Raw genomic sequence first — 288,358 nt, 5'->3', positions numbered from 1 at the left:
AAGCCAATTGTGGTCACATGGTATCGGTTGGGCATTCTGGTCAATGTAGTTATTTATATAATGAAGTGGAAACGTTCTGCCAAATGCTGACAGAAGTTTAATAAGGCAACACTTTTAGGGGGTTAAATACATGTGAATTCACAGTCTATTGATTTCGGACATTTCATTCAGTCCGCTGAGGGCCGTATTAAATCGCATAATCAGGTAAGCCTCTCTTTGGAGTAATGTGCGCTCCAAGTCCCCTCCTCTCGGGTTCGGTTTGATAACGCTCAGGACTGCCCATCTGAAGTCTTTTTCTGAATGCTTAAGCGCATCAAAGTGGGCAACCAAAGGTGCGTTAGGCATTTTATTCTTGATCCTGGATCGGTGTTGGGTTATTCTGTGTCTAATCTCCTGTGTCGATTTACCTATATAGGTCAAAGAACAAGGGCAACTGATAACGTAAACCACATTCCTGGTCTTGCAGTTCGAAAAATCTTTATGTATCCACTTGTCATATGCGTTGATGAATTCTGTACCTTCTATAGTAGAGCTACATGCTTGGCAATTTCCACATTTATGGTGGCCCACAATTGGTGGTAGATTTAAAACGAACGTAGCGTTTCCGATTTCTTTGGGGGATCATCCGATGCCCTAATGATTAATTGCCCAATACTTGTGTTCTTTTTAAGTGCAAATAATGGGATCTGGAGATCCTTATCAATGTCTTTAATCAAGTGCCAATTCTGGCGTACAATTTTCTTGAAAGAATTTGTGTGTGGGCCATATGTGGAAACACACACCAGACGCTTCATTGATTTTTTGGGTTGTTTCTCCAGTAGAACTTCACGTGGTGTGAACCATGCCCGTTTACATGAGTGTTTGAGGAATTTTGACGGATAACCTTTCTCCTGTAATTTTATTGTCAATTTTTTTTAATGTAGTTGGTAATCTTCTTTTCGTGTGCAGTTCCTTCGAACACGCAAATACTGGCCATATGGCAAACTCTCTTTGAGGCTTTTCGGGTGGTGACTTTTGAAGCTTAGAGCCGTGTTCTTATCGGTAGGTTTAGTGTAGAGTGTTGTGATCAATCCAGATTCCATCGGCCATACCTCTACGTCTATAAATGTAAGGCTAGTAGTGCTGTGGTTCAGACTAAATTGAATGTCCGGGTTGCGTTCATTCAGCCACTCATGAAATCTCATGAGTTCATCCTCTGTGCCGGTCCAGATGCACCAGACGTCATCTATATATCGATACCATTGAGGCACACAGTGGCCAAATGGATTGTTGTTGTATATGTGTTGCTCTTCATACCTAGCCATGCAGAGCACCGCCATTTCCGGCGCGAATGGACATCCCATGGCGGTACCTTTTACTTGAATAAAGAAGTCAGATTCAAACTTGAATTGGTTTCTTTTAAGGGCCAATGAGGCCAAAGATATGATGAATTGAGTAAGAACGCGATGGGGGCGTTCTCTGCTTTCCAAGTATGATTCCAACACATCCAATGCATCGTCCTGGGGAATTTGCGTGTATAAAGACCCGACATCCAGGGAAACTAATCTGTGATGGTCAGGGTTGAAGTCAAATCCTTCAACTTTATTTATAAAATCAGTTGAATCCCTCAGGTATGATGTAACCTTTTGGAGAAATTCTTTCAGGAATACATCTACATATTTTGAAATGGGTTCCAGCACCGAGTCGCACCCCGAGACTATGGGGCGGCCAGGGGGGGTAGTTGTGTTCATGTGGACCTTCGGAAGGAAGTAAATCACAGGTGTCCTGGGATGTTTCTTTGTAAGGTACTCATATTCTTTGGGACCTACAATGCCCAACTGGAAGCCTTCATCTGCGATGATTTTAATTTCGTTCTGGATCTGTTTGACTGGGTCAGTTTGGATATTTCTGTACCATATTTGTGAACATGTTTTCTCCCTTCTTCCAGATATGATTCCTTTGCCCAAACCACCGTTGTCCCGCCCTTATCGGCCGGTTTGATCAACAACTCTTTGTCCTGCTGAAGTTCTTTAATGGCTAGCCTTTGGGAAACTGGCATATTACTTTTGACAAACATCTTTTTTGTCTTAAGTTGGTTAAGAGAAGACAGAACTGCTTGCTCAAATGTGACAATGTTTTTGGGAATAGCATAAGATGGAGGGCAAAAAGTTGATTTATTCCGAAACCCAGATACCTCCTTTGTGATTGACTCATCATTTTCGTTGAAGAAGGCGTGTAGTTTAAAAAAAAAACGTAATTTAATATTACATCCAATCACTTTCTTGTTACTAGTTGGACTAGGGAAAAATGGCATACATGCTTGTCGTAGTTTGCCACTCGCAACATGCTGGGACTACGGATCAGATGTAGTCTCTTACACTGAGATGGTGGCCTCAGGACGGATCCCCGTCCTCCGGATTCAGCAGAACATCTAATACATTATGTGAATCTGTTTGGACAGGGGCCCTTGTCCTTCAGCAGCAGTCAGGCCCGATAAACCAATCCCTCCTATCTGGATCAGAAAACTTTTGCTCGGATATGAATTTGCCTTGAAGAAATGAAAAGACAAGATGTGTTTGGCAAAACAGGAACACCTTGGTTTAATTAAGTGCAGCGGCCAGGAGAGTCTCAGCAGAATGCATCTGAAGAAAAGCTCTTGTACAAAGTTTCGGCGGACAATATATACATCTGGTGAGGTCAAATAAAACAATTCTGCATTCTTGAAAAAGCATCTTAGTCGTAAATGAACAAGTTTGAGCATCTTATAAGGACACAGATAGCTCTCGACCTCGGGGAGAGCTAGTGTAGGGCAGTGTGTATGTGTCCAGATGTCTGGTGTGGGGAGCATATGATCCCTACATGTGGTGGACATATTGTGTCCTGATTGGCTGAGTGTTCCTATCTACATGTGGCAGCTAGCTTTGGGGTATTATTGGGTATCTCGCGCCTTTGGCCAAAGTTGTTTTATTGGGGCTTATCTATCTCTGGGATCGATCAGGGTTTTCCCTGGGTGCACGTTTGTCTTTGGACTAAGTGAGACCCCACCTGTGACCTGTCACTCGATGGATGTAGTTTGGGGTCACATGACCTGTCTGACCACGTATCTCTGACTCAGGGTTGATGGGGAGGTCACTTGGGTCACTTGGGTGCATCCAACAGCAATGATGCGAATACATTAGAACTTCTGAAAATAACCTGGCAGTCATTGATATAATTTTTAACAACATTCTCAACATTGTGCATATAGTTGTCACAGCGTACATGGACATTATCTTTACTGATATTGACATGGTCATGCAGACCTTGATCTTGGCGTACATTGTCGTCAAGTGCCGTCTGTGAATACCAAAATGAGTTAGAGCCTTCTGTGAATAAAAAAATGGTAGTAAGTTTAGGATTTTGTCTTAAGTTAGTTCTGGGAATCGGGCCCATTGTTTCTACTGGTAACATTGTAATGCATGCATGGATTATGGCATACATTGATATTGTAACTGCGGGTGTTGACATTATTGTGGAGGCATACGTTATGGCATACATTTGACATTGCATTTATGGGTATTGACACTATTATGTGGGCACAGATTATGGCATACATTGACATTGCATTCATTGGCAGTGCTGTTGTTGGGCCTGCACATAGTATGGTGTTCATTGACATCGTATTTACCCATTCTAACACATCATGCACAGCAGTTCTCATACTGATTGTTCAACAGTATTTATAGTGCACACAGCAGTTCCTGCAAAACATCTCAGCCATCACTTTCTGCCAGTGCTTAGGTTGTGCATCTTGCTTTGTTGTATATGCCACCCCTCATCAACAGGGCCATTGTGTATTAGCCATGAGGCCCTAGAGATATGGCCAGCGATCATAACGCTGGTGTGAACTGTCCAGCTGAAATCATTTTGGATTTACATCTACAGCAACCTCCAGTGGCTTTTTCTTGACTTGGATATGTTGGTTCTACTGTTGCAATCTCATCGGAGACATTGCAGAGCAATGTGTTTGTCCCGCCCAAAAAATTTAAACTATTATCGATAAACCAAACAAGTGACACTCTTTGGCTAGTTGCTTGATGACTGGCTTTACTTGTTGTTAATGTTTGAGCTGCCAAATTCAGTACTCTCACTAACATTGAGTACTTTGGAACTGAAATCAATTGCTGGTTCATCTCATGTTGGAGCTAAAAATTACAAGCATGCAGTAACTGGATTTTGCAGTCACCACATGTATTCTGCATGTGCACAGTAAGACGTTGATATGTCCTCAGATGAGGGGTAAGAGCAGAACTCTAACTTACGACAGAAACTGTATCAGAGAACTGAATATTATTTATGGACATTTATTTTTATTTTTTAAAGCTGCATCATTTTTTACTGACATATTCAGTATCATGCCTGATCTGTTTAATCACCAACATGTATCCCTCTTAGCTGATGGAAATGCTTTCATGATAATGCATATAATATATTGTTTTAATATTGTATTGCTTGAAAAATGCAAAGTTTAAACAAATACAATCATGCCAAGCTTACTGCATATATTCTTGCTGTTTTATGTAAACATGCTTTTATGATATTACATTATTTATCTATGCTCATTAAATTTATTGTATATATATTACATATAGTATGAGATTAGATAAGTATGGAATTTTATATCTGAATATTCTGTGGGCATGGATCTCCATATTAAATAGACAAAGCTCCATATGCCTCTCAGCCCAAATGATGTCACAATTCAGACGTACAAGCCGGGGAAGACATAAAGGCATAAAGCCCAACTCTATTTTAAGTAAGCAATTTCTTTATTTTTTAGAAAACTTCATCTTGTCTGACTTTGAAGCAGATGTTTCTATCCTTATCTTTCTCAGTACCATGAAAGTGTCAAGTCATTAAGATCAAGACATCAACAAAACACCTGATGCAACATCAGTCTGGAACAAGTGACTTGTTTTCTTAATTTCATGGTCAAGACAAAGAATAACAGTAAAAACAGTGTAATTTGAATTATCTTACTTTTACCATATATGTTGAAAGGAATACATCTTGGAACAGCGCCTTGGTGCTCACTGGTTAAATCAAAAATTCTATCACAGAAAAGATACGGTATAAAAGGACTGCCCCTTGACCACATATTAGGAGACGTCCTTCACACCGGATTATCGCAAGCAAGATGCTGCCAGACAAAAAGATGATCCTGCCTGCCATAGATGCTGCCACCACATAGCACTTTCTATTGAAAGCTAATACTGAGCCTGAGCTTAGGACGCATTTATACTGATGCTGTACATGTGTTTGCTGTTCACAAGGAAAACAGTGTCCCTGGCTCTTGATAATTATAGCGTTCTGTGATAAACAAGCAGTGTGATCATCCTCCCTAAGAATATTTTGCTGCAAGTCATTCTATGTTCCATGTTCTCCTAGTGTAGCACATAGAAGTAGGTTTTAGGGTGTATGGTTTTCATATGACACTTTTAATCATGGTAGACATGTTTGTTTTATTCTCATTGTTCGTAATGTACAGTTTGTGCTGTTTTAGTTGAATTCTGTGCAGTTATTTAATATGTGTTGAGCTACAAGATGCATCAGTTGAAATAAATGTGCTTTTTAGTTAATGTGTCTATTTGTTAGAATCTTGTGTATGTGGGATTGAAGAGAACAAAAAAGGTTTGTTTCTTATCACCTAAGTATCCAAGGATCCCTTCTTAGGGACTGTTAGCAAACCAAAAGCATTGACACTACTTCAACTATGTATTTGGTGGAGTTCTGCAGGGCTAGAAAAACTTGCCCTTCTCATGAATCACGGTGCATTGAATTAATTTCACCCATGGGTGTGAGAGCAAATCTTGTAGAGCTGAGTCAGAGACTCAGTTTGCAAAACATGCAACACAATGTGTTTGTTGCTGCACAAAAAATACTGCCCTTAACGCAGATACCATTGCAGTATTGTGCAAGGGTGCCTGCATTGGTGCTAGGCTGCACACAGTGCACCATCAAAAGAAGAGAGCAGAAATACACCATATCTTTGTAAATATGGACATTTATGCTCTATCCATTTTATGCAATGAAGCAACTTTTCTTGCTGCCTTGCATTGTGTGATAGTTTAGTAAATGTACCCATAGGGCTTTATTACGAGTCTGGCAGTCCCTGGACCACCAGACTCACAGGGCGCAGTGGTGGAGGTCTTCCAACCACCGCATTATTAACAGGGTGGTTGGGCCACCCTGGGACCACTGAAACCACCAAGGATTAGAGAGCCCTCTCAGTGATGCAGCAGTATTGAGGCTGCAATATGTTTGACAGGTCCGCTTCAGCCCTCCAAGCATATTACGAATTTCCTCACTACCACACTTTTCATGGAAGTGCAACCCAATCTCGCCAACCTAGGGACCCCTTGTGCCTCATACCAGGTGGATGCACCTGGGGGGCACAACATGAGCCCCCCAGTGTGCATGCACACCAGTACCTGCACTGTATGGACTGGAGCAGTTCATGCCGTGCAGGTACTGCCTTTGACGTTCCTATTGGGAACACCAGAGAACTGCCCACCAGACAGGAGAAAACTCCTGACCTGGAAGGCTGTTCCTACATGGGTTAGGTGGTGCGGGAGCAGGGCAGTCCCGCTCCCGCACCACCAAACTCTTAAGAAGGCCCTATGATGGCTTTATGTATGCACATTTTAGGCAAACATAATACATGTGCATAGGTGACACACGTACCTGTTGCCGATAACTGTAAAACAAACAAGCACACTAAAGAAATCCAGAGCAATGCAGTTCAAACTTTTATTGTTGGCATAATACAGTAAAGATTCAAGGGGGAGCCACATTCTAATATTTCGCAGTGTATCCGAAAAGTAAATCCAGATATATCTTGGAATTTCAAAGTTCACACAAAGAGATGCATAAAGGCCTGTGCGATAAAAATAATAAGCTGTGTGATTTACAGGCACTTAGAAGGCTTGTCATCAATCATGCAGTGTTTCATTGCATTTTCTATTCTAGCTGCAGATACTTTCACTATAAAAAGAGAACCTTCTGTACCTGGAGACCGAACAAATATCATGCCCCTGATGGCATTGATATCCATGCAGCTTAAGTGCTTTCCTGCGCTCAGTGGATACACTGTAATATAACCAGAGGTCCACTTTACACACTTGAGAGGTAATGCGGTTTAGAGGTAAAACAGAATGTTCCTTCACTCGTTTGTTTCAGTCGGTGCTGGGAAAAGATTGCAAGATAAAGAGCTTTACTGCACTTAGGGCTAATTAACAATTATTGATTTATGTTAACTTTAAAATATCTGCAAAAGAGAATGAGAATGGTATAAAAAATAAGTTAACACAAGGCTTTATTAGACAGCTTGCCCATTGGGCATCGTTGCTATTGCCAGCTTAAAGGCAGGTTCTCTTGACAAATTAAGTTATTGGCTGAGGCGTGAAGTGTAAGATTATGATCAGCTCAGCGTGACTTTGTGATTCATGACTGCTATATTACAAAGGGAAAATGGGGATTTATGCTTCATATCCACTTTCAATTCGTGGCAAAACAAGTAAATCATTTTCTCCCTCCTAAGAACTTCCAGGTCTGTACCATGGGACAGGAAATTACTAGTCAGACGACTGTGGAACAAATGAGATTACGTGCTACCATGTTGAATCCTAGCTTTATCGACATGGTATTAGATAGGGCCATCATGTGGGTATCTGCTCTGTACTTTAATCCTGCAGCATACACCTAATTAAAAGTCAGTTTGTGAATAGCAGAGTATCCCACTGTGCAGGTTTCTCTTCATAAGCTCAAAGAACAATCCGAATTGTTTGAAGGAAATATTTTAAACTTCTCTACTGCTGTGGAAATACATTTTCAGCAAGGTGTCGTATACAAGAAATATTCTTCGTATGAAAGAGGGTGAGGGCATTTCAGTATGTGTGTCTCTATTGTGCCCTTCGCGGTTCATCGAAAGCAAAATCTTTCAGCTCCCTAGTAATGGTACCAACATATTAGGCGAATGTCTGGCATGTTTGGGCTAGTAAAATCACACCCATTCTCTGATAAGGATATCCGTAGGTGCCTTTTCTCAAATCAAGCTCACCACTAGGCCTGGGCGAAAATTTCGTTCCGTTCGCGGAAATTGCGATAATTTGACATTTTCACGTTCTGCGGAGAGTGCGAAAATGTCAAAATTTCCGGTTTCCGCAGCTTGGCGATAATTTGTTACTTGCTCGCGCTGTAAAATAATACATGCGCGCACGTGCGATCGCCTTACCTGAATCCCTGCGTTCGCCGACAAGTTTTCTTGATCCGGTCGCGTTCTCCATGAGATGTTGTATTGTTTTTAGCCTTTTGTGCTGTCTTGCGACAGTTCGCGCCCGCAGTGACGTCATGCGTCGCGCGATCACGTCTTTCTTCTCGCGATCATGCACCGCGAGACAACTCAAAACAAGATGGCCGCGCCCGCAAGCAACCACATGGGTAAGTTGGCGACCCGCAACCATGCAGAAAATCTCGCGAACATGCGGGAAAAAAACTTCCGCATCTTCGCGATATTTCCGCTTGTTTGCGATAATTTTAAACTTTTTCGCGATAATTTGCGAAAGTTAATTTTGCAAATTCCGCCCACCCCTACTCACCACAGACTGAAATGTTGGTACCAATATGATAAGACCTGAAAAAATATGGCCAAAGATATATAAATGCATGTTTTGCTTATTTCAAAGCCAATGCATTGCAATATTGTTCATTTTGCATATTTCACAACAGAGGTCATAACTAACAGCCCGCTTCCTTTCCCTCTTACTCCTTTAATGTATGCTTGTCTAGGGCCATGTACTGCGCTCCGATGCCTTTTGGTTAGGTTTGTGATATAAAAGTGTTATATACATACATTCATACAACGAACAAATCTAATTGGCCATCAGTTTCAAAGAAGCATTGATTTCCAGTCACTCTCTACACAAAATGACACCTTTGCAAAGGGGTAGTTATAGACATATTTTTTTTTTCTTCAATATTTCATTCTCAGAGTGGTAAACAGGTAATATTAAGAGGGACATGATCACAATCTATTTAAAAAAAAAAGATTTTATTGATTTTCAAAACAATTATACCACATGCATCATCATTAATGCGTCTTACATAGATCTTTATACATTGCTAGTAGTCCATTAACAACTATTCTGCTGAGTTACAACACCCTCCCCCACCCTCGCTCCCACTTGAGTTGCTTCCGCTTCTAAGTACTGTTCTCTCAGTAAAAGTATTGACTCCCAGGGTCATCCTAGTGTAGGATTCTTTGATTGTATATGTCAAGGGAGGAATTCAGAGACTAGCCCCGTTCTTTCCTTATCAAGTCCGGCCCACCGCTATCTGCTGGCCGCGAAGTGGGGCGCCATCTGGGGACGGCTGCTCCTGCTCCAGTTCAGGTGCTGTCAATTCATCCATCATCTGTCCCCAAGCCCTGGCTCTATCCCGAGTGCCTATACCCCTCTTTGCCTCTAATAAGAGGATTCTCCCCTCCGTACTTGCCCATTTTCAAGTTCTTACTTCCAAGTTCCCATCCTTGGCCCCCTAGCGATTTCCAATTTCTAGTGATCTCCCATTTGGCCCGCACAAACACCAGGTCCTGGAATTTCCCAGTCGTTTTTGCCACGCAGTCCCTGCCGGCTCCCCGCATCCTGCAGCCACATGCAGCTCCCTCTGTCCAAAAGCGGTTCTGCTCCGCTTCTAGTAGCAAGAGCATTTTTGCTGCTCTTTCTTACTAGAAGTGGAGCAGAATATGCTATGGCTTGGGGGGAGCTAAACCACTGCCGCCAAGTCCATAGCAAACAGCTACCTCCCGAGGGTGGGCACCTCGGAACATAGCAGAAGCCGGCCTGGGAGGTGGCGGTCCCCATGGCCATGAATGGCTCCAGGTGAGGGGTCGCATAGTGCCCCTCCTTTACAGAAAACAGCCACAGGAAGGTGGTGGTCCCTGGGGCTGGGAGAAACCTGATGGCCACCCACTTTAATTTTAACTATTTGTCCTTGGGAAGTGGCAGTCCACAAGGCACGGGGTCGCCTAGGGCAACTCATGTATAATTTAATGAACCTGCCCCAGGTAGGTGGCAGTCCCTCGGGACTTAAGGCTCCAAGAAGGGGGGCCTCATGCGCCCCGCTCCTATATATTTTACACATGACCCTGGGACTTGGCCCACCTAGGGGCCGATTACAAACAAAGTATTTAAATATTGTGTGGGATTCATCGATCCAGCGTGACTCCCTCTGAAAATGCAAAATAAACAAACCTTTTTTGGCCTTGGAGGTTCCCTCTGGGACCCTCCTCCAAGAGACTTGGGGGTCAGGGTGTTTGTACCCTGCCCCCTTTTTTAAAAATGTTTTTTGTCATGTGGTTCAGTTCAACGGAGTCACAATATGGATGTCAACACTTCCTTAAGCGTTGGCAGCCAATAAGATCGCAGTACAAGTTCGGAAGGGGTTGCGGATCCGCCTCATCCCTATATATACCTTAGAATTTTTTTTTTTCTAAATAACTCAAAGAATACTAAACAGATTTACACCATTTAATAGAAAGGACTCTTTCTGGCCCAACAGCGACCGTTCTGCCAAATTTAGTGTAATTCTGTTCAGCAGTTCAGGCTGTAGCTGAGTCTAAAGTTATGGAAACTAACATGATTAAAGCGCATTTTGGGTCCCCCTCTTTTTATTGGCACCCACTTGACGGATTACCCTTAAATTTTCAAAGCAGCAGCTGAAGTGAGCGGCAATGAGGATGCATCAAACAACGGCAAAGTCATTGGCTAATCATAAAAACGCTCTTCCTATGGAAGTTAGGTCCTCATTATTATATTCACTGAAAAAACAAAGATTACAGATATGTTATAGTCAGGCTCAGGTTTCATTCGTACAAATCCAGAGAAAATCAGCATTTATAGTTAGCTAAGCTAACTATAACTTGTGCCCCCACAATGCACTGCTTATGACCTCACATATTACATCACTCATTACATTGTCAATGACATCACTGATGATATCTCAAATGACATTTTACAGTAGTTTAGACACACAGGGTTTATTACTGCACTGTTTAAAGTCATATTTTTGTAGGGAGTTAGTATGAAAACAATGATTTAAACTGATTTTCCATTTTCACGGTGACGTCAGCCATCGCATTGATATGGATAGCTGCAATTCCAGTAAATACGTAATGAAATGACAAAACAAATGAATACATTTAATAGCCACCACCACATTCAAAACTTATATCTGCGAAATGGATTATAACCAAGAGACTAAACACATTACTATATAAATAACTGTATAATAGCATGTAGAACTCCCTTAATATCTCTATAACACAGTGGATACCTTTTCATCGCTGTTCACGATGTCACCACTTTCACAAATTATCGCGAAATTGGGCAAAATCTCCGCAAGCATGCGCAACTTTCGCGATGATGTGGAAATTGCTTTTCCCGCCCGTTCGCGATGTGTTTTTGCGTGCTCGCGGGGAAATATATCACCAGCTTGCCCCTGCGGTCGCTAATGGGCGCGGCCATCTTCCTCGCGATGTTTATTTCCTGTTTGCGATCGCAATGATGTGTTCGCGATCGCAAACTCTCGCGGGATAGTGCGACCGGCTACCAACAATCCAACATCTTGTGGCGCACGCGAACGGATAGGAAAACTCATCGGCGAACGCAGGGACCCGGTAAGTTGCGACCGGGTGCGCGAGAATGCATTTTTAAAGCGTGAACAAGAAAAATAGTTCTGTTTCGTGGCAGATTGCGAAAGTTTCTCAGAAATTGTACGAGTGAAATGTCAGTCTAACTATAACGTCCCTGAAACCTGTTTTTTTTCAGTGAATATCTAAGGTTTTTTTAACTGCTAATTCCTAACTATACCATCCCGGAAACCTGTGTTTTTTCAGTGAATTTCTAAAGAAATGTTTTTTTAAATGCTGCATACGTAGGACATGTACAGAAAGAGGAAGAAAGGGCTAGAAAGAAGCAAGAGAAGTGCAGAAAGATGCAAGAGAGGTGCAGTAAGAGGATGAAAGGTCCAGACAGAAGCAAGAAAAATGCAGAAAGAGGCACCAGAAGTCCAGAAAGAGTAAAAGTCACAAAACAAGAAGCAAGAGAAGTGCAGAAAGAAGCAACAGAGGTGTAAAACCAAAGACTCAGACAAAGTAGCCTAATAACTAATCCTTCTCCCAAGAAGAGTAAGGTATTTTATTTGCACAATTAATTAAAATCATTGCAAGTCGTGCAAAAATAAGTTAAACATATTGTCCATATTCTATTTAAAGTGAGGTGTGAATGAGAGCAAAGGGGTTCATAGCTGACAGGGCAAGAATTCTTGGTAGTCATCTACTGGTAACATGGAATTAGTCTCAAACATGAATTTTACAAAACGGGCGGCCATCTGAGCTGAGTCGCCCCTCATGCACTACTCTAGAGCTTCTTGGCATGTCCGTTCAAAAACGGCACTGTGTGGGCACATCTTCCTTGTACCTCCGGCCATACTTATACGTCATCAACAGGATTAAGCCAAAACGTAGTCTCATTAGGTGGTGTTTCACACGTGGTTTCATGGATGATGACAAGTAGTTTGACAGGGTTTTAGGTGCATAGAGTTTTGATGCCAACTGCCATGAGAGAGATTCTTCATGATTAGCGCATCATGTTCGAGTGACAGGATCTTTGCTTGTTTGGTCAGGATTTTTGCAAATGACTCTATGGGCAGTGAGCTTGCCCATATATCTTGAGCCTCTAGTGGGTCCAGGCAGAATGTGAAGAATTGGTACCAGGAAGGGCTAGGGTTATTTAACAGAGACCATATGAAACTCTTTAATGTAAAGTCACAAGCTGTTTTGTTTTTTAAACAGGAGGTGATAAATCCTGCTTTCATAACCCAATGTTGAGATGACAAGGAAAACTCCATGTGGAGTTCGAGTTGGGCAAGTGGAACACCCTGCGAAAGCACATTGACTGCGCTCTGTCAAGCCAGGTGAGCATTTTGTCTTTAAAGTTTATGGCACCGAACGCTATTGTCTGCAAAAATTTGGTGCCTATCACTCTGATTAGCGGGGAAAAATCAAGATAATGAAGGGCTTTCTTGGTTCTTACGAAAGCCCCCTCCAAGCTGCGGGCCACACCCTGCATTGCAGTGATATGCTGCGCCTGACTCGCTTTGTGATCCATCCAGACACCCAGATACTTGTATGTAGTCACTACCTCTATTGATTTCCCTTCAATATAACAAGAGCGCTTTCTGGCTCACGAGCGTAAGACTATTATTGCCTTAGTTTTGGTGATGTTGATCTCCAAAGAGTTTGTTTTGCAGTACAGGGACAGAGAGTCAAAGAGTCAGGAAGGTCCACCTGGGTTTGATCTAGAAGGATCGTGTCATCTGCATATTGCATCAATTGTATTTTTGTGGATTCAATTCGAGGTGGAAATGCTTGGGAGAGGGCCAGCCACTCGGGCAGGTCTGCTAGATACAGGTTGAATAGTAGAGGAGCCAATACACATACCTGCTTTAACCTCTTCAGCGCTGCGCGGATTCCCGCGCAGTGCTGAAAGATCTGAGCGCGGGCGGGGCCATGACGGAACGGTTCCGTCATAAGCACAGCCCAACCGGCGTGCATGACGGAACCGTTCCGTCATCGGCATCGAAGAGGTTAAGCCTCTGTTAGTCATGATTTTATTGGTTGCTGACCATCTCGAGGAAACTCTTATTTTTAACCAGGTGACAGTATATAGGGCTATGAGAGCCTTCAGTAGGGGCTGCGAGATGCACCATTTTGTTAGTTTTTCCCAAAGTTTAGGGCGAACGATGCTGTCAAAGGCTTTTCAGAAATCAATGAAACCCAGATATAATGATTTTCCTTTGGTAGCGAGCGTACTCTCAATCATGTGAACTAGACAGATCAAATTATCTTCGATGTGGCAGCCCTTTTGGAATCTGGTTTGTGTGAAGGGTATTAATTTACAATCTTCCACCCAGGTAGTCAGTTCTTGCAGTAGGACACTTGCATTTGCCTTCCCTTCCTCATCAAGAAGGGCAATCATCCGAAATTGTTGGGGTTGGACCGCAAGCCTTTTTTGTGGAGGGAGATGAGAAGCGATCCTCGCCAGGAGTCCGGAATGGGCCCACCCATTCTGGTTGCCTCAAATAAGGTGGCCAGCAATGAGTGGATACTTTGGATATCTATGTTGGTATGCCATTTGGGCCTGGTGCTCCTCCTGGGTGCATTTTCTTTATTTTAAGTGCAACTTGGTTTGAAGTTATCTTAATAGTGGGTGTCAATCCGAGGTGCAAGTTTGTGTGGTTGGGGCTTAAGAGTCTTAGCTGGTTGGTTGTGGCTGGCTCTACATAGAGTGCTTCAATGTAGACCTCCCATTCAGCACAAGAGATGTTTGTTACAGTGGGGTGTTGCCAAATGCTGTTCTTTTTTCATTCTCTGAGAGGTAAACCTTGCCTTCCTGTATTCCTTTCCAGTGATCGATATTTTATCTTGCGAGGATTTGTAACCTCTGTCATTGTAGGAGCACCTGCGCAGTAAATTGTTTAATTTGCGCTTAATTCTCGTTGTAAATTGCTTATGCTCAGAGAACTCAGAGAGGCAAGATGTGATTGGAGTGCATTTGTTTAGCCCTTTAATTATCTTTGTGGCTAAGTTTTCTCTGAGATCCACCACTGTGTTTCCCACGACGTTGCGGTCAATCAGTCACTGTCCTCCTGTTTCAATTTGACCAAGAAATCATCCACCTTCTCTTCAGTTATTTTCTGGCTATTGACAGTCCACCGTAGCTTTCTTACACTCTCTAGGTTGGATTCTTTCCCAATCAGGTTAATTGTTGGGCAGTGACAATACTGGGATCAAACTTTGCACATTAAAACGGTGTGATCACGTTCCATTGAAGGAGTTACCATAAAATCCGAGACAAGGTGAAAGTGGGCAACTGAGATCCACAAAGTATTAACCTCACTTTTCTCTTGAAGGTTCACTATTCATCAACTGCTCAGAATGTTAGGCCTAGAAAACGTAAAACAGAACCCTAACCATATCACTGTTGTAAGTCTGACCAAGTTTGTTAAGGTATGCATGATTGTGTCGTTGCTTTTATCTAGTGACATGTTACATAAAATAAACATGCAAACACATGAATACCTGTGTTTCAAACAGCATACTCTGTAAATTTGGGTACCAAAAAGTGTATGTATTTCTTTCTGCTCGTAATATGGGCCACATGGGTATTCAATAGTATATTTAAGGGGCTCTATAACACCTATACACATAAGACATGTCTGCCTGTGCAACCAAATGACAGAGCAGAACGGAGAACATGTAACCACCTATAAGAGAAGCTACCCGCTTTTTAAGCTATCATCTTCAGATGCATAACACATGTGAGAATACATATACAAGTAGACATATATCTTAGTCACGAGAGCACACAGACCGTTAACCTTGACATCTTGCACTTCCCATTTGAGCACAGAAAGAGGAAAGAGAAGTGCAGGAAAAAAACAAGAGAGGTGCAGAAAGAGTAACAAATGTGCAGAAAGAGGCAAGAGAAGTGCAGAAATAGGACAGAGCAGTGAAGAAAGAGGGAACAGGGGTGCAGAAAGAAGCAAGAGAAGTACAGAAAAAGCAAGAGAAGTACAGAAAGAAGAGAGTTAGTTACAGCAAGAGGCAAGTGAGGTGCAGAAAGAGGCAAGAGAATTGCAGAACGAGGCAAGTGAGGTGCAGAAAGAAGAATGAGATGCAGAAAGAAGAGTGGGTACAGAAAGAGGCAAGAGAGGTTCAGAAACAGGCAAGAGGTGTAGAGAAATTGGTAGGAGAAAGCTGAAATACGCAACAGAGGTGCAGAATGTAGTAACAGAGCTACAGAAAGAAGGCAGAGAAGTGATGAAAGAGACAAGAGAGGTATAAAACGAAAAAAGAGAGGTGCAGAAAAAAGCAAGAGAAGTGCAGAAAGAGGAAAGAGGTACAGAAAGAGGCAAGAGGTGCAGAACAAGGCAAGAGAGGTGCAGAAAGAGGCAAGTGAAGAGCAGAAACAGGCAAGAGGGGTGCAGAAGAGAGGCAAGGGAGCAGAAAGAAGCAACAAAGGTGCAGACGGAGGAAAGAGAACAGCAAAAAAATGCAAGAGAGTTGTACAAACAGGCAGGAGAAGTGCAGAAAGAGGGAACAGGGGTACAGAAAGGGGGAGAGGGTTGCAGAAAGAGGCAAGAGGGGGCAGAAAGAAACTACAGAGGTACAGAGAGAAGCAAGAGGGGTACAGAAAGAACCAACATAGGTGCAGAAAGAGGCAAGAAAGAGAGTGTGAGAAGTTGGCCTGATATATGCCATCCACTAGTTATAGTGGGCACCCTGTATCAGTCCAAACAACCCCTTATGGTGATAGGTTAAAGACAACCTTTATTGGAGGAGGAGCCTAGCGCGCAACCAAGATGGCCGCGTAGGTGCGAGGCTCCCGAGGACCTCCGCAACCTCCTACGTTTATCCTGTCTTCATCCTGCCTCGGTTGAGGGGACTGTGTCGGTGAGCCTGAGTTGAGGTGGTACCCGTTTCCCGTTCTCGAATCGGACTTCGGGTACCGGAGTGGGCACCGATTGAAGTTTGCGGCCTACTTCTCGCCGGACCCCGGATTTGCGCTGGGGGGTGATCCAGTGGCAAAGTGAACAACAACGGCGGGACGGGCCTGTCGAATCGCGTGCCCCACACTTTCGCTTTCACTTTCGCACCCCCTTGCCGTCTCTGCAAGTGAAATCGCGGTGCTCTTTGTGTTGGTGTGGCCTCGCCGGGAGATCCTGCCTGCCTGCCGGCTGTGACCCAACCCGTCGACCTGGGGTGGCCCCCCCGGAGCTCGTGGCCTTGATTGCCTGCCCTCTACGGCGTAGCTGGTGCGGGTGTGTGACCCGTGGCGATGGCCACGAAACAAGACGGAGATCGGTCGAAGACCAAGTCGACCCGGCGTGGCGCCGTACATCAGGCCAACATCATGGACCGCTATACCCTCCAGAAGGGATCTCCCGGCGGACCGCACAAGTCCTCTGAGGGCTCCCCTGATGCCCCGGATTTGCCCACAGATCTGACTCTGCAAGACGTCATGGGCGCCATTGCTGAGATGAAGGCCTCGGTGGGCCAGCGGTTCGACACCTTGGCGCATAAGATCGACGCGGTCCTCGTGGATGTCGGCCTGGTGAGGGCTGATCTCTCCAAGACCAACGACCGGGTTGATTCTTTGGCTCGAACCGCGTCGGGCCTCACGACTGAGGTGGCGGCCCTCCAAACGGAGGTGCACCGACTTCGTCAGGCGAGTGCACTTATGGATCGGCGCCTGGAGGATTCCGAGAGTCGGGCCCGGAGGAATAACATCCGCATCATCGGAGTACCCGAGGGACGGGAGGAAGCGGCGGCGGATCTTTTTGTAGAGGACCTGATCGCTACCCATCTCCAGCCTCGTGGACTGAGTAAATTCTTTGCCGTGGAGAGGGCCCACAGAGTTCCCGGGGGAAGGCCGAAGGTCGGAGCCCCTCCGCGGCCTCTCATTGCCTGGATTTTTAACTTTCGGGACAGGGACGCGATCTTGCAAGCCTCCAGACTGCAAGGGCCGATTAAGTTGGAAAATATGGAGGTGAACTTTTATCCCGATTTCACTCAAGCGGTCCAGAAACAGAGACTGAGTTTCCTGGGTGTTAAGCGCCGGCTCCGGGACATGAACTTAAAATACGCCATGCTCTTCCCGGCCAAGCTGCGGGTAGAGGTGGATGGTCGCACGCACTTTTTTGATCGTCCCGAAGCGGCCGGGGACTGGCTGGACACTCTGTCTGGGGGTAGTGCTCGAGATGGTGGGGGGGGGGCGGCGGGAGGGGACGGCCCACTGGATCGGGACTGAGGGGTTGATATTGGGCCTCACTCTGGACGACTATGATGCCACTTTCGACCAAGCTTCTGTTTTTGTTCTTTCCCCTCCCTTGGAGGTTGTGTGGGGTCTAGAAGGGGTACTCTTTCCTCCTCTAGGGGGTATAGCTAGTTTCATTATATAGGGGCGACAGGCACACTGCAAGTTGGGGGGGCTGTCTGGGCTCATGCAGGGGTGCAGGGAGGGGGGAGTTTTGTTGGGGTGGGTGGGTTGGGGTGGGGTGTTGTTCGTTTCTACCACAAGGCAAAAGCATCGTTGTGTTATTTCTAAAGTGCTCTCTGGGGGACGAGTGATGGCTTCTGTTTATGATGGGGGGTAGGGGACTGAGTCTGTTGTCCTGGAATGTTAATGGATTGGGGGACAGGATAAAACGAGGTGTGGTCCTGCAGTTCTTGAAGCGAATTTCGCCCGATATAGTTTTTCTGCAGGAGACACACCTCATTGGCAACTCCTTTTGTGCCATGAATCGACGGGGCTACCGCCTTGTGGCCCATTCGGGCTTCACGTCTGGTTCAAGGGGTGTGGGCATTATGGTTAAGAACTCGCTCCCGTTGGAGATTGATGAGGTGCACCATGACGACAGGGGACGTTACACGGTTTTGGTGGGTAGAATGGAGGGCAGAGTGGTCGTTTTCGTGTCTGTTTATGTCCCGCCGGGGCTGCAGACGACCACCTTTGCGGATCTGGGGCGCCTCCTCCTTGGCCTTCCGGAGGGGATTCTAGTGGTGGGGGGGGATTTTAATGCTGTGGTTTCCGGAACTGTGGATCGTCACCCCCCTAGGGATCTCCCCCGTGCCCAGGCGTGGTTGTCTGGCCTCTTGGATACCTTGGGGCTGGTGGATTGTTGGCGTTTGAAACATCCCACGCAGCTACAGTACACCTTCCATTCAGGGGCTCATGGTAGTCTCTCACGGCTAGATTATGTCCTGGTTCCGGCGGCGCACGTTGGGAGGATAGGGGAGGTGCGCCATTTGGCACGGGGTATTTCGGACCACTCCCCGCTCTTGTTGCACTTTGATATTCTTCCGAGGGGAGAGGGTAGGGTGGTCCCGATTAATCCCTGGTACCTGCGTGACCCCACCATTCGTGCAGAGCTGGTTAAATCCCTTAAGCGCTACTTTGACGAGAATGTGGGGTCTGTGTTGTCGGCGATCTCATTGTGGGAGGCGTTCAAGACGGTACTCAGGGGAGAGGCCTTGTCCCTTATTTCCCATTCCCGGAGGCGCGAGCGGGAGGAGGTGACTCGTGTTGAAGCTGAGATAACCGAGTTGGAGGGTGATCTAGAAGGGGGGGTGAAAGATGACAAATTACATGTTCTCCGACTCAAGCAAGCGGCTTATAAGGCCCTCGTCACGGAGGCGGCCAGGGGCCTCAGTAGAGAGCAACAGGGGAGACTGTATGATGTGGGTGATAAGGGTGGTAAATTGATTGCGTGGCTGGACAAAAAGGAGAGAGCGAGTCGAGTTGTCCCGTTGATTGAGAAACAGAATGGTGTGTGTGTCACTGAACCAGAAGAAATTGTCTCCTGCTTTGCAGACTATTTCCGTGGGGTGTATTCCCCGGTGTCCTCCCGCTCTGAAGAGGATTCCCACGCCCTGCTCAGGGATATCGCGCTGCCTTCCCTTTCGGAGGAGGACAGAGTGTCGTTGGACACCGCTCCAACTTCCGAAGAAATTGCCCTCGCCATACGTTCGGTCGCTTCCGGCAAGGCCATGGGTCCTAATGGTCTTCCCATCGAGTTGTATAAACTGCGACCGGATACGCTGGCGCCGCATCTCCGTGCTATGTTCCTCGCGGCCCACTCGGCGGGTTCCCTCCCGCTAGACGAGCGTCTAGCTACTATCGTGGTTATCCATAAGGAGGGGAGGCCACGGGACCGGGTCACATCCTATCGGCCTATTTCGCTATTGAATGCGGAGCCCAAAATCCTCGCCAAGGTGTTGGCCAATCGGCTGGTCGGCGTAGTGTGTGACTTGATTCACCAGGATCAGTCCGGCTTTATCCCTCATCGCAATACAGCGCTTAACCTGCGGCGTTTGCATGGGGTGCTCGCACGTGTCCCGTTCATGCGAGAGTCGGCCATTTTGGCGTCCTTGGACGCCACTATGGCGTTTGACACGCTCGAATGGCCTTATATTTGGGCGACGCTCGCGAAGTTTGGGTTTGGCCCAGGATTCATCAGTTGGGTAAAATTGTTGTACTCTGGCCCGCTGGCGCAGGTGGTGGTGAACGGTAGAGTGTCGGCTCCGTTCGAGCTGGGCAGGGGCACGCGGCAGGGCTGCCCGTTATCGCCGCTCCTTTTTGCGCTCGCCTTGGAGCCCCTGGCGGAGTGGCTGCGGTGGGAACCTTCTATTCGTGGTCTCCGCTGGACCCCCGAGTATGAGGACCGCGTATCTCTATACGCTGACGATATTCTCCTGTACCTGGCTTCCCCACGTAAATCACTGATAGTACTGGTTGATGTATTGCATTCATTTGGTCTTAACTCCGGCCTTGTCATCAACTGGGCTAAATCGTGCATCTATGTTCTCTCTGGGGAGGATCCTATCCTGCCGCGGGGCTGTGCTATCCAGATCGCCCCACGGCGATTTCGGTACCTGGGTGTCTTCATTACCCTGGACGCGGAGGCCCGATATAGTCAGAACTTGCTTCCCCCCCTACAGCGCCTGAAGGAGGATGTTGCGCGTTGGAGGCGCTTGCCGCTCTCGCCGCTCGGCCGGGCAGCATTGTTTAAGATGATGTCGCTGCCGCGTTTCCTGTACGCTCTGCAGAACACAATGGACGTCGTCCCGGCGCGCTACTTTCGCGAGGTGGAGAGTCTGCAGCGCCGACTGTTCTGGGAAGGTAGACCGCGTATCGCCCTGGCGAAGCTGACGCTCCCGTGGTATGATGGGGGGATCGTCCTCCCGGATATCAAACGGTATTATTGGGCCTCCCAGCTGGCTGCGATTAATCACGGCCTGTACGGGCCCGCTCTAAACCCGGCCTTTGAAATGGATAAGATGTTACTGCCGGGTGGTGATTATAACCGAGCGCTTTACTCCAGCTCGCTTGACGCACGTCTGACGGGCCCCACGCGTGTCATGGTACGAGTGTGGCACGCGGCTAATGTGGCGATAGGGTGGAAAGATCGTTTGACCCGGGCGTCGCCACTATACGCATCTGAGCAGTTGGGCTCCCTGTGGACCTCGAAGGGCTTTGAAAAGTGGGACATGATAAGCATCAGCAGGGTGGGTGATCTCTGGACGAGGGGGGGATTCAAAACGTTCGAGATGCTACAGACAGAATTCCAGTTGCAGGACAGGGAGTACTTTCGGTATATGCAGATCCGTCATGCGCTATGCTCCGTATTCCCGGACGTTGCCTCCATCCCGGAGTATTCCCCTCTGGAGGATAGAGTGCTAGATGGACATGTACCGGACAGCACGATTTCATTAATCTATAAAAAACTTATCAATGACCGCTCGGGACTGCTGACTAATCTTCGTGAGGCATGGGTGGCCGATGGATTGGAGCTGGATGACGAGGACTGGGTATCGGCGGTGGCCTCCCCGAAAGAGGTGGCCATACCGGCCCGCCTTCGCTTCGTCCAGCTCAAGATACTCCATAGGGTCTATGTTACGGGGCCAAGGCTACTGCGTATGGGCTATGCGGTGGACGGGTTGTGTAAGCGTGGGTGTGGTTCTTTGGGGACCTTTCTCCATATTTTGTGGGAATGTCCGGAGGTGGAGCGATTCTGGCGTGGTGTGCATGAGGTAGTGCGGGTGGTTACGCTGCTACCCGAAGCGAGGAGATGCCTGTTGAATGTGTGGGAGCCAACCGACTACTCGGTGCCGCAGATGCGGTGGGTGACTCTGGGATATATGGTGGCCAAACGCGACATTGCTCAACTGTGGGGTTCCCAGAGGTCGCCGACTGTCTCGGCATGGAAGGATAACATGGATTGGTGCATGTTTCGGGAAAAGGTGGTGTATGTTGCGAGAGGTAAGCCTGGGACATGGGTGAACGTATGGGGCCCCTGGAACGCCTACCGCGGGGGAATCTGTACCCCGCCGTTATTGCCCGATCCGTCACCGGCCCCGTCCCCCTAGCCAGTTTATCTCCCCGGTTCCGGGCACTGAGTCCACCTAATCCCAGTCTTGACCTTTTTCCCCCCCTTGATACTCCTATGGATTGGTAGGGTCCCCCCGCTAGGGGAGCACATGCTGCTGTTTCCGATTGTGGGTTGCCTTGTGGATTTGTTTTTTTGTTGTTATTTATATTAAAATGAAACCGTTATGTGGGCCCGGATGGTGTGGCTACCACCGCTTCTAACTCCTGTGCATTTCCCTTTGCCGCGGCATGCGCGCTATTGTTTGTATCACATGCTCCTCTTGCTTGCTAGCGGCCGGCCTGAAGGTTGTAGGCCCATCTTTGTATATTTTTTGAATTTTGTAATAAACGGTTTAAAAAAAAAAAAAAAAGACAACCTTTATTGAAAGCTATCCTAGTGGTAGCTATGGAGAGCAGCTTTCATGCTAAGTCTTGAAGGAATGTAAAGCAGCTTGTTTTACCAGTCTATAATCTCTTGCATAATAAAATGAAAGGACAACCACACCAGGTATGTATTTAAAATATATGTATTTAAGATAAAACACACCCCTCTAGCCTCTTTATGAGGCTAGAGTTCGAAGTACTTAAGTTACAAGTCAATATTCAACAGTAAAAGCACAAATACACGTTTGGGCCCTAAGGGTGTACCAAACCCTATACCAATAAAGTGGTATAAGAACCACGACTGAACTAGACACAAGGCCTAGAGCCTGTAGAAGTGCTTGGACCACAAGGAACCACCCAAGGTAGTGACACAGGGGACCCACGGGGGACGCGTGCAGTGTGAGAACACAGCCACGAATCGCCGTTAAATTCTATGTGGAAAGTCATGGTTGGAAATTAAGAGTTTAAGGAGACTTAGAGGATGACTACAAACGAACCCTTTTAGACCCAACAAGCCTCGGCAACGGCAAGTCAAGTGGAAATAGAAGAAAGATGTCGGTGCAGACCAGCAAGGTCTGGGAGACTCACCCAGCAATGGTAAGTCAGGGTACATCTGGGGCAACCAGGAAAGCCCAATCAGAAGAGGAGTTGCCTTCATGGGGACCCACTAGCGATCGCGAAGGAGCCTCGAGCAGTCACACTCGAAACTGGCCCACGGGTCACTCATGGAGTGGAGGCCAGAGATTTTCAGTGCTGTAGGTGCCCAAGGCTGGGGCTACTCGAAGCCCAAAGCACAACTTCGAGGAAGACAAGGAAGATGATGTACCGGCAAAAGTTCATGTTGTCCAGGGGTCAAGGTTCAACGTCACCCACGATAGCCACGGGCCTTTGCTTTGCTGTGGACTCAGGGTAGCCTCAGGGAAGTTTGGAAATCCACCTCTGGTGATGCAAAGACTTCGGTGTCCGGCGGGAGCTTCAGAGTTGCAGACCGGACAGTTGCTTCTTTGGTGCAAGCCAAGCAGGGGAGTCACTCTTTGACCCCAGGGGAGATTTCTTCAGTCTTCTAGTGAAAATAGAAAGGCGAAGGTCCAGGATATATGTTGCAGAGTTTCATCCAGGGTAATCTAAAGTCTCAAGGATGGGTTCCTATACTTATACTAAGATAGGGGGTTGGACATACTCTGGGGACCCACCTATGGGAGGGTTTGGAAAGAGGGTTGGTTACACCCATTTCCTTTGTCCATTTTCATGCCAGAGCAGGGGCAGGTAGCCCCTGCAACCGGTTTGAACTGGACTATGCACAGGGACACCAAGTGTGCCCCCAGTGCAGGACTTCAAAGCACCAGAGAGTGCTCTCGCCCAGTTCCAATACACATCTGTGTGTCTGGGGAGGTGGGGACACCTCCCTGGGACAAGAAACCTATTGTCCAGGCCTCCCCTGCCGGAGTGTCGGTCAGCAGCAGGAGGCCAGACCCATGTCTGTGACAGTGGCAACCATTTTGTGATGCCAGGGCTTTAGAAAAGCGATACAACAAACAAATGATGGACGGAATGCTGACAATGCAGACATTCTCCCCCAGTCAAGAGATCTGGGTTAAATCCATCGTTCTTTTGCCCACTACGCCACCCCAGTTCAGACATGGCCATATGCAAATCAGTCTTGACCCTGTGCCTCATGGGAACAGTCCAGCCCGAACTGCCAAGCCATGTCTTTCCTGGACCGGTTTCTGGCTATCAGCCGTCATCAGCCAGGATAGCTTGACTCCAGTGGCGAAGTGAGCACGGGACCCACGTCTGGGCATACCCATCCCACTTAGGGCGAAAAGCGTTACAACAAACAAATGATGGACGGAATGCTGACAATGCAGACATTCTCCCCCAGTCAAGAGATCTGGGTTAAATCCATCGTTCTTTTGCCCACTACGCCACCCCAGTTCAGACATGGCCATATGCAAATCAGTCTTGACCCTGTGCCTCATGGGAACAGTCCAGCCCGAACTGCCAAGCCATGTCTTCCCTGGACCGGAATCAAGCATCCTAGGACCGGTTTCTGGCTATCAGCCGCCATCAGCCAGGATAGCTTGACTCCAGTGGCGTAGTGAGCACGGGACCCACGTCTGGGCATACCCATCCCACTTAGGGCGAAAAGCGTGCTCACTAAGCCACTGGAGTCAAGCTATCCTGGCTGATGACGGCTGATAGCCAGAAACCGGTCCTAGGATGCTTGATTCCGGTCCAGGGAAGACATGGCTTGGCAGTTCGGGCTGGACTGTTCCCATGAGGCACAGGGTCAAGACTGATTTGCATATGGCCATGTCTGAACTGGGGTGGCGTAGTGGGCAAAAGAACGATGGATTTAACCCAGATCTCTTGACTGGGGGAGAATGTCTGCATTGTCAGCATTCCGTCCATCATTTGTTTGTTGTAACGCTTTTCGCCCTAAGTGGGATGGGTATTCCCAGACGTGGGACCCGTGCTCACTACGCCACTGGAGTCAAGCTATCCTGGCTGATAACGGCTGATAGCCAGAAATCGGTCCTAGGATGCTTGATTCCGGTCCAGGGAAGACATGGCTTGGCAGTTCGGGCTGGACTGTTCCCATGAGGCACAGGGTCAAGACTGATTTGCATATGGCCATGTCTGAACTGGGGTGGCGTAGTGGGCAAAAGAACGATGAATTTAACCCAGATCTCTTGACTGGGGGAGAATGTCTGCATTGTCAGCATTCTGTCCATCATTTGTTTGTTGTAACGCTTTTCGCCCTAAGTGGGATGGGTATTCCCAGACGTGGGACCCGTGCTCACTACACCACTGGAGTCAAGCTATCCTGGCTGATGACGGCTGATAGCCAGAAACCGGTCCTAGGATGCTTGATTCCGGTCCAGGGAAGACATGGCTTGGCAGTTTGGGCTGGACTGTTCCCATGAGGCACAGGGTCAAGACTGATTTGCATATGGCCATGTCTGAACTGGGGTGGCGTAGTGGGCAAAAGAACGATGGATTTAACCCAGATCTCTTGACTGGGGGAGAATGTCTGCATTGTCAGCATTCCGTCCATCATTTGTTTGTTGTAACGCTTTTCGCCCTAAGTGGGATGGGTATTCCCAGACGTGGGACCCGTGCTCACTACGCCACTGGAGTCAAGCTATCCTGGCTGATGACGGCTGATAGCCAGAAACCAGTCCTAGGATGCTTGATTCCGGTCCAGGGAAGACATGGCTTGGCAGTTCGGGCTGGACTGTTCCCATGAGGCACAGGGTCAAGACTGATTTGCATATGGCCATGTCTGAACTGGGGTGGCGTAGTGGGCAAAAGAACGATGGATTTAACCCAGATCTCTTGACAGGGGGAGAATGTCTGCATTGTCAGCATTCCGTCCATCATTTGTTTGTTGTAACGCTTTTCGCCCTAAGTGGGATGGGTATTCCCAGACGTGGGACCCGTGCTCAATACGCCACTGGAGTCAAGCTATCCTGGCTGATGACGGCTGATAGCCAGAAACCGGTCCTAGGATGCTTGATTCCGGTCCAGGGAAGACATGGCTTGGCAGTTTGGGCTGGACTGTTCCCATGAGGCACAGGGTCAAGACTGATTTGCATATGGCCATGTCTGAACTGGGGTGGCGTAGTGGGCAAAAGAACGATGGATTTAACCCAGATCTCTTGACTGGGGGAGAATGTCTGCATTGTCAGCATTCCGTCCATCATTTGTTTGTTGTAAGGGCTTTAGAAAGTCTTTACCGGTAGACCAGTGTGAACATGTCTCTTCCTCTAGAAGGGTGGAATGCAACCCCCGCCACCAGAACTGGCGGGAGGGTAGTACTCCAAAGTGTTTGACACCAAACACGACATGTTTCCGTGCAGCCAGTCCAAAGTTAGTATTTACCACCAGGTTATAATGCAGTTAAGAGTATATGGTCAGGCTGCACCACAAACAGCATCAGAGGAGGTACTCCGAATGCTGCACAGGGGCTCTGCTCATGCAGGGGCACCCTCTCATATAAAAACGAATCACTCTGCCTTCAGGAATGTCAAGGCCTGCCATAGGAGTGGCTTATAGGTTTTATATGTGTGTGCAATGGTAGTGATATAGGTAGCCTATACCACAGTAATAGGTGCATGCACCACCTTAAACAGGCTGCAGTAGCAGACCTGTGGTGTAATTTTGGAGTGCTTCCGAGGGGTGGCATAATACATGCTTCAGCCCCTGGTAGGCCTCTGAGGTACCTAATGCCCTGGGTACATAGTATACCATACACTAGGGACTGATAAGGCACTCCAGAATCCAATTAGAGATGTACCTAATGTACATGGAAACCATTTTAGATAGGAAGCAGCTAGGCTGGGGTCCTGATTAGCTGGGCCACAGCCAGACTAAGGTCGAAAAACAGTGAAGCACCAGCAAAAAGTGGGGGTACCCATGTGAAGCAGATCCTACTCTCCTACACAACCCCCCCACAAACACAGGGACATTAAACTAACCTTGACCAGTTGAGTCTTCATGTTCTAAGTGGAAATACCTAGAGAGTCCATCTGCAGTGGCATGTTTACTCCCAGGTCTATGTTCCACTGTAAAGTCCATCCCCTGTAGGGAAAGGGACCACCTAAGCAGTTTGGGGTTTTCACCGTTCATTTGTTTCAGCCATAAGAGGGGCTTATGGTCTGTCTGAACAAGGAAGTGAGCACCAAACATGTATGGCCTCAACTTCTTCAGAGCCCAAACCACAGCAAAGGCCTCCCTCTCAATGGCTGACCAACGTTCCTCTCTAGGTGTCAGCCTTCTGCTCATGAAAGCTACTGGCTGATCCTGACCTTCATCATTCAATTGTGACAGTACAGCCCCTACCCCAAATTCAGATGCATCTGTTTGAACAATGAACGTCTTGAAGCAATCAGGACTCTGTAGAATGGGAGCAGTGCACATGGCCTGCTACAGGTCATCAAATGCCTTTTGACAGCTAGCTGTCCACTGGACCTTTTTAGGCATTTTCTTAGAAGTTAAGTCATTCAGGGGTATCACTATTGATCCATACCCCTTGACAAATCTCCTATAGTACCAAGTCAGGCCTAAGAAGGCTCTCACCTGAGTCTGGGTGGCTGGAGCAACCCAGTCCATGATGGTCTGGATTTTGCTCTGCAGTGGTTGAACCTGGCCTCCACCTACAAGGTGGCCGAGGGACACAACCTGACTCTGCCCTATCTGGCACTTGGTGGCCTTGATAGTGAGGCCTGCCTTTTGCAGGACCTCCAAAACATTCCTTAGGTGGACCAGGTGGTCCCCCCAAATGGAGCTAAAGACAGCAATATCATCTAGATAAGCTGCACTGTAGACTTCCAGACCTGTGAGAACTGTATTCACCAACGTTTGGAAAGTGTCAGGTGCATTCTTCAAAACAAAGGGCATCACCACAAATTGGTAAAGTCCACTTGGGGTCGAAAATGCTGTTTTTGGCTTTGCATCATCAGTTAGTCTGATCTGCCAGTAGCCAGCTCTCAAGTCAAATGTGCAAAGGTACTTGGCTGAGGCCAAAGTATCTATGATCTCATCTGCCCTTTGAATTGGATGGGCATCAGTCCTAGTGACTGCATTGAGACCCCTGTAGTCCACACAAAACCTCATCTCTCTTTTCCCACCACTGGTGTGAGGTTTTGGCACAAGGACCACTGGACTAGCCCAAGGGCTATCTGAGGGTTCAATAACTCCCAAATCCAACATTTTCTGGACTTCCGTCCTGATACAGTCCCTGGCATGGTCAGGTTGCCTCTAAATATTATTTTTAATAGGTAGACTGTTCCCAGTGTCCACTTCATGAGTGCACCAGGTAGTCTGACTTGGAGTCAGAGAAAACATGTTTCTGAACTGATTGAGCACCTGTCTGCAATCAGCTTGCTGCTGGGCAGTGAGTTTGCCTGACAAAGCCACACCATCAACTGACCTATCATCAGGGTCCTGTGAGAGGAGGTCAGGGAGTGGGTCACTCTCTTCCTCCTGTCCCTCATCAGTAGCCATGAGCAAGCCCATATCAGCCCTGTCTACATATGGCTTTAGCCTGTTGACATGGAGAACCCTGTGGGGACTCCTGGGAGCTCCTAGGTCTTCTTAATCGGTAACCTCCCCCTTCTGTTCAACAATAGTGTGGGGTCCACTCCATTTGTCTTGGAGAGCTGCTGGGGCCACAGGGTCCAACACCCACACTTTCTGTCCTGGCTGGTAAACAGTCAGTACAGCCTTTTGGTCATGCCAGGCTTTTTGGAGTTCCTGGCTAGCCTCAAGGTTTTTAGTTGCCTTTTTCATGTACTCAGCCATCCTGGAGCGGAGACCAAGTACATAGTCCACTATGTCTTGCTTTGGGGGATGGAGAGGTAACTCCCATCCTTCCTTCACCAAACACAATGGACCCCTGACAGGGTGACCAAACAAAAGTTCAAAGGGGCAGTAGCCAACCCCCTTTTGTGGCACCTCCCTGTATGCAAACAAAAGGCAGGGCAAGAGAATGTCCCATCTTCGCCTGAGCTTTTCTGGGAGCCCTTTAATCATGCCCTTTAAGTTTTTGTTGAACCTTTCAAACAAACCATTGCATTGTGGGTGATAGGGTGTGGCGAACTTGTAAGTCACTCCACACTCCTTCCACATTGCTCTTAAGTATCCAGATATGAAGTGTGTATCTCTGTCTGATACTACCTCCTTAGGAAAACCCACTCTTGAGAAAATTCCCAACAGGGCTCTTGCCACCACAGGTGCTGTAGTGTTCCGAAGGGGAATAGCTTCTGGGTACCTGGTAGCATGATCCACTACCACCAGGAAGAATCTGTGCCCAGATGCTGTTAGGGGATCCATGGGACCAACAATGTCAATCCCCACCCTTTCAAAGGGCACCACCACCACAGGTAGTGGTATCAGGGGGGCCTTTTTAGTGCCACCTGCTTTGCCACTGGCTTGGCAGGTTACACAGGAGCGACACAACTCCTTTGTGTCTTCAGACATGTGGGGCCAGTGAAAGTGAGGGACAAGTCTGTCCCAAGTCTTGTTCTGGCCCAGGTGACCTGCTAAAGGGATATCATGGGCTAGGGTCAACAGGAAGCCCCTGAACTTCAGAGGTATAACCAACCTACTGGTGGCACCAGGCTTGGGGTCTCTACACTCTGAATACAGGAGTCCATCATCCCAATACACCTTATGGGTACCACTAGCACTCCCAGCAGCCTCAGCAGCAGCTAACTGTCTGAGGGGTTCAAGAGAGAAGCAGCTCTGCTGCTCCTGGCTCAGATCTGCCCTGCAAGGGCCCCCTGTCCCCAAGAACTCAACCTGATCATGCTCAAGCTCCTCTGGGACAGTTCCTTCTTCAGGAATGTGATCATCTCACTCAAGAGACTGATCCTCCTTCTGAGTCAGAGGCGAAGGCTCTGCCTTAACCCTTCGGTTCCTCCTCTTGGATGGCACTTGGTCCATTATTCCAGAATCCAAGGCCTGTTCAGTTTCAGACATTTTGGCCTGTGACCTGGTCACAGCAAGCACATTTGCAGGGATGCCCAGTGTGAGAAGTTGGCCTAATATATATTGTTCACTAGATATAGTGGGCATCTTGTATCAGTCCAAACAACCCCTTATGGTGATAGGTTAAAGACAACCTTTATTGAAAGCTATCCTAGTGGTAGCTATGGAGTGCCACCTTCAGGCTAAGTCTTGAAGGAATGTAAAGCAGCTTGTTTTACCAGTCTATAATCTCTTGAATGATCAAATGAAAGGACAACCACTCCAGGTATATATTTAAAATATATGTATTTAAGATGAAACACGCCCCTCTAGTCTCTTTATGAGGCTGGAGTTCGAAGTACTTAAGTTACACGTCAGTATTCAACAGTAAAAGCACAAATACACGTTTGTGCCCTAGGGGCGTACCAAACCATATACCAATAAAGTGGTATAAGAACCACGACTGAACTAGACACAAGGCCTAGAGCCTGTAGAAGGGCTTGGACCACAAGGAACCACCCAAGGTAGTGACACAGGGGACCCACGGGGAATACGTGCAGTGTGAGAACACAGCAGCAAATCGGCGTTATCTTCTTTGGGGAAAGTCGCGGTTGGAAATTAAGAGTATAAGGCCACTTAGGGTATGACTACCAGCAAACCCTTTTGGACTTAGAGGTGTCTAGGTCCAACACCCACGGGAGCACCAGAGTACTCGAGTTACCTCACCCAGGGAAGCCGGGTGCATAGGTGTCAAATGGTGCCGGGTCACGTCGCTTTTTTCAATGGAAGCTGCTCAGGAAGTGTTGATGCCGTGAAGAGGAGAAGTGCCCGGGGAGATCCAAGCCCAGATCTAGGATGGAAGGAACCTGAAAGCAGAGGGGACAGAGTCTGGGTCACTTACCAGTGACCAGGGGCACGACAGTCAAATGCCCACAGATGTCGGGTGCTTCAGGTGAGTTGATGGGTGTCTTGATTCTTTAGCCACAAGGTCCAAGAGGTGTCCAGAACAACCAGGAGCTGGATTCGATCCGTCCCACAAAGTCTGTTGAGTGCTGTCGTGTCGGCAATCAGATTGGACCCAACAAGCCTTGGCAACGGCAAGTCACTTGGAAATAGAAAAAGGACGTCAGTGCAGACCAGCAAGGTCTGGGGGATTCACCCAGCAAGGGTAAGTCGGGGCACATCTGGAGCAACCAGGAAAGTCCAATCAGAAGGGGAGTCGTGTTCGGGGGGGACACACTAGCCAACGGGCTAGCGATCGCGAAGGAGCCTCAAGCGGTCGCACTGGAACCTGGCCCACAGGTCACTCGTGGAGTGGAGGCCCCAGATCTTTGGTGCAGGAGGTTCTCAAGATGGGGCTACAAGGAGCCCAAAGCACAACTTCGAGGAAGACCAGGAAGATGATGGATCAGCAAAAGATCACGTGTCCAGGGGTCACAGTTCCACATCACCCACTATAGCCATGGGCCTCAGCTTTGCTGTGGATTCAGGGTAGCCTTGTGGAAGTCTGAAAATCCACCTCTGGAGATGCAGAGACATCGGCGTCCGGCAGGAGCTTCAGAATTGCAGACCAGAGAGTTGCTTCTTTGGTGTCTGCCAAGAAGGGGAGTCACTCCTTGACCCCAAGGGAGATTTCTTCAGTCTTCTAGTTGAAATAGAATGTCGAAGGTCCAGGATATATGTTGCAGAGTTTTGTCCAGGGTAATCTAAAGACACAAGAACTGGGTTCCTATAATTATACAAAGTTTCGGGGTTAGACATACTCTAGGGACCCACCTATGGGAGGGTTTGGAAAGAGGGGTGGTTACACCCATTTCCTTTGTCCAGTTTCACACCAGAGCAGGGGCAAGTAGCCCCTGCAACCGGGTTCGACTGGACTATGCACAGGGACACCAAGTGTGCCCCCAGTGCAGGACTTCAAAGCACCAGAGAGTGCTCCCGCCCAGCCCCAATACACATCTGCCTGTCTGGGGCGGTGGTTACACCTCTCTGGGACAGGAAACCTATTGTCCAGGCCTCCCCTGCTGGAGTTTCGGTCAGCAGCAGGAGGCCAGACCCGTGTCTGTGGCAGAGGCATCCATTTTGTGATGCCCGGGCTGTAGAAAGTCCTTGCAGGGTACACCAGTGTGAACATGTCTCTCCCTCTAGAAGGGTGGAATGCTTCCCCCGCCGCCAGAACTGGTGGGGGGTAGTATTCCAAAGTGTTTGACACCAAACATGACGTGTTTCCGTGCAGCCAGTCCAAAGTTAGGATTTACCTCAAGGTTATAATGCACTTAAGAGTATATGGTCAGGCTGCACCACAAACAGCATCAGGGGAGGTACTCTGAACGCTGCAGAGGGGCTTTGCTCATGCAGGGGCACCCTCTCACATAAAAACCAAGCACTCTGCCTTCAGGATTGTTTAGGCCTGCCATAGGAGTGACTGATAGGTTTTATATGTGTGTTCAATGGTAGTGATATAGGTAGACTATACCACAGTAGCAGACCTGGGGTGTCATTTTGGAGTGCTTCCCAGGGGTGACATAATACATGCTTCAGCCCCTGGTAGGCCTCTGAGGTACCTTTGCCCTGGGTACATAGTATACCATATACTAGGGGTGTTAGAAATGGGGGTCTCAAGTTGGCAATGGCTGGCCACTGTCCAAGTAGGGACCCTTAACGTCCTAAGTCAGAGTAAGCAGTCTACACCCTTTGATAACCCCTGCTCAACCCTGTGGTAACGTAGCACGAGCAGCTAGGCTTATCTCAGAGGCAGTGTGTGAAGCATTTATAACCATACACAGTAACACAGTGAAGAACACTACAAAGAGACGCCACACAAGTAGTTATAAAAATAAGTATCTTTATATATACACTTAACACAAGACCAATAACTGTTAAAAGCCACAATACTAGAAAATAGGGTTACTCTAAAAAGGCTGCAAAAATAGCTCAAGGTGTGCAAAGAGGAGGCATCCAGACCTGTGAGAACTGTATTCACCAACCTTTGGAAAGTGGCAGGTGCATTCTTCATACCAAAGGGCATCACCACAAATTGGTAGTGCCCACTGAGGGTCAAAAATGCAGTTTTTAGCTTTGCATCATCAGCTAGTCTGATCTGCCGGTAGCCAGCTGTCAAGTCAAATGTGCTAAGGCACTTGGCTAATGCCAAAGTATCTATGAGCTCATCTTCCCTTGGAATTGGATGGCCATCGATCCTAGTGACTGCATTGAGACCCCTGTAGTCCACACAAAACCTCATCTCTCTTTTCCCACCACTGGTGTGAGGTTTTGGCACAAGGACCACTGGACTAGCCCAAGGGCTATTTGAGGGTTCAATAACTCCCAAATCCAACATTTTCTGGACATCTGTCCTGATACAGTCCCTGACATGGTCAGGTTGCCTATACATCTTATTTTTAATAGGCAGACTGTTCCCAGTGTCCACTTCATGAGTACATCAGGTAGTCTGACTTGGAGTCTGAGAAAACATGTTTCTGAACTGATTGGGAACCTGTCTACAATCAGTTTGCTGCTGGGCAGTGAGGTTGCCTGCCAAGGCCAAACCATCAACTGACCCATCATCAGGGTTCTGTGAGAGGAGGTCAGGGAGTGGGGCACTCTCTTCCTCCTGTCCCTCATCAGTAGCCATGAGCAAGCCCATGTCAGCCCTGTCTACATATGGCTTTAACCTGTTGACATGGAGAAACCTGTGGGGACTCCTGGGAGTTCCTAGGTCAACTAAGTAGGTAACCTCTCCCTTCTGTTTAACAATAGTGTGGGGTCCACTCCATTTGTCTTGGAGAGCTGCTGGGGCCACAGGCTCCAACACAATTTCTGTCCTAGCTGGTAAACAATCAGTACAGCCTTTTGGTCATGCCAGGCTTTTTGCAGTTCCTGGTTAGCCTCAAGATTTTTAGTTGCCTTTTTCATGTACTCAGCCATCCTGGAGCGGAGACCAAGTACATAGTCCAGTATGTCTTGCTTTGGGGGCTTGAGAGGTAACTCCCATCCTTCCTTCACCAAACACAATGGACCCCTGACAGGGTGACCAAACAAACGTTCAAAGGGGCTGTAGCCAACCCCCTTTTGTGGCACCTCCCTGTATGCAAACAAAAGGCAGGGCAAGAGAATGTGCCACCTTCGCCTGAGCTTTTCTGGGAGCCCTTTAATCATGCCCTTTAAGGTTTTGTTGAATCTTTCAACTAAAACATTGCATTGTGGGTAATAGGGTGTGGTCAGTTTGTAAGTCACTCCACACTCCTTCCACATTCCCCTAAGTAGCCAGACATGAAGTTTGTACTTCTGTCTGATACCACCTCCTTAGGAAAACCCACTCTTGAGAAAACTCCCAACAGGGCTCTTGCCACCAGAGGTGCTTTAGTGGTCCTAAGGGGAATTGCTTCTGGGTTCCTAGTGGCATGGTCCACCACCACCAGGATAGAGGGATGAGAGGTGCAGAAGAGGGAAGAAGGGTACAGAAAGAAGCTAGAGAAGTGCAGAAAGAAGCATCAGAGGTGTAGAAAGAAGCTAAAGGAGTGATGAAAGAGAGGTGCAGAAAGAGGGAACATGGGTGCAGAAAGTGGGAACAGGGATGCAGAAAGAGGCAAGGAAAGTGCAGAAAGAGGGAAGAGGGGTACAGAAAGAAGCTAGAGAAGTGCAGAAAGAAGCATCAGAGGTGTAGAAAGAGGCATGAGGGTTGCAGAAAGAGATAAGAGAAGTGCTGAAAGAAGCAACAGAGGTGCAGAAAGAAGCTAAAGGAGTGATGAAAGAGAGGTACAGAAAGAGGGAACATGGGTGCAGAAAGTGGGAACAGGGATGCAGAAAGAGGCAAGGAAAGTGCAGAAAGAGGGAAGAGGGGTACAGAAAGAGGCAAGAGGGTGCAGAGAAAAGCAAGAGAAGTACAGAAAAGAGCAACAGAGGTGCAGAAAGAGGCTAGAGAGCCGCAGAAAGAGGCAAGAGAGGTACAGAAATAGGGAAGAGAGGTGCAGAAAGAGGGAAGAGGCGTGCAGACCGAAGCAAGAGAAGTGGCAAAAGAGGTGCAAAAGGAGGCAAAAGAACTGGTCCACCACCACCAGGATAGAGGGATGAGAGGTGCAGAAGAGGGAAGAAGGGTACAGAAAAAAGCTAGAGAAGTGCAGAAAGAAGCATCAGAGGTGTAGAAAGAGGCATGAGGGTTGCAGAAAGAGGTAAGAGAAGTGCTGAAAGAAGCAACAGAGGTGCAGAAAGAAGCTAAAGGAGTGATGAAAGAGAGGTGCAGAAAGAGGGAACGTGGGTGCAGAAAGTGAGAACAGGGATGCAGAAAGAAGCACAAGAAGTACAGAAAGAACCAACAGTGGTGCAGAAAGAGGCAAAAGGGGTGCAGAAAGATGCAAGAGAAGTACAGAAAAGAGCAACAGAGGTGCAGAAAGAGGCTAGAGAGCCGCAGAAAGAGGCAAGAGAGGTACAGAAATAGGGAAGAGAGGTGCAGAAAGAGGGAAGAGGGGTGCAGACCGAAGCAAGAGAAGTGCAAAAAGAAGCAAAAGAGGTGCAAAAGGAGGCAAAAGAACTGTAGAAAGAGACAAGAGAGTTGCAGAAACAGGCAAGAGAGGTGCAGAGAGATGGAACAGGGGTGCAGCAGCAGGCAAGAGATGTGCAGAAAGAGGCAAGCGGGATGCAGAAAGAAACAACGTAAGTGCAGAAAGAAGCAACAGAATTGCAGAAAGAACCAACAGAGGTAAAGAAAGAGGCATGATGGTTGCAGATAGAGGTAAGAGAAGTGATGAAAGAGACAAGAGATTTGTGAAAGAAACAAGAAAGGTGCAGAAAGAAGGAAAAGAGGTGTAGAAAGATGAAACAGAGGTGCAGAAAGAGGCAAGAGGGGTGCAGAACAAGGCTAGAGAAGTGCAGAAATTAGCGACAGACGTGCAGAAAGATGCAAGAGAAGTGATGAAAGAGACAATAGAGTTAAAGAAAGAAACAAAAGAGGTGCAGAAAAACCAAGAGAAGTGCAGAAAGAGACAAGAGTGGTGCAGAAAGAAGGAACAGGGGTGCAGGAAGATGCAAGAGAGGTGCATAAAGGGGGAAGAGGAGTGTAGAAAGAGGCAAGAGGGGTGCAGAAAGAGGCAAGAGAAGTGCTGAAAGAAGCCACAGAGGTGCAGAAAGAGGTAAACGAAGTACATAAAAAGGCAAGAGATGTGTAGAAAGAGTAAAGACAAGTGCAGAAAGAAGCAAGAGAAGTGCACAAAAAAGCAAGAGAGGTACAGAATGGCAAGTGAGGTGCAGAAGGAGAAACAAGAGTCAAAGAAACAGGCATGAGGGATGCAAAAAGAGACAAGAGAAGTACAGAAAGAATCAACAGAAGTGCAGAAGGAGGCAAGAGAACTGCAGAGAGGCATGAGAGTTGCAGAAACAGGAAAAAGAGGTGCAGAAAGAGTTAAAAGAGGTGCAGAAAGAGGCAAGAGGAGTACGTAAAGAAGAGAGATAGATGCAGAAAGAAGCATGAGAAGTGCATAAAGAAACAAAAGAGGTAGAGAAAGAGTTAAGAGGGGTGCAGTATCAGGCAAGAGTAGTGTAGAAAGAAGCAACAGAGGTGCACAAGGAGGCAAGTGAACTGCCGAAAGAGGCAAGAGAGTAGCAGAAACAGGCAAGAGATGTGCTGAAAGATGGAATAGAAAGAGGCAAGAAAGATGCAGAAAGAAGCAATAGAAGTATAGAGAGAAGCAACAGAGGTGCAGAAAGAGGCAGGAGGGTCTCAGAAAGAGGTTATAGAATTGCTGAAAGAAGCAACAGAGGTGAAGAAACAGGCAAGAGAAGTGTAGAAACAGGCAAGATTAGTACAGAAACAAGCAACAGAAAGGTATATAGAGTCGAGAGAACTGCAGTTTCGAAGCAACAGACATGAAAAAAAGAGGGAAGAGAATTGCAGAAAGAGTCAAGAGAGGTGCAAAAAGATGAAACAGAGGTGCAGAAAGAGGCCAGAGGGGTGCAGAAAGAAGCAAGAGAAGTGCAGAAATTATCTACTGAGGTGCAGAAAGAAGCAAGAGAAGTTATGAAAGAGACAAGAGAGTTGGAGAAAGAAACAAGAGAGGTGCAGAAAAAGCAAGAGAAGTGCAGAAAGAGACAAGATTGGTGCAGAAAGAAGGAACAGGGGTGCAGAAAGAGGCAAGAGAGGGGCATTAATGGTGAACAGGAGTGCGGAAAGAGGCAAGAGGGGTGCAGAAAGAAACAGAGATGCAAGAGAAGTGGAAAAAGAACCACCAAAGGTGAAGAAAGAGGCAAGCAAAGTACTTACAGAGGCAAGAGATGTGTAGAAAGAGTGAAGAAAAGTGCAGAAAGAAGCAAGAGAAGTGCAGAAAAAAGCAAGAGAGGTGCAGAAAGGCAAGTGAGGTGCAGAAAGAAAAAAGAGACGTACAGAAACAGTCAAGAGACAAGCAGAACGAGGCAAGAGAAGTGCAGAAAGAAGCAACAGAAGTGCAGAAGGAGGCAAGAGAACTCCAGAAAGAGGCAAGAGGTTTGCAGAAACAAGGAAGAGAGGTGCAGAAAGAGGGAACATGAGTGCAGAAAGAGGCAAGAGAGATGCAGAAAGAGGCACGAGGCATACATAAAGAAGAAAGAGAGGTGCAACAAGAAGCATGAGTATGGAGAAAGAAACAAAAGAGGTGTAGAAATAGATAAGAGGGGTGCAGACACATGCAAGAGTAGTGCAGAAAGAAGCAACAGAGGTGCACAAGGAGGCAATAGACCTCTAGAAAGAGGCAAGAGAGTAGCAGAACCAGGCAAGAGATATGCTGAAAGAGGGAAAAGGAAGAGGCAGGAAAGGTACAGAAAGAGGGAAGAGGGGTGCAGAAAGAGGCAAGAGGGGTGTAGAAAGAAGCAAGAGAAGTAACAGGGGTGCAGAAAGAGGCATGAGGGTTGCAGAAAGAGGTAATAGAAGTCCTGAAAGAAGCAGCAGAGGTGCAGAAAGAATCAAAAGTAGTGATGAAAGAGACAGAGTTGCTGAAATAAACAAGAGAGGTGCAGAAAGAGGGAAGAGAGGTGCAGAAAGAGGTAAGAGGGGTATAGAAAGAAGAGAAGTGTAGAAAGAAGCAACTGGGGTTCAGAGACAGGCAAGAAAAGTGCAGAAACAGGCAAGAAAAGTGCAGAAACAGGCAAGAGAAGTGCAGAAAGAAGCAACAGAAATGCAGAAAGAGGCAAGAGAATTGCAGAAAGAGGCAAGAGAGGTGCATAAAGATGTAACAGAGTTCCAGAAATAGGCAAGAGTGGTGCAGAAAAAAGCAAGAGAAGTGCAGAAATTAGCAACAGAGGTGCAGAAAAAGCAAGAGATGTCCAGAAAGAGACAAGGGTAGTGCAGAAAGAAAGAACAGGGGTTCAGCAAGAGGCAAGAGAGGTACATAAAGGGTGAAGAGGAGTACAGAAAGAGGCAAGAGGGGTGCAGGAAGAAACAATTGAGGTAAAGAGAGAAGCAAGAGAAGTGGAGAAAGAACCAACATAGGTACAGAAAGGGGCATAAGGGGTTCAGAAAGAGGCAAGAGAATTGCTAAAAGAAGCAACAGAGTTGCAGAAAGAGGCAAGACAAGTACGTAAAGAGGCAAGGGATTTGTAGAAAGAGTGAAGACAAGTGCAAAAAGAGGCAAGAGAAGTGGAGAAAGAACCAACAGAGGTGCAGAAAGAGGCATGATGGTTCCAGAAAGAGGTAAGAGAAGTGCTGAAAGAAGCAACAGAGGTACAGAAAGAAGCAAAAGAAGTGATGAAATAGACAAGAGATTTGCCGAATGAAACAAGACGTGCAGAAAGAGGAAGGAGGGGTGTAGAAAGAAGCAAGAGAAGTGCAGAAAGAAGCAACAGAGGTGCAGAAACAGGCAAGAGAAGTGCAGAAAGAAGCAATAGAAATGTAGAAAGAGGCAAGAGCATTGCATACAGATGCAACAGAGGTGCAGAAAGAGGCAAGAGAGGTACGGAAAGAGGCAAGAGAGGTACGGAAAGAGGCAAGAGAGGTGCAGAAATAGGCAAGAGAGGTACGGAAAGAGGCAAGAGAGGTATGGAAAGAGGCACGAGAGGTGCAGAAAGAGGCAAGTGAGGTATAGAAACAGTCAAGAGTGGTACAGAAAGAGGCAATAGAAGTGCAGAAAGAAGCAACGAGGTGTAGAAGAAGACAAGAAAACTGCAGAAAGAGGCTTTGAGAGGTACAGAAACAGGCAAGAGAGGTGCAGAAAGAGGGAACAGGGGTGCAGAAAAAGGCAAGAGAGATGCAGAAAGAAGGAAGAGGGGTGCAGAAGAGACAAGTTGGGTACAGAAAGAAACAACAGATGTGCAGAAAGAAGCAAGAGAAGTGTAGAAAGAACTAACATAGGTGTAGAAAGAGGCAAGAGGATTGCAGAAAGAGGCAAGAGGAGAGCTCAAAGAAGCAACAGAGATGCAGAAAGAAGCAAGGGAAGCGATGTAAAAGACTGGAGAGTTGCTGAACAAAGCAAGAGAGGTGCAACATAGGTGCGGAAGTAGGCAACAGAACTGCAGAAAGAGGCAAGAGAGTTGCTGATACAAGCAAAGGAGGTGCAGAAAGAGGGAATATGGGTGCAGAAAGAGACAAGAGAGGTACAGGAAGAGGGAAGAGGGGTGCAGAAATATGCAAGAGGCATACAGAAAGAATCAAGAGGGATACAGAAAGATGTGAGAGAAATGCAGAAAGAACCAACAGAGCCACAGTAAGAGTGAGTTAGTGTGTGTATGGTGTGTTGGTGAATGAATGAATGGCTCACTGGTATATGTGTGAGTAACTACATATGTTTTATGGCAGTATATGTGAGTGTTCGAGTATATAAATAACTATACGTGAGAGTAAGTTCTTTGAAGAGTGGGGGCCCGATTCACAGAACTAACTTAAGATAAAATCCTAAACTTACTACCATTTCGGTATTCACAGAAGTCACTTACTCTTTTTGGTATTCACAGAAGGCACTTACTCATTTCGGTATTTACAGAAGTTAGGAGTCCTAACTTTAGGACTCCTTAATGCCTTCTGTGAATACTGAAACTCTTAAAATTAGGATTTTTCTCAGTTTAGGAGTAGTAAAGTTAGGACTCCTAACTTTAGGACTCCTAAATGCATTCTGTGAATACCGAAAGTCTTAAAATTAGGATTTTTCTCAGTTTAGGAGTAGTAAAGTTAGGACTCCTAACTTTACTACTCCTAAACTGAGAAAAATCCTAACTTTACGTCTAAACTAGTGTATTGCGGGTACGCAAGTTATAGTTAGCTCAACTAACCATAATGGGCGAATATCTCTGGTTTTATATGAGTCAAATGTCCAACTAACTATAACGTCCCTAAATGCTAATTCCTAACTATAACATCTGTAAAACCTATGTTTCTTTTCAGTAAATTTCGAAAGTTTTTTAAATGTTAATTTCATATTTTAATATTTTCAAAACCTATATTTTTTCTATTTTTTTGGTAATATTTTGAAACTCTTTAATCCGTTTTCAAATTAATTTTAAAAAATATGTAATGGTTTATATCTTTAAAAAATGTATCTATATCTTTTTTTTTGTTAAGAAAACTGAAGTCCCGTACCGGTAGTGTACCAAGCTCCATCAGAACATGAATACTATCCACCATATTGCTAAACTCGTAAAGGATGCGCATTTCGTATCTGATGGGTTTTTGGCACCGCATCCCACGTAACATCATATACATATGTGGTTACGCCATTTGCTACTTTGGTATGCGACAGGTATGCAGTACCAAGCCACGCCTTACGTGATGTACGTATGGGGTCGCACCCGCTGCGCGTTGCGCATGCGATGAGTGCACGCTGCCAGGCCCTGTGTTACGTCATAGACGTATGGTGTCGCGCAGGGTATGCCATTCCTTCATTTTTTTTTCTCTCAGAACAATATCTAAATAAGTTTAAAGTGTACATGAGAACAAGCAATAATCTAAAATATTTTAAACATTTATATATTTCTAACTGCAATAAACTTATATTATGTAAATATATTTTCTCAAAATCACGTCAGGTGCGTACTCCTTGCGCGCTCGGTGTGCGATTGCCATGTGACCTTAAAGAAAAAACATTTGATTGGTTCATAACATTTCCCATTGTAACAGTTGTAGGACCCCACCCATTTTAGTCATTCTCTCTACAGCATTTGATGAGAGACTCCTCTTCTGCTTAGAGAGCTTTTTTGAAAACTTTTTGCTATGTACACATATCTGACACTACACACAACATGCAACCATCATCTTCATCAATATTCATGCTCTGTAAAGTAGCCTTTCACCTGTGATAGCCATGCATCTAAAAGCTACATAACAGAAGTTTTCCCCACTGCCAGAGGTAACATGGTTGCATACGCTCTCCACAGCCCAATGTAATGTGGTACGGCCCAGGGGCAGTATCATGCACAGATAATGAACACACGGACACAGATAGATAGTGGAAGTGGGTACGAGCACGTGCGCTCGACTCCTTTTTATCACCAGGGTCACATATCCAGTGACGTCTGTGCTGAATGCGTGTGGGGTGAGTGTGAACCAGCCCTCAGGGAATGGTTGCTGCTAGCATCAACTACAACAGTAATCATTGGATCACACACAGAGATTCAATAATAAAAGGGTCAATAGTTTGTGCTGCAGTAAGGTAGGGACACTAGATGTGAAATAATACAGAAAAGATTCTATTGTAAAAGAACCATAACTTGTGGTATACTGAGATACAGGCAGTAGATCTGAAATAATACACAAAAAGATTGTATCATAAAGGGTCCATCAGGTCTAGTGCACTCAGATAGCCACATCAAAAGCATTCAGCATGTGTACAGCCAGCGATGATGCGTGCTGCAGGTGGGCCGTACTAGGAACAATGTCTGCCTACAGGACTGCCTCATCTTCAATAGCGTCTTGATCTGAATTGTAAACATTGCTGTCTGCAGTGTAGGCCAGAGATCGGTCAGCAAGGGCCCACAGCCACGTGGCGTTGACTTGAGCTGCCCAGTTTGTCACACGCGAAGCAACAAAAAACGTGTGCGGACCCTGTGATGATGCGTATGCATGGTGCGGACAGAGCGCACTGGAGAAATGTCTTTTGCCTACAGGACTGTGTCATCTACAATTGCGACTCGATCTGAATTGTGAACGCTGCTGTCTGCAGTGTAAATTGAAGGCAGTAGTGAGCACAGTCATCCATGAATACTTTTTCTCTCTACCTCTTCTCAAAATACAACAACATAAATTACAAAAAAAACTCTTCAATAAATAAATCAAAACAATACGAATTGCGATCTCTGCTGTCCACTGTGTAGACTGCTATTCAGTGTTCTTTACCACTACCAAGAAGAATTTGGTCATTGTACTAGACCTATAAGTCATCTAAAAAAAGTTCTTCAAGCAAGTATACTAAAAGGCTATTGTGTATATTTCAATAGACGTTGTAGTAGTTAGTTGCCTACTGGATTCTGTAATTAAACAATCACCACTCGATCTGAATTGTGAGCCCTGCTGACCGCAGTGTAGGCCAGAGGCAGTGGTCATTGACGCCTCACAGCCACATGCCATTGGATTCGAAGGCACGGAGTTGGTTGCACCTGATTGGAGGGGGTACACACAAATCATCACAAACGTCTGACTTTGTACTATACTGAAAGAACGGGACCACCTGTTGTCATTTATTTGACATACACTCGCACTCTAACTGATACTTTTACCTTGTGATTGTAAGTACAGATACTCCCATGAGGAGTCCTTCTTCTTTTTAAACATCTTTGGAGGTATATATATTAGGTATATATATTATACATATTGACTGTAATGCTTACTAATGAGAATCATTATACCACCTTTGTCGCTTTTCTCTTTGATAACTTCTTCTGGTCTAGTGCAAGGTCATCACAACAAATGATTTATTCACATTACTACGTTATTGAATTTCGTTACTAAAATTTTTTTGTCTTATACCTTTCTACTTTGGCTTTTTTCAGTGACGTTGAATGATGTTCTAGAAATTGCCACGAATATAAACACACACCGATATATTACTATTTACGGTGGGTACATCCTCAGGTCTCTCCCCTTTTTCTAAACTTAACTGAGCCCGTTTGGATACAATACGATGATGTTTACAATCCAAAACGATGTTCTCTCTTTTCTGCACTTTTTTCAGATATTTTTCCGGTAGTTTTCTTGTCTCTGATTAAATACCAGCACAATTAATGCAGATTTAACCTAGGAATGAGCCTATCGTTGAAATTAAAAATTAAATTTTATAAATATATGCTTTCATGCTGTTACACAATTTGACTCATGTTCGTACGTCTAGCTGTTGTTTTATCCTGACTAGCCAAATGGAAAATTACGATCATGAACTTGTAACAACTGTTGGTTTGATGGCAGTTTTTTAGCTTTCTTATGTCTTCTTAGTTTTGTTAAAAGTGATGTCCCCCTTTTTTGTAATATTTATATGAATTGGTTTATTATTATAGATTATGTTTGTTGTGTATAGCTTGGTTTTGTTATTATAATATGTGGTTATTCGTGTTATTTATACATATTTTTTATATATGCACTTTTGCAGCCCTGAAGAAGTCCCAAGTTGGACGAAACGCGTCGGCTGCTTTGGCTGTTCTTAATGTCATTATAACAAATGAATAATAAAGAAGAATTTTTTGAAAAAGAAAACGCATCAAGTACATGGACTAATTTAACAGAATTTACATTTGTGGAAGTGGTGCACCTTTTGCTGTTTGTTTACATTTTGCTCCAGAATCTGGGGAAGCACTGTGCTGGCGGGTGCTATTCAAGAGTGCACACGTGGGGTGAACTTAAATTATCACCAATCAATATAATGGGTTAATCGATAATCCGGTGCTGTCCTAGAGGGATACCGCTAGCTTTGCTCTTTCCTGTTTACAAATCATCACAGACTTTAACTTCTAACATCCTCAATCATAGAATCAAGACCCCGTTTCACTGTTCCGACCTGCTGTACCACGGTGTACTCCACCGACTGCAGTCAGCCAAGCCCAATAATCATGTGCAGCAGTTAGCTACGGAAGCACAGAGTCTGATGCACCTCAACAGAGGGAGTTCTGTGAAAAACAAGCAGGTAATATCGGACATCGTCCATCGTCCATTTTGGGATCAAGACACCGTTCCACTATTGGGACCTAGAGTTGGTTGCACCTGGTCGAAGGGAGTACCTTCATCTGCACTCTCAGATGCAGTTCTAACATAGTACATTCTGGGATCAAGACACCGTTCCACTGTTGGGACCTAGAGTTGCTAGCATCTGGTCGAAGGAAGTACCTTCATCTCCACTCTCAGATGTAGTTCTAACATCATCCATTGTGGGATCAAGACACCGTTCCACTGTTGGAACCCAGAGTTGGTTACACCTGGTCGAAGGGAGTACCTTCATCTGCACTCTCAGATGCAGTTCTAACATCGTCCATTGTGGGATCAAGACACCAATTACAGGACACGCGACCTGACGCCAGAATCGGTGCTTGGAGCTTGAAGCCGTGTGCGTAGTGCATAGGGGGCAGAGCCTCAAGCAGCAGCGGCAGCGGTAGCGGGTTTGGCTGGTTTGCAGCGATGGTGACGGTGCCGGTATTGGCGGCTGTGGCGGCTGTGACGGCTGTGGCGGCTGCGGCTGCGGCTGTGCGGGATAACACTTGGTGTGGAGCTGGTGTGGAGGTGGATGTGGCGGTGGCGGTGGTGGTGGGATAATGCTGTCAGGGCTCCCGCGATCTTCCCGCAGTCTACCGCGGAGGGAGCTTGAGGGACTTGGAGAGGTTTGCCAAGGTCAGTGTTCTGATTCCCCGATCTCCGGGGACCCCTATTAACCTCCCCTTGTGGGTTTAGTTCCCGCAGTTTTTAAGACCCCAATCCCCATCCACCAGTATAACACTATAGCATAGCGTCAGCCTGCAGCCGTCCTCTTTGGGCCGTCTTACTCACCGTGTTACTCTCCGTGTTACTTACGGTGTCTAAGACAGTGGATAGTGTGGTTGTACTGCCTCGAACTGCAGCTGTCAAACCTGCTGGCCCTGCCCAGTCTGGTCTGGCTTGGTTGGCTCTGGCCCTGGTCACCCCACTTTTGCCCCGTGCTGCCCTAGTCCTGCTCTAGTGCCTGATCTGTTTGGTTTCGCTCCCCCCTGCTCCATCACTGAACCAACCCCCCTGCTTACACTTTGGCACTGACCTTACTGACTTCTTGTTGGGTCCATTGCATACACCCCGTATATCACCTCAGTTCCATTTCATTATTGAACTGATCGTGGTGGCAGGGCTACAAGGGCCGCAGGGGTCGTAGGGCAGGTTATTGTGGGCAGAGAGTCGGAGGGCGGTGGAAGAAAGGGGGGGTGTCCAAGAAGCAGTGCTCACAGCCGCAAGTCTTGTGAACTCATTGCAAAACCAACAGAAGTAGAACCAGCTCTTCATTGGGAACGCTATCAAAACAAGTAGAGCAATGAGATCCGGGAGAACAAGTAAGGTGCTCTCATCACCGAAACAAAAACAATTAAAACAGCTGGTTGCAGCGGCAGAGGGAGCCGCAGTGAAAGCTTTTAATCAACCGACGTCCATGTCTCTACCTGACTCACTGAATCCCTCCCCTCATGGATGAGACCTTGTTGGTAATAGAAACCGCATTTCTTCATTGAGCCATAAGGCCATAAGACCATCCAACCCTTTTCGATCATGGAATATTTTAAAAAAACACCTGGACCACTTAAGCCCCTTAGCCCTTTACAAACCTTGGAGGAGCCCAAGGTTAGTAACGTCCAACAAATAACAGTGGCAACCATTCATACGTCATCAATAGGCCTGGGCAAAAATTTCGTTCCGTTCGCGGAAATTGCGATAATTTGACATTTTCGCGTTCCGCGGAGAGCACGAAAATGTCAAAATTTCCGCTTTCCGCAGCTTGGAGATAATTAGTTTCTTGCTCGCGCTGTAAAATGATACATTCTCGCGCGCGCGCGATCGCCTTACCTGAATCCCTGCGTTCGCCGACAAGTTTTCTTGATCCGGTCGCGTTCTCCATGAGATGTTGGATTGTTTTTAGCCATTTGCGCTGTCTCGCGACAGTTCGCGCCCGCAGTGACGTCATGCGTCGCGCGATCACGTCTTTCTTCTCGCGATCATGCAACGCGAGACAACTCAAAACAAGATGGCCTTGCCCGCGAGCAACCACATGGGTAAATTGGCGACCCGCAACCATGCAGAAAATCTTGCGAACATGCAGGAAAAAAAATTCTGCATCTTTGCGATATTTCCGCGTGTTTGCGATAATTTTAAACATTTTCGCAATAATTTGCGAAAGTGGATTTCGCAAATTCCGCCCACCCCTAGTCATCAACTAGTAAAACCCCACCATCATTGGTTACCCCCAGTATTAATTCTAGCGTCAGGTTATCTGAGGATGATTTGAAAAACCCCCAGCGCTTTCCATGGTAACTTCTCTGGCCACCCAGCAGTCCTTATTTTGTCATTCACCTTCACCACAGGAAAGCCGTATGTCACTTGCTTTAAAATATCACTCATGGATTGAAACAGCTGAATCAAAACCTAATGCTGTGTTACAACAATCAGATATTTTCACGCCCATGTCACTTCAACAATTGTGTTCAAGCCCTTTACTTTCACAAAACAACCAATCTTCAAGTTTCAGAACACCTAGTCCTACCGTAACCCAACGGGAAAGATCTCCAAAGGAAAATGTTACACCGCTATTACTGCAAACGTTTTGAAACGTTGCAGCAACTACAGAAGCATTCACGCTACTGCTACAGCTGCAGCCTCAGTTTTCACAAAGTCCAAACAAGGATCGGTTAAAATAGGCCTAAAAGACCAGTCGTCACTGGATCTTTCTCTTTTTCTTAAAGACTCAGATAAATGATCCGATCTGAAATTAGAACCTGAACCACAAGCTGTCCCACATCTATGTCAATTATCTGGCCACAACTGTTGCAAACTTTTCAATCCACAGTCACGGCATTAAACTACCATTCTGACAAATTGGGCACACAGGTTGACCTCTTGAACACCTTAGCCTTGTTTACAGCAGGCATCGACAATAAGTTAGAAAATTGTAATAATCTAATAATAAGGGCTCAATCATCTTCAAACTTGGTCCAGTCAGTCTGCTGTTGTTCACCCATCATTGACAGCCTTTCAGCACTTTTTTAACCTGTGTTTTAGATGAAGTCAAACAATTATCAGGAGGCAGTGTCAGCAAGGGCCAGGCTCAGGCCCAAGTACAGTGTATAGACCCCGTCAAACTAAATGACAAGTCACCGATATCAGGGACCGATGGGATCCTAGAAAGCAAAGAGCCAAAACTCTCTGAAGCACTTAAATTGCACCATACAGTCCAAGGGCTGATAAAGCCGGCCAAGCAGACACCACCACTGTTGCTGAGCCCCCAAATTGTGAGTGGCTCAACAAATGCGGTCGATCCCCCTAAGGTAGACCTGGACCCTAAGCCCCTCACCTCGGTCTCATCCCCTCCTAAGATTATCTCCCAATCACTCCATCCTCTTAGTAAGAGAGAGAAAAAACATCAACACAAACAAAGAAACAAATTAATAACAAAACCTGTGGTGGTATCCCCTAAATTGTTTCCATTGTTTAAGAACTTGGATAATAAACAAGCTTTGAGCCCTACTCCAACAAACTAGGACCAGTATACTACAATAGCCCCTCCAATGCTAAATGTCCAGCATCTCACCCTGGCACACCACCAGGCTCAAACCAACACCCCTTCCGGCTGAAGAAGTCCTGCATTAAATCCTTATGAAGTTGCGGCCGTTGATAAATCAAAAGAGTTTTTAACTGGTACGGACCAAGTAACTGGTCAAACAGAAGCAGCTAACACAAACTCGCTTATTGAAACAATTATTCCACCTCAACCCATTCTCTATTCACATATTCAAACTGTCCCATGAAGAGCTGGAGGCTATCAACCAAAAGTAACCTTTAAGAACACTTTAAAGCTGCCTGAGGACTCTTTGATAACTTCAGAAGGGCTTCGGGATTATCCTTTGTCTCACTCTGGATTAGCACTCGATCCTCTAATTGGAAAAAAACACTTCAAATGACAAGGGTCATTGTCAATTAAGTCTTGCCAGTGATTCCCAGTGTTTTAAAATTCTACTTGTCTCTGAATATAAATCAAAAGGCCATCATGATGTTCTCAATAGAGCAAACATCATTAAATTATCGAAAGGAGTTCCAGGGCCTCGATAAATTGGTATCTGAAGATATTAAATATATAGAATTTCTTCTGCCAAGAGGGTCGCAACCCTTTGAAGTAACCTTGGTGACATTTAAATGTTCATGGAACATTAGTGGCCTTCACCTCAAAATGTCCTCACCAGAGACTCGAAATTTTACTTTTAGTCACGATCTAATTGCTGTTCAGGAAACATGGGCCACCCGTAATTGTCCTATTGATGGATTTATTGAATACTGGAAACCAGCTGTCAGAGTCAGCAACCATGGTCGCCCCAAGGGAGGATTGTCTATCTACATCTCGTGCAGCCTAAAGGGCCCAACAGAGTGGTGGGTCCTCTTTCACATACAGTGGTGTCGAAAGGTGAACTGTGGGGCATATGTGCATTGCTGCGGCCATGACGGTTTCTGGGTACCAGCAGGCTGAGAGCATTATTCCCGCAGCCACCTTCGCTCACGGCGTCAGCCTCGTGGTGGGGTAAGCTGTGCAGACCTGACAGACATGTTCTCCATTCCGGAAGAGAACCACACACAGAGAAACGTGCCTTTTATTCATACCCCTATGCTAGCATTGCATATGCCGAGCCAGCCCACTACGCTAAAGATTGGGGGGTGGGCACGTACGTGGTATGTTTTCGTAATCTTTCCTACTGACTGTACTATCATGGTTGCGTCCACTGTCCACTTCACTCAATAGACCATCAGTGTATGTTGAGATGTACATGTCTGTGCTCGGCATACTCAAGTCTGTCCGGCACATCCCCTCCACACTTTGCATTCTATACTTTTATAATCGAGAATCACTTGCCACCTTCGCACATACTTTGCTCCCATCCCTCCCCGCATTCTGCATTGTGTGGCAGAGGTGTTATGTTTGGTTTGTGTACATGGCTAGCCACGGTTCCCACAGTACGTAGTGTCGTTGTGTCTGCTAGGTGTACATGTTGTTTGTCATGTTGTATGTAATTATATAAGGTAGCACGTTTATTTACGAGCAGTGGTTTCTCCCATTTACATATCGCTGTGTTAAAGAGGATACAGAACTTTCTCACCGGTGAAAAGTGGGACCACAATGGCAGTCATGCATTACTATGCAAGAATGTCCAACTGCACGACGCTTCCAACCTTACAGCTCCCAATCTTGCGTGCTTTCTTAAAAGCACGCCAACTCCCACAATCAGACCAACATTCACACAGCTTTCTAACGGCAGTCATCTGCTTCTTAATAACATGGGCTGCTACGCAATGTGAGCTTGCATACCGTATGTCCTTACAGTTTCAAACCGGATTACTTCCTGTGGCACTCTCTATTCCCACCCACACAAAGTAACTCCCAAAGTTCAACTTGGCCTTCAATACCTACTTTGAAAACAGATTTTATTAAACGGAGCAAACTGAAAGCGCTTTTGTTTCAAATAGAAGTGTCCCTCACTTCTCCAAAAGTAATTTATCGAATGCAGATAGCTCGAACTTCAAGTAAAATACACTCCCTTTTAAATATGAACATCCCATTACACTTTGTTAATTGTTACCCAATTTTCCTTTTTTTTTGTATTCAAATCATTTTTATTGAAAAAGAAGAAGAAAAGGAAGAAAGAAAGAAAGAAATACATAAAATGAATTACATACGTTGTCATAACAACTCATAACAAATAAAGGCAGGATAATACACTATTCCGTGATTTACATAAAACACATACCATGAGATCCGAATGTGAAGTTCGAATTGAAAACGATTGCTACATGTACAATGCTGCATATACAATGTCCTTGTCCAGATCCCTGGATGTAAAACTCTATTTGTGTCCATTTCCGTGTACTTCATTGAAAATAGATCCCTTTACGGATGATGGTTCTACCCTTGTTCCCCCTCACCTTACATTATAAAGTATACGAAAAGTAAACTCCACTTCGCTACTGATTATTACACATGACTATAACACATCATGGAGGATCAAATGAAAATGATGAAGCATCAAGAGATTTCCAAAGCTTCTTATGGGAAGCGCGCCATGGGGAGGAATGCAGAGCAGGGTTGTCAGCTCCTCTTAGAAAGGATAACCATTCTTGCCATATCTTAAAGGACACCTCAGAAGCGCTCTTCCATTTACATAAGACTACTTTCCAGGCCAGGGTGAACAATAGATCAAGCAATTGGCAGTCATGTACGTTAACTAGGTTTGGGTCTAGGACAACCAGTAGGACATAAACTAATTCCCTCGCAGGTTTGATACTGAAAATATGCTCTTTTCAATCAAAAATTTTCTTCCATTATGTTTCCAGAGAGGGACAGTTAAAAAGCATATGGGCCAAATCCCCTACAGCTGAGTCACAGTTCCAACACTTAGGGTTATCTCTCAGTTGGAGTTTAAAAAGCTTATCTGGCGTCCAGTACGTTCTGTTTAATAACATGTATTTGGTTTGGGATAATATCGGAGAGACTTTGTTCGAGAAGGAAGTGGTGTGAATCATGTCCCAATACAAACGTCAAACCCGTAGAATTGGGTTCCGACTCCCATCGAATCTTACTTCGCCTGTGGGCGTTCCTAGGTAGAGGGAGGAGAAGCTTGTATGTTTTCGAGACAAAGTGACCAGCCGCCATGATACGTGTTATATGGGTCTTAAGCCAGGGATCACAGGGTTTAAGAGAGCATGTAGATAAAAGGACTTTTAGCTTCAAAAAGTCATAAAAGTCTATCGGCGCAAGAATATGTAGGGCCTGGAGTGAGGAGAACGGTAGAGGGTGTATCCCTTCATACAGGTCACTCACCAAATTGACACCTTTCTTGGACCAATAGTCCCATTGGAGGGGTTTTCCTTCAATCTTAAATGAGGGGTTACGCCACAAGGCTACCAAGGTAGTTTTTTTTATTTTTAAGCCTGTTTTGTGGGCTTGATCAAGTCTTAAGAGGGCAAGTCTTGTGTTTAGTAAAATATATTTTGAGTGAGGAAGATGGGAGAGATCCATAGTGAGTAGGGCAGTAAGGGGAACATTATCAATGAGGGATTTCTCAACATCCAACCACAGCGCGGGTGTAGGCCAAATCTTCAATCAGCCATTGTGCGCCTTGTTTACACAGGAACGCAGTTTGATAATTTCTGAAGCTGGGGAGACCCAGGCCGCCTTTTTCTTTAGCTAGCTGGAACTTCTTCATTGATATCCTGGGTTTCTTCCCCTGCCACAGGAATGTACCAAAATGCTTGTCCACCCTGGTTAAAAAGTCATCCGAAAAAGTCATCGGCAACATACTCGCCAGGTAATTCACCAATGGAGTTACCATCATTTTCAGGGTTTCGACCCTGCCCCACCATGATAGGTACTTAGGAGACCAACCATCTAATAATTTAGATATTTTCTTCAGGGTCAGGTTTTCGTTAATGCGTAGAGTTGAAATTGGGTCCTTATCAAAGTCCAACCCCAGGTACTTAAAGCAATTTGTTTGCCAAGTTAGACCTGAGTCCCCCAGCACATCCTTATTTCCCTGATTATTTAACAATTTAACCTCCGTTTTATCCTTATTTAATTTATACCCCGATACCTTCGAGAACTCGTCAATAGTAGACATGAGGGCCGGTATAGCCTCCTCCGCTTTTTCCGAGACAACCAGAACGCCATCAGCATATGCGGTTAGTTTTATTGTACAGTCTTTAAATGGAAATCCCGAAATGCCCTTATTATTCCGTAAGTTGTGGAGGAATGGTTCGATCACCAGTAGGAATAATGAAGGGAAGAGGGGGCACCCCTGTCTGGTTCCTTGCTGTAATCGGAATGATGAGGAGAACGAGCTTCCCGCTCTAACTCTGGCAGAGGGGCAGGAATAAAGGGACATCACCGTCCTCATGAAGAACGTTCCAGGGTTAAATTTATTTAACACTGCCTCCAGATATGCCCAGTCAACTTTGTCAAAAGCCTTTTAGGCATCGAGCGGAATTGCTACAGTGGGGGTGGTAAGAAGCTTCTCCTTTTCGAGTACATGTGCTAATGTCCTGATATTGTCACTGGATAACCTATATTTCAAGAAACCTGCCTGAGAGGGGTGGATAAGTTTGGGCAGAACTTTCTGGAGGCGGTTGACTAAGATCATGGCTAAGAGCTTACAATCAAGGTTAATAAGAGAGATAGGCCTATAGTTTTTAGGGAGTATTGGGTCTTTCTCTTCTTTGGGCAGGACGGCAATGATAGCTTCAGATAGTGTGCCTTTCGCTTCCCCTGTACTATTGATTTCCTGAAACAGGTGTAGGAGTGGATGTGATAGGAGAGAGAAGAAGCACTTATAGAATCTAGCAGTGAACCCGTCTGGTCCGGGGCCTTTCCACATTTTAACAATTTGATAGCCTTTTCAATCTCCTGGATCGTGATTGGTTATTAAGATCGGTTTGATCAGCAAGGGAGAGAGACGGTAGCTCGCATTCCCCTAAGTAGTCTTGAATTTTGGTTTCCTCCACCTCTACGTTCTTTGCATAGAGACACTCATAAGAATCTTTAAATATATCTGCGATCTTGACAGGATCTGAGTGTGCCACCCCAGATTGATCTTGAATGTAGTTTATCGTGTTTTTCTGTACCTTAAATTTGAGATAAGCAGCCAGACTCTTCCCATCCTTATTTGATTCACATAGCTTAAATTGTTTCCTCCTATTCAGCCAGACCCCTGCTCTTTCACTTATTATTTTGTTGTATTCATATTTATTATTGGCCAACTTATTCAGTGTATCTTCTTTCCTATCAAGCAGATGTCTATTCTCTAGGGCAGATATTTCTCTTTCTAGTTTTTCTAGAGCCTTGTTATGATTCTTGTTCATAGCTGACCTAATTTTGATAATGACCCCTCTAACAGTACTTTTTAGTGCTTCCCAACGGGTCAGATCAGTGGTGTCCCCCCTAATGTTATATTCCAGGTAATCTTTAATGGCAGATTCAATGGTAGACCGATGCTGCTCCTTTTCGAGTACCTCCTCATTGAGCCGCCAAATTGATTGACGGGTAGACGATTTCACATTAGAAATGGAGAGTGATTTACACGAATGGTCAGATATAACCCTTGGTTCTATTGTTGTCTCCTCTATTCTGGGGATGCCATTTTTCGTGATAAATAAGTAATCGATACGGGAGAACGAATCATGTGGAGATGAGTAAAATGTGTAGTCTCTCCCATCAGGGTTTTGCAATCGCCATGAGTCCACTAAGTTAAATCGGGTACAGAGGTTAGTGAACGCCTTGTGAGACTTACTGCCACGGAAGGTGCATCGGGAATCCCTATCAAGAGTTGGGTCGAAGGGTAGATTGAAATCTCCTGCGAGAATGTGTATAGCTGAATCAGGGTTGGTATCAATTTGCTTAGTGAGGTCTGACCAAAAACTTAAATCACATGTGTTAGGAGCATAAACATTCGTAACATAGAATTCAGTATCATCTTTGAGCAACTTGGTTGTGACCCACCTCCCCTTAGTGTCAGCCGTGGAGGAGAGCAAGTCAACATTGGATTTTTTTGCTATTAATGTTAAGACGCCATTTTTCTTGCCTATTGCCTCCGATCCTGCCACTTCGACATAGAATTTGTTCCTAAGTGTATTAAATTGTTTAGCATCGATTTTAGATTCTTGCAGTAGGACAATATCCCCCTTTTGTCTGCGTATGTAATCTAGGACTTTCTGACGTTTAACAGGTTGATTAAGACCTTTAACATTCAGTGAGAGTATTTTCAGGTTGTCCACCTTCGCTATGCCGAGCGATGTGTCAATTGTAGGTAGTGACAGAGAATTAATGGAAGATCGTATCCAGTCAGATAGGCAGAGTGCTCATAGGATCCGCGACCGATCCTGACCAAAGTACAGCGGTGTTTGTATGATGTAGATAACAATACCTGAACCTGCAAAAGCAGAGCATCAATAGGGATAAAGAAAGCATTAATTGTGGCGCAATAGAGAACGTCTTCAGAGTACTGACAATGTGGGCAGCCTGATCCTGGTATGCAGTAAATAATAAAGACATAGACAAGAAACAAAATAAATTCCAAACTCTTACCCCGCCCTACCCTCCCCCCCAACCCTCCCCACTCCCCACCCCTCCCAACCCACCCATCCTACCCCGAAAGAAAGTAGTAGGCATGGTGACAAGGAAAAAACAGCGACCCTCCCATGGCCTTGAACAGAAACCATATTGATATTTGGAAACTGGATCAACAATTGAAACATCGTAGAACATTGGTTGCCGGAAGCAGTGCATTCATAAACCATTATACTTTAAGATCACATGTGGTATAGGTACAGCGAGTCGTGTCACTCTTGAAATAGTTTGCTTACTTACTACAATCTTCTTTGCTACAGATTTACTACATTCCTCTTTACCACAAACCTGCATAACCCATCTCTGAGAGTAACACATTTCAGGTGGGGTACGGAGTGAGCACAGCAACTTTGAAAGGCTGTGCCATTAATGTTCAGAGCAGATTTGTAGGTGAATCTCGGACAATACACTCAGCCAAAAATAACCTGGAAACATAGAGGCATAGAGGCAGGGCTCCCCCCTCCCCACAACATCGTCTTACGTTGGACTAGATCATTATTAAGGACCTATCTTTGCAACAGAGCAACTTAACAACTGAGCAATGTACATTGCAATTATGCGGGATACAACGCAGACAACTGGCAGCTGGAGGATAGAGAACTCTTTCGGCATATGATATCAGAGGCCTGCTTAAGGAAAAGGATACTCATTTAGGAGCAGCTGCGGAGACCAGCATCGTCGTGTCCATATGGAGATCGTCTGGGCCGTCTAAGAGCCTTCTGAGCATTTGCTGGTCCATGAAGATCTGAGGAGTACCTTGAATACGCATACGAAACCTTGCTGGACCTATGAATCCGAATTGGTGACCCAGCGACCGTAGCCTCGGGTGAAGAACAAGAAAGGCCTTTCTCACATTAACAGTCTCCTTACTGTAATCCTTCGAGACGAAGATCTTGCTTGATTTCCACATAATGTGGTTGTTTTTGCGCACAAAGGATAAAATTTGCTCCACATGCTGATATCTCAGGGGTTTACAGACGATGGGCCTGGGACCTTTTTGGTCGACGTGATCCTACCGGGAACTCTGTGTGCCCTGTCGAATTCTAGCGGTTGATGAAAAGTGAGGTTGGTTGCTTGCGAGAAGAATGACTCCAAGAAGGAAACACATGAGCTGAAGGCTTCCTCTGAGCCTCCCGGTATTTCAAATATACGGAGGTTCCCCCTTCGATTCCTATCTTCCAACTCGGACAGTTTCTTTGTCATCTGTTCTGAGGATATAGAAAGGCTTTTAAGAGTTTTGCAGATCTTTGTCTCAGAGTCTTCTAGATGGCTGATCCTTGATTCTGTTTCCGTGAGCCTAGAGTTGGTATCTCGAATATCTTTCCTAATAGCCACAATATCCTCCTTTGTGGATTTCGCAAGGTCATGTACTTCCTCAAGTTTATTAATTATGATATCCATTGTGTCGTTGACATCCTTCCTGCCCTTGATAGGTGAGATCGGGTTAGGAGGTTCGGCCTTGAGCCTCTTAAGATTTTTTGCTTCTTTTTCGCCCATAATAACACTTGCAGCGGAGTACTTGCACAGAGTTTCTCTACTTCACCTTCTGAGCGACAGGCCCAGTGGTAATCCCAGTGGTAATCCCAATGGCTAGTGAGGATGCTAATGAGGATGCGTAGGATGAGCAGTGTGCAGTATGCTGGGATGACCACCTTCAATTTAGAGCACAACCCCTGATCATAGAGGGAGTGGAGGTTACTGAAGCCCTTCCTAGGGCATATGGTCTGTGCGGGCTCAGATCAGAGGGCTCAGAGGGCTCAGAGGGTCCAAACCAGAGGATGTCACTGTACCATTCCACCTGCCATCACAATATAGCCTGTCTTCATACAAGCTCTCGTATATTGCCTTCTTCACGCACTCGTACTGTCATTGAGGCTTTGCACACATGCCTCATCAAGCTTCAGGTAGCAGGGCCAGGAAATAGCTTGTATGTGCCCCCTCCAAGCGCTATACTCATACACATTAAACAGCAACAGCCCCTCAGAGACTCGATTTTAAGCCGTGAACGCGCCCGTTAGCGCGTCCGCCATTTTGTGAGGTCTTCGGTTTTCACCACAATGAGGAAGCACAGGTGACTCAAGGATACCACAAGTGACTCAGGGGAACCACATCATGGGGTCAGCGGCAGCGCGAATACTTGCTCGTTGCTGCAGAGTAAGTGCAGTTCTTATTATGTGTATAAATGTGTCTGCGTTTAAGTTTAGGCTTTGGGCGCGTCCACCATTTTGTATGCGCCGTATGCCCGGGCAGCAGAGATCGGCATTAGAAGGCGGTGGTGGACAGCGCGCTCAGGTCCGTACTCACTCGGTGGCCTCGGAAGCCTAGTTCCTCCCAATGCAGGTAGGCAAACAGCTACCACGGGCTCAACCGCTTCAGGAGTTGCGGTAGCTTCGCGGCTCCGCGGCCCTCTCGTTGTCGGCAGGGTTTCTGGTGTCAGGGCTCTCACATGTTTCTCCACGTCGGAGCCTCGTAATGTCCCAGGAACCAGCCTCGAATGGGACCCACACTTCCGATCCCCGAATCCGTCCTCAAAGCAGTTTTTGCCGCAATCTAGGTGTTCCAAAATGTTTATTGAGCTGGTCGCCACGGGAGGAGTGAAACTCTACGCCTCCATTTCTCCCGGTGTCCAAACCATGCCCCCATTTTTACACAATTTTCAACACATCTGACATTTAAGCTCTGGCACACTTTTTTAACACTGTCTCCTCTGGGCTTGTCACAGACTTTCAAACTGTTTTTAGTATAATACCAGACTTCATTCATTCGATCATCTCTGGAATAACAGGAACAGTGCCCATAATTCTCACTCTGTTTGCGGCCATCCTACTACTATTTTAGCTTGTAAAAAATGGCTGTGCCCCCTGTGGTAACAAGTATGTCTTACAGAATATGCCTCTACGTGAAGCTACATCAATACCGTGAAAAAATGGAACAAATTTTCGGCTGCCTGCCTCTATCTATTATCGGAGCCAGCTACAACATGACATTTATACAATCTGCGTGCAACCATCTTTTTATTGCAAAACTTGCCCAATCGACTGGCGAATGGATCTATGCCTTGCCAACATCCCAACAAACACTCCCGATATCCAGCAGGTAATGGAGTATCTTGAAAACCATGAACTTGATTGTTCGGGCAGTGGAGCAATGGCAGATGCAATGCAAAAAGGTATCCTGGCGGAATGAGACCTTTGACAACATCACAAATTGCCTGCCAATTCAAATTACCGCTCCAACATTCGAGGAACATTACTGTCCCTTTGAGGATATGAATTGGATCACTTCGCTTTTCTCAAACGATGGCAACAGTCGCCTCTTGGAACATTGCGCATCTCAAGCCGCTGAAGAACTTCCGGACTGCAATCTCCAAGACTTGTAAGAAATTCACTTTCTTCTTGGATTGATTGTTTCCAACTTTTTTGACTTTTTCCTATACATTTTTTTAATACACTTCAATTAAACTATTTTCATATAATAACTTTCTCAGTATGCTTAGGCATTTGAACTCTGTGTTCATTATTGCCACTTATGTCTCCAGACTAACCAGGGATGGGTGATGTATGGCCTATGCAAATACGCTATTTACTTGCTAAATTAGCCTAAACCTGACATCCATTTTGAAACCATGTCTATTCTTTGTACACACGTCTCTCTGCCTGCCTGTTATACACAAAGTCCTTTCACACAAATTAGCTCATCCTCAGCCTCTGCTCACGAGCTGGCGATCAAGATAAAAAAAACACGGCATTGTTTAGGAACTGGTTGGCACAGTGTGGTAATCATATCCTACCTTTATTTTCATTCTACAATTTACAGTCATTCATGTTCAATAGGTATTGTTTATGTCACATGGAACTGTAACATGTAATGTGGAATTGACTAATGCAGGAGCTAAAGTATGAATACAGCAGAAGCGGTTGGAGTTTGCCTCAGCTGGATGCCTTGGCTCTTGTACCAGTGGTTTCATTTATGGCACTTAAATAAAGACACTTTTTATATAACTTGCAGACTCCATTGCTTTATCCCACATAGCCACTTTGTTAAACACACCTGATTTCACCATTTGCCGTCTGTGGCATTGCAACATTCTGCATTATATTCTTCACGACTATTTCTTTATTCCTGCTTGCTAAAACACTCCATTCAAGTCTTCAGACCGGTAGGGGTGAGTAGTTTGCTTCCCACTCCCGCTATAGTCTAAACCCATACTAATACCACTTGCACAGCTATGCTACAGCGGCCAGTATGCTACAGCGGCCAGTATTCTACAGCGCCCAGAGCACATCAGTTTACAGCAATCAGCTCACGGTTTCATCCCCGAGCGTACCGGCACCTCACCTCAGCACCATCTCACTCTGGGCAAAACAGCACTTTCACACTGCTAGGGGTAAATACTTCGCTTCACACTCCCTGCATAGCACACCCTAACCACCCCACAGAGCTCACAGCGCTCCTACCCTCCTCTTTCCTCCTCTTTTCACCATTTTTCCCCCTTACTCGCTTCAACAGAATCACAAAATGGCTGCCAACACTTCCTAGTTGCAACCGCTCGCACCGCTCGCAGCCAATAATCAGCAAGCTCGTGCTCGTACCGCCTCAGCCAATCAGATGGCAGAATTCCCAAATATTGATATCTGTAAATTTTGATATCTCTCCAAAACTACTGAACGGATTTACACCAAATAAACAAAAGCAAGCTTTCAAGACCAAGCACCTTCTCCCTGCTAAAGTTGGGGTAATTCCGTTCACCCGTTCGACCTGTAGCCTGGTCTAAAGTTTCCTATGGAAATTAACATAGAGAAAACACATTTTGGGACCCCCCTTTTTTCACGGCCCCCCTTTATGAATCACCCCCAAATTATTAACATAGGAGCTGATATGAAGAAAAAATTAGTTTGGAAAATTTCATGAAGATTCATCAAATGACGGCAAAGTTATAAGCAAAACAAAAAATACTCTTCCTATGGAAACTTGGTCCTAACTGTAACTACGTACTGACGGCCGCCAGTAGGTAATATATATATATATACATGTGTGTATATATATATATATATATATTCACTGAAAAAACCATGGGTTTCACACACGTTATAGTTAGGAATTAGCATTTAAAAAACCTTAAAAATTCACTGAAAAAACCATAGGTTTCACACACGTTATAGTTAGGAATTAGCATTTAAAAAACCTTAGAAATTCAGTGAAAAAACCATAGGTTTCACACATGTTATAGTTAGCTGGACATTTTACTCATAAAAAACCAATGAAATTGCCCCGTTATAGTTAGTTCAGCTAACTATAACTCACGCGCCCGCAATGCACTGCTGATGACGTCACATATTACATCACTCATGACATGGTCAGTGACATCACTCATGACATCACTGATGACATCTCAAATGACATCACTGATGACCTCACTGATGACATCATCCTTGTGATAGAGTGGCAGACCTCCTCTCACCTTAATATAAGCTTTGATACACACATTCAAAAATAGAGACTAAAATTTTCAAAACAATGGACATACCAATACCAGTTACAACAACCTCTTCAGTAATTCTAAGATCCACATACACATCCACTCATTCACCAACAGTCCTATACAGTCACTCATACATGTACTCACTCATCATATGTACTCATACACCTATACATCCTGTTACATAATGCCACTCATCCATAGAGTTACTCACACACATAGTCACTCATGCTAATAAAGAATCAAACATACATTCACCTGCATATACAGTTATACACACACCACCACACTTACTTCTACGGAAACTTACACATTTTTAGTCTTTTAAACAATCACTTATAGAAACACATACTTATTCATACAGGAACTCTTTCAATCTCTCCCTCTCACATATACTCACATATATACACCAATAGTCACATATACTAGTTTAAAACATATGTAGTTACTCCTGAAGACACTATTGGGACAGTCATTCACTCACTAACACACCCATACACACACTCATCCACCCATACAGTCCTGCACACATGCTGTCTTCAACACATACAAACAGTGAGTCACTCATTCATGCACCTATGCACTACGTAATACCCCCCACCGAACCATACAGACACTCAGACTGATACTCAAAAAAACAACTACTAACCTATATAGACACCCATGTAGCTACTCACCAACCCATGCAGCCACTTATACACAAAGTGAGAGATACACTTAATCAGTCAGTTACACAATCAATTTTTTAAAAACAAATCATCCATTTAGACACTTATATACCCATTTATTCTTCCATCGACCTTGAGATATACATATATAAAACATATTTAATTTTCAGAAAAACACACATTCACTGGATGATGTCATCAGTGAGGTCATCAGTGATGTCATTTGAGATGTCATCAGTGATGTCATGAGTGATGTCACTGACCATGTCATGAGTGATGTAATATGTGACGTCATCAGCAGTGCATTGCGGGCGCGTGAGTTATAGTTAGCTGAACTAACTATAACGGGGCAATTTCATTGGTTTTTTATGAGTAAAATGTCCAGCTAACTATAACATGTGTGAAACCTATGGTTTTTTCACTGAATTTCTAAGGTTTTTTAAATGCTAATTCCTAACTATAACGTGTGTGAAACCTATGGTTTTTTCAGTGAATTTTTAAGGTTTTTTAAATGCTAATTCCTAACTATAACGTGTGTGAAACCCATGGTTTTTTCAGTGAATTTGCAAGGTTTTTTAAATGCTAATTCCTAACTATAACGTGTGTGTAACCCATGGTTTTTTCAGTGAATTTGCAAGGTTTTTTAAATGCTAATTTTTTTTTTTTATTCTTCATTTTTTTCAAACATATTTTTAATTTAATTTTCTTTCATTTTATAAAGACTATGCTTAAATTTTTAAAATCCTTAAATATTTTTTTTTAATATATTTTTTAAAATAAACGTGAAATTTATTACCAGATTTTTTTTTTTTTTTTATAGTACGCGTACCGTAAGCTCACGGTAAGCGTACGGTTTACGCAACGTCCGTAATCTATCTACGCTGCTTGCGTATAGTTACGCACTTTGCGTAGCCGCGCGTACTGCGCGTGGGACGCGTGCGCGCTTACGCCACACGCGCACGTTACGCGGAAGTGCCGGGGAGTGACTGTTATGCGCATGCGCGCAAGCGCGTGTCTTTTTTACGCGCATGCGCACTTTTGCCGTAAGCGTACCGTAAGCGTACCGTAAGCGTACGGTAGGTCATGTGATCTTGAAACACAACTTTTGATTGGTTGAAACTACTTTCAGTTCTAGAACTCTCCTACACCACACCCATTCCCCTCATTTCTGCTTGTGATCCCTTGGGAGAAGGAGCTGGTTTGTCTTTGGGATACGATGGCAGAACAGCAGAGCTCTTCTGAGAGTGAGGCTAGCACCAGCAGCACTGTCTTGAGGCAGAGATCGAGGAAACAAAAGCCTTCTTATGTTTGGGATTATTTTACTTTTCCAGAAGGCCAGCAAAAGGTGAATGCACCCTTAGTTACTTGCAAGCTGTGTAAGCGTGTACTTTCTAGAGGTAATCCTAACAGGAAGTATTCCTTTGGGAATCACACCATGAAGAGACACCTCCAGGATGTACACAGAAGGACACATGGTCATCTTTTTGGAGGTAACTCTTCAGAAAGACGAGCCAGTACATCCACAGCAGCTCAGCCTGGACCATCACCTGCAGGGCTTACTCCTTCTTCTGCAGGTCAGGTGAGCCCTTCATCTGTGGGGGGAGAATCTCCTTTTGCTGGCCCTCTGGAAATGAACCTTCGATTTCGGAAGGTTGATATTCATTGCACATTTTGTAAAGGTCTAATTTGTCATAGGGAGACCAGTGTTTCCCTAGTGAACAACAAAATAGATCAGCACATTTGTAGCTTTGAATGATTTTCCCATGCTTCCTTTCCTCTGTCCCTGCATGAACACAACGGTTCTTTTAAGAGCCAACCTTATCTTTCATCTTTTTTTTACATATGTTTTTTAAAACCTTTTTTTTTTTTTTTTTACCGTACGCGTACGGTGCGCGTACCTTTTTTTTATTTTTTAAAAAAAACACTAAAAATCAATTATCACATTACAAGGTCCTTGAGAGACTACAATTATTATTATTGACTTACCATACTCACTCAAAAAAATATTTATTCATTTGTTTTTTAAAAAAATAGTTTTAAAAATGGTTGTAGTTTTCGAAAATTTTCTATATCGATCTGAAAAAAAAGAAAAAAGTATTAATATTTTTTTAACAATTTATAATACAGTATACATATTTACATTTTTTTCAAAAAAATATTTTTGCCTTATTTTTGCTGTTTTCAGAATATATTGCATTTCACTATAAATTGTGAAAGCAATTGCATTCATCATTTTACAGCGGGCAAAAAAAAATAACAATCTCAAAGATTGTATTAAAAAAGCCCAGAATCTCTTCTCACTTAAACTTATCATTACAGAAATGCATATTATTCTAAAAAAATATCATCTAAAAACAATACTTATTTCTTTAAAATACCGTCTGATATGTTTGTTTCAGAAGTATAATCACAATATTATATCTCAAATAACTCCAAAATACATCTGATTTCATTTCCTTTAGGCCAAATAGTATTTTTTTTTTTTTTTTTGGAATAAATTTCCAAGGGAAATCCATTAAAATTCTAAAGTTTAATCTGTCCAGATCTCACCGATTCTCTGTAACATTTTGGTTCACGAAAATTTTTTGAATAATTTATTTAGTCCACAATAGAATTGCTTACTTTTCCACATGGCCAAATAGTAATTTTTTAAATCATTTTTGAAAAAATTTCCAATGGCAGTCCAATAGCATTCCAAAATTTAAAATGTGCAGAAGTTACCGATTATCTCTAAATTATTGGTTTTTCAAAATTGCATTAAAAATTAAAAAAGTCCACATTACAATTGGTTATCTTTCCTTTAGGCCAAATGATAATTTTAAAAATATATTTTCTACAAAATTGCAATGGTAATCCAGTAAAATGGTAAAATTATTTTGTCCAGATCTTGCCAAGTCTCTCTAAAATTTAGGTTTCAGGAAGATTAGATAGGAATTTGCTAAATCAAAAGGCAAACGTTGTTTGAAAATCAATTGGGAATCATTACACAGTGTCCAGCCTTTTTCACATTTTAGATAAACTGTGTAATGTCCAGAAGTAACAGTAGGTCCATCATGGAAAATTATTGCAACAGTTACAAAAGTTTTTCCTGAAATTGATAATTGCTGTCCTGTAAACTTCTTTATTAAAGTATCCAATTTTGAACCATCAGCTCTACATCGTTGCATCATTAAAATTACATACTGTCCGTATTCCCTTAAAATTAATGTTGAAAACATGTCAGAATTACACTCATCACATTTCATGCTATGATTAGCATCTTTAACTAATTTTGCAAAAGTGACTGTTTTACTCTCTGGCAATGTCAAATAAATAAACCTTTCATTATCAACAATAGAGCCACATATATTATAACAATTATCACAACTATGTTCCCATTTATAAGAGAGACCAAAAAAAATGTCAATGGGAACTCCTTCTTCTTCCACTACCTCAAGAAAATACATCAAAAATTTGTGTGCATCTTGCTGTTCATTTTGAGAAAACTGTGTTCGTCCTGAACATACATCTAAAAGTTTTCTAATATCAGTAGCACTTTCTATTTGAGTTTTATCTTTACTCAGCTTTTGAAAAAGGAGACTCAGCTCTGAACAGAATCTTTTTCCCTGATTTACTATTATCTGCTCTTGCAAACTTTCCAGATAAAATGCAACATTCAGCACTACATTAGCGTAGCAGTTGACACCAGAGCTATTTTCAAAATGACATCCTACAACCTGTTATCCATTGTCCTTTTTCTTTTTGCTTGCAATTACATCACTCCTCTTTTTTTTCATCTTCTCTATATCTTCATTACAGATATTCTCATTTCTCCTTTTACGAGAAACTACACGTTTCTCCAACACAGGATACTGACCTAAATGAGGAGCATAGCTTCTTCTTAATCTATTATACTCCTTTACACAGTTTGTATCAGCACTAACTTTTGAGTCATCAAAGTCTATCATGAATAAACCTGATAATGTTTTGACTCGTGACAAAGCTACATATGCCATACCTTCTTTGAACACAGTTGAACCAATGTTCACAAATGCACAATCTACAGTCAATCCTTGAGACTTGTGGATAGTTACAGCATATGCTAGAGAAAACGGAAACTGCTTCCTACGTACATATAAGTCTTTCACAAGCATAAAACGAACTGTACAACGACAAATATCTTTAACTTCATCTATCTGATCAAATTTTATCTGTAAACATTCAATTCCTTCTTTTTTCTGATAATTAATAAAACCCACAACTCTTCCCATCGCTCCATTCACTAAGCCTTTCTCAACATCCAAATTTCTCCTTAAAAATACTCTACAGTTCATGCAAACATATAGATTTTTTTCTAATCCTGCTGTTTTGGAGATGTTCTTCTCTAGTGAGTCCAATTTATTTTTCAGTTTGCCTGTTACTGTGACAGTAATTCTTCCATCCTCAATTTTGTCCACTGCTTCCAATTTCCTGATCTCTTCCTTTTCCAATTTCAAAAGCTCCTCATTAAATATTGAGCATTCACGTAGAGTTGGCATTAAGCAGATGACACTTTTGTTTTCTGCAATATTCTTGTATATTTTCTCTGCAACTATTTCTTCCTTTGGAAATAAATTATGTAGCAGCCGACTCTGTAATGCTTTTTTCCCAACTTCTGTGAGTAGTCCAATTCTGATATCTTTCAGAATACTTCCATATTCTTCATCGTTTGCTTGCCTCATATTAGTTGTAAGTTCCTTGTACTCAAAGAAGGACCAAATATTTGTATTTCCAATGCTTCCCAATGACTTCTTCGTGTCTTCATGTGTCACAGTATTAAACACTGGTTGTCCTTTAACTGGAGTAAGTTGCAAAAGATCCCCAAAAACTATGACGTGTTTTCCACCAAATAACACGTCATAGTCTGTTTTCAAAATTTGCTGCATTCTTAAATGCACAAAGGCAAGCATTAAGTTTGATACCATGCTCACCTCATCAATAATGAGAACTTGCATCTTCTTCAATACTCTTGAAACTTCCAAGGATGCTTCTCCAGTTAGCTTGTTGAATTGTATTTTGTTCTCATGCTCCACTGGTAACATTAGCAAACGATGTAAGGTGATTCCTTTTATGTTATATGCTGCTAACCCAGTTGGAGCAGTAACCACACAAGACAAAGTAGAATCCGTTTTTTGCTTTAGGTAGCTTCTGATGACTTTAATTAGGAAACTTTTTCCAGTGCCAGCTTGTCCGCTTACATACATCCTGATTGGATGAAATGATGTGCATGAGCACTCTTTTTTTATATGTAGAAATCCGTGATCAATTTTGTTTTTGATCTCTTCATAAATGTGTTGCTGCTCTTGATTCAGTTGTCTTTCCAAATTTTGTAAGTCTATAAATTCTTCTTGAGCTTGATTCATAGCCGTTTCCACTTCATTCATGGCTATTGATGCTTCATTTTCAACGATTGGTTGTCCTAGGGGATCTTGACTGTATGTTCCTGAACTTTGGCTGTCCTGAGAACTGTCTCTAGCTATTTCTGCTGCAATTGTAGTTTCCTGTTCAATTTCTTCATTTAACATTTGCAGATAAGTTGAGAATGTACTGCATTGTATGCTGTCTTTGCAAGCATTAAAAGAATCTTCATAGCTCTGGAATTCTCCCAGTAGTTCATCCTCTGTACGCCATGGTTTAAACAACTGTAAAAGAGCCAAGTAGTAAAATTCTTTCTTGTCGGTTGTGTCGCAACTCAGCTTCCGGTGATTTATCAAACTTCCTTTGGTTTGCTTCACCAAACATCCTTCTTCACCAACAACTTTATATTTTCCACTGTTGATGTCTTCTGCAGCTTTCCGTGAATAAATGTAGTTCTGCAGCACTTCATAGAGACACATGTTCTCCAGATGATGACTTCTCTTGGGATAATATGTGTCCAACATGTTTGTTTTCAATATATCTGTACTTTCTGGGTCATTCTCGGCCAAATATTCAATTTCTCCAACAGATTTCAGTACCCGATTTCTCATTGCTGCAAGGCCTAAACTTGCCCAAATTATTCTTCTTGACTTCGAGTAGAGACTTGCAGAAGATAACCTATCTGAACATTCGTAGGATCCAATTTCTCGATGCGATAACATCTTCAAACTGAAACTGTACAGCTTCTTACTGACAGTCTTCTCGTGAGAAATCTCTTCCCACATTTCCTTCAATTCTGTTTTTTCTGATTTCGTAATGTAAGACGTTACATATCGTGCAACAGCAATGGAATTGTCAGCTACATACTGTATATCCATGTTAGCGTTCCACATGGATAAAATGACTGGGTTGTAGTCATTTATATTTTTTGATTCTTCTTTTCTTTTAAGGTTGTAGGTATTCTTAGGTGATTTTCTTGTGATAGTATGTCTCACAGCTGACATAAAACTGTTGACTCTTCCATTTGAAAGAACAGGTCTAGGAAATCCAAATCGACATTTAGTGTAGTATTTTTCTTTGCTCTTGTATTTCCGTCGACAGTATTTTCCACACCGATGACTTTGGAAACGTAGAACTTGCTCCTTTAACTTGTTCTCTTCTTTGCTTTTTGGTATACCACATGTTGCATATTCTTCAATGTAAGATAACACTGCTTCATCAGTATCTGTTCCAAACTTTGGGGCATCCTTGATCCACAGCAGCATATGAATATGAGGAGCACCTCTTGCCTGGTACTCTTTTCTCCAAAAGAAATCCACTACTTCTCCAAGGGGTGGATTTTTTTTATTGCAGATGAAGGACATCATAGCCTCAAATCTATGATTGAAATATCTGCAAACATTAACCGGATCCAATGAGCACAGTTCTCCTGCTGTCTTGTATTCGATGTTTTTAATGTTTGAATTGGCCTCTCGTAGAAAATCTAGTAAATCATCCCAAGCGTACTCGGCACAGCTTAGGGTAAGGAACCATGTTGGTGTTCCTAAATTGCGTAACATGCATTTTAGTTCACCATGGCGTCGGTACCAATATTCATTTGTCCCACGCTGACAAGCCATCAGATTGATCAGTTGTGTTTCCAAATGATCATCTCGGTGCTGCACTTTCTCCATAAAATCCTTAGCAGACACATTTTGTAAATGTACTCCACTTTTTAAAATGTGATTTACTGCATAAGACAGTGCAGACAAGTCGCTTTCAAATAAAAGATGGAACAAATAAGGAATACTTTGTCGAAATCTGGGATCTTCAGCATATAGTCTTGTAGTCCGATACTCTGAAGCTGGAATCTGTTCTGGACGTTCATCGTATCGTCCTCCTTTTCCTTTAGGAAACAGCTGGGGAAAACATCGAGCTTCCAAGCTCTCCTCCCATACACTCACGGGATTTCCTTTTGCTTTCTTCATCTGAAAGAGATCAATATTGTCTCCCATAACTTCTTTCGAATGGAGAGGATGTATGCTAAAATGTTCATAAATTTCTTCTTCCTTTGACTTGTCCACTTTTTCAATTTGTCCAGTTGGTGTTTCTGTGTGTTCTTGAAAATCTTCTTCTTCTTCTTCTTCTTCTATATAAATTGATTCATACCATTTGTTATTTTTTTTCAAATACAAATTTGCTCTTTGTACTTTCCGCACATCTACCAGCTCCTGCCAAATCTTCTTATTCTTTGTAGGTACACCATTAACCAGAATAATTAATGGTTCAGTTTCCAAAGTATCCGCATCAATAGTTTCCATATTTTTTTTCAAATCCAAGGGCAAATACACCACTCTACCTTTTAAACCTCTCAGTAAATCTGAAGGAGGTAATTTACCAGTTTTGGGCTCCATACGTACTATGGTCTGGAACGGATGAACACATTGAATGAGTATAGACTCATATGTATTTAATTCAGAAAGTTCAGCAGGAATAGCATCCAATTCTAAATTATTATGTACAGCTCTGGTCGGCATTCTATTTTCCTCTAACTTGTTGTAACAGTATTTACAAATACGCTGATCTTCACCCAATTCAAAACAATTTTCAAGAAATATATATGTGGCAAAATCCATCCACTTATAATTATCTTCATTTTCACTCTTTCTGTAGAGATCAACATTCCTAGTTTGTTTTCTATAATGAGTTCTGCGGCAACAAATACAAGTAACATTTGGTCTTTCATTAGAGACTATTGCAAATTTTGTTATGTGATCATTAAATGTGTTACTTACAGAGGGTTCTACATTCTCTTCCACTTCTGCCTCATTTACTGTGTCCTTCTCTGCACTGTTTTGTTCAGGACCAAAGTAACAAAACTGAATTTCATCAACAACCTTCTCTACATCTGATACCGTTCCTCGGAACAGAGCCCTATTCAATTCATTTAACTTTATTGCTGGACTTTTGGCAAAATACAACCGTCTCACAAACTTTCTCATTTCAGTATGATGAACAGCCAGCATCCTAAAATGATGGAAAACACTATTGCACACTTTTCTAGATAGACAAGCAAGAGAATGACCCTGCAAACCAGTATTCTCTCTCACTCTGCATGGATCCAGACTTTGAAGCACCTTAATCTTTTGTTTTACACTTTTTTTACTATATTCTCTTAGAAACTCTCGAAATCTGTCAATAGATTCCTGACGCACAGTGCAAATACTACTACAATTCCAAGTGTACACTGGGGCTTTAGGACGTCTCCCCATTGCCTCATCTGCCATCACTTGTACCTCATCTCTTGGAACCATTATCTCCTTCTCCATTATGCAACCATTTTTTACTTCGTATGAACGACCTCTGGTGTCAACTGCATGCAGCAAACTATTACTTTGAAAATAGCTCTCTTCATTAAAAAAAGGTTCACTACTTGAACTATGCATCCACTTTCCTAAAAACACTTTACAAAAGTTTGTTCTGTTCACTACTCTTTTGCTTTTGCTTTGTGATTTCAGTACATTAACCATTTTATCTAATGTACGCATCCTATTCAAAATTAATATGAATAGTTTCCTTTTTAATTCTAATGCTTTTGCTGCAATGGCTTCAATTTCTTTTTTTCTCTTGTAATATTTTGCCTTTTGCTTATATTTCTTTACATCCTTTATCAAATTGGACATAACTCTTCTCTGAAACATTTTTCTACGTATCTCTTTAAACGCTGTTTTTCTGTTTATGTTAAACTTTTCAATTGCAGAAGGTATATTTGCATTAACTAAATTCTCAATTTTTTGCTGTTCTCTATGTTTTGTTACATTTTTCCGAGGACAGACATTTTGTACATTTTTCTTTGTTTTGAATATTTTGTTAAGAAATTGTTTTTTCTGCTTACCAGAAGATTTTTTCTTTTTCCCAACATGAGCATCTTCTACTAACTTTGGTCCTCCAGTTGTCTTCAAATATAGTTTTTTTTTTAGCGTTTTTTGAGCTCGAGATTTTGTAGGCATCTTAAATTTTGTTCACTGTTCTTCAGCAATACCTGAAAAAAACTAAAAAAAAAATCCTTTATTGTATTTAAATATATTACTACATTTGTTTTCACAATAGTCATAAAACAAAATTTCTTTGCCAATTTGAATGCACACAAACTGCTCTTTTTTTTGGGCAAGTGAAAATCTCTTTTACAAACTGTCACATTATGAAACCACTTTTCAGATTTTTTAAAAAGCCCATGTCCACAGTGCTACACTCCAGCAAGGGCAACCAGCCTTAGTGAAGCTCAATGTATTTGCATTACAGACTGAAACCTGAAAACCCCACTCGCTTGTAAATACTTTGCATGACTATACACGGCAAGCACATGGGTGTGTGCTAAGACTCTGCTTCTTCCCCCAAAAATTCGCTCCCCCTTTCCATCTAATGAAACTGTGAAATCACCAGAGCAAGACGCAATAAATCTCTGCCTATAATTCCTCTATGCACACAGAGTCATGTTTTCACATTAGTCCCAAAACGAAATTTCTTTGCCATTTTGAAAGCACACTTACTGCTCTTTTTTTTTCGGGCCGAGTGAAAATCACTTTTACAGACTGACACATTATGAAACCACTATTTTTGATTTATTTAATTGCACGTGTACAAACTGTTTTTTTTTCAGACCACCACCATGTGCATTCTCTGTGACTGCCTACACTCCACCAAGGGCAACCAGCCTTAGTGATGCTGAATGTATTTGCATTACAGACTTAAACCTGAAAACCCCACTGGCTTCTAAATACTGTGCATGACTATACACGGCAAGCACATGGGTGTGTGCTAAGCCTCTGCTTCTTCCCCAAAAAATTCGCTCCCCCTTTCCATCTAATGCAACTGTGAAATCACCAGAGCAAGACGCAATAAATCTCTGCCTATAATTCCTCTATGCACACAGAGTCATGTTTTCACATTAGTCCTAAAACGAAATTTCTTTGCCAATTTGAAAGCACACTTACTGCTCTTTTTTTTTAGGGCCAAGTGAAAATCTCTTTTTACAATTTGAAATCACTTTTACAGACTGACACATTATGAAACCACTATTTTTGATTTATTTAATTGCACGTGTCCAAGCTGTTTTTTTTTCAGACCAACACCATGTGTATTCTCTGTGTCTGCCTACACTCCAGCAAGGGCAACCAGCCTTAGTGAAGCTCAATGTATTTGCATTACAGACTGAAACCTGAAAACCCCACTCGCTTGTAAATACTTTGCATGACTATACACGGCAAGCACATGGGTGTGTGCTAAGACTCTGCTTCTTCCCCCAAAAATTCGCTCCCCCTTTCCATCTAATGCAACTGTGAAATCACCAGAGCAAGACGCAATAAATCTCTGCCTATAATTCCTCTATGCACACAGAGTCATGTTTTCACATTAGTCCCAAAACGAAATTTCTTTGCCATTTTGAAAGCACACTTACTGCTCTTTTTTTTTCGGGCCGAGTGAAAATCACTTTTACAGACTGACACATTATGAAACCTTTTTTAAAAATTTATTTAATTGCACATGTCCAAGCTGTTTTTTTTTCAGACCACCACCATGTGTATTCTCTGTGTCTGCCTACACTCCAGCAAGGGCAACCAGCCTTAGTGATGCTGAATGTATTTGCATTACAGACTTAAACCTGAAAACCCCACTGGCTTCTAAATACTGTGCATGACTATACATGGCAAGCACATGGGTGTGTGCTAAGCCTCTGCTTCTTCCCCAAAAAATTCGCTCCCCCTTTCCATCTAATGCAACTGTGAAATCACCAGAGCAAGACGCAATAAATCTCTGCCTATAATTCCTCTATGCACACAGAGTCATGTTTTCACATTAGTCCTAAAACGAAATTTCTTTGCCAATTTGAAAGCACACTTACTGCTCTTTTTTTTTAGGGCCAAGTGAAAATCTCTTTTTACAATTTGAAATCACTTTTACAGACTGACACATTATGAAACCACTATTTTTGATTTATTTAATTGCACGTGTCCAAGCTGGTTTTTTTTTCAGACCAACACCATGTGTATTCTCTGTGTCTGCCTACACTCCAGCAAGGGCAACCAGTCTTAGTGATGCTGAATGTATTTGCATTACAGACTTAAACCTGAAAACCCCACTGGCTTCTAAATACTGTGCATGACTATACATGGCAAGCACATGGGTGTGTGCTAAGCCTCTGCTTCTTCCCCAAAAAATTCGCTCCCCCTTTCCATCTAATGCAACTGTGAAATCACCAGAGCAAGACGCAATAAATCTCTGCCTATAATTCCTCTATGCACACAGAGTCATGTTTTCACATTAGTCCCAAAACGAAATTTCTTTGCCATTTTGAAAGCACACTTACTACTCTTTTTTTTTCGGGCCGAGTGAAAATCACTTTTACAGACTGACACATTATGAAACCTTTTTTAAAAATTTATTTAATTGCACATGTCCAAGCTGTTTTTTTTTCAGACCACCACCATGTGTATTCTCTGTGTCTGCCTACACTCCAGCAAGGGCAACCAGCCTTAGTGATGCTGAATGTATTTGCATTACAGACTTAAACCTGAAAACCCCACTGGCTTCTAAATACTGTGCATGACTATACACGGCAAGCACATGGGTGTGTGCTAAGCCTCTGCTTCTTCCCCCAAAAATTCGCTCCCCCTTTCCATCTAATGCAACTGTGAAATCACCAGAGCAAGACGCAATAAATCTCTGCCTATAATTCCTCTATGCACACAGAGTCATGTTTTCACATTAGTCCTAAAACGAAATTTCTTTGCCAATTTGAAAGCACACTTACTGCTCTTTTTTTTTCGGGCCAAGTGAAAATCTCTTTTTACAATTTGAAATCACTTTTACAGACTGACACAATATGAAACCACTTTTTTTTCTTTTATTTAAATGCACATGTCCAAGCTGTTTTTTCAGACCACCACCATGTGCATTCTCTGTGACTGCCTACACTCCACCAAGGGCAACCAGCCTTAGTGATGCTGAATGTATTTGCATTACAGACTTAAACCTGTAAACCCCACTGGCTTCTAAATACTGTGCATGACTATACACGGCAAGCACATGGGTGTGTGCTAAGCCTCTGCTTCTTCCCCCAAAAATTCGCTCCCCCTTTCCATCTAATGCAACTGTGAAATCACCAGAGCAAGACGCAATAAATCTCTGCCTATAATTCCTCTATGCACACAGAGTCATGTTTTCACATTAGTCCTAAAACGAAATTTCTTTGCCAATTTGAAAGCACACTTACTGCTCTTTTTTTTTAGGGCCAAGTGAAAATCTCTTTTTACAATTTGAAATCACTTTTACAGACTGACACATTATGAAACCACTATTTTTGATTTATTTAATTGCACGTGTACAAACTGTTTTTTTTCAGACCACCACCATGTGCATTCTCTGTGACTGCCTACACTCCACCAAGGGCAACCAGCCTTAGTGATGCTGAATGTATTTGCATTACAGACTTAAACCTGAAAACCCCACTGGCTTCTAAATACTGTGCATGACTATACATGGCAAGCACATGGGTGTGTGCTAAGCCTCTGCTTCTTCCCCCAAAAATTCGCTCCCCCTTTCCATCTAATGCAACTGTGAAATCACCAGAGCAAGACGCAATAAATCTCTGCCTATAATTCCTCTATGCACACAGAGTCATGTTTTCACATTAGTCCTAAAACGAAATTTCTTTGCCAATTTGAAAGCACACTTACTGCTCTTTTTTTTTAGGGCCAAGTGAAAATCTCTTTTTACAATTTGAAATCACTTTTACAGACTGACACATTATGAAACCACTATTTTTGATTTATTTAATTGCACGTGTACAAACTGGTTTTTTTTCAGACCACCACCATGTGCATTCTCTGTGACTGCCTACACTCCACCAAGGGCAACCAGCCTTAGTGATGCTGAATGTATTTGCATTACAGACTTAAACCTGAAAACCCCACTGGCTTCTAAATACTGTGCATGACTATACATGGCAAGCACATGGGTGTGTGCTAAGCCTCTGCTTCTTCCCCAAAAAATTCGCTCCCCCTTTCCATCTAATGCAACTGTGAAATCACCAGAGCAAGACGCAATAAATCTCTGCCTATAATTCCTCTATGCACACAGAGTCATGTTTTCACATTAGTCCTAAAACGAAATTTCTTTGCCAATTTGAAAGCACACTTACTGCTCTTTTTTTTTAGGGCCAAGTGAAAATCTCTTTTTACAATTTGAAATCACTTTTACAGACTGACACATTATGAAACCACTATTTTTGATTTATTTAAATGCACATGTCCAAGCTGTTTTTTTTTCAGACCAACACCATGTGTATTCTCTGTGTCTGCCTACACTCCAGCAAGGGCAACCAGTCTTAGTGATGCTGAATGTATTTGCATTACAGACTTAAACCTGAAAACCCCACTGGCTTCTAAATACTGTGCATGACTATACACGGCAAGCACATGGGTGTGTGCTAAGCCTCTGCTTCTTCCCCCAAAAATTCGCTCCCCCTTTCCATCTAATGCAACTGTGAAATCACCAGAGCAAGACGCAATAAATCTCTGCCTATAATTCCTCTATGCACACAGAGTCATGTTTTCACATTAGTCCCAAAACGAAATTTCTTTGCCAATTTGAAAGCACACTTACTGCTCTTTTTTTTTTCGGGGCAAGTGTAAATCACTTTTACACACTGTCACATTATGAAACCACCATGTGTAACTACAACAAAAACAATTTCCATTTCTATTATTCATTTCTTAAGTTACCACATACATCCCCTCTCATACTCTAAACTCACCTTTAAAATTAGTTAGTTGTGAAAGAAATGTGACACTCAAACAGCAGATTATCAGAGCCAGGATCTCTGTTGTGTTCACCTCTCTCCTCTCAGCAGAACCAGATAATGGCAAACTTTCCCTCTATTTTTCCACACATATACTTGTAAGTTTCAAATCTCAGTGCTTCCCCCTTTTTTTCAAATGTAATCACACATTTCTATTGGTTGAAAACCAACCCTTTTCCAAAAGTACCCTTCCCCCAACTTGACTTCTGCCTAGTACCCTTCCCCCAACTTGACTTCTGCCTGCTACCATAGCAACAGCTCATGGAACACTGCTGTGTTGAGTTAGGTCAGAAGTTCGCCAAACAATGTTTCAATTCCACAGAGCAAGAGTGCTTGACTTTTCAAACCTAACAGCAAATCCATAGTACTGTTCTTTGGTTACACATTTTTTTTTACCAATACAAAACATGCTTCTATTAATTTACACATACAGCCTAGTTTTTATTCTAGAATGGTATGAAACAGCCAATCAGTTCTTTTTGTTTTGAAAAAAATATGTATGCCTCCATTTCCAAACTGTCTTTCTTTTCATATTGCCATTCTACTGAAAGACACCTCCTGAGTGCATCCAGTTCTCCTTTGAAGATGTTCACAGTGTGGATTGTAGGGCACAGCTATGTCTTCTGGAGTGAAAAGTTTGCAGAGAAAACAGGTATGGTGAGAGACCTTGCTTTGCCAAATGTAGACATTAAATGGATTGGTCAGAGAGGGTTAAAGTGGCACCAATTGATGCCATTGGTGAAATCCTTCATTCAAATCCAACACCCTGACCTCATAATAGTGCACTGTGGTGGCAATGACCTAGGCACTTTGACTGGGGTAGGTCTGGAAATGCTTATGAAGGACACCTTTGCACAACTGTTTACACTTTTCCCTAAAACTGCCTTTGTGTTTTCCAACATATGCCAAAGGCAAAAATGGAACTGGTCCAATCATTTCTGTCCACAGATTGACAAAGCAAGAAAGCACGTCAACAAATCTGTTTCTGCTTTCCTCCGTGACTATGGTATGGGTGCCATTTACCACAACAACTTGCGTTATGACATGCAAGACATTTATAGAGGAGATGGTGTGCACTTCAATGATGAAGGGAACAGAGTCTTTCTCTTGAACCTTAGACTCTGCATCGGTACTTACTTGTAGGTACCACTAAAAAAATGACTTCATAAACACAACAGCTCTTTTTAGAGCTCCCTAATTTCTAAACTCTTAAATCTGCTTTTCATTTATTTTTTTTTATTTTTTTTACCGTACGCTTACCGTAAGCTTACCGTACGCGTACCCCGTGATTTTTTTTAAAATCAATAAATGTTTTTTTTGTACTTTTCTGTCCTTCTTTGACCCCCTTACAAATGTTAGGGGGTCTGTAACTCTCCTCATTGCCCCCTTTCCTTGTTTTCACTCTTTTTTTTCAGAGTGAAATACACAAAATGGCGGCCGCCGCTTCCTGGTTTCGGCTGATTCGAATGTTTACTAAGATCTAACAGCCAATCAGAATCGCGCTCGCGCACGCCGCCGTACGCTTACCGTAAGCTTACCGTAAGCGTACCGTAAGCGGGCTCAGATATATATATTGATTTAAAGGCTATTTTCTCAGAATCTACTGAACAGATTTACACCAAACCTACAAAAGGCACTTCCTTGACCTAGGGACTACCTCTCTGCCAAATTTTGAGTAATTCTGTTCAGCCGTTCGGGCTGTAGCTCGTTCTAAAGGTCCTATGGAAAAATGCATGGGAAAAACGCGTTTTGGGACCCCCCTTTTATCTCAGCCCCCACTTGACGGATCCCCCCGAGACTTTCAGGGTAGGAGCGGAGCGTAGCGCCCCACCTATTTTGAGAAATTCGCGAGGATTCGTCGACCGGCGCCAAAGTTATTCAAAATAGAATGTTGAGGTTTTCCTATGGAAACGTGGTCCTAACTATAACTACCTACTGGCGACCGCCAGTAGGTAATATATATATATATATATCACCCAGTCCTCTGCAAGAATTCAAAGGATGACGACGCCGTGTCCAGGCTCAGAAAAGTTTATTGTTCAATCAGCCGGTTTGGACGCGTTTCGCCTGCCCAGCAGGCTTGATCAGCAACAGTCCGTACAAACTTCGACTCCTTATTTACATATTTTTTTGTGCTTGTAACAGGTCACATGATGTGACTACAACTATAGTGCATTGAAAGACAGACTCGTAGTCTCAACGGGAAATACTCATAGCTTAATCACACACAATTGATCAACCAAATCGTAATTCATTGAAAATAACAAATTGGCACACCCATTATCATGCCTACAGATTAAATGCAAGTGCACTAATCATTCCTCATTAAATCACTTGTTGGTAGCGAATATATACATATCAATATCTACAATAGTGCTGAACAGTCCCAAGTGGGTTTCCTCAAAACGACCTTATGTCGATTATCAACAGCACTCTAATTACATTTTGCTCGATTTATCAATTGAGCCCAAGTGGGCAGAGGTGCATTTATATTCTTGCAGAACTTCCCATTGTTAGTGTCATAAAATAAACTCAACATAACGTGTACTGTGCAAAAAAACAAAAAAAGAACTCATATGTTAAAAACAGTGACGAGGGGGATTATTGCTGTTCTTTTGTATCTAAACTATACAGGTCCTTACAGATGTGTTATTAGGTCTTCTTCCATATTAAGACCTGTGGGGGTACGTGTGTTAAGTGCAAGAATGTAAGATGATTCAAGTTTCCTCAATCTTTTTTCTCGATTTCCCCCTCTTACATTAGGCAGTATACAATCAATGACAAAATACGATAGGCCTTTCTCATTCTTGTCATGATGAGATTTGAAATGGCGGGCCACAGGATATGTCCGGTCCCCATTTTTGATAGCCCTCAGATGTTGTAAGACCCTCTTGTGAACCGAATGGATTGTGCTGCCCACGTACCGCATGCCACATGGGCATTGCAGGACGTAGACAGCAAAATCTGTCTTACACGTAAAGCATCCTTTGATCTTTTTTGTTCTTTTCGAGAGACCTAATGTATAGGAAGCAGTATTTTTACCATGGCTACAGGCCTTGCATTTGTTACATTTCATGAAGCCCGGTCTTCTCATTAGCCAGGCACTACCTTTGGACACTTGTTTTTTTGGTGTAAGCATATTGGTCACTTGCATCTGTTTAAAGGAGCGAGCTTTTCGAAATGTCATTGCTGGTTTTTACCGAACAAATTTCCCCAATAGGGGGTCATTGCGGATTATGTGCCAGTGTTTTGAAAGAATGTCCCTGATCTGCCTATGGCTTTTGTTATAAGTTGTAATCATCCGTATTTCATTATTTTTTCTTTTAGTTTGGCTATGGCTCTCATTGAAGAGAATATCCTATCTGGTTCTTTTTTTGGCTTTAGTTATAGCTTGCTCAATGACCTCATCTGTGTACCCTCTAGCCTTAAAGCGGTTGTGCAGACAGGAAAGCTCTTGCTCAATTACTGCCTCCTCGCTACAATTCCGAATTGTCCATAGGCTCTCGCCATAGGGGATGCTTCTAATCAGGCTATAAGGATGGAAGCTCTTTGCGTGTAGCAATGTGTTACTAGAAGTCGGTTTTCTAAACAGCTTAGTATGGACTTTGTCCTCTTTGATATAGATCGTAAGGTCTAGAAAATTCACTTCGGTTTTACTGATTGTACTAGTAAAACTTAAGTTCAAATCATTGATTTGCAATTTGTCGATGAAGTCTTGTGCTGCTCGCTCCGACCCTTTCCAAATAATAAAAAGGTCGTCAATATATCGACTCCAAAGTAGCACATTTTCTTCCCATTCTCCCTGATGGGTGACCCTGACCACCTGCTCCTCCCACCAGCCCATATGCAAATTAGCATAGCTGGGGGCGAAGCAGGTGCCCATCGCTGTACCGTAGATCTGATGGTACAGTTGGTCATTGAAGAGGAAAAAATTGTTTTTCAGACAGGTAGAGATCATTGAAAGCAACATTTGAGTGTGTGACCATAGTTTAATTGGCCGATTGCCCAAAAAATGTTTGACAGCTTTGAAGCCATCCTCATGCCTAATACTGGTATATAGCGAGGACACATCTATTGTCACCAGCAAGAGATCTTCTTCCCATGGGAGATCATACATTTTTTTCAAAAAATCTCCCGTGTCCTGGATAAAGGCTGGTAGAATTCACACCAAGGGACATAAGAAAGAATCAATAAATCTAGATGTGTTCTCAAATGCCCCCCCTATGGCAAAAACAATCCAATAATTAACATGACTGACATCAAGCTTACGAAACAAGAGGTAAACATTCTAAGTCTTGGCCTATCCTACTGCCCACCTGCGGATTTTGACTATGTAAAAACGAGAGTCGATGTTTTTAAATTTGTAAGAACTTTGAAGCTGAAAAAACACTTTGCCGCAAACCGAGACGAAGGATCACGATCAGTCCAGCCCAGTACTATGGACGATGTATACCCCGCTGGACTAGCGGTGAATGATATGGACTTGCTACTAAATTTAAGACCTATGGATGAGGCATTTAACCCTATGGACAATGGGGCCTTATCAACCAATGCAATGGATGAACAACTGTCCATTAGCCAGGCGCAAGACATAGCCAGACAACAGGAAGTGGACATTGGGGGTAGTGATCCCACAAAGTTCAAATTACCTTCTAGATTTATTCCGCAAACCACTAGAGATGCAGTGGATGTATTTAATGAACTTGTTGTCAATGATCTAAAAAACTTAGAGAAATGCACAAGCGTCAAATACAAAACACTGACAAAGCATCAACAAGAATATAGCGCATTGATCAATAGACTTGCCACAAATGACACCTGCATAGTTCGCAACGCTGATAAAGGGGGCAATATTGTCCTATGGGACAGGAATAGCTACCTTGTAGAAGCCCATAAACAACTGAACAATGCTAATAATTATACTAAGATCAAGGACACTGTAATGCATTCGAGCTATAAAATGTTCAATGACCAGCTTTATGTTTGGTATAGTCAATGTCTGCTAACACGTGATGAATTAGCCTTTTTGAAAATTGCCAACCCTGTTGTACCAGTATTTTACCTGATCCCCAAGGTGCATAAGAGTATACAAAACCCCCCAGGCCGTCCGATTATCTCTGCCATAGGGGGGGCATTTGAGAACACATCTAGATTTATTGATTCTTTCTTATGTCCCTTGGTGTGAATTCTACCAGCCTTTATCCAGGACACGGGAGATTTTTTGAAAAAAATGTATGATCTCCCATGGGAAGAAGATCTCTTGCTGGTGACAATAGATGTGTCCTCGCTATATACCAGTATTAGGCATGAGGACGGCTTCAAAGCTGTCAAACATTTTTTGGGCAATCGCCCAATTAAACTATGGTCACACACTCAAATGTTGCTTTCAATGATCTCTACCTGTCTGAAAAACAATTTTTTCCTCTTCAATGACCAACTGTACCATCAGATCTGCGGTACAGCGATGGGCACCTGCTTCGCCCCCAGCTATGCTAATTTGCATATGGGCTGGTGGGAGGAGCAGGTGGTCAGGGTCACCCATCAGGGAGAATAGGAAGAAAATGTGCTACTTTGGAGTCGATATATCGACGACCTTTTTATTATTTGGAAAGGGTCGGAGCGAGCAGCACAAGACTTCATCAAAAAATTGCAAATCAATGATTTGAACTTAAGTTTTACTCGTACAATCAGTAAAATCGAAGTGAATTTTCTAGACCTTACGATCTATATCAAAGAGGACAAAGTCCATACTAAGCTGTTTAGAAAACCGACTTCTAGTAACACATTGCTACACGCAAAGAGCTTCCATCCTTATAGCCTGATTAGAAGCATCCCCTATGGCGAGAGCCTAAGGACAATTCGGAATTGTAGCGAGGAAGCAGTAATTGAGCAAGAGCTTTCCTGTCTGCACAACCGCTTTAAGGCTAGAGGGTACACAGATGAGGTCATTGAGCAAGCTATAACTAAAGCCAAAAAAAGAACCAGAGAGGATATTCTCTTCAATGAGAGCCATAGCCAAACTAAAAGAAAAAATAATGAAATACGGATGATTACAACTTATAACAAAAGCCATAGACAGATCAGGGGCATTCTTTCAAAACACTGGCACATAATCCGCAATAACCCCCTATTGGGGAAATTTGTTCGGAAAAAAACCAGCAATGACATTTCGAAAAGCTCGCTCCTTTAAACAGATGCTAGTGACCAATATGCTTACACCAAAAAAACAAGTGTCCAAAGGTAGTGCCTGGCTAATGAGAAGACCGGGCTTCATGAAATGTAACAAATGCAAGGCCTGTAGCCATGGTAAAAATACCGCTTCCTATACATTAGGTCTCTCGAAAAGAACAAAAAAGATCAAAGGATGCTTTACGTGTAAGACAGATTTTGCTGTCTACGTCCTGCAATGCCCATTTGGAATGCGGTACGTGGGCAGCACAATCCATCCGGTTCACAAGAGGGTCTTACAACATCTGAGGGCTATCAAAAATGGGGACCGGACATATACTGTGGCCCGCCATTTCGAATCTCATCATGACAAGAATGAGAAAGGCCTATCGTATTTTGTCATTGATTGTATACTGCCTAATGTAAGAGGGGGCAATCGAGAAAAAAGATTGAGGAAACTTGAATCATCTTACATTCTTGCACTTAACACACGTACCCCCACAGGTCTTAATATGGAAGAAGACCTAATAACACATCTGTAAGGACCTGTATAGTTTAGATACAAAAGAACAGCAATAATCCCCCTCGTCACTGTTTTTAACATATGAGTTCTTTTTTAGTTTTTTTGCACGGTGCACGTTATGTTGAGTTTATTTTATGACACTAACAATGGGAAGTTCTGCAAGAATATAAATGCACCTCTGCCCACTTGGGCTCAATTGATAAATCGAGCAAAATGTAATTAGAGTGCTGTTGATAATCGACATAAGGTCGTTTTGAGGAAACCCACTTGGGACTGTTCAGCACTATTGTAGATATTGATATGTATATATTCGCTACCAACAAGTGATTTAATGAGGAATGATTAGTGCACTTGCATTTAATCGGTAGGCATGATAATGGGTGTGCCAATTTGTTATTTTCAATGAATTACGATTTGGTTGATCAATTGTGTGTGATTAAGCTATGAGTATTTCCCGTTGAGACTACGAGTCTGTCTTTCAATGCACTATAGTTGTAGTCACATCATGTGACCTGTTACAAGCACAAAAAAATATGTAAATAAGGAGTCGAAGTTTGTACGGACTGTTAGTGATCAAGCCTGCTGGGCAGGCGAAACGCATCCAAACCGGCTGATTGAACAATAAAGTTTTCTGAGCCTGGACACGGCGTCGTCATCCTTTGAATTCTTGCAGAGGACTGGGTGATATGATGCGGGCTTTGCTGGGGTAGCCCGCGGTAGACGACGCACCCTCTGGTCTGGTGTGTGGCGGCAGTTACTCGAGCTTGGAGGAGCAAAAAAAAAAATATATATATATATATATATATATATTTTTCCGCCTCTTGGCGGTCACTTATTCATATATATATTTACAAATCAGCATGGCGGTGTTTTTCAGCTCCCTCCGAACCCACTGGGGCTTTTATTTGGATTACTGGGAGAGATGTGGCGGCACCCACGGGGTTCAATCTCACGGTGAACTCCAAGTACCAGCATGCTTTGCACGCATACGCCCACTGGGGTGTAACTTGGTGGAGTTATCAGGTGTTCCCAATTGAAGGACTGCCATTTCTCTTCTCCATTTCGTCCGTGAACAAGAGCACAGGAGTGCTTAAAACGCGTTGGGCTGGTGATGAAATTGGTGGGAGACTGTGACTCTGTGAAGCTGAGGTCTGCAATTAAAGGTGTTATTACTCTCTGGTTAGTGGCGTCTTCATTTGGGGTAACCTGTTTTGTTGGATATATTTATATATGTATATATATTTTATTTTTTTCCCGCCTACTGGCTGTCACTTATTCATATATATTTATATATATATATATATTTTTTTTTTATATACATATATATTTATCTAATATTATATAATATAAATATATAGCCAAGAGAAACTGACGCCAAGGGAGCCCAGCCATTCGGGTCGGGCCTGTAGGGCTGTGCCAAAGCCTTAACACATTCCAAACAAAAAACACACACCACTTCAGTGCTGTGTAATCACCAAGCATGCTTCTGTAGAAAGTGCTTTAATTCCAGGCAAGAGAAAATTATTCAAGCATAACGCGTTTCAGGTCCAATGACCCTTAATCATATGCAACTCTGTTGCTGTTAGGTTCAACCCTTTTTGAATTAGTATAAAACAGCAAAAAAGGAGCAGGTTTCCTGCAAATTGTACTGTTTTAAAAGTAGCAGTCACAGTAATTTCAAGTTCATTGTCAGATTAATGCATTTCAACAGTTAGTATATCCTTTAATGTCTGTTAGGCATAGTTCACCAAAGTTTATTACTTTCACTCTTTCATTTATCTCACCGTCTCTGGTATGCTTATTTTATCAATATATGAGGACCACAATGCCCATAATCCTCCGTTCGTGTTTGTTAGGTTCAAACCTGGCCTTTCTTCCATAATTTATTTTCTGATTTAATTGATGTTTCAAAGTGCTTAATCTTGCGCTTTCAGGGGAGAACTACAATGTATTGACTAGTTAATTGAAATATCTATACAAACTTCAATTTCATTGCGCTTCTGTACTTGCCCTCTTGATTGCAATTCAAGTCCACACATCGGTAAGGGTAAAATCGTATTTATTTGTCAAGCAGCATGACGCGTTTCATCGTAATCGACTTCCTCAGATGCCACCAAACAATGAATGATTTCAAAGTCCACATTGAAATACAAATTGCCCCGCTACGATTGGTCGAGGCACTTCTGACAGGCTTTGGAGGGGGATGTCCCAAACTTGTGGCTCCAAGTTCGAACGGAGCAGCACTCTGATGTAAGTACTTTCCCCAGTGGGCGGTGTCTGCTCCTTCTCCTCACACACCTATCTCTTACTGTGGGCAACGAGCAACTTCCCTGGACTCTCATCCCACCGCTGAAAATCCGCATCAAATCCGCAAACACCACTTAAATAAGTAATGTTTTCCGGTGAAGTCACAGTCCAATGTTTATTGGCAGGGCAATTTTGCAGGATGCAGCGGTTTGACATATTCCAAAATGTTTTTAGTTCCCAACAAATAGCCACTGACGCCGCCAATCTACTTAGTGTTCTTGTTCTGGTACTCTCATGTGCTCCTGGCCGCACCAAAACACAATTCCCACAATCCAAGGGAAAAAGGAGAAAAAATCAACACAGCCAGGTCTCACCAACTCGGTGAGTTTATTTACTTAATCACAATGTGACAACCATTGGTGCAGCACAAAGACCAACGCGTTTCAGCCAGAGCCTTCAATAGTATATATAATCCAAAAGACAGTGGCAATAGGGATTCCCAGCATCTTGGGTCGGGGACTGTCAGGGTGCCCCAAACACCAAAATATTCCAGACGAAAAACAGACTGCTTTAGCACTGTGTAAATAGGCCCACCAAACGTGCGTTAGTGATAGTTCTTTATTCAGGGCAGAGACAAACAGCATAACGTGTTTCGGCTTCCAAGAGCCTTAATCAGATAACGATGGAGGGATATTTGCTCTTCAAAACATTATTCTAAACAGTGAAGAAGGACCAAGGTGCTCATGTATGCAATGTTTAAAGTGGTTGAGCAACCATTTATGAAAAGTTGTTATGAAGTCTATAACACATAACAGTGAATATTTCAGTGGTTTTTGCACAGATCCATCCTTTCAAATCCAAACAGCTTTGCATTCTCCTTTTCGGCACTGTCTTTATTTATTTTGCACATTTCTCACTGTGATCAGAACCACAACATCCATAATGCTTTGTCCTGGCTTTCTTTCCATTTCCCCAGTTACATTAACTGCTCCGATAATGTTTGAAATGTCTTTAGAGGATCAAACTCCATACATGGCTAAAGCATTTGGCTTCAGTCTAATGACACGAGAATGTCGCTCACATCCCAAACTCAGTTCTTGCATAGTTTGTAACTTGCCTCTTTTCTGCTTCCCAGACAGCATGACGATAAGGGTAAAATATCCCTACAAACCCTGGCTGATCAGAAGTTTTCCAAGTAATGGCGGGCCTCTCAACAGTGTCCCTGACCCGAGAGGCTTGGAATCCCTAGAGCCACAGTCTTTTGGAATATATGTAAAATGGGGGTGCCCGCCGGCTGAAGACCAGGATGTGGACGGAGTGTGTCTGGCAGGGCCACTGTTGAGAGGCATTTGGTTCAGGAGTCTTTTTTTTAAATTATTTTAGCATTAGCTATGATCACATGGCGGATCCTATTAGAGGTTATTTGTCCTCCTATCTTGCCTGATAATTGTGTATCTATGTCAATGATTCTGTTTGTGTCTGTGCTTGCATTTTTTTAAACTTGGTTATAAGGTGAACTCGGAGACCTAAAATGCACTAATGTATCATACTTTTAAATGTTTTTAAATCAATGTAAATTTGTATTCTTACTGGTGTCATATTGTGGATTCGTATTTTGATATCATGTACTTTTATGGCCTATTCTATTCAGCCGAATAAAGAATTTTGAATTGATTTTAAAGTAAAGTATTTCAGAAGCATTATATTCTTTTTTTTATTCAATATTTCTACTGCTCCAGATCTTATGTTTGTGTATATTTTGTTGCTATTACTCCCTGACAACTCAATAAACAACAACAGTTTTACAACCCTCACAATGTGTAGTGTCAATTTTCATGACAAGATCATTGGCATAGTTACAGCACAAACTGAGGTGGAGGTCACTGTCTTACTGGTTGAGATGAAACTGCATGGACTCTTTGCAATAAAATCTGTAGCAATGTTTTGTCCAGTGGAAATGCCATTTCTATCCTATTTACTACAAATGCGGACACCATGGTGGCCATACTTAGCTCACCCAAAATAAGTGCCTCTGCTCAACCTAAATATTCATATCTGGCATGAGCAGAGTCATTCCCATTGTTCTTCACCATAGCCCAGTCACAGCTAGATTCCACACATTCTAGTTGATTTTATTTTACTGAATCTTAGTGTTGTACGGCTTCAAACTTTTGGACAACATACACTTTTGGATGGTGGAATCTGATTTCCTGCACCCCCTCAGGAAATTTTGACCTATATCCTACTCGCTTACAGTGCACCATTTTCACCCCTAACCTTACAGGGCAATGATTGTGTGTGTAGTCCCAGAACATGAGACCCTTACTCCTCAGGGAATCGTGGTAACAGATCTATAACCTCTTCATTCAGACTATCATGCATACCCAAAAGTAATATGCAAGAAATACGCAATCTGCAATTTCAATATTTATTGAAGCAGTGAAATTCTTGAGTAAAATGTGTGCTGCAATTACTAATGAAACATATTACCACAATTAGCAATATAAGAACAGTGGAGAGAATGAATAATTACACCATTGTGCTAAAATAATGATATGCTGGCATATAGGTAGTGTAATATAGTATAATGTAGTGTGCTCCTACCTAACGCTCACTAACCTAGTTTATTTTAGGGACAGAGAACTGCCAAGAATCCCTGCCGGGTGATCTAACTCCCCAATACATGTGGGCAAGTGTCTTCAGGCTCCCGTCTGGGTGTAGAGCGGGACATCCATCGTGGAGGTGACAGGAATCAGCTGAGCTGTAATTCCAGAGTGCCACAAGCATGAAGTGTCAGCAGAGTGCTCCTCTGATTTTATTGAGGAAGTACATTTGTATATATAATAAACAGTGCCCATGCAAGAAGACCAAGGTCTTTGTCAGGCCTCAATTGTTTGTTAGTTAGATAGCACAGTCGGACAACAATAAGCCATGTCATCTGTGCAGTAATCTCTATACATCATTCTGAATGTTTAAGGTGTCATGATAGTGTGCTTAAGATGTTGAAATGTGAACAAATAAATTTTCAGAGAATCCAATCCTGGGCGTGGCTTGGACGCCGTTCAAGATGGCCGCCTGAGTCCGGAGCTCCGCCGCATCGGGACGACTTCCTCCGCCTCGCGTTAATTTACGCGATGATATCACAAGCCACCTGCTGGTTCCTGTAATTGGAACATGTCCTGTTCAGGATGAACTAAAAATAATCGCGCTGGGATTCCTCAATCCTTCGTTTCAAGCCGTTTTTTGAGCTCCTCATAACGGCCGCCATTTTGTTTTCCGGCGCGATGATTCCCACGCAACCACATTTCTCCTCATGAAACATGGATTCTTGGACCATGCCCAAGGTAGATACTCTATAGTACCTTATTTTCCTTTTTGTTTGTATCCCTCCATGGTTTATCTTCAAGGACACACAGTTTTCATTATTTCCTTGGTCTGTCTGCACTTTGAGGAGCATGGTCAGTCGCTGTTCTCAGTGACTTTCTTCTTTTTGGCGCCAACTACTTCGGGTGCCTTGGTTCTTCTGCGTGGCAGGTGCAGGTGGCGGTGGGGTCTTTGACTGGAACGTCGTGTGCTGTCAATGTAACTTTTCAACCTCTGCTGACGGCGTTGGCCGCTCTCCTGAACTGTGATACTTGTGGGGATTTGTTCGGAGCGCACTTATGGGCAAGCTTCACAATCCAAAGTTTGTCTTCGTGCCTTCAAAGGGATCTTCGGCGCCTCTTCCTTCCTCCTCCCCGTCAGGTGATCCTCCTTCCAGTCCTGCAGATACAATGGCGACAACGTCGTCCAGTCGTCCTTCGTTGGCACAGTCAACCTCTGGTAAGGCCTCTTCCTCTGCTACGTCAACCAAACGTTCAAAACAAGACTCTCCTCCTCCAGATCCACCGTCATCCCCTATCTCCATGGAGTTAATACTTGAGGAAATACGGGCCTTACGTCCGTTCATTGAGGAAACCAACAACAAGATGCAACTTTTTGAAGAGAGATGGTCAACTATCGAGAGCAGAGTGTCGGTGGTGGAACTTCAAACTTCGGAGATGCAATCTCACTCCCAACGTATCACCTCTTTGGAGAAATCTGTTCTTGCTTTGCAGCAGCACACCGAGGATTTAGAAAATCGGAATAGGAGGAACAACTTACGCATTTATGGGCTGCCAGAATCCTTGGAGAGCGATGACCCTGTCTCGTTCTTCTCTACTTTCCTCCCGAAGCTTTTGGACATGCCTCCTACCACCTCTCTCACCATTCAGAGGGCGCACAGGCTTGGTCCTCGCCTATCATCCGCAACTAAACCCCGAGGAGTTATCATTCTCTTTCTGAAGTTCACTGACCTGCTCCTTGTCCTCTCCGCAGTTAGAGCCAAGCGCCAAGTTTCCTGGTTGGGCCAGAGAGTTTTCCTTGCTCAGGATGTTTCCAATGCTACCGCAGCAAGAAGAAAGGAATTTTTGAGCCTTCGTACACCTTTACGTGCTCTTGGTGCCAGATTTAGTCTTTTCCATCCTTGTACCTTCAAAGTCACTCACCAGAATAAGACTTGGACTTTTCAAGATCCTGCGGAACTGAAAAACTTTATTCACACACAATCCAATGTTGGCATGGATACTTCCGCTTCTACTAGTGGCTGAACGTTCCTCTCCTTTTATTTTACAGGGTGTTCCTGATAATGCTTCCGCATTGCCATGCCTTGTTATGATGTTGGTTTCTCTCACACTGTTTTGCTCTTAAGAGTTTTTTGATATATTCTCTCATTGTCTTGATTATTCCTGCTGGCTGCTCTCTTTTGCGCAGCCTTTGTTTTTTCCATTTTCACTGTTGCCCATACTTTTGGGCTGTCTGCACTCCATTGTTTATTGTCTATTCATCTATTTACGTCTCCTTTCTCCTCATTAGTGCTTTTATTAGCTTATTTTTGTGTTTGCTTTCCTTCCCCAGATCGACTAAGGTATTCCCTTCCTCCCTCATGTGAGTTGTGTTTCCTATTTCGTCCTGGTGCGGTCGGATTGTCCTCCTGGTGTCGGGAGGTCATGCTTGTTTTGTTGCGTCATCCACTGCCCCGACATCCTCTCCGTGTTCCCCTCAGGTATGTTATTTTCAGTCGTCCTTTATGGATTTGTACTGTCTCTTCTTGTATCTTCTTCTCTTCACCTTTTCCCTCTCTTCCCTTCTTTATTCTTCCTTTCTTCAGTCTTCGTTTCCCTTACCTTGCTTGAGCTTCCTTTTCTTGTAGCTATTCTTTTCTATATTTATCTTTTACAATTGCTTCACTTTTTCCTCATTGCTGTAGCTATGGTTTTTGATAATGTTATTCACTGTTTAAGTTCAGAGTAATTTCTTGGAATGTGAAAGGTTTTATTAACCCTATCAAACGTCAGAGAATTCTTTCCCACCTTGCTACTTACAATCCTGACATAGTTCTCTTACAAGAGACGCATCTTTCGGAGACTGAGTCTCTCAAATTAAAACGTGGGTGGGTGGGTACGGTTCTATTTTCCCCTTCTACAAACAAGAAGAATGGTGTAGCTATTCTATGTCATAAAAAATTGATATGTAAAGTCTTAGCGCAAGAGTCGGATTCTGATGGTAGATGGATTCTTGCTCAATTGTCAATTAATTCTATCCCTTTAACTTTGTTTAATGTTTATGGCCCTACGCAACCTGATATACTTTTTTGGCCTTTAATTACTAGCAAATGTTTTCAATATAAAGATGACCTCTTCATTTTAGGTGGCGATTGCAACCAGATTGTGGACCCCTTTATTGATCGTAAGTCAAGTGTTCGTTTCATACCCCACAAGCCCCACAAACAATTTCTCGACACCATTTCTCAAACATCTCTCATTGATTCCTGGAGACTTTCACACCCTGACACACTTGATTATTCCTTTTTTTCTCCTCCTCACTCCTCTTTCTCTCGTCTGGACTATATCTTTCTTTCTCTTTCCTTGTCGCAAAACTTGCTATCGTCTTCTATTGAACCTATCCTTATCTCTGACCATGCTCCTATTGTAACAGATCTTGACCTTCTCTCCCCCCCTCCCAGATCCTCTCGTTGGCGCTTTAACAACTCTTTACTCACTGACCCCCTTTTCTCCTCTTCCTTCCGCTCTTTTGCTACTGATTTCTTTCTATTAAACGATGCTTCTACTATTTCTCCCCATCTTCTCTGGGACTCCTTTAAAGCCACTGCGCGCGGATTTGTCATTGATTTTGTTTCCAAAAAAAAAGAAACGCTTTCTTCAGAAGCGGAAAGATGCATTAGCTCATATTAAGTCTCTGGAGCGCCAGTTCTATTCTTCCCCTAAGAATTCTGTTCCTCCGGAACTTATTCGTGCCAAACTAGATTTTAACAAAGCAACTACCGATAATGCCTCGTCAATGCTTCTCCGGAGTTCTGCCCGGTTTTATGGTGGCCGCAACAAATCTGGGAAGCTTCTAGCCAATTATCTCAAATCACGCAAAGAACGCTCATTCATTGACTCCATTTACTCTTCTGACAATACGTTATTGCATAAACCTCAGGATATCCTTGAACAATTTCAATTATTTTATCGTACCCTTTATACACCTGAGTCTTCTCCCTCTCCCTCTCTTGTCCAAGCTTACCTTGACAAACTTCCTAAGCCCTTGACATCTCATCTTCATTTCCCGGATCTGGAAGTTGACCTCTCTTTACATGAGCTCTCCACGGCGTTGGCTATTCTTACCAAAGGCAAAACTCCAGGTCCTGATGGTTTTTCAGTTGAATTTTATTTGCATTTTTCTGACCTGCTACTTCCTAGACTCCTGTCTCTTTTTCAATCATTTCATTCATCGGGGAGAGCGGAAGGCACGTTTCAAGAAGCTACCATCTGCCTTATCCCTAAAGATGGCCGCGACCCCAAATACTGTAAGAACTACCGCCCGATTTCTTTAGTGAATGTTGACTATAAGTTGTTTGCCAAAGTATTAGCTCTACGTCTTGATCCCTTAATGCCCCATCTCATCGGTAGGGAGCAGTGTGGCTTTGTGAAGGGTCGGTTGACATCTGATAATTCTCGTCTCTTCCTTAATGTACTAAATAAAGTTCCATCTCTTTCTATTCCTTTAGCGGCAATCTCGGTTGACGCAGAGAAAGCCTTTGATAGGGTTGACTGGTCTTTCCTATTTGCTTCATTGCGCTGGCATGGCTTTGGCCCTCGCTTCATCTCTCTTATTTCTCTGTTATATTCTGCCCCTAGGGCTTCAGTTCTGGTCAATGGTCAAGTTTCTTCGTATTTCCCTCTTCAGCGTGGGGTTCGTCAAGGTTGCCCTTTATCTCCCTTGCTTTTTGTTCTTGCCCTTGAACCCTTTTTATCGTCTATCCGAAGCAATAATACCATCACTGGTTTTCCTTATGGTGACAAGCAACTGAAACTCTCTGCATACGCAGACGATATTCTTCTTTTCATCTCTGCTCCAGAAACATCTATTCCCCCGTTGTTGTCCGAATTCGAGTCTTTCTCACAGGTTTCTGGTTACAAAATTAATTCCGATAAAACCGAAATTCTTCCCCTTACGAAATTTTGCACTCCTCATGCCTTTGCCCCCACGGGCTTTGCTTGGAATGGCTCTAAAATCAAATACTTAGGAGTATGGTTTTCTAATTCTGTTTCTTCTTCAATTGCTCTTAATATGTCAGCGGTTTTGTCCCGCATTGAACGTTTACTTTCTTCTTGGAATCCTCTTTTTCTTTCTTGGTGGGGGAGATTAGACTCCATCAAAATGATGATCGCTCCTATTTTAATTTACGTTCTTTCTATGTTACCTGTCCATATCCCCGCAATTTTCTTTAAGCGTATAGACTCTTGTTTGTCTCGCTTCCTTTGGAACAAGAAAAGATCTAGAATCTCTTTGGCTTCACTCCGTAAATCGAAGGCCAATGGTGGGGTCAATTTTCCAGATTTCCGTATGTATCATAAATCTTTTTCCCTTCGCCAGGCATCTAGATGGCTTGCTTCTGTCCCTTCTGCCTTTGCCCCTCTTTGGCTTTCCATCGAACATACATTATTACTACCCTTCTCTTTTGAGGAGGTTATTCGCTTTTCTGCTAGGGTTTCACACTTAGCTCTTCCCTTGTTTAAACATACTTCTTCTCTTCTAAAGCCACTCTTCAACCCTACGTCTCCTACTCGAGAGTCCTTCTTGAACTCCACTGTCTGGCATAACTCCCTTATTCTAATAAAAAATAGACCCATCTTCTAGAAGTCTTGGAGATCGATGGGCATCATTTGGGTGAACCAGTTTTTTGACGGAGCATCCCCTTGCTCTTTTCCCCAGTTTCAGCTGACCTTTCGCTGTCCGCGCTCCTTCTTCCAGAAGTTTGCTGTCCTAATGAAGCTTATTCTGGATGTTTTTTACTCTCTTCCCCCCTCCCCTTCTTCGCTCTCCCAAGCACCTCTTCTTAAAATTCTCTTAACCTTACCCAAGGCTTCTCTCATTTACAAATTCTTTTCATCCCCTAATCCAGAGCGCCTTAAAACTAAGTTAGAACTTGCTTGGGAGGAAGACTTGGGTTGTGCTTGGCCCGTCGCCTTGTGGGACAAGCTTTGGTCTAGATCTTTGAAAATCTCTCGTTCGGCCTCTCTTACTCAATCTTTATTCTACTTATATCATAGACTATATCTCTCCCCACTCTCTCTAGCCCGTTTTTCTTCCTCTTCTGATTCTAGCTGTTGGACATGTTCTGCCCCCAATGCTAATCTTTTTCATCTCTTGTTTTTATGTCCTTCTGTCTCCCAATTCTGGAAGTCTGTCTGGCTCTATATCTCTCGTATTTTCACTCTCCCTTCTCCATACTCAATTTCTACTCTCTTTTTAGGCAGTTTATCTGATTCTTTAAATCTCCCTCTATGCTCTCATGGTCTTTTTGACCTCATGCTCGCTCTCGCCTTTCAACACATTTCCTCTAACTGGAAAACCCTGTCTAACCTTTCCATCCGTCACTGGTGGAATTCCTTGTGTCACTTTCACAGACTAGATACGGCCTTTGCTTCCCTCTGTAACCCTACACATAACAGGGATCTTTTTTGGCTGCCTCTTACCACATACTTAGACCGGATGGCCCCAAGGAATGTTCCCGCCATCACTTCGGAAAACTTTAAACCACCTTGAGCGGGTTACTCCTCCTCTTTCCACTTTAAAATATCAGATTGGGTTATGACACTATTGGGTTTGTTGTGTAACATTTTGATTGTTGTAACGCCTACAGCTTTCATTCCTTCTTTATAGCAAGGTTTTAAGATCTTTTATTATATAATGTTTTTGCCTTTCCCTTTTCCCCTTTATCTTCCTGATCATCCTTTTCCCCTTTCCCGTCCCATCTTTCCTTAAAAACTTATAAATTGCTTTGTTCTATTTTTCTTTTAATGACATCAGCTTGTTTAATGTAACTTATTCCATTTGTTTCTTTCTTATATTGCGGCTGTTACCTTTGTATTTATTCCTTCTTGAATAAAGCTTTTCAAACATAAAAAAAAAAAAAAAAAAAAAAAAAGAGAATCCAATCCTGCAGTGACATGTATACAAATGTAAGTCAAAAGTCACTATGTCGCAGAAAGAAGGCAACTTAATAAACGTTAGCATAAATATGGTATAGTTTCTAGCCAGGCCATGTGACATTAGGCCCATGTGAGTAAATTGTGAGATTTCCTATTAGGAAATTGCAATTTAGCCATTTTCTAATTTGCGATTTCCTAATAGGGAATCTGTAGGAATCGCTACATGGAAATCTCAGATTTCAAACATTTTGTTTTGCAATTCCCATATAGTTATTTCTACATATTCACTATCGGGGAATCATAAAAATCGGAATTTCACACTTAAAGTATAAACACAGGATACATGTTTTCATGTTAAACTGACATTAGCGCACACGTTTATAAAATTCTAGTTTTAGCAGTGAATACATTTCACTTAAGCACATAACTGTTCACACACGTTAATATTAGTTATGGCACACAGTAAATATAGTGTTAAAATGTAAATGTAAATTGCAATGATAACGTGCAAGGGATGGAGTCTACATTGCGCTCCTCCAAATGCAACCACTATAAATTAAACATTATCTGTACACAGGATCACTGGCCCCTGGGTAAGCCCCTATATATGCGTTTTCGGGTGCACAGAGACAGGACTGTGAAAAGTGCTGCCAAAAATATATACTTAGATAAACAGTTTCGTAGATATCAGTGACTCCTTTCTCTTTAAATTTGCTTCGACACAAGCAAACACAGTAACAAGTAAAGACACATCTTTTATTGAATAAGGCCCTTTCAATACTTTATATGCTGCAGTGTCGCAATGAGCTCTAATATATGTGGTTGTCATATCTTTTAGATGTTGATCAATAGATGTCAGCTCTCTAGCCTCGCAGACTTGCCTGAATAAGTGAGCCGCATGGGCGCCAGCATCTAGCTTTCATGTGTTAAAGTCTATTTCGGTGGTTGTTTCCATTTGTCACTGTACAGCATGTGCCCACCAGTGTTTATGGTGCTCCGATGCAGAACGGAATCCTCGCAAAAAATCCCAGACGCAGCTGTAGGCTTTAAAGTGCCAAGAATATTGTCAATTTTTACTAGATTCCCAGTGTTTGCTGAAAATGTATTTAAGAGCTAGAAAAAGCTGTTTTACTTTACATAGTTCGATATTTATGGAGGTAGTACCATAAAACAGCCAACAAGTATTCAGAGACTAGCAAGATCGGCAAGTCAATAACCACAGTGCGAGGACAGTGGCTCAGTGGGAGTTTCAAGTCAACGGACATTTTACAAACAAACCCCTCGGATTACAGTACGGCTTCTGTTTTTTAATCCCAAAAAACAAAAAAGAGCCGTCATCCACAGTTGGGAAAATATGTCATCATCCACACATTGGGGCAGATTTATGAGCCCCTTGCGCCAATTTTGCGTCACTTTTCCCATGTTAAAAGTGACGCAAAAGTGGCGCAAGGGGCTCATAAATCTGCCCTATTGTATTTAAACCTAGAAACAGATCAACATGGAGCAAACCTCATTTTGCAAGATGTAAAGTAGCATTATAGTAGTACTGCTTACTTACTATAAAATGCAATTCGCAAGCCTACAGGTGAAAATCTGCACCTCCTCCTCCATAATATTTTCTTTGAAGATATCTTGAGACATATACTTTTAGGGGCAGATTTACAAGACAGTGACTCTGTGCGGAACTTAAGCCATTTGGCTGCGCCGCACTGAGTCACCTTTCAAAGCACAAGGATGCAACATATTTACAACAATATGTCGCATCTCTGTGCTCCCCCCTGCGCTGGCGCACAAACTGCTGCCATGTGCCGGCACAGGCACCCTTGCATTTCATAAATCTAGAAATGTGTACGGTTCCATGGGTGTTGCATGGGAACACCCACAGCAACACCCATGGAACACTCCTTTCAAGCAAAGTGCTGCATGCAAAGGGGCCATATTTACAAGGACAGGAAAAGTAACGCAAGGTGGCTTTTCCTGTCCTTGGAAATATGGAGCAGTAAAATGCGCCACCGGTATGACACAAAAAGGGATGCACCGGAGGCTTGTAAATCTGCCCCTTAGTCCTTAGTAGTTGTAAAAAAATGGATTATAGTCAAAATGGATGGGAGTCCTCTTCAAATAATAATATCTCTATCCCTTAATAGGTCCAGTTAGGTCTCAATAATTTAAATAATTTGAACCTGAGTTGACCTTTGATAGCTGTAGCAAGATGGGTTAACTTAGAAGAAGTACGTAAATCATTCATTAGTACCAAAGCAGTTAAAAAGTAGAAAACACCACACAATAAAGTCATTCACCAATTTATACAAATTGAGGAAACATTAATGAGCAACTAGACACCACAATGAAAATAATTATATGTAGGCAACCAACGATATTCATTTTCAAAGTTTTAAATGGTTCTAGCATCAAAAAGAGCAAAGCATCAGCCATGGGCCGTTGATCATGCTAGACTGTGTCAAAGTAAAAGCTTAAGACTGACTGCAATAGAGAGACTAGGTTTGGTCTGGTGGGGAGTTTTGACTTCTGACTTAGGGCCTGATTATGACAATGGAGGTCCCTCAGTGGTGCTGCTACCGCACCGTCCACTGGAGGACCGCCAAAGCTGTGGTGAGCCGCCCAACTGATTAGGAGTGTGATCCTGGCTGGGCAGGGCTGTGGCAGTCTCACAGTGGTGTGCTGTTAGGCTCATAGGAGAGACTAATATGTAGCCTGCTGCCATGACCGCCTCTGCAGCATGCTCCTGTGCGGGGTGGCATGCATTCCATACTGTGCAGGAACAGGGTGCACAAATACAGGGGAGCACGTGTTCTGCCCCACTGCATGTGCCCCTAGGCCCAGGAGTGACAGGGGGCCCTGAGGGCCCCTTTAGTTTCCTCTCCGCCACCCTTTTTTTGTGGGCTCACCACCATGAAATGGGAGGTGGACAGGCAACTAATAATATGCTTGGCAGTGCTGCAGCTGGACCACTTACATATTTGTGCCCCTAGCAGCACCCCCTCTGCCGCACAGAATCCTAGATTCTGGCTGAGCCGGCAGTCTCATGGCTGTTCAACCACTACACTCATATTATTGAGGGTGGACGCGCAGTATGGTGGTGGTCGGACCGCCACTATGAGTACAGCGATCCTGTAGACCACCATACCCGTAATCAAGCCCTTAGTCTCTGAGATGCAAGTCGAAAATCTTCAGTGGCTCAAGGCAGCAAGCTGTAGTGAGATGCATTCCATGAGGCTGGATAGTCACTGGACAAAGTCCCACTGAAGCCATTGACTTTTGATGGGGAAAATGTGAAATTAGCCCCCTGCGCAGGTCCCTCACAGGCCACATACATTTGACATCTTTGCCTAGTGAAGATTTATTTCTTTGGACTTAAAACTCTTTTGGAAGTCAGGATCCTTTCAGAAGTGCAAACCAGAACGTTGCGTCTCGTGAGCAGTGCGACGTCTGCGACTCGGAGGAGGTCAAGTGGCAGCCTCTGGCTTGTTCTGGCAAATATCATTGAAAACGTTTCTAAATCCCAGCTTTTAGGGTTAGGCAGGAGGAGCACACTCTGACAGCTATCCAAGGGCCCCAGGACCTTCATGACATGAGCTGGGGTCATGACCCATTCCAGGGATAAACACTAACAAGGTACCCAGAAAATCAAGTTGGAACTGGTCAGCTGGGCTCTTCAGGAAGGTGGGTGTCTTGCAGATTTGTTTCCCTCTAGTTTAATAGGAGGCCCTTGAAGTCCACTTATCTGTCCTTGGTTCAGGTGGGGGCTGGTCCAGCCCTTGTGGTTTCTCTCCACAGGTCATAGTAGGTGCAGTCCGCTTTTGAAATCCAATGATTCTGCAGATAAAGTCCTTTTTTAGGTCTCGCCTGACCCAGTGCATGCGCTGGACTGGCGAGACTTTTTGTGAGGGCTTAAAAAAATGCTACCATGGCCGGCCTAGAGCGACAGTGCATGTGCGTGGGTGCGCGCCACGCTTGATCGCGATCACTTTCACTTTCGCGGCCGCACGGCCGCTTTGATGTTCTCCGTGAGCCAATGCTTGTTTTATAATGCAGTGTAGGTAAAATCTGTTCTCTGGATTCAAACTGCGGAGAGAAGCTCACATCCTACGAGTAGTTGAACTGCAGTGTTTGGCCAGAACACCTGGGCTCAAATAAGCTTTTCTGCAATCGAATTATATAAGCGGATCAATGGGCTCCTCTGGTTTAGGTTTCTTGCCCATCACATCTGAAAGGCCTTGAAGACATTTAAGTTCACAACGGGCACTATATAGGAACCTCACTGAAATGGTGTGATGCCCTGTTGGGTTGACGATTTACAATGCACGTCAGACGGACTTGTATATACGTTGCTGAGTTCATGTTTAGCATCACTTCCTTTCTGATGGATATTTCTGAATTGAGATTCTTCGCCAATGGAATACCCCCAGATGCCTGACTGAATATGGGAATGTTCCCAGCAGTGCTCCCTCGCCCTGTGGCTCTGCATTGGCTTTGTTTCCTCCCCAGAAGTGACGGAGGGGGCGGCCTTTAGTCGCAGATCCTGCATGTGTTGTCACTTCCTTTCTTTCAGAGTCTTGGGAACCGGAACTCCTCCCCTCATTTTATCTCTTTTCAATGCCTTTCCAAATTCAAATCCAGGACGCAAGAGCCTATGCACCCACCTAAAACCATACTGTTCTAGCCATGCTGTGACTGTTGGACGCAGATGTCCGTGATGGACTTGCAGAATGTGTGCCTCTGGTGTGTTCACCCGGGACACGGCTTCAAGTCCTGCAAATAGTGTGCCCTCGTCCACATCAAAGCAGTTTGCAATCGTGAATAAGTTGAGAGTACAAACCCACTCCCCTCTGTCTAGGGTAGTTCCAGAACAGACTCTCCTCACAGTCAAAATCTTTAGATAAGTCCAAGTCAAAGAGGAAACACAGGAATGCGAATCGGAAGAACTGATGCCAACGTGCCTGAGTTAATTGTATTTTGGCACTCTTCGGGTTCCCTCTGGCATGCCTCATAGCCTTGAGGATGCACAGGGCGTCTCCAGTTTTTTTGGGTCCCTGGTGGTAGATTTGTCCAGAGCGCCAGCTGACCTCCTCAATGCTGCCTCTGATCCTGCAGTTCTGACTCCTTTTCACGCTCAACAATCCATAACTCTTCCAGCTATTTTTTTTACCTGTCTCACCCCTCAAGAGGAAGGAAGGCTCCATTGGCTGAATCCTGAAAGAGCTTATAACTATTACATCGATCGCACCAAACGTCTCCAGGAGTAGTATGAGTTTTTTGCAGAGTTCTCTGGGGGCAAAGTTGAGGTGCTTAACCAGCTGCATAAAGGTCTTCTTTGCGTTGGCCAAAAAGCAGCTACTGGAGCATCTAAGATCACATGCCACCAGAGTTAAGCACTCCACCACTGCACTGGCGTGCAGAGTGCCTATCCAGGACATCAGTCAGATCACGACGAGGGCGTTGATGTACATGTTCACAAAGTAACACTGACTTGATAGCCACGTCCTAAAGGAAGGACATTTTGGATGGTCAGTCCTGCAAGGAAGTCTGGCCTGTGCCCACTCCACAGACCCTCTTCCTTGGAAGTTACCACACTGGTATTTATTTGCAAGATGGGTGGCGCTTTTATGCGGCCCCTTCATACTTTCAGGGCTGAACAAAGCCAATGCGTAGCTGCACTGCCTCATCTAGTGGTGTTGTTCTTAAATGCAACTTGGTAAAGTGATGTAATTGCTCAAACAAAACTAATGTTAAATAAATTAACTTTTTTTAAATGTCTATCATATTTTATATAAGGTTTGTTGTGCATTTTAAATTGTAAATCTTTCTCTGGCTCTTCCTTTTGAGTTTGGGGCCAACTCAGACGTCTGCTTAGGCTGGTGCTGTGAATTTGTTATCTTGTCAAGGTTGCATTTGATTCATTTCTATGTAGTGTATCTTGGCTAAATGTATGTAATCCAGCATCACCTCGAGATCTTACACCTCCATGCGCATCTCATTCTCTCATAGATGCATCTTGCTCAACTGTATGTACACTCCAGCCTCATCAAACTCGCCTCCATGTACCCTCCAGCGTCACATCAGACCTCACAGTTCTACATCCCGCTCACCTATATGTACACTCAGGCCTCATCTCCGGCCTCATCAAACTCGCCTCCATGTACCCTCCAGCGTCACATCAGACTTCACAGTTGTACATCCTGCTCACCTATATGCACACTCCATCCTCATCAAACTCGCGTCCACGTACTCTCCAGCGTCACATCAGACTTCACGGTTATACATCCTGCTCATCTATATTAGGCCTGGGCGGTAAATTCCGTTCCGTTCGCGGAATTTGCGGAATTTGGGTAATTTCGCGTTCCGCGGAGAACGCGAAATTACCCAAAAATCTGCGTTCCGCGACTTCGCGAAATTTTTTGCTTGTTCGCGTTCTCAATATGCGTGTTCGCGAGATATTTCACCCAGAGCACGCAAACAGCGATCGCGAACAGGAAAAAAGTATCGCGAACAAGCAATTCCGCGTGTTCGCGGAATTTCTGCGTGTTCGCGGAGATTTTTTACCGTTTCGCGGAGATTTGCGTAACGCGATTACGCAAATTCCGCCCACCCCTAATCTATATGCACTCTCCAGCCACATCTCTACCCTCAGCTTTTTACATCCTGCTCGCAGTTCCCCACTTCATCCTCACCTTTATACATCCTGCTCACCTGTCTACATACTCAGGCCTCACCTTTATACATCCTGCACACCCATGAGCACACTCCAACCTCACGTCATGGTTTGACGAACCCTTGCACAGTCCAGCATCTGCTCGAACGTTATGACACTCCTCTGTGCATACTCTGTGTTCACTTCTTTTTACTCTGACCTGTCCTTTTTCTCTTTGAGATCCTCTCCAGACAATGTTCTCTCTCCTTTGCACACTTAAGGGCACTTCCCTCACTTGGCATATTTGTGCACACTCCATGCCCATTTTCTTCCACTTACGTTAACCCCAACTCCCAGACACACCCCTAAGACACAATACACAGCTCTTTTTTGGCATGAACATTCTGGCTGGTGTTGCCAAAGTCAACAGTTTATATATAATAACGATTGTGTTCCTTGGTGTGTCCTTAAGTGATAATTATGTATGCTAGATTAATTTTTAGGTCTCGCCAACGCAGTGCGCATGCACTGCATAGGAGACCTTTAGCCGTTGTTCAGCTCTTTTTCAAAGCACATACTTGTGGCGGCATACAGCTTGCAGGAGTGCGCAGCGGCACGCCAAAAGCACAAGTATGTGCTTTGAAAAACAGCTCTTCCCAGCGCGCACGCACCACTCGCGGGTGCATCCCTCCGCCGCGATCTCTTTCACTTTCACGGCCGCGTCACTATCTGATCTTCTCTTCCTGTGTTCTCATTCCTTACTTTATCACTGCTGAGTCAGTGACGACCCTCCCGGCTCACCTTTAATTACCACCTGGACTTCGTCGGGCGCCAGAACACTATTCATGGTCCTTCCTGGATTACTGCTACTGTATCCCTTCTTAAGGGCTAAGCGCTATAGTACTCGCTCTTTTTAGGTCAAGCCTAGAGCAGCGCATGCGCTGCTTGATCGACTTTTAGGAAGGGGGTTTTCAAAGTGCTACCCACAAGCCTTTCCTGGCCTTAAGCTTGCATGCACGCTCGAGGGCACGCGCGCAGCCGCCATCTGCCTTTTGTTATCTTTTCCTCCGCATCACTGGCCACGACTTTCACTTTCGCGGCCGCACACAGAGTACAACTCTCCTCACATCTTCGGAGAAGGGATGGCATTTTATCAAGTAAACAGTGATGTCGGCCTGCTACAGCTCCATCTGCCTTTTGTCTTTTCCTCTGCATCACTGGCCTTTACTTTCACTTTCGCGGCCACGTACAGAGTGCAACTCTCCTCTCCTCACATCTTCGGAGAAGGGATGGCATTTTATCAAGTAAACAGTGATGTTAACCTGCTAACCAAGCGCAAATCGTAAACATTCTTTACTAATGGCGTGTTCTGGCTGGTCACATTGACCTATAAAAACGTGCCCACATCTCCGGCGCAGATTTTGCACAACCCGATTTAACAAACTGTTCTACTCAATTTGTACGTGCTGTTTTAACATTTATATTGTCATTTGTTTGTGGGATTCTTCTTCATAGATGCGCTGCGGTTGATGAAGGTTATTTTAGAACGTCTTTCCTCTTGCAGAGAACGAGCCATTTTTGGAAGGATCCTACGTTTGATTTTAGACGGAGTGCATTTTCAGCTCGCGCGCCACAATAAGGATCCGCCGTCCTGAATTATCCCCTTTTAGCATTTAACTGGTGCAAAGGAGCAAAAAAGGCGGCATGTGTTTATTCTCTCTTGGAAATCGAACTAAGAGACTATGATATCACTGCCCCGCGCATGTGAAGCAGCACTGGGCGTAGTGGGTGTAGTGAGGCTACGTGAAGCAATACAGAGTGGGGGCTAATCTACGCCCACCCGCACACTTCACGTAGCCCCACTACTCGCCACCCGCCTCCCTCCCGCCCTCATTTTACAATTACTTTTACAATCTTCTTCCTCACGAATGCGCATGCGCGGGCGCCGGCGCGTGCGCATTCGTGAGGAAGAAGCTATCCAGGAAGCAGCAAGATGGAGCCCCGGGACACGGCAGCTCAGGTAAGTAATTTTTCTTTATCTAATGTTTCTAGTAATTGTAAAATGTGGGCGGGAGGGAGGCGGGTGGCGGGCCACTCTGCTTCGCCGTGGGGTGTGCGTAGTCTGCCCCTGCTACGCCTACTTTGCGCAGCGTGAAGTGGGCAGTACTACGCACACTCCGTGGGCGGAGCGGAGCACTGCACCCACCCTTAATGTGAAGGCATTTTCAAACCCACACGTTTCCTTCTAGGTCTACCATCAGCTGCTCCAAAGAAGGATGTTATTGGCAGCACCTCTCCCTTTAAAGCTTGGCTGATAATGATCACTAGAGACGCTGCACGGGATCCTGCCTCGCGCACTTCAAAGGCTGTCGCTCTCATGCACTTCTGAATTTCATCAAAGGCTGAACAACGAGGAACTCTGTGGGCACTAGGCACGCAAATAACATCGGCTCCCTTGTGGTCACTTCAGGAGGACACTAGACTGAGCTGTCCTGCTGGAACTGGAAAGCTCAGATAGCAGAGCTACGTCACCATTAGAGGAAACAGTAGGTTCACACAATGTTTGCTCACTCAGGTATTGTTTATGCTTGATTCCGCTCCAGGGAAGACATGGCTTGGCAGTTCGGGCTGGACTTTTCCCATGAGGCACAGGGTCCAGACTGATTTGCATATGGCCATGTCTGAACTGGGGTGGCGTGGTGAGCAAAATAACTATGGATTAAACCCAGATCTGTGACTGGGGGTGAATGTTTTGCTAATGTGCAACATTCCGTCCATCATCTTGTGTGTTTTGCTGTTCACCCTATGTGGGAAGGATATGCCCAGACGTGGGTCCCATGCTCACTACGCCACTGGAGTCAAGCTATCCTGGCTGAAGAGGGGTGAAACCCCGAAACCAGTCCTAGGATGCTTGATTCCGGTCCAGGTAAGACATGGCTTGGCAGTTCGGGCTGGACTGTTCCCATGAGGCACAGGGTCAAGACTGATTTGCATATGGCCATGTCTGAACTGGGGTGGTGTGGTGAGCAAAATAACAATGGATTAAACCCAGATCTGTGACTTGGGGTGAATGTTTTTCTAATGTGCAACATTCCGTCCATCATCTTGTGTGTTTTGCTGTTCACCCTATGTGGGAAGGATATGCCCAGACGTGGGTCCCGTGCTCACTACGCCACTGGAGTCAAGCTATCCTGGCCGAAGAGGGGTGAAACCCCGAAACCGGTCCTAGGATGCTTGATTCCGTTCCAGGGAAGACATGGCTTGGCAGTTCGGGCTGGACTGTTCCCATGAGGCACAGGGTCAAGACTGATTTGCATATGGCCATGTCTGAACTGGGGTGGCGTGGTGAGCAAAATAACGATGGATTAAACCCAGATCTGTGACTGGGGGTGAATGTTTGGCTAATGTGCAACATTCCGTCCCTCATCTTGTGTGTTTTATTGTTGATGACAGTGACAGGAGTCCTCTGCGAAATGCAACTTTTTCTCTGTATATTGGAAGAGTGCAACTATAGCTTTAGAGCGCAGATGTTTGCATTCAGTTCCTGCATATGTCCACAGCACCCCATATCTCCAAATATCTACACAGATCACTAAGTTGGATTTATTTTGCATTTTTATACACTGCGAACATTACCCAAAGGTGTTACAGGCTATAGAAGAGAACATGTTTCATTACAAGAGATACAAAGTTACAAACATCATTACAAAAAGCATAAAGTGAGGGGTAGAAACATAGGTTTATCGACTCACTTCTAGCCACTTCTCTGCGGACCAGGCACTTTTCTTTCTACATCCATTTTATAGTTACTTATTTTGCATCCTGAGTCCTCCGATGTTGGCAGTTGTATAATTGGAGCAGAGGGAGGCAAAAAACATACTTATTGGCACTTTTCCGAGGTATGTGGAGCTATATTATTTAAGGCTCGCAATGTGTGGGCATGCCAGTGAGGGATAATGTACTGCATTACTAAACACTTATAAGGTCCCAAAGGCGAGACCTATTGGCTATGCCAATGCTTGTCCTTAGATCCTGCAGTGTCCGAATAAGATATCGAGGCATGTCACTTTTATGCCTGGTATTAGTTGTGGGTAGGAGAAAGCCCCTGTACAGCAGCGAGAACGTTCCCAGGGGCAATCCTACTGTAGGAGAGTAGGATCCGCTTCACATGGTTTCCCCCACTTTATGCTGCTGTAACACTGTTTTTCGACTTGCCGTGCTATTCAGGACCCCAGCTGAGCTGCTTCCTCTCTAAATTGATTCCATGTACCTTAGGTACATCACAGATTGGATACTGAGGTGCTCATATAAGTCCCTAGTATATATGCTATGCACCTAGGGCATAGGTACCCCAGAGGCCTACCAGGGGCTGAAGCATGTATTATGCCACCCCTCGAAATCCCTCCAAAATAACACCACAGGTCTGATACTGCAGCCTGGTTAAGGTGGTGCATGCACCCCTTACTGAGATATAGGTTCACTATATCTCACCTATCACTGCACATTGAAACCTATCAGTCACCCCTATGGCAGGCCTTATCAATCCTGAAGGCAGGGTGCTTGGTTATATGTGAGAGGGTCCCCAGGCATGAGCTGAGCCCCTCTGCAGCCTTTGGAATCTCTTCTCCAGGGTTGCCAGTAGTGCAGCCTGACCATATACTCTTAAGTGCATTATATCTAAAATGGTTAATGCTAACTTTGGGCTGACTGCACGTAAACATGTCGTGTTTGGTGTCAAACACATTGGAATCATACCCCCACATCAATCCCTGATGTGAGAATATGATCCCACTCTTCTAGAGGGAGAGAGATGACACAGCCCCGGTATACCCGGTACCAACTTAACAGAGCTCTGGCATCACAAAATGGATGCTGCAGCCACAGACACGGGTCTGGCCTCCTGCTGCTGACCGAAACTCCGGCAGGGGAGGCCAGGACAATAGGTTTCCTGTCACAGGGAGGTGTTACCACCTCCCAGACAGGCTGATGTGTATTGGGGCTGGGTCGGAGCACTCTCAGAGTGCTTTGAAGTCCTGGACTGGGGGCACATTTGGTGTCCCTGTGCATAGTCCAGCTAAAACCAGTTCAGGGGCTCCCAGCCCCAATTCTGACATGAAACTGGACAAAGGAAATGGGTGTAGCCACCCCACTTTCCAAACCTTCCTATAGGTGGGTCCCCAGAGCTAGTCCAACCCCTTTCTTAGGTATCAGTAAGGAACCCCTGGCAACAGGACTTTATATATCCCTAGATAAAACTCTGCAACTGAATCTGGGAACTTCAACTCTCTACTCAAGACTAGAGGACGGAAGAAATCTCCCCTGGGGTCAAGGAGTGACTCCCCTGCTTGGTAGGCACCAACAAAGCAATTACCGGTCTGTATCTCTGAAGCTCCCGCCGGATGCCAAAGACTTTGCAACACAGGATGAGAATTTCCAGACTTCTCAGAGGCCGACCCGAGTCCCCAGCAAAGATGAGACCCACAGCCCTCGTAAGTAATGGGGAACCAGAACTCCAGGTCACCATGCACTTTTGCAAGTGCACTCACTTCTCGACATTTCTTGAAGTCGGCCTGGGGTTACTTGTAGCCCCCACCTAAAGTTGAGAATCCTCTGAAGATTGTTGGCCTAGTCACCCCGAATGACCCGTGGGCCACCATTTTGTGATTCCTCTCGAGGTCCCTTCGCGATCCCTGGTCCGTCGACTGGTGGGTCCCTGTGAAGGCATCTTTGATTTTCCTTGGGCTTCCCTGGTTGCTCCAGATGTGCCCTGACTCCCTACCAAGTGGTGAGTCCCTCAGACCTTGCTGGTCTGCACCGAAGCATCTTTCTCCTTTCTGTGTGGGTTGCTGTTGCCAAGGCTTGTTGTATCCAATCTGGGCACTGACACTGCAGCTTTCGACATCCTTCATGGGACAGCTCGAATCCAGCTTCTGGCTGTCCTTGACGCCTCCTGGTCCTCGTGGCTGAAGAGTCAAGCTTCACCTTCTTCACCTGAAATTTCCCAACATCGGTGGGCATTCGCCTAATTGTGCTCCTGGTCACTGGCTAGTGACCCAGACTCTGTCCCCTCTGCTTTCAGGTTCTTCTCAACTTTGATCCAGGATTGGATCTCTTCGGACACTTCACATCTTCCCAGCAGCAGCACTTCTTTGCCAGCTTCAATTGAAAACGACACGACCCAACCATTTGACACCTATGCACCCAGCTTCCCTAGGTGAGGTAACTCGAGTGCTCCGGTGCTCCCGTTGGTGTTGACCCTAGAACTTCCTAAGTCCAAAAGGGTTTGGTCCTGACTCATTTCTAAGTGTCCCTAATCTTTAAAAATCTAACTGCAACTTTCCAAATAGAAGCTAACGTGAGCTCGAGGCTGTGTTCTCACACTGCACACGGCCCCCATGGGTCCCCTGTGTCACTACCTTGGGTGGTTCCTTGGGGTCCCAGCGATTCTACAGGCTCTAGGCCTTGTGTCTAGTTAAGTCGTGGTTCTTATACCACTATTTTAGTATATGGTTTTGACTCGCCCCTAGGGCATGACATGTATTTGTGGTATTTTACTGTAATATTTGAAGTGTAACTTATGTGTTTGGACCTCTAGCCTCATAAAGAGACTAGTAAGGTGTGTTTAGAAATAAATACATATATTTTATATATATATACCTGGTGTGATTGCCATTCATTTGGTCTTTCAAGAGATTATAGACTGGTAAAACAAGCTGCTTTACATTCCTTCAAGACTTAGCCTGAAGGCTGTTTTCCATAGCTACCACTAGTATAGCTTTCAATAAAGGTTGTCTTTAACCTATCATCAATAAGGGGTTGTTTGGACTGGTGCAAGGTGTCCACTATAATTAGTGGATAGCATATACCAGGCCAACTTCTCACATTGGTGTGCAGCATGTGGGATTCCAGCTTGCTATTGTTTTACCAGATAATCTCAATTGAATTGACTAACTGAAAACCACTAAAGGTACCTGAGGTACATATAATACAAGCTTTAGAATGCAGCAAGTTCTGCTGAACTTAGAGTTGTGTGTTAAGGGCTAAGCACACCCTTTCTAAAACTCAAGAGAGTTTAGTAGGTCACACTAGAGTAGGTAGTGTAATACGCCACACCTCACTAGTAATGTCTTCAAGGTCAGGAACCAGTGGGTCCCTGCCAGAAGCCAATAGGCTTCTTATCTCCAAATATGATAACCTCCCATTCTCGGAATTAAGAGCATTATGCAGTACTAGGAGACTGAAGACAGGCAAAAGTCCAACCACCAAGCATCTCATAGAGGTACTCAGGTTGTATGATCTCAGAAGACCTATAGGGTCTGAAGGGGTAGGCAGAGAGGGTGGGGCAGCAGTTGAGGAGGGGCCTAAGGGTGAAATTCCCCATGACCTGACCTCCGGTGCTGACCAGGAAGATGACAATTATCTTGACCTGGGAAATCCATCTCCTCTGGAAGATGAGGGGGAGAGCCAGAATGGTCCTCACTTTGTCCCTTCTGGAAGAGTTGGTGGTGGGCCTAGAAGGTCTAGATCTCCCTCGGTGGAGTCTACCCATTCTGGTTCATCGATAGAGACCTCTATCTCTGCTCATAGGAGGGAAACCTCCCAGGAGAGGAGGGAGAGACTGCTGAAGTACGAGGAAGCATGTGAGAAGTTGGCCTGATATATGCTGTCCACTAGTTATAGTGGGCACCCTGTATCACTTCAAACAACTCCTTATGGTGATAGGTTAAAGACAACCTTTATTGAAAGCTATCCTAGTGGTAGCTATGGAGAGCAGCCTTCAGGCTAAGTCTTGAAGGAATGTAAAGCATCTTGATTTACCAGTCTATAATCTCTTGAATGAACACATGAAAGGACAACCACACCAGGTATATATTTAAAATATATTTATTTAAGATAAAACACACCCCTCTAGTCTCTTTATGAGACTGGAGTTTGAAGTACCAGTGACCAAGGGCACGATAGACCAATGCCCTCAGATGTCGGGTTCTTCAGGTGAGTTGACGGGTGTCTTGACTCTTCAGCCACGAGGTCCAGGAGGTGCCAATGACAACCAGGAGCTGGATTTGAGCTGTCCCACAAAGTTTGTCGAGGGCTGCGGTGTCGGCAACCAGATTGGACCCAACAAGCCTTGGCAATGGCAAGTCACTTGGAATCAGAGAAAGGATGTCGGTGCAGACCAGCAAGGTCTGGGGACTCACCCAGTGAGGGTAAGTCGGGGCACGTCTGGAGCAACCAGGAAAGCCCAATCAGAAGAGGAGTTGCCTTCGTGGGGACCCACTAGTCAACGGGATAGAGATTGCGAAGGAGCCTTGAGCGGTCGCACTGGAAACTGGCCCACGGGTTACTCGTGGAGTGGAGGCCAGAAATCTTCGGTGCAGTAGGTACTCAAGGCTGGGGCTACTCGGTGCCCAAAGCACAACTTCAAGAAAGACCAGGAAGATGATGGATCAGCAAAAGATCATGGTGTCCAGCGGTCTCGGTTCCACGTCACCCACAATAGCCACGGGCCTCAGCTTTGCTGTGTAATCAGGGTAGCCTCGGGGAAGTCCGGAAATCTACCTCTGGTGAGGCAAAGACTTCGGCGTCCGGCGAGAGATTCAGTGATGCAGACTGGTCAGTTGCTTCTTTGGTGCCTGCCAAGCAGGGGAGTCACTCCTTGACTCCAAGGGAGATTTCTTCAGTCTTCTAGGCAAAGTAGAACATCGAAGGTCCAGGATATATGTTGCAGAGTTTCGTCTAGGGTAATCTAGAGTCGCAAGGACTGGGTTCCCATACTTATACAAAGTTTGAGGGTTAGACATACTCTAGGGACCCACCTATGGGAGGGTTTGGAAAGAGGGGTGGTTACACCCATTTCCTTTGTCCAGTTGCACACCAGAGCAGGGGCAGGTAGCCCCTGCAACCGCTTTGAACTGGACTATGCACAGGGACACTAAGTGTGCCCCCAGTGCAGGACTTCAAAGCACCAGAGAGTGCTCCAGCCCAGCCCAAATACACATCTGCCTGTCTGGGGAGGTGGTTACACCTCCCTGGGACAGGAAACCTATTGTCCAGGCCTCCCCTGCTGGAGTTTCGGTCAGCAGCTAGAGGCCAGACCCGTGTCTGTGGCTGAGGCATACATTTTGTGATGCCAGGGCTGTAGAAAGTCCTTACTGGGTTAGACCAGTGTGGGGGGGGGGGTAGTATTCCAAAGCGTTTGACACCAAACACAACATGTTTCCATGCGGCCAGTCCAAAGTTAGCATTTACAACAAGGTTATAATGCACTTAAGAGTATATGGTCAGGCTGCACCACAAACAGCATCAGAGGAGGTACTCCGAACGCTGCAGAGGGGCTCTGCTCATGCAGGGGCACCCTCTCACATAAAAATCAAGCACTCTGCCTTCAGGATTGTTAAGTTCTGCCATAGGAGTGAATTATATGTTTTATATGTGTGAGCAATGGTAGTGATATAGGTAGCCTATACCACTGTAAGAGGTGCAAGCACCACCTTACCCAGGCTGCAGTAGCAGACCTGTGGTGTCATTTTGGAATGCTTCCCAGGGGTGGCATAATACATGCTTCAGCCCCTGGTAGGCCTCTGAGGTACCTATGCCCTAGGTACATAGTATACCATATACTAGGGGCTTATAAGGCACTCCAGAATCCAATTAGAAATGTACCTAATGTACATGTAAACCATTTTAGAGAGGAAGCAGTTTGGCTGGGGTCCTGATTAGCAGGGCCACAGCCAGACTAAGGTCGAAAAACAGAGAATCACCAGCAAAAAGTGAGGGTACCCATGTGAAGCAGATCCTACTCTCCTACAAAGCACAGCTCAAAATCACACAGCAGCAGGTAGCCCTAGATAAGGAAGCCCTAGAGCTCTACAGAGCTAGAAAAAAGATGGGACTAGAGTTCCATGGTGGCAGCAACATTTCTAGAGATAGGGAGAGGTCTCATGACCATAGCAACCTAAATACGATTGTCCCTCCCTACCAGAGTGGTGATGACATCCACAAATGGATAACTGCACTGGAAAGGGCCTGTAAAGTTCAAAGGGTCCCCCAGGAGCAGTTAGCAGCAATCTTATGGCTCTCCTTTGCAGACAAAGGTAGAGATAAGCTCCTCACTGTTAGAGAGGAGGATGCTGATGATTATACCAGTCTGAAAATTGCATTGATTGAAGGGTTTGGTCTAACCACTGAACAATATAGGTTAAAGTTCAGAGATACTCAAAAGGCACAAAATCAAGACCGGGTGGACTTTGTAGATTGTGCTACTAAGGCTCTGGAGGGTTGGTGACTTGGCAGCAAAGTGCATGACTTTCAAGGACTGCACAATTTAATTATGAGGGAGCAGATCCTTAGTAACTGTCAAAATCAACTGTTGCACTAGTACCTGGTGGACTCAGATCTGACCTCTCCCCAAGAATTGGGAAATAGGGCAGACAAATGGGTCAGGACCAGGGTGAGGCAGAAGGTACAGAACCAAGGTGGTTACCCTAAGAAGCAAGATTCTAAGAATTCTGACAAGGGTGGGGAGAAGGGTAAAGACCAGAAGTCTTCACAAGGTCCCCAAAAATCATTTTCAGGTGGGGATTCACAGTCTAACAAAGGGAAAGGCCAAAAGAAATCATGGTGCAAAGTCTCTAAGAAAAAGAAACACTGGACCAGTGATTGCACCAAGTCCAAAGAGAATACTCCAGCCCCCACCAATGCCCCTAAGGCACCTGCTCCCCCTAGTGCAGTTACAATTGGTGGTGGGAGTATACAAGCCAAGGCTTTAGTAGGGTTGACCCTGGGTACTGAGTTTGGCTCTGGCCTAGTCAGAGAAACCACTCAGGCTGTTCTTGTCTGTGATGGGGGCATGGCTATGACCCCCTCTGTGAGTCCCAGTAACTTGGGCAAGTACAGGCAACAGCCTTTAATCAATGGAGTACAGTCTTTGGCATTCAGGGACACAGGAGCAAGTGTCACTAAGGTGACAAAAGATCTTGTGGATCCTGGGCAGATTATACTTGGTGAAATGTACCAAGTGACCAATTCTAGCAATGTCAGAACAGACCATTCTCTGGCAGTTGTTAACTTCTCCTGGGGAGGGGTAACTGGCCTTAGGAAGGTTGTGGTGAGTGCAGACCTACCAGTCGAATGCTTGCTTGGTAATGATCTAGAGACTTCAGCTTGGGCAGAAGTAGAGCACAGGACTCATGCAGAAATGCTGGGCATCCCTGCAGATGTGTTTGCTGTGACCAGGTCACAGGTCAAAATGTCTGAAACTGAACAGGCTTTGGAATCTGGATAAATGGAAAAAGAGCCATCCAAAAGGAGGAGCAGAAGGGTTAAGGCAGAGCCTTCCCCCCCCTGGCTCAGAAAGAGGAACAGTCTCTTGAGGGAGATGATCACAGTCCTGAAGAAGGAACTGTCCCAGAGGAGCTTGAGACTGATCAGGTTGAGTTCTTGGGCACAGGTGGCCCTTTCAGGGCAGATCTGAGCCAGGAGCAGCAGAGCTGCCCTTCTCTGGAACCCCTCAGACAACAAGCTGCTGCTGAGGCTGCTGGGAGTGCTAGTGGTCCCCAAAAGGTGTATTGGGATGATGGACTCCTGTATTCGGAGTGTAGAGACCCCAAGCCTGGTGCCACCAGGAGGTTGGTTATACCTCTGAAGTTCAGGGGCTTTCTATTGACCCTAGCCCATGATATCCCTTTAGCAGGTCACCTGGGCCAGAACAAGACTTGGGACAGACTTGTCCCTAACTTTCACTGGCCCCACATGTCTGAAGACACAAAGGAGTTTAGTCGCTCCTGTGTAACCTGCCAAGCCAGTGGCAAAGCAGGTGGCACTACAAAGGCACCCCTGATACCACTACCTGTGGTGGGGGTGCCCTTTGAAAGGGTGGGGAGGGACATTGTTGGTCCCATGGATCCCCAAACAGCATCTGGGCACAGATTTATCCTGGTGGTAGTGGATCATGCTACCAGGTACCCAGAAGCTATTCCCCTTAGGAGCACTACTTCACCTGTGGTGGCAAGAGTCCTCTTGGGAATCTTCTCAAGAGTGGGTTTTCCTAAGGATCCTAAGGAGGTGGTATCCGACAGAGGTACCAACTTCATGTCTGGTTACTTAAGAGCAATGTGGAAGGTGCGTGGAGTGACTTATAAATTTACCACACCCTATCACCCACAATGCAATAGTTTGGTTGAAAGTAGGCCTGGGCCAAAATTCCGTTCCGTTCGTGGAAATAGCGATAATTTGGCATTTTCGCGTTCCGCGGAAAGCACAAAAATGTCAAAAGTTCCGCATTCTGCAGCTTAGCGATAATTTGTTTCTTGCTCGCGCTGTAAAATAATACATTCTCGCGTGCGCGCGATCGCCTTACCTAAATCCCCGCATTCGCCAACAAGTTTTCCTGATCCGGTCGCGTTCTCCACGAGATGTTGGATTGTTGGTAGCCATTTGCGCGACAGTTCGCGCCCGCAATAACGTCATGCGTCACGCGATCACGTCTTTCTTCTCGCAAACATGCACCGAGAGACAAGTGAAAACAAGATGGCCGCGCCCGCGAGCAACCGCATGGGTAAGTTGGCGAGCCGCGACCACGCAGAAAATACCGCGAACGGGCGGGAAAAAAACCTCTGCATCTTTGCGATATTTCCGCGTGTTTGCGGAGATTTTTAACATTTTTGCGATAATTTGCGAAAGTGAATTTCGCAAATTCCGCCCACCCCTAGTTGAAAGGTTCAACAAAACCTTAAAGGGCATGATTAAAGGGCTCCCAGAAAAGCTTAGACGAAGATGGAACAATCTCTTGCCCTGCCTTTTGTTTGCATACAGGGAGGTGCCACAAAGGTGGGTTGGCTACAGCACCTTTGAACATTTGTTTGGTCACCCTGTCAGGTGTCCATTGTGTTTGGTGAAGGAAGGATGGGAGTTACCTCTCAAGCCCCCAAAGCAAGACATAGTGGACTATGTACTTGGTCTCCGCTCCAGGATGGCTGAGTACATGAAAAAGGCAACTAAAGACCTTGAGGCTAGCCAGGAACTGCAAAAAGCCTGGCATGACCAAAAAACTGTTCTGACTGTTTACCAGCCAGGACAGAACATGTGGGTGTTGGAGCTTGTGGCCCCAGCAGCTCTCCAAGACAAGTGGAGTGGACCCCACACTATTGTTGAACAGAAGGGAGAGGTTACTTACTTAGTAGACCTTGGAACTCCCAGGAGTCCCCACAGGGTTCTCCATGTAAACAGGCTAAAGCCATATGTAGACAGGGCTGACATGGGCTTGCTCATGGCTGCTGATGAGGGACAGGAGGAAGAGTGTGACCCACTCCCTGACCTCCTCTCACAGAACCCTGATGATGATGGGTCAGTTGATGGTGTGGGCTTGGCAGGCAGCCTCACTGCCCAGCAGCATACTGATTTCAGACAGGTGCTCAATCAGTTCAGAAACATGTTTTCTCTGACTCCAAGTCAGACTATCTGGTGCGCTCATGAAGTGGACACTGGGGACAGTCTGCCTATTAAAAATAAGATTTATAGGCAACCTGACCATGTCAGGGACTGTATCAGGACAGAAGTCCAGAAAATTTTGGATTTGGGAGTTATTGAAACCTCAGATAGCCCTTGGGCTAGTCCAGTGGTCCTTGTGCCAATACCTCACACCAGTGGTGGGAAAAGAGAGATGAGGTTTTGTGTTGACTACAGGGGTCTCAATGCAGGGTCTCAATGCAGTCACTAGGACTGATGCCCATCCAATTACAAGGGCAGATGAGCATATAGATACGTTGGCCTCAGCCAAGTACCTTAGCACATTTGACTTGACAGCTGGCTAATGACAGATCAGACTAGCTGATGATGAAAAGCCAAAAACAGCATTTTCGACCCCAAGTGGGCATTACCAATTTGTGGTGATGGCCTTTGGTCTGAAGAATGCACCTGTCACTTTCCAAAGTTTGGTGAATACAGTTCTCACAGGTCTGGAAGCCTACAGTGCAGCTTATCTAGATGATATTGCTGTCTTTAGCTCCACCTGGGAGGATCACCTGGCCCACCTAAGGAATGTTTTGGAGGCCCTGCAAAAGGCAGGCCTCACTATTAAGGCCACCAAGTGCCAGATAGGGCAGAGTCAGGTTGTGTCCCCGGGCCACCTTGTAGGTGGAGGCCAGGTTCTACCACTGCAGAGCAAAATCCAGACCATCATGGACTGGGTTGCTCCAACAACCCAGACTCAGGTGAGAGCCTTCTTAGGCCTGACTGGGTACTATAGGAGATTTGTCAAGGGGTATGGATCAATAGTGACACCCCTGAATGACTTACCTTCTAAGAAAATGCCCGAAAAGGTTCAGTGGACAGATAGCTGTCAAAAAGCATTTGATGACCTGAAGCAGGCCATGTGCACTGCTCCCATTTTACAGAGTCCTGATTACTCCAAGAAGTTCATTGTCCAAACAGATGCATCTGAATTGGGGGTAGGGGGTGTACTGTCACAATTGAATGATGCAGGTCAGGATCAGCCAGTAGCATTCATAAGCAGAAGGCGGACACATAGAGAGAAAAGTTGGTCAGCCATTGAGAGGGAGCCTTTGCTGTGGTTTGGGCTCTGAAGAAGTTGAGGCCATACTTGTTTGGTACTCACTTCCTTGTTCAGACAGACCATAAGCCCCTCTTATGGCTAAAACAAATGAAGGGTGAAAACCCCAAACTGCTTAGGATGTCCATTTCCCTACAGGGGATGGACTTTAAAGTGGAACATCGACCTGGGAGTAATCATGCCAATGCAGATGGACTCTCTTGGTATTTCCACTTAGAACATGAAGACTCAGCTGGTCAAGGTTAGTTTAATGGCCCTGCGTTTGGAGGGGCGGTTGTGTAGGAGAGTAGGATCTGCTTCACATGGGTGCCCCCACTTTTTGCTGGTGTTTCACTGTTTTTCGACCTTAGTCTGGCTGTGGCCCTGCTAATCAGGACCCCAGCCTAGCTGCTTCCTCTCTAAAATGGTTTCCATGTACATTAGGTATATCTCTAATTGGATTCTGGAGTGCCTTATAAGTCCCTAGTATATGGTATACTATGTACCCAGGGCATAGGTACCTCAGAAGACTACCAGGGGCTGCGGCATGTATTATGGCACCCCTGGGAAGCACTCCAAAATGACACCACAGGTCTGCTACTGCAGCCTGGGTAAGGTGGTGCATGCACCCCTTACTGTGGTATAGGCTACCTATATCACTACCATTGCACACACTTAAAAAACCTTTAAGTCACTCCTATGGCAGGTCTCAACAATACTGAAGGCAGAGTGCTTAGTTTTTATGTGAGAGGGTGCCCCTGCATAAGCAGAGCCCCTCTGCAGCGTTCGGAGTACCTCCTCTGATGCTGTTTGTGGTGCAGCCTGACCATATACTCTTAAGTGCATTATAACCTCGCGATAAATACTAACTTTGGACTTGCTGCATGGAAACATGTTGTGTTTGGTGTCAAATACTTTGGAATACTACCCCCCCCCCGCAGGTTCTTGCAGCGGGGGTAGCATTCCACCCTTCTAGAGGGAGAGACATGTACCCACTGGTCTAACCAGTAAAGACTTTCTAGAGCCATGGCATCACAAAATGGATGCCACTGCCACAGACACGGGTCTGGCCTCATGCTGCTGACTGAAACTCCGGCAGGGAAGGCCTGGACAATAGGTTTCCTGTCAGAGGGAGGTGTAACCACCTCCCCAGACAGGCAGATGTGTATTGGGGCTCGGCGGGAGCACTCTCTGGTGCTTTGAAGTCCTGCACTGGGGGTACACTTGGTGTCCCTGTACATAGTCCAGTTCAAACCGGTTGCATGGGCTACCTGGCATGAACCTGGACAAAGGAAATGGGTGTAACCACCCCTCTTTCATAACCGTCCCATATGTGGGCCCCCAGAGTATGTCTAGCCACCTATCTTAGTATAAGTGGAGTAACCCAGTCCTTGGAATTTAGATTACCCTGGAAGAAACTCTGCAACATATATCCTGGACCTTTGATGTTCTCTTTCACCTAGAAGACTGAAGAAATCTCCCTTGGGGTCAATGAGTGACTCCCCTGCTTGGCAGGCACCAAAGAAGCAACTGTTTGGTCTATAACTCTGAAGCTCCCGCTGGACGCTGAAGTCTTTGCATCACCAGAGGTGGATTTCCAGACTTCCCCGAGGCTACCCTGAGTCCACAGCAAAGCTGAGGCCTGTGGCTATCATGGGCAACGTAGAACCATGACCCCTGGACACTGTGATCTTTTGCTGATTAATCATCTTCCTGGTCTTCCTCAAAGTTGTGCTTTGGGCTTCGAGTAGCCCCAGCCTTGAGCACCTCCTGCCCTGAAGATTTCTGGCCTCCACTCCATGAGTGACCCGTGGGCCAGTTTCCAGTACGACTGCTTGAGGCTCCTTCGCGATCGCTATTCTGTTGGCTAGTGGGTCCCCATGAAGGCAACTCCTCTTCTGATTGGGCTTTTCTGGTTGATCTGGACGTTCCTCGACTTACCCTTGCTGGGTGAGTCCCCCAGACCTTGTTGGTCTGCACCGAAGTCCTTTCTCTGTTTCCAAGTGACTTGCCGTTGCCAAGGCTTGTTGGGTCCAATCCAGTCGCTGATGCTGCAGCACTCGACAGACTTCATGGGACAGCTCAAATCCAGCTCCTGGTTGTTGTCGACGCCTCCTGGACCTCGTGGCTGAAGAGTCAAGACACCCATCAACTCACCTGAAGCACCCGACATCTATGTGCATTGGCCTATCATGCCCCTGGTCACTGGCAAGTGACCCAGACTATGTACCCTCTGCTTTCAGGTTCCCTCCATCCTCGATCCAGGCTTGGATCTCTTCATACACTTCTCCTCTTCACAGCAGCAGCACTTCTTTGCCAGCTTCCATTGAAAACGACGCCGCGACCCGACACCATTTGACACCTATGCATCCGGCTATCCTGGGTGAGGTAACTCGAGTACTCCAGTGCTCCCGTGGGTGTTGGCCCTAAACACCTCTAAGTCCATAAGGGTTTGCTTGTAGTCGTCCTCTAAGTGTCCTTAAACTATTAATTTCCAACCGCAACTTACCCTATAGAAGTTAACGGCGATTCGCGGCTGTGTTCTCACACTGCACGCGTCCCTCGTGGGTCCCCTGTGTCACTACCTTGGGTGGTGCCTTGTGGTCCAAGCACTTCTACAGGCTCTAGGCCTTGTGTCTAGCTCAGTCGTGGTTCTTATACCACTGTATTGGTATATGGTTTGTATGGCCCTAGGGCCCAAATGTGTATTTGTGCTTTTACTGTTGAATACTGACTTGTAACTTAAGTACCTCAAACTCTAGCCTCATAAAGAAACTAGAGGGGTGTGTTTTATCTTAAATGCATATATTTTAAATATATACCTGGTGTGGTTGTCCGTTCATTTGGTCATTCAAGAGATTATAGACTGGTAAAACAAGCTGATTTACATTCCTTCAAGACTTAGCCTGAAGGCTGCTCTCCATAGCTACCACTAGGATAGCTTTCAATAAAGGTTTTCTTTAACCTATCACCATAAGGGGTTGTTTGAACTGATACAGGGTGCCCACTCTAACTAGTGGACAGCATATATTAGTCCAACTTCTCACAAGCTGGAGGTTCCGCCCCCTCCCTGCACCACTCTGCAAACGCGCCTCCTGACGCGTTCTAAATTGTGGGATTAAGTCCCCTTGAATCCTCTGGGATCCTGGGGGCCAACTAGCCCACCAGGTACCTCCAGTAAGCCCCACACAGTGGAATTAATGAGAGGTATTCTGAGGCGACTCCCCTTTTTACACCACTCTACAATGCACACCTATTGGAGCATTGCTGGTGGGGCAATGAGGTTCTTTAGTGTCCTGAGGACCTCAGGACTAAAGTGGACTTCATCCCCCGAGCAGCAGTGCACCAGGAGGCACGTTTGCAGAGTGGTGTAAAAAGGGTGTGTGGCCTCAGACCACTCTCAGCAATCCAGCTGTATGGGGCATACAAGAGATAACAGAAGGGCAAGTTGGCCCCCAGGGCCCTCAGGAGGCAAGGGACTTCATCCCCTAACCAACCTAACCAAGAGCGCATCAGGAAGCTCTTTTGCAGAGTGGTGGAGAAAGGGGGCATGGCCTGTGTCCACCTCTGAGCAATCCCACTATGTGGGGCTTACTGGAGGTATCAGGTAGGCTAGTTGGCCCCTACAGACCCCCAGCTGTGAAGGGGACTTTAATGCCCATCAAAGAGCATGCCAGGGAGCGTGTTTGCAGACTGCTGGTCAAAGGGGGTGTGGCCTGCTATGAGTTCTTACCAATGCTGCTGTGTGGGACTTACTGGTGGTAATAGGAGGGGTACTTGGCCCCCAAGGTTGTCCTCCAGTAATTCCCACACAGTGGGATAGCTAAGAGGACTTCAGAGGCCAAGCCCTTCCTTGCTCCACCACTACGCAAATGCGCCTCCTGGCACACTATGTGTTGGGGGTGAAGTCCACTTTACTCCTGAGGGACTTTGGGGGCCAAGAAGCCCTCCTGGTACCTCCTGAAAGTCCTGCACAGCGGATTTCCTGAGCACTGGTTTCTCCACCACTCTGCAAACGCAACTACCAGTTGAAGAAGCATTTGTAATGTAATCGGTTTCACATTTGCAAGAGTTAGAGCTATTGGCGTTGTAAATCAAAAAATGTTTTCTTAATGTTTCTTGGAGTGGAGTAGATGTAGGTTGTGTGTATTGGAGTTACGTGGTATGTTGTGAAGTGAAATTATGTGGATAGAAAAGTATGTGGTATTTGGTGTATAGGAATTATGTAGAGTGGGATTATATGTTATAGAGAGTAATTGTGTGGCATGGTAGTCTGAGTTGTGGAGTGGAACTTCAGGTTTAGTCTTCCTCATTTTCATAGAAGCTAAACTATAAACTCAATGAGCCAAAAGAAAGAAGGAACCACTGAGGAGCACTTCTGATCTAGTCAGAGGTATGAGCAGGGCCACTGGAATTATGCAACTGTTTAGCTGCATCGACATTTGCACAATTATACATTTTCCACATTAGCCACATAATCCATCATCTGCTGCATAATCTGAATATTTGAAAAAAAACCTTGGGTCTAGCTCAAACGGCTCAAACGTTACTAAAAATGCAGCAACAAGTGTTACATCATGGTGGAAGGCCGTTTGCAAACCTAGAATGGTCACCTGTTACTTATTGCTAAATGTGGGTAGTACATTAGTACTAATGGTGTGTCAACCACTATTGCTTATTTCTGCACCTCCCTTGCCTCTTTCTGCATTTCTGTTGCTTATTTCTGCACCTTTCTTTCTTTTTCTGCATTTCATTTGCATTCTTCTGCTCATCTCTTGCACTTTATTAATCTCTCTTGCCTCTTTCTGTGCCTCTCTTGCCTCTTTCTGCACCTCACTTGTTACTTTCTGTATCCCTGTTGCCTCTTTCTGTACCCTTCTTCCCTCTTTCTGCACCGCTTTTCCCTCTTTCCGTACCCCTGTTCCCTCCTTCTGCACCTCCCCTGCCTGTTTTTGCACCTCTCTTGCCTCTTTCTGCACTTCTCTTGCATGTTTCTGCACCCCTTTTGCTTCTTTCTGCACTTCTGTTGCCTCTTTCTGCACTCCTCTTGCCTATTTCTGCACCCCTGTTGCTTTATCCTGCACTTCTCTTGCCTCTTTCTGCACCCTTCTTCCCTCTTTGTGCAACTCTCTTGCCTCTTTCTACACCTCTCTTCCCTCTTTGTGCATCCCTCTTGCCTCTTTGTGCACCTCTGTTAATTCTTTCTGTAATTCTCTTGACTCCTTCTGAACCCCTCATGCCTCATCCTGCACTGCTGTTGGTTCTTTTGCCCTGTTCTTGCTTCTTTATACACATCTCTTGTACATTTCTGTACCTCTCGTGACTTCTTCTGCACCCCTCTTCTCGCTTTCTGCAACTTTCTTGCCTCTTTCTGTAATTCTCTTGTGTCCATCTGTACCTGTGTTGCTTCTTTCTGCACTTCTTTTGCCTCTTTATGTACCTCTGTTGCTTCTTTCTGTACCCATGTTGTTTCTTTCTGCACTCGTCTTTCCTCTTTCTGTACCTCTCTTGCTTCTTTTTGTGCCCGTCTTCCTTTTTCTGCATCTCTCCGGCCTCTTTCTGCAATTCTCTTCTCATTTTCTGCACCTCTCTTGCCTCTTTCAGCACCTTACTCACCTCTTTCTGCATTTAACTTGCTTATTTCTACACCTCTGTTGAATCTTTCAACAATCCTCTTGCCTCATTCTGCACTTCTCTTGCTTCTTTTTGTACCCCTCTTTCCTCTTTCTGCACCCCTCTTTCCTCTTTTTGCATCTCTTTTTCCTCTTTTTGCATCCCTGTTCCCTCTTTCTGCACCTTTCCTGCCTGTTTCTGCACCTCTGTACCTCTGTTGCGTCTTTCTGTACTTCTCTTGCTTCTTCCTGCACCCCTCTTCCATCTTTCTGCACCTCTCTTCCCTCTTTCTGAACCTCTCATGTTTCTTTTAGCAACTGTCTTGGAGTTGTCACGTTGCTTTCTTCTTTCTGTTCCTCTGTTGCTTCTTTCTGCACTTTTCTTGCCTCTTTCTGCACCCTTCACGCCTCTTTAAGCACCTCTGTTGCTTCTTTCTGTACTTCTCTTCCTTCTTTCTGCACCTCTTCTGCCTCTTTCTGTAACCCTCTTGCCTCTTTGTGTACCTCTCCTACCTCTTTCTACACCCCTCTTGCTTCTTTTTACATCTGTTTATTCTTTCTGCACTGCTCTTGCTTCTTTCTGCACCTCTCTTGCAAATGTATGTATCCCACTTACCTATTTATGCACCCCTGTCCCCTCTTTCTGCACATTTCATGCCTCTTTCTGCAACTCTCTTGCCTCTTTCTGCACCTCTATTGCTTCTTTCTACACTTCTCTTACCTCTTTCTGCACCTCTCTTACCTCTTTCAGCATATCTGTTGCTTCTTACTGCACTTCTCTTGCTTCCTTCTGCACAACTCCTGTCTCTTTCTGTACCCCTTTGGACTGTTTGTGCACCTCTCCTGCCTCTTTCTGTACCTCTCCTGCCTTTTTCTGCACCCCTCTTCCCACTTTCTGCACATCCCCAGCCTATTTCTGCACTCCTCTTGCCTATTTCTGCACCTCTGTCGCTTTTTCCTGCACTTCTCTTGCTTCTTTCTGCACCCATCTTCCCTCTTTGTGCATCTCTATTGCCTCTTTCTACACCTATCTTACCTCTTTTTGAATCCCTCTTGCCTCTTTGTGCACCTCTGTTCATTCTTTCTGCACTTATCTTGACTCCTTCTGCACCCCTCATGCCTCTTCCTGCACTGCTGTTGGTTCTTTTTCACTACTCTGGCCTCTTTCTGCACCTCTCTTGTAGATTTCTGCACCTCTCTTTCCTTCTTCTGCACCACTCTTCACACTTTCTTCACCACTTTTGCCTCTGTCTGCACCCTTGTTGCCTCTTTCTGCACCTCTTTTGCCTGTTTCTGCAACTTTCTTGCCTCTTTCTGCAATTCTCTTGTCTCCATCTGTACCTTTGTTGCTTCTTTCTGCACTTCTTTTGCCTCTTTCTGCACCTCTGTTCCTTCCTTCTGCACCCTTGTTGTTTCTTTCTGCACTCGTCTTCCCTGTTTCTGTACCTCTCTTGCTTCTTTCTGTGTCAGTCTTCCCTTTTTTGCATCTCTCTGGCCTCTTTCTGCAGTTCTCTTGTCATTTTCTGCACCTCTCTTGCCTCTTTCTGCACCTTACTCACCTCTTTCTGCACTTAACTTGCTTATTTCTACACCTCTGTTGATTCTTTCAACAATTCTCTTGCCTCATTCTGTACTTCTCTTGCCCCTTTCTGCAACCCTCTTTCCTCTTTCTGCACCCCTCTTTCCTCTTTCTGCACCTCTTTTTCCTCTTTTTGCATCCCTGTTCCCTCTTTCTGCACCTTTCCTGCCTGTTTCTTCACCTGTGTTGCGTCTTTCTGTACTTCTCATGCTTCTTCCTGCACCCCTCTTCCATCTTTCTGCATAGCTCTTCCCTCTTTCTGCACTTCTCTTGTTTCTTTCAGCATCTGTCTTGTCACGTTGCTTGCTTGTTTTTGTACCTCTGTTGCTTCTTTCTGAACTTTTCTTGCTTATTTCTGCACCCTTCGTGCCTCTTTACGCACCTCTGTTGCTTCTTTCTGCACTTCTCTACCTTCTTTCTGTACCTCTCCTGCCTCTATCTGTACCCCTCTTGCATCTTTGTGCACCTCTCCTACCTCTTTCTGCACTCCTCTTGCTTCTTTGTACACCTCTGTTTGTTCTTTCTGCACTGTTCTTGCTTCTTTCTGTACCTTTCTTGCAAATATATATATATATCTCTCTTACCTTTTTATGCACCCCTGTTTCCTCTTTCTGCACATTTCGTGCCTCTTTCTGCAACTCTCTTGCCTCTTTCGGCACATCTGTTGCTTCTTTCTGCACTTCTCTTGCTTCTTTCTGCACACCTCTTGTCTCTTTCTGTACCCCTTTGGCCTGTTTGTGCAACCCTTCTGCCTCATGCTGCACCTCTCTTGCCTTTTTCTGTAGTTCTCTTACCTCTTTCTGCACCTCTTTTGCTTCTTTCCACACTTTTCTTGTCTATTTCTGTATCCCTCTTTCCTCTTTCTGCACTGCCTTTGCTTCTTTCTGTACCTCTGGTGCAAATTTCTGCATCCCTCTTGCCTCTTAGTGTACCCCTCTTCCCTCTTTCTACACCTCTCTTGCCTGTCTTCACACATCTTTTCTCTTTCTGCACCCTTTTGCCTGTTTCTGAAACTCTCTTGCCTCTTTCTGCAGTTCTCTTGCCTACTTCTGCACCTCACTTGCCTCTTTCTGTACTTCTTGTGCTTCTTTCTGCACCCTTCTTCCCTTTTTCTACATATCTCTTGCCTCTTTCTGTACCCCAGTTGCCTCTTTCTGCACATCTCTTGGTTCTTTCTGCACTGCTCTTGCCTCTTTCTGCACCCCTCTTCCCTCTTTCTGCACCTCTTTTGCTTCCTTATGGACTTCTATCTCATCTTTATGCACTGCTCTTGCCTCTTTCTGCACCTCAGTTGCTTCTTTCTGTACTGCTCTTGCTTCCTTCTGCATTTCTCTTGCCTCTTTCTGTACCCCTCTTTATGCAATTCTCTTTCCTCTGCCCTTTTCCCTCTTGCTGCACCCCTCTTGTCTGTTTCTTCAACTCTCTTGCTTCTTTGTGCAGTTGTATTTCTTCCTTCTGCACCTCTCTTTCCTCTTTCTGCACCCCTCCTGACTATTTTTATACCTCTGTTGGTTCTTTCTGCACTGCTCTTGCTTCTTTCTACACCTCTTTTGCAAATGTCTGCATCCCTCTTGCCTCTTTCTGTACCCCCTTTACTATTTCTCCACCTCTCTTGCTTCTTTCTGCACTTCTCTTGCTTATTTCTGCACCTCTCTTGCACATTTCTGTACCCCAGTTGTCTCTTTCTGCATCCATCTTCCCATTCCGTTGTTTGGTTGTTCCCTCTTGTTTTCAAAATATTGAATAGGTTTGTGGAACCAGGAAGGGAGTGTTGTGTATGACTGTAATGTAGTGTGGGTTATAAATGGTATTGAATTAAAAAAAAAGTTGCACTAAGTTAAAAAGAGAAAAAGAATTCTAACATAAAGGGATGAGTTCAAATATTACTTCAGGCTGTCGTAGATTAATTTCTATGGACTGTCTAAATAATAACTAATTGATTATCGGTATTGGCATCGTTGTTTGGTTTGGTTAGAATCTTCTAGCAGTGTATGTGAGGACGGTGTGCAAGGTGCGTGTTTGCACGAGACGGGCCCTAAACTTCTTCCCCATCAAAATAAAGAAAAGTTGGTAAAAAAAAGAAATCATAAAGCATAAAAAGTGGCACAATTTAACCACTAAAATCAGAGTAAATTGCAATAGGCAGCAAAGCAGATACAAACAAGATGAAAATATGAAACCACAAACACAATATACAACTCTCAGACGTGGCTTACAATCATTTAGCAACAGGTAACAAGAAAACAACCTAGTTTAATTTCATCAAGAAGTCGGTATAATAATAAGGAATGTGTCACTTTGATTTCATATACACATTATATGCTTTGCATTCATCCATTTGTACTGCACCTTCAGAAAATTTACGTTTCCGTGATTCCACACGTGTCATTTGCTCTGCATTTATCCATTTGTATGGCACCTTCAGAAAAATGATCACACACAAAAGCTTCAGCCTTGAAGGGTCCGTAGATAATTTTGTCCTTATTCCAAACTTTACCATCACTGCTATGTACCACATTGGGAAGGACATGTTCCATTCTTACAAGAGGTAAAAATTTGAATACACCTTTGGCCACTGAACCAGATGTTTTAATCCTAACCCAGCTCCCCACAGATACATCTTGAGAGTCATTTTGTACATTTGGAATAGCATATGCACCTTGCACTTTTTTCCTGACATTTGTAACCTTGGATAAACAAGACATATTTATTTCTCCACAGTCCATCAAATATCTGCTTATTTGTGAGCCAGGTACAAACGGCGATATTCCAATGGTAATTTTGGGTGTCATCCTTTTCGCCCATAAAATGTTTTCCACAACTACGTTCCAATCTAACTTACTGTAAAATGGCAATTGTAACTGATCTTTTAATGTACCTTTAAATCGTTTCACCAAACCATTATTTCTGGACTGGTACAATGAAGTGCTGATGGCTTTGATACCATGGTTGCTCCAAAATCTTTTTATGTCAGAGGAGACCAACTGAGTGCCACTGCCTGTTATAATTTCATTAGGAAAAATCTTACTGGGAAATAAATTCTTTGGATAAATGAATGACTGACTTCGTACAAATGCTCTTCACAAAACTAACTTCTGGACAGTTAGAGATGTGCTCCATTAAGACTATGCGATATTTACAACCCTCTGCGCTTTTGCTTTCAAAACAAGGTCCACAATCCCAGAAAACTCCTCTATTACTTTGTCAAAGCCAGGTCACCTAAAATCCTCATGTGCTTTCCTTTTAATGCCACAAATTGCAAAATGGCCCTCATGAGCCAATTCTAAGACTTTTCTCCTCACAGATGTCAGCACAACCAAAAGACCTGATTTGCATAAGAAACCATTCTCACATGTTATTTCAGACGAAATTTGAACATGTGGTTTGACATTTTGCGATAAATCCTTGACACCAGGCCAACCTGACATAACCCACGTCATAATACTTTTTAACAATATCCTCATGCAAACTATCGCTCTATTCATTCTCAGATAGCGCTCCCTGTAATACATTATCCCATTCGTTAGTTTGACATGCTTTTTAACTATCCTCTCTTTCCCATTAATGCACAATGTCCAAAGGCATTCTAGATAAAAAAAGTCAGCAAACACTATCCTTTCTTTCCCATACATGCACGTTATCCAAAGGCATGCTAGATAAAACGTCAGGACCAATGTTCCTTTTTCAGCTAAATAGTCAGTGGCTTATTTACAAGTCCCTTGCGCCACCTGTACGTCACTTTTCCCATGTTAAAAATGACGCAAAAGTGGCGCAAGGGCCAATTTTTTTATTCCTGCAGATGACAGTGTAATTTGGCAATTGTATGAGTGGCTCTTCAAGACGCCTTAGTGCTGAAAAGATCAATCAAAGATCTGTGGTCATTACACAGAATAAAGGGTACTCCACACGCATATGTTTGAAAAGAATGTGGTCCCTACCACCCACAAAGCCAAATGCTTTTTTTCAATCCCGGAGTATATGTGTTCAGCTCCAAGAAGAGTTCAAGAAGCAAATGCAATTACCTCTTCTTTATCATTATTTCTTTTTGTAATAGCACCACAACTGACCCAACATTGCTGGCAGCCCTTATGATTATACTTGTGTCACTAGTGTTGATTGGATTCAGAGGCTTGGCAAAAATTATATTCTTCTGGATTTTAGTAAAAACACTCTGCCATACTTCATACCACTCAAACAAAGCACCTTTTTCAACAAGTTCTTCAATGGGCTGGTAAGGTTTGAAAAATTAGGAGCAAACTTTTATTTTGTATTTCCCTACTCTTGTAATACTCACAGAAGTCTAGAATCATGTTGCTCTTTATTACATCCATATATTAATATGTCATCTTGGAAATATAAGACACCATCACAACCCTTGAATATCTCCTACACCAATCTTTGAAACAGCGAAGAGGCAGAGGATAACCTAAAAGGCATGCATTTGTAGCGATATGCGCCATCCAAAGTAAGAAAGTAAGTGAGATGTCTAGAATCCTTGGAAATACCACCTGATGATATGGAGCGGATGTAATCTAAGAGGTGAAAATATAAGAACGCTCAAGGGCAGACAGCATTTCTGAGATATTTGGTAATGGTTCACTGCCCCCCCAGGTTTTTTTTAATGAGGCTCTGCAAATCAACAGAAACATGGTATCAAATTACTCCCTTTGCATGATAGAACAACTGCAGCAAGTCATTTAGATTATTCAGTTGGTTCAATTACATCGAGTTTGGTCCCAAATCCTTGCATAACTCACCTCTCAAGGACAAAGGCAATCTGCACACGTTGTGTACAAAAGGTGTGGCCCCTCTCTTTAAAAGTATTCTGTGTTGAAATCTACTTAGCCTACCTAGACTATTGGAGAAGGATGAAGTAACTCTTTGGTTCCCAAACATCACATTCATGCATGCTAATTTGGATTTAGATATTACACAATCAGGATGAATCAGGTCAAAAATTAAATCTAGATCCCCTTGATCATTCCATCCAAATAAATTGTAAACTTCTTCTGCAACATAAAGACTACACTTATCACTCTTGCCGTCAAGTTCAAAGGCGGCGTCATTTTCAACATGTACCTTCTCTCACCATAAGCAACGATTTTGATTATACATAGACTTAACTTTTAGGGACTTAAGTCTTGTGGACTGATTATCTTTTACCACTTTTGAGCCAATCAATGTAAAAGGTGAACCTGATTGAGCCAAGAGCTGCGCATTCACATCATTGATAAGAATATTGCAGTATGGAGGTTTTCTTCTGAAGGATATTTTTCTGCATACACATGCATTATTAAGCTTTCCGCCTACCCCACCAGGTTGATCCTCAGCAATAGTTAAAACAATATCACTTTTATTATCATAAATGTGTGATTCACACTTATGAAGTTGAGCTACATTCAATTTGTGCATGCTGCAATACATCCTAGAAAAAATTACCTTTTATGCTTATCTTTGAAATAGGTTTGAGCCACAGCCAGACACAACCTAGCGGAAGTCAAGTGAAGCTGGTTGCCACTTGTGTAGCAAATGTAACTACTAGAGTCCTTTCTAATATCAAGGGGCCGGTTCCGATGGCCGGTCGGACTGCTGTCCGTAGCCTTACCCTGCGACCGACACGTACACGGAGCCGGTCCGTCCTGTAGAGTAAGTACGATGAGCAAAAACACGACCGACACGTAGGCTGTGAATCAAGCCCCGTTCTCCGTCCGAGCCGTAACTCCCAAAGAGGAACCGTGTCGCCCGGAAGCAGTATCCATAGCAGTTTCCAGCATGACAAGTACGATGCGTACTCACTACGCGCCGGACGGGTCGTCACGTACGGCACGTCACAGCACCCGGAAAACAAGCAGATCAGCTACGATTCGTGCCACAAATCAATACACGGCTACATGACGGACCAGCTTGCAGCGGGTACAAGACGGAGCAACAAGCAGCATGTACGACACAAACATATCATGAATCCCATCGCGCAGGTCATACAAGTACTCTACATCTATGACCGGCTCAGGAACTGACGCAGACGGCGCAGGTGGTAAGTCAGACACCTACCACATAAACAAACGACACGTACCCGCAAAATGGCACACACACACAGGGGATCCATATCCTGGCCACTAACAACAGCCCACCCTAGGGGTTGCATGGTCAGCACCACTAACACCCCCATCCATAGGGGGCCTGTTGCCCATCACTACTGCCACCCCCACCCATAGGGACCATGTTGCCCATCACCCCTGCCACTTCCACTCACAGGGGACCTGTTGCTCATCACCCCTGCCACCCCCACCCATAGGGACTATGTTGCCCATCACCCCTGCCACCCACACCCCTAGTGCTTATGTTGCTCATCACCCCTGCCACCCCCACTCACAGGTCTTATGTTGCCCATCACCCCTGCCACCCACACCCCTAGTACCTATGTTGCCCATCACCCCTGCCACCCCCACTCACAGGGGACCTGTTGCACATCACCCCTGCCACCCCCACTCACAGGGGACCTGTTGCCCATCACCCCAGCCACCCCCACTCACAGGGGACCTGTTGCTCATCACCACTGCCACCCCCACCCACAGGGACTATGTTGCCCATCACCCCTGCCACCCCCACTCACAGGGGACCCGTTGCTCATCACCCCTGCCACCCCCACCCATAGGGACTATGTTGCCCATCACCCCTGCCACCCACACCCCTAGTGCTTAAGTTGCCCATTACCCCTGCCACCCCCACTCACAGGTGACCTGTTGCTCAACACCCCTGCCACCACACCCCTAGTGCTTATGTTGCCCATCACCCCTGCCCCCCACTCACAGGGCTTATGTTGCCCATCACCCCTGCCACTCCCACTCACAGGGGACCTGTTGCTCATCACCCCTGCCAACCCCACTCACAGGGGACCTGTTGCCCATCACCCCTGCCACCCCCACTCACAGGGGACCGGTTGCTCATCACTACTACCACCTCCTGCCACAGGGCTTATGTTGCCCATCACCCCTGCCACCCCCACTCACAGGGCTTATGTTGTCCATCACCCCTGCCACCCCCACTTACAGGGGACCTGTTGCCCATCACCCCTGCCACCCACACCCCTAGTGCTTATGTTGCCCATCACCCCTCCCACCCCCACTCACAGGGGACCTGTTGCACATCACCCCTGCCACCCTACTCACAGGGGACCTTTGCCCATCACCCCTGCCACTCCCACTCACAGGGGACCTGTTGCTCATCACCACTGCCACCCCCACCCATAGGGACTATGTTGCCCATCACCCCTGCCACCCCCACTCACAGGGGACCTGTTGCTCATCACTACTGCCACCCCCACCCATAGGGACTATGTTGCCCATCACCCCTGCCACCCACACCCCTAGTGCTTATGTTGCTATCACCCCTGCCACCCCCACCCACCCCCACTCACAGGGCTTATGTTGCCCCAGCCACGGCCCGTGGAGGGAGTTCCGTGGGGCGGTAAGGCGGGGCGGGGGAGGGGCAGGGTGGGGGGTTCTAAGAACCGGAATATGGATAATTGCAGGTAAGTAAACAATTCCATAAATAAAACTAATTTCGTAGCGCGCTCTGCATCGCAAAATGCCACCCCCAGCCATAGGGACTATGTTGCCCATCACCCCTGCCACCCCCACTCACAGGGGACCTGTTGCCCATCACCCCTGCCAACCACACCCATAGGATGGGTGATGTGCAACACATCCAGCAAACACAAACATCAGGTATGTCCGCAAAATACATCCCCCATGACATCATGACAACAGTGGGTAGTCTGTGACAAATGCCTACAACAGTGATTATGGCTACAAGCATACAATGTAAGTAGCAGCACATGTGTGACCAACACATGAGTGTGACATACACAAGGCAAGCATCACCATAGTACTGTGGCAATGTGAAAAGAACACACCCTCACTGTGTAGAGCAGAAGTTAATTGGGGGCTCACAAAATGCAGCAGATGTCGAGCATTGTGGTGATGGGGACCAAACCCTCCTCAACACAGTGACCAAAAGGTAAGTGTCATCATGGTCAAAGCTGCTAATAACAAACCGCATGTATGATCCCTGCTCCCAACACATCAAACACTTCTGGGGCAAACTAGTGGTTGTGTCTCATACACACAGAGATGTGGTGAGGCTAACAGTGCTGTGAAAACGTAACACTCTCGGCCATGTGCAGACAAACACCACACATGGGGGCTGACAATGCACACAGCGTGCAATGACACAACAGCAGAAGTGAGCATCACCAAGCATGCACACATCACGAAAATAGACACACCAATCAAAACAACATGTGTAGACTGTAGGTGTCAGCTCACAAACTCACATTACATGCCAGCAATGGCACCCAACAACCATGGTGAATGTGTACAATGATGTGAAATGACTCACAGGGACAGCATGCAAAATCACAGAAACAGCATCCAGACCAAGGCCCACAACAGCAATACCAATGCACTGGTGCAGATGCACAAACAGGCAAACTCACACTGTATATCGGACACAACATGTGTGTGTGTGTGTCACAGTATCCCCAGGCAACTACACAACACATGAGGGGGGCTGAACCACAGTGACACAGATGTGGACACAGTGCCATACAAAAGTAAACCATCATTGGGAAACCCTCCGTGGGCAATCAGGCGTTGGGAGATGAGAGGAAGCACAACAGACACATGTGACACAAGCTGGAATGATCACAAACTAACACAGCAGGAGACTGACACAAAACACCACTACCCTCAGGGACCAGACATTGGGGTGACACAAGCATGCATGACGCCTCCACTGTGATGACAAAGACAGATTTCATACAAAGTGGGAAACACAGACATTTGTCCTGTGCCACAAACATACATCACACACACACAAACACAAATCACTCAGCATGGCCCCTCATCCATGGACAAGTGGGAGCTAGGGGACCATCCATGCAAACATTCACATCAGTCCACCATCAACACCACACACCTGAACTACAACAATGTGTATCTGTGAAGTCCACATGGACAGGTGACATTGCACATGCGCCCATGACAAACACAGGAATGTTGCCATGAACTAAGGTGCAAACACACACATCACACAAGGACTGTTTACAACCCTGGGCAATGACAGACACACTGCACAGTATGCAGTACATGGCCATGACCTCAAAGGTCATGTAACCTTCAGAATCCCTGCCACAGTCCCAGGACTATGCAGATGCCAAGGAGGAACACAAAGCACCCCAGCATCACTGCCATGAACCCGACAAGTGGGAGCAGTCACACACACATACAAATGTCTCAATCACTGAAAACTACCACCTAGGGACAACTACATGATATTACGAACAAACAAGTGCCTTGAGGAACCCTGACTGTGTTCCATCTGTGTCTGACAACATCATCACTACTCAGAACTGACAAATCACAATGATGATACACCAATTAACAGTAGTATGTCATGCACCCACACATCTGGTAGCCCATTGGAAAAGTAGTGGGATTAACCCAGTACCACTCAGCAAGCATCAACAACAGGAACACATCAATGGAACCCTGTCTGTGTATGAACAGGGATGTGGACACACACACATGAACATACAACACACACCATGGGCCCAGGCCATGTCACTGGACAACACACTAACTTGAGGGGACACAACTCCTGTGGGAGCCCAGCTGTGCCAAACATATTCACCGCAAGTCCCACTCATGTCTGCAGAACACTTGGTCAGTCAGCCATCAGTTACCACACAATGAAGGCTCTGGTCACAACAGCCGGGGTATGGGAGTCTCTCCTAAGTCAGCTGCACATACCCAAAACATATGTCTAGCAAGTTGCACAGAGGACCCAGTTGCTCCTATTACAATGATGCCCACATCTGTAGGGCCCGTAGTGATGAGCACAAAGTATGTGGAAGTGACAATTTGGACAATGGTAAGCACATCATATGTGCAGGGGTGCAAGCCACAGATGTGACCATGCCAATGAAATGCTCACAGAAAGATGTACACAAATAGTTGATCCAGACACATCCAGGTAGCTGCAAAGGATGACATGGATACCCACCAGAATAGGATACATATCTCATGGACCACAGGGAGTACCTCACATCAACACATCAGTATGCAACATTGTAAACCAAGCATTACAGGTGCAAGGGCATGTAAAACAACATCAACATGATGTACAGCTAAATCAAGTTCACAGGGACAAAGTAAAAAGCTTTATTCAGCATATGAAAAGTGAAACATCTGTTCCAACAAAAGGCCAATGGCCAGTCCATGTCCAAATGTCAAGGATTGAACTAGAGTGACAAATTCAGTATATGAAATGCTAAACGTCTGTGCAATGAAAAGGACAATGGTCAGTCCATGTCCAAATGGCAAGGAGTGAACTAGAGTGACGAATTCAGTATATGCTTGCCTGCACTGCTAAGGACCGGGGTCATCCCCTCGGAGGGGCATACATGGGGGCAGGCCAGGCACCGCAGGGACAGGATGAGGGCGCAGCAGAAGGAGGCAGTGAAGAGGTGGGGGATGCAGGCGAGACACTTGCAACTGCAGTGGAGTTGACTGGAGTGGTGGGTGCTGTCACAACTGTGGGGCACAAGTCAGATGGGGTGGGTGCCGGCAGAACTCCAGTGGGCAGGTCAGAGTGGATTGGCTCACCACTGCAGTGCCCAAGTCAGACGGGGTGGTCGTGGACTCCAAAGCAGTGCCTTCATCCATGGGAGCGGGATGGGTGACAGGTGAGGTCGGCAAGGCAGGGGGACACGGTCCCCACATCAGTGGCACCAACTGTCTGACCAGGTGTGGAGGAGCAAGTGCTAGGGGGGTTGGCCTTAGCATTTTGGGGATGGTGTATCTGTGTGTGGGGGAACCCGGGGCAGGGAGTGGCGGGAGAACCTATGGAGTGGTGGCCTGGGGGATGGAGGATGGAGACTTTGCCTTGGAGCTGCGTGCTGGCGGGGGGTCTTGCTCTTCTTGCACCAGGTGGACTTGCGGTGGGCGTCTCGGTCTGACTGTGCCTGGGGGAGGGTGTCTGGGTGTGAGGGGCACTCCCTTCTGTGTGTGGTGACTTCCTCTTCCCCTTGTAATCAGGATCTGCTGGGTCGGTGGGGAAGAGGCCAAGGTCACAGAGGAAGAGCTTCTGAGGGGATGGGGTAGCAGGTGAGGCAAGGGAAGGGGGCTGGGAGGGAGAGGTCTCGGAGGACTGTGGAGTGGTTGTGGATGAATGTGTGTGTGTCAGCAAACCAGCCCCTGTGAGTGTGAAATCAGTCCCCTGTGCTTGCTTGTGTGCACGTGTAGCCCTTGGTTTGGGGGTTTCTGTGCTTGGGACAGGTAGGGTGCTAGGAATCGTGGGTGATGCAGGGGTAGGAGGGGTGTGGGACTGTTGGAGGAGGGACACTGCTGCCGTCAGGGAGGAGGCCACGGATTGGTTGGTCCTCTGTAGGGCAGACATGCTCGAGGAAATGCCCTTCATGAATGACACCAGTTGTGTCAACAGACCTGTGTGTGCATGGAGGACCTTCAGCATCGACATCTGCCCTACATGGATCTGTCTAAAAAAGTCCACACACTTCTCACTCAGGGCAGCAGGGGACACAGGGGCAGGGGGTGTGGTGCCTGGCACAAAGGAGACATGCTCACGAACACGGGAGCCCACAGGGACCTCTGGGATAGGAGCCGATGGGAGGGGGTGGTGGTGGTGGTGGTGGTGCTGGTGCTGGTGGTGGCGGTGGCGGAGACAGCCTTACTAGCTGGTGTTTGGTGGCTGCTGACACCAGCCTCCACAGGGGAGTCATCCTCAGAGCTGCTGTGGCCTTCAGTTGGGGGGGATGGTGCTGACGACTCCTCTGTGTGGCTCAACTCGCCCTCGGTGCCACTGGGTCCACCTGACTCCTCTCCTTCTGTCCCTGTAAGGCTCTGTGGCTCCTCCTGGTCCGTGGAGCTGTCCCCTCCTGTGGCTGTGGATGTATCTGGATAGGAATAGGAAGTAACAGAACAACATCAGTCACCTGCACCAACTGCACACACCACGGTGAGTACATCACATCACAGGGCAAGCCCTGGCATCATCAACTGAACGCAGCTCAAAGTGCCAACACTGTTTAGGGTGAGACAAATGTCATTCTCAACATCAACCATGGCACACATATCCCTCCTTGACTTTCACACATATGTCTGTTGCATGTTGGATGCTAACACACCAATATGCCAACATGCACCACCCACACATTAGTTGTACATGCAAGTAAACATGTAGGAGTATGTCACTAGACACACAGCACATCTCTTGCTACTGGCTCAGTACAGGTGTCCGGATGAAGGGATGGGCAGAGACTCATTTCACATGCTTGGGATGCATGCCAGCAACACACACTATGATGTACTCATGTCCTGATGGGCAAGGCCACAATGGGGTGCATGGTGCACACTCGAACACAACACAGGCTCACTCATAGCAAGTTCAATGCCATGGTACTGGGATGCCCTGAAAGTCAGTCAACACTGTCTCCTGTCACAGGGGCAGGGCATCCAGACAACAACAATATGCACTGACTCACAATCCTAGCTCTGGGGTAAATCTGACTCTGCAGATGACCAGCGCACTTGCCCATCCCATGCAAACAACATATCCAGGACTCAGAAGACCCCACATCATGAAAATCATTCATATGAGTCTCAGCAAACACAAATCCATGTACATTAACACATTACAGTCTGCCATGCATATAACCCAGCTGCATGAGGGACACAGTTGCATACACCATTGTGCGCTGTCAGATGATCACACACCTATATGTCACACAGGTCTTGTCTCCCACAGTCACATTGCAGATGTCATGCTGACCCTCTGAATCATGGACACCCCAGTTGTACGTAGCAACAAGCCACACCCTAATGACCCAGAGGCACACACCTGAGGGCACATGTCACTAAGCACAACCTGCAATTTCATACACAGGAGTGGGATTACAGAGTGTTTCTGAATGCCCTTGAGGGGGCATGACTGGGCAGAACTACGTGAAACAGTGTTTTGCCCTGGACAGTAGTCCGGTGGCTAAGCAATTGTGACATACTTGATATACATACTCCTGATGCCCAAAAATTTGAGTCCCCTGCTGCATGGTTTTGTTTTGAATACCCTAGAAAACATGTTGCGAGTCAGACCAGCAAATGGTACACATCTCAAGGGCACACACAGTTCACACGTCAGATCTCAGGCATTGTGTAAACAATTAAACCACCCATGAAACACACAACAGAGTCACGGGAACTGATGCTGACTGGTACCTGAAACATAGCTGACTGCAGGGACACAGTGCCCTAGTGACACAAGCAACAGACTGTAGGGGCCACAACTGTGGAACAGATGAGGAGGGTGCATCACACAGATGAGGGACCTGATTTTGGGTTTACAAGACCTACGTAATGTGGAAGTGAGACCAGGACAAAAGACTGCTATTTGCATGTCAGACATAGTACACAGATCAGGCATGGACTTACCCCCTTCCTGCTGCTGTCTGGCCTTCAGCTGCCTATCCAGGTCCGGGAAGACCACAGCCAGTATCTGGAGCATGAGGGGAGTCAGGGTCCGGTGTCCACCCCACCTGCATGGAGGTGGCAGCTTCAGCTGGACTCTAGCTATCCTCCGGGTCCAGGCTGAAGGTCCTGCCACCTCTTCTGGCAGTTGCGGATGCGGCACTTGTAGACCCCCACAGAACGAACAGCCCGGGCGATGGTCAGCCAGATCTCCTGCTTCTGGTTGGCATCAACCTGTGAGGATGAAAAAGTGAAAAGTACATTAACACACATGCCCCAGATTTGTGCAGCACACAATTGGATATACATGTCATCAATCTGTGATTCCTGGGAGACATGAGTCCTCATTTGTCACTGGGGTGTTTTTTTTTAACATTGCAGCAGCACATAGGTTGGGTGACACAGCCAGATGATTAGCCCATTGCACTACATGGCACTCATGTGGACATGTGGAATTGAGATGTGAGGTGGTGGTCTTGTAGGTGACATATGTGTCCATGCCCAACAGCACATACCTCAGTACATTGTGTAATGTCATGAACTAGCATGTGATAGTGATCGTGGTCATGGCCACATGGTTGGATGTACTGACAATCTTCCTTTGTGTATCTCTGTACTGCAGGGCACCAGCTGTCCATCGGCCGTTCCCAGACCTTGCAACCATGCAGGAATGCGACAGCATCAGACGGTACCGCTTCACCAGGCCACTGATTGAGGAGTTGGCGGAGCAGTTGGCGCCACATCTGCTACCTGGCCGGACATACCCTACAGCACTGACCCCAGAGGTGAAGGTGATGGCAGCCCTGCACTTCTTTGCTACCGGTACCTTCCAGTACACTGTGGCTACTGCTGGTGGTATGTCGCAAACGATGTTTAGTCGTGTGCTACGCGATGTCTTGGAGGGGATGTTGCAATTCCTCGACCTGTATATCAAGTTCCCGAGTCAAGATGAACTCCCTGAAATTAAGGATGCCTTTTATACACTGGGAAGGATGCCAAACGTCAATGGATCCATTGACGGGACACATGTTGCCCTGATACCACCACAGGCACATGAGCAGGCATACCGGAACAGGAAGGGTCGGTTCGGAGAGGGGTTTGATTAGAAAAGGAAGAATGGCGCTCAAACAAATCACACAAATAGTAAAAATTGGAAAGTAATTGCGGTGCTGCAAGATCAGGGGAAAACAAACCCTGGCTGAAAGAACCCCTGCGAAAGTGTGGGTGGGAGACCCCCACTGTGAAAATTGAAACAAGTTCTGCGCACACACTACTCAGGATGTACGTTAATGGTGTAACGACATCATTTGGTACAAATGTTAAGGTCAACACCAGTAAATGTCTTTCAAATGAAATTTTATAATGCGTTTCTTCAATAGTTTTGAAGGAAAAAACCAGCCGACACGTGTTTCGTCAAGCGGGAAACATCCCGTGAATCTTCAGGGCTGTAGAAGAATGATCATGGCTGTAATGAGGTGATCAAAAACTGGATAAGTGTGAGTCCAGTCGAGAAAGCGGGTAAATTCGACGGTGCGCGGTAATGCCACAACCCCAAAAGGGAGGAATAATGAGTGGCAAAACCCAGGGTAGGTGTCCATAATAGGGTAGGAGGACGGATGTGTCTGTCCCGTGGGAAGATCGTTGCGAGCAGTAGAAGTGGATGGCTTCGTCTCAATATCCGGTAGCGGATACCGGAACAGGAAGCACTACCATTCGATCAATGCTCTGGTGATCTGTCTTGCTGACATGTTGATCACACATGTGTGTGCACGGTTCCCTGGTTTGGCGTACGATGCCTACATTATGAGGAGTAGTCACATTGCAACGCTAATGTCACAGATGCCAGTTCAGCGTGCCTGGCTTGTCGGTGTGTACTGACTGTTTCTCATTGTGTGTGTTTGTCAGTGTTGTATTCCGCACTCCTACAAAACTCAGCTACTTGTTCATTTTTTTGTGTGTAGGTTACTCTGGATACCCCAACATGCCTTGATTGCTGACACCCCTCAGGAACCCTGTGACACCAGCCGAGCTGCGCTACAATGAGGCACATGGTCGGAGCAGGAGGGTGATTGAGCAGACATTCGGCCTCCTGAAAAGCCGCTTTCGCTGCGTGGACAGACCGGAGGGGCCCTCCCATATGAGCCTGCAAAGGTGTGCAAAATAATACTGGTCTGCTGCATGCTACACAACATGGCAGTGCTGAAGGAGGTGCCTCTCATCCAGGATGACGATGACGACGACCAACGTCCGGCACCTGTGGAGGATCCCGGCCTGGGCCAAGATGCCAGTGATGATGAGGATGATGGTGACGTCCGCTACCAGCTCATCAACAACTTCTTCACCTGAAGGTGAGTTTCCAGTGTTGTTATGTGAATGTATGGAGGTAGCCTGGAATGTGTTGAGCCAGCTCTGTTGCTGTCTGAGAGTGTCTGTGTGCCACTCGACTGGATACGTGCTGTGATGTGTCCATTCAGGTGGTGTATACTTCACAATAGGGTAGTACTGCTAACTAGTATTTGTGTAGGTGTTTTGCAACATGTTTTGTGCATATGTATTGCATTTCTCTCCTGTTCGTCTGTGCTTTTGACTGTATCTTGTCTGTCCTTCCCAGGGTCCTTTGCCTGTTGTGTGGTCAACACTGACCCCCAACACCCAGAAGCCAACACCAGTGTGGAAGTTGACAATTCCCATCAACTGATGTACCACACATCCCTGGACTTCCATTGTCAAACACATTGTGAGCATGTGTCCACTGTTACATAGAATTACCGTGCAACTAGTGCTGGAATAAACGTGTTGCTGATGTGTAATGAACCTGTGCTACGCTTTGATATGTGCGTTGTCGGTCTTCCCGCATCTGAGTGACATCTGCTTACCTCACCTGAGGACTTGTTACCACTGACTGTGCTTGGTGTTATGTCTGTGCATGCAAATGTGTTTCAGGTCAATATCATTGTGTGTGATGAGTAACATGGCCATGGTGAGTATGTTTTGTGTTGCCATAGTGGTGTGTCTCCCTCACATGTGTCACATCCCCATGAATCACCTTACGTTGGTCACATTGTTGCAGTATTTGGCATGCACTGTGTTGTGTAGCAGATCGACTTCACCCTGAACATGACAAGTTGGAATCACAACAGAGGCAAGTATGGTGTACTGGTGAGTTTATTTACAAACATGTGTGAGTGAAGTGCACAGGATGGTGGGAGCTGTACAGTGGTTTGAGAATCCAAAGTTCACATTGGAGTTGGAAGTGCTGGTAGATGAAATGTCCAGAGTAAAGTCCACAGTCGTCTGCTACATTGGCCCAACATGAACCCTCCATGAAATGTGGGAGAGTTGTGTGCGATTGGATAAGGTGAATGGGTTGCGCACAAAGAACATTGTCCAGAACAGGTTTGTAGGCCCTGGGGGATGTGCTGGGACATCTGCCTCTCACATGTCCTTCTTCGGATGACCCCTCTTCTTCCGGGGAAGGGAGATCCTCATGTGCAGACCTCTGCGGTGCAGGGGACTCTCTGCCAGAGTCCTCCTCCCTCCCTGTGGCGCTGGCAGATGGTGTTGCGACAGATGTTGTGGGCACACAGGGTGGTGGGGACAGGTTGGTGTTGATCTGGCGGAGGCATTGTAGTATGTCCCGATGCATCGCAGTAAGGGCATCCCACTTTACCTCCATGCGGGCATGGTGGGCGACATGCTCGTGTTGCATATCCTTGAGGATCCCCACTACCTGGCCAAATCCTCCGGTGCTATCCTGGTACGCATCTAAGATGTGTGCCAGTTGGGGGTCATCATGCAGTCCAGACCCCTCTGCAAGGTGTGCCCTGTGCCTCCCAACCCTACCAGCAACCCTCTCCACATGGGCAGGACCAGCGGCGGTATGCACAGGTGAAACTGGGACCCCTTGGGTGGTGTTGCTGGTGGTGTTTGCTGTAGCTTCCGGGGGGTCCTGTGTCCCTGTGCTGTGGGTAGTGATTGTCCTTGGTCTGTCCGTGTTGGCGGGGGTGCCCTGTCGGTGTCCAGATGCTGGAGGCGTGGGTACAGGGGGGGCAGATAGATGTTGCTGCTGCTGCATGATGGCTCACATCGGAGGGGCCAGGTTGGTCGTCGTAATCCGAAGAGGACTGAGAGAGTCAGACCAGAGAGCTCAGTGTCCACCAGAGTCTGGGACTGGGTATCCTTGTCATTTGGCGCTGGGTGCCCAGCACGACCTGTGTTTGGAAGAGACACACAATGTGATTTATGTTTCTACATGCATTGTTGGTTCACAAACATGACATTTTCTACTTTTCAAACAGATGCCTGCCTGTACACTGCTTTTTCCCAGCTTGTCACAGACAGAGTTTGATATTGTTGTTGGCCATTTGCCAGCATGGCCTTGTGCTCCCCATAACAGAGCCCAGTGTCACACATCTTGACAGTCCATTCCCACTCCCTGTGAGGCGAGTATGGTTCAGGTTGATCTTGCAGGGCCATGTGGGTGGGTGTAGGTTGTCTGTGACTGCGAGTCCCATCATACTCTTAGCTACACCCCCCTTCCCAGCATGCCCATGCTTCCTCCCTCTTGACTCTGCTTCCCTGTGAGGGGGTGTGACATCAATGGCAAGATGGCTGACTGTGAAATCCAAGTGTTTGTTTGGCTAACAGTCCCAGCATGGCCTTGAGCTCCCCACAACAGAGCCCAGTGTCAGACATCTTGTCAGTCCCTTCCCACTCCCTGTGAGGCGAGTATGGTTCAGGTTGATCTTGCGGGGCCATGTGGGTGGGTGTAGGTTGTCTGTGACTGCGAGTCCCATCATACTCTTGGCTACACCCCCCTTCCCAGCATGCCCATGCTTCCTCCCTCTTGACTCTGCTTCCCTGTGAGGGGATGTGACATCAATGGCAAGATGGCTGACTGTGAAATTCTGGTGTTTGTTTGGCTACAAGTCCCAAGTGAGCCCCTGTGCTTCACACAGCAGCACCCAGTGCGGGGTATCTTTTGCTGATATTTCAATGAGGTGTGTGTCAATGCATTTTACCCGGTGAGTTGTGTGGAGTTTGTGTTGAGGGGGGGTGTCTCCCCATGCTGATTAGTATGGTCAGGGCTGTCAGTCCTCCTTCCCATCATGAAAAGTGCTTCCATTGTAGGGCGTGCAAGTTGTCTTTCAGGGTGTCAGTCAGTGGTGTCCTGCTTCTGATTTGCACAAGCCCTAGCAGGGCCTTGTGCTCCCCACAGCAGGAGCCAGTGTCAGCCATCTTGTCGGTCATTTTCCACTTCCTGTGATGTGGGTATGTTTCAGAGGGGTCTTGATGGGCCAATCAGGAGGGGGAGCATTATCTGTGACTACAGACCCCATCATGTTTGTCTACACTCACTTCACCTGCATCCCCACCCACTATTCCTTCCTGACAGTCGGCTGCACTGTGAGGTGGTGTGTTTGTGGTGTCAAACTGTCTGTCTGGGTGAATTTGGCTTAGTGCCACTGGCTTGCTCAATGTGTTTGTAGGTTGGTGCATGTCATGACACAGTCCCCAGTCACTATGAGATGGCAGGTATTGTGTTTGTGTGACAGGCATACACATCTTGGGTTGATTATCTATTGGTTAGTGTAGCTTTGCTTGGGGTGCATGGTTTCACTGTCCCCTTGCCACACAATCTTGGGTATTTTGTTTGTGTACTCACCAGTCTCTGGGACGTCTGGTAGGCCATGGACACTCTCTGGTGGTAGGATGTCCCGCACCTTCTCCTCCCAGGTCCTGAAGTAGACTGGTTTGGCAGGAGGGCCACCGCCGGTGCGCTGACTCAAGGCATGATCTTTCTCGATGAGTTTCTTGAACCTTCTGCACACGTCATACCACCGGTTCTGGATATCGTCCTTTGTGCGCAACGTTGGTGCTTGTGCGTTCACCTTGTCCACAATCCTCGCCCACATCTTGGTTTTCTGTGAGATGGGTGTCCTTTGAACCAATGTACCAAACAAATGTGGCTCTACTCTGATGATCTCGTCTATCAGCACTTCTAACTCACTATCTGTGAACTTTGGATTCTTCTTTGGAGGCATGGTGATGAGTGGTGGTGGTGGGGGATGTGTGTGTGTGAGAGTGCAAGTGATGTTGGGTTGGTGTTGGTTTTGCTGTGTGTATGTTTGTGTGCTTTTGTATGAGGTGCTGATGGTGAGTGAGTTGTGGGATGGGTGAGTTGTGAGTGTGTCTGCGGTTGCTGTGTACTGGTGTTTGCTGCTGGCTGTGTCTCCTGTTTGCAAGGGATGATGGTAGTGATTGTAGTCCTTTATATCGTTGGAGTTGTGGGTGTGTCTTTGTCCAATTAATTTTTTAGGGTATTTATTGGCTTAGTCATTGCTTGTTTGGTCCTTTTTTTGTGTTTTTTCCTTTGTGTTTTGTAGGCATGAAGGAGACGTTCATTTGACTGAAACGGACGCTGCTGTTGTCTCGTGCGGGCTTCACCGCCTCGTTCACGCTGCCTGTCTTCTGTGTTTGGTACGCATCGTTCGCGGCGGTCTCTATTGCTTGTGTGCCGGGTTGTCTGTGCGTGTTGGTTGTGCGGCTTGGTCTCCGTGCGAGTCAGTCTGGTTTTACACGCATTGCATCGTACTGCGCTAATCGTACATCGCGGGTACGGGTCGGTCGGGTTCATTCCGGGTTCGTGTCGGTCGGTGAAAATCACATCAGTTCTCCGGCCGGATCACTATTTTCCCTCCGGCTCGGTCATACGGCTTGTATTGTAATTCACTCGCGTTGCATCGTACTGCACGGGTCGTACAGCGCTGGTCCGTGTCGGTCGGTATTCGGTCCGGGTCCGTGTCAGTCGGTTCGTTTTGCGGCCGGAATCGGAATCGACCCCCAAATGTACATTCTAGATTATATCCTTGACTTTTCTTAGTGTCTTTATATGTGCCTTTCCTTTCTTCTTTGGTCCAAATGACATTAATTTATTGGAAGATGAAATATCCGTAGAATTTGATAGTTCTTTGAAATAAGCTTCAGAATTTAATTGCTAAAGCAATGGTTATCACAGATTAAATGTTTGGGTCCTCGGTGGATAACAGTCTTCCTAGTTTCTGCACGTTATTATTTTTCTCAATCAACTGCTCAGGTATGATCTCATCTTTGAATTCACAGTAGTTACAAGTCATAGATAGTTTTCTCAAAGCTGTTAAAAAGTCATAAATCAATTTTTAATGAAGCTTTTGTAAAAACGTTTGTCCCTCTAGAACAACATTCTTATGAGGTGTAATCTCTTACCCAAAATTTGGATGACAGAGGCACACACATGACCCATTCAAGTGGGTACTACATTACTGGAAGCATCCTCCTAGGAATCACTGACGGAATATCGAAGGTCAGAATATTGACCTACAGAAATATCAATGCAAGAATATCGAAGTCAAGAATATCAACATCCTATCTAAATTATGGTAAGTACAAAAATATCGATAAAAAAATATCAATGTCAAAAATATCATTGTTAAAAATATAATTTTTTATTTAAGTTAAACAAATAATGTAAAATAAAGTAAATTATACATATAATTAAAATAAACATAGTTAAAAATATTTCAAAAAGTTTAAAAATTATAAGTAATATATATATGTAAAAATAAATTAAACATATACATATATGTGCCGATTCTGATCCTGTAAAACCCGGGTGTACGGACCGTCGTACGGAGCGTTTTCTCCGTCCAACTCGTACCCGGGAAAACCACCAGAAATACCATTTCCGTACGAATCGTACAAAACACCGTGCGGCTAAAAAATACATACAATTACGATCCTGGATAGCGTGTAAGCGACGTCCGCACGGAGTCAAGCAGCATTTTATGGACCAGCAAGTACGATTCGTACCCACAGCACTCCACACGGCTATATTTTTACGGGAGCCTAAAAGTGCCGGAAAAGCTAAGTACGCTGCGCCATCCCCCCACCCCCGTAGGTACGCGCCGTACCCCCACCCCCACCCCATAGGTACACGCCGTCCCCCCACCCCGTAGGTACGCGCCGTACCCCCACCCCGTAGGTACATGCCGTACCCCCACCCCCACCCCGTGTAGGTACGTGCCGGGGTGGGGGGACGGCATGTACCTACAGGGTGGGGGGACGGCACATACCTATGGGGGTGGGGGTACGGCACGTACCTACGGGCTGGGGGTACGGTGCGTACCTACATGGGGGTGTTGGGGTACGGTGCGTACAGGTACGGGGCTGGGCTATGGTGTTGGGGTACATAGCGTACAGGTATGGGGCTGGGCTACGGTGTTGGGGTATGGTGTGTACAGGTACAGGGCTGGGCTGTGGTGTTGGGGTACGGTGTGTACTGGTACGGGGCTGGGCTACGGTGTTGGGGTACGGTGTGTACGGGTACGGGGCTGGGCTACGGTGTTGGGGAACGGTGCGTACAGGTACGGGGCTGTGCTATGGTGTTGGGGTACGGTACGGAGGGGAGAGTATGGTGCTGACATACGGGGGTACCGTGCTGACATGTGCGGGGTGGGGGGTCTGTACGACTCGTACTCGGGCACAAGTTTACCAGTGTACATGTAAGCTACAGTGTATGCTCCGTACGGGGCCTTTTATAGGCGGTTGTGTATTCGGATGGGCGTTACGGATTGTACTTGTGTGCTCGGACTTCTGTTTTACGATTTGCACGTAAAAATGTCCGGCTCCCTATCGGACACTTTTCCCGACGCTATTCGGACGTAAATGTTTACGGCTCCCTCTCGGACCATTTTCCCGATGCAATTCGTATGTATTTTTCACGTACGAATCGTACTTCGCAGTTTGTACAGTACTTGTACAATTTGTACGTGAAAATATACGGATATGATTCGTACGCTATTTTTTTTCCCGGATCGGAATCGGCACCTTAATATATAATTCATATATACTTACTTATTAATAATTTATAATAGTTATTTTAATAACTTATAAATTGTTAAAAAATATCTTGTTTATTACAAAATATGCCTATACACAGAAAACAATAATATACGTACAAATTAAATAAATATATATATAACAAATAAAAAAAAATTTAAGCTTTTTAAAATTAATTATATGTTATGTTATGTTATGTTAATTTATTTCTTCTATAGCGCTCGGCTACTCCCAGGAGCATCCCGGCGCTTTGCTGAAGAACATTGGCAGACACAACAGAAACGCAACTACAGAAAGGAGATAGAGAGAAGACCAGATTGTCTGAAGAAACCAAGTTTATTTAGTAAACAGCCACGTTTTAAGCTCCTTTCTAAAGGCGAGGAGACTGGGAGCCTGTTTAAGAGAAAATGGTAGTTCATTCCACTCCTTCGGGACCAAGTAGCGGAAGGAGCGGCCACCCATCCTTGTGCGCCTAATGACCGGGACTGTCATTTTGGATAGCAAAGATGATGGCAAGGCCCTACCCGGTACATATCGGGAGAGACGTTTCCTTAAGTACTTAGGGCCAGAGCCTTGTAGAGCCTTAAAGGCAAGAGTCAGGCACTTAAATTGAATTCTTTTAGCGATCGGCAGCCAGTGTAGAGCATTTAATAGGGCCGTAGCGCCAGTTCTTTTTGGGAGCCCGTAGATAGCACGGGCTGCCGAATTCTGGACCACTTGCAAACGGGTCAAAAGATATTTTGGAAGACCCAAAAGAAGCGCGTTTGCGTAATCCAATCGCGATCCGATCAGAGCCTGAACAATAGTCTTCCTATGCTGAATAGACAAAAGAGGAAGGAACTTTCTCAGCATCCGTAAGATGCCAAAACATTTACCTAAAAGGCACGAAACATGTGGCCCAAAGGACAATTCACTGTCCACAATCACTCCCAGGTTTTTAGCCTTAAGGGACACACTGTCAGGTGGAAACAAATCTTGAGGCCACCAGGCTTTCCAGTCTGGCTCAGAGGTGCAACCAAAAAAAAGCTATTCCGACTTGTCGGAATTGCACTTTAACCCATTGCACCTAAACCACTCGAAGACCGCTCCCAGACAATCCTTGATCTGTACGCCATCGAAAGTCCCGCCCCTGTCACAGGTGAAAAGGAGCTGGGTATCATCGGCGTAAGATATGATCTGGGCGCCAAAAGACTCCGCGACTGTCGCCAGAGGGGCCATAAAGATGTTAAATAGCAAGGGGCTAAGGATGGAGCCCTGCGGTACCCCTACCTCTAGCGGAGCCATGTCAGCGGAAAAAGGGGGTGCCCAGATCGTTTGTCGGCGGCCGCCTAAAAAGGATTTAAGCCAACTCCACACAGTCCCCCGAATGCCGCACTCCCAGAGTCTTACAAGGAGGCGGTCATGAGGGACTGTGTCGAATGCCGCCGATAGATCCAACATTACCAGCATGGCCCTTCCTCCAGCGTTGAGCACTTCCCTGATGGCATCCGTGACCTCTAAGAGGGCAGACTCTGTGCTAAAATTAGCACGGAATCCAGATTGCGTGTCATGCAGCAAATCGTGCTCCTCGATGAAATTAGAAATCGTCCGATGTGCAAATTTCTCGGCCACTTTCGCCAGAGCAGGGAGAAGGGAGATGGGCCTATAGTTGGCATGGATGAGGGGGTCCAAGGTGGGCTTCTTGATCAATGGCAGGATCAAAGCATGTTTCCACGCTTGTGGGACTACTCCCGTTAGCAGTGAAGAATTCAAGAGTGGATTCAGCAGGGCATTTAAAGCAGGTGCCACTTTCCCCAGATGTTTAGCTGGGCACGGATCAAGTGGGGAGCCTGATTTCAAGCCTGACAAAAGCTCCAAAGAAGTGTCAAGGCAAAGGTGTGGAAAAAGTGAAAGAGAAGGGCCTAAGCTCTCCCTAAGTATAGGGGGAAATGAAGGACCCGTGGCCAACTGAGAGCTAGAGTGGAGAAGGGAGGCTTGAATAGTTGTAATTTTGCTGGTGAAGAAAGTTGCAAGCTGTTTTATCCATTCTTCAGAATGAGTATGAGATACAGTACAGATAGCAGGGGACGTAAAATCCAAAACTACTTGAAAGATTTCCTTGCAGCCATTTTCAGCCTCATCAATTCGTCGCTCAAAATAAGCTTTTTTTTCCTTCCAAATTTACTGATGGTAAGCTTTAGTTATTGCTCGGAATTTCGCTTTCTCAGTCAAGTCGTAGGCCCGTCGCCAGACTCTCTCCGCCCTTTTACAGCCCTGCCACTGCTCCCTTAACTGAGAGGTGAACCAAGGGGCAGCCGCTCTACGTTCGCCTTGTTTAATCTTAGTTTCGGGAATTAAGGTCTGGCGTCTTGCTGTCAGCCAATTCTGAAAGAGACTAAGATTCTCTTCCAAAGAACCCAAAAGAGGACATGGAAAGATAGCAAGGGCCTCAGATAGCATTTCCGCCGAAAGTAGATGGAAAGGGCGCGAGGTTCGCATGGTCTATTTGGATTCTCTCACCCGAATAAGAGCAGTGGCAGGTACCGAGAAAGAGACCAAAAAGTGATCTGACCACAGTACAGGTTGTATAGATTTAATCACAATAGCTTTTGTAGAAAAAATCTGGTCAAGAATATGGCCTTTATTGTGCGTCGGCTTCATTAGAAACGGAGATAGTCCTAATGTAGTTGTAATGTCACATAATTTTATTGCATCGGGGTCCTCTACAATATCCATATGGACATTGAGGTCCCCCAGAAGGATACAGTGCTCTGATCTAAGACAAGGGACAGAGAGAGCGACTTGTAGTTCATCAAAAAAAGACCCTACCGACCCCGGGGCTCTATACAAGAGGATCCCGGTACAAGCCTGGAGGGGGGAGAGCTGAAGGGTGAAGCCCAAGGCTTCGCATCCCTGAATATTTTCAACCGGAAAGGTTGAGCAGGGAATGTTTTTATTAACCACAAGAGCAACCCCTCCCCCTCTGCCAGATATTCTGTCCCTCCTGAAGATGTTATATTCCGGAGGGATGGCATTGGCTAAGTCAGGTGCAGAGCAATCACTCAGCCATGTCTCCGTAAGAAATAGGCAAGATATATCGGAATTATGTAATAAATTCCAAATATCATGGGAGTGACCGATCATGGATCTAGTATTGAGAAGTATATACTACATTAACTAAAATAATACAACAAATATTAGATAGCGGAGGGAATAAAATTACTATTCCAACTCCAAACAGTGCAATAGTATGGAAAGTGTTGGATAGCGTAGGTGTAAAAATTACTATTCACACTCCAGTGAGTGCAACAGTAGGGAAAGTGTTAGATAGCATAGGGGTAACAATTACTATTACCACAGCAGTGAGTGCAACAGTAGGGAAAGTGTTAGATAGCGTAGGGGTTTAAATTACTATTCCCACTCCAGGGAGTGTAACAGTAGGGAAAGTGTTGGATAGCGTAGGGGTTCTATTCCCACTCCAGTGAGTGCAACAGTAGGGAAACTGTTGGATAGCGTAGGGGTAAAAATTACTATTCCCACTCCAATGAATGTAACAGTAGGGAAAGAGTTGGATAGCGTAGGGGTAAAAATTACTATTCCCACTCCAATGAATGTAACAGTAGGGAAAGTGTTGAATAGCGTAGGGGTAAAAATTTCTATTCCCACTCCAGTGAGTGCAACAGTAGGGAAAGTGTTGGATAGCGTAGGGGTTAAAATTACTATTCGAACTCTAGTGAGTGTAACAGTGTGGAAAATGTAGGATAGCGTAGGGGTAAAATTAATATACATCTTAATTAAATAATTTTTCTAAAATAAATAACATATTAATAATTAATTAACAAAAAAATTAATAATAAAGACCAATGCAATTAAATTAATATTTACTTAAATAACATTAAATTACTTCCCATCCTATTCCCCTATAAAACCACATCACGCTGCACATAAAAAACTAACATAATTAACTTAATTATCAATTAATACAAAGTATTTACCAATTAACAATAAATTTACAATAAATTAATTACCAATAAAAATAAAGAAAAACATAATAATAAATTGTTTATTATTAATATAATTATACATTAATCAATTGATAAAAATTAATTACCAATTAATAAATAATTAATAATAAATACAACATATTAATTAATTAATTATAATAAAATTAATTCCCACCCTATTCCTTTAGAAATCCAGAACCCGCTACACATAAAAAATAGCATAATTAATGTAATTATCAATTAATCAAGTAATTAAAATTATTTGCCAATTAATAATTAATTAACAATAAATTAATTAACAATAACAATAAATTAAAAATAATAATACATTAAATATAATTAATATAATGATAACTTATTCAATTAATACAAATTAATTACCGATTAATAATGAATTAACAATACATTGATAATAAATAACAATACATAAAAACATATTGAATAATTAATTATAATTAAATTACTTCTCACCCTATTCCCCTATAAACCCACAACCCGCTGTGATACTAAAATACAACATTTACTTGTTTTTAAACTGATTTTTAAACATTTAGGTGCCGATTCCGATCCGTTAAAAATATTCCCCGTACGAATCGTATCTGGATTTTTTTCCGTACGAATCGTACAAGTCCCATACAAACTGGCAAGTACGATTCGTATGTAAAAAAATCCATACGAATCACATTGGGAAAATTCCCCGACATGTCCTCGGGTCGGATCCAGTGTCCGACATGTCCCTGGACAGTTTTACGTACGATTCGGTAAACTGAAGTCCGAGCGCACGAGTACGATCCGTCCCGTCCGTTCGAATGCACAACTGTATGGAAAAAACACTGTCCGGAGCGAACTCCCATAGCAATCATGGAGATGTCCAAACATGTGCCCGCATACGCGCCGAACACCCCCCAGCCCACCCCCCCACGTACGCGCCGTACCCCATCACCCCCATGTCCACGCCGTACCCCCACCCCACCCCGTAGGTACGGAGCGTACCCCCACCCCCGTAGCTACGGAGCGTACCACCACCCCCGTATGTACGGAGTGTACCACCACCCCCGTAGGTACGGAGCGTACCCCCACCCCATGTAGGTACGGAGCATACCCCCACCCCACCCCCGTAGGTATGGAGCATACCCCCACACCACCCCGTAGGTACAGAGCGTACCCCCACCCCCATATGTCCGCAGCGTACCTACGGGGGTGGGGGTATGCTCCATACCTATGGGGTGGGGGGACGCACCGTCCATAGGGGGTGGGGCTACGCACCACCCATACGGGGGGTGGGGTTATGCACCGTCCATACACGGGGGCTGGGGGTATGGCGCGTACATACGGGGGGCCGGGTGTACGGCGCATACATACGGGGGGCGGGGGGTATGTGCTGGGGGACAGTGCCTACATATGGGGGTGGGGGTACGCACCGTCCATATGGAGGTGGGGGTACGCACCATCCATACGGGGGTGGGGGTACACACCATACCCCCAGCACCCCGTATGTACGCACCGTACCCCCAGCCCCCCCTATGTACGCGCCGTACCCTCGGGTCATGTATGTACGGCATGTACCCACGTCCCAAAGGCATGGGTACGGGTCGTACCACGCCCACCCCTACGTCACCCCAACAATGGCGATATGGCCCGTACCCACGTCCCAAAGGCATGGGTACGGGCCGTACCGCCATTGTTGGGCTGACGTAGGGGTACGGCCCGCACCCACGCTCTTAAGGCGTGGGTACGGGCCGTACCCCTACGTCACCCCAACAATGGCGGTACGGCCCGTACCCACGTCCCAAGGGCATGGGTACGAGCCGTACCGCCATTGTTGGGGGTGCCGTTATGGTACGGCCCGTACCCACGCCTTAAGAGTGTGGGTACGGGTCGTACCACGCCCACCCCTACGTCACCCCAACAATGGCGGTACGGCTCGTACCAATGCCTTTGGTACGTGGGTACGGGCCGTACCGCCATTGTTGGGGTGACGTAGGGGTGGGCGTGGTATGACCCGTACCCACGCTCTTAACGCGTGGGTACGGTGCGTACCACAATTGTTGTGTTGCCGGTTCGCGTCCATGTGGACTTCCGTTGTGGCAGACGCAGGCCTTGGTGGAGACACCCCCGCCCCCCGAAGTGACCATGCCCTGGGGGTCAGGTATGTACAGGGCATGTATGATTTTAAACTTGGGTGGGGGTTTTGTTTCCTGCCCCTGCCCCCCTCTTTGCCCCAGGGTGTTGTTCTGACCTTCTGCAATATCTGCGCCGGTTCCTGTACACCAGGTAGACTGCTATGAGGGCCGGGATGACACATAGGTTGGGGTCCATGGCTGTCCGACGCGTACAGGTGCTCCTTCTGCGCGTCGTCCTGATTTTGCGGCAGTTTTTGGCTGCCGTAAAATATTATCCGTGCGGAGTGACGTGGGCACGGATCGTACTTGCTGGTTCGTGAAACGCTGCCTGACTCCATCCGGACGTCACGTCCGCGGTCTTCCGGATCTGATTTGTATGTTATTTTTTGCCGGTCGGTGTTTTTTACGATTCGTACGGAAATGGTGTTTCTGTACGAATCGTACTTGCGGGTTTGTAAGGTGTTTTTCCCGGGTACGGGTCGGACGGAGAAAACGCTCCGTCCGACGATTCGTACCCGGTTTTTCCAGGATCGGAATCGACACCTATATACATATATTTAAAAATAATAAAAATACATTACCAAAAATGTTAAACATACATTTAACATACATACTAAAATACTTAACACTAATATAAATATTAATATTATTAACAACAATATTTTTGCTGATGATATTACTTACTTCGATATTACTTACTTCGATATACTTACTTCGATATTAAAAAATCGATATTAGTGTAGGTCGATATAAAAAAATCAATATTTTAACTGCACACCTCTAGTATACTTACATTTTAACTTCTATCAGGAGTAAGCTTTTTGATGTATGCCAACCTTCAGGACCCAGATTGTGAATATGTAGAGCCTTAATATTTTTGTTTTTAAAAGTCTTCCAATTTATACCCTCTAAATATGCTTCAAATGCATCCTTCCACCGCAGCCGAGCCAAAGGAGGTCTGCCTGGTTCTGTTAAAAGCAGGGCAGAGACAGGAATGTCTTCTATGATAAATGGAGAAAGTATGCTGTATTCACAAGATGGTCATACTATTTGACAATGAAGATCAAACAAAAGTAATCTGCATCCAAAACAAGGGAGAACAAATGTTGGTCAAGATTTTCCATGTAGATTAATGTGCAAATTAATTGTAAAGTATGCTGAATGGCCAGGTAACAGATGATAAATGCTTAAATTCCCACAAGCAAAATTGCCCAGTCCAAAATAGTTCTGACAGTACCTTGCTAGTTTTAGTGGATGGTTGAAAAACAAGCCCAATCCAAGATGGCGACAGTAAAATTCCTAGTCACAGACCCGGGGAGATCATTCTTTAGTAGCAGGAAACAGGAAGGCTACTTTGGAGGAGGGGCGGTGACCCTCACTCCACAGCTTTTCTGTTCCCACGAGGATCGGAAATGGGCTCAGCACCACAAAATATCCAAGTTGTAGTGGCAGTTAATGGCAAGAGGATGGTCAGGGTGTAGGGTCCACTCATCGCCCCTATAAATAGGTGGAAATGCACAACGGACAAGCAGTTTTTCAGGAATGCATCCAACCACCAACACCTTGCTCACCAACTGTTGGTTACAACCGGAAAGTGGTATAGGCAAGGTCGGTGCACCAGGTGTGGGTGTGCACCACACTAACCCCACAATAATGTTATATTACTCTTATTTCATGCTACATTTCCCGATCTGTCAGTAACTGAGGTGATATATGTATTCTTCTACTACTACTATTGATAATAATGTTAAAAATAATATTGTGTTTTGCATAGGGATACACACCATATTACCACCCTGTCTTCCTATACGAGTGCCACTGAACCCCCAATTCAAGGCAAGTGGAAAGATCAAAATATTTTTAAAACCAATGGTATGTGGCTGCACCACTCAGAATAGGAGCAGCAGGTTATACATTGTGTATGCAGTTAAAGCATGCTCGCTCCCAATCCTACTTGCACCACACCACTGCCAGCTGGCTCCTTACCTTTCATAATGCTTGTCACTACACTGCTTTTTCACTGCTGTCGTCCAGGTTTATGAAGGTGTTGCTGGAGTAAACTGATTTATTGATACTTTCTCTGGTGATCTCATTAACCACACATGTTTTAAATGTACTAATTGTTCGAGGAAGGAACCCCGAAGTAGAACGCTTTCTGCAGAAAAATTACTTTTTGATTGGATAATAAAAATGTGCTAGTACACTCTTGGTTGAAGGATACAAGCCAGAGTTTTCTCCGGGTATGTTTCTAAAGAACTAGTATCTTGAGAAGAGTAAACAGTAGAGGTGATTGAAGGAAACATTTGCGTTGCTCTTTTTCCTGATGCGAAGCTTGAGCACACCTAAAATGGAACGGTCAATCTTCATTTGTAATATTGGATTGTGAGACTATGGAGATATTGTCGCACATTTCAATCCAATACTGCTGAAAGAGTATATGATAAATACTACTACAGGTTGATTCATGCATACATTTTGAAGTTGCATTTGTATTTGGTGAATGTTTTCAAATAATTAGCACTGGGGCATTCACAGGCGTAATCTTCATGGTCTGAAAGGACAAATGCTACTCTTCTACTATAGCCTTAGTGCCCACTGTTGCAAGCTCTACCGGCCATTAAAGCCCTGCTCCAGCATTAAAGCCCCAGCTGAAGGCAAGGACCTTTAACAAAGGAGCAGGCCAATAATGTCTGGTAGAGCCCACTATGGAGGGCTAAAAGGCTAATAGAACACTCTGCCCCTAAAGGGCAGAAGGTTCTCCTATGTAAAACAAAGCCCTCACTGAGCCAGAGAGGGTTGAAATCCCCTCGCTCCATGAGGCCTTTGTTCATAGCAACAGCTTTGAACAAACATTGGCATCTGGGAGCTCGGGCTCCTACCAGCCATTAGAAGACCGGAGCTCTCCATTGTCTTCAAAAGAGCACTCAACATTCCAATGTTCTAATCCTGTTTACATACACTGTGAGGTACACAGTGTAGATAATTTAACATAGTTGTTTTCTGTGATATAGGTAGTAAAAGTGCACAAAATTGTATTGCAGAAATAACATTATTTTTCTTTAAACGAAATTGACCTCTTACGTGTGCAACAGATTTTCTGTTGTGATTATTCTTCAAACTATAAATCGGGAATAATCACAAAGTTCACTGAACTGTTGAAATGCTGCACGACGATGGTGAAATACTGCTTTTGAAAACCAAATAAAGATATAAATGAAGGTAAGTTATGTGCATTACAGAAATCACATCTTAAACAGACAAATAAACTGTTTTTTTGGCAAAGGAATCAGAGCTTCTACCACTTACTGGGAGACCTATTCCCCCATGCAGGTAACTCGCAATCCTGAGTAGCTACGAGTAGCTTCATGTGCCATTGCTGAACTACCTCACAGTGCACTTAGCATGCTCATAGATACACATGAAGCAAATCTTCTAAAGGTACCCAAGTTTAGGGAATTATAGCTACTTAGGGGCCGATTCCGATCTGGGTCGGAAAGCACTCCGACCGAGCCAGATCCGGAGTTTTTTCCGAGCCGGAGTCCTGCAGTCCGACCGAGCGAGTACGATGCGGCCGTATGCTGTCGGACTCGGTTCGGTCAGACTCCCATAGAAGTCAATGGGAGCCGGTCGTACGACACGTACATGGGCTCCCATTGACCGAATGGGTACATCGTGGACAAGTGCACCCCCTACAGTGAGTACACGTCGGTGCCATCCGCACCGTACATGCCTGTGTTGGGGAGACCCATGGGTCTCCCCTTGTGTCTGAGTCGTAGGGCTGCGGGTGACAGGGGGTCCGACGCGGACCACCAAAGGCAACCACCCGGACGATTTGCGAGCCGGACACTCCGGCTCACACAGGCTGTCCGACGCGTGCATCATACTGGCTCAGTCGTGAATCGCATCGGATGCACGCCACGGTTAGCTTCTGACCGAGACGTATGGAGCGGTTCGGACCCGAAACGAGTCGGTCGGTGAATTTCATGTAGCTTGCATCGTACTTGCTCGCTCATACAGCTGTACAAGTCGGGCGGAAAACACGCGTACGGTGCGTAGTTTTTCCGGCCGGATCGCGTTCGGTGTCCTTCCGACCCAGATCGGAATCGGCCCCTTAATGTAAAGTGACCAGATGTTTCTGCTTAGCGATGCATGTTTGGCTCCTCCGAGGACGTACAAAATTTAGACCTGATCCAGTCCTCAAACACTGCCCAAAATGGACACTTTTTCACGGCTAAGGGCAGGTCAATTTGAAAATATTAGTCTAACCAAACAGCAACATGGGCATTTGGGTTTTATTAAAAGTGCCCCTTGTAATTCAGATTCTGCTATGCGAGTTTCCAGCCTTTCTTTTTACCTTGATGTTAACTACAGTACAGGAAGGGGGATTATTTATTTATTTTACCTGCACTTACTTGTGTCGTTGTCTTACTCTGTGTTGGACTTTTTTACCAGTGGGATGAAGCAACTTTGCAACGTACATGTACTAGCAACTGGACACTTTTTTAAATGAGGAACGTTTCTACACATTACTCTAGCACAATATTAAAAAACATGGGCTGTGCCTTGGGATTTGGGGGATCTGTGCTCCGGAATTGAGTATAGGGGTGTATCACAGGTGCCATAGACAGGTACTAATTAAGGAGTACAATGAGGTGCCTTTGAAAAATGGTAAGTGGGGACAGAGACTTGTCAGGGTAAGGGCTACAATAGGGGATTGCTGTTCACCCACAGTCCTTGCAGCAGTAGAAAGTTTCCAGCTCTCACACAAATTTGTAGAATCTGTACATCTCCTTTAAAAAACAAATATTCTGTGAAATATCGCTGTGAAAGTTATGGCACTGTGTGTTTCAACCCATAACTGGCGAATTTCAGTGGTTGCTTGTGTTTGAGCGAGAAATGCTCTCTGATTTCAAGCCAGACTATGTGGCCAACACTCTCACAGGCTGGCAACTTCTGCTGTCTATGACCATTAGCCGTGCACAACAGGCATTGGCCGCAGGAGCTACGACTAAACCACCGTAGGTAGCCCACCAAGGGCCGTAGCCACGGGGTGGCCCAGCAGGGCCTGCCACCCCCATCTTGTTGCCTGGCTCCCCCCAAACGTTCTTGGCAATGGGCAGATGATAAGGGGATTTTTAAAGAAATGCTCAGTACCATCCAGGCATTTTAGGCCTCAGGAGAAACACAAAATCTAAGCTAAAGTGTGCTCCAGTTAAGAATAAATCTTTCTTATGAAAAGAGCTTAGCATTCTTTTTATTACAATTAAATGATTAATTTATTTATGCATTTTTATATAGCGCAAGCTTTTACCCAAAGGTGTCAGAGCACATTTAAGTAGAACCAGTTACATTACATAAGGACTTCAGAGTACATGAATTACATCAAAGAAACAAACAGATAAACTCACAATTCACATGGGATGGTAGTAAGTACATAAGTCCACTACAAATACTAGTGGTTAGAGTCACAAATATGCAAGTTCACTCAAGATTACATTTTAAGAACAGTTGAAGGGATTGGAAGGCCAGCTGGTGGCGGATTAAGGCGGCGTGCGGTAGTTTGCAGGTAGATCTCGCACTGCACCGGGTTAGAGACATCTTGCCCCGAGATGGGCCAAGCAGAGCAGTCAGGCCTCCAAAAGTGCCCCAGTCCTCCGCGGGTCTTGACTTCCTCAAGGGCTAGGGGTCAGCAACCCCTTTCAAATGTTATACAGGTGTATGAAGCACCCACTGCACTGTGGCAAGCCCTCCAGGAAAGTTCCAGTGCCCGTCCCTGCCTGCGGCTGATGTCTCTGCCTCTCTCAGCTGCCGGGTCCCACCGCGCCACAGTTTAAAGACTCACTTCAGGTCTCGGGGCGTGATGCAGAATCCCCCAGGCTTCCAACTATGGGAGCATATTTCTTCTAGAGCTGCTGCACGTAGGTGCAGGCCTGTGCCACCATCTTGCCCTCAGCCAGTAAATGAACTCCAAATATTGAATGAATCCATTTTCTGCTTCCATTTAAACACTTTGATTTCAGACTGTGATCCAATAAATGGCTGGGAATGGAACAATTCATAAGTATAATACGTTTAATCTGGACTAGAGTAAGGAGTCAATATTGGTATTGTAGCTGGAAATTAAAATGCAGGTGTGCCTGGCAATCACTTTCAGGAATGCATGAACTCTAGATTAGAATTAGAAACGCAGTGCAGTGCTACATTAAGGGGCCGATTCCGATCCGGGTCGGAAAGCACTCCGACTGAGTCAGATCCGAAGTGTTTTCCGACCGAGCTGGACCCCTACAGTCCGACCGAACGATGCGCATGTATGCTGTCGGACTCGGTTCGGTCAGACTCCCAAAGAAGTCGATGGGAGCCAGTCGTACGACGCGTACATGGGCTCCCATTGACTGAATGGTACATCTCGGACATGTGCGCCCCCTACAGTGGGTACGAGTCAGTGTCACCTGCAACGTACATGCCTGTGTTGGGGAGACCCATAGGTCTCCCCCTGTGTCCGAGTCGTAGGGCTGCGGGTGTCAGGGGGTCCGACGCGGACCCCCAAAGACCGACTCCGGGAGCTTTTGCGAGCCGGACGCTCTGGCTCACACAGGCTGTCCGACACATGCATCGTGCTGGCTTGGTTGTAAATCGCATCCTTTGCACGCAACGGTTAGCTCCCAACCGACACGTACGGAGCGGTCCGGACCCGGAAACGACTCGGTCGGTGAATTTCATGTAGCTCGCATCGTACTTGCTCGCTCGTACAGCTGTACAAGTCGGCCGGAAAACACGCGTACAGCTCATAGTTTTTCCGGCCGAACCCGATTCGGTGCCCTACCGACCGAGATCGGAATCGGCCCCTAAGTGTAAATGGGCCAAAAACAAGATAAACAAAAGCATAAAACAATCAGGATTTGGGACACAACGCTAGACTTCATAAAATGTAGATTGGACTTCGGAAAACAATTGTATTTATTTGTACTGTTTTTACGTAGCAAGGAGCCAATCCCTCGCAAGGCATAAATCACATTTCTGGGTTGTCTGGTTTCATTATTTATATACAGCTTCATACCAGAAACAAGAATAATAAAGCACACAATTTGTATCAACTGTTTGGTGCATATTTGAAACGGGGTTGTGTGGTTTGACCTCTATTGGACATTAGGTCAAGAGTGTGAGGCATGATAGGAGAGGATGTGCTGCCAATGCAAGTCTAGGCATCGGCTCAACATCCTGTGACCCCGGGCAAATCAATTAATCTCTCTGTGCCTAAAATAAATAAATGTGACATTGTTTAATACAACTGTGCTTATGTAAAGCACTCCAATACCTTTGGGTTGAGTTTGTGATATATAGAACTGCAAAAATTATAGAATATAAAAAAGAATATTAAAATATGATAAAATAGTGGGCACTTGTCACACGGAGTGTAGTTGCCAATAAGTGGTGTAGAGGATATTAGAAAGGATCAGGTGCACTTGAATGCATGTTGATGAGCATCAGAAGGGTCCATTATGGTATACCGCGCCCACCAACTACCAACCGGAGACTATGCATATTTTGTAGACATTGTTAAATCACCAAGTAGTATTATAAATGGGGTATTGTTTCCTCTGCCATACATTATAAGGGTATTGCAAGTCACCAATGAGTTCCCAGACCATATAAAGGCGCAAAGACGAAGGACAAATATGACATCCCCGTTCCTTCAAATAACTTAAAACCTTGGGCCCAGATAATAACATTTTTTAATAACTGCAGCACAGCAACCAAAGTTGCTGCATGCGTTTGTGTGACAAGGAAGAGGAGAAAAGAGCCATATCTACAGAGATAGTGCCAACGCACACTCATGCTGCTTACTGCCATGCACACACATTAGCACCACTGCGCAAGCATGTCTGCATGAGTCTTGCATATGTTTTGTACTGGAAAGTCAACTTTCCACGACAAAATATTATGCTTAGACTAACTTTAAAACTTTTCCCACTTGAAATGTATGCTCAGCAGTATAGCCCATGTGCAAAGTGGGAAACGTTATGAGAAATAAAAGCATTTCTAATTAACACCTGTTTCAAAGTGGCATTATCTTTGGCTCAAAACCCTACCTACTATTGTTAGTAGGTAGGGTTTTACATGAAAAAACAAGGGTGGTTGCATGAGAGCGCACATATGCAACCCATGCAATGTCCCCGTTGCAGTGCAGCACAGAACGAAGTGGGAACAGTTAGGAGAAATAAAAGTATTTTTCCTTTTTAACACCTGCAACACTTGCAACACCCCACTTTGCAGAATTATGCAAATCTATGGGCTTCTTTGCATTTCTTTGAGAGAACTCAAGTTTTGCACTGGAAATTATGTTGTAAAAACAATTTGCACAGTTTGCGTCACTTTTGTGACACAAAAACAGCACAAAGGGGACGATTCCGATCCTGTATTTTATCTTTCCATACGATTCCGATCCGTAATTTTTTCCTTACGAATCGTACAAGTCCCGTCCGATTCGTACAGGAAAAATACATACGGATCGGCCCGATCCATAGGAATCGGGAAAAGTTGTACGAGACGGACCCGGACACTTTTCCGTACGAATCGTAAAAATACAGTCCGGCCGTACAAGTACGATCCGGACCGGCTTTCCGATTTACGAATCGTACGGAAAACGTCCTGTACATGGGGAATGACTTTACCCGCTACGAAGCGAACTTTGTACGACTCGTTTCCCGGGAAAAGTTGTTCCCGGGGTGCGAGTCGTACAGGGGTACGAATCGTACAGGCCCCTCATGCATATGTACGCACCTTACAACAACATCGCGTATGTACGCACCTTACAACAACATCGCGTATGTACGGTGCGTACCCCAACATCGCGTATGTACGCACCTTACAACAACATCACGTATGTACGTACCGTACATACGCAATGTTGGGGTACGCACCATACATACACAGCGAATGGGGGTGTATTCCTGTACGACTCGTACCACTGTATGACTCGCACCCCTGGGAACATGTCGGAGTACGACTCGTACCGCGGAGAACGTCGCGTATGACCGAGTCGGACACACAAAAAAACAGAAGCAAATACAACTAAACGAGTCGTACTGAACCACGGACACTGTAAAACAGCACAAGGAGGGTCTATTTGACTCGCACAACACCACAAAACACATCTACAGTGCACAAAATATGGAAATGACTGACCTGGCCACATCCAAACAGGCAAACAGAGGGGCAAACTCACAACCACCCCTTGTAACACACCCACCAAAAACTTCAAACTGAGGCCCACCCACAAATGGACCAATAAATAGGGCCCACACACACAAACCATGAGCCTTTGCAACAGACTCACTGCAGCTAGAGAGCACACACCAACAACTGCACCCATCCACCTTAACATATACACCTTCACACAAACTCCTTCACACATACCCCCTCTTCACATTTCGACCCACACCTTCACATTCAGACCCACACACCCACAACCATCCACACCCTCACCCTACACCATGCCCACAGACAAGAATCCAAAGTTCACAAGGGAGGAGCTGGAGATCCTTGTCAATGAAGTCATCAGAGTCGAGCCACAGCTGTTTGGAACATTGGTCAGACAGACCAGCATGGGCGAAAAATCACACCTGTGGCAGAGGATCGTCGATAGGGTGAATGCTGTTGCACCCATCAGAAGGACCAGGACTGAATGCCAAGCCTGGTGATACGATCTGCGGAGGTCAGTCAAGCGAAAAATGAATGACCACTACGCCCAGAGCAACATCACTGGAGGTGGTGGGCCCGGTAGACCAGTACATTTCCATCCCTGGGAGGAGAAGGTGATGGCCCTGCTTCCGCCGGTGGGAGGACATGGACTACAAGGACTTCCAGAGCCTGGTGAGTACACAAATAACTTATGTAACATGGGGGTAATGGCATCCACACCCCAACTACACAAAATGCATGCAACTAACCCCAAGCTCTCACCGGCCAGAACCACAGTCAAAAACAACGCTAATGCCACTAACATGTGTATGCCCCATTGAGAAAGCAAGGCCATGCTATGTCCCATGCTACACGAAGCACTAACCCAAGAATGGATGTCTGGTATGCTGGGAGGGTGGGTGTGACAAAACGCATTGTTGAACTCTAAATCAGACACAATTGCCCTCATCCCATATGGCCCACATATGGTACATCCCACATACCCATGCACCATGCGCAATGCACAGGGACTGGGAAAGTACTGACAAGACAGCTGACACTTGGCCCTGGTGTAGGCAGCACAATGCCCTCCTGTGACCAGTACAAACACAAACACCAAGACAACAAGGTCAGATATCTAGGACAGGAACTCACACTCACTGTCATGGTAGCATGCTCCATGGGGGACAGCTACATCACCTGGGAGCCCCAGTGCCAAATCACACTACACCCACCAGCAGGCCCTCTCACACACACCCCTTATACAAGCAGACACCCAGGACAGGCAATGGATTTACCCACTGTCACAATGGACAGGTAACACAACAAGACCAATACATAGCCGAAGAAGCATCCAAGCCAAACATCTTAATGTCAAAGACTCAGGAGAACATATCAATCTGTCCCCCGCAACATACCCATCCACATGTGAACATTGAGGAGAATTCTAGGCACATACAACTACCTGGAGGAACAGTGCCAACTTGAATGTGTATGAAACATGGATGTTGCATGAAACAGCATTAACATTGTCTGTCTCTCACACACAGGGCAACGTGATGAATGTCCCCCCAACAATGGGGGTGAAGAATCACAGTCCCAGGCTCGGGAGGAACCTGATCCCACCGGCAGCGACGCCTCTCAACACTCCGCGGATGACCCTGACCGACCTGGACCCTCTGGTGTCCAAACCCCTGCAGCACCTGGTTCAGGAACATCTGTGCCAACCACCACCCCCATTCCTGCCACATCCCAGGAGACACCGAAGAGCCCTGCCCGCAGTGAACAACTGAGCCAGTCTGACCAGGAGGGACAAGGTGCGCCGGGCACCCAGGAGGAGGCAGACAACAACGCCACTGCCATCCCTCAGGGGTCCCGTAGACCCGATGTGCCCACAACGGCAGCCCAGGCTCATTTGGGCAGGGGTGGTGGGAGTGTAGGCAGGCAGAGGCGAGAACCTGACCAGCCAGCTGAAGGGACCGGTATGTCACACATACACAACATCATGGACGCATACCGGCGTGACACCAGGGAGTTCAGCCAGGTAGTGGTGACCCTCACAGAGATAAAAGGGACCATCACAGAGATGAAGAACCAGCAGGCCGAGCAACACGCCAGTCAACAAGAACACCAAGGACGGATGGAAGCACGACTGGTTGAGCTCCTGGCGGTGCAAAGGCATTCACTCCGCCGCATCACCGACAACATGGGCAACCCTCCCTGTGCCACCAGGCAAAGACCACCAACAGCCACAGGGAGGGAGGAGGAGGAGGATTCGTCCGGCGGAGCGTCCCAAGCATCGTCAAGGACTGCATCTGAGAGTCCCCCGAGGAAGGTGGGTCGCCCACGGAAAAGACCGTGAGAAGCAGCGGCCCATCCACATCTCCCAGGTCACCTGGCCTGGCACCTGGCCTTCATGTGCGACAGCATCACCTCATTGACTGACATTATCTGCCACATGGACTTGCTGGTCACAGTCTGACCAATGATGCCAAACAGTGTGGTCTGGACTCTGCTGACTTCAAATGCCAAGGATCCCATCTCCCCCTGCGAACTTTGGATTCTATGGTCCCTGTATTGCACCTTTTTCTTTGCACAAATCACGCCCCAGACCTATAATACAAAAAAGAATAATTTAAATTTTATGTTGCAGTCATTTAGCATGAGTCCACAACATATGTGTGGGGATATGTCAATGTATGCCTGAGTGTGGAACTAACTCCAACCATCCATACACTGGGATCTGAGTCCGGTCGAGGACACACATGGGTCACAATGTATCATCAAATACAGACATGGAGCCCAATACTCACCCGTGATGGCCTCAAGCTGCTGAGGGGGGGCTTGCAATACTGCTCAGACAGATCAATTTGGAAGAGTATCATGAAGGCGTAGATGTCATGGGTCATGTGGAGGTGGCCGGGGAGGGAGTCCCAGGTCTGTTTGGCGAGGTGGGAGAACTATCTCCTGCATGCAGTTGTTCTGTGGATGTGATGAATGGTGGCCAGTGCAAGGTTGGCTGCACGGAGTTGGGCCAACGAGGTGTTGGATGACAGACGTCCAAGGTCGCTTTTGGGTCTGGGGTTGTGGACTGCCTCCTGAGTGTGGTTGAGGAGTCTGAAGGTGATCCTGCAGCAGACAGTGAGCCATTGTAGCTATCTCAGGTGGACGTTGATGTGGCTGGGGCGGGTGATGTTGAAGATGAGGTGTGCGGATGCACACTGGATGAGGACAAGTTCTCCTGCAGTTTTGCTGTTGTTCCTCCGTAGAGGGCGGTGCTGTAGTTGACCCGGCTGTTGTCATGGACCTGGGGGACGGTCTGTCTTGCCTTGGAGTGGATCTATCTGTGGATCATTTGCAGCATGCGGAGGGTGTTGCAGCATGAGGTACAGATGGTGTTGAGTTGCATGGTAATTGTGAGCGATGAGTCCATGATGAACACCAGCTTGCGTGCGTGGCCACTGGGTGCTGGTGCAGTGCCCAGGTCAGTGGGACACATGGAGTTGACCCAGCCGTAAGGGGACAATCCTCAGATGATGACCTCAGTCCTGTCCTGCTGATGTTCAGCTATTCGTCAACGGATCTCATGCCTTCTTGAAGGTTGGATCTGGCAATGGCTGGGTCTTTGGTGAGTGTGAGGAGCAGCTGGGTGTCAATGGCATATGAGATGATGATGAGGTCGTGTGAGCATGTGATGGTGGAGAGGGGGGTAATGGAGACATTGAAGATCATCACACTGAGAGATGAGCCCTGGGGCATGGGCCAGATGACCCCAGTGTACTACATGCTGAAGGGTGGAGGCCGACTCCCTGGGCCTTGCTGGTGAGCTACTTGTTGATTTAATCCTGGGCCCTCCTCTGGATACCAGTGTTGGAGATGTGTGAGCTGACAGTGTGGTAGCACATGGTGTAGAATGCCGTTGAGAGGTCAAGGGGGGTGGTCTCACCATTGTTGAGCAGGGCAAAGTTGTTGTCGGTGGTGGCAATGATGACGGTTGCAGTGGTGTGATTGCTGTGGAAGATGGTCTGGTGCCGGTTGCCTGGAGCTGTTTGCGTGGAGGAAGTTTATCAGTAGCTCGTTGAGTGTCTTCTTGATGACATTTGCTGGGTAGGGAAGCAGGGGGATGTTCCAAGAGATCCTGCGATACTGCCGTCCGTTGTTTAAGAAGGGTCTGGGTCTCTGCATGCCTCCAGCTCCCATGGAATGTGGCAAACTCAAAGCAGACATCCATGACGTGCTGGACGTGGGCTTAAAGGATGGGGAATGATGTGGTTGAGATGGTGTGTGGTAGGGGCCTGATGGAGAGCCAGAGTGGATGGTGCACATGATCCAGGTGGTGTATTTGCTGCTGACTGAAGTTCAGAACCTGAGGGGGGTTTGTCCCACGGATAATAGTGCTGTCTGCCTCTGTGTGTCAAGGCTGTCGTGTATGTCCATGAGCTTGCAGTGGTAGCAAGGGATTTGATCTGCCTTGCAAGGGTGGGGTGTCTTTTGGATGGAGAGCTGCTGTCAGTTCACTCACAATGCTGATGAGCTCCTTGATGTTGTGTGTTTTGTTGCCTCGGCCCAATCTGAAGGATCTCCACTTGTCCTTGCTAATGATATGGTGATGGCTGTGGGTGGCGTTTTCCAGGGCTGTAAGGTAACAGATGGTCCGGCTAGATCTGTATGAGTCCAGTAGGTCTGCCTTGTCCCAGGTGGCTTAACTGTTGTCGTGCTTCAGAGGAAAGTCCGTCAATGTGGCAAGATTGTTGGATCATTTACTGATCCAGTGTGTGAGGTTGCAGGGTGCGGCGGTGGTGTTGGTTCGAGTGTCCCACACAGCTTGTCTGTGGTGACTTACATCAAGCATCTTTGTGGGATCGGTAGCGGGGTGTGGGGCAGTGTGTTGCTTGTCGGAGACGTGGATGCAAATGTTGATGGACCAATGATGGATGGTGGTGTGGTTCTCCTCCAGCAAGAAGTTACTGGCCCCCAGCCACATGTAGCCTGTGGAGGTGAGGGCGTGCGTGCAGATGTACGTGTTGATGGCTTAGGGGAATTATGGATGTAGGCCTGGAGATCTGTAGATGAGTGTTACTCTGAGGGTTGCCAGGGGGTTGGTGCGAAACCGGATTTGTGGACTCTGAAGGTGTACTTGTGAATAAATTGCAATTCATCCTCCGGGATTGTTGGTGCCGTCGCCGCGGGTGATCTTGTATCTGTCTGAGATGGCAATGAAGAAGTTGTGTGCTGAGGATGCTTTTATCCAGGTTACTGTCATGAAGGTGATGTGTGGGGCTGTTGTGTTGAGGAGGTAACAGAGTCCAATGGCGTGCTGGTGGATGGAGCGGGTGTGGAGTAGGAGGCACATGACCTGGTTGTTCTGACAGGGTCTGGCAGGCGGGGCAGCGCTGTGTAGGCAGTTGGAGTTGCACACTCAGCATGCGAAGGTGTCGAGTGTGCGCTTAGGGGTTGCCTGATTGCAGGCGGTTGATTGCCTGGTGGACATTGCTTGGAGGGTGGCTGCAGCATGAACCTGTTGTTTGACGTGGGTCATGCAAGGACCAGAGGGTCGTGCACTGTGCAAATTGCAGGCGCTGATGGTCCTGCCTTTGGCACGGCGTTGGCACAACAGTGGCACAGACAAGCTGCTGGCTGCATTAAGAATGGGTGGAGGGGGGAACGGAGGAGCATTTTGGAGGTGTGTGGGTTGCAGAATCAGGGCACTTGGTGGGGCAGTGCCGTAGGTAAGGGAGCAGCAGGCAGAAGGGGTGAGAAACTAGGCAAAAAGTAGCACACAAAGACAAGGAGGTAAGAAATGCACAGTGTAACAGGTATATGTAAAGGAAGGAGTGTCAGTGTACTCATGGGTCACTCCGAGAAAATGGATGAACAATCACCAAAAATGACGGCCACAGGATCAGGCAACAAAATGCCGAGCTGCCCACAGGAGACACACCATCAGCAGGCGTTGACGTCCCGTTGTGGGGAGCAACCTGCACAAATACATACACAACCAGGTACTTCATGCACAATAGAGATTATTAGCCATGAAGAACTGCATGCATGTTGCCAAAGTACACATACACTCATATGCTCAATCTTTGACAAATATGCCATAGATGACGCATGCAAACTGGCAAGAGATCTGCAGTGACAGAGATGAGGCACTTTGGATTGTGGTGAACACCTTTATTACACAAACTCACACAAAGGGAAATGCATCCATATGAACAGATTCACAGGTCAGTTGACATAACATGTGGGACATACGCTGGACTCCCCCTTCACAACGCGGATGTTGTAAATCCCAATGAACTGGCACACAAGTTAAGGGGATGAGCCAAACACATCCTGCTGCGGAAGGAGAGGCTGCAATTCCCCATAGAGCCTATTGTTGTGATGTCCCACACTATGTCCACCTGTAGCATCCGCAATTTTTCCGAGGCAAGGTTTACACACATTGATGCCTTCATCAGACTTCACACTCCACTACAGATGACTGTCAAGAATGGTGACTATCATGTCATGGGAGTGATGCTACATGTTATATGCTCCATGGTGAGAAGACAGGTATGCATGTTCCCCCAACATGCACAGAAGCAGTCCCCACACATTCCCAACCCGTACCACCACCAAAAAGCCTTGCTGCAATCCTTACCCAAACTGACATTTCCACATGTCCGTGCATGGAACACTGATTCAGCACACACTGCAATCCTCATGAGGAATAGCAGGAGGACAAAGATGACACAACAGGCGAAAAAACCTGGGAATGAGAGACACACAAGAAGTCACCTAAAACAATTCTCGCCGCACACATGGTCAGTTACAAATATGAACAATGTTGGACACATGCAAATTTCAAATAAAGTCTCTCCGCAAAACTGTGTGGCATGACATCATCACTCGAGTGACACATCAGAACACACATCAAAGTCACTTTGCATTCAGTCAGCTGGACACACACATTGCAACACATGCCACTCAAAGCTACAAGCTTGCACACTCACCATTATGAGAAGAAGTTGCATATGAGCTGACTCCGGATATCATCCTCCTCCTCCTCCTCATCACTTGCCTTGTGACCAAGCCCTTGATCCTCCACGGGTGGATGTTCCTGCTCATCCGGATCCAGGATGAGTGGCACTGCCTTCTCAACTGCCATGTTGTGCAGCATGCAGCACACGATGAAGATTTTGCAGACCTTCTCCGGTGCATATGGGAGGGACCCGCCTGTCTTGTCAAGGCACCGGAATTGGCTCTTCAGGAGGCCAAACGTCCTCTCAATCACTCGCCTGGTCTGCCCATGTGCATTGTTGTACCGGTGATCTGCAGCTGTTCTTGGGTTGCGGAGAGGTGTAGCCATGGCATGTTGGGATATCCAGAGTCCCCTACATGGAAACATCATGTAAATAAGTGGGTCAGGAGATGCCGTAAGAGCCAAAGATACCTCATCACACAGAGTATACCCACCAAAAAGACATGCTCGTTCGTTGTGCATCCGCAGCATCATTTGTGGCACCCTGCTACGTCTCATGATGTAGGCATCATGTGCTGATCCTGGAAAACGTGGGAAATCAGCATGTTAGCAAGACACACCACAAGGGCATTTATTGAGTGGTAATGTTTTCTGTTGCGATAGGCTTGCTCCTGTGCCTGTGGTGGTACCAAAGCCACATGTGTCCCATCAATGGACCCAATGACATGGGGCATCCCTCCCAGGGCATAGAAATCACCCTTGACATCTGTCAACTCCTCAGGAGTAGGAAATTTGATGAATTCATCAAGGTGCTCCAACATGGCTGCCAAAACATCACGCAGGACACGGCTGAACATTGTCTGTGACATCCCACCAACATCAGCTATGGTCAATTGAAACATACCTGTGGCAAAAGAATGTAGGGCTGCCATCACCTTCATCTTGGGGGTCAGCGCAGTAGGATACCTGTGAGGTGCCAGCTTGTTAGTCATGTCCTCAATCAACTGTCGAGTGAATCTGTAACGTCGGATGCAGGCACGTTCCCTCATGGCAGCCAAGTCCGGAATTGGTCTTGGGACAGGCGGTGCACTGCAGGACATTGTTAGGAATAATGAAGATTGAGAGTCTGCCAACATCAATGTCAATGAACATAGCACATGCTAAACTGCTACTAAACATCAGGTAACTATGGAGTCTGGTGTGTGCAATACATCCAGGACACATATACCAGCTTGCTGGCACTCCTACGAAAAGCCAGATACACCTGTTGATTGTCAAGCCTACATGACATGCCCTGAAATGAGCTGGGGGCAAGTCTGAGTGAACAGTCAGAGATATCACCGGAGTGACACACATCCACATGGCTGCATTGGAAGGATGTCATCTCATCCAGACAGCTGACTGCAAGGCACACGCACAGGTCACATGGAATGTCAAATGTATATATCAAACACATTGGGATGAAGGGGTACACGTGAAAACAAAAAAACACAGCCATTGAGACGACACAGACATGTATGCCTGGGAAAATATGATGTCCGATGCACACAGACCCTACAGCCTTGGGAATCCACATGTGTCATGGTGTGCGTAGATGTGTGCCATGCCCATCTCCACACAGACCCATGTTGGATGCACCAACAGCAGATGCAGTTGACGGAACACTAACAGCAAGCTCATGGGAACACATGACACACACCTGACATAGTCACATAGGGGCATGCTGATCATGACATGTCAGTTGATAGAGTGTCCCTGTCCCTGGCATCAGGAAACAGGTACGGGTGTTGATGACTGTGCCATCCCACTGCTGCTGAGCATGTCACAGTTGGACTACAGACACACATGTGGCAAGTGTCAAGGTGATATGTGTCACATAGTGCCCCATCACACATGACATGTGTCCACAGGTCATCACACATCAATTGTGCAACTAGATGAGATGATCTGTGCAATATCACTGGCTGCCACACCTAGGGCCTGCACATGAAAGTATGCAATGACAAGTACTTGATGGACATCCTTGTGCGACTCGTAGCCCTCCATTCCTGGCGTGTGTACACCTCGTATCACCATTGTAAGCATGTGAAACTCACCGTACCCCTGCATTCATTGCGTGTGTATGCCCCGTATCACTATTGTACTGGTGCCGTAGGGGTACGTGTGAAACGCACCGAACCCACGCATTCATTGCGTGTGTACGCCCCGTATCACTATTGTACTGGTGCCGTAGGGGTACATGTGAAACGCACCGTACCCACGCATTCATTGCGTGTGTACGCCCCGTATCACTATTGTACTGGTGCCATAGGGGTCCGTGTGAAACGCACCATACCCACGCATTCATTGTGTGTGTACGCCCCGTATCACTATTGTACTGGTGCTGTAGGGGTACCTGTGAAACACACCGTACATCCACATTCATTGCGTGTGTATGCCCCGTATCACTATTGTACTGGTGCCGTAGGGATACGTGTGAAACGCACTGTATCCCCGAATTCATTGCGTGTGTACGCCCCGTATCACTATTGTACTGGTGCTGTACGGGTGAAATGCATCGTACCCCCGCATTCATTGCGTGTGTATGCCCCGTATCACTATTGTACTGGTGCCGTACCTGTATGTGTGAAACGCACTGTACCCCTGCATTCATTGCGTGTGTACGCCTCGTATCACTATTGTACTGGTGCCGTACCTGTACGTGTGAAACACACAGTACCCCCGCATTCATTGCGTGTGTACGCTCCATATCACTATTATACTGGTGCTGTACCTGTACGTGTGAAACGCACTGTACCCCCGCATTCATTGCATGTGTACGCCCTGTATCACTATTGTACTGGTGCGGTACCTGTACGTGTGAAACGCACCGTACCCCCGCATTCATTGCATGTGTACGCCCCGTATCTCTATTGTACTGGTGCCGTACCTGTATGTGTGAAACGCACCGTACCCCGCATTCATTGCGTGTGTACGCCCCATATCACTATTGTACTGGTGCTGTACCTGTACGTGTGAAATGCACCGTACCCCCACATTCATTGCGTGTGTACGCCCCTTATCACTATTGTACTGGTGCCGTACGGGTATGTGTGCAACGCAACGTACACGTCCACTTCCGTTGTTGCGGTACGCAGGGGTTGCTGGACACGCCCCCCCCAAGTGACCAGACCCTGGTAGTAATGTATGGGCTCCATATTATAGGTTTGGCTTTGGGTATGGGGTATGTTTCCTGCCCCTCACCCCCACCCTGGCCCCTGGGTGTTGTTCTCAACTTCTGCGGCGTGTGCGTCGGTTTCGGTGCACCAGGTTGTAGGCTAAGAGGACCGGGATGACACGTACGATGGGGATCCCCCATCGTAACAACTTACTGGGGACACACGCTTATGTGTGATACAAAATCATTGGCCTTCCATTCACACGTTACCATTAGCCTTTCCTCTCGTATCATGTGACCATGATCTCAGTATATCATTCGACCTATCACATTCCACTTTACAACAGTCATTGCAACAGCGCGGAAATTGAACATCGACTATAAAGCTTCAACGGCAACTGAGACCCGCCGGTCCCCATTAGGTTGTTTATGAAATACATGTGCAGACGCGTATAATGGAATTTAACTTTAGTCACTTTAAATTTGAATCTAAACCACGATTGTCTGTTTAAGCTGGTCCGCGAGTAACACTCAGGTCCCGAGATAGAACTTAGTGTTCGCTCAATATATGGGTGATTTCTACATGGTCGTCCCTAAACACGCCATTATATTTTCATTTTTATTTTTTCCATACCGCACAGACAGTTTCATGTTGAAGTCTTCTAACTGTTTACTATTATTCATCACAGTTTAAAAACTTCACGAATCGTATTCCTTGATTTCTGATGTGATAGATGTACATTTTGCTTTGTATTTATTTCGAATGTGGCAGATGTATATTTTTCTTTTCATTTGCGTGCCAATCATTCGATTGCGTTCATTTTTGTATTGTGTAGTGAACTTAATGGTCCTGTTTCATTTGTTATAGACCCCTGAAGAAGGGTCAGATTTGATTGACCCGAAATGCATTGGGTGGATGTTTAAAGTTGAACACAAAGAACGCTTTGTCAAAATATGATTATGGATACAATATTCAAGTGTTTCATGAACTAATGAATTTTTGAAGTTTAACCTATGGAGCAACTTTCCGTTTCAATTAATAAATTGAACTATGTGAAGAAACCTCAGTGTTTCATTGTATACAGTGCGCACTTGTTCAGTGGGAAGGTGACACTCCCCACAACATTCTCCATATTTGAAGACACGGTTGGACTCCGTGTGACACAAGGGGCGCCGACATGAGTGTTTGAACCACCAATCACATTTTGAGTGCACGGGGATAATTCAGTTTTCTATTTTGTAAAAAGCCCTTTCTTATGGTGGTGGTTTTCAAAAGCAACTTTCTATTACAGAGGTGGGGGAGTTATACTGTGTAATATGTATTTTATTATACTTTTACCAGCTAAGGCCACTTTTTTTTTACAAATTGTTTTATTGAGAATTGAAAAGGGTTCAAGGGGAGGGGAGTGAGGAAAAAGAAATGGATATACAGTGAAACAAAACAATACTGCACTGAATGACAACACATTATGATTAGGTCAGGTGACATTTGATTGAATGATACAGCATAATTGATTGGTGAGACTTCCCCTTCTTCAGTATCTCCATTTACCACACACTTTCACCCATTTCCCAGGGCATCCTCTATTTGTGTAAGCTGTCTTTTCTGCCACCACAAATGTGTCCATGTCCTTTCCCAGTCTTTATAACGTGGGGGCGTTGTCACACCTAATTGCGCACTATGTTACGTTTGATGACAACAAGGCCCAACCTCATCCATACCTTTCCCATAGTTGTGGTGTTTGCTTCCTCCCATATGTTCAGGAGGTACCATTTCGGCATTGTAGTTATCGATGTTTCCCATGTCTAATTAATTTTTGTTACCACAGCTGCCAGAAGGATTGCATTCCCACAGAATATGGAAGAAGGTGCCCCTTTGATGGCACAATCGGCGACAATTCTCAGTGTGTGTTCTGCCCATTTTCAACTAAGTCCACTTTTAATCATATTTTCCAACTTACTCTTCTTGGAGGAATTTTATGGAATGTTTTTCCATTTGTTTCTCCTGTAGTCACTTATTGTGTGCACTTTCTTTTACACTCAGGTGCCAATTACGATCCGGTAAAAAAATGGCCCGTACGACTCGTATCCGGTCTTTTTACCGTACGAATCGTACAAGTGCCGAACAAACTGCCAATTACGATTCGCATGGGTAAAAGACCATACGAATCAGATTGGGAATAACTCCCCACACGTCCTCGGGTCGGAAAACGTGTCCGACACGTCTCCGGACGATTTACCGTACAAATGTGAAAAGTGAAGTCCGACCGCGGAATCACGATCCATCCCGTGCGTCCGATCTTACAACCGGATGAAAAAAACACCGTCCGCACCGAACTCCCATAGCAACCATGGAGACATGTGCCCGCTTACGCGCCCAACACCCCCCCAGCCCCCGTACGTTCGAGTCCTACCCCCACCCGTGTATGTACGCCCGTGTACGTGTCGAACCCCCCGTGTATATACACCCGTGTACGTTCAAGTCGTACCCCCATCCGTGTATGTACACCCGTGTACGTGTCGTACCCCCACCCGTGTATGTACACCCGTGTACGTGTCGAACCCCTCGTGTATGTACACCCGTGTACGTTCGAGTCGTACCCCCACCCGTGTATGTACACCTGTGTACGTGTCGTACCCCCACCCGTGTATGTACACCCGTGTACGTGTCGTACCCCCACCCGTGTATGTACACCCGTGTACGTGTCGAACCCCCCGTGTATGTACACCCGTGTACGTTTGAGTCGTACCCCCACCCGTGTATGTACACCCGTGTACATGTCATACCCCCACCCGTGTATGTACACCCGTGTACGTGTCGTACCCCCACCCGTGTATGTACACCCGTGTACGTGTCGTACCCCCCCGTGTATGTACACCCATGTACGTTTGAGTCATACCACACCCGTGTACGTGTCGTACCACCACCCGTGTATGTACACCCGTGTATGTGTCGTACCCCCACCCGTGTATGTACACCCGTGTACGTGTCGTACCCCCACCCGTGTATGTACACCCGTATACGTGTCGTACCCCCGTGTATGTACACCTCTGTACATTCGAGTCGTACCACACCCGTGTACGTGTCGTACCCCCACCCGTGTATGTACACCCGTGTACGTGTCGTACCTCCACCCGTGTATGTACACCCGTGTACGTGTCGTACCCCCCCGGGTATGAACACCCGTGTACGTGTCGAACCCCCGTGTATGTACACCCGTGTACGTTCGAGTCATACCCCCACCCGTGTATGTACACCCGTGTACGTGTCGTACCCCCACCCGTGTATGTACACCCGTGTACGTGTCGTCCCCCGTGTATGTACACCCGTGTACGTGTCGTACCCCCTGTGTATGTATGAACCGTACCCTCACCCGCGGACGTATGGAGCGTACCCCAGGCCCCAACACCAGCACCTTCACACAACATCGCGCATGTACGAGTCGTACCAAGCCAGACACAAGGACAGCACTGTACAACAAAATGACCGAAGTACACACCGTACACACGTTAAAAACGCACATACACAACCAGGACAAAGCAAAACAACACAAGAATACACCATTCGAATGGCACAAAGCCACTAAACATGTCCAACAAGCTCAAAAACAGCACAATCACTGACCTGCAACTGCCAAAATCCAAAAAAGAGGCCCAAAACACAACCACTCCTTATAACACACCCACCCAAAGTTCAAACACAGCCACACCCACCAATGGACCAATAAAAAGGGACCACACACACAAACCATGAGCCTTTGCAACAGACTCACTGCTGCCAGACCCCACAGACAACCTACAGCACCATACTAGAAGCCTTACCACACCTTACACTTGCACACCTTCACCCCCACACCTTCACAAACACCCCCACATCACATTCACACACACACCCAAACAACCACACCCACACACCCACAATCATCCACACCACCCCCCCACCATCCACACCCACACCCCTCACCATGCCCACTAACAAGAATCCAAAGTTCACTAGCCGAGAGTTGGAGGTCCTTGTCGATGAAATCCTCAGAGTTGAGCCACACCTCTTTGGAACATTGGTCAGACAGACCAGCATTTCTGAAAAAACATCCATGTGGCAGACCATCGCCGATGCTGTGAATGCTGTTGCGGACACCAGAAGGACCAGGCATGAATGCCAAGCCAGGTGGTACGATCTGCGGAGGAGGGTCCGAGCCAAAATGACGGACGAACACAACCAGGCCAACGTCACTGGAGGAGGGCCGCCCCGCAGACGCGTAGAATACCATCCCTGGGAGGAGAGGGTGATGGCCATACTGCCGGTGGTGGCAGTGGACGGATTAGAAGGACTCTGAGACCCGTGTGAGTACACAAACAACTCACCTCACATGGGTGGAACGTCATCCACAACCAAACTCACAAACAGGCACGCAACCACCCCAAGCTATCGCATGACTCAACCACACTCCATGAACACGCACATGCCACTGGCGCCACCATGCCCCATGCACCCAGCTGGACAATGTCAAGTCACAGGCCACAGAAAACACCAACACATGACACGGTAAGCCAGATGGCGGGAGTGTGGGCCCAAAAAATCACATAGTGCAAATCAGAAGCAGACAACAATGCCCAACTTACTCTTCTTGGAGGAATTTTATGGAATGTTTTTCCATTTGTTTCTCCTCTAGTCACTTATTGTGTGCACTTTCTTTTACACTCAGGTGCCAATTACGATCCGGTAAAAAAATGGCCCGTACGACTCGTATCCGGTCTTTTTACCGTACGAATCGTACAAATGCCGAACAAACTGCCAATTACGATTCGCATGGGTAAAAGACCATACGAATCGCATTGGGAATAACTCCCCACACGTCCTCGGGTCGGAAAACGTGTCCGACACGTCCCCGGACGATTTACCGTACAAATGTGAAAAGTGAAGTCCAACCGCGGAATCACGATCCATCCCGTGCGTCCGATCTTACAACCGGATGGAAAAAACACCGTCCGCACCGAACTCCCATAGCAACCATGGAGACATGTGCTCGCTTACGCGCCCAACACCCCCCCAGCCCCAGTACGTTCGAGTCCTACCCCCACCCGTGTATGTACACCCGTGTACGTGTCGAACCCCCATGTATATACACCCGTGTATGTTCAAGTCGTACCCCCATCCGTGTATGTACACCCGTGTACGTGTCGTACCCCCACCCGTGTATGTACACCCGTGTACGTGTCGAACCCCTCGTGTATGTACACCTGTGTACGTTCGAGTCGTACCCCCACCCGTGTATGTACACCTGTGTACGTGTCGTACCCCCACCCGTGTATGTACACCCGTGTACGTGTCGTACCCCCACCCGTGTATGTACACCCGTGTACGTGTCGAACCCCCCCGTGTATGTACACCCGTGTACGTTTGAGTCGTACCCCCACCCGTGTATGTACACCCGTGTACATGTCATACCCCCACCCGTGTATGTACACCCGTGTACGTGTCGTACCCCCACCCGTGTATGTACACCCGTGTACGTGTCGTACCCCCCCGTGTATGTACACCCATGTACGTTTGAGTCGTACCACACCCGTGTACGTGTCGTACCCCCACCCGTGTATGTACACCCGTGTACGTGTCGTACCCCCCCGTGTATGTACACCCATGTACGTTTGAGTCGTACCACACCCGTGTACGTGTCGTACCCCCACCCGTGTATGTACACCCGTGTACGTGTCGTACCCCCACCCGTGTATGTACACCCGTGTACGTGTCGTACCCCCACCCGTGTATGTACACCCGTGTACGTGTCGTACCCCCACCCGTGTATGTACACCCGTGTACGTGTCGTACCCCCACCCGTGTATGTACACCCGTGTACGTGTCGTACCCCCCCGGGTATGAACACCCGTGTACGTGTCGAACCCCCGTGTATGTACACCCGTGTACGTTCGAGTCATACCCCCACCCGTGTATGTACACCCGTGTACGTGTCGTACCCACACCTGTGTATGTACACCCGTGTACGTGTCGTCCCCCCGTGTATGTACACCCATGTACGTGTCGTACCCCCTGTGTATGTATGAACCGTACCCTCACCCGCGGACGTATGGAGCGTACCCCAGGCCCCAACACCAGCACCTTCACACAACATCGCGCATGTACGAGTCGTACCAAGCCAGACACAAGGACAGCACTGTACAACAAAATGACCGAAGTACACACCGTACACACATTAAAAACGCACATACACAACCAGGACAAAGCAAAACAACACAAGAATACACCATTCGAATGGCACAAAGCCACTAAACATGTCCAACAAGCTCAAAAACAACACAATCACTGACCTGCAACTGCCAAAATCCAAAACAGAGGCCCAAAACACAACCACTCCTTATAACACACCCACCCAAAGTTCAAACACAGCCACACCCACCAATGGACCAATAAAAAGGGACCACACACACAAACCATGAGCCTTTGCAACAGACTCACTGCTGCCAGACCCCACAGACAACCTACAGCACCATACTAGAAGCCTTACCACACCTTACACTTGCACACCTTCACCCCCACACCTTCACAAACACCCCCACATCACATTCACACACACACCCAAACAACCACACCCACACACCCACAACCATCCACACCACCCCCCCCACCATCCACACCCACACCCCTCACCATGCCCACTAACAAGAATCCAAAGTTCACTAGCCGAGAGTTGGAGGTCCTTGTCGATGAAATCCTCAGAGTTGAGCCACACCTCTTTGGAACATTGGTCAGACAGACCAGCATTTCTGAAAAAACATCCATGTGGCAGACCATCGTCGATGCTGTGAATGCTGTTGCGGACACCAGAAGGACCAGGCATGAATGCCAAGCCAGGTGGTATGATCTGCGGAGGAGGGTCCGAGCCAAAATGACGGACGAACACAACCAGGCCAACGTCACTGGAGGAGGGCCGCCCCGCAGACGCGTAGAATACCATCCCTGGGAGGAGAGGGTGATGGCCATACTGCCGGTGGTGGCAGTGGACGGATTAGAAGGACTCCGAGACCCGTGTGAGTACACAAACAACTCACCTCACATGGGTGGAACGTCATCCACAACCAAACTCACAAACAGGCACGCAACCACCCCAAGCTATCGCATGACTCAACCACACTCCATGAACACGCACATGCCACTGGCGCCACCATGCCCCATGCACCCAGCTGGACAATGTCAAGTCACAGGCCACAGAAAACACCAACACATGACACGGTAAGCCAGATGGCGGGAGTGTGGGCCCAAAAAATCACATAGTGCAAATCAGAAGCAGACAACAATGCCCTCTGGCCATATGGCCTAGGTCACAGCCAGACAAACAGTGTGTCCCCACACAGGAAAGACTCGCCAGCAAATGGCGGACGCCTTACATCAACACATGGGGGTTACGTCACATTCTAGCACATGACAGCAGCTAATGAACAGCCAACACTGTGAAAGAGTGGCAGCACACACCACCACAGCAGCAGTGCAGACACACACACTACACCCAAAGGGTGCCTGGAGATCAGAAACAAACTCACATCAACAATCCAAGCCCCATTCAAAGATCTGCTAACAGTGTGTGCCCAGGAAGCTGGGCTGAGGTGACAGAGGGTGACACACAGAGGGAGGGAGAGGGGGACAGAGAGGGAGGGAGACAGAGGTGGACACAGGGAGACAGACAGAGGGAGGGAGGAGGGTGACAGAGGGAGGGAGAAAGGGAGACAGAGGGAGACGGACAGAGGGAGGAGGTTGACAGAGGGAGACGGACAGAGGGAGGAGGCTGACAGAGGGAGGGAGAAAGGGAGACAGAGGGAGACGGACAGAGGGAGGAGGTTGACAGAGGGAGGGAGAAAGGGAGACAGAGGGAGACGGACAGAGGGAGGAGGCTGACACACGGAGGGAGGGAGAGGGGGACTGAGAGGGAGGGAGACACAGGGAGACGGACAGAGGGAGGAGGCTGACACACAGAGGGAGGGAGAGGGGGACAGAGAGGGAGGGAGACACAGGGAGACGGACAGAGGGAGGAGGCCGACACACAGAGGGAGGGAGAGGGGGACAGAGAGGGAGCAAGAAAGGGACACACAGGGAGAGCAAATCAGCCTTGTGGGGTGTGGGAATGTCTGCTAATCAGCAGGTAGACTGCGTGCATGTAGACAAGGGTGGCCAGTGCCAGAACCCCCCCTCTTCTCCATGGCAAAACACAGGGCCATGTCACAACCTGTGCACGAGCACAACGACAGCTACCTGCATTATCCAAGTGTGTGGAACCACTCCATGTGCCCACGTACAGTGCAACAGGGAAGGTGCCAATGCATGGCTCGCCGCACCTGCCCACTCCACTGCTGACTGCAGTCACAATTGACGCAGCAAGTAAGACTGTGCCACACATAGGTAAAGTCGCAAAAGCTGTGGCCAAGGGACCTACCCATGTACAAGTGCACTGTGAGTGGAATGCAAGACATATCCAAATTCCCAGAGGAAATGTGCCAACTTAGAAACCAATGAAACATGGATGTTGCATGGAACAAAATTAACATTGTCTCTCTCACACACAGGCCAACGTCTTGGATCACCCCCCAACACTGGGGGGAAGACTCACAGGACCCGGCTCGGCGGGATGACGGAGCCACCGCCAGCGACGACTCTCACCACTCTGTGGACGAACCCGCCCCCGACCAACCTGGCCCCTCTGGTGTCCAACGACCTGCAGCACCTGCGTCAGATACAACTGGGCCAACCACCACCCCCACTCCTGCCACATCCCAGGAGACACCCAGGATCCCTGCCCCACTACCACAATGCAGCCAGGCTGGCCAGGAGGGACACGGTGTCCCGGGCACCCAGGAGGAGGCAGGCGGCAACGCAAATGCCACCCCTCAGGGGTCCCAGAGACCCGATGTGCCCACAACGGCAGGCCAGGTGCAAGTGGGCAGGGGTGGTGGGAGTGGAGGACGGCAGAGGCGCAAGCCTGAACTGTTGGCTGGGGAACCGGTATATTCCCATGTCCGTAACCTCCTGGACACATACCGGCAGGACACCACGGGCATGGCCCAGGTTGTGTCCACCCTCAATGAGATGAAGGGGACCCTCGATGAGATCAAGACCCAGCAGGCCCAGCAACATGCTGAGCAACATGCCTGTCTACTGCAACACCAACGGAGGATGGAGGACAGAGAGGCTGAGCTCGTGACGGTGTCCACGGGAATTCACAGTACACTCCGTCGGATGGCCGACAACATGGGCAACCCTCCCTGTGCCAGTAGGCGTAGAACATCACCACCCACAGGGAGGGATCAGGAGGAAGAGGAGGAGACATCCGACGGAGCATCCCAAACATCGTCACGGCCTGCTTCTGAGGGTCCCCGCAGGAGGGCGGGTCGTCCACGGAAAAGACCGTGAGGGTCGGCGCAACAGCACCATCTCCCAGGACACCTGGCCTGGCACCTGGCCCACTGGAGCAACAGCAGCACAGCAGCAAAAGACATTCTCTGCCACATGGACTTGCTGGTCACTGTCTGACCAATGTTGACAAAGACTTTGGCATGGACTCTGAGGATTCACAATGGCAAGGACACCAACTCCCCTAGTGAACTTTGGATTCCACACACCCGGAAAGCCCATCATGTCAAACCCCCCCCCCCCCACCCCAACCAAAATAAAAAGTCACACCATAAAGAGAAGATGCCTACTGAGTGCATTATTACCTTACATGTGTCTTGTAAAGTCTAACTATGCCTGAGTTCTCATTTGACTTCAACCATCCACACCCTGGGGCCTGAGTCTGGCACAGGACACACATGGGTCACATTGTATTAGGCAAGACAGACAAGGAGCACCATACACACCCGTGATGGGCCCAACCAGCTGAGGGGGTGGCCGCACAACCGTGCCGACAGACATATTGAGTACAGCGACAGCCATGCGCAGAGGTCAGGGATCATGTGGAGTGTCCTGGGGGGCACCCAGGTATGTGTGGACAGGTGGCAGAACCATGTCCTGCAAGCTTGAGTCAGGTGGATGCAGAGAATGGTGGCCTGGCCAACGTTGGATGCATGGGGATGGCACATGTCACAATACCCACACAGTCATTGACTACATGCACAATACACAGTCTAATCCCACACAAACAGCTTGCATCTTGCTACTCTACACATAGACACATAGCCACTATCACGGAAAACCATGCCAGACATGCCGGATGCACCGTGGCAACACCAGCATTGACTGAGAAGAGGCACCTTGGAGGCATAGGGACACCTTTATTAGTCATGTATTCGGGATTGCAGAGGCAAATCGGAGTACACATGAAGGGGTAACATGTGGGTCCAACACTGGCACCCTCCTTCTGCAGCACAAATGCATGATAGCCATGGAACTGGCACACAAGTGTTGGCTAACAGCTAAACACCCCCTGCTGCTCACGGAGAGACTGCCATACACCATTGATCCGCTGATGTGGAAGTCCCACAGCATGTCAAGCCAAGGCAAACCGTATGTGTCCGAGGGCAGTGTAACACACATTGATGCCATCATCACATTCCACAATCCCATCACTGATGACTGTCAACAAGTCTGACCATCTACTCAGGTGTACCCAGCTGCATGTAATGTGTTCCATGGTGATGCGACATGTCTGCAGAGGAACCAAACATCGACAGGGGCAGTGTGCATACATCGTGAACAACTGCCACACCCAATACACCCCTGATGCATCCCTTACCCTAAGGAGACTTCCAAACTTGTCCGTGCGTGTAACGCTGAGTCAGCACACGATGACGTGTCCATGAGGAATAGCAGTGCCACAACAATGCAACCAGCAGACGGCATGCGCAAGAACCTGGGGATGAGAGACACACAAGAAGTCAGCCACAAAAAGCACAGCCACTTGCATGTGCATGTACTCGACACATGTAAGGATGACAACATGCAAGGTCACAATTATGACTGGGGAAATACACATCACTGCCACCATCACTCCAGTGACACATCCACACACACCTCTGACTCACCTGGCATACATGCAGATGGACACACACATTGCAACACATGCCACACGGGGACCAATGCGTGCACACACAGACACTGGTACTCACCACTAACCAAAGAAGTCGCGTATGAGCCGAGTCCGGATGTCCTCTTGCGGAACCACGTCCTCCACATCACTAGCCCCATTGCCAAGCCCTTCGTCCTCCACTGGTGGATGGTCCTGATCATCTTGATCCAGGATGAGTGGCACAGCTTTCTCAACTGCCATGTTGTGCAGCATGCAGCAGACCATGAAGATTTTGCAGACTTTCGCCGCGGCATATGGGAGCGCGCCGCCGGTCTTGTGGAGGCATCGGAATCGGCTCTTCAGGAGGCCAAACGTCCTCTCTATCACTCACCTTGTCCGGCCATGGGCGGTGTTGTAGCGGAGCTGGGCCGGTGTGATGGGGTTGCGGAGAGGTGTGATCAGCCATGGCATGTTGGGATAGCCAGCGTCCCCTACATGGAAAACACATGGACATAAGTAGGACAGGAGAAGCAGTCGTGCTGGAAGTCTACGCAAAATACAGGACAGACAGACTGTACCCACCAACAACACATGCTCGTTCGTTGCGCAGCTGCATCATCATTTCAGGCATCCTGCTACACCTCATGATGTAGGCATCGTGTGCTGATCCTGGAAAACGAGCACAGACATGTGAAATCACCATGTTGGACAGACACACCACAAGGGCATTGATGGAGTGGTAGTGTTTGCGATTCCTGTACGCTACCTCCTGTGCCTGTGGTGGTACCAAAGCCACATGTGTCCCATCTATGGACCCAATGACATGGGGCATCCCTCCCAGGGCATAGAATCCACGCTTGACCCCAGTCAACATTGCAGGGGTTGGGAAATGGATGAAGTCATCCAGGTGAATCAACATGGCCTCTAAGAAATCATGCAGCACACGGCAGAACATGCTCTGGGACATGCCACCAACATGAGCTATGGTATTTTGAAAGGTACCCGTGGCAAGAAAATGTAGGGCTGCCATTACCTTCAGCTTGGGTGTCAGTGCCGTAGGATACCTGTGCAGCGGTTGCAGGTGTGGTGCCAGTCTCGCCGTCAACTCCAGAATCAACCGTTGGGGGAAGCAGTAGCACCGGATACAGTCATTCTCCCGCATGTCAGCCAAGTCCGGAATTGGTCGGGTAAGAGGCGGCGCTCTGCAGTAATTTGGAAGTGACAAGGAAGAGTGAGTGCACCACAACAGCAATTTATTTGTACTGAGCACATGTTACTCTGTCAATACACATATGCTACATACGGAGTCAGGTATGTGCCACATGCCCTGGACACGGTTGGCTGCCAGGTGACACCCCTACCAAGACCCAGCTACACACGGAGATTGTGAACCTCCACATGCCATGGCATGGGATTAGCTGTGTCCCAGTGTAAGTGAACAGCCAGACGCCACACAGGAGTGACATACATCCACACATCAGCAGAAGTAGGATGTCAATTGCAGAGACTGGTAGCGGAACACTAGAGCCACAGGTCACATGACATTACACTAGGACAACCCACACACCTTGCCATGAAGGTGTACATGTGATGACTCACCACACATTCATGGACAGGATGCAGACATGTCCTTGTTAGGCTACTTCGTGTCCCATGCATACATACGCACCTCACATCCAATACCACATGTGGCATGGTGTGCGGAACAGTGTGCCATGTCAATCTACACACAGACACATGTTGGTTGCTGCAACAGCTGCTGCTTTTGAGGGAGCTCCAACATCAACCTAATGGGAACCCCCCACACATACATGACATAGTCACATCGTGCACCGTGGGTAGTGACATGTCAGGTGTGGTAACCCCTGTACCGGGCCCCAGGGGACACTTGCGTGTGTTGTTGTCCGTGCCATGGCAGTGACGCTCAACCCAAGTGTGCAGTACGACATGCACACATGTCAAAGGAGTTAAGGGCATGCCTGGCACACATTGCACCGTCACACATTACATGTGTACACATCTCATCATACATATGGTGCCTTCTCGACTCAGGAGTAATGTGCCACATCACAGCCTTTCACACCTGTGCCCCACACATGTAGTACTGCACAGACAATGCCTTGATGTCCATCCATGGACAAGTATGTCAGCCCTATTCCTTCCTGTGTGCTGCCTGTCACCACTGTGATGTGTGAAAAGCACTGTACGTTCGCAAAAAGGGCCTGTGTACGTTCCCGTATCACTATGGGAGTGCTGCCGTATGTGTACCCCTAGGGATAGTAAGCGTACGCACGCGTGTACGCTCCGTACCACTATGGTTGTTCTCGCGTATGCGTACTCCTAGTGATAGTGAGCGTACAGGCGTGTGTACGGTCCGTACCACCATGAGTACGCATACGCGAGAACACCCATAGTGAGACGGGCCGTACACGCGTGTGTACGCTCCTGTCTCTGGGCACTGCTGGGAGGACTCTGCACACACCCCTTCTGTCTCTGGGCACTGCTGGGAGGACTCTGCACACACCCCTCCTGTGACTGGGCACTGCTGGGAGTGTTAGGCACCCACCCCTCCTGTGTCTGGGCACTGCTGGGAGGACTCTGCACACACCACTCTCATGTCTGGGCACTGCTGGGAGGACTCTGCACACACCCCTCCTATCTCTGGGCACTGCTGGGAGGACTCTGCACCCACCCCTCCTGTCTCTGGGCACTGCTGGGAGGACTCTGCACACACCCCTCCTGTCTATGGGCACTGCTGAGAGGACTCTGCACCCACCCCTCCTGTCTCTGGGCACTGCTGGGAGGACTCTGCACCCACCCCTCCTGTCTCTGGGAACTGCTGGGAGGACTCTGCACACACCCCTCCTGTCTCTGGGCACTGCTGGGAGGAATCTGCACCCACCCCTCCTGTCTCTGGGCACTGCTGGGAGGACTCTGCACACACCCCTCTCATGTCTGGGCACTGCTGGGAGGACTCTGCACACACCCCTCCTGTCTCTGGGCACTGCTGGGAGGACTCTGCACACACCCCTCTCATGTCTGGGCACTGGTGGGAGGACTCTGCACCCACCCCTCCTGTCTCTGGGCACTGCTGGGAGGACTCTGCACCCACCCCTCCTGTCTCTGGGCACTGCTGGGAGTGTTAGGCACCCACCCCTCCTGTCTCTGGGCACTGCTGGGAGGACTCTGCACACACCCCTCTCATGTCTGGGCACTGCTGGGAGGACCCTGCACACACCCCTCCTGTCTCTGGGCACTGCTGGGAGTACTCTGCACACACCCCTCCTGTGACTGGGCACTGCTGGGAGTGTTAGGCACCCACCCCTCCTGTGTCTGGGCACTGCTGGGAGGACTCTGCACACACCCCTCTCATGTCTGGGCACTGCTGGGAGGACTCTGCACACACCCCTCCTGTCTCTGGGCACTGCTGGGAGGACTCTGCACACACCCCTCTCATGTCTGGGCACTGCTGGGAGGACTCTGCACCCACCCCTCCTGTCTCTGGGCGCTGCTGGGAGGACTCTGCACACACCCCTCCTGTCTCTGGGCACTGCTGGGAGTGTTAGGCACACACCCCTCCTGTCTCTGGGCACTGCTGGGAGGACTCTGCACACACCCCTCCTGTCTCTGGGCACTGCTGGGAGGACTCTGCACACACCCCTCCTGTGACTGGGCACTGCTGGGAGTGTTAAGCACCCACCCCTCCTGTGTCTGGGCACTGCTGGGAGGACTCTGCACACACCCCTCTCATGTCTGGGCACTGCTGGGAGGACTCTGCACACACCCCTCCTATCTCTTGGCACTGCTGGGAGGACTCTGCACCCACCCCTCCTGTCTCTGGGCACTGCTGGGAGGACTCTGCACACACCCCTCCTGTCTCTGGGCACTGCTGGGAGGACTCTGCACCCACCCCTCCTGTCTCTGGGCACTGCTGGGAGGACTCTGCACCCACCCCTCCTGTCTCTGGGCACTGCTGGGAGGACTCTGCACACACCCCACCTGTCTCTGGGCACTGCTGGGAGGACTCTGCACCCACCCCTCCTGTCTCTGGGCACTGCTGGGTGGACTCTGCACACACCCCTCTCATGTCTGGGCACTGCTGGGAGGACTCTGCGCACACCCCTCCTGTCTCTGGGCACTGCTGGGAGGACTCTGCACACACCCCTCTCATGTCTGGGCACTGCTGGGAGGACTCTGCACCCACCCCTCCTGTCTCTGGGCACTGCTGGGAGGACTCTGCACCCACCCATCCTGTCTCTGGGCACTGCTAGGAGTGTTAGGCACCCACCCCTCCTGTCTCTGGGCACTGCTGGGAGGACTCTGCACACACCCCTCTCATGTCTGGGCACTGCTGGGAGGACTCTGCACACACCCCTCCTGTCTCTGGGCACTGCTGGGAGGACTCTGCACACACCCCTCCTGTGACTGGGCACTGCTGGGAGTGTTAGGCACCCACCCATCCTGTGTCTGGGCACTGCTGGGAGGACTCTGCACACACCCCTCTCATGTCTGGGCACTGCTGGGAGGACTCTGCACACACCCCTCCTGTCTCTGGGCACTGCTGGGAGGACTCTGCACACACCCCTCTCATGTCTGGGCACTGCTGGGAGGACTCTGCGCCCACCCCTCCTGTCTCTGGGCACTGCTGGGAGGACTCTGCACCCACTCCTCCTGTCTCTGGGCACTGCTGGGAGTGTTAGGCACCCACCCCTCCTGTCTCTAAGCACTGCTGGGAGTGTTAGGCACCCACCCCTCCTGTCTCTGGGCACTGCTGGGAGGACTCTGCACACACATTCTCTCATGTCTGGGCACTGCTGGGAGGACACTGCACACACCCCTCCTGTCTCTGGGCACTGCTGGGAGGACTCTGCACACACCCCTCTCATGTCTGGGCACTGCTGGGAGGACTCTGCACCCACCCCTCCTGTCTCTGGGCGCTGCTGGGAGGACTCTGCACACACCCCTCCTGTCTCTGGGCACTGCTGGGAGTGTTAGGCACACACCCCTCCTGTCTCTGGGCACTGCTGGGAGGACTCTGCACACACCCCTCCTGTCTCTGGGCACTGCTGGGAGGACTCTGCACACACCCCTCCTGTGACTGGGCACTGCTGGGAGTGTTAAGCACCCACCCCTCCTGTGTCTGGGCACTGCTGGGAGGACTCTGCACACACCCCTCTCATGTCTGGGCACTGCTGGGAGGACTCTGCACACACCCCTCCTATCTCTTGGCACTGCTGGGAGGACTCTGCACCCACCCCTCCTGTCTCTGGGCACTGCTGGGAGGACTCTGCACACACCCCTCCTGTCTCTGGGCACTGCTGGGAGGACTCTGCACCCACCCCTCCTGTCTCTGGGCACTGCTGGGAGGACTCTGCACCCACCCCTCCTGTCTCTGGGCACTGCTGGGAGGACTCTGCACACACCCCACCTGTCTCTGGGCACTGCTGGGAGGACTCTGCACCCACCCCTCCTGTCTCTGGGCACTGCTGGGTGGACTCTGCACACACCCCTCTCATGTCTGGGCACTGCTGGGAGGACTCTGCGCACACCCCTCCTGTCTCTGGGCACTGCTGGGAGGACTCTGCACACACCCCTCTCATGTCTGGGCACTGCTGGGAGGACTCTGCACCCACCCCTCCTGTCTCTGGGCACTGCTGGGAGGACTCTGCACCCACCCATCCTGTCTCTGGGCACTGCTAGGAGTGTTAGGCACCCACCCCTCCTGTCTCTGGGCACTGCTGGGAGGACTCTGCACACACCCCTCTCATGTCTGGGCACTGCTGGGAGGACTCTGCACACACCCCTCCTGTCTCTGGGCACTGCTGGGAGGACTCTGCACACACCCCTCCTGTGACTGGGCACTGCTGGGAGTGTTAGGCACCCACCCATCCTGTGTCTGGGCACTGCTGGGAGGACTCTGCACACACCCCTCTCATGTCTGGGCACTGCTGGGAGGACTCTGCACACACCCCTCCTGTCTCTGGGCACTGCTGGGAGGACTCTGCACACACCCCTCTCATGTCTGGGCACTGCTGGGAGGACTCTGCGCCCACCCCTCCTGTCTCTGGGCACTGCTGGGAGGACTCTGCACCCACTCCTCCTGTCTCTGGGCACTGCTGGGAGTGTTAGGCACCCACCCCTCCTGTCTCTAAGCACTGCTGGGAGTGTTAGGCACCCACCCCTCCTGTCTCTGGGCACTGCTGGGAGGACTCTGCACACACATTCTCTCATGTCTGGGCACTGCTGGGAGGACTCTGCACACACCCCTCCTGTCTCTGGGCACTGCTGGGAGGACTCTGCACACACCCCTCCTGTGACTGGGCACTGCTGGGAGTGTTAGGCACCCACCCCTCCTGTGTCTGGGCACTGCTGGGAGGACTCTGCACACACCCCTCTCATGTCTGGGCATTGCTGGGAGGACTCTGCACACACCCCTCCTGTCTCTGGGCACTGCTGGGAGTGTTAGGCACACACCCCTCCTGTCTCTGGGCACTGCTGGGAGGACTCTGCACACAACCCTCCTGTCTCTGGGCACTGCTGGGAGGACTCTGCACCCACCCCTCCTGTCTCTGGGCACTGCTGGGAGGACTCTGCACACACCCCTCCTGTCTCTGGGCACTGCTGGGAGGACTCTGCACCCACCCCTCCTGTCTCTGAGCACTGCTGGGAGGACTCTGCACACACCCTTCTCATGTCTGGGCACTGCTGGGAGGACTCTGCACACACCCCTTCTGTCTCTCGGCACTGCTTGGAGGACTCTGCACACACCCCTCTCATGTCTGGGCACTGCTGGGAGGACTCTCCACCCACCCCTCCTGTCTCTGGGCACTGCTGGGAGGACTCTGCACCCACCCCTCCTGTCTCTGGGCACTGCTGGGAGTGTTAGGCACCCACCCCTCCTGTCTCTGGGCACTGCTGGGAGTGTCAGGCACCCACCCCTCCTGTCTCTGGGCACTGCTGGGAGGACTCTGCACACACCCCTCTCATGTCTGGGCACTGCTGGGAGGACTCTGCACACACCCCTCCTGTCTCTGGGCACTGCTGGGAGGACTCTGCACACACCCCTCCTGTCTCTGGGCACTGCTGGGAGGACTCTGCACACACCCCTCCTGTCTCTGGGCACTGCTGGGAGTGTTAGGCACCCACCCCTCCTGTCTCTGGGCACTGCTGGGAGTGTTAGGCACCCACCCCTCCTGTCTCTGGGCACTGCTGGGAGGACTCTGCACACACCCCTCCTGTCTCTGGGCACTGCTGGGAGTGTTAGGCACCCACCCCTCCTGTCTCTGGGCACTGCTGGGAGTGTTAGGCACCCACCCCTCCTGTCTCTGGGCACTGCTGGGAGTGTTAGGCACACACCCCTCCTGTGTCTGGGCACTGCTGGGAGGACTCTGCACACACCCCTCTCATGTCTGGGCACTGCTGGGAGGACTCTGCACACACCCCTCCTGTCTCTGGGCACTGCTGGGAGGACTCTGCACACACCCCTCCTGTGACTGGGCACTGCTGGGAGTGTTAGGCACCCACCCCTCCTGTGTCTGGGCACTGCTGGGAGGACTCTGCACACATCCCCTCTCATGTCTGGGCACTGCTGGGAGGACTCTGCACACACCCCTCCTGTCTCTGGGCACTGCTGGGAGTGTTAGGCACACACCCCTCCTGTCTCTGGGCACTGCTGGGAGGACTCTGCACACACCCCTCCTGTCTCTGGGCACTGCTGGGAGGACTCTGCACACACCCCTCCTATGACTGGGCACTGCTGGGAGTGTTAGGCACCCACCCCTCCTGTGTCTGGGCACTGCTGGGAGGACTCTGCACACACCCCTCTCATGTCTGGGCACTGCTGGGAGGACTCTGCACACACCCCTCCTGTCTCTGGGCACTGCTGGGAGGACTCTGCACCCACCCCTCCTGTCTCTGGGCACTGCTGGGAGTGTTAGGCACCCACCCCTCCTGTGTCTGGGCACTGCTGGGAGGACTCTGCACACACCCCTCTCATGTCTGGGCACTGCTGGGAGGACTCTGCACACACCCCTCCTATTTCACAATCTGTACGCTTAGAACATACACGGGTGTGGGTTCGCTCCATGCATACGCGGGTGAGGGTACGGGTCGTACTTACACTGTTGGCATGGGGGGTACGCTCCATGCATACGCGGGTGAGGGTACGGCTTGTACTTACACTGTTGGGGGGTACGCTCCATACGTACGCGGGTGTGGGTACGTGTCGTACTTACACTGTTGGGGTGGGGGGTACACCCCATGCATACGCGGGTGGGGGTACGTGTCGTAGTTACACTGTTGGCATGGGGGGTATGCTCCATGCATACGTGGGTGAGGGTACGGGTCGTACTTACACTGTTGGGGGGTATGCTCCATACGTACGCGGGTGGGGGTACGTGTCGTATGTACACTGTTGGCATAGGGGTACGTTCCATGCATACGCGGGTGAGGGTACGGCTCGTACTTACACTGTTGGGGGGTACGCTCCATACGTACGCGGGTGTGGGTACGTGTCGTACGTACACTGTTGGCATGGGGGTACGCTCCATGCATACGCGGGTGAGGGTACGGCTCGTACTTACACTGTTTGGGGGGTACGCTCCATACGTACGCGGGTGGGGGTACGTGTCGTACTTACACTGTTGGGGTGGGGGGTACGCTCCATGCATACACGGGTGGGGGTACATGTCGTACTTACACTGTTGGGATGGGGGGTACGCTCCATGCATACACGGGTGAGGTTACGGCTCGTACTTACACTGTTGGGGGGGTACGCTCCATGCGTACGCGGGTGTGGGTACGTGTCATACTTACACTGTTGGGGTGGGGGGTACGCTCCATGCATACGCGGGTGTGGGTACGTGTCGTACTTACACTGTTGGGGTGGGGGGTACGCTCCATGCATACGCGGGTGGGGGTACGGTCTGTACATATCCGTACCCACGCTGTGGAATGCTTGTGCGGGCCGTCCCCAGGCCTTTGCCACGTGGGTACGAGCCGTCCCGCCATTGTTGGGGTGACGTAGGTGTGGGCGTGGTACGACTCGTACCCACGCTCTTAAGGCGTGGGTACGGGACGTACCTGTATGGTTGTGTTGCCGGTTCGCGTCGTCAAGAACTTCCGTTGTGGCGGTCGCTGGCTTAGCTGGACACGCCCCCACCCCCTCGTAGTGACCAGGGCCTGAGGGTCAGGTATGTCGAGGGCATGTGTGCTGTGTGACTTTGGTGGGGGTTTTGTGGCCTGCCCTGGTCCTGCCACCCCCCCCCATTCCCCCCTCCCTTTGTTGTTCTCACCTTCTGCGGCGTCTGCGTCCGAACCTGTAGAGGAGGTCGACTGCTATGAGGGCCGGGATGACACGTAGGTTTGGGTCCATGTCTGTCCGTCGCGTACAGGTACTCCTTGTTCGCGTCGTCCTGTCTGTCCGTCGCGTACAGGTACTCCTTGTTCACGTCGTCCTGATTTCCCGGCAGTTTTTGGCAGCCAGAAAATATTCACCATGCGGGATGACGTCGGTGCGAATCGTAATTCCTGGTTCGTGAATGGCAGGCTGCGTGCGTCCCGACGTCACGTCGGCACTTTCCCGGATCACATTTGTATGTTTATTTTCGTCGGTCGGGGTATTGTACGATTCGTACGGAAATGGTATTTCCGTGCGAATTGTACTTCCATGTTTGTATATTTTTACGACCGGGTACGCGTCGGACGGAGAATGTGCTCCGTCCGACGGTTCGTACCCGGTTTTTACAGGATCGTGATCGGCACCTCAGTGTTTATGAAAAAATTCACACAGTTCATACTGCTTCTCAGATGTATCTCTTGAGCAATGCACTGCATTTCCTCCCCTCTCCACTTCAGCAGGCACAGCAAATGGTCCTGGCCTGTCTGCCTCTCCTGCCTTGCTGTTTCAGGCATCCTGGTCTCCTTCCTCACTCCAAATAACAGTTCTGCTATGCATGTGCAAGGATACCTGAATTGGCAGCTAATAACCCGCTCAAAATGGTCTTCAAAATGTAAAATAGTCACTGGACATCATAGACATCCAGCCCTCATTGCTAGGAATGCCACAAACGTGGCACACTTTATTTTAAGTTCAGTTCAATATGTAGAGTCCTGTTATGTTATGTAATGTAAATTTATACAGCGAGGCCAATCAGCCATGAGGGTGTCTAGGTGATACTTTTTACTCCACTTCCATGGTTAACATATGGGGACATTTTTATGTGGTGTAATTTTGTATAATTGGCTCCAAAATGTGTCTATGATCTGTAGAATTTTCTTGTCTGTATACTTCACACATCCACAACTGCACTGTTATTCCACTTTATAACAAAAAGACCACACATTTGATACTACTAAGAGTGCACTTGTAGTCTGTGTTCTATTTTTCCCAGCATTGTACCATTGGTGCCAATTTTTAGATTTCCATTCTGATGTCTAGTGTTTGCGGCCACAATCAATCTGCACTATTTTCGGTGTTATTTAATTTTTTACCTAGTAAAATGGGTCATGTCAATTTACTTTCTTTTTTCTTTTTTGTTGTCACCCACTAATTCTATCTCCACTTTAGCCTAGAAGTTCGTGTTATCTGCTCCCTTATTTTACATTTTTAAAACTACTGAACAAACTTACATCAAAATAAAGATAGAGCACTTTCTGAGTAAAGTTCTACTTCTCTGCCTATTTTTCCTTAAATCCATTAAGTGGTAGTGTCTGTAGGGGCAAGCTAAATTTCCTATGGGGGCTAAAATGAGAAAAAAAAAATCCCCTTCAGAGTTCATCACCAAATTTCACAGGCTAGAATCTTACTGAGTATGCTCAGTAATTACCAAATTTAGTACAGTCCCAAAGTTTAGAAGCAGAACTGGCAATTCAATGGGAACTGCAGCTAAACCTGAAACTGCCCATCCTATATATATATATATATATATTCACATAAAAAACCATAGGTTTCACACATGTTATAGTTAGCTGGACATTTCACTCGTAAAAAACCAATGAAATTCCCCCGTTATAGTTAGTGCAGGCAACTATAACTCACGCGACCGCAATCCTCTGCTGATGACGTCAGATATTACCTCACTGTATTTAGACACTTATTTACCCATGTCTTCTTCCATTAATCTTTAGCTATACATATATTACAAATATTTATTTTTCATAAAGACACATATGTCATCAGTGATGTAATATCTGACGTCATCAGCAGAGGATTGCGGTCGCGTGAGTTATAGTTGCCTGCACTAACTATAACGGGGGAATTTCATTGGTTTTTTACGAGTGAAATGTCCAGCTAACTATAACATGTGTTAAACCTATGGTTTTTTAAGTGAATTTGCAAGGTTTTTTAAATGCTAATTCGTAACTATAACGTCGGTGAAACCTATGGTTTTTTCAGTGAATTTATACGTTTTTTTAAATGCTAAGTTATTTATTTATTATTATTTTTTTCAGGTTTTTCACCGTGCGCGCACCGTGAATAAATTTTTTTTTTTTAAATCGTGAGGTGCGTGCACTGTGCGCACGCTGTGGGCGCTCGGTGCGCTTCGCGCACCGATCACCCACGGTTCGCAGTGTGTGCCGTGCGCGCGCGGTGCGCGCACCTCGCGATTTAAAAAAAAAAAAATAATTGTTTTTTTCTCCCTTGGGGGTCCTTCTGTGACCCCCTGACCAAGGCCAGGGGGTCAGGAACTGTCCACTCTGCCCCCTTTTCACGTTCTCCACCTTTTTTTTCACCCCCTCAGACTGCGAGAGACAAAATGGCGGCCAACACTTCCTGGTTTCAACCGATTCGAATGTTTACCGACATCTAACAACCAATCAGAATTGCGCTCGCGCACGGCAGGGTGCGCGCACAGTGCGCGCACGGTGCACGCGTATAGATATTGATATGCTTTTAAATGCTATCTTCTCAGGAAATACTGAACAGATTTACACCAGACCTGCAAAAGGCACTTCCTTGACCTTTTGGCTACCTCTCTGCCAAATTTCACGTAATTCTGTTCAGCCGTTCGGGCTGTAGCTGCGACTAAAGGTCCTATGGAAAAATGCATGGGGAAAACACGTTTTGGGACCCCCCTTTTTCTCGGACCCCGCTTGACGAATCACCCCGAGACTTTTAGGGTAGGAGCTGAGCGGAGCGCCCCATTAGTTTTGAAAATTTCGCGAGGATTCGTCAATCGGCGCCAAAGTTATTCAAAATAGAATTTTGAGATTTCCTATGGAAACTAGGTTGTAACTATAACTATCTACTGGCGACCGCCAGTAGATAATATATATATATATATATATTACCTACTGGCGGTCGCCAGTAGGTAGTTATAGTTAGGACCCCTTTTCCATAGAAAATCCGCAACATTCTATTTTGAATAACTTTGGCGCCGGTCGATGAATCCTCGTGAATTTCTCAAAATAGGTGGGGCGCTACGCTCCGCTCCTACCCTGAAAGTCTCGGGGGGATCCGTCAAGCGGGGGCTGAGATAAAAGGGGGGTCCCAAAACGCGTTTTTCCCATGCATTTTTCCATAGGACCTTTAGAACGAGCTACAGCCCGAAAGGCTGAACAGAATTACTCGAAATTTGGCAGAGAGGTAGTCCCTAGGTCAAGGAAGTGCCTTTTGTAGGTTTGGTGTAAATCTGTTCAGTAGATTCTGAGAAAATAGCCTTTAAATCAATATATATATCTGAGCCCGCTTAAGGTACGCTTACCGTACGCTTACCGTAAGCGTACGGTGGCGTGCGCGAGCGCGATTCTGATTGGCTCTTAGATCTTAGTAAACATTCGAATCGGCCGAAACCAGGAAGCGGCGGCCGCCATTTTGTGTATTTCACTCTGAAAAAAAAGAGTGAAAACAAGAAAAGGGGGCAATGAGGAGAGTTACAGACCCCCTAACATTTGTAAGGGGGTCAAAGAAGGACAGAAAAGTACAAAAAAAACATTTATTGATTTTTAAAAAAATCACGGGGTACGCGTACGGTAAGCTTACGGTAAGCGTACGGTAAAAAAAATTAAAATAAATAAATGAAAAGCAGATTTAAGAGTTTAGATATTAGGGAGCTCTAAAAAGAGCTGTTGTGTTTATGAAGTCATTTTTTTAGTGGTACCTACAAGTAAGTACCGATGCAGAGTCTAAGGTTCAAAAGGAAGACTCTGTTCCCTTCATCATTGAAGTGCACACCATCTCCTCTATAAATGTCTTGCATGTCATAACGCAAGTTGTTGTGGTAAATGGCACCCATACCATAGTCACGGAGGAAAGCAGAAACAGATTTGTTGACGTGCTTTCTTGCTTTGTCAATCTGTGGACAGAAATGATTGGACCAGTTCCATTTTTGCCTTTGGCATATGTTGGAAAACACAAAGGCAGTTTTAGGGAAAAGTGAAAACAGTTGTTCAAAGGTGTCCTTCATAAGCATTTCCAGACCTACCCCAGTCAAAGTGCCTAGGTCATTGCCACCACAGTGCACTATTATGAGGTCAGGGTGTTGGATTTGCATGAAGGATTTCACCAATGGCATCAATTGGTGCCACTTTAACCCTCTCTGACCAATCCATTTAATGTCTACATTTGGCAAAGCAAGGTCTCTCACCATATCTGTTTTCTCTGCAAACTTTTCACTCCAGAAGACATAGCTGTGCCCTACAATCCACACTGTGAACATCTTCAAAGGAGATCTGGATGCACTCAGGAGGTGTCTTTCAGTAGAATGGCAATATGAAAAGAAAGACAGTTTGGAAATGGAGGCATACATATTTTTTTCAAAACAAAAAGAACTGATTGGCTGTTTCATACCATTCTAGAATAAAAACTAGGCTGTATGTGTAAATTAATAGAAGCATGTTTTGTATTGGTACAAAAAAATGTGTAACCAAAGAACAGTACTATGGATTTGCTGTTAGGTTTGAAAAGTCAAGCACTCTTGCTCTGTGGAATTGAAACATTGTTTGGCGAACTTCTGACCTAACTCAACACAGCAGTGTTCCATGAGCTGTTGCTATGGTAGCAGGCAGAAGTCAAGTTGGGGGAAGGGTACTAGGCAGAAGTCAAGTTGGGGGAAGGGTACTTTTGGAAAAGGGTTGGTTTTCAACCAATAGAAATGTGTGATTACATTTGAAAAAAAGGGGGAAGCACTGAGATTTGAAACTTACATGTATATGTGTGGAAAAATAGAGGGAAAGTTTGCCATTATCTGGTTCTGCTGAGAGGAGAGAGGTGAACACAACAGAGATCCTGGCTCTGATAATCTGCTGTTTGAGTGTCACATTTCTTTCACAACTAACTAATTTTAAAGGTGAGTTTACAGTTTGAGAGGGGATGTATGTGGTAACTTAAGAAATGAATAATAGAAATGGAAATTGTTTTTGTTGTAGTTGCGTTTATCATTTTCTGTTTTGGGAGAAATTTAAATGTGAGGAACATGTAAAATAATATGGAGTATGTTTTCACAATAAATTAAGGTGTACTGGAAAAAAAAAGAATAGTTTAAGGGTTTGAGGTTGGACTCAGTAATGCAAATACATTCAGCATCACTAAGGCTGGTTGCCCTTGCTGGAGTGTAGGCAGTCACCGAGAATACACATGGTGGTGGTCTGAAAAAACAGTTTGGACATGTGCATTTAAATAAATCAAAAAAAGTGGTTTCATAATGTGTCAGTCTGTAAAAGTGATTTTCACTTGCCCCGAAAAAAAAAGAGCAGTAAGTGTGCTTTCAAATTGGCAAAGAAATTTCGTTTTGGGACTAATGTGAAAGCATGACTCTGTGTGCAGAGGGGAATTATAGGCAGAGATTTATTGCGTATTGCTCTGGTGATTTCACAGTTGCATTAGATGGAAAGGGAGAGCGAATTTTTGGGGGAAGAAGCAGACTCTTAGCACACACCCATGTGCTTGCCATGTATAATCATGCACAGTATTTACAAGCGAGTGGGGTTTTCAGGTTTCAGTCTGTAATGCAAATACATTCAGCATCACTAAGGCTGGTTGCCCTTGCTGGAGTGTAGGCAGTCACCGAGAATACACATGGTGGTGGTCTGAAAAAACAGTTTGGACATGTGCATTTAAATAAATCAAAAAAAGTGGTTTCATAATGTGTCAGTCTGTAAAAGTGATTTTCACTTGCCCCGAAAAAAAAAAGAGCAGTAAGTGTGCTTTCAAATTGGCAAAGAAATTTCGTTTTGGGACTAATGTGAAAACATGACTCTGTGTGCAGAGAGGAATTATAGGCAGAGATTTATTGCGTATTGCTCTGGTGATTTCACAGTTGCATTAGATGGAAAGGGGGAGCGAATTTTTGGGGGAAGAAGCAGACTCTTAGCACACACCCATGTGCTTGCCATGTATAATCATGCACAGTATTTACAAGCGAGTGGGGTTTTCAGGTTTCAGTCTGTAATGCAAATACATTCAGCATCACTAAGGCTGGTTGCCCTTGCTGGAGTGTAGGCAGTCACCGAGAATACACATGGTGGTGGTCTGAAAAAACAGTTTGGACATGTGCATTTAAATAAATCAAAAAAAGTGGTTTCATAATGTGTCAGTCTGTAAAAGTGATTTTCACTTGCCCCGAAAAAAAAAAGAGCAGTAAGTGTGCTTTCAAATTGGCAAAGAAATTTCGTTTTGGGACTAATGTGAAAACATGACTCTGTGTGCAGAGAGGAATTATAGGCAGAGATTTATTGCGTATTGCTCTGGTGATTTCACAGTTGCATTAGATGGAAAGGGGGAGCGAATTTTTGGGGGAAGAAGCAGACTCTTAGCACACACCCATGTGCTTGCCATGTATAATCATGCACAGTATTTACAAGCGAGTGGGGTTTTCAGGTTTCAGTCTGTAATGCAAATACATTCAGCATCACTAAGGCTGGTTGCCCTTGCTGGAGTGTAGGCAGTCACCGAGAATACACATGGTGGTGGTCTGAAAAAACAGAGATTTATTGCGTATTGCTCTGGTGATTTCACAGTTGCATTAGATGGAAAGGGGGAGCGAATTTTTGGGGGAAGAGGCAGACTCTTAGCACACACCCATGTGCTTGCCATGTATAATCATGCACAGTATTTACAAGCGAGTGGGGTTTTCAGGTTTCAGTCTGTAATGCAAATACATTCAGCATCACTAAGGCTGGTTGCCCTTGCTGGAGTGTAGGCAGTCACCGAGAATACACATGGTGGTGGTCTGAAAAAACAGTTTGGACATGTGCATTTAAATAAATCAAAAAAAGTGGTTTCATAATGTGTCAGTCTGTAAAAGTGATTTTCACTTGCCCCGAAAAAAAGAAGAGCAGTAAGTGTGCTTTCAAATTGGCAAAGAAATTTCGTTTTGGGACTAATGTGAAAACATGACTCTGTGTGCAGAGAGGAATTATAGGCAGAGATTTATTGCGTATTGCTCTGGTGATTTCACAGTTGCATTAGATGGAAAGGGGGAGCGAATTTTTGGGGGAAGAAGCAGACTCTTAGCACACACCCATGTGCTTGCCATGTATAATCATGCACAGTATTTACAAGCGAGTGGGGTTTTCAGGTTACAGTCTGTAATGCAAATACATTCAGCATCACTAAGGCTGGTTGCCCTTGCTGGAGTGTAGGCAGTCACCGAGAATACACATGGTGGTGGTCTGAAAAAACAGTTTGGACATGTGCATTTAAATAAATCAAAAAAAGTGGTTTCATAATGTGTCAGTCTGTAAAAGTGATTTTCACTTGCCCCGAAAAAAAAAGAGCAGTAAGTGTGCTTTCAAATTGGCAAAGAAATTTCGTTTTGGGACTAATGTGAAAACATGACTCTGTGTGCAGAGAGGAATTATAGGCAGAGATTTATTGCGTATTGCTCTGGTGATTTCACAGTTGCATTAGATGGAAAGGGGGAGCGAATTTTTGGGGGAAGAAGCAGACTCTTAGCACACACCCATGTGCTTGCCATGTATAATCATGCACAGTATTTACAAGCGAGTGGGGTTTTCAGGTTACAGTCTGTAATGCAAATACATTCAGCATCACTAAGGCTGGTTGCCCTTGCTGGAGTGTAGGCAGTCACCGAGAATACACATGGTGGTGGTCTGAAAAAACAGTTTGGACATGTGCATTTAAATAAATCAAAAAAAGTGGTTTCATAATGTGTCAGTCTGTAAAAGTGATTTTCACTTGCCCCGAAAAAAAAAGAGCAGTAAGTGTGCTTTCAAATTGGCAAAGAAATTTCGTTTTGGGACTAATGTGAAAACATGACTCTGTGTGCAGAGAGGAATTATAGGCAGAGATTTATTGCGTATTGCTCTGGTGATTTCACAGTTGCATTAGATGGAAAGGGGGAGCGAATTTTTGGGGGAAGAAGCAGACTCTTAGCACACACCCATGTGCTTGCCATGTATAATCATGCACAGTATTTACAAGCGAGTGGGGTTTTCAGGTTTCAGTCTGTAATGCAAATACATTCAGCATCACTAAGGCTGGTTGCCCTTGCTGTAGTGTAGCAGTCTGGACATGGGCTTTTTAAAAAATCTGAAAAGTGGTTTCATAATGTGACAGTTTGTAAAAGTGATTTTCACTTGCCCAAAAAAAAGAGCAGTTAGTGTGCATTCAAATTGGCATAGAAATTTCGTTTTGTGACTATTGTGAAAAGAAAAGTAGTAATATATTTAAATACAATAAAGGAATTTTTTTTTAGTTTTTTTCAGGTATTGCTGAAGAGCAGTGAACAAAATTTAAGATGTCTACAAAATCCAGAGTTCAAAAAACGCTAAAAAAAAAACTATATTTGAAGACAACTGGAGGACCAAAGTTAGTAGAAGATGCTCATGTTGGGAAAAAGAAAAAATCTTCTGGTAAGCAGAAAAAACAATTTCTTAAAAATATATTCAAAACAAGGAAAAATGTACAAAATGTCTGTACTGGAAAGAATGTTATGAAACGAACAGAACAGGAAAAAATTGAGAATTTAGTTAATGCAAATATACCTTCTGCAACTGAAAAGATTTACATAAACAGAAAAACAGCGTTTAAAGAGATACGTAGAAAAATGTTTCAGAGAAGAGTTATGTCCAATTTGATAAAGGATGTGAAGAAATATAAGCAAAAGGCAAAATATTACAAGAGAAAAAAAGAAATTGAAGCCATTGCAGCAAAGGCATTAGAATTAAAAAGGAAACTATTCATATTAATTTTGAATAGGATGCGTACATTAGACAAAATGGTTAATGTACTGAAATCACATAGCAAAAGGAAAAGAGTAGTGAACAGAACAAACTTTTGTAAAGTGTTTTTAAGAAAGTGGATGCATAGTTCAAGTAGTGAACCTTTTTTTAATGAAGAGAGCTATTTTCAAAGTAATAGTTTGCTGCATGCAGTTGACACCAGAGGTCGTTCATACGAAGTAACAAATGGTTGCATAATGGAGAAGGAGATAATGGTTCCAAGAGATGAGGTACAAGTGATGGCAGATGAGGCAATGGGGAGACGTCCTAAAGCCCCAGTGTACACTTGGAATTGTAGTAGTATTTGCACTGTGCGTCAGGAATCTATTGACAAATTTCGAGAGTTTCTAAGAGAATATAGTAAAAAAAGTGTAAAACAGAAGATTAAGGTGCTTCAAAGTCTGGATCCATGCAGAGTGAGAGAGAATACTGGTTTGCAGGGTCATTCTCTGGCTTGTCTATCTAGAAAAGTGTGCAATAGTGTTTTCCATCATTTTAGGATGCTGGCTGTTCATCATACTGAAATGAGAAAGTTTGTGAGACGGTTGTATTTTGCCAAAAGTCCAGCAATAAAGTTAAATGAATTGAATAGGGCTCTGTTCCGAGGAACAGTATCAGATGTAGAGAAGGTTGTTGATGAAATTCAGTTTTGTTACTTTGGTCCTGAACAAAACAGTGCAGAGAAGGACACAGTAAATGAGGAAGAAGTGGAAGAGAATGTAGAACCCTCTGTAAGTAACACATTTAATGATCACATAACAAAATTTGCAATAGTCTCTAATGAAAGACCAAATTTTACTTGTATTTGTTGCCGCAGAACTCATTATAGAAAACAAACTAGGAATGTTGATCTCTACAGAAAGAGTGAAAATGAAGATAATTATAAGTGGAAGGATTTTGCCACATATATATTTCTAGAAAATTGTTTTGATTTGGGTGAAGATCAGCGTATTTGTAAATACTGTTACAACAAGTTAGAGGAAAATAGAATGCCGACCAGAGCTGTACATAATAATTTAGAATTGGATGCTATTCCTGCTGAACTTTCTGAATTAAATACATATGAGTCTATACTCATTCAATGTGTTCATCCGTTCCAGACCATAGTACGTATGGAGCCCAAAACTGGTAAATTACCTCCTTCAGATTTACTGAGAGGTTTAAAAGGTAGAGTGGTGTATTTGCCCTTGGATTTGAAAAAAAATATGGAAACTATTGATGCGGATACTTTGGAAACTGAACCATTAATTATTCTGGTTAATGGTGTACCTACAAAGAATAAGAAGATTTGGCAGGAGCTGGTAGATGTGCGGAAAGTACAAAGAGCAAATTTGTATTTGAAAAAAAATAACAAATGGTATGAATCAATTTATATAGAAGAAGAAGAAGAAGAAGAAGATTTACAAGAAGACACAGAAATACCAACTGGACAAATTGAAAAAGTGGACAAGTCAAAGGAAGAAGAAATTTATGAACATTTTAGCATACATCCTCTTCATTCGAAAGAAGTTATGGGAGACAATATTGATCTCTTTCAGATGAAGAAAGCAAAAGGAACTCCCGTGAGTGTATGGGAGGAGAGCTTGGAAGCTCGATGTTTTCCCCAGCTGTTTCCTAAAGGAAAAGGAGGACGATACGATGAACGTCCAGAACAGATTCCAGCTTCTGAGTATCGGACTACAAGACTATATGCAGAAGATCCCAGATTTCGACAAAGTATTCCTTATTTGTTCCATCTTTTATTTGAAAGCGACTTGTCTGCACTGTCTTATGCAGTAAATCACATTTTAAAAAGTGGAGTACATTTACAAAATGTGTCTGCTAAGGATTTTATGGAGAAAGTGCAGCACCGAGATGATCATTTGGAAACACAACTGATCAGTCTGATGGCTTGTCAGCGTGGGACAAATGAATATTGGTACCGACGCCATGGTGAACTAAAATGCATGTTACGGAATTTAGGAACACCAACATGGTTCCTTACCCTAAGCTGTGCCGAGTACGCTTGGGATGATTTACTGGATTTTCTACGAGAGGCCAATTCAAACATTAAAAACATCGAATACAAGACAGCAGGAGAACTGTGCTCATTGGATCCGGTTAATGTTTGCAGATATTTCAATCATAGATTTGAGGCTATGATGTCCTTCATCTGCAATAAAAAAAATCCACCCCTTGGAGAAGTAGTGGATTTCTTTTGGAGAAAAGAGTACCAGGCAAGAGGTGCTCCTCATATTCATATGCTGTTGTGGATCAAGGATGCCCCAAAGTTTGGAACAGATGCTGATGAAGCAGTGTTATCTTACATTGAAGAATATGCAACATGTGCTATACCAAAAAGCACAGAAGAGAACAAGTTAAAGGAGCAAGTTTTACGTTTCCAAAGTCATCGGTGTGGAAAATACTGTCGACGGAAATACAAGAGCAAAGAAAAATACTACACTAAATGTCGATTTGGATTTCCTAGACCTGTTCTTTCAAATGGAAGAGTCAACAGTTTTATGTCAGCTGTGAGACATACTATCACAAGAAAATCACCTAAGAATACCTACAACCTAAAAAGAAAAGAAGAATCAAAAAATATAAATGACTACAACCCAGTCATTTTATCCATGTGGAACGCTGACATGGATATACAGTATGTAGCTGACAATTCCATTGCTGTTGCTCGATATGTAACGTCTTACATTACGAAATCAGAAAAAACAGAATTGAAGGAAATGTGGGAAGAGATTTCTCACGAGAAGACTGTCAGTAAGAAGCTGTACAGTTTCAGTTTGAAGATGTTATCGCATCGAGAAATTGGATCCTACGAATGTTCAGATAGGTTATCTTCTGCAAGTCTCTACTCGAAGTCAAGAAGAATAATTTGGGCAAGTTTAGGCCTTGCAGCAATGAGAAATCGGGTACTGAAATCTGTAGGAGAAATTGAATATTTGGCCGAGAATGACCCAGAAAGTACAGATATTTTGAAAACAAACATGTTGGACACATATTATCCAAAGAGAAGTCATCATCTGGAGAACATGTGTCTCTATGAAGTGCTACAGAACTACATTTATTCACGGAAAGCCACAGAAGACATCAATAATGGAAAATATAAAGTCGTTGGTGAAGAAGGATGTTTGGTGAAGCAAACAAAAGGAAGTTTGATAAATCACCGGAAGCTGAGTTGCGACACTACTGACAAGAAGGAATTTTACTACTTGGCTCTTTTACAGTTGTTTAAACCATGGCGTACAGAGGATGAACTACTGGGAGAATTCCAGAGCTATGAAGATTCTTTTAATGCTTGCAAAGACAGCATACAATGCAGTACATTCTCAACTTATCTGCAAATGTTAAATGAAGAAATTGATCAGGAAACTACAATTGCAGCAGAAATCGCTAGAGATAGTTCTCAGGACAGCCAAAGTTCAGGAACACTCAGTCAAGATCCCCTAGGACAACCAATCATTGAAAATGAAGCATCAATAGCCATGAATGAAGTGGAAACGGCTATGAATCAAGCTCAAGAAGAATTTATAGACTTAGAGAATTTGGAAAGACAACTGAACGAAGAGCAGCAACAAATTTATGAAGAGATCAAAAACAAAATTGATCACGGATTTCTACATGAAAAAAAAGAGTGCTCATGCACATCATTTCATCCAATCAGGATGTATGTAAGCGGACAAGCTGGAACTGGAAAAAGTTTCCTAATAAAAGTCATCAGAAGCTACCTAAAGCAAAAAACGGATTCTACTTTGTCTTGTGTGGTTACTGCTCCAACTGGGTTAGCAGCATATAACATAAAAGGAATCACTTTACATCGTTTGCTAATGTTACCAGTGGAGCATGAGAACAAAATACAATTCAACAAGCTAACTGGAGAAGCATCCTTGGAAGTTTCAAGAGTATTGAAGAAGATGCAAGTTCTCATTATTGATGAGGTGAGCATGGTATCAAACTTAATGCTTGCCTTTGTGCATTTAAGAATGCAGCAAATTTTGAAGACAGACTATGACATGTTATTTGGTGGAAAACACGTCATAGTTTTTGGAGATCTTTTGCAACTTACTCCAGTTAAAGGACAACCAGTGTTTAATACTGTCACACATGAAGACACGAAGAAGTCATTGGGAAGCATCGGAAATACAAATATTTGGTCCTTCTTTGAGTACAAGGAACTTACTACTAATATGAGGCAAGCAAACGATGAAGAATATGGAAGTATTCTGAAAGATATCAGGATTGGACTACTCACAGAAGTTGGCAAAAAAACATTACAGAGTCGGCTGCTACATAATTTATTTCCAAAGGAAGAAATAGTTGCAGAGAAGATATACAAGAACATTGCAGAAAACAAAAGTGTCATCTGCTTAATGCCAACTCTACGTGAATGCTCAATATTCAATGAGGAGCTTTTGAAATTGGAAAAGGAAGAGATCAGGAAATTGGAAGCAGTGGACAAAATTGAGGATGGAAGAATTAGTGTCACAGTAACAGGCAAACTGAAAAATAAATTGGACTCACTAGAGAAGAACATCTCCAAAACAGCTGGATTAGAAAAAAATCTATATGTTTGCATGAACTGTAGAGTATTTTTAAGGAGAAATTTGGATGTTGAAAAAGGTTTAGTTAATGGAGCGATGGGAAGAGTTGTGGGTTTTATTAATTACCAGAAAAAAGAAGGAGTTGAATGTTTAAAAATAAAATTTGATCAGATAGAAGAAGTTAAAGATATTTGTCGTTGTACAGTACGTTTTATGCTTGTAAAAGACTTATATGTACGTAGGAAGCAGTTTCCGTTTTCTCTAGCATATGCTGTAACTATTCACAAGTCTCAAGGATTGACTGTAGATTGTGCATTTGTGAACATTGGTTCAACTGTGTTCAAAGAAGGTATGGCATATGTAGCTTTGTCACGAGTGAAAACATTATCAGGTTTATTCATGATAGACTTTGATGACTCAAAAGTTAGTGCTGATACAAACTGTGTAAAGGAGTATAATAGATTAAGAAGAAGCTATGCTCCTCATTTAGGTCAGTATCCTGTGTTGGAGAAACGTGTAGTTTCTCGTAAAAGAAAAAATGAGAATATCTGTAATGAAGATGTAGAGAAGAGGAAAAAAAAGAGGAGTGATGTAATTGCAAGCAAAAAGAAAAAGGAAAATGAAGAACAGGTTGTAGGATGTCATTTTGAAAATAGCTCTGGTGTCAACTGCTACGCAAATGTAGTGCTGAATGTTGCATTTTATCTGAAAAGTTTGCAAGAGCAGATAATAGTAAATCAGGGAAAAAGATTCTGTTCAGAGCTGAGTCTCCTTTTTCAAAAGCTGAGTAAAGATAAAACTCAAATAGAAAGTGCTACTGAAATTAGAAAACTTTTAGATGTATGTTCAGGACGAACACAGTTTTCTCAAAATGAACAGCAAGATGCACATGAATTTTTGATGTATTTTCTTCAGGTAGTGGAAGAAGAAGGAGTTCCCATTGACATTTTTTTTGGTCTCTCTTATAAATGGGAACATAGTTGTGATAATTGTTATAATATATGTGGCTCTATTGTTGATAATGAAAGATTTATTTATTTGACATTGCCAGAGAGTAAAACAGTCACTTTTGCAAAATTAGTTAAAGATGCTAATCATAGCATGAAATGTAGTGAGTGTAATTCTGACATGTTTTCAACATTAATTTTAAAGGAATACGGACAGTATGTAATTTTAATGATGCAACGATGTAGAGCTGATGGTTCAAAATTGGATACTTTAATAAAGAAGTTTACAGGACAGCAATTATCAATTTCAGGAAAAACTTTTGTAACTGTTGCAATAATTTTCCATGATGGACCTACTGTTACTTCTGGACATTACACAGTTTATCTTAAATGTGAAAAAGGCTGGACACTGTGTAATGATTCCCAATTGATTTTCAAACAACGTTTGCCTTTTGATTTAGCAAATTCCTATCTAATCTTCCTGAAACCTAAATTTTAGACAGATTTGGCAAGATCTCGACAAAATAATTTTACCATTTTACTGGATTACCATTACAATTTTGTAGAAAAAAGATTTTTAAAATTATCATTTGGCCTAATGGAAAGATAACCAATTGTAATGTGGACTTTTTAAATTTTTAATGAAACTTTGAAAAACCAATAATTTAGAGATTATCGGTAACTTCTGCACATTTTAAATTTTGGAATGTTATTGGACTGCCATTGGAATTTTTTTCAAAAATGATTTAAAAAATTACTATTTGGCCATGCGGAAAAGTAACCAATTCTATTGTGGACTTAATAAATTATTCAAAAAATTTTCGTGAACCAAAATGTTACAGAGAATCGGTGAGATCTGGACAAATTAAACTTTAGAATTTTATTGGATTACCGTTGGAAATTTATTCCCAAAAAAAATTTTAAATTACTATTTGGTCTAAAGGAAATGAAATCAGATGTATTTTGGAGTTATTTGAGATATAATATTGTGATTATATTTCTGAAACAAACATATCAGATGGTATTTTAAAGAAATAAGTATTGGTATTAGATGATATTTTTTTAGAATATTATGCATTTCTATAATGTTAAGTTTAAGTAAAAAGAGATTCTGGGCTTTTTTATTACAATCTTTGTGATTGTTATTTTTTTTTGCCCGCTGTAAAATGATGAATGCAATTGCTTTCACAATTTATAGTGAAATGCAATATATTCTGAAAACAGCAAAAATAAGGCAAAAATATTTTTTGGAAAAAAATGTAAATATGTGTACTGTATTATAAAATGTTTTAAAAATATTAATACTTTTTTCTTTTTTTTCAGATTTATATAGAAAATTTTCGAAAACTAGAACCATTTTTAAAGCTATTTTTTAAAAAAACAAATGAATAAATATTTTTTTGAGTGAGTATGGTAAGTCAATAATAATAATTGTAGTCTCTCAAGGACCTTGTAATGTGAATATTGATTTTTAGTGTTTTTAAAAAAAAAAAAAAAAAAAGTACGCGCACCGTACGCGTACGGTAAAAAAAAAAAAAAAAAGTTTTTAAAAACATATGTAAAAAAAAGATGAAAGATAAGGTTGGCTCTTAAAAGAACCGTTGTGTTCATGCAGGGACAGAGGAAAGGAAGCATGGGAAAATTATTCAAAGCGACAAATGTGCTGATCTATTTTGTTGTTCACTAGGGAAACACTGGTCTCCCTATAGCAAATTAGATCTTGACAAAATGTGCATCGAATATCAACCTTCCGAAATCGAGGGTTGATTTCCAGAGGGCCAGCAAAAGGAGATTCTCCCCCCACAGATGAAGGGCTCACCTGACCTGCAGAAGAAGGAGTCAGCCCTGCAGATGATGGTCCAGGCTGAGCTGCTGTGGATGTACTGGCTTGTCTTTCTGAAGAGTTACCTCCAAAAAGATGACCATGTGTCCTTCTGTGTACATCCTGGAGGTGTCTCTTCATGGTGTGATTCCCAAAGGAATACTTCCTGTTAGGATTACCTCTAGAAAGTACACGCTTACACAGCTTACAAGTCACTAAGGGTGCATTTACCTTTTGCTGGCCTTCAGGAAAAGTAAAATAATCCCATACATAAGAGGGCTTTTGTTTCCTCGATCTCTGCCTCAAGACAGTGCTGCTAGTGCTAGCCTCACTCTCAGAAGAGCTCTGCTGTTCTGCCATCGTATCCCAAAGACAAACCAGCTCCTTCTCCCAAGGGATCACAAGCAGAAGTGAGGGGAATGGGTGTGGTGTAGGAGAGTTCTAGAACTGAAAGTAGTTTCAACCAATCAAAAGTTGTGTTTCATGATCACATGACCTACCGTACGCTTACGGTGCGCTTACGGTACGCTTACGTCAAAAGTGCGCATGCGCGTAAAAAAGACACGCGCTTGCGCGCATGCGCATAACAGTCACTCCCGGCACTTCCGCGTAACGTGCGCGTGTAGCGTACACGCGTACGCGTCCCACGCGGAGTACGCGCGGCTACGCAAATTGCGTAACTATACGCAAGCAGCGTAGGAAAATTACGGACGTTGCGTAAACCGTACGCTTACCGTGAGCTTACGGTACGCGTACTAAAAAAATTAAAAAAAAATAGAAAAAAAGTACTGCAAATAAATTTTACATGTTTATTTTAAAAAATATATTAAAAAAAACATATTAAAGAATTTTAAAAATTTAATCATAGTCTTTATAAAAGGTAAGAAAATTAAAATAAAAATATGTTAGAAAAAATAGAAGAAAAAAAAAAATTTAGCATTTAAAAAACCTTGAAAATTCACTGAAAAAACCATGGGTTTCACACACGTTATAGTTAGGAATTAGCATTTAAAAAACCTTGCAAATTCACTGAAAAAACCATGGGTTTCACACACGTTATAGTTAGGAATTAGCATTTAAAAAACCTTAGAAATTCAGTGAAAAAACCATAGGTTTCACACACGTTATAGTTAGGAATTAGCATTTAAAAAACCTTAGAAATTCAGTGAAAAAACCATAGGTTTCACACATGTTATAGTTAGCTGGACATTTTACTAGTAAAAAACCAATGAAATTCCCCCGTTATAGTTAGTTCAGCTAACTATAACTCGCGCGCCCGCAATGCACTGCTCATGACGTCACATATTACATCACTCATGACATGGTCAGTGACATCACTCATGACATCACTGATGACATCTCAAATGACATCACTGATGACATCACTGATGACATCATTCAGTGAATGTGTGTTTTTCTGAAAATTAAATATGTTTTATATATGTATATCTCAAGGTCGATGGAAGAATAAATGGGTATATTACTGTCTAAATGGATGATTTCTTTTTGAAAAATTGATTGTGTAACTGACTGATTAAGTGTATCATAGTGAATACATGGCTTAGTGAGTAATGTTTAAATATATAAATATCTGTATCAGTCTCTCACTTTGTGTATAAGTGGCTGCATGGGTTGGAGAGTAGCTACATGGGTGTCTATATAGGTTATTAGTTGGTTTTTTGAGTATCAGTATGAGTGTCTGCATGGTTCGGTGGGGGGTATGACGTAGTGCATAGGTGCATGAATGAGTGACTCACTGTTTGTATGTGTTGAACAGAGCATGTGTGCAGGACTGCATGGGTGGATGAGTGTGTGTATGGGTGTGTTAGTGAGTGAATGACTGTCTCAATAGTGTCTTTATGAGTAACTACATATGTTTAAAACTAGTATATGTGACTATTGGTTTATATATGTGAGTATATGTGAGAGTGAGAGATTGAAAGAGTTCCTGTATGAATAAGTATGTATTTCTATAAGTAATTGTTTAAAAGACTAAGTATGTGTAAGTTTCCGTAGAAGTAAGTGTGGTGGTGTGTGTATAACTGTATATGCAAGTAAATGTATGTTTGATTCTTTATTAGCATGAGTGACTATGTGTGTGAGTAGCTCTATGGATGAGTGGCATTGTGTAACAGGATGTATAGGTGTATGAGTACATATGATAAGTGAGTACATGTATGAGTGACTGTATTGGACTGTTGGTGAATGAGTGGATGTGTATGTGGATCTTAGAATTACTGAAGAGGTTGTTGTAACTGTTATTGGTATGTCCATTGTTTTGTAAATTTTAGTCTCTATTTTTGAATGTGTGTATCAAAGGTTTTATTAGGGGAAGAGGAGGTCTGCCACTCTATCACAAGGATGATGTCATCAGTGAGGTCATCAGTGATGTCATTTGAGATGTCATCAGTGATGTCATGAGTGATGTCACTGACCATGTCATGAGTGATGTAATATGTGACGTCATGAGCAGTGCATTGCGGGCGCGCGAGTTATAGTTAGCTGAACTAACTATAACGGGGGAATTTCATTGGTTTTTTACTAGTAAAATGTCCAGCTAACTATAACATGTGTGAAACCTATGGTTTTTTCACTGAATATATATATATATATATATACACTGAAAAAACCAAAGGTTTCAGGGGCGTTATAGTTAGGAATTGGCATTTAAAAATCCTTATAAATTCACTGAAAAAACCATAGGTTTCAGGGGCGTTATAGTTAGCTGGACATTTCCCTCGTACAAAGCCCTAGAAATTCCCCCGTTATAGTTAGTTCAGCTAACTATAACTCGTGCCCCCGCAATGCACTGCTGATGACGTCACATATTACATCACTCATGACATGGTCAGTGACATCACTGATGACATCACTGATGACATCTGAAATGACATCACTGATGACATCACTGATGATGTCATCGATGTGAATAATTAGTGAATCTTCTCACACCCTTTGATATACTCAATCAATATTTCAGATGTCCATTCTCAAAACCATAGATACTCCAATACCAATAACTACATACCCCCTCATTGACTCTTAGATCTACACACACATCCACTCACTCACCTGTACAGTCACCCATACTTACAGTCACTCAGTACAGGACTATCATATGCATTTATACACCTACATAGACACTCACACACCACCAATCATCCATAGAGGTACCCTCACACCTAGTCAGTCATGCAAATAATTAATCACACTCCCATTTACTCACCTATGCAGTTATACACACACAAGTTCACTTACTCATAAAAATAGTACCACATTCTTACGTTCTTATACAATCACTGATACAAGCACACACTCATCCATACAGCCACTCACACAATCACACACTCTCACATATATCCACTTATATACTCTTACACACATATATACTGCCTTTCACATATGTAGTTACGCACACATGTAACACTGAGATATACATTCCATCACTAACACACCCATACATACACTCACCCAACCATACAGTCCATCACAGATGCACTCTTAAAACCATGCACCCATAGAATCACCCACTCACACATGTATGCACAGAGTCACACACACCCCACCCACACAAACACTCAGGCACCCAAACAGATACTCAGACAACCAATCAATAACCCATAGAGACACTCATATAGCTATTCACAAAACCATGCAGCCGCTTATACACCAACAGACAGACAGATAATCAATCAATCAATCAATCATCGCATTTATATAGCGCGCTACTCACCCAGAGGGTCTCAAGGCGCTGGGGGAGGGGGGTACGCTACTGCTCGAACAGCCAGGTCTTGAGTTGCTTCCTGAAGGCGAGGTGGTCCTGGGTCAGGCGGAGGTGGGTGGGGAGAGTGTTCCATGTCTTGGCGGCGAGCTAGGAGACGGACCGTCCCCCTGTGGTGGCTCTTCGGATGCGGGGGACGGCGGCGAGGGCGTGGCTGGTCGATCGAAGCTGGCGTTTGGGAGCGTAGAAGTTGAGGCGGCTGTTGAGGTATCCTGGGCCTTGGTTGTGTAGTGCTTTGTGTGCGTGGGTGAGGAGACGGAAGGTGATTCTCTTGTTGACTGGGAGCCAGTGCAGGTCTCTCAGGTGACCGGAGCTGTGGCTGCGGCGGGGGATGTCCAGGATGAGTCGTGCTGAGGCGTTCTGGATCCGCTGGAGTCTCTTCTGGAGTTTGGCAGTGGTTCCGGCGTAGAGGGCATTGCCGTAGTCCAGACAGCTGGTGACGAGGGCCTGGGTGACCGTCTTCCTGGTCTCGGTGGGGATCCACCGGAAGATCTTACGTAGCATGCGAAGGATGTTGAAGCACGACGAGGAGACGGTGTTGACTTGTCTGGTCATGGAGAGGGAGGAGTCCAGGACGAAGCCCAGGTTGCGTGCGCGGTCTGTTGGTATGGGTGCGCTGCCTAGGGCGGGGGGCCACCAGGAGTCGTCCCAGGCGGTGGGTGAGGATCCCAGGATGAGGACTTCCGTCTTGTCTGAGTTCAGTTTCAGGCGGCTGTTCTTCATCCATTCGGCTACCTCTTTCATCCCTTCGTGAAGGTTGGCTCTGGCGGTGGCGGGGTCGTTGGTAAGGGAGAGGATCAGCTGGGTGTCGTCGGCGTAGGAGATGATGTTGAGGTTGTGCTGGCATGCGATGTCTGCGAGGGGGCTCATGTAGGCGTTGAAGAGGGTAGGGCTGAGCGAGGAGCCTTGAGGGACGCCGCAGATGACTTCGGTGGCTTCAGATCTGAACGGAGGGAGGCGGACACTCTGTGTCCTTCCGGCGAGGAAGGAGATGATCCACTCCAGTGCCTTCTCCTGGATTCCGACATTGCTGAGTCGCTGCACTAGTGTACGGTGACAGACAGTGTTGAAGGCCGCGGAGAGGTCGAGGAGGATGAGGGCCGCTGTTTCTCCGTTGTCGAGCAGCGCTCGGATGTCATCGGTGGCTGCAATCAGGGCGGTCTCGGTGCTGTGGTTGGCCCGGAAGCCAGACTGCGAGGGGTCGAGGGATCCGTTCGTCTCGAGGAAGGCGGCCAGCTGCTTGTTGACGGTCTTCTCGATGACTTTTGCAGGAAAAGGGAGCAGCGAGATGGGGCGGTAGTTCTTGAGGTCGGTGGGGTCGGCCGATGGTTTCTTGAGTAGGGCGCTGAGTTAGGCGTGCTTCCAGCTCTCTGGGAAGGTGGCGGTGTTGAAGGAGGTGTTGATGATGTCCGGCAGGTGGGGTGCGATGACAGTGTCGGCCTTGTTGAAGACGTGGTGTGGGCAGGGGTCAGTCGGAGACCCGGAGTGGATGGAGTTCATCGTGCGGACGGTGTCCTCGGTGCTGATCGGAGTCCAGGCGCGGAGGGTGGTGGTGGGGGGCGGTGGTTCGGTCGTGGCGTTCGTCGGTTGAGTGCTGAAGCTGTTGTGTATGTCCGCGATCTTGTTGTGGAAGTAGGAGGCGAGGGAGTTGCAGAGGTCTTGCGAAGGGGTGATGTCGTTGTTTCCGGCGTTGGGGTTGGAGAGCTCTTTGACGATGTTGAAGAGTTCCTTGCTGTTGTGTGCGTTGTTGTCCAGTCGTTCCTTGAATGCAGTTTTCTTGGTGGTGTGGATGAGTTGGTGGTGTTTTCGGGTGGCACGCTTGAGGGCAGTCATGTTGTTCGGTGTTGGGTCTCTGCGCCAGGTTCTCTCGAGGGCTCGGCAGTTCTTCTTGGAGCTCTTGAGTTCGTCGGTGAACCATGGGGCTTTCTTGCTACCGGGTCTGCTGGGTGGGGTCCTCAGGGGGGCGAGCTCGTCTGCGCAAACGCTGATCCACTTCGTGAGGTTGGTGGCCGCCTGGCTAGGGTTCGTTGTGCTGGTGGGAGGGTTCATGTTCAGGGAGGTCGCGAGCTGGTCGGCTGTGATCTTGTTCCAGCTCCTGCGTGCAACCTGTTGCTGGTGGTGGTGGATCGTGGTCCTTCCGAAGCTGAAGTGGACGCAGCTGTGGTCCGTCCAGTGGAGTCCGGTGGCGTGGCTGAAAGCGATGTCCTTGCTGGAAGAGAAGACTGGGTCGAGTGTGTGTCCGGCGTAGTGGGTGGGGGTGTTTACCAGTTGCTTGAGTCCGAGGTTATCGAGGTTGTCCAGCAGGGTGGTGGTGTTGCGGTTGTTGTTGTTCTCCAGGTGGAAGTTGAGGTCCCCGAGGAGGATGTAGTCAGTGGAGAGGAGGGCGTGCGGGCTGATGAAGTCGGCGATGTCTTCGCTGAATTGTGTGCGTTGTCCCGGGGGTCTGTAGATGAGGGTGCCTCGGAGGGTGGTCTTGGGGTTGATGTGGACCTGGAAGTGAAGGTGTTCGGCGGTAGTCAGGATGTCATCGGTGTTGGTCGTGATGCGGATGGTGTTCCTGTGGATGATGGCGATGCCTCCTCCGGTCTGGTTGATGCGGTCCCTTCGGATGATCTTGTAGCCGTCTGGGATGGCGATGTCGGGCGCTGAAGAGGCGTTCATCCAGGTTTCCGTGAGGAAGGCGACGTCTGGTGAGGTGGTGTCGAGCAGGCTCCAGAGCTCGATGGCGTGTCTGTGGACGGAGCGGGTGTTGAGTAGGATGCACTTGAGGCGGCTGCTGTTGTTGCTCGTCTTGGTCTTGGTGGGTGCGGGTGTCGTGCAGGTCCGGATGCAGGTGAACTCGCAGGAGCGGCAGCAGAAGGGTCCGTGGGTGCGTCTAGGGGTGGCTCGGTAGCATCCCGGGAGTCGGCCGGCATTGAGTGCGTTGAGGTCGGTGGCGTTGTAGGTCCGGCGGGTGGGCTGGTGACTGCGGGGGCCAGGGGTCCTGGCGCTGGGCGCGGTCCAGGCGCGGACGGGCGCAGACGGGCTTACCTTCGGCGCTCCCGCTGCGCGCGTCTGCTGCGCGGTCGCTCCGGGGGCGTCATAGGTAGGGGGACGGGAGGGCGGGTCCGCTGGGTGGGCGGGAGCGGGGCGGCCAATGGGCTGGTGGTGGGCGTGTCCGCAGTGGTCAGCGGCAGGAAAACTGGCGGCCGTGCGGCTCAGCTGTGGCTGGGTCGCTCGGGAACAGGGGTGTCAGCGGCGGCGGCAGGAGCAGGGACAGGTAGCGGCAGGAGTCAGGGGGGTGACCAGGCCTACTGAAAGGCGCAGTGGTCACTCCCGAGTACACTCGGCGAGCTCCTTAAGTAGGGGGACGGGAGGGCGGGTCCGCTGGGTTGGCGGGAGCAGGGCGGCCAATGGGCTGGTGGTGGGCGTGTCCGCAGTGGTCAGCGGCGGGAAAACTGGCGGCCGGGCGGCTCAGCTGTGGCTGGGTCGCTCGGGAACAGGGGTGTCAGCGGCAGGAGCAGGGACAGGTAGCGGCAGGAGTCAGGGGGGTGACCAGGCCTACTGAAAGGCGCAGTGGTCACTCCCGAGTACACTCGGCGAGTTCCTTAAGTAGGGGGACGGGAGGGCGGGTCCGCTGGGTTGGCGGGAGTGGGGCGGCCAATGGGCTGGTGGTGGGCGTGTCCGCAGTGGTCAGCGGCGGGAAAACTGGCGGCCGGGCGGCTCAGCTGTGGCTGGGTCGCTCGGGAACATGGGTGTCAGCGGCGGCGGCAGGAGCAGGGGGGTGACCAGGCCTACTGAAAGGCGCAGTGGTCACTCAGTTTAGTCACTAGTCTGCAGTAAGATACGTTTAATGACTCACTTATACAGTCAGTCACGCACCTACTAAATCATCCATTCACACACTTATACACCCACTCATTCTTCCATAGGTTTTTCCCTATATATATATTAAACATATTTAAAATGTACAGAAACACACACTCACTGGATGACGTCATCAGTGATGTCATCAGTGATGTCATTTCAGATGTCACAAGTGATGTCATCAGTGATGTCACTGACCATGTCATGAGTGATGTAATATGTGACATCATCAGCAGTGCATTACGGGGGCGCGAGTTATAGTTAGCTGAACTAACTATAACAGGGGAATTTCTAGTGTTTTTTTGTTTTGCTTATAACTTTGGCGTTGTTTGATGAGTCGTCATGTAATTTTCCAAACTAATTCTTTGTCATATCAGTTCCTCTGTGGGAAGTTTGACAGTGATTCGTCATGGGGGGCCGAGAAAAAAGGGTGGTCCCAAAACATGTCAATATCCATGGGAAACTTTAGACAAGGCTACAGGTTGAACGGGTGAACAGAATTGCCCCAAATTTGGCAGGGAGAAGGGTCTTGGTCTCGAAAGCACGCTTTTGTTTATTTGGTGTAAATCCATTCAGTAGTTTTGGAGAAATATCAAAATGTACAGATATCGATATTTGGGAATTCTGCCTTCTGATTGGCTGAGGCGTTATGAGGACGAGCTTGCTGCTTGTTGGTTGTGAGCGCTGTGAGCGGTTGCAACTAGGAAGTGCTGGCCACCATTTTGTGATGCCGTTGAAGTGAGTAAGTGGAAAAAAGGGCAAAAAAAGTAGGAAAGAGGAGTGTAGGAGCAGTGTGAGGTCTGTGGGTGGTTAGGTGGTGCTATGCAGGGAGTGTGAAGCTATGTGTTCACCCCTACCGGTGTGAAAGTGCTGTTTTGCCCAGAATGAGATGGTGCTGAGATGAGGTGCCGGTACACTCGGGGATGAAACCGTGAGCTGATTGCTGTAAACTGATGTGCTCTGGGCACTGTAGGATACTGGCTGCTGTAGCATAGGTGTGCAAGTGGTGTTAGTATGGGTTTAGAGTATAGCTGGAGTGGGAAGCAAACTACTCACCCCTACCAGTCTGAAGACTTGAATGGAGTGTTTTAGCAAGCAGGAATAAAGAAACAATCATGTAGAATATAATGCATAATGTTGCGATGCCACAGAAGACAAATGGTGAAATCAGGTGTGTTTAAGAAAGTGTCTGTGTGGGATAAAGCGATGGAGTCTGCAAGTTATATAAAAAGTGTCTTAATGTAAGTGCCATAAATGGAACCACTGGTGCAAGAGCTAAGGCATCCAGCTGAGGCAAACTCCAACCGCTTCTGCTGTATTCAAACTTAAGCTCCTGCATTAATCAATTCCACATTACATGTTACAGTTCCATGTGACATAACCAATATCTATTAGACATGAATGACTGCAAATTGTAGAATACAAATAAAGGTAAGATACGATTACCACACTGTGCCAACCAGTTCCTAAACAATGTTGTGTTTTTTTATCTTGATCGCCAGCTCGTGAGCAGAGGCTGAGGATAAGCTAATTTGTGTGAAAGGTCTTTGTGGATAACAGGCAGGCAGAGAGATGTGTGTACAAAGAATAGACATGGTTTCAAAATGGATGTCAGGTTTAGGCTAATTTAGTAAATAATGTATTTGCATAGGCCATACATCACCCATCCCTGGTTAGTCTGGAGACGTAAGGGGCAATAATGAAAACAGAGTTCAAATGCCTAAGCATACTTAGAAAGTTATTATATCAAAATAGTTCAATTGAAGTGTATGTAAGTGTTGGTAAAAATCAATCCTAGAATAAAGTGAATTTCTTACAAGTCTTGGAGATTGCAGTGCGGAAGTTCTTCAGTGGCTTGAGATGCATAATGTTCCAAGAGGCGATTGTTTCCATCGTGTGAGAAAAGCTAAGCGATCCAATTCATATCCTCGAAGGGACAGTAATGTTCCTCGAAAGTTGGAGCGGAAATTCGAATTGGCAGACAATCTGCAATTTTGTCAAAGGTCGCACGTTGCAGGAGATCTTTTGCGGCTGCCAGGAATCCCATTCCGCCAGGATACCTTTTTGCGTTGCATCCGCCATTGCTCCACTGCCCAAACAATCAAATTAATGGTTTTCAAGATACTCCATTACCTGCTGGATATTGGGAGTGTTTGCTGGGATGTTGGCAAGGCATAGATCCATTCGCCAGTCGATTGGGCAAGTTTTGCAATAAAAAGATGGTTGCACGCAGATTGTATATGTGTAAATAAATGTCATGTTGTAGCTGGCTCCGATAATAGATAGAGGCAGGCAGCCAAAAAGTTGTTCCATTTTTTCACGGTATTCTGTCGGAGATGCTTGTTACCACAGGGAGCGTAGCCATTTTTAACAAGCTAAAATAGTAATAGGATGGCCGCATACAGAGCGAGAATTATGGGCACTGTTGCTTTTATTTCAGAGATGATCGAATGAATGAAGTCTGGCATTATACTAAAAACAGTTTGAAAGCCTGTGAGAAGGCCGGAGGAGACAATGTTAAAAAAGTGTTCCAGACCTTAAATGTCAGATGTGTTGAAAATTGTGTAACAATTCACAAATTGTAATGGGAGGTTCGTATTTAAAAGGGAGTGTATTTTACTTGAAGTTCGTGCTATCTGCAGTCGATAAATTACTTTTGGAGAAGTGAGGGACACTTCTGTTTGAAACAAAAGTGCTTTCAGTTTGCTCTGTTTAATAAAATCTGTTTTCAAAGTAGGTATTGAAGGCCAAGTTGAACTATGGGAGTTACTTTGTGTGGGTGATAATAGAGATTGCCAGAGGAAGTTATCAGGTTTGAAACAGTAAGGACATACGGTATGCCAGCTCACATTGCGTAGCAGTCCATGTTATTAAGAAGCAGATAACTGCCATTAGAAAGCTGTGTCAATGTTGGTCTGATTGCGGGAGTTGGTGTGCTTTTAAGAAAGCACGCAAGATTGGGGGCTGTAAGCTTAGAAGCATTGTGCAGTTGGACATTCTTGCAGAGTAATGCATAACTGGCAATGTGGTCGCACTTTTCACCTGTGAGAAAAACTTCTGTATCCTCTTTAAGACAGCGATATGGGAGAAACCACTGCTCGTAAATAAACTCGCTACCTTATATAAACACATACAACATGACAAACAACATGTACACCTAGCAGACACAACAACACTACGTCCTGTGGGAACCGTGGCTAGCCATGTACACAAACCAAACATGGCATGGCACCTCTGCCACACAATGCAGAATGCGGGGAGAGATGGAGCAAAGTATGTGCGAAGGTGGCAAATGATTCTCGATTATAAAAGTATACAATGCAAAGTGTTGAGGGGATGTGCCGGAGAGATTTGAGTATGAAGAGCACAGACATTTACATGTCAACATACACTGATGGTCTATTGAGTGAAGTCGACAGTGGACACAACCATGATAGTACAGTCAGTAGGGAATATTATGAAAACATAGCGCATACATGCCCCCTCCACCCCCAAATCATTAGCGTAGTGGGCTGGCTCGGCGTACGCAAAGCTAGCGTAGGGGCATGAATAAAAGGCACGTTTCTCTGTGTGTGGTTCTCTTCCAGAATGGCGAACATGTCTGTCAGGTCTGCGCAGCTTACACCGCCCCGAGGCTGACGCCGTGAGCGAGGATGGCTGCGGGAATAATGCTCTCCGCCTGCTGCTACCCAGAAACCGTCATGGCCACTGTGACGCACATATGCCCCACAGTTCACCTTTCAACACTGTTGTATGTGTAAGAGGGCCCACCACGTGCCAGCGGAAGCTTTTGGGCCGAGGTCTGTGAGCTGGGAAGGCTCCTGAGATCAACGCTGGCTACCGCGACACAGGCAGACAGCGCCCAGCCTGTGGCCCAGCACCGTGAACTGCTCTTTATACTACTAACACAGTAGTTGAAGAGGTACCAACAGTGGAACAGTGTATTGATCCCACAATGGACGATGTTAGAACTGCATCTGAGAGTGCAAATGAAGGTACTCCTTTCAACCAGCTGTAACCAACTCTAGGTCCCAACAGTGGAACGGTGTCTTGATCCCATAGTGGACGATGTCCAATATTACCTGCTGCTTGTGAATTTTCACAGAAGTCCCTGCGTTGACGTGCATCAGACTCTGTGCTTCCGTAGCTAAGTGCAGGACATGATTATTGTGCTTGGTCGACACCAATCGGTGGAGTACACCACGGTTCAGCAGGTCCGAACATTGGAACGGGGTCTTGATCCGAAAATGGACGATGTTAGAACTGCATCTGAGAGTGCACATGAAGGTACTCACTTCGACCAGGTGTTAGCAACTCTAGGTCCCAACAGTGGAACGGTGTCTTGATCCCAGAATGGACAATATCCGATTCTACATGCTGCTTGGTTTTCACAGGACTCCCTCCGTTGAGGTGCATCAGACTCTGTGCTTCCGTAGCTAATTGCTGCACATGATTATTGGGGTTGGGTGACTGCAGTCGGTGGAGTACACCTTGGTACAGCAGGTCCGAACAGTGGAACGGGGTCTTGATCCCACAATGGACGATGTTAGAACTGTATCTGCGAGTGGAGATGAAGGTACTCCCCTCGACCAGGTGCAAGTAACTTTAGGTCCCAACAGTGGAACGGTGTCTTGATCCCAAAATGGATGATGTCCGATATTACTTGCTGCTTGGTTTTGAAAGAACTCCCTCCGTTGAGGTGCATCAGACTCTGTGCTTCTGTAGCTAACTGCTGCACATGATTATTGGGCTTGGTTGACTGCAGTCGGTGGAGTACACCGTGGTACAGCAGGTGGAAAAAGTGAAACGGGGTCTTGATTCTGTGATTGAGGATGTCAGACGTTAAAGTTTGTGATGATTTCTGTGTACCCACTCTGATCAGGTGCAACCAACTGTGTGCTTCGGAATCCAACGGCACGTGGCTGTGAGGCGTTAATGACAACTGCCCCAGGCCTACAGTGTGGTCAGCAGGGCTCACAATTCAGATGGAGTGGTGATTATTTAATTACAGAATCCAGTAGGCAACTAACTACAACGTCTATTGAAATATACACAATAGCCTTTTAGTATACTTGCTTGAAGAAGTTTTTTAAGATGACTTATAGGTCTAGTACAATGACCAAATTCTTCTTGGTAGTGGTAAAGAACACTGAATAACAGTGTACACAGTGGACAGCAGAGATCGCAATTCAAATTGTTATTGATTTATGTATTGCAGAGTTTTGTGTACTTTATGTTGTTGTATTTTGGGAAGAGGACGTGGGAAAAAGTATTCATGGAAGACTGTGCTCACTACTGCCTTTAATTTACACTGCAGACAGCAGTGTTCACAATTCAGATCGAGTCGCTATTGTAGATGACGCAGTCCTGTAGGCAAAAGACATTGTTCCAGTGTGCTCTGTCCATACCACGCATGTGCATCATCACAGGGTCCGCACAAGGCTTTTGTTGCTTTGCGTATGGCAAACTGGGCAGCTCAAGTACACGCCACGTGGCTGTGGGCCCTTGCTGACCGCTCTCTGGCCTACACTGCAGACAGCAGTGTTAACAATTCAGATCAAGTTGCTGTTGCAGATGATGTAGTGTTGTAGGCAACAGACATTGCTCCTAGTACGGCCCGCCCGCAGCACGCATCATCGCTGGCTGTGCACATGCTGAATGCTTTTGATGTGGCTATCTAAGTGCACTAGACCTGATGGACCCTTTATGGTACAATCTTGTTGTTTATAATGTCAGATCTACTGCCTGTATCTTAGTATACCACAAGTTATGGTTGTTTTACAATAGAATTGTTTGTGTATTATTTCACATCTAGTGTCCCTACCTTACTGCAGCACAAACTATTGACCATACCACATACCATATTACATTGTGCTGTGGACAGCGTATGCAACCATGTTACCTCTGTCAGTGGGGAAAAGTTATGTAGCTTTTAGATGCATGGCTATCACAGGTGGAAGGCTACTTTACAGAGCATGAATATTGATGAAGATGATGGTTACATGTTGTGTGTACTGCCAGATATGTGTACATAGCAAAAAGTTTTCAAAAAAGCTCTGTAAGCAGAAGAGGAGTCTCTCATCAAACGCTGTAGAGAGAATGGCGAAAATGGGTGGGGTCCTCCAACTGTTACAATGGGAAATGTTATGAACCAATCAAATTCTTTTCTTTAAGGTCACATGACAATCGCGCATCACGTGCGCTAGGAGGTCGCACTCGACGAGATTTTGAGAAAATATTACCATACAGTATTACAGTTAGAAATATATAAATGTTTAAAATATTTTAGATTATCGCTTGTTCTCATATACACTTTAAACTTATTTAGATATAGTTTTGAGACAAAAAAAATGAGGGATTGCGTTCCCGGCGTGACACCATACGTCTATGATGTAACACAGGGCCTGGTAGCGTGCACTCGTCGCATACGCAACGTGCAGCGGGCATGACCGCATTCGTACTGCGTACCCGTCGCATACCAAAGTAGCAGCTGGCGCGACCACATACGTATATGATGTTACGTGGGACGCAGTGCCACAAACTCGTCAGATAGGAAATGCGCATCCTTTACGAGTTTAGCAATATGGCAGATAGGATTGACATGCTGATGAAGCTTGGTACACTACTGGTACGGGACTTCAGTTTTCTCCAAAAGAAAAAAAAAAAAGATATACATACTTTTTTTTGAAGCTATAAAACATTACATATTTTGCAAATTAAAAACAAAAAAAGGATAATAGAGTTCCAAAATATTACAAAAAAAATAGAAAAAATATAGGTTTTATAAATATTAAAATATGAAATTAACAGGTTTTACAGACGTTATGGTTAGGAATTAACACTTAACAAACCTTAGAAATTCACTGAAAAAAACATAGGTTTCAGGGACATTATAGTTAGTTGGGGATTTGACTCATATAAAACCAGAGAAATTTGCTCGTTATAGTTAGTTGAGCTAACTATAACTCGCGCGCCCGCAATGCACAGGTGATGATGTCACATATTACATCACTCATGACATGGTCAGTGACATCACTGGTGACATCACTGATGACAACTCAAATGACATCACTGATGACATCACTGGTGACACCATCCACCTGATAATCTGATGCACATACTGATGGCCTAATATAAACTTTGATACACGCACTCTAAAATACAGACTACTATTTTTTAAACCATACACACAACAATGCCAGATACTACATACCACCCACTATTTCCTAGGTCTACACTCACATCCACTCACTTATACATACAGTTACTCATCAATACCGTACTATAATATGCACGCATACACCTATACATACAGTCACAGTCTGCCACTCATCCATAGAGTTACTCACACACCTAGTCAGTCATGCAAAGAATCAATCACATACCCATTAACTCATGTATACAGTTATACACACCAACTGCGTTATTTATACACACACCACATCACTTATTTATGTAGAAACTAACACATACTTACTGTCTTATACATTCACTGATAAGCAGATACTTTTATACACCCACTCCTTCAAATAACTTACTCTCACGTATAGTCATTTATATACTCCAACACTCACATATACTGCCTTAAAACATATGTAGTTACTCACACATATACCAGTGAGAAATTCATTCACTCACCAACACATCCATAGACACACTAACTCTCCCATACAGCCCTTCCCAGATGTACTTTTGAATCCATACAACCAGTGAATCAGACATGTATGCACAGAGTCACACACACCCCCACCCACCCACACAGACACTCAGGCACTCATACAGATACTCAGACAACAAATCAGTAACCCATATAGACACTCTTTTAGCTACTCACCAACCGATGCAGCCACTTACACACCAACTGAGACACTAATACAGACTTTCACACAGTTTAGTCACTAACCCATATATTCAGTAACACATGTTCAATCTCTCAGTTATAAAGTCAAGCACGCACCTACTAAATAATCCATTCAGGGACTTGTAAATTCACTCTTTCTTCAATACACCTTGGCATAGATATATATGAAAAATATTTAAACTTTACAGAAACTCACATTCACTGGATGATGTCATCAATTATGTCATTTGAGATGTCATCAGTGATTTCATCAGTGATGTCACTGACCATGTCATGAGTGATGTAATATGTGACCTCATCACCAGTGCATTGCGGGCGCGCGAGTTATAGTTAGCCCAACTAACTATAACGGGCGAATTTCTCTGATTTTATATGAGTATAACGTCCCTGAAACCTATGGTTTTTTCAGTGGATTTCTAAGGTTTTTTAAATGCTAATTCCTAACTATAACGTCTGTAAAACCTATGGTTTTTTCAGTAAATATATATATATATATATATATATATATATATATATATATATATATATATATATATATATATATATATATATGTGTGTGTGTGTGTATATTTTTATATTTATATATGTATATACATTTATATTTACATACATACAGACATACATGCATACATACATATATAAATATATATATATATATGTATATAGTTAGGCTGACATTTCACAATTTTTTTTGTTCAAATCTGCAGAATATGTGGCAGATGATGGATTATGTGGCAAATGCAGAAAATGTATAATTATGCAAAAATCACTGCAGCCGAATAGTCGCTCCTCAGTGGTTCCTTCTTTTTTGTGTCTCATTGAGTTTATAGTTTAACTTTTATAGAAACAGGGAAGACTAAACCTGAGGTTACCACTCCACAACACAGACTACCATACCACATAATTACTCTACATAACACATAATCCCACTCTACATAATTTCTATACACTAAATACCACATATGTTCTATCCACATAATTCCACTGCACAACATACCAAATAATTCTACTACACATAACATGCATCCACTCCACTCCAAAAATCATTAGTAAAATCTTTTACATTTACAATGCCAATAGCCCTAACTTTCGCAAATGCAAGACCTATTACATTGCAAATGCTTCTTTAACTAGTAGTCGCATTTACAGAGTGGTGGAAAAAGGGGGCTGGGCCGGTGCTCAGGAATTCCGCTGCATAGCACTTACAGGAGGTACAAGGAGGACTTCTTGGCCCCTTAAGTCCCTCAGCAGTAAAGATGACTTCATCTTCAATCATTAGTGTCCCAAGAGGTGCATTTGCAGGGTTGTGTAAAAAGGGGTGTGGCCTCAGACCACCTCTCGGCATTCTCACTGTGTGGTGCTTATTGGAGGTACCTGGTGGGCTAGTTGGTCCCTAAGGACCCTTAGGATTCAATGGGACGTAATCCCCCAGCCCAGAACGCGCATGTTTGCATAGTGGTGCAGGGAGGGGGCGGGTCCACCGGTGAGTTGCCGGTTTCTATTTTTTTTTTTTAGGAAGGGGGCTGTGTGGCCCCTTCCCTTAACCCTTTTAGGACCCAGGGACCCCATCCCCTGGGGCCATAGCCATTTTTTTCCAATTTGAAAAATTTAAAAGGCAGCCGCCCCCCTCCCAAGGCCACTTTTGGCCCCGGGGACCCCATCCCCTGGGGCTAGGCCTTTTTTTTATTTATAGGGGAGGGGTGCTGTGCCAGCCCCCTCCCCAGACTGTTTTCAGCCCCAGGGACCCCATAGCCTGGGGCCTGGCAAAACTTTTTTTTATGGAAGGGGGCCTCGAGGCCCCCCTTCCCTGGGCCACTTTTGGCCCCGGAGACCCCCACCTCCCAGGGTCTGGCCTGCCTTTTTTTCAACATTTTAGAGGGGGGCCATGTGGCCCCCCTCCTGATGCCGTTTTCGGTCTCGGGGACCCCTTTGCCTCTTTTTTTAAAAAAATATATCAATTTCATTTTGACTGGCCATTTTTTGACCCAGGGACCCCATCCTCCAGAGCGTGGCCAATACTTTTTAATTTATTTTTTTAAAGAGAGAATGACAGTGTGGCCCCCTCCCGAGGCCAATTATAGGCCGGCCCTTTTTTATTAAATAAAATAAAAAAGGGAGGGGTGCCGTGTGGCCCCCTGCCCGACATAATGAAAGACCCCATGGCAGAAAGGGGTGGCAGGAGCCCCCAACCATGCATTTTTAAGAAAAAGTCCTGGGGACGTGGCAGTCCCCAGGGCTGTGTGCAGGGTGGATGCGTGCCCCCGCACATTATTAATGAAGCCCTGGGGTGGTGGCAGTCCGCAGGCCCCCGCTACAATATGTATTGTATTCTGAGAACTGGCCCACCTTGGGGCTTAAAACAAACGAATCGGATGGATTTGCGGACCCTGCAAGAATTCCGCACCTTTTAAAATAAAGAAAATGCTTTCTAGGGCCTGTGAGCCCCTGATCAGGCCTACGTGGTCAGGGTGTTTCTACCCTGCCCCCTTTTCTTGCTTTTTTAATGTTTTTTCACTTTTTTCTTGTGATTCAGTTCAACTGAGTCACAAGATGGCTGCCAACACTTCCTGGTTTGAAGTGCTGGGAGCCTATCAGAATCAAGCTTGTGCTCGGAAGGATTTGCGGATCCACCGTGATCATCAGATACTAATATGTTTTTATGTATGTACTTCTCAGGAACTACTGAACGGATTTACACCATTTAAAAAAAAGGTCGCTTTCTGAACCAAGACCTACCTTTTTGCCAAATTTGGTATAATTCCGTTCAGCAGTTTGGGCTAAAGCCTTGTCTAAAGTATCCTAAGGATAGTAACATGTTTCGGGACCCCCATTTTTTCTTGGCCCCCGCTTGACGAATCACCCCGAAACTTTCAGGACAGGAGCTGACTGGAGTCCCCATTAGTTTTGAAACAATTTGCGACGATTTGCCAAACAGCACCAAAGAGATTGGCAAAAGAAAAAATACAGACCCCCTTCTGACAAAAAATTAAAAAAATAAAAGACCGGCATCGCACTGGAGGCCACGCCCCCTCTTTGCAGCACTCTGAAATGCGCCCCCTGGCAAATTCCCCCTGAACACTGGGGGTCCCTGGGGGCCAACTAGCCCACCAGGAACCTCATGAATGTGCCAGGGGGCTGCGTTGCAGAGGGGTGTTCTGAGGCCATGCCCCTTTTTACACCTCTCTGCAACGCAGCTCTGTGGCGCTTAATGGAGGTAGCTGGTGGGTTAGTTGCACCCCAGGGACCCTCAGCATTCAAGGGAAGTTAATCCCCCAACTTAAAACGCGCCACAGGGCGTGTTTGCATAGTGGTGAAGGGAGGGGGCGGGGCCTGAGGTGACGTGTGCAAAAACGCCTTGTGGCGCATTTTAAGTTGAGGAATTAATTCCTCTTCAATGGCCAACTAGCCCACCAGGTATCTCCAGTAAGTGCCACGGAGCTACATTGCAGAGTGTTGTAAAAAGGGGCGTGGCCTCTGAACTCCTCTCTGCAACACAGCTCTCTGGCGCATACTGGAGGTACCTGGTGGGCTAGTTGGCCCCCAGGGAGCCTCAGGATATAGGAGAAATTAATTCTCCAACTTAAAACGTGCCACAGGGTTATGTTTGCAGACATGTCACCTGATGCCACGCCTCCTTCCTTCACCATTGTGCAAACGTGCCCCCTGGCAAGTTGATAAGTTGGGGAATTAATTCCCCTTCAATACTGAGGGTCCCTGAGGGCCAACTAGCCCAGCAGGTATCTCCAGTATGCGCCAGGGAGCGGCATTGCAGACAGATGTTCTGAGGCCACGCCCCTTTTTACACCTCTCTGCAACGCAGCTCTGTGGCGCTTACTGGAGGTACCTAGTGGGCTAGTTTGACCCTAGGGACCCTTGGGATTCAAGGGGACTTAATCTCTCAACTTAGAATGGCCACAGGGCACGTTTACTCAGCGGTGAAGGGAGGGGACGGGGCCTGAGGTGACGAGTGCAAACACGCCCTATGGCGCGTTTTAAGTTGGGGAAATAATTCCCCTTCAATCCTGAGGGCCCCTGGGGGAATAACAAGCCCACCAGGTGCTTCCAGTAAGTGCCACTGCGCTGCGTTGCAGAGAGGTGGTCCAGGCCGTGCCACTTTTTACACCTCTCTGCAACGCAGCTCTGTGGCGCTTACTGGAGGTATCTAGTGGGCTAGTTGGACCCTAGGGACCCTCAGTATTCAAATGAACTTAATCTCCCAACTAAAAATGGTCACACGGCGTGTTTACACAGTGGTGAAGGGAGGGGATGGGGCCTGAGGTGACGTGTGCAAACACACCCTGTGGCCCGTTTTAAGTTGGGGAAATATTTCACCTTCAATCCTGAGGGACCCTGGGACCAACTAGCCCACCAGGTGCTTCCAGTAAGCGCCACTGCGCTGCGTTGCAGAGAGGTGGTGCAGGCCGTGCCCCTTTTTACACCTCTCTGCAATGGCTCTAACTGGACGTACCGAGTGGGCTAATTTACCCCTAGTGACCCTCAGGATTCAAGGGGACTTAATCTCCCAACTTAAAACGGCCACAGGACGTGTTTACACAGTGGGGAAGGGAGGGGACGGGTCCTGAGGAGACGTTTGCAAACGCACCCTATGGCGCGTTTTAAGTTGGGGAAATAATTCCCCTTCAATCCTGAGGGCCCCTGGGGGGATAACTAGCCCACCAGGTGCTTCCAGTAAGCGCCACTGCACTGCATTGCAGAGAGGTGGTCCAGGCCGTGCCACTTTTTACATCTCTCTGCATCGCAGCTCTGTGACGCTTACTGGAGGTACCTAGTGGGCTAGTTGGACCCTAGGGACCCTCAGGATTCAAATGAACTTAATCTCCCAACTAAAAACGGCCACATGGCGTGTTTACACAGTGGTGAAGGGAGTGGACGGGGCCTGAGGTGACGTGTGCAAACACCCTGTGGCCCGTTTTAAGTTGGGGAAATAATTCACCTTCAATCCTGAGGGACCCTGGGGCCAACTAGCCCACCAGGTGCTTCCAGTAAGTGCCACTGCGCTGCGTTTCAGAGAGGTGGTCTAGGCTGTACCCCTTTTCACATCTCTCCGCAACGCAGCTCTGTGGTGCTCACTGGAGGCACCTAGTGGGCTAGATGGACCCTAGGGACCCTCAGGATTCAAGGGGACTTAATCTCTGAACTTAAAACGGCCACGGGGATTGTTTACACAGTGGGGAAGGGAGGGGACAGGGCCTGAGGTGATGTGTGCAAACACGCCCTGTTGCTTGTTTTAAGTTAGGGAAATAATTCCCCTTCAATCCTGAGGGTCCCTGGGGGCCTACTAGCCCACCAGGTGCTTCCAGTAAGCGCCACTGCGCTGCGTTGCAGAGAGGTGGACTAGGCCGTGCCCCTTTTTACACCTCTCTGCAATGCAGCTCTGTGGTGCTTACTGGAGGTACCTAGCGGGCTAGTTGGACCCTAGGGAGACCTCAGGATTCAAGGGGATTTAATCTCCCAACTTAAAACGGCCACAGAGTGTGTTTGCACAGTGGTGATGGGAGGGGACGGGGCCTGAGGTGACGTGTGCAAACACACCCTGTGGAGCGTTTTAAGAGGTAGTTTTAATCCCCCTGCCCTATTATATACTAGGGGCTTACAGAGGAGGTCATGCTAATCACAGGGGAACCCCAACGCATAGTGTTCCCTAGTGTATGTAGGTGTTTTCACTGTATTCTAAGTGTCTTTTAACATAGCACTGGCTCTAGGACTGGTTAGTCAGACTCAGCTACCACCAGTATCCTTCTGAAAAAGTTGAGGGTACAGGATAATTTTGCAGCAAGGCTTCTTTCTGCTCTTCTGTTTGTTCTTTCTGCACGTTTTCCTTCTTCCTGCACTTTTCTTCGTATTTGAGGACTTCTGTTGCTTCTTTCTGCATTTCTTTTTTTTCTTTCTGTGTGTTTTTTCTTCTTTCTACACAAGTCCTATCTCTGTAGGCATAGTTAGAAATTAGCATTTAAAAAACCTTTGAAATTCACTGAAAAAAACAGAGGTTTCAGGTACGTTGTAGTTAGGAAATATCATTTAAAAAACCTTAGAAATTCACTGTAAAAACCATGAGTGATGTCACTGACCATGTCATGAGTTATGTAATATGTGATGTCATCAGCAGTGCAATGCGGGCGCGCGATTTATAGTTAGCTGAACTAACTATAACGGGGGAATTTCAATGGTTTTGTATGAGTGAAATGTCCAGCTAACTATAACGCCCCTGAAACCTATATATATAAAGAGCACAATATATACTTGGGCGGATTATGCATGCATTTTTCATGATTATATATTTATTTATTCAGAGTTTAACTTAGCGCAAACATGACCCAAATGGTGCTGGAGCGCTTAACAGTTACATAGTAGAAAAATTACTACAAAAGCGAGAGGCATCACAAGAGACATGAAGACAACAATGTAGATAATAATAACGAGGTCCAAGCGATGTACTTGTAGTACTTTGGTCCTTGCACTAGGTGTGATGTGAGGCATACATTTGCACATACTCTACACATGGAGATAGCAGGTCATGTAAAAATTATTTTTGTGCTTCAATGACGTTTAAACTTGCATTTCCACTCAATGCTACACAAGTTCATGTTTCAGATTTCTTTAAGAGCTTTCACTAGCACATGTCCTTTGCCATATACATATTAGAGTGGCTATCTAAATCATTTATAAAACGTAAGTTACCTTCATGGGGGATGATTATGCACTTCATCTTTATCTCAGTTTCAATAATTTTATATACTATAGGAGGTAACATTGTCAGAAAACTCACACATACTAACTGGCCCATCAATCTCAAGTCCCAGCATGTCCAACAGGTCTGCCTCTCCGAACACAACATCAGTCCATTGGTGCTGGAGCTGATGATGGACGGTCCGCTCCAGCAAAGTTGCTGGAAGCAAGTGTGCTGCCAAACAAACCCTTTCTCAAAGTGAATGTTGCTCTGTTGCCCTAGTTTGCTATACCCTCAGCCCCAAACATATGAGGGAGGTAGTGGACTAATAGCCAAAACAACATACACTTTAAATACAATACCCCTAGCAAAACCACAAACAGACAAAAAAACAAGTTTTACACCAGACTTTTTAACAAACAAATTATACACAGATAACGCTCACAGACAGTACTTTACACAGACAAAATAAATCATAATAACACACAAGCAATACCACACTCCAAAGCAACTCTCAGCACCAACACCACCAAGAACCACGAAAGCACAATGGGAAAGTGAAAGTAATTTTGAAAAACATTGCTGCTCTGCTGTCATGCCCTTGGCGTTATTTCCTGGGTGTTTCCTGCCAATTTGCATAGCTTTGTGTAATTCTTTTCCATGCAAGCCATGTTTGCGTGATGCAACATTGTTTTAGGCAACACAGAGTTATCTGCATATGTAAATATAATCTCAATTCTATGCCATTCTAAAATTAACATGACAAATGTGATTCTATAGGGTGTATATGCCTTGCTGGACAAATAGGGCCCGATTCACAGAACTGACTTAAGACAAAATCCTAAACTTACTACCATTTTGGTATTCACTGAAGGCACTTACTCATTTCGGTATTCACAGAAGGCACTTACTCATTTCGGTATTCACAGAAGTTAGGACTCCTAACTTTAGGACTCCTAAATGCCTTTTCTGAATACCGAAAGTCTTAAAATGAAGATTTTTCTCAGTTTAGTAGTAGTAAAGTTAAGACTCCTAACTTAAGGAATACCGAAAGTCTTAAAATTAGGATTTTTCTCAGTTTAGGAGTAGTAAAGTTATGAGTCCTAATTTTACTACTCCTAAACTGAGAAAATCCTAATTTTAAAACTTTCAGTATTCACAGAAGGCATTTCGGAGTCCTAAAGTTAGGAGTCCTAACTTTTCTACTCCAAAACTGAGAAAAATCCTAATTTTAAGACTTTCGGTATTCACAGAATGCATTTAGGAGTCCTAAAGTTAGGACTCCTAACTTCTGTGGATAACGAAATGAGTAAGTTCCTTCTGTGAATACCAAAATGAGTAAGTGCCTTTTGTGAATACCAAAATGGTAGTAAGTTTAGGATTTTGTCTTAAGTTAGTTCTGTGAATCGGGCCCATAATGTAGAGCTAGATTTATATGAGATTTATGTGTATTGAAATATGTTATTGATCCATTTGTTTATTATGTAATACCAACATTGATATATTAGACTAAATGTAGTTTACTCAAACATTTGTATTTCCTTGTTTAGAGTAACTGTTGGCCTATGTGAATATCTGTCTATTTCAGTTTAGTTAAAGTATCATGCTAGTTGTATACCATTTGTGTAGTGTACATTATGTTATGCAAGTTGCTTGGTAAAATGAATGATGAGATGGAGGTAGGTGCGTTGATATGGTTACTAGTACACTACCACACTTGAATAGTTTGTTATGCTGCCCGTTTCAGTGAGGCCTATCCACTTATGTAGCAACAAGCGCAGTCTGACATGATACACATGCATCCACTCTTGGTAAGAATGGTGGCACGTATGTGCCAGACCTGTTGGTGCATCTGGGGCTAGAGGTAGTAGGACCTGTTACAATGCATGGTTTGTCTGCATTAAATGTGAAGATTGGTTAATGAAATATAGGGTCAATACACTTTTTTGTTGTGCATGTACTTTATTGACATAATGTAACGTACATCATAATACAGGATTGATTTCATAGTTACACACATATTTATAATGGATTTTTTCTTGAATATCTTTCACATCAGATGTAAATGTCTACATTTTGCTAGCAATTAGCCAAAACATTGCAACAAGTTGTGTAGCTATACAGCACTGTGTGACATATCAGTTTACCTGACACCTAAAGATATTTCAATAATGTTTATGTTCACAGTGTATACATTGATGCTAGCACAAATGTCCTTCCCGTGGAACAAGGTGAGATACCTATCTCTGTTATGAGTGCTTTAGGCTACACATAGTTCTCCGTGTGTTAGTTTTAGATGTAGTCATGTGCCAAATGAACTGTATTATGCAACACAAAACGGACACCTTAGAGCCATTTGCTGATGCAAAGTAATTTTTATTTGTATCACACCCATAGGTATGTGTATGATAACCCTAATTAAGATGGTGCCGGCATGCTGTAAATGTATTTTGCAGCATATATGCCTGACAATTTTCCCATTATCTACCTTACCAGACTGTACATCAACTGTGATCTACCTAGCCTGTGCACATAATAACAGTATGCAACACATAAAATTACACACATGTTATGGGATATGTTTGGTTTCCAGTCCATTTTTTTACAGGTTGTGTACGATGGCTCCTATTGCAGTATGATATATAGTTTAGTGCAGATGATGTGACCTAGAAGTATGATATACTGAGTAGGTAACTTGCATTTGTAGCAAGTCTTTTTAAACACATTAGCAGATCTTGACACACATCAGGTCTTCTTTTTAATTGTCAAATTATGAAATTATGAATAGTGCAAGGGTGGCTCTATTGAGGGAAAGATTGTTTATATGCAGGAAGTTTCCCCTTCCTGCACATAAACAATCTTTAAATGCCGTTTTGTAACTTCTTTGTGTGCTGCTAATGCAGTACCCATTGAAGTTGCAAAACATTATTTTCTTTAAATGATTATTTATGTCCCGGAAGGGGGACCTTCCTGCACAAAAACAATCATAGGCAATTTGCTGTTTCTATGTCTGCTGCACAAGTCAGCACATATGAAAACAGCAAAAACGAGGAGAGATAAAGCATGTCTCCTCTTTTCGCTTGTTTAAGAAGTTTTCAAAGGTCTTAATTTTGGCGCTGCCTCCTATGTACGCTGCCCAAAATCAATGGGTGTTGCAGTGGAATGTCCACTGCAACACCCCTTGCCCACCCTTTCACTGTAAGTATAGCATGAAAGGGTGCCTTATTTAAAAGGCAGTGTTCAGCCACATTAAGTAGCTTAACGCTGCCTTGTAAATAAGGTAAGGCCACTATTGCCATCACAATGTCACTAAAAGTGACCTTGTGGTGGAGATAGGGGCTTGTAAATATGGCACTTAGTTTGATATGATCATAAAAGAGGACATATATAGACTGGGGATTGACGTCTATATTCAGGAGACACTATGATCTCTTACTCTACAACCCCAAATTACAATGAAAGATGTTTGCTATATTGACCCGGTATATGCACCAAGCTGAGAACTCCAGATTGCTCATCTTGCAGGATAGTAAGAGTACTTTATCCTAATCATATATTTTGAGCCACATATGTTCATTAATTACAGTGGGGATCTTGATTGAGCCTGACATGAATCCTCGACAGATGAAAGACACACACAGCTGAGAGATATGTTGCAATACATGAGGGAGAATCTCTGACAAAAGTAATATGTCCTTGAGGTCAATACATGTTTTCACAATGTATTGCCCTAGGTGTTTTCCTCAGAAGGATTTTTGTCCTGAGGTGACCCACCAAAATTAGTTTGTGGTTTGAAACATCGACACTGGAGTGGGGATTATCCACAATTAATAGATTCTAACTGTAAATCTAGGGATAGGGATCGCTGCTGGTGTTAATCCCAAAGAGAAAAGCCCACATTGTGCCACTGGCCTCCGGAGCAGCAAAGCGAGAACTGGGGACCAATTTCCCATCCAAGCTCGGTGCAGCCCATGCCCCTGAGAGGATCAACAGAAAGTGGGGGAGCGGGACAAAGACAGAGAGCATGTCTACAACTTCTGTACCTGGTGCAACCCATGCCCCATAAAAGGATCATCAACAGGAGGGGGTAGGAGCTAGTTGACAACCAAGATGGGCTCTGACGGGGTCCATGGCCCCACAGTGAACTGCGTGTTGTAGCTACCCACATCCACACGGTTTATCATTTGTGGTGGTAACTAGGGAATCCTGCTGACAAGGAGGGTCACAGGAATAAAGAAATATTAGAATGTTACCCTGCACTCACTGAAGCCAGCCTCCATGGGAAGCAGGGAGCAACATGTGTCTGGCACCACCAGCTACAATTTAAACTGACTCATTACTAAATCCATACCTTGATGCAGACAATCCCAAAAAATGCCTGCTCCTAATAATTTTCTTTTGTTCAACCTCACCCTTTTGAACTGGGATACACCGAAGTAGGAAAGTTGTGCTACGACAGTGTTAGTCTTGGGGGTCTCGAGTTGGCACAGGTATGCACTTGTGACAAATAGGGACCCTCTCCTCTAGTCAGGGTAAGGGGGTACACTCCTAAAATAACCCCTGCTCACCCCCTTGGTAGCATAGCACGAGCAGACAGGCTTATCTCAGAGGCAGTGTGTAAAGCATTTGTGAACACATACAGTAATCAAGTGACAACACTACAGATGGACACCACACAGGTTTTATATAAAAAATAAGTATTCTTTATATAGATTCACCACAAGACCATTACATGACAAAACACACAATGCTGTTACTTTAGATTAACCCTGGGCGTTATGCTACGCTTCGCCCACGTAGTGTATACGTAGTGCTGCCTGCTTCGCAGTTTTCGAAGTAGGCGAAGGAGGCAGCGCTACGCACACGCCAGGGTGTAGCGTAGCTGCCTGCCACCCGCCACCCGCCTCCCGCCCGCCCTCCTTTTCAAATAATATCATGCATGATAAAATAATTAAATGTAAAGACTTACCTGCAGTGCGGCGTCTCCGGTGCTCCCTCTTCCTCGTTTCCAACTTCTTGTGACAAATGCGCATGCGTGGCGTGGTGAGCAATATGACGATGGATTAAACCCAGACCTGTGCCTCATGGGAACAGTCCAGCCAGAACTGCCAAGCCATGTCTTCCCTGGACTGGAATCAAGCATCCTAGGACCGGCTTTCGGGATTTCACCCCTCTTCAGCCAGGATAGCTTGACTCCAGTGGCGTAGTGAGCACGGGACACCACGCCACCCCTATTCAGACATGGCCATATTCAAATCAGTCTTGACCCTGTGCCTCATGGGAACAGTCCAGCCCGAACTGCCAAGCCATGTCTTCCCTGGACCGGAATCAAGCATCCTAGGACCGGTATCAGGGTTTCACCCCTCTTCACCCTGGATAGCTTGACTCCAGTGGCGTAGTGAGCACGGGACCCACGTCTGGGCATACCCTTCCCACATAGGGCGAACAGCAAAACACACAAGATGATGGATGGAATGTTACACATTGGCAAAACATTCACCCCCAGTCACAGATCCGGGTTTAATCCATCGTTATTTTGCTCACCAAGCCACCCCAGTTCAGACATGACCATATGCAAATCAGTCTTGACCCTGTGCCTCATGTAAACAGTCCAGCCCGAACTGCCAAGCCATGTCTTCCCTGGACCGGAATCAAGCATCCTAGGACCGGTATCAGGGTTTCACCCCTCTTCACCCTGGATAGCTTGACTCCAGTGGTGTAGTGAGCACGGGACCCACTTCTGGGCATACCCTTCCCACATAGAGCGAACAGTAAAACACACAATGATGATGGACGGAATTTTGCACATTGGCAAAACATTCACCCCCAGTCACAGATCTGGGTTTAATCCATCGTTATTTTGCTCACCACGCGACCCTAGTTAAGACATGGCCATATGCAAATCAGTTTTGGCCCTGTGCCTCATGGGAACAGTCCAGCCAGAACTGCCAAGCCATGTCTTCCCTGGACTGGAATCAAGCATCCTAGGACCGGTTTCAGGATTTCACCCCTCTTCAGCCAGGATAGCTTGACTCCAGTGGCGTAGTGAGCACGGGACCCACGTCTGGGCATACCCTTCCCACATAGGGCAAACAGCAAAACACACAAGATGATGGACGGAATGTTGCACATTGGCAAAACATTCACCCCCAGTCACAGATCTGGGTTTAATCCATCGTTATTTTGCTAACCACGCCACCCCAGCTCAGACATGGCCATATTCAAAACAGTCTTGACCCTGTGCCTCATGGGAACAGTCCAGCCCGAACTGCAAAGCCATGTCTTCCCTGGATCGGAATCAAGCATCCTAGGACAGGTTTCGGTGTTTCACTCCTATTCAGCCAGGATAGTTTGAATCCAGTGGCGTAGTGAGCACGGGACCCACGTCTGGGCATACCCTTCCCACATAGGGCGAACAGCAAAACACACAAGATGATGGACGGAATGTTGCACATTGGCAAAACATTCACCCCCAGTCACAGATCCGGGTTTAATCCATCGTTATTTTGCTCACCAAGCCACCCCAGTTCAGACATGACCATATGCAAATCAGTCTTGACCCTGTGCCTCATGTAAACAGTCCAGCCCGAACTGCCAAGCCATGTCTTCCCTGGACCGGAATCAAGCATCCTAGGACCGGTATCAGGGTTTCACCCCTCTTCACCCTGGATGGCTTGACTCCAGTGGTGTAGTGAGCACGGGACCCACTTCTGGGCATACCCTTCCCACATAGAGCGAACAGTAAAACACACAATGATGATGGACGGAATTTTGCACATTGGCAAAACATTCACCCCCAGTCACAGATCTGGGTTTAATCCATCGTTATTTTGCTCACCACGCGACCCTAGTTAAGACATGGACATATGCAAATCAGTTTTGGCCCTGTGCCTCATGGGAACAGTCCAGCCAGAACTGCCAAGCCATGTCTTCCCTGGACTGGAATCAAGCATCCTAAGACCGGTTTCGGGATTTCACCCCTCTTCAGCCAGGATAGCTTGACTCCAGTGGCGGAGTGAGCACGGGACCCACGTCTGGGCATACCCTTCCCACATAGGGCAAACAGCAAAACACACAAGATGATGGACGGAATGTTGCACATTGGCAAAACATTCACCCCCAGTCACAGATCTGGGTTTAATCCATCGTTATTTTGCTAACCACGCCACCCCAGCTCAGACATGGCCATATTCAAAACAGTCTTGACCCTGTGCCTCATGGGAACAGTCCAGCCCGAACTGCAAAGCCATGTCTTCCCTGGATCGGAATCAAGCATCCTAGGACAGGTTTCGGTGTTTCACTCCTATTCAGCCAGGATAGTTTGAATCCAGTGGCGTAGTGAGCACGGGACCCACGTCTGGGCATACCCTTCCCACATAGGGCAAACAGCAAAACACACAAGATGATGGACGGAATATTGCACATTGGCAAAACATTCACCCCCAGTCACAGATCTGGGTTTAATCCATCGTTATTACCACGCCACCCCTATTCAGACATGGCCATATTCAAATCAGTCTTGACCCTGTGCCTCATGGGAACAGTCCAGCCCGAACTGCCAAGCCATGTCTTCCCTGGACGGGAATCAAGCATCCTAGGACCGGTTTCGGGCTTTCACCCCTCTTCAGCCAGGATAGCTTGACTCCCGTGACGTAGTGAGCACGGGACCCACGTCTGGGCATACCCTTCCCACATAGGGCGAACAGCAAAACACACAAGATGATGGATGGAATATTGATCATTGGCAAAGCATTCTCCCCAGTCACAGATCTGGGTTTAATCCATCGTTATTTTGCTCACCACACAACCCCAGTTCAGACATGGCCATGTGCAAATCAGTCTTGACCCTGTGCCTCATGGGAACAGTCCAGCCCGAACTGCCAAGCCATCTCTTCCCTGGACCGGAATCAAGCATCCTAGGACCGGTTTCGGGGTTTCACCCCTCTTCACCCTGGATAGCTTGACTCCAGCGGCGTAGTGAGCACGGGACCCACGTCTGGGCCTACCCTTCCCACATAGGGCGAACAGCAAAACACACAAGATGATGGACGGAATGTTGCACATTGGCAAAACATTCACCCCCAGTCACAGATCCGGGTTTAATCCATCGTTATTTTGCTCACCAAGCCACCCCAGTTCAGACATGACCATATGCAAATCAGTCTTGACCCTGTGCCTCATGTAAACAGTCCAGCCCGAACTGCCAAGCCATGTCTTCTCTGGACCGGAATCAAGCATCCTAGGACCAGTATCAGGGTTTCACCCCTCTTCACCCTGGATAGCTTGACTCCAGTGGTGTAGTGAGCACGGGACCCACTTCTGGGCATACCCTTCCCACATAGGGCAAACAGCAAAACACACAAGATGATGGACGGAATGTTGCACATTGGCAAAACATTCACCCCCAGTCACAGATCTTGGTTTAATTCATCATTATTTTGCTCACCAAGCCACCCCAGTTCAGACATGGCCATATTCAAATCAGTCTTGACCCTGTGCCTCATGGGATCAGTCCAGCCTGACCTGCCAAGCCATGTTTTCCATGGACCGGAATCAAGCATCCTAGGACCGGTTTCGGGGTTTCACCCCTCTTCAGCCAGGATAGCTTGACTCCAGTGGCGTAGTGAGTACGGGACCCACGTCTGGGCATACCCTTCCCACATAGGGCGAACAGCAAAACACACAAGATGATGGACGGAATATTGCACATTGGCAAAACATTCACCCCCAGTCACAGATCTGGGTTTAATCCATCGTTATTTTGCTCACCACGCCACCCCTATTCAGACATGGCCATATTCAAATCAGTCTTGACCCTGTGCCTCATGGGAACAGTCCAGCCCGAACTGCCAAGCCATGTCTTCCCTGGACCGGAATCAAGCATCCTAGGACCGGTTTCGGGGTTTCACCCCTCTTCAGCCAGGATAGCTTGACTCCAGTGGCGTAGTGAGTACGGGACCCACGTCTGGGCATACCCTTCCCACATAGGGCAAACAGCAAAACACACAAGATGATGGACAGAATGTTGCACATTGGAAAACATTCACCCCCAGTCACAGGTCTGGGTTTAATCCATCGTCATATTGCTCACCACGCCACCCCAGTTCAGACATGGCCATATGCACATCATTCTTGACCCTGTGCCTCATGGGAACAGTCCAGCCTGAACTACCAAGCCATGTCATCCCTGGACGGGAATCAAGCATTCTATGACCGGTATCAGGGTTTTACCCCTCTTCAGCCAGGATAGCTTGACTCCAGTGGCATAGTGAGCACAGGACCCACGTCTGGGCATACCCTTCCCACATAGGGCAAACAGCAAAACACACAAGATGATGGACGGAATGTTGCACATTTGCAAAACATTCACCCCCAGTCACAGATCTGGTTTTAATCCATCGTTATATTGTTCACCACGCCACCCCAGTTCAGACATGGACATATGCAAATCAGTCGTGACCCTGTGCCTCATGGGAATAGTCCAGCCCGAACTGCCAAGCCATGTCTTCCCTGGACCGGAATCAAGCATCCTAGGACTGGTTTCGGGGTTTCACACCTCTTCAGCCAGGATAGCTTGACTCCAGTGGCGTAGTGAGCACGGGACCCACATCTGGGCATACCCTTCCCAACATAGGGAAAACAGCAAAACACACAAGATGATGGACAGAATGTTGCACATTGGCAAAACATTCACCCCCAGTCACAGATCTGGGTTTAATCCATCGTTATTTTGCTTACCACTCCACCTCAGTTCAGACATCGCCATAAGCAAATCAGTCTTGACCCTGTGCCTCATGGGAACAGTCAGGCCCGAACTGCCAAGCCATGTCTTCCCTGTACCGGAATCAAGCATCCTAGGACTGGTTTCGGGGTTTCACCCCTCTTCAGCCAGGATAGCTTTACTACAGTGATGTAGTGAGCACGGGATCCACGTCTGGGCATACCCTTCCCACATAGGGCAAACAGCAAAACACACAAGATGATGGAAGGAATATTGTACATTGGCAGAACATTCACCCCCCGTCACAGATCTGGGTTTAATCCATCGTTATTTTGCTCACCAAGTCACCCCAGTTCAGACATGACCATATGCAAATCAGTCTTGACCCTGTGCCTCATGGGAACAGTCCAGCCCGAACTGCCAAGCCATCTCTTCCCTGGACCAGAATCAAGCATCCTAGGACCAGTTTCGGGGTTTCACCCCTCTTTAGCCAGGATAGCTTGACTCCAGTGGCGTAGTGAGTACGGGACCCACGTCTGGGCATACCCTTCCCACTCCAGAGAGTGCAACAGTAGGGAAAGTGTTGGATAGCGTAGGGGTAAAAATTACTATTCCCACTCCAGAGAGTGCAACAGTAGGGAAAGTGTTGGATAGCGTAGGGGTAAAAATTACTATTCCAACTCCACAGAGTGCAACAGTAGGGAAAGTGTTGGATAGCGTAGGGGTAAAAATTACTATTCCCACTCCAGAGAGTGCAACAGTAGGGAAAGTGTTGGATAGCGTAGGGGTAAAAATTACTATACCCACTGCAGGGAGTGCAACAGTAGGGAAAGTGTTGGATAGTGTAGGGGTAAAAATTACTATTCCAACTCCACAGAGTGCAACAGTAGGGAAAGTGTTGGATAGCGTAGGGGTAAAAATTACTTTTCCCACTCCAGAGAGTGCAACAGTAGGGAAAGTGTTGGATAGTGTAGGGGTAAAAATTACTATTCCAACTCCAGAGAGTGCAACAGTAGGGAAAATGTCGGATAGCGAAGGGGAAAAAATTACTATTCCCACTCCAAAGAGTGCAACAGTAGGGAAAGTGTTGGATAGCGTAGGGGTACAAATTACTATTCAAACTCCAGAGAGTGCAACAGTAGGGAAAGTGTTGGATAGCGTAAGGATAAAAATTACTATTCCAACTCCAGAGAGTGCAAAAGTAGGGAAAGTGTTGGATAGTGTAGGGGTAAAAATTACTATTCCAACTCCACAGAGTGCAACAGTAGGGAAAGTGTTGGATAGCGAAGGGGTAAAAATTACTATTCCAACTCCAGAGAGTGCAACAGAAGGGAAAGTGTTGGATAGCGTAGGGGTAAAAATTACTATTCCCACTCCAGAGCGTGCAACAGTAGGGAAAGTGTTGGATAGCGTAGGGGTAAAAATTACTATTCCAACTCCAGAGAATGCAACAGTACGGAAAATGTTGGATAGCGTAGGGATAAAATGTACTATTCCAACTCCAGAGGGTGCAACAGTAGGGAAAGTGTTGGATAGCGTCGAAGTTAAAAATAACATAGTTATAAATAAAATAATTATTTAAAATAATTAGTGATTTAATTATTAAATAACTCAAAATTATTTACAAATACCAATAAATAATTATTACAAACATAACTACCAAAGAATAATTAATTAACAATACATTAGTAATAAATACCAATAAATAATAATTAATAAATACTAATTACCAAATAATAAATATTAAACGATAAAATATTTTTCATAACCAAAAACATATGAATTATTAAAAAGTAAATACCAATTAAAATATATTTAACAATTTTAAAAAATATATACCGCAAAATAATAATTATGAAACATTAATTACCAATTAAAAAATATTGAACTATTAAATATTTTTCATACGCCAAAATAATAAATATTACACATTAATTACCAATTAATAATTACTTATTAATATATTAATTAGAAATATCAATGCATAATATTTAATTATATTTAATTCACAATTAATGATTAATCAACAATTAATTATTTTTCATAACCAAAATATTATAATTTAAAATATTTACCAATTAATAATTACTGTCCAATTAATTAATTATCAATACCCAACAACTAATTTAATAATTACTTAATTAGATTTCAATTACTTCCAACACTATTCCCCTATAAACGCACAACACACTCCACTAATAAAATAGTACACTTAACATTATTATCAATTAATCAACTAATTAAAACTAATTGCCAATTAATAAAAATTAATTACCATTTAATACTTAATTAACAATAATATAATTATCAATACCAATAAATGAAAATAAATTATTAATTAATTACAATTAAATTACTTCCCACCCTATTCCCCTATAAACCCACAACCCGCTACAGAACTTAAACGCAAAAATGTATTAAAATCAATTTATAATTCCTAAAAATGTATAATTAATTCTGTATAATTAAATTACTTCCCACCCTACTCCCCTATAAACCCACAACCCGCTACAGAACTTAAACGCAAAAATTAATTAAAATTAATTTATAATTCCTAAAAATGTATAATTAATTCCATATAATTAAATTACTTCACACCCTATTCCGCTATAAACCCACAACCCGCTACGGTACTAAAACACAAAATTGACTTAAAAACCATTGTTAACATATAAAACTTGTATACATATAAGTTAAAACCAGTAGAACACTTAACTAAAATCATATAACACATACATATTAAATACATAATAAAATACATAACAATAATATAAATATCGATATTAGTAACATCAATATTAGTAAAATCGATATATTTGATGTCGATATTACTTACTTCGATATTACTAACATCGATATTAAAATACTTACCTTTGGATCGATATTCTGTCCATAGATATTATTGACATCGATATTCTGTCCCTTCGATATTTAAAACTCGATATTAGTGTAGGTAGATATTTTAGTTTCGATATTTTGGATGCTCACCGAAAAGAATGCAATGCGTAACGCAACAATCAGGCACTTTGCAAGATAAAATATGTTGTTCTGCAAAAATAAGGCAATGCGTATACACTAATCAGGTAATTCGTTATGCAGGAATAATGCAATGCGCAATACGCTAATCAGCTGGTTCGTTATGCAGAAACAAGGCACTGCGTCATACGACAATCAGGTTATGCAGATGAAATGCCATGCGTCATACACTAATCAGGTAGTTCATTATGCAGGAATAATGCAATGTGTAATACTCTAATCAGGTACTCCGTTATGCAGAGATGATGCAATGTGCAATACAACAGTCAGGTACTCCATTCAGCAGAAATTAAATAATGCGTAATACACTCAGGCCCGATCACCGGGCATTAGGCGGTCTCTCCACTACTCCTTCTGACTTGCAGTCAGCCTCTCACAGTTTTTCCACCACAGTACGATGTAATCCCAAAGTGCAGTGTCGCACTCCGTCCCCTTTACCGCCACTACCTTGGCAATACGGGCCATGATACGAGCCGAAGCAGAGACTTGCACTGCCAACACGAGAGAGAGGCCACGAGCATCTCCCTCCGAGCCCGCGCCCCACCCTAGAAGTTGACACACGTTACCTGGGGGCGTGAACTCTCTCTCCTCTCTTCGTCCAGCGGCTGGGCCTCCAATGCAGCTTTGTGAAATGGCAACGGCGGCTCGGGCCACAAACTCAGCTCCTACGGGACTGCCGGTCTGGGCCACTTCAATTACAAAGTTCTCAGGCTGCCACAAAGCACAGAGTCGCTGAGTCTTACTTCACTCCAGGGGCACAATCATTGGGCACTCCACATAAAAGTCTCAGGCTGCACGAAGATCACACGCGCAGCATCGCGGAGACTCACTTTACTCAGGTGCACACAACAACAAGGCAAATCCTCATAAAGGTCTCCCGGTGCAGAACGCACCTGCACACAGCGGCGATGAGACTCACTTGGATTCCGGTGCACATGATAACAAGGCAAATCCTCATGAAGGTCTCACGGTGCACAACGCACACGCCCACAGGGTCAATGAGACTCACTTGGATTCCAGTGCACACGATCACTGGAAAATCCTCACAAAGGGGTTCAGGCTGCACAAAGCACACGCACACCGCTTCGCTGATCCTTGCTTGGACTCCAGGTGCCCCTGATCACAGGCCGATCCTCCTGAAGGTCTCTGGCTGCACAAAACACACACACAGCGTCACTGAGACTCATTAGGACGTCATGTGCCTACGATCACAGGGCAGTTCTTAAGAGGGTGTCAGGCTGCAACAAGCACACATACACAGTGCCGCTCCTGGAAACTTTTGTGTTCCTGTGTTTCCGAACAGGGAGCCAGCTCACCTCAGGCCCTTGGGGATAAGTAACTTCGGGACACAGCACACAGCAAAGTCCTTCAAGCAGGGGGACACAGCACACAGCAAAGTCCCTTTAGCCTTTCCTGGGCTGAAACAGCAAACTGCAGGCCACCCCCAGATCACACAGCAAGGGTCAGTTCTATCCTTCAGTCTCTTCAGTTGTTTCTTCCTTGGCAAAGGTCCTCTTGACCATGAAGTAGCTCCAGTTTTGTTCACACTTGATCAAGCCATTCTCAAAAGTTCAGGGGCTTCAGCTCTCATTGTTATACACCTCAATGGATTTAAAGTCTTTGTGCTTCAGGGGGCACTGACCCCTGTGGAAACCAGTTCTGGGTGCCTCCCTGCCAGTGACGCCTTTCTTACTTTGATTAGTGGGGGTCTGGATTCTCAATCACTCAGCAGGAGATGAGGCAAATGTTTTTAGCAACAACCCAGGCCTCTTCACCTCTAGCGGCTTCTCCTCCCCCTACACTCCAGGTGCAAGTCAGCCTGTTCCTGTCTCACCTCCTACCCTGGGTCAAGACATTCCCCAGATCCTATCGGTTTTTAATCCAGACAGTCAATCCACGACCAGGCAGAGACACACTGGAATGTCAGAGCACAAAAACTCAGCCACTTCTGAAAGAGTGGCTTCTGAACACACAATGCTAAAACCACCTACATAAAAAGATGTGTTATTACATTGTGAGTTCAGGCATACTAAACTTCACCTTTCCATCTTAAGCCTTTGGGAAGATAGGCTGGAAAACATATTGCACAGCCTTCCCATTCTGTTCTATGGGCAAGATGGCCTTTCAACAGTGAAAAACGAAATGGAGATTATTTTACTGTCAGGACATGACACACGCCTTAGTACATGTCCTACCTTTCACATGCACTGCACCCTGTCCAGGGGGTACCATAGACCTACCATAGGGGTGTCTGATGTGCCTAGAAAGGGACAGGTAAGTTCTGGCAAGTGAATGCACTTGACAGAACAACATGGCAGTTTAACAAACTGCGCACAGGCCCTGCAATGGCAGGCCCGAGTTCCCTTTTTAAGGCTACTTGTGTGGGTGGCACAAATAGTGCTGCAGGCCCACTAGTAGCATTTGCATAACCAGCCCTGGCACGCATAGTGCACTGTACTAGGGACTTTACTAGTAAGACAAACATACCAATCCTGGACAACCAATTACAATTACTTTATACAGGGAACACTTACACTTTGACACTGTTTAGCAGTGGCAAAGTGCCCAAAGTATCTAAGTTGCCAACACCATGACAGAAAAAAGGTCCAGGGGGAAAGCAAAAAGTTTAGGGACTTTAGCCAAAAAAGGGAAAAGTCCTACATAGGACCTACTGCAAGTGCTAACTGCAGCTAGATCAAAAAAACAGCTGGCATGGCTTGGCACCAAAGGATTTTTCCCTCAGGATGTCTCAATAGCCACCGCCAAGCTGCGAAAAGAATTCCTTGATCTTCGTCCAGCACTTCGTACCTTGGGTGCACGGTATGGTTTGTTCCACCTGTGCCTCTTTAAGGTCACCTCCTTAAACAAGTCCTCTTCTTTTGAGGATCCGGCTGATCTCAAAAGATTCATTCAAGCTCATTCTACTGCTTCGATGGAGACTGCTGGTCCTCCCCCTTTATCTTGACTTTAATGCTCTCATGTTGCTATGTTTTTTGATATAGTATTATACTATTTACTTCAAATGTTATTCTTGTTCTCACCTGCATAGTTTTCTCTTTAATGTTCTGTTTCCTTTTACAGGTTCTTTGAAAAACTCTTGTGTTCCCATTCATGTTTCCGCTTCTGTTTTTTGTCTAACTGAAGCCCCTGTGTGGTGTGTTGCCCTTTGTTGGGTATGCTGTTTTTGTTTGTCCGCTGCCGCTTCTCATCCTTCCTTTTGTTTCCCGTAAGGTACATACCACAATCGTCATTTTGACATGCACTGTCTTCTCTTATTTTTATTCTTTCTTCCCCTTTATTCTTCCCTCATCATTGTATCCTTCTTCTTCCTAGTGATATTGCTTCCTTTTTCTGATTTGCTTTTTTCTCTATATGTTTTCTTCACTCTCCTTTGCTATACACTTTTCCTTTTCTCCTTGATGTCTCATATGTTTTTATTTCTTCTTCCTTTTTTCTCTTCTTTTCTCTTACTCCATTAATCCAATGTCACAAGTATTCTTCTGTATTCACGTTGTTGTTTTTTACATTCAGAGTTATTTCTTGGAATGTGAAAGGTTTTATTAGTCCAATTGAAAAACAGAGAATTTTATTTCATCTTGCGTCTTATAACCCTGATTTGGTTTTCCTACAAGAGACCCACCTTACAGAACCAGAGGCATTAAAACTGAAAAGAGGTTGGGTTGGTTCAGTTTTGGTCTCTCCTACTTCTACTAAGAAAAATGGTGTTATAATTATGTGTCACAAAAAATTGAAATGTAAAGTTATATTGCAGGAAATTGATACAGATGGGAGATGGCTGTTAGCTAAATTGCTAATTAATAACATTTCCTTGACCGTATTTAATGTTTATGGCCCTACTCAACCAGACTGTTCATTTTGGCCTCTGGTCACACACAAATGTATTCAATTTAGGGATGATTTCTTTATTTTGGGAGGTGATTGCAATCAAGTTGTAGACCCATTTCTTGACTGTCAATCTCAAGTATGCTTCATTCCTCATAAAACACATAAACAATGTCTTGACTCTATTTCCCAAACACACCTTGTGGATGCTTGGAAACTCTCTCACCCTGATTCAATTGACTTTTCTTTTTTCTTTCCTCCTCACAATTCTCTTTCACGTCTAGATTATATCTTTCTTTCTCAATCTTTATCTCAAAATATTTTATCTTCCTCTATCGAACCCATTGTCATTTCTGACCATGCTTCGTTTGTTGTTGATTTTGATCTTCTCCCTACACATCCCAAGTTCCCCCGTTGGAGTTTTAATAATCCTCTTTTTCTCGACCCTCTTTTTACTTCTTCTTTTACTGCTTTCACTGAAGAATTATTTTAACTGAACAGTGGCCATAATTCTTCTCCCCATATATTATGAGATGCTTTTAAGGCAACGGTGAGGGTATTTATCATAGATTTTGTCTCACAAAAAAAGAAACGTTTCCTTCAACAACACAAAGTTACTCTAGCAAATACTAGAGCCTTAGAGCACAACTTCTATACCTCACTGTCAGATTCTATTTTACAAGATCTTCTCTGTGCTAAATTAACCTTTAATAAGGCTTCTAATGATAATGTGTCTTCCATACTTCTCCGTAGCAGTGCTCGATACTATAGAGGACTAAATAATATTGGTAATCTTCTGACGAATTATCTTAAGTCCCATAAAACCCGCACTCTAATTGATTCTATTTATTCCTCGGATGGTAACCTCATTCATAAGGATCAAGACATTCTTAATGAGTTTATGCTATTTTATAAAAATATTTACACCCCGGAATCTCCTCCTGCTAGTTCCCTCATTCATTCTTATCTTAATAATATTCCCACCCCTTCTAACGAACATCTTAACTTTTCTAAACTTGAATCAGCTTTATCCCTTGATGAAATATCAAGGGGCATAGCAACAAGGGCTTTATCTCTGCTTTTTTGGCTTTAAAAGCCAAAAAAGCAGAGATAAAACTAGCACCCTATCAACAACAGGGTGCTAACACGCAAATTTGCATGTTAGCACCCTTTTACTCTACGCTTCCCCTTGCATCTCTAATGAGATGCAAAGGGGGCGTTCCAGAGTTAAATAATAGGAGAAATGTCGCTAAGCGACATTTCTCCTATTATCAAGAATGTCGCTAACCCTGTTAGAGACAAAAAAAGCAGCGCTAACCGCGGTTAACACTGCTTTTTTACGTCTGGTATTTTTCTGACTTAGCCATGATATCCTATGGAAGGAGGATATCATGGCTAAGTTTGCCTGTCCCTATCAACAAGGTAACGTGTGATTATCGCTGGGTTTCCAGCGATAATCTCACGTTAGCCTGTTAGCGTGAGAATTTTTATCGCTATTGAGATAAGCGTTGCTAATAGCACGCTATCTCAGCGATAAAAATTCACGCTAGCCGGCGATAATTATCCTCACGCTAAGAGCGCTGAGCGATAATTATCGCCGGTTGTTGTTGATATGCCCCCAAATGCTTTATCAGTCTTGAAGAAAGGGAAAAACCATTGTCCGGATAGTTTTTCAGTGGAATTTGATTTAAATTTTTCAAATCTACTACTTCCTAAACTCTTACATCATTTTAATTTATTTTTTCTTTCTGGTAAGGCAGACTGCACTTTTCAAGAAGCCACGATTTGTTTGATACATAACGAAGGGCGGGATCCCCTGCTTTGTAAAATGTATCGTCCAATATCCTTGGTCAATGTATATTATAAATGATTTGCTAAAGTACTTGCTTTACCTATAGAACCACTTATGCCTCATTTGGTTGGTAAGGAACAGTGTGGTTTTGTGAAGGGTAGATTAACGTTGGATAATTCGTATCTTTTTCTTAAAGTCTTGAATAAAATCCCTTCGCTTTCCACTTCCTTGGCGGCAATTTCCGTTGATGCTGAAAAAAGCATTTGATAGAGTTGATTGGTCCTTTCTATTTGAATCTTTGAAGTAGCATGGTTTTGGTCCCAAGTTGAATTCGCTCATCTCTTTATTATATTCTGCCCCATGAGCCTCGGTGTTAGTCAATGGCTGTATATCTTCTTACTTTCCCTTACAACATGGAGTATGTCAAGGTTGCCCCCTCTCCCCCCTTCTCTTTATCCTAGCCCTCGACCCCTTTGTTATCATCAATCCATAATAATGATTCTATTTCCGTTTTTTCTTATGGTGACCATCATTTAAATCTTTCTGCATATGCAGATGACATTTTACTCTTTATTTCCAATCCTGAAGTTTCCATTCCTCCTTTGTTACATGAATTCTCTTTATTCTCCCTCGTTTCTGGATACAAAATCAATTCGGATGAAACAGAAATTCTGCCTCTTACAAAGTTTTGCTTTCAACATTCCTTCTTTTCCACTGGTTTCTCTTTGACTAGCTCTTAAGTCGAATACTTAGGTATGTGGTTTTCCAACTCCATTGCTTCTTCTGTTAAATTAAATATGGTTGAAACCTTATGTTGTATTGACAAATTATTTTCATCCTGGAATCCCCTTTTTCTTTCATGGTGGGGTCGTTTTGTCTCAATTAAAATGATGATCATGCCCATTCTAATTTATACTCTTTCCAAGCTCCCTATCTATATTCCTTCCTGCTACTTTAAAAAATTTGACTCTCACCTCTCCAAATTTCTTTGGAGAAATAAAAAAAACAGAATTTCCTTTTCTCTTCTCCGTAAGAATAAATCTAATGGGAGTGTTAATTTTCTGGACTTATCATAAATCCTTCTGCCTCCAACAAGCCTCAAACTGGCTCCTTTCTGACTCCTCCACTTTTACCCCCTATGGTTTTCAATTCAATGTTCTTTGTTTCTACCCTTCTCTCTAAAGGAAGTTCTGGCCTTTTCTGCCAAAACTCCTCAAACCTCTCGCCCCCTGTTTAAACACAGATGTTTTGACCCAACCTAAATCTATTTCTAGGAAATCCTTTTTAGATTCTCCAATTTGGCATAATTACCTTATCACCATCAATATTAGAACTACCTTTTGGAGATCCTGGCGAGTAAAAGGAATATATACACACTGAGGAGCTTTAGAGGGAAAAAGAACCTAGGCCGCCCTCCTCTCAATCAGTATCTATCAACAAAGACCTAGGACTTGGAAGGTAGAATCTTTTTTTCTCTTAGCTGTGGATTAAATCCTATTACTTTAGGTATATACCACTCCCCACTTTTTTTGGAAAAAGGGTAGTCATCCACTACGCTAGCCACCTTCAATTGTAAAATAGGATTTTTACCTATGGCAATCCCCCAGACAAACCTCAAGGTGCATGAATACATATAAACTACACCAAGGTGCCGATCACGATCCGGTAAAAAATGACCCCGTGCGACTCGTATCCGGTCTTTTTACCGTACGAATCGTACAAGTGCCGTACGAACTGGCAATCACGATTCGCATGGTAAAAATTCCAAACGAACCGCATTGGGAATCATTCCCCACACGTCCTCGGGTCGGAAAATGTGTCCGACACGTCCTCGGACGATTTACCGTACATACGTGAAAAGTCAAGTCCGACCGAGGAATCACGATCCATCCCGTGCGTCCGAGGTTACAACTGTATGGAAAAAACACCGTCCGCACCGAACTCCTATAGCAACCATGGAGACATGTGCCCGCATACGCGCCCAACACTCCCCCCAGCCCCCGTACGTCCGACACGTACCCCCGTGTATGTACACCCCCACCCGTCTAGGTACACCCCAGTACGTTCGAGTCATACCCCCACCCCTGTACGTGTCATACCACCGTCCATGTACACCCCAGTACGTTACGGTCGTACCCCCACCCCTGTACGTGTCGTACCACCGTGTACCCAGTACGTTCCAGTCGTACCCCCACCCCTGTACGTGTCCTACCACCGTGTACCCAGTACGTTCCAGTCGTACCCCCACCCCTGTACGTGTCCTACCACCGTGTACCCACACCCCAGTACGTTCCAGTCGTACCCCCACCCCTGTACGTGTCGTCCCACCGTGTACCCCCACCCCAGTACGTTCCAGTCGTACCCCACCCCTGTACGTGTCGTACCACCGTGTACCCAGTACGTTCCAGTCGTACCCCCACCCCTGTACGTGTCGTACCACCGTGTACCCAGTACGTTCCAGTCGTACCCCCACCCCTGTACGTGTCCTACCACCGTGTACCCAGTACGTTCCAGTCGTACCCCCACCCCTGTACGTGTCCTACCACCATGTACCCACACCCCAGTACGTTCCAGTCGTACCCCCACCCCTGTACGTGTCCTACCACCGTGTACCCCCACCCCAGTACGTTCGAGTCCTACCCCCACCCCTGTACGTGTCGTACCACCGTGTACCCAGTACGTTCCAGTCGTACCCCCACCCCTGTACGTGTCCTACCACCATGTACCCAGTACGTTCCAGTCGTACCCCCACCCCTGTACGTGTCGTACCACCGTGTACCCAGTACGTTCCAGTCGTACCCCCACCCCTGTACGTGTCCTACCACCGTGTACCCCCACCCCAGTACGTTCGAGTCCTACCCCCACCCCTGTACGTGTCGTACCACCGTGTACCCAGTACGTTCCAGTCGTACCCCCACCCCTGTACGTGTCCTACCACCGTGTACCCAGTACGTTCCAGTCGTACCCCCACCCCTGTACGTGTCGTACCACCGTGTACCCAGTACGTTCCAGTCGTACCCCCACCCCTGTACGTGTCCTACCACCGTGTACCCCCACCCCAGTACGTTCGAGTCCTACCCCCACCCCTGTACGTGTCGTACCACCGTGTACCCAGTACGTTCCAGTCGTACCCCCACCCCTGTACGTGTCGTACCACCGTGTACCCAGTACGTTCCAGTCGTACCCCCACCCCTGTACGTGTCGTACCACCGTGTACCCAGTACGTTCCAGTCGTACCCCCACCCCTGTACGTGTCCTACCACCGTGTACCCCCACCCCAGTACGTTCCAGTCCTACCCCCACCCCTGTACGTGTCGAACCACCGTGTATGTACATCCCAGTAGTTCGAGTCCTACCCCCAACACAACCTCCTAACTACGGAGCGCACCCCAGGCCCCAACATCACAACCGCATGTACGAGTCGTACCAAGCCACACACAAGGACAGCACCGTACAACCAAATGGCCCATGTACACACCGTACACACGCTCAAAACGCACGGACACAACCAGGACTAAACAAAACAACACAACAATACACCATTCGAATGGCTCAAAGCCACTAAACATGGCCAAAAAACACTAAAACAACACCTTCACTGACCTGCAACTGCCAAAAACAAACAGAGGCCCAATACACCACCACTCCTTATAACCAACCCACCCAAAATTCAAACACAGCCACACCCACCAATGGACCAATAAAAAGGGCCCACACACACAAACCATGAGCCTTTGCAACAGACCCACTGCTGCCAGACCCCACAGACAACCCACAGCACCAGACCTCAACCTTTACTACACTTGCACACCTTCACACAACCACCTTCACAAACACACCCTCATCACATTCACACACACACGCACCTGCACAACCACACCCACACACCCACAACCATCCACACACCACCCCCACCATCCACACCCCCCCCACCATCCACACCCCTCATCATGCCCACTACCAAGAATCCAAAGTTCAGTAACCGAGAGTTGGAGGTTCTTGTTGATCAAATCCTCAGAGTCGAGCCACAGATCTTTGGAACATTGGTCAGAAACACCAGCCAGGCAGCAAAAACAGCCATGTGGCAGACCATCGTCGATGCTGTGAATGCTGTTGCGGACACCAGACGGACCAGGCAGGAATGCCAGAACAGGTGGTACGATCTGCGGAGGAGGGTCCGAGCCAAGAGGCAGGATGAACACGACCAGGCCAACGCCACCGGAGGAGGGCCCTCCCGCAGACCCGTACACTACCATCCCTGGGAGGAGAGGGTGATGGCCATACTGCCGGTGGAGGCAGTCGAAGGATTAGAAGGACTCCGAGACCCGGGTGAGTACACAAACAACGTACCTCACATGGGGGGAACGGCATCCACAACCAACATCACTAACAGGCACGCAACCACCACAAGCCATCGCATGACTCAACCACACTCCATGAGCACGCACATGCCACTGCTGCCACCATGCCCCATGCACCCAGCTGGACAATGTCAAGTCACAGGCCACAGAAGACAACAACACATGACACGGTAACCCGGATGGCGGGAGGCTGGGCCCAAAAAAGCACATAGTGAAACTCAGAAGCAGACAACAATTCACTCTACCCATATGGCCTAGGTCACAGCCAGACAAACAGTGTGTCCCAACACAGGAATGACTTGCCAGCAAATGGCGGACGCCTTGCATCAACACATGGGGGTGAAGGCACTGTTTTGCACATGACAGCAGCTAATGAACAGCCAACATTGTGAAAGAGTGGCAGCACACACCACCACAGCAGCAGCGCACAGACACACATCACACCCAATGGGTGCCTGGAGATCAGAAACAAACTCACATCAACAAGCCAAGGGCCACTCAAAGATCTGCTAACAGTGTGTGCCCAGGAAGCTGGGCCGAGGTGACAGAGGGTGACACACGGAGGGAGGGAGAGGGGGACAGAGAGGGAGGGAGAGGGGGACAGAGGGAGGGAGAGGGGGACAGAGAGGGAGGGAGACGGACAGAGGGAGGAGGCTGACACACGGAGGGAGGGAGAGGGGGACACAGAGGGAGGGAGAGGGGGACAGAGAGGGAGGTAGAGGGGGACAGAGATGGAGGGAGAGGGGGACAGAGAGGGAGGGAGAGGGGGACAGAGAGGGAGGGAGAGGGGGACAGAGAGGGAGGGAGACGGACAGAGGGAGGAGGCTGACACACGGAGGGAGGGAGAGGGGGACACAGAGGGAGGGAGAAGGCGACAGAGAGGGAGGGAGAGGGGGACAGAGATGGAGGGAGAGTGGGACAGAGAGGGAGGGAGACGGACAGAGGGAGGAGGCTGACACACGGAGGGAGGGAGAGGGGGACACAGAGGGAGGGAGAAGGCGACAGAGAGGGAGGTAGAGGGGGACAGAGAGGGAGGGAGAGGGGGACAGAGAGGGAGGGAGACGGACAGAGGGAGGAGGCTGACACACGGAGGGAGGGAGAGGGGGACACAGAGGGAGGGAGAAGGCGACAGAGAGGGAGGGAGAGGGGGACAGAGAGGGAGGGAGAGGGGGACAGAGAGGGAGGGAGACGGACAGAGGGAGGAGGCTGACACACGGAGGGAGGGAGAGGGGGACACAGAGGGAGGGAGAAGGCGACAGAGAGGGAGGGAGAGGGGGACAGAGAGGGAGGGAGAGGGGGACAGAGAGGGAGGGAGACGGACAGAGGGAGGAGGCTGACACATGGAGGGAGGGAGAGGGGGACAGAGGGAGCGAGACACAGGGAGAACTAATCAGCCGTGTTGTGTGTGTGAATGTCTGCTCGTCAGCAGGTAGACTGCGTGCATGTAGACAAGGGTGGCCAGTGCCAGAACCCCCCCTCTTCACCATGGCAAAACACAGGGCCATGTCACAACCTGTACACCAGCACAAGGACAGCTACCTGGATCATATAAGTGTGTGGATCCACTCCATGTGCGCATGTACAGTGCTACACGGAAGGCGCCAATGCATGGCTCGCCACACCTGCCCACTCCACTGCTGACTGCAGTCACACTTGACGCAGCAAGTAAGACTGTGCCACACATAGTTAAAGGGGCCAAAGTGGTGGCCAAGGGACACACCCATGCACAAGTGCACTGTGAGTGGAATGCAAGACAGATCCTAATTCCAAGAGGAAATGTGCCAACTTTGAAACGGATGAAACATGGATGTTGCATGGACCAAAATTAACATTGTCTCTCTCACACACAGGTCAACGTCGTGGTGCATCCCCCAACACTGGGGGGGAACACTCACAGGACCCGGATCTGCAGGAGCCCGATCCCACCGGCAGCGACCACTCTCACCACTCTGCGGACGACCCCGACCGACCTGGCCCCTCTGGTGTCCAACCACCTGCAGCACCTGCGTCAGGTACAACTGTGCCAACCACCACCCCCACTCCTGCCACATCCCAGGAGACACCCAGGATCCCTGCCCCAACACCACAATGCAGCCAGGCTCGCCAGGAGGGACACGGTGTCCCGGGCACCCAGGAGGAGGCAGGCGACAACGCCAATGCCACCCTCTCAGGGGTCCCGGAGACCCCATGTGCCCACAAGTGCAGGCCAGGCGCAAGTGGGCAGGGGTGGTGGGAGTGGAGGATGGCGGAGGCGCGAGCCTGACCAGTTGGCTGGGGATCCGGTATTTTCCCATGTCCGTAACATCCTGGACTCATACCGGCAGGACACCACGGGCATGGCCCAGGTTGTGTCCGTCCTCGAGGGGATCAAGGCCCAGCAGGCCCAGCAACATGCGGAGCTAATTGCCTGTCTACTGGTACACCAACGGAGGATGGAGGACAGACAGGCTGAGCAAGTGACGGCATTCCAGGTGATTCACGCTACACTCCGTCGGATGGCCGACACCATGGCCGACCCTCCCTGTGCCAGAAGGCGGAGAACATCACCACCCACAGGGAGGGATCAGGAGGAGGAGGAGGAAACATCCGACGGAGCATCCCAGACGTCGTCACGGCCTGCTGGTGAGGTTCCCTGCAGGAGGCCGGGTCGTCCACGGAAAGGACCGTGAGGGTGGCTGCTACATCACCATCTCCCAGGACACCTGGCCTGGCACCTGGCCCACTGGAGCAACAGCATCACAGCATCAAGAGACATTCTCTGCCACATGGCCCTGCTGTTCACTGGCTGACCAATGTTGACAAAGACTGTGGCATGGACTCTGAGGATTTCCAATGGCAAGGACACCAACTCCCCTACTGAACTTTGGATTCCCTAATCCCGGAAAGCCCCTCACTTTGTCCCCCCCCCCCAATAATAAATCACACTATGAAGAGTAGATGCCTGCTGGTAGCATTATTACCTAACATGTGTCTTGTAAAGTCTAAACATGCCTGAGTCATCTTTTCTCTTCAACCATCCACACCCTGGGGCCTGAGTCTGGCACAGGACACATGGGTCACAGTTTATTAGGCAAGACAGACATGGAGCACCATACACACCCGTGATGGGCACAACCAGCTGAGGGGGTGGCCGAACAACCGTGATGACACACACATTGAGTACACCAACAGTCATGCGCAGAGGTCAGGGATCCAGTCCAGTGTCCTGGGTGGCACCCAGGTATGTGTAGACAGGTGGCAGAACCATGTCCTGCAAGCTTGAGTCCGGTGGATGCAGAGAATGGGGGCCTGGCCAACGTTGGATGCATGGGGATGGCACATGTCACAATACCCACGCAGTCATGGACATCATGCCCAATACACAGTCTCAGCCCACACACACAGCTTGCATCTTGCGACTCGACACATTGACACATAGCCACAATCAGGGAATACCATGCCAGACATGCAGGATGCACCGTGCCAACACACCAGCATTGACTGAGAAGAGGCACCTTGGAGGCATAGGGACACCTTTATTAGTCAGGTATTCGGGTTTGCAGAGGCAACTCGAAGTACAGATGAACACATCATGTGGAGTGACATGTGGGTCCAACACTGGCACCCCCCTTCTGCAGCACAAATGCGTGATAGCCATGGTACTGGCACACAAGCGTCGGCTAACAGCTAAATACCCACAGCTGCACACGGAGAGCCTGCCATACACCATAGATCCGCTGATGTGGAAGTCCCACACCATGTCAAGCCAATGCTAACCGTATGTGTCCGAGGGCAGTGTCACACACATTGATGCCATCATCACAATCCACTATCCCATCACTGATGACTGTCAACCAGGCAGACCATCTATTCAGGTGTACACAGCTGCATGTCGTGTCCCATGGGGATGCGACATGGCTGCAGAGGAACCAAACCCCGACAGGGGCAGTGTGCACACATCGTGAACAACTGCCACACCCAATACACCCCAGATGCATCCCTTACCCCATGGAGACTTCCAAACGTGTCCGTGCCTGTAACGCTGAGTCAGCCCACGATGTCATGTCCATGAGGAATAGCAGTGCCACAACAATGCAACCAGCAAACGGCATGCGCAGGTACCTGGGGAAGAGAGACACACAAGAAGTCAGCCACAAAAAGCACAGCCACTTGCATGTGCATTTACTCGACACATGTATGGATGACAACATGCTAGGTCACAATTATGACTGGGGAAATACTACCATCACTGCCACCATCACTCCAGTGACACACCCACACACACCTCTGACCCACTTGCCATACATGCAGGTGGAGACACACATCACAACGCATGCCACACGGGGACCAATGCGTGCACACTCAGACACTGGTACTCACCACTAAGCAAAGAAGTCGCGTATGAGCCGAGTCCGGATGTCCTCTTGCGGCTCCACATCCTCCACATCACTAGCCCCATTGCCAAGCCCTTCGTCCTCCACGGGTGGATGGTCCTCGTCATGTTGATTCAGGATGAGTGGCACAGCTCTTTCAACTGCCATGTTGTGCAGCATGCAGCAGACCATGAAGATCTTGCAGACCTTCGCCGGGGCATAAGGGAGTGCACCGCCGGTCTTGTGGAGGCACCGGAATCGGCTCTTCAGCATGCCAAACGTCCTCTCTATCACTCGCCTTGTCCGGCCATGGGCGGTGTTATAGCGGAGCTGGGCCGGCGTGATGTGGTTGCGGAGAGGTGTCAGCAGCCAAGGCATGTTGGGATAGCCAGCGTCCCCTACATGGGAAGCACATGGACATCGTTAGAAGTGGTGAAGCGGTCGTGCTGGTCGGCTATACAGAATACAGGACAGACAGACTGTACCCACCAACAACACATGCCCGTTCGTTGCGCAGCTGCATCATCATATCAGGCATCCCGCTACGCCTCATGATGTAGGCATCGTGTGCTGATCCTGGGAAACGAGCACAGACATGTGAAATCACCATATTGGACAGACACACCACAAGGGCATTGATGGAGTGGTAGTGCTTCCGATTGCGGTACGCCACCTCCCGTGCGTGTGGTGGTACCAAAGCTACATGTGTCCCATCTATGGACCCAATGACATGGGGCATCCCTCCCAGGGCATAGAATCCACGCTTGACCTCAGTCATCTGTTCAGGGGTTGGGAACTTGATGAAGTCATCCAGGTGAATCAACATGGCCTCCAAGAAATCATGCAGCACACCGCTGAACATGCTCTGGGACATGCCACCAACATGAGCTATGGTATTTTGGAAGGTACCCGTGGCAAGAAAATGTAGGGCAGCCATTACCTTCAGCTGGGGTGTCAGTGCCGTAGGATACCTGTGCTGCGGTTGCAGGTGTGGTGCCAGTCTCGCCGTCAGCTCCAGAATCAACGGTTGGGTGAAGCGGTAGAGCCGGATCCTGTCATTCTCCTGCATGGCAGCCAAGTCTGGAATTCTTCGGGCAAGAGGCGGCGCTCTGCAGTAATTTGGAAGTGACAAGGAAGAGTGAGTGCACTACGACAACAACTCATGTCTACTGAGCACATGTAAATCTGGCAATACACACATGCTACATAGGGAGTCAGGTATGTGCTACATGCCCAGGACACGTATGGATGCAAGGTGACACTCCGTCCAAGACCCAGCTACACACGGAGATTGAGAACCTCCCCATGCCACGCCATGGGAATAGCTTTGTCCCAGTGCAAGTGAACAGCCCGACGCAAGACAGGAGTGACATACACCCACACATCAGCAGAAGTGGGATGCCGATTGCAGAGACTGGTAGCGGAACACCGGAGCCACAGGTCACATGACATTACACTAGGCCTGCCCACACACCTTGCCATGAAGGTGCACATGTCATGACTCACCACACATTCCTTGTGAGGATGCTGACATGGCCTTGTCACGCTACTCCGTGTCCCATGCATACATGTGCACCTCACATCCGATAACACATGTGGCATGGTGTGCGGAACAGTGTGCAATGACAATCTACACACAGACACATGTTGGTTGCTGCAACGGCTGCAGCTTTTGAGGGTGCTACAACATCAACCTGATGAAAATCCCGGACACATAAATGACATAGTCACATTGTGCACTGTGGGTAGTGACAAGTCATGTGTCATGACCCCTGTACCGGGCATCATGGGACACTTCCGTGTGTTGGTGTCCGTGCCATGCCAGTGACGCTCACCCCAAGTGCGCAGTACGACATGCACACATGTCAAAGGAGTCAAGGGCATGCCTGGCACACATTGCACCGTCACACAGTACACCTATACACATCTCATCATACATCTGGTGCCTTCTCCACTCAGGAGGCATGTTCCACATCACAGCCTGTCACACCTGTGCCCCACACATGTAGTAATGCACAGACGATGCCTTGATGCCCATTCCTGGACAAGTATGTCCATCCATGGACAAGTATGTCCATCCATGGACAAGTATGTCCGCCCTATTCCTACCTGTGTGTCGCCTATCACCACTGTGATGTGTAAAAACCGCCGTACTGCTGCTAAGAGGGCCTGTGTATGTTCCCAAATCACTGTGGGAGTGCTGCCGTATGTGTACCCATCGTGATGGCGAGCGTACAGGCATTTGTACGGTCCGTACCACTACGGGTACGCATACGCGTGCAGACCCATAGTGATAGTGAGCGTAGATGCGTGTGTACGGTCCGTACCACTACGGGTACGCATACGCGTGCAGACCCATAGTGATAGTGAGCGTAGATGCGTGTGTACGGTCCGTACCACTACGAGTACGCATACGCGTGCAGACCCATAGTGATAGTGAGCGTAGATGCGTGTGTACGGTCCGTACCACTACGGGTACGCATACGCGTGCAGACCCATAGTGATAGTGAGCGTAGATGCGTGTGTACGGTCCGTACCACTACGGGTACGCATACGCGTGCAGACCCATAGTGATAGTGAGCGTAGATGCGTGTGTACGGTCCGTACCACTACGGGTACGCATACGCGTGCAACCCATAGTGATAGTGAGCGTAGATGCGTGTGTACGGTCCGTACCACTACGGGTACGCATACGCGTGCAGACCCATAGTGATAGTGAGCGTAGATGCGTGTGTACGGCCCTATCACTATGGGTCTGCACGCGTATGCGTACCCGTAGTGGTACGGACCGTACACACGCATCTACGCTCACTATCACTATGGGTCTGCACGCGTATGCGTACCCGTAGTGGTAAGGACCGTACACACGCATCTACGCTCACTATCACTATGGGTCTGCACGCGTATGCGTACTCGTAGTGATAGTGAGCGTACATGCGAGTGTACGGCCCATACCACTACGAGTACGCATACGCGTGCAGACCCATAGTGATAGTGAACGTAGGCATGCATGTACGGGCCGTTGCCATGCATTTGGGGTGCCCTAGGGCCCCGAAACGCACCGTACCTGTGTGTGATGCTCCAAATTACATAGGGGACAAGTATTAAGGCCTACATGCATGCTGGTTGTCATGGAGACCAAGTTCAAATTTCGAAATTGTTCTGGAAGGTGCACAGCAGAAGTCAGTTGGAATTCTTCTACTTTGTTGCAATGTGTTTGTGGGGCTGACATCATGCAGGAGAATGAAACCGATAGAGAACCCACAGACTGCTAGGTTTGAAGGGATTGGTGGAAACATAGGATGCAAATGTGAGTGACCAATCACTCTGTACTCCTGTGCATGAGACTGGGCAGAAGGGCACATATAAGGCAGCCAGGTCCCATGAGGGAGTACTTGCCTGCACATCTTTGCATTCGTCGACCCAGCTGCTGCTACTGATTCCCTGGAACCATGTCAAGGGCTGTGGAGAGGACACAGCCATTCACCCTGGAGGAGAACATGGCTCTGCTGGATGTGATCCTCCCACAGTACTCCATGCTGTATGGGCGACCAGGGTATCAGGTGAGTGCATAGGCCACTGCCACAGACTGTCCCTATGTTGTGACTGTGACTTCAGGCATTGTGTCCTGGTGTGACACACATGCCATGTACTGTCAGGGGGGTACCAGGGGGGGTGCCAGATGTCTCCCAGCAGTGCCCTGAGACAGGAGGGGTGGGGGCCTATCACTCACAGCAGTGCCCAGAGACAGGAGGGGTGGATGCAGAGTCCTCACAGCAGTGCCCTGAGACAGGAGGGGTGTGTGCCTATCACTAACAGCAGTGCCCTGAGACAGGAGGGGTGGATGCAGAGCCCTCCCAGCAGTGCCCTGAGACAGGAGGGGTGGGGGCCTATCACTCACAGCAGTGCCCTGAGACAGGAGGGGTGGGGGCCTATCACTCACAGCAGTGCCCTGAGACAGGAGGGGTGGGGGCCTATCACTCACAGCAGTGCCCTGAGACAGGAGGGGTGGGGGCCTATCACTCACAGCAGTGCCCTGAGACAGGAGGGGTGGGGGCCTATCACTCACAGCAGTGCCCTGAGACAGGAGGGGTGGGTGTGGAGTCCTCACAGCAGTGCCCTGAGACAGGAGGGGTGGGTGTGATGCACAGTGTGAGCCTTGATCATTGATTGTGACATTGCCATCATTCCACCTGTGTACCCACTATGGCACGTACTGCTTTTTCCCTCACCAGGGCATGATGTCCCTATGACAAAGGTGCAATGCGTTGACTGCATGACATGCCTTGTTGTAACCAGCTAATTTGTACTCATATGTCTCTCTGTGACATGTGGCTGGTGTATTGATGTGGTGTCACTTGTTCTTCCTCACAGGTAGGCGCCACTGCCAAGGAGCAGATCTGGCTGACCGCCGTCAGTGCCGTGAGGGGTGTGGATGGTCGGAGGCGGAGCCTGTCCCAGGTGAGGAAACGCTGGCAGGATATCCGGTGCTGGACGCGGAGGATTGCACGGCTCCTGCTGGGGGACTCACCTGAGAGCCACAAGAACCGCGGCCGCCGCCGTCTGAACCACCTCCACAGGCGTGTGCTGCCGGTGGTCTTTCCAGACCTGGAGAGGCGCCTACAGGCGATGCAGCAGCCGGAAGGGGGTAGGTACATGTGTGTTTGTTGTGTGTCACCGGCATTTGGAAGGGCACAGTAGCATGAATTCACTGGCAGGGTTTAAAGGTGCTGTGCAGATCCTGTTTGCCCCAGTATAGCGCTGCGCCCCTGCCACCCTTCCCCTCCTTGCAATGTGTTCCCTGGTCTGTGTGTAGTCACTCCTTCACAAGGTAATGTAGGCTGGCGCTTTGTCCACGAGAACAATGACTGTAGCATCATGTCTGGGGGTGGTGTGTAACAGGTTGTGAGACCTTGCCTGTGCACTGTCAAGTTCACTGCATGTGGGTTCCATGTCAGTTGGCACTGATGCTGACTCCAGACATGGGAGTTGGTCTCTCATGTGTCATGCCTTACAGCGCGCATGTCCTATGTAGTGGCCTGTGACATGATGTGCATGAGTGTGCGATATGCATAGTGCAGGGATGGTGACGTGTGTTGCAGTCATTACCATTCAGTAGCATGTAGTTGCGTGCCCACTACTGTCCCCTGGGGCACCTTTTCCTCAGTGTTGTATGTGTCATCATAAACGTGGACACTCTCAGTGTCTACAGCGTAGGTTGTGCTCTGTGCCATCGTCCCCTGTCACCATGTATATAGACGTGCTATTATGTACAGGTGTCCACTGTGCAGCCTGACCTGATTGTCCTTCTTCATACTCACAGTTGCCAGTGCCTGTGTGTCTTGTTATACTCATCTGAGGATGGGCACTGGTACCTCATTATTTGTACAGGCGCACCTTGGCTGTTTGGCGTCCAATCTTGCTTTTTGCCTGCCCCTGTGTTTATCACCCAGACTATGAGATGTTGGTGCCACCTGTGTCTCAACAATTTGCCTTGTGTAGGGGTTTGTTGGGGCGGGCAATGCCTATGTGTCAAATCCGGATTTCTACTTGCTGGGTCTGGGCAGTGTGTGATGTTTCTGGACACACACGCAAGGTGCAGTGACCGAGTCATGTTGGGCATGTTTTCAGCATTACCTATGCAGCATGTGTCTCAAGTTCATGGATATGGTCCCTGGTCATCGGTATTTTCGCCAACGCTGTGTGGTGCAGATGCAGTGCTGGATTGTCCCCAGGGCCTGGGTGCTATGTCAGACTCCGTTTCCTGTCTTTAGCTATTGTCTCATGCTCTCCATGGTATTTCAGTGGCATGGTGGCTCAACCAACTGTGTGTTTCATGCCCTACATCGGTACCTTGTTTTGAAGATGTTAAGGATCTTCCTTTTCAGGCTATGCAGTGTTACCTATGTCGATTGGACTCATGTGACTGATGTGTACAGCTGTCTGATTAATTTCTGTCTCTCCACCCTGCCCACAGCATCGTCGGGGGACACAGAGGGAGACATGGACACAGGCAAGGCGGAGGGACCGAGCACCAGTGCCAGCCGTGACATCGGGGCTGGCACATCGAGTGGGACAGAGGTGGAGGATAGTGCGGCCGAGGACCTGTCGACTGGCACGTCAGAATACGAAGCTGACAGGTCCGAGGAGGAGTTCTCCGAGTGGGCGGTGGCTGCACCAGCAGCTGACAGCGGAACAACACCTCGCACCGCCCCCTCAGTTCCCATCAGCCGCCTCCCACTTGCTCGTGTCCCTTCCCAGCGTGCCCGGTCACCGCATGTCTCCTTCCGGCCAGGCACCGCACCCCCTGCCCCTGTCTCCACTGCTGCCGCCAATGCTGAGTCTGTGGACATCCAGCGGCAACTGCAGGTTGGTCAGGCTGCGATCCTTAATGTCCTCCATGCCCACGGGAAAACCCTCACCAACATCGAGGCATTCTTGGAGGGCATTCATTCATCGCAGGCTGACCAACGCAACTTGCTGAGGTCCATAGACTCCACACTGACTGCAGCAGTGGGTCTCCTGCAGCGCGACCTCCCCCCACCTACCCCTGCCCCATCCACACTTCCCACTTCCATGCCTGTCCCACGTACACCCAGACGTCGCCATGCACCCACATCAACAGACACAAGCACCACACCAGCAGGGAAGGTCCACCGCACTCCTCCTGACACGCACACACAGGGTGAGGTAGGCACACCCACTGGGTCGGGGGGCAAACGTGTGACACGCAGCCATAGTGGGAGTCCGCATTCCACCCAGTCCACTCCCTCCAAATCCCCTCCCCTCAGCTCTCCTGGCCACATCTCCCCCAAGGACTCCTTCATGGCCGCTCTGTCCCTGAGCCCCACAGTTACACCACCATGCAAGCGGTCAAGGAAGTCCTCGGTCAGGGTGGTTGAGTCTCCCCCCCTGTCTCCACCCTCCCCCGGTGGCGCTGCGACCCATTCCTCTGACCCCCCCCCTCCTTGGGGCCTGAGGTCACTTCGGGTGCAGGGGAGTCCCTGGATGACCTTGCTAAGGTGTGTAGTGCCATACTGGCCTCCGCCTTTGGCCATGACACACCCCTTGTGGTTGAGTCCTCCATCCCTGCACCCAAAACGCCACCCCTTTGCCCTGATGTCCCTGCGGTGCCTGTTGCTTCCCCCCCCCTGATGCCCTCACCAGTATGGAAGACGATGCCATTTGACTGTGCAGGCAAGGTAGGGGACACGCATCCCACTGTGTCCCCCATCCAGCTGGGAATCATTGACTGCCCTATGGGCTTTGTGAATATTGAACTGCCTGCGATCCACGGACATTGTGCTCATGCTGAATAAAGCTTAATTTTGTTTTCATTATCACACTACTGCTACGGTGGTATTGGTGTTGGTGGGGCTGCTACATGGTTTTGGGTGGTGTTTAAGGGTTTGGGTGTGTGGGATTTGTAGTAGTGTTCTGCTCATTGGGGGACCCTGGGATCTGTGTGCCATCACAAGGTGTTGGCTAACTTCCTTTGGTCATGTCAGCAGTTACTGCATGGTGCAATTGTCCCAGGGTGTATTCCTTCCTCTGTGTACCCAGATTTCTTCCCTGCAGGGTGTTCCCAATGTTTAGCGCAGAGCAGTGTCTACATGAGCTGTGTGTGTGACGGAGCCCTTCTACTTTGGCCATGCATGCATGGCCATGTCTCCACCTGCAACAATCGTGGCATCCTTGGTGATCACTGTACTTGAGTGTGGAGTCTGTTGACATGAGTTCATGGGGACATGTTCCCTTGTAGGCAGTATGGATGTGGGTAATTCCGGCCTCACACACATGTGTTACACCCCTCCTGTCTCTGGGCACTGCTGGGAGTGATAGGCACCCACCCCTCCTGTCTCAGGGCACTGCTGGGAGGACTCTGCACCCACCCCTCCTGTGTCTGGGCACTGCTGGGAGGACTCTGCACCCACCCCTCCTGTGTCTGGGCACTGCTGGGAGGACTCTGCACACACCCCTCCTGCCTCTGGGCACTGCTGGGAGTGATAGGCACACACCCCTCCTGTCTCAGGGCACTGCTGTGAGGACTCTGCATCCACCCCTCCTGTCTCAGGGCACTGCTGTTTGTGATAGGCACACACCCCTCCTGTCTCAGGGCACTGCTGGGTGGACTCTGCACACACACCTCCTGTCTCTGGGCACTGCTGGGAGTGATAGGCACACACCCCTCCTGCCTCTGGGCACTGCTGGGAGGACTCCACACCCACCCCTCCTGTCTCTGGGCACTGCTGGGAGGACTCTGCACCCACCCCTCCTGTGTCTGGGCACTGCTGGGTGGACTCTGCACACACACCTCCTGTCTCTGGGCACTGCTGGGAGTGATAGGCACCCACCCCTCCTGTCTCAGGGCACTGCTGGGAGGACTCTGCACCCACCCCTCCTGTGTCTGGGCACTGCTGGGAGGACTCTGCACCCACCCCTCTTGTGTCTGGGCACTGCTGGGAGGACTCTGCACCCACCCCTCCTGTCTCTGGGCACTGCTGTGAGGACTCTGCATCCACCCCTCCTGTCTCAGGGCACTGCTGTTTGTGATAGGCACACACCCCTCCTGTCTCAGGGCACTGCTGGGTGGACTCTGCACACACACCTCCTGTCTCTGGGCACTGCTGGGAGTGATAGGCACACACCCCTCCTGCCTCTGGGCACTGCTGGGAGGACTCCACACCCACCCCTCCTGTCTCTGGGCACTGCTGGGAGGACTCTGCACCCACCCCTCCTGTGTCTGGGCACTGCTGGGTGGACTCTGCACACACACCTCCTGTCTCTGGGCACTGCTGGGAGTGATAGGCACCCACCCCTCCTGTCTCAGGGCACTGCTGGGAGGACTCTGCACCCACCCCTCCTGTGTCTGGGCACTGCTGGGAGGACTCTGCACCCACCCCTCCTGTGTCTGGGCACTGCTGGGAGGACTCTGCACACACCCCTCCTGCCTCTGGGCACTGCTGGGTGGACTCTGCACACACACCTCCTATTTCTGGATATGTACGCTTGGAACATACACGGTGGGGGTGCGCTCCATGCATTCGAGGTGAGGGTACGAGTCTAGTTACACTGGTGTGGTGGGGGTACGGTCCGTGAGTCCGCGGGTGGGGGTACGGGTCGTACTTACACTGTTGGGGTGGGGGGTACGCTCCTTGCATACGCGGGTGAGGGTACGGGTCGTACTTACACTGTTGGGGTGGGGGTACGGTCCGTGAGTCCGCGGGTGGGGGTACGGGTCGTACTTACACTGTTGGGGGGGGGGTACGCTCCTTGCATACGCGGGTGAGGGTACGGGTCGTACTTACACTGTTGGGGTGGGGGTACGGTCCGTGAGTCCGCGGGTGGGGGTACGGGTCGTACTTACACTGTTGGGGTGGGGGGTACGATCCTTGCATACGCGGGTGAGGGTACGGGTCGTACTTACACTGTTGGGGTGGGGGGTACGCTCCTTGCATACGTGGGTGGGGGTACGGGTCGTACTTACACTGTTGGGGTGGGGGGTACGATCCTTGCATACGCGGGTGAGGGTACGGGTCGTACTTCCACTGTTGGCATGGGGGGTACGATCCTTGCATACGCGGGTGGGGGTACGGGTCATACTTACACTGTTGGGGTGGGGGGTACGCTCCTTGCATACGCGGGTGAGGGTACGGGTCGTACTTACACTGTTGGGGTGGGGGGTACGATCCTTGCATACGCGGGTGAGGGTACGGGTCGTACTTACACTGTTGGGGTGGGGGGTACGCTCCTTGCATACGCGGGTCGGGGTACGGGTCGTACTTACACTGTTGGGGTGGGGGGTACGCTCCTTGCATACGCGGGTGAGGGTACGGGTCGTACTTCCACTGTTGGCATGGGGGTATGCTCCTTGCATACGCGGGTGAGGGTACGGGTCGTACTTACACTGTTGGGGTGGGGGGTACGCTCCTTGCATACGCGGGTGGGGGTACGGGTCGTACTTACACTGTTGGGGTGGGGGTACGATCCTTGCATACGCGGGTGAGGGTACGGGTCGTACTTCCACTGTTGGCATGGGGGTACGCTCCATGCATACGCGGGTGGGGGTACGGGTCGTACTTACACTGTTGGGGTGGGGGTACGCTCCATGCATACGGGGTGGGGGTAGGGTCCGTACATATCCGTCCCCACGCTATGTGATGCTTGTGCGGGCCGTACCCAGGCCTTTGCCACGTGGGTACGATCCGTCCCGCCATTGTTGGGGTGACGTATGTGTGGGCGTGGTACGACTCGTACCCACGCTCTTCAGGCGTGGGTACGGGACGTACCTGTCTGGTTGTGTTGCCGGTTCGCGTGGTGACGGACTTCCGTTGTGGCGGTCGCTGGCTTATCAGGACACGCCCCCACCCCCTCGTGGTGACCAGGGCATGGGAGTCAGGTATGTCCAGGCCATGTGTGGTGTGTGACTTATGTGGTTGTTTTGTGGCCTGCCCTGGTCGTGCCACCCCCACCCCACCCCACTTTCCCCCCTCCCTTAGTTATTCTGACCTTCAGCGGCGTCTGCGTCGTAACCTGTAGAGGAGGTGGACTGCTATGAGGGCAGGGATGACTCGTAGGTTCGGGTCCATGTTTATCCGTCGCGTACTGGTACTCCTTGATCGCGTCGTCCTGTCGCGTACGGGTCCTCCTTGATCGCGTCGTCCTGTCGCGTACGGGTCCTCCTTGGTCGCGTCGTCCTGTGTGTCCTTCGCGTACTGGTCCTCCTTGTTCGCGTCGTCGTCTGTCCATCGCGTACTGGTGGTCCTTGTTGGCGTCGTCCTGATTTCCCGGCAGTTTTTGGCTGCCGCAAAATATTCACCGTGCGGGGTGACGTCGGTGCGAATCGTAATTCCTGGGTCGTGAATGGCTGGCTGCGAGCGTCCCGACGTCAGGTCGGCGCTTTTCCGGATCGCATTGGTAGGTTTTTTTTGGTCGGTCGTGCTTTTTTACGAATCGTACGGTAATGGTGTACCCATGCGAATCGTAATTCCTTGTTTGTAAAAATTGACGACCGGGTACGCGTCGGACGGAGATTATGCTCCGTCCGACGGTTCGTACCCGGTTTTTACCGGATCGTGATCGGCACCCAAGTGTTATTTCAAATACAAATAGTAAAAGAAATAAGCAAAAAGAAAAAATGTGAGAAAAACAAGATGGCACCTCACGTGCGCAACACCAATTGAGCCTGCTGATTGGTACTCATCAGCTCTGGCCACTTTTATCATCATTGGTTACCATCATGTTTCAAAGAAAAATTCGAAGAGTGTCCAAAAAAAATATATTTGTGAAGGTACGTGGTGAGAGAATCACATACCAAAACGACTGAATAGTGAAGATAAAAGGTTGAGAAGGATACACCCTCAATAGGTTCAAACTTTATTACTCCTTTGATGTGCACCCAAATCAACAATTAAAAAGGTTGCTTAATGTGCATACCATAGTAAAAGGAATAGCCTGGGTCAACAACCTATTTGGTGGTTTATCTCGACGCTCTTTTCTCCAATTTCAGGTCAACTTTAATTGCCCCCGTTCTTTTCTTCGGAAATTGTCTACTTTAATGTCAGTTATTCTTGATACTTTTTTATTCTCTCCCCTCTATTCCTCTTTCCTCTGAAGGAAATTCTCTTCTTAAGATTCTTACTACTCTCCCTAAAGCATCCCTAATTTACAAACACACCTTATCTCCTGTTCCAGATCGCCCTAAAAGTAAAATAGAACTTGCCAGGGGAGTTGGATCTGGGATGTGAATGGACTATCAATTTTTGGGACAAACTCTGGTGCCGTTCTCTAAAAATCTCTAGATTTGCTTCTGTAACTCAATCTATGTTCTACCTTTATCATGGACTTTATTTCACCCTCTCCTCTATAGCTACTTTTTCCCACTCTACTGCTACGAAATGCTGGACTTGTGGTTCCCCTGCTGCCGATCTCATGCACCTTCTTTTTCTTTGCCCTCCCGTTTTTTATTTTTGGAAGAAAATTTGATCTTACATTTCCTGAATGTTTAACATTCTCATTCCCCGTTCTAATCCCATTCTTTTCTCGTGAAGTATGTTTGAGTCTTTAGATTTCCCTACTCATAAACACGTTCTTTTTGACCTTATGTTGGATTTAGCTTTTCAACACATAACACTTAATTGGAAGAAACTATCAAAACTCTCTGTCCAACACTGGTGGAATAGTCTGTGTCATCTTCATAGACTTGATATTGCTTTTGCCTCCTCTTGCAATCCAAGGATTAATAGAAAGCTTTTTTGGTTGCCTCTTTCAGCTTATTTAGACAAAATGGTATTAACAAATAATTCTCGTTTAAATTTGGAAAATTTGAAACCTCCGTAATTATTTCGTTATTCTGTTCTTTTTATCTATACCCTCTTGTTGGCATATTGTATTTAGTAACTGTAACATGACTGCTGTTTACATCCATTTGTAGTTGTGCAATATCACATAATTTTTAAATGTAAGTTACTCCTTTTTCCCCTTCACTCCCCCTTCCCTTTCCCTTATCCCTAACAGCTTTCTTGTCTTTTTTTGTAGATAGCTAATTTTTTGTTTGTGTTCTTTGTTCTTTAATATGACCTTCTTATAAATGCTGGCCTCTGTATTTCCTGTTATTATCCAAATAAAGCTTTTTAAACAGAAAAATAAATGTACTGCCTTCCTGTGCAAGCATTTGAGCTGTCCTCTGTCCGGCTGATGAGGGGTGCTTGCTTTGGCAGTCCTCCAACAAGTAAGGAATGAGACGAATAAGGTGATGAGGCGGTTATGCCTGGATTACTCACCAGTCAACCTTATTATTTCTGATCCTTCCTTACTTGAACCAGTACTCATGAATCGAGTTTGGCTTACTAAGCCTATCAATGGCAAGGAAAGGAGCCTACTTTAAAGAATGGGAAAGAATAACATCACTGACTACTAATCCACTATGCCAAGCTCTCTGGCAAGAAGTTCAAACAAATACAAACAAGCTTGCCTGGCAGTACCTAGATCTGGGAAAAGATTACCTGGCCGATCGACTGCTCTGGGAAAGGCCTTTGCCACCAGAGCCCTTGAAAAAAGCATGGAGTCTTAAAAAAAGCATCTATGTTAAAAGACAAAAGAGGCACTTTCAACCAGATCCCAGGCCTGGATGATTTTAAATTAATATAAATCTCATAAACCCCAGCCCTTTCTAGAGACTGGGAGTCCAGGCAGCTAAAATAACTTTTAATCAGACACCGCTTCGGCCTCCACCCAGGTCTAGATCACCCCGTGCCTTGGCTCCGGAACACTAAAAACGTTTGCTGCTGACTGTGTAAAACTGGGATTGAAAACATCACCCACTTGACGTGTATTTTTGTTGGTCTGGTGAACGAGAGGAGGGGGGTTTATAGGAGTACTGTTTCACCAACAAGGCGTCCGCTTATGCAGGTACGCCGTGATTGCATGCCTTAAGGCTGCCTTGAATTGTTATTCACTAAGGGCCATATTATCAAGGATCGGCGATAACATTATCGCCGCTTTAGCGGCAAGAAACTGCCGCTAAAGCGGCGATAATGGGCTTGATAATATGCCCTGGAGAATTCCCATAGAAGCCCAAGTTCTGTGAGAACCTGGGCTTCTATGGGAATTCTCAATGGCATATTATCAAGCCCATTATCGCCGCTTTAGCGGCACTTTCCTGCTGCTAAAGCGGTGATAATGTTATCGCCGATCCTTGAAAATATGGCCCCAGATTCTTTAAGTTTGTGACAAAAAAAACTGGAAATCGGTGAGACACTATTGTTTTAAAACTGTTTTCACGTTTTATCAGAATACTTCATTTAAAAGTGAGCACAGACCGCTATTATTTTAAGGTTTGGAATTTTTATATGTTGTGACACTTTTTATGGGAATGTGTTTATAATTAAATAATGCTTGCTACTGCTTTTAATAACCATGTATAACAACAAACTCAATTCAGCTGGCCTACTTTAGATCTAACATTTTAACCATTTTTAGAGTCCGTTACCAGAGATGCAGTCCAGGACACGCTCTGGACATCTACCTATGTTTATAAACACTTGCACTTTAAACTGTGAGCTAGGAGCAGTTAGGGCTAACATCTTGATGCCTACCCTACCCTACCATACTATAACACATGAAACAAAACTTTGCTAAAAGAGGCAAAGGTATTCTTCTGTCAATTAATTTCAAAGAAAAACATTAATTCGAGAAAGATGTAAAGCATATGTAGAAATAATTACATTTCCTTAACAGGCATCATTAGACGCATAGCACTTTCCACTGCATCATTGGCTTTCGCTACAAACTCAAGTTTCTTTAAACTTAAATTGCACTTCAAAGTTTCATTTATACAGTGTAAAAATGATATAGTTAAGTTTTCAGCTGGAATGAATTATTCATTAAAAAGATAATGGTGTTAAACTCAACCAAGAAGCTATAACATTAGCATAAAAAATGCCGTATGTCACATTAATTTTGAAAATAGAAAACATAAAACAGGGGCGATACTGAACCATACAGGAGATTTCGTTTTTTTATTACATTACAAAAAGGAGTTATTCTTAAGGCAACCTTTTGTTCGCATATTAATCATAGTTCGAGGTGGTTTGCCGTTCATCATTTCTTAATTATTAATTACGTCAGGGTAAGACTGGACATGTTTCTGAATAAATCATTTTTGTTCCGTGCTTCACTTGGAATCCTAAAAGAGCTGTATTAGGCATTTGACGAACCCACTTATTCAGATCTATTCACTACGTGTTATATACATTATCAAAAGCGAATTTTTTGCCATTCTAATTCAGCAATATTCAGCTAATGTGCCAGTTTATTGGAAGGCAGACAAGCATGTAAACGAAGTTCTGAATCCAGAACAAGTTGCACAGAGATGCTCTCATCCACTTCATGGAACATTCCTGTGACTCTAGAACTTAAGTTGCCTAAATACAAAATGCAATTACTAACACAGTTTGGTTTTGATAATATTTTTACTCTTTAATATATGTTTATGCTTACAACATCATGAATACAATTACAACTGTCTGGACATTTGAAATCCACTGTGGGAAAATAAATTACCTTGGATTAATGTAGTCAATGTATAATCAGGAATTTGAATATGAACAAAAAAGAATTCTGAAATGACTGGTTCAAGAGTAAGAGAAAATTCGTTCTAATGAATCTAGAGAATTCGTGTTTACATATTATTCGAGGTTTTCATCTATTTCCAAAATACTGAACTTGGAATTTTTTCTTTTTTTTTAAACAAAAAGAAAACCCAGCAACCAAAAAACCTGCAACAACCAATAGGTATTACATTTTAGGTACTTTTTTTAAAGGTCCAATAACAAGTATACCAAGCGCTCCGATACCTTCGGGTCAAGTTCGCTCTGTATAAATCTCCGTAAAAAAAAGTACACTCTTTTGGATTTGTTTTTGACAATTTGAGTTCAATAAAACTTGATTTAAGAAATAACAGGTACACATCATGATATTCAAGCAAAATCTCAAGTTTATAACAAGTACTTTCTGGTCTCATTTCAAACCATTAGAGTTTAAGGGGTATATTTAGAGTTTGGTAGACAGGCTACTTGTTGGGTTGCATATGTATATTTATTAGGTACTGTAGTGTCGCGGTCTAGTTGACGCGCACTACGTAGGAACGTCGGTGTGCGTAGCGGCCATCTTGGACGCTACTGCGCATGCGTGCGGAGTGAATCGACGCGAGGGAAGCGATCGGAGCGTGTGGCCCGGCGCTCCCTTGGTGTGTTATGCATAATTGTAGAATAAAGGTTAATTCTACATCTACAGTGTCCTGTGAGTCATTAGGAGCCTACCACCCAGCAGGGGAACTCACAGCAACATTACAGTGGCGACGAGGTCGGGATAGTGCAGTCCAGGTGATCTCCAGCGGGGGAGGTGCATCCCATTAGCACCCATATGGTCAACCTTTACCAGAGGACATCGCTCCACGAGGCAGCAGCAGAGGGAGATCGAGGACGGACGCAGAACACCGAGGGGAGCGCGGCAGAGGCAGACAGACACCGGAGGGCGCAAGGGAGCAGTGAGTACACGGCTGTGAAGTCAGGAGACGTCGGGGGGCGAGCTGAGTGGCGGCAGAGACCCTGGCCGAATCAAGTGGCGATGGTGCAGGTGGCTCCGAAGAATACCAGGCGACACGAAGAAGGGAGCGAAGGAAAGAGGCGCCAGGCAGCCCGAGTAAGCAGGCGGAAGCCAAGATGAGCGCACAGGCGTCAGCGTTGACGACGCCAGTCCCGTTCCTTCCAAGGCCAGGAGAACCCCAAACGAAATGGGAAGACCGGAGGGAGTATTTCCAAAACTACCTGGCGGCGCTAGAAGATGAGAACGAAGAGGAATTCCCCAGCGCCAGGAGAAAGAGAATACTCCTACATAATTTGGGACCGGAAGGGTTGAGGGTATACCAAAACCTAACCACGGTCGCTAGTCCAGCAGCGGACACAGATGTATACAAGCACGCGCTCGAGGACTTAGACACCCACTTTCGCCCTGCAGTGTGCATATCCATAGATCGCTACAACTTCCAGCAGAGGAAGCAAGAAGTGGGGGAAACGGTCGACGACTACGTGGCGGCACTGCGGAAACTGGCGATAACATGCAGATTTGGAGCACTACAGGAGGAATTTATAAAAGACCAGATTGTGATGCACACGACAAGCAAGATGGTGCAGGACAAATTGTGGGCGAGCGGAGATGCGACGCTGAATGAGGTGATCGCCATAGTGAAAAGGGCAGAACTGACCAAACGCTGTGCAGAAGCGGCGAAGAAGGACCAAGCCCCGAGACTCGCAGTCAATAAAGTGGACGACGCAGAGCAGCACGGAAGGGGAAGGTGGACGCCGGGAGAGCACAAAGGGCCCTACAAAGCGAAAGGGAAACAGGGGCCGCTAGGGAAGCAGGACAAGGGAGAAACAACGAGGTGCTACAGGTGCGGTAACCCGAACCATGCGGCGCACGACAAGCGGTGCCCCGCCTTCAGAGCCAAGTGTGCGTTTTGCGGCCTGGTTGGCCACTACGAGAAAGTGTGTCGCAGGAAAGGGAGTCAACGCGCAGTGAAGTTCGTAGCGCAGGACGGAGGTGACGAAGAAGATGGCCAGGAGGACGACGACGAAGTCCTGTGCGTAGATGACCAAGTACTGGACATTGACGAGGGAGAAAGCGAAAACCCCAATGCGACATGCTCATAGGAGGAGTTGGAATCAACATAGTGGCGGATTCAGGGTCGCCTTACACGATCGTCCGTAGAGCGGTATGGAACGAGAAATTCAGTCCCGCACTAGGCGCACACCTAGAACCTCCAGACATCCGACCGGTCACCTTCACGGGGGACCCTATACCGATGGTTGGATTCCGGACACTACGGTTCCAGTTCAAAGACCGCAGCGCCCACTGCAAGTTGTACGTCGCGGAGAAGGGACCTTCCGTGCTCGGATGGATGGATCAAGGAGAGTTGGCATAATGCTGAAGCCGGGAGGAGATACCCAGGTACTGGTGACTTTGGAAGGAACTGAAGCGACGGCGGCAAAATGGAGGAGCGGACACCCAAAAGTGTTTGGCGGCAAGATAGGGAAACTAGAGAAGTTCTCCCACAGAATCGTCCTCAAGGAGAACGTCACACCAGTGGCGCACAAAGTCAGGAACATACCGATCGCCGTGAGGGAGGCGGTAAGACAGGAACTACACCGACTAGAGGAAGGGGGAATCATCGAGCCGATAGACAGCGCGGAGTGGCTGGCGCCGCTGGTAGTGGCCATGAAACCTTCCGGCAAAGTGCGCCTATGTGTGGACCTCCGAGAATTGAATAAGTGCATCGTGGTGGAGAAATTCCCACTGCCCCGCATAGAGGAGATGCTGGCCCGCACGAAAGACGTAAAGTGGTTCTCCACAATTGACCTACAATCGGCCTACCACCAGGTAATGCTGCATCCCACGAGCAAGAAACTGACATCTTTCATAACGCCGTTCGGATGCTATCAGTTTTGCCGCATGCCCTTCGGGTTAGCGTCAGCAGCGGCAGTGTTCCAAAAGCTGATGGCCCGGCTATTTAAAGGAATAGATGGAGTACAATACTTCCAGGATGATATCCTAGTGATGGGGAAGGAACTGAGAGACCACGACAAGAAGTTGGAAGTGGTGTTGAAGATCTTGGAAGAAAACGGTCTGACGGCGGAGTGGGAGAAGTGTCACTTCGGGATGACATCAGTCACATACCTGGGGCACGAGATAGGAGAATATGGGATAACACCGAAGAGAGGGAATGTGAAGGCCATCTGCGACGCACCCCCACCCACATCCAAAGAAGAAATGCGGTCCTTTCTCGGAATGGCAGAATACTATAGCAAGTTTGTCCACCACTTCGCCACAAAGACGCATAACATGAGACAGCTCACGAGAGACAAAATGGCGTTCGCATGGACAGAAGAGGCGCAAGCAGAATTCGACGCGGTAAAACACGACATCAGTCAAGCGATCCCACTGCATGGATATGATCCCCAGGGGAGTTCCATATTGATGACGGACGCGAGCGAGAAAGGATTGGGAGCTGTGCTCTTACAAGAAAGGCCAGAAGGCGGGACGGAGACGATCAGCTTTGCGTCCAGAACATTGACACCACCTGAGCAGAAGTTCAGCGTGATTGAAAAGGAGATGCTGGCAGTGGTATGGGCCATGGGGAAGTACCGCCAGTTCATGTTGGGCACACGATTTCGAGTAAAAACAGATCACAAACCGCTAGTGAAGGTCTTGACATCATGCGGCCATGCTAGTGCAACACCCCGGATCGCGAAAATGACGCTGAAACTCCTAGAGTATCGGTACGATGTGGAGTACATACCGGGCTCGAGGAACAAGATCGCGGACTACCTCAGCAGGGCGTCGGCAATGGAGAGCACCACCGGTGGCACGCAGGAAGAGGACGAAACGGTAGCCCTGATGGATGATCCAGAAAGAGCCATCAGTAGACAGGAGTGGACAGCGGCATATGCAAAGGACGGAGATATGGATGACATCAAGAGGTACATAGTACAAGGGTGGCCGGAGAGAAGACGACAAAGGCCCGAGGTCCGGCAGTTCTACGAAGTGAGAGAGGAACTATCTGTAGGGAATGACGGAGTGTTTGTGTACCGAGGAGACAGAGTAGTGCCCCCGGAGAACATAAGACCGGATCTACTATCCATATTGCATGAAGGCCATCTGGGCATCGTCAAAACGAAAGCCCGGACAAAACAAACATATTGGTGGCCAGGCATGGACAAGCAAGTAGAGAGGCATGTGAGGGACTGTGCACAGTGCCAAGGGGCGGACAAGATACTGAAACCCATGAGACCTGCCCTCGGAAAATTCGCTACCCCCAGTAACCCGTGGGAAGAAGTAGCGGTGGACATTTTAGGTCCTATACTGGATGCCCAGGGGATTCCCAAATACCTGTGCGTGTTAGTGGACAAATACTCCAAATGGCCAGAGGTACACGTCCACGAGGTCATGGACACAGACGTAATACTACACTTTCTCAAGTCGGTATTTCTCAGGGAAGGCATTCCTAGAACCATAATCAGCGACAATGGTCCTCAATTCACCTCGGACAAGTGGGCGAAATTCGCGGAGAAGAATGGCATACGGCTTAGGCATACGTCAATATATCACCCGGCCAGCAACGGCCAAGTGGAGAGATTCAACAGAGTACTAATGGGATCCATACAGGCTGCCATCACGAGGGACAGAGACTGGGAAAAAGAAGTACAAAGTACCATATGGGCCTACCGCATCACCCCTACGGGGACAGGATACAGTCCATTCCAAATCCTACGAGGGAGACAGCCCTTCACCAGAGACAACGTGGCTTGGCAGGAGAAGACAGTCACCAGCAAGTGGTCTCCGGCGGTGGTGCGAAACAACCTGGAGAAGGCCCAACGCATTTACACGGAGCAATACAACCGAAATAAGAAGGTCAAAGAGACTGAGTTGGAAAAAGGGGAGTGGGTCAGAGTAAAGTTGGCGGTGCTGAAGCGGAAAGGAGAAAGCAAATACTCCCCGCCCCTAAGAGTGGAAGAAGTGTATGACCGGGCAGCCCTGCTCAGTGACGGAAACATGTGGTCCCATGACCGCATGGCCAAGTGCAATAAGATCTTACAATGGCCCCCGGAGGTCAAAGACAGAACCACCCAGCCAGAAGGAGTGACAAGAGAAGATGGGGTTCCAACGGGAGAAGGCGGAGTGACCAAAGGGGGAGTACTAGAAGGAGAGACGGACATAATGGAAGGATGGGCCATGGAGGAGAGTTCCCGAGAAGAAAGGGAGAGCGGAGAGAGAGGAGCTCAGAGCACACCGGAAGGTGGAAGGGGAGGCCCTCTCACAGAAGGAGGTCGAGAAGGACACACTACCCCGGTAAGGTACACCCGAGTTGGGCGAGCTGTGATGAAACCGTCCAAGTTCAGAGACTATGAAATGGACTGAGTACACGGCCACGCATTGTTTATTGTGTGGGATAAAAGGGGGGAGATATGTAGTGTCGCGGTCTAGTTGACGCGCACTACGTAGGAACGTCGATGTGCGTAGCGGCCATCTTGGACGCTACTGCGCATGCGTGCGGAGTGAATCGGTGCGAGGGAAGCGATCGGAGCGTGTGGCCCGGCGCTCCCTTGGTGTGTTATGCATAATTGTAGAATAAAGGTTAATTCTACATCTACAGTGTCCTGTGAGTCATTAGGAGCCTACGACCCAGCAGGGGAACTCACAGCAACATTACAAGTACCGTGCCTTTCGTGACTGTAAGAAATTTCCATCACTGTGGAATTCCAGAGCGGAAGATACGGTGGGGAACAGTGACAGTTGAGCTGATGAGCTGATGCCGGAGACCTGCGGTCATTACTCCTGTCTTGTTGGAGATTTATGAATAAATAATTGAAGTGCTTAAGTTCCTGCTTCTTTTCACTGGCGACGAGTTACTTCTCCTTCAAGACGTCCACGCGTGCCTGTGTTTCATCCACCTACAGGAGCGTCAAACCTATATTAAGTCGTTGAGAAGGTGAGGACTCTGATGTTTTGCGAATATCCTGCCAAAAGGCATCTGCACTATCTGCGTCTTCCTGAGTGGTGGAGGTGAGAATGTTAACTATTTATGCCTGCCTCGCCAATTTGAGAGAGCCTTCCTCGCGCTTAATGCCATGCACGCAATTGGATTTGTGACGTTAACAACAACGTGAGCATTGCCTGCTTGCCTGGCGCCGCTCCACGCTGCGTCTCCACGTCAATTGCCACCATTTTAGATGTATCCGTAGCGGTTCTTTTCTACACCGACAAGGAAAGCCTTATCACAAGTATTTGCGCACAACTGACAACGACATCGCTGATGCACACAGCTCATTTAAAGTTCAACGTTTATGCGCACAGCTCATTTAAAGTTTCAACGTTATCGTGCACAGCTAACAAAGATAACGCTGATGTGTACAACTTATTTATGCATACAACACTGATGTGCACAGCTCATTTAACTTTCAAAGTTAATGCGCACAGCTTTTCAGCATTTTTACGCTAAGTTCAAGAAGGCTAACACGCTCACACACACAGCTTCTTGTTTTAGATTTCTACATTTGCGTGTATCCTCATTATATGCAATAACATTGTATCTTCATTGTTTACCATTACAATACTTTTAAGGTTGCATATTTAAGAACATTTTCCAAAGCATGCAGCAACCTTTGTCACCTCCTCCTACGTTTTCACCGAATCCTGTGTTGGATTGGGAAAAGTGGAAGGAAAGTTTCGAGGCATACCTAGATGCCCTCGATGGTGACTACTTTACAAATAAGAAAAAATAAGAAAAAAAATCGCAATTTAAGGCATTGTCTCGGTTCTGAAGGACACACTATTTTAAAGCACTCCTAAAGTGTTAGTTGTATGCATTGAGGGTGAAGGTGATGGCGTTGAAGATGAATATGCTAAGGCCATAAAGTCTTTTGATACCAGGTTCAAAGCCTGTAAGAATGTTACATTAGAAAGGCATACATTCTACAAAAGAGCGCAACTTCCTGGAGAATCTGCATCTACCTACGTGGGCGCTTTACGAATTCTAGAAGTCTCATGTAATTATAAAACATTCGAGGAAGAGATGATTAGAGATCAGCTGGTGGAAAAAAACAATAACAAAAAAGTCCAAGAGGCACTTTTGTCAAAACCTGGGTTGACTACAGAAAACATTGGAGATTGCTACTAGTAAACCATCTGTTAATCCTGAGACATCTTCCAAGAAAGTTCTCAATGTTGAGCAACTCACTGGTGAATCAACTTCAAGTGAAGAGGATCAAATTTGTCTAATAACAGAGTGTCACAGCACTGATGTTGTTTCTACTGTAACGCAAGGAACAAGACGACCCTTATGTACTTTGTCTGTGAATGGAAAAGCTATCAAGGGGTTAGCTGACTCTGGATCTCCATTTACAATCATAAGTGATAAAATATGGGAAGACTTACTTCAATCTCAGGGTACTATTTTAAAACATTCATGAGTCCGTCCCATTGCTTATGGTGGCAAAACCATTGAAGTACTTGGTGAATTTCAATCAAATTTGTGTTTTAAAGGTAGTAATGCCCAAGGTGTAGTTTACGTAGCTAAAGATGATACCTGTTTATTAGGGTGGAACGACCAAGGTAATTTGGGGATCATTTTGGATCCTAATGATTCTGAACAAGTCATATTGAAGATAGATTTAGTTTGTATACAAACGGTGAAGGAAAATTCGTGGGAGTCAATGTATCCTGAAATTTTTAATGACAAATTAGGTCTATTTAAAGGATTCAAACACAAAATCAGATTAATCGACCATGCCGAACCTCTGGTACACAACGTTCGCAGAGTACCTTTGGCTTTACGTGATGCACTTAAAAAAGAACTAAATAAGCTATGCTCCAGCGATGTCATAGAACCCAGTGAGTCTTTCGATTGGGTTTCACTCATTGTTTTAGCCCGGTGCGTTGCGTTGCGTTACGCATGTGCGTAGATGTTTACGATCTGAATCGCAATATCGGGGTTGATCAACACCCTTTGCCCAACATCACTTAGATGACTACTACCCTTAAGAATGGTGAATGGTTTAGTTTACTTGATATGACATCAGCTTACCATCAAATTGATTTACACCCCGATTCTAGACACCACACTGCATTAATTACCCCGGAGGGTTTATTCCAGTACAAACGAATGCCTTTTGTGCTTGCTTCTGCATCAGCAGTTTTCCAAAGAATTGTGGAAAACATGTTCTAAGATACCCCCGGGTGATGGCGTTCATGGTTCTAATCAGATTCAACACAATGAGAGAGTGCATCATGTTTTTTCTATTCTAAAAGAAAAAAGTGTCACTTTGAGTCTAAAAAAATGTAAATTAAATGTGACCTCTGTGGATTATTTAGGAGATAGAATATCTCCCAAGGGTGTTGAACCTAAATCCAGTCTAGTTAAGGCTATATATGATTTTGGTGCAGCTAGTGATAAGGATCAGAAGAGGTCCTTCATGGGACTCATCGAGTTCTATGCAAGATTTGTGCCTAATTGTTCTGCCAAAACATTCCATATGAGGAATCTACTAAAAAAATGTCATTTTCAAATGGAATGCTGAATGTGATGAGGAATTTCATATAATCAAAAAAGAGATTGCACATGCTGTTCCTCTCAAACCTTTTGACATCAATGATCACACAATAATCATGACCGGTGCCAGTCAGAAGGGTCTCGGTGCTGTACTCATGCAGCATAGGGATGGCAGAGATGAGATGGTAGCCTTTGCTTCTAGAGGTCTGAAGGGTGCCGAAGCTAATTACTCAGTGATAGAACGCCAAGCGTTAGCCTGCTGGTGGGGGATTGTTAATTTTAAACAGTGTCTATGGGGCTCCAAATTTACTGTTAGAGTGGATCATAAACCTTTGGCTCAACTCTTTACCACCAAAGGAGGAGATGAAGCCACTCCTAAAATTGCAAAGCTGCAATACAGACTGCTAGAACATAATTGTAATGTGAATATGTTCCTGGAATATATAACATTTTAGCAGATAGTTTGTCCTGGATACCAGGTAGTACACATGATGTGGATGTTCATGACGATAAGGAATCTGAGTCGGAGATGTTTTGTTACGCTGCGTCTCATTCAGATGGAGCCATTTTAGAAAGTGAATGGAGAGATGCGTATGATACTGATTTAGACATTAAGAAGCTCATGGGTATGATTCAAACAGGTTGGATGAGAGAATGTTTGGATGATGAAACCATCAGAAAATTCAAGCATGTTTTTGATTAACTCTCTATTGCAAATGGGCTTTTATATCGCTCTTCCTTACTTGTGATTCCGATGAGCATGAGAGTCAAAGTGCTTACCCTAGTTCATGAATGCCACATTGGTATGCGTGCCATGAAGAGAAGGATTAGAGGGCAGTTTTGGTGGCCCGGTCTCGACAAGCAAGTAGAACATTTTGTGAGAGACTGTTTATATTGTGCTGTAAGTGACAAGTCTCAAGTGACAGTACCTAGTCCAGTTCAAGCTGAGTGTTCTTTCCAAGCCCTGGTCCAAACTGGCCATTGACATTTTTGGCCCTTTATCTCTGCCTGACAGTGGTGTTTCAGAAGATGGTATAGTTGATTGCCAGAGTTGAAATTTGGAAAGGTTCCCACTACTTTTTGTGTAATAGAATTTCTTGAATTTTTATTTGCCAGGGATGGTGTTCGAGACGAAATAGTCTCAAACAATGGCTGCCAATTTGCTTCTTCAGAATTTCGGTAATGATGCTCAACATCCTGTGATTCTGGGCAAATCACTTAATCTCCCGTGCCTAACAAGCAAATGAATGTGTGTCCTCATGTAACGTAACTGGTGCTATGTAAAGAGCTCTGATACCTGATTGGATTTGGGTCAAGTTCGTGCTATATAAACCTCTGCATAAAAAAAAAAGGAGTAATGGTCTTGTAGTGAGATTCAACAGAGTGATCAAGGAAAACATACAATTGTCTAAAGCCAATAGTCTAAATTGCAAAAATGAACTTAAAAATGTGTTGTGGGCCGTATGTACCACCCCAAATTTTGATACAGAAGTTTCTCCTTTCATTTTACTAAGGGGCCGTCTTCCATCTTCCAAATTGTTAGGGAAGTGGATGAGTGAGTTTGGTTTACCTGTAGCTAAAATAAAAGAAGTAGAGAAGAAAATAGTAGAAGCTCAAAACAAGTACGTTCCAAATAGTTCTAGAGAGCTTGATGTGAAAGTTGGTGATCGAGTTAGAGTCAATTGTGCTCGTATTGTGCCTGTCCAAGTTCTCTAGTCTTAAGTCCGTTGCAGGAGTTAACAAGAGTGCAGTACAATTGGAGGACAGAAGATGGTGGAACAAAAACAAGATCTCAGTTTCCAAATCACCCCATCTTTCACTGCATAATGGTTTTGCACCTCACCATAATCAAGGTGAAGTGGCTCATGGTTCTAATACCCGTGTTCCTTCATCCAGAGTTTCAAGGTTACCTAAAAAGTTTCATGATTATGTTATGCATTAATATGTTTTACTCTTTGTTGGTTTTGCTATTTTTTTCAATTGTTTTCTTTTGCAGAGGAGAAAGATGTGTTGGGTTGCATATATATATTTATGAAGTACCGTGCCTTTCGTGACTGTAAGGAATTTCCATCACTGTGGAATTCCAGAATGGAAGGTACGGTGGGGAACAGTGACAGTTGAGCTGATGAGCTGATGTCGGAGACATGCGGTCATTGCTCCTGTCTTGTTGGAGATTTAGAAATAAAGAATTGAAGTACTTATGTTCCCACTTCTTTTCCCTACTGTGTTACAAAGCCTGGGGATGAGGTACTGAATGAAAACATATTTTTGTGTGGGCAAATATGAGAAGGCTCGTACCGGTAAGTAGGAATGTTTCATTTGTTTTTCATAAAGTACAAGAGTACAAGAGACAACGACCACTCCTCTTGTTTCCGGCGCCTCTGTCCAATGGTACGTGTTTAACAGAACACCCAGAACGGAGAAGACAGAATGTGGATAATACATTATATATAAACATTCTGTGCCCCCTGGAAGCGCACGGGCACTTTCTACATTAAACAGCTTATAGACTAAGGAAGGACAAGTTAACCAACACAACATCATCCTTCCCCTTACAAAACAAAAACAAGAATACATTATACTAACTAGAAGAATAAAATAAAATTAACTGAGAGCCTAGAATGCAGACAATAACAAGTACATCACTATAGATACTAATCTTTGAGTTTAATGGGATGAAATATTCAAGGACTTCTAAGAGTGACCGTAGAAACTGAAGAATTGGATGTACTAGAGGATTTGGCCCTACTTCCCATCCTTTACTTAGTGGTACTACTTTCAACATTTGTACAAACCCCAGAATTCGAACTATCTGTGCAATTAAGTGCATCACCGTAGTAACCAACACCACCAGCATGACCAAAGGTGGCAAGTGCAAAATATAGAGTACCCCCTTGTTGAGAGAAACATTTTAAAGACTGTTCCTGATAAACCCCGACTAGTCTTATTTTTTTCCACCATCCTTTTCCTTACAATAATAGAGCACCTTTAGACACCTGCACCACTTTCAGGGGTAACATGGACATACCCTTCATGACTCTGTTTGGCTTATTGATGATAGTGGATAGTGGATAGAGTGTGTATGTGAGATCGTTTGGTCCGTGACGTTAGGGAGGTATTTTGCACTCCGCGCTGGAGCAGTTTTTCTGGTAGCAGTATGATGGTTTGTTCTTGTTTGGTTTAGTGATTATTGCTTGTACATTGCTTATTGATTTTGGTTATTGATTGGTAATGATTTATGTACTAACACTCTATTTTGAGTTACGTTGAGTTATATGTTGTATGCACGGCTTCTGGGATGTAGGAAGTCGGAAGTTCCGTAGTAGAGCAGAGGTAAGCGCTGCTCTCGGGAAAGACGGAATTGTTGTGGCCCTGTAGGTACACAGGGGAAACGTGTGACAATTGAAGTTGCACGGCGCATTGGCTGGGTTCGATTCGGTAGCATCGTCGTGTGTTGCCATTAGAGATATTTATAGTGTGAGAGAAGGGTGTATGATAGCAAAGGTTACCTGTGAAGTTCTGGTCTTAGGTACCAGGGATCCAACTGGCATTCCAATAACGCTTATCACTGGAAAGGTAATAGGTATTCTCTGAGCTTGTTAGAAGGACAAAGGAGAGGTAAGCGCTGCTTTGTTAACGTATGTCATAATTCTGTAGTAGAACAGACTGTTCGCTGTTCTCGGGAAAGACAGGATTCTGTGTGAACGTATTACATTTTTCTTGTGTGAACGAGTGTGAATGCAAAGGCATTTGGGTTGATTGCGAAACTCTAGGTTTATTTCTAAGGAGCATTGGGTCTCCAACTATGTGTCTTAAATACTAGAGAAACAATTAGCTAATGCTTGTTAGAAGGGTGAAGTAGAGGGATGTGCTACATTATCAACGGAAGTAATGATTCCGTAATAGGGCAGAGGTAGGCGCTGCTCTCGGGAAAGACGGAATTCTCGTGAGAAAGGTCTTTTACTGTTCTTTGGTTAGCGAAGCGGACAATGGAGATGTTTCTATGTTGCTACTAACAGAAGTGTAGAAATTGAAACAAAAACTTATTGAGCAGATTTGTAAAGGAGGGATAGACAGAGACAGAAGCAGGAGCAGGAGCTACTGTAGTGGCTGCTGACGTAAGAACGACCGCGCTGGGATTGGACAGTCGGTCAGAACTGTGAAACGCCCCAGATTGGTGCGCTAGTGTATGCCGCGCTAGGATTGGAGGAAACAAGGTGACGTAGACGCTCCTTTTTGGTGCGTTAGTGTGAGTCGCGCTAGGATTTGAGGACTGTGACAGTGACGTGGACGTTCTGAATTGGTGCGTTAGTGTGATGTCGCGCTGTGATTGGATAGATTAGCGGTACAGTTGTAAAGAGAGGCTAGCGTTGCACGAAAGACAAGAAAATGTATTACGACCCACCAGAAAAGGAGAAGAAAACTTGGTTAGGGAGAATCAAGAAGTGGTTTAAGAAGGATAAACCAGTTAAAACTAGGGAAGGACAGTTACTTCCTCCACCGAAAACCCCTGCATCCATTATGATTGCGAAATATGGGTATCATACTTGTATTTGGTTAGATAATTGGGTGAGATACACCAAGGACGATGAAGTATTAGCTTTTCCAGAGCATGGTTCATTTAATTTGGCGGTTTTAAGAAATTTGAGGGAAAGGATGATGAATTTGGAACCAAGACCTAGACCGACACAGTTTGAGGCTTTGACGGAATGGGAAGACGAAATGCATGAACGAGAGAGACAAAGAAGTGGTAGAGGATATAGGTACTGGTTTGGAAGACCATACGGACACGAAACGCATAGCGATCGAATGAAAAGATGGCGAGATGCGCGTATGACTGAGGGTGTGTTCCCTGTAAGAACTGTAGGAGAGAATGAAGGTCGAAAGCGTGCAGAAAAGAAGCATAATTTGGAGTCGAGAGGGTATGGAGCGAATGAGTCTGAGGATGATGTTCTTGATGATATGTTCTATAAAAATCCACCACCGTATCGACCAGAACCAGAAATGTTAACTCCAAGTGCCCCAATGAGAGAAACGATGCGAATTATAAAATCAGAACCACAATCCCTAAATTTGAGTAAAAACAGTGGTACCCGGGAAGTAGAAAAGAGATCGGGAGGAAGAACAGATGGAGAAAATTCTGTAGAATTAGCGAAAACAACCCTGGAATTAACCAAGAAAATAAGAGAATTGACCAAGATTCTAGAAGCAATAACTGTTCCTATTTTTGAAAAACAGAAGGACAGTGAGCATTGTTTGACAGTCCCTCACAGAAGTAATAAACCTGTAGAACAACCAAGAGTGAGTCAGAATGAGAATCCATGGAGGCAGACTAAGAGTATAATGGAACCAAATTTTACAAATAATCCATTTGTAGATCAGAATTGAGCAGAGAGACGTATGACAATGATAGAGACAGTGTCAGAAACACAAAAAGATTTTGGACACGAAAGTATAGAAAAACCAGTTGGACCATCAACAGACAAGTTAAGTGATTGGTTAAGAAGCTTGCAGAGGAAAGACAAAGAATCCCAATCAATTGATGTGGCCAAGTTACGAATGGTATTGGAAGAATTGATCGTAGGGACTATCCCGACAGAAAAATTGAAAACCTATCAGAATGAAGAATTATTATTTCTGTGCAAAAGTGTGACCTGGAGAGTGAAAAACTTGCATGAAAGGTTAGAAGAAGTAGCAAATGAAATGGGTATTGATATTGAAAAGGTAAAAGCCTTACAGAAACCTTATCGAGTAGAATTTACTGAAAAGGACATTGAGAATATGAACACCACAGGACGAATAGAAAATGGGGAGACGTGGATAAATGGTGAAGCAGGTGGTATAGAAAATGAGATGATGCCTCAGATAAGACATTTTCAGCTTTTCCTGTAAGAGAAAAGGAGAAGGTAGTGACAGAATGCCCTATGAGAGAGATTCCAGGAGGAGAATATATGTACATGTCCCATGGACGAGACAGGATATTTTGTCTTTTACAAATGATTTCCCTCGACTACGCAAAAAGCCCGTCGAGTGGTACAGACAGGTAGACAGATTTGTGAAATTGTCTAAAGTACTATGGATTGATTTGAATAGTCTATTTGACATAATAGTACCAGCAGATCTATGGTCAGAATGTAAGCTGATGATAAATTGGCCAACCAAGGAATATCCAAGGGATCCTAAAACAGGAGCACCAGACCCGGAGGTAATGAAGAAATATGAGCAGGTTATGGTATTTCTTAAAAATAAAGTGCCCCCTAAAGAAACAGACTGGGTAAAAATTGATCGAACACATCAGGAAAGTAAAGAGTCAGTGCATGCATATTACGAGAGGCTAATACAAGCTTTTAAGCAGTTTAGCAGAGATGAGAATCTGAGTGAAAATGATTTGAGCCATTTTGTATACTGATTTGTATATGGTTTACGACCAGAAATTGGTGAAATGATTAAACAGCATACGGTAGATTGGCAAAACAAGAAAATAGATGAAGTATTGAGACATGCTAAATACTTCAGTGATGAAATTGAAGCAAAACAGCGGAAGTTAAAGGAGAAGGCAATGTGGGCACAGGTAAAGGTAGCGGAGAGACAGGAAGCACAATTGGTAGAACAAGCAGGGACAAAGCCAAAATTTAGTAATGGGAAGTACAAGGGGAATATTGAAAAGCTAAAAAGAAGTTCCCGTGTCATAATTGCGGCAGGATAGGGCATTGGAAATCTGAGTGTAAGTTTCCCCCGAGTACTAACAATGAAAATCCATCATTGAACCCACAGGTGCAGCATGAGGTGAGTGGTCAACTGCAGCAACAGCAGCAAGTTGTTCCCCCACAGAATCAGGTGCCAAAACCAACTTTTCCACAGAGCAGAAACACACAGAAGTATAGTAGTGAATCGGGATTCTACAATGAAGAACAGGTAAATAAGCTGCCACGCACTAGCGCTGTCTCGCAGTATTGGCTGCAACGCGATGAGAGTGACGCAGAAGAGAGTTATTGACGGTGCCGAAGGGAGGAAGAAGAGTGCGTACTTGGCGCAACTCTAGAAGTAGACCAGACAGGACCTTTTTTAGATGGGAGGGTTAATGATAAAAATATTACTTTCCTAGTGGATACTGGTGCTACTCGATCAACTGTTAGATCAGCTGATATTAAGAATCTTCCTCTCTCGGATGAAACGATCCAAGTAGTTGGTGTGTCCAACCGGCAAATTAAGACATATCTTACAGAACCAGTGAAAATCAGCATAGGGAAATTTTCAGAAATGCACCGCTTTGTGGTGTGTGACTCCAGTCCTGTGAATTTATTAGGTAGGGACCTGTTGTGCAAAATGAATTGCACTATATTTTGTACCCCGGATGGAATAGCTTTTTAAACACCAGATGATGATGTATTGTATAAGATGACCCTAGCTAACAGAGAAAGTGAAATTACTGAAACATATGCTGTATTCAACCCAGATGAATTACCAAAAGAACTGAGAAAACCTGTAAAGACAGAAGTTTGGGATTTCACTGGAGAAGATGTAGGACTAATGAGAAATGTAGATCCAGTTAAAATAACTGTAAAAGAAGGAGTAACATATCCAAATGTTCCACAGTACAGATTGACACCTGAAATAATTGAAGGTGTAACTCCTGTGATAGAGAAAATGATCAGGCAAGGAATCTTGAGAGAAATAATGAGTAGTCCATGTAATTCACCGATAATGGGACTGAAAAAGCCTAATGGGAAATTCAGGATAGTGCAAGATTTGAGAAAGGTGAATAAAATTGTGGTATCATGTTGTCCCATTGTAGCAAATCCATCAGTGATTTTATATCAGATTCCCCATGATGCAGAATGGTACACAGTAATTGATCTGTGTCATGCTTTCTTTTCCATCCCATTGCACCATGACAGTCAGCACATTTTTGCATTTCATTTTGGTGAGTGTATTTTGGCATGGTGCCGAATCCCACAGGGGTATACAGAGAGCCCCTCAATATTCAATCAGTTATTAAAGAAGTCTTTGGAGAGTCTAGAAATGCCAGAGAGCTCTGTATTGGTCCAATATATTGACGACCTTTTGGTAGCATCAAAAACACGTGAAGCCTGTGAGGTAGATACAATAGCCTTGCTGAATCATTTGGCAGATGGAGGACTTAAAGTGTCACCCGCAAAACGAGAGTTTTGTAAGAAGGAAGTGCAGCATTTGGGACATAACATTGAGAAAGGACTAAGGAAAATAACCATAGACAGAATCAGAATAATAAAAGGAATGAGAGGAGAGCTCCCATGACTCAAAGAGAAGTGAGAATGTTTTTGGAAATGGTTGGGTACTGTCGTCAGTGGATAGGTAACTTTTCCTTGATCGCAAAGCCTTTGGTGCGATTAACGAGAAGTGATGTAAAAGATCCCCTTGAATTAAACAAAGAAGAATTGGCGGCATTTAGACAATTGAGAGATGGTTTGTGTGAAGCATCTGCATTAGGTATGCCTGACTATGAGAAAGAATTTGAGTTGTATTGCAGTGAGAGAAATGGATGTGGACTTTCTGTGTTGACCCAGAAACATGGGAAAATGAGAAGACCAATTGAATATTTTTCATCAATGCTAGATCCAGTAGCTGTAGGTTTACCTGGATGTTTGAAAGCGGTAGCTGCAACATGTCGAAGTTTGGAGCAGAGTGAAGGAATTGTGATGGGATATCCATTGAAAGTGTTTGTACCCCATGATGTAGCAATTCTGTTGACAAGGACTCAGTATATGACACATAGTCGGCTGACTAAGTATGAAAAGGTCATATTAGGTGCAACTAATGTGAGTCTTGCAAGATGTGTGTATGTGAGATCGTTTGGTCTGTGACGTTAGGGAGGGATTTTGCACTCCACGCTGGAGCACCTTCCCTCCACAATGCTGGCTCCACCTCCTGTGATGTGTCTGATGTCTCTGGCCTGCAATGTGAAAGGAAAGAAGGAGTCGTGTAAACAAAGTTCTCCAGGACTGACCAGAACTGGTTTGGACTAGGCAAAGGCCTCTCTGCCTTCAGAGAACAAAGAGAAACTGTGTATAAAAAGGGGGACCCAGACCCCATAACTTTAGATCACTTTTGGGAAACAAGAAGAAACCTTTGCTGAGGAGAGGAACCAGAGAGACTGAGGGGAGACTATCAATAAGCTGAGTGCTGTTTGGGGGATTGGCTTGCAGTGGTTTCCTGACAGCCAAAGAAAGGAGAGAGGAACTTTGTGTGTACTTTCATCAACTTGTGAAGGATCTCCAAGGGCTTGAGATAGAGCTTGCCTCCTGCTGAAGTCTCAGGGACAATAGACTTCACCAACCAGCTCCCCAAGATTCTTTTGGAAGTGACTGCTGCTGTACTTGGCTTTCTGAGGGACTGCGTGTCACAAGGAGCTGGAAGCACGACGCACAAAGAAGAAGCGTGTCGCTGAACTGCCGCTGTTGCTTCACAACGCAAAAACGCCTCGCATCGCCGGAGAAGAGGATCGACGTCGTACCAGATGCCGCCGCATCATCGGAGAAGTGTGTCACAGCCGCAGCTGCTGTCGTCGCATCACTGGGAAAGCGTGTCGCCGCTGCAGTCGCATCGTTGCCGAAGTGCCTCGCATCGCCGGAGAAGATGATCGACGTCACATCAGACACCGCCGCATCACCGGGAAGCGTGTTGCAGGGCCTGTCGCGGCTCAAAAGAATTGTTGAGTCGCCGCACGGCCATCGGGCGTGCATGCTTTGTGTCGCATCAAGAAGAAGACGCCATTTTTGTTTCATTGCACCGGATCTTCATCGCATCACGGCGTTGCAGGCTGCAGCGCCATG

This window comes from Triturus cristatus, chromosome 3_1 (genome assembly GCF_964204655.1).
Source record: "Triturus cristatus chromosome 3_1, aTriCri1.1, whole genome shotgun sequence".
NCBI lineage: Eukaryota > Metazoa > Chordata > Amphibia > Caudata > Salamandridae > Triturus > Triturus cristatus.
This window is presented reverse-complemented; position numbering follows the sequence as displayed.